Genomic DNA, 235,426 nt, shown 5'->3' with positions numbered 1-235,426 from the left:
TTGGAAAATTTAAAAACACAAGGCAATTTTTTAAGGTCATTTGATTATTATATATGCAACAAACTATTCCTTTTGGTTTTTTCAGGTGTATTTGATGGTCAGTTTCGCTACAAAAATAATCAGCTTCATTCAGATGCAATAGTCTCAATGTACTAAACTTGTAGCCTTACCCTGTAGTTTCTTTCAACACTCTATTCTTATTTACTGTGTTTTTTTTTTTTAATATTATTTTCATGTACATGTACACAATACACTGAAAAGTAATACTACTTAACAATATATTTATTCTGTACCCTGTAGAAAATTGTCTTTGTCTTCTTCTTTCAATATCAATCATTAACTTGTACAACTATGACGGGGGGGGGGGGGGGGGGGGATATGTGTGTGTGAGCTAGATACCTAATTGTTAACACCAGATTTCAAGAAGGGAAACTTGTTGGTTATAGTGGAGGGCAAACTTCAATTTGAGGTCACTCTGTCATAACCTTGTTGAATTTTTTACTACTTTGTGTATGGAAGTTCCATATAAATGAATCTATGATGCCTTGGTGGATATGCAATTAAATGAGGTCGAAGTCTTACAACCTGGTAAACACACTGCCCCAAGAAGGGATACTAACATGGGTCTTTTATAGAAGCCCCATATATTGATTTATCATATGATTGCCGTTTGCAGTGACTTACTAGTAGGCCTATGTAGACGTTTCGCAGTGAGTACGAGAACCAACTGCTGCTAGTGGAGGTAAAATTACTGTTTTGGTCAACAAATGTCTCACTGCTAAACCTTGTAAACCATGAAATCTCATGAAGAGAATCTTCAGGTTTCTCAAAGATTCAAACTAGTCATCAAACCACAACACATTTTCGCTCTGGAAATTAACATGGAGTCCACAGCAATGTTATGTCCAGACGAATGATTTTGTTACCACTAATTTTGCTTGGTAAAGGTTACTTTGTCAAACCCTGGAGGTAAAACTTTCACCACTTTGAACAGTTCCTAGCCTTTGTTTAACAGAAAGCATAGTATCTCATACTGTCAGTATGTATGCTTTGAACTGGGACATGAAAGAACAATATAGGAGACATTGTCCCAACTGGGTTTCTATCAGCAACATGATTGGAGTATACAATCCAAACACTGGACTTTGTAAGGATAATCCCCTTTGAGCCTCTGGTTGGTAAAGAAAGGAAACTTTAGATAAGACAACAAAAGATGAGATATTGAAGGACAAAAGATTGATAAATTCAATTCAAAATCTCTCTATTTTCATTTCTTTTCATAATGCTACTTAAAACTTACACCTTGGTCCTGCCAAGGTTACATAAAATGTTGTAGCTAATAAAACATGATAAAATGGAATTCAGTTCATAAAAAAAAAAATTGAAAAAAAAATTATACAAAATGGAATATAAAGAAGGATACACTTGGATAATATTTTTTTCAGATATAAACAATAGCATGGTGCTCTGTACAAAATGATGAATTTGGATAATTTGAAGAGAAAAACAGTAGAAACCTTCCCATAATACAGGACAATGTAAAGGTGGATGCAGCATGAAGCATTTCACTACTTGAGTAGACTCAGAAAGAAATGCTCATTGTCAAGTAGTTTATTGCCCAAGAGACTCACGTCTTGAAGAGAAGAAACCTTCAAGGTTTAAAAAGAATCATTTTGGCTTCAAACTATTTAAGGGGTTCCTGTTCACCTGAAAACCCTACCCATAAATCAAATATGCTTGCAGAGGGGTACCAAACTTGACGCAAACATGACCGAGGAGATTTGATGAGTACCGAGCCAAAACTCCACCCAGCCAACCCTAACCCTACCCCCCCCCCCCCAAAAAAACTTTGACCGAAATGGATGTTCACAACGCCACCAAAGTCTACGGACTGACCCTCTTGTTCTGTATAACACAGTAGGCTTTCAAACTTGCAAATCTGACTCTGGCAAACCATCTTCAAAGTACTGTTTTCCTGACTAATTTTAACGGACACAAGATTAAGGCACTGTAATGTTTATCATTTTATGCCCCATTTTATTTTATGCCCCATTTTATTTTATGCCACATTTTATGCCCCATCTGGAACAGGAGAAGGAATTTGGTAATCAGGGAAAATGCAAACTTATAGTTTAGTCTTTACAGATCGCAGACTTGTTGTGTCTGAACTTGTGGCAACGAAGCAGAACCAATTATCACATTAGCAACATTAGTTTAGTGTAATGTCAACAATTTTGGTTGGTTCTTGACCCAAATAGATTTGAAAACCCCTCATTTAGATGATTAATATAGAAAGAAATATAATCCAACCTTCCAATTGCTGAATAGCTTCACCTGGGCCAATTGTTGGGAGCAAGTAATCGACTTGTACACAAAATGTAAAAATCATGGTATACTATAGGTTACACCAAAAAATGGTTTTGGTCACCAGATTTTCATTTGCAAGAATCCCTTGCCAAAGTAAAATCTTACTTGGTGTAAAATCCTTCTTGAATGAAGTACCTTTAAACATTTGTCTCTACCTATCACTTGGAACTCCGTACAAGGTATTGAAATACTGAAAACATAAGAAATAAATTAGATTTAATGATTTGTGTTTGCAATTAGTGTTGATACTGACATAGGTCACAAACACAACACGGTGACCAAAAAAAACAACCCAATTTAACCTAACCTTAAATAAAACTTTCAAGGCATTTAATAGATTTTTACAAAACAAAAATCAAAATTAGGTTAAAGTTGGTCTCAAGCGTGAAAAGACGTTACTATAAGCAGCCTGCCCAGCAGGGTTATTGAAAGTAAGTACAAAAGAATTAAGATTATACACTCTATGAATATTAATAAGGTAATAGTCAGCTGGATCAACCAATCGTGTGGTGCCCTTCTCGGGGGAAAAAATAATCAGGTACAGATTATGCACAATCCAATGTGGATTATGAATATCCAAAAGTAAAATATGCAAAGTGGATTTACAACAAAACCAAATCTCTGGGAAGTTAGCAGATGAGATATTCAGATATTTTCTCTAGATATAAAATAGTGGATTTAATAACAAAGAATACATCACCGTAATACTTGACATTCTATGAACTATAAAACTGCTTTTCCTTTTGACATCACAACAATATAATAAAATCTTGAAACCAAATCTGATGAATCTTTTCGAAATCTTCTCCTATTTATCATTTCATTATTAATATCCCTTTTGTGCTCTCCAAATAATATTATCATTTTATGATCACATCATCCCATATTCACAATCTTTCAATCAGGTTAAAGTTAACTACTTGTCAGTTTCGCTACAGCCTTGCTTGTATATATATCCTGTGCAACCATTCTCGGCTTATCTTGTGCTACACAAGACCAGAAATACTATTTCACACGTGGACTGTCAGTATTGTTCTTTGCAGTATACTATATTCTGCACTACATCTGCACTACATCCTTGATAGACTAAAACAGAATGCTTTATTTCTCTTTTCTTTCTCTTCGTAATGCTCTAAATTCATAATGATACGATAGACCAACCTTTACATAAAGGCAGGAGAGATATGAGTGACTTGTGTAAAGAAAGATGGTTAAGGCTTATGAGGACCCCGCTGTGAGGACATGTGTGTATTTAATTATGACACTGTGAGGACGTTCATGCCAGCAGTATTGAAGTCACTGGCCCTCTTGAACAATCAATGTTGTTACTCTACATTTCAACATGAATGTCCCCCTGTTGTTATTTGACAGATAACAGAATCCAAGACCAGCAAAGAAAATTTACCAAGTGTATCTACAATGAGAGTGATGGATGTGCAGCTAAACAAATTTGTTTCAAAGCTACGTAAATAAAACTTCATTTAAATGTATTATTGGGTTCCATATGTGCTGAATAATATATCATAGTGAGGTCACACAGCCTGTGACAAATATTTTCAATGAATGCCTCTTTAAGAGACAATACAATTGAAATACAAGTAGTAGCATGTATGCCCATCAAATTGAACTGTCAAAAAGTTCAAAGAATTTCAAATTTAATGACACTCAATAATTTGCAGCCAGCGAGCTCTTTAATTGTATTCCATCCCCCCCCCCCCTTCTCTGAGTAAAGGTTGAAACAGTATCTGATCACCACTGTGAAATCAAAACAGAATGAAACTGAATTTACCTTTTGTTTTAGAAAATGTTTTGTGTGATATTATGAACACACCCAAAGAATAACTTCCCCATTGAATTAGTAATTCAATGGCTAGCGAATCACTTTCGATGGCTATTGTCATATCGTACTCAAAATGGAAACAGTTCATTTCTCAGAAGAGCAATATAACATTAGAATAGAATAGAAAATAAGAATCGTAATTACTGACAGGAGATCCTACAGACTTCCTTGGAGGGAATAAATGACGATTGTATGTCAATGTACCAAATAACTGTTTAAATGGTGTATTAAATGTACACAGAATAGTAAAGAGGCACAACGGGCAGGGCGTACTTCCCCCGGATCATTATCAACACCCCCCCCCCCTCACCCACACACACACAATAAAAATACCTTTCTCCTAACTCCTGATATAGTTGTTTTTATTGAGATAAACTTTCTATAAACAAAGATATTGTTTACTGCACACTTCAATAAATTTCTTCCACTCACACGTCTAAGCTGAAATCATATGTGAGGGAATCAAGAAAGTTGAACTTAATTGTTATAAGGCTGGTTAAATTCTGTCCAAATCATGAAATAGTGAGAGAAAAAAAGATTTGACTTGAAAATCACTTTAGACCTAGATGATAATATTATCTACACATTTCACAGTGGAGAGTGTTATGGTAATTTGGATTGAAGGAAGAGGTGGGGAGATCGGGGGAGGAGGTGTTGTTCGAATCTGACTTTACATAACACTGAAAGACATAGGCTTTACAGTATCAGAGGGGATAATCTTCTCAGGTGACCTTCGACCTCATATGCAACTTTTCAATACCAGGAGTTCATTAAATATCTTTTATACAAAGGGTTATATCTGGATGACTTTAAAACATCAACTGTCACCTTAGGTGCATTAGACCAAAAAACCAAAAAAAAAAACGTGGAAAACTGTCCACATCACTGATTATTCATTATGGTAATTTATGGCAATATATTCATATCCAAAAGGTTAAACCAGAGTACCAGCCCGTATCTTTCCAGGATGGGACTGATTTATTTCCCTTTCAGAACTCCAGCTTGAGTTCTCATCAAAGTAATCATCTCCTTCTGCATATTCATCAATATCTGCTGCATATTCAATATCCTCAATATAAGGTGAGTAGCCTCCTCTACTGCCTCTGTGGGATTAGAAACAGATAACTTGGAGTCAATATTGCCGTGCATTCAGAGAAAATGTTTGAAATTTCTACCATATTTGTACAAAATTATTTCAATAGCATCAAATATGATTTTCAGTTATTATACTGAATATAACCTGTGAGTAATCCTAAAATAGTGAAAAATGCATATTCATAATGCTATATCAATCTGTAAGACAGACACTCGTTTAAATTTACATGATATAGACCCTTAATCGAAAAACCGAAGCAATTATCAGAAACAAAATGCAGAAATGTTTAATATCTAGAAAATGAAATAGCTAGAAATGGTAGCAGACTTCTGTGATATTTTGTGATGTTTTCATGAATTTGCATATTGATATTACCGACCTACCAAAACAACCACCATTTTTCCGAGAAGAAATCATGCAGTGAAGAGCAGTGGTCAGCTAGCTTATAGCACTATGGAATGAACATTAAACAGTGACCAATTTTCATGCAACATTAATAGCTAAACTTTCCAGATTTCAATTTGGTAACTTGTCTCATTTTGAAGAAGTCTTGTAACCATATATTTTTGTTTAGTTTTCATGTTTTCTCCTCTCGACACAAGATGCAACATGCTGCTTCGTGTACTTGGGACTGCAAAGAATATTTTATGGTGAGTTGAGTTTAAAACTGATGTTAAGCTGATAAATAGAAATAAATAGCTCAGTCGAAGTTTACCAAATTGATCACACTAGTGTCTTTACCCATCGGTGGTCTACATAGTTTCTACAAAACCGATGCTTTGTCGCCCACGATAAATGCTAGAATCAAGAATCTTTGGCAAGATTTTCTCACCTGCTCTGTCATGCAAGATTCATGAGACATAGCCGACCTAGCAGGATTTGTCAGAAGTTGGATATATATATATATATATTGTCTTGATTAATTTTACTGTTAAAACAATTCATTTCTGTTTTAAAGCTACTAAAATTTATCTTCTATTCATACTAACATGAATACAGTTTATTTTTTTTATTTTTTCAGAAAATGCAGTGAAGGAAATCTGGAAAGTTTAGTCCAAGGAATTTAAAAATATAAAACTTAAAATAGCACGAAAAAAAGAAATAAAATACAAATATAATACAAAAATAAGAACAAAAAGCACAAAAGCCTTCTTACTCGCTGCTGACGGGTGAATTGACCTCGGAACGTTGGAGGAGAACGGGGTTGCTATCTTCTAGAGCAATGAGTGAAGGAAGGCTAAACATAAGTCATCGTAAAAAGCAGAAACACAGAAAAAGAAGGAGAAGGGGGAAAAAAAAGAACGAAAAAGAACACAGAAACAATGAGTGGTGAGTTAGTGCATGGAAGCAAGCAGTGAAGCATTGTGGGTAAGACAGCAAGCTTTTGGAAATGCAAGCAGGTCATGTGACAGCAGGTGAAGATACACAGCAAGTCATGTGACCAACCATGATAGTCATGTGATCGTTCCATCATGATCCACTGCAGGCCATGTGAAATCAAGTGATCCAATTTCCATCCCGTCCAGGTGATCAATAGTGATCCACTGTGGATATGTGTGCTACATTACATTTGGCATCACAATGACCGATAGCTGATCTCTTTTTACATAGTCTTCAGGCAGAGTGTTCTTGGTCCAAAGGGTTAACTATGTAATCACTTGTACTAAATCCAGACAATGTCTTCATTTTGTAAATTCAGTGACTGTAAACATTTACTGCCAAACTGATTTATTTTCTTGACATGCTCAGATGATCAAACTCAGCATTTTTGGTTGAAAAAGATCGAAAACCAAGTTTTGAGATTAAATAGGTTTGTGTCAACAAAAGTTTTGTTTTTTAGCACTGTATCAAAGGGTTCACTTTTCAGGGTCCATGTGAAGGTGCCATGGGTGAGATATAATGATCACTTAAGATTCACATGTGCCCACAATGTAATCATGTTAATATTGGGATGCAATCAAAACATTTGACAAAGTATACAACTTGCGTGACAATGGCATTTGAAACTAAAGATAGGAGCAAAAATGACACAAACTTTGATACATGCAATAATTATAAAGAAGAAGTAACAATTTTAACTTTTAATTTAGAAATACTGTCCTGACAGAAGTCTACAAGACTACAACACCTACTTATAGACAAATTTACACAATTACAAAATTACACATTCAACAAAACAAGGCAATCTGACAAGTTTCAAACCACTCTTAGCTGTACATTGGCTTTATTTTATTTTTATTTATTTATTTTAAGTTTATGATCAATTCTTAGGTGATGATCATTAAAACCTCTTCTAGTTTCATGTTTCTAATTTGGGGGGAATGATTTTGTTCCTTGTGGAAGGATAGGAGGGGGGGGGGGGGTTGAAATTGTTTGCTCCCAATGACATTGCCTGATTATTGAATTTCTACTCCTGCCTGGTCAGAGCATCTTAATATATAACTGATTCTCTCAAACATCTCCTTCAAACCAAAACTACATATGTGGGAAATCCTTTAAAGGGGTATGACCTGCAAGAGCACACAAATTTTAAAGTTTTTAGGTCCTTAGCAGGCTAAGGGCAAACACTCATGCCCTTTAAACTAACTCAGACTCATCATGAATTTGAAAGCATTTACCTCTATCACTTGTGAAAACTGAATTTTGATATTGTGAGGTACCCACTGCTGTCAGTTATTACTTGAATAATATATTCTCCCCCCCCCCCAGTTTTTTTATCACCCTTTTAACAATCCCCTTCAAATATGAACAGTGCATACATGAATATTTGCAACGCTCTCAATAGCAGACCAGGAAGTAAATATACAGGCTGAGGAATAATGCTCTCACTACAGAGTACATTACAATCGCAGGGGGTAGGCTTCAGTTACAAGATAGAGATCATTGCAAAGGTAGAAGATACCTTCCCCATATCGGAAAGAGATAGTATGCTTTATGCATAAATTATGATGTTAATTATGGGTACATGAATGGTTGCTATGTGAAATTATTAAGTCACACAAGACAGACAGAGGTGAATGAATGAATTAAAGATAGATATATATGTGTGCGAGGGTAAAAGGAGGGCAAATCCATTGTCTTTATATAAGGACTTGCAAACTCTAAACTTAACAAGATGCTGCAAGTAGCAGACATCTTAAACATTTTTGCAAAGAATTTTGATTGTAATTCGGGTCAGATAATCGGGTGTGGATTCCGGGGGGGGAGGGAAATGGTTGTGTTAAATACCCCTCTTCACACCACGCAAAAGCTAAAAATAGTTATTAACGCAACCTTGCATATAAGCCTAATTAAAGACATAAATTATAGCCTAAGTATGCCTTAGAATGCACCACACAATCTCTTACAGATACTTTTTTTCCATTTCTTTGCCTGATAATAGGGGGGGGGGGGAGGAGGGGGAAGCATCCAGTCTTTCACTTCATCCAAAAGACTCTAAATGATACAAGATTTAACTTTGGAAATATACAAAGAGCATGCAGGGCTGATTTTGAACCCTGATGTGTTTAAAAGACTCTTCACTGCTATGCTACTACAAAGGAAATATTCTTGAAAAGAATGATATATAAAAATATGATGAGAAGATGAAACTTAATATAACTTTATCCCTCCTTGGACTACACATGGTGGGGGGGGGGTAGAAGTCCATAGTCAGCCAAATAGATTAGGTGATGCAGATACAATGTGGCTCACACACAACCTTCACGGTGAGGTTTGAGTTTAGAATCGCCAAGGTTAATTGGTAACATCCACGGCATACAAGAAAGGAGATTTTTGAACTTTGAGACATATTAGTTGCTCTGGGTATATGTTGAAATTTTTTAACAAAAACAGCTGGTTGCATTTCATAACCATATTCAATTTTTCCATCGTTTTCACAAAGTTTTCCAGTCTGTCTGATGGTCTGTATGATTCCTAGGAAACTTTGTTGATTGAAATAGTTATCATTTTACCCGAAACAGTTAAATACTAAATATGCAAGGTAGGCTCAATATGTCAGGCATCTTCTACCGAAATGTGGTAGGTCGAGATAACTGTTGACCTCTTTTTATCTTTCATGATCTTGGAAATCGGTTTTGATATTATTCATGTTACAAACCATGACAATATGATTTCTGTGTAAAGCAGGTTTTGAGTTCCGTAGACAATTTTGACCAAATTGGCCAAAACAATTCTACAAACAAAACTGCTTTTGATCAAACCTTTAGAGACTCATTCCTCCATTATCTTCACCCAAATGAAGGTTAATGAGCAAAGTAAATCTATGGTTTCTCAACACATCATGATCCAGACACTACTTTAATATGAGAATTAATCATGTGACATAAAAAATGAAAAATGTAAAAAACTATCAAAAAGTTCAAACTTTTACAACGACAATTTGAAATGGAACTTGACTAAAAACAAGCTAGAGAATTTGATTGTTTGGGAATTTAGTATCAAAAAGCCATATTTTTTTTATACATATTTTTTATCAAATTCCTCAACTTAAATGCTCTTTAAACTTGTTGGATAATGCAACCAGCTTCTCTGGAGTATTAAGTTTGTGAAATATTCAAGAAGTATGAAGGAGATATACGATGGAGAAATGTTACATGGTGATACTGTATATAGAATGTGCACAAAGGGAAGAGGGTGCATGGAACTAAAGGACAAGCTCTTGCTGCCTCAAGAGTGGAATAAGTGTTGGGTAACAATGACGATGGATGGATGGACAAACAGAAAGACAAACAGAAATATCTCATTTTACAGAATTGAATGTGTTTATATAACAAAATGATACATTAAATTATTATGTATGTTATATTGATTGCATTCAAGAAATTTGTGTATTGCAATCATAATATTGTGTATTGAATGCAATGGAGACATCAGAGACAATGTATCATTCGACAAAATAATTTTTTTTTAATTCTTGCATTGTTATCATAAATGAAATAAATAGTCTAGAGAGGTTTACTTCTCTGTTCAAATTGATAGGTGCCAGAGAAATAATTTAAAGAGGTGGATAAATATGTATATTATGCATAGATCAAACGAATAATATATCATTTCTAGTATATGTAAGCATGCGTACATTATTTTCATAAACATCCACCAAAAGTGATTACACAGTGTTGCGTGAGGCAACGGGCATTATTCCAAGAATACATGAATAACCCAGGTTACAATGTAATACTCAATCGTCCCAGAAACAAGTTTCCCTGTTTTCTTTCTGCTTTGGGTGGGGGGCTTGGGGGGGCTGTTTTTCACATTTCAATTACAAGTATACGGCTTCTCAAGAAGTTCAATGGTTTCTTAGTAAAACTAAACTTGATAGGTATTCATTCCCCTTGCATCGGTTCTTTGCCATTAAGGAAGAGAGAAGCAATCCTTCTTGACAAAAATGAAAGACATTTGTTTTTCGTAATTTGCAGAGAAGCCAGCCCTGTACACTGATTATGTCAACCTAAGGATTCATTTAGTTCATGTATTGATGAAAACTCCCATTGACTTAAAATTTTATCATGCAAAAGAAGATAAATGAAACAGAAGAGAAAAGGAGAGAAAAAAGACCCCAAAACAGCAAAAGACTTATTGCAGAGAATACCTACAAGTCCCATATGAAATATTTCTTTCTTCATTGAGGTAAGAAGCCTGGATATATGACCATACTGCACACCTTCAATGCGTTCCACGAAATGTTTGTAATGCCCACAATAGTCACAAAAGCTATATTTTGGAGAACCTTGTTGATTTTTTTTCTTAACTTCTTTTTTTTTTTGTCTATTGTTGCTTTTTCCTTCTGTTGGATATTCATGGATTTCATTCACAGCAAATTTGTTTTCATGAAGAAAAATACTGCAACAGAGCTACTTAATATTCTGCTTCTGAATAAGTGGTTTACCAACGGGCATTTTACTCTTGAATTTGTTTTGAATTTGTTCCAGTTTGGTTATTTTTGGGGTATTTTTAAGATCATATAATAAAAGAGTGCACCCTTTCTTCTGATGTATGTCACACATGAAAATGGTTGAGATTCTTGGGAACATTTTGTCAACATTTCAATGAATGCAACAAAGTTAAGAATTCATAATTTTTGTTTACTTTCAAGAGTATAAACAGACAAACATACCTGCCAGCCATATGATGGCTGTGATGTTTCTTTTTACGAGTCACCGGTTCGCAGGTCATGGGTGTCGCAGGTTGGTAATGGACCTTGCTGACAGCTATCGTGGTGCCGTACACCGGGGGATGAGGGGAGCGAGACACTGCTGGGGCAGAGGTCATGTAGGCAGGTGCAGGCTGGGGTACCGGTGATGACTGGTTGGATGGAGTTGACACTGCCCTAATGGTTAAACCCGATTGAGAATAACTCTGTTGCGTGGTGAATGAGCGTTGTGCTTCACCATTGTGGTAACCGGCTGGTGCCATCTCGTCATGGTGGTAGCTGCTCTGAAAGGAGTCGTCGTATTGCTGATCTGTATAAAAGTCATTGGGTTCATCCCGATAGAGGGCGGGGGGTTCCATGTGATAGTCGTACTCATCCCTGGACTGGTAATGATCGTATCTCTGTGGCGAGGCCTGATGCTGCCTGTAGGGATCGTCCCTTTGATGGTGACTGTGGTATTGATCAGGGTAGGCCGTCCTCTCGTTGGACATCCTATAATGATGTCCTTCTGAGGCATAACTAACAGGCACCGATGGTGGTGGTGGTTGCTTGATGGGTGTAGTGTTGTGAGAACCAGGATTTCTGGTACCATTCATCATCACCTGGGGTGCCTGTGACCTCTGTGACGACTGTGACCTCTGTGACCTTTGAGAGGAATGTGACTGGTGGGAGGTGACTGAGGACTGACTGCTGTTAGAATGCTGAGACGAGAAGGAATTATGCCTCCTTCTACTACTAAGACTGTTTTCAGGGTGTGAACTTTGACCCCCTCGCCTGGGACTACTGAGATGGTTACCCCTGTCAGCCTGTGTGTAACTATAATGGTATTGATCTTCAACATTCCTCTTTGGTACGTTGTACCTCCCCTGTGGCAGGTTTATTCCCTGATCTCTCGATTCATCTTCCACCACATCGATTAGGTTACCTAACGAAGCGTGTTTCTTCGGGGTTGGGGCTGGACCCCCTAGGCTTCGCCCCTGCGCCAGGAACCCATCCCCAGTCTCGCCATACATGGCTGAATGTTCACTGTGTATGGCCTGCGGTAAGTTATGCATCGAAACTGCGTGTTTCGGCGAGGGCTTCACTTCGTGCACGGGAGAAGATAATTCTGGGGATTCGTAGTATCGCCCCATCTGGATGTACGACCTAGGGACGGTACCGTAAACTGGAGGGGGGCTATTTGGACTGTTCTCTGAGAAAAGCAAGGATGGTGGTGTGGGTCTTTGCTGACTAGCTATCGTTTCTGCACTTCCCTTTCTTCTCACACGTTTGTCATATTCCAGGGAGGTGTTGCTTCCGCTGCGAATTCGAAAATCTTCGATGCTCCCGCTCGCACCTTTGGACGACCTCGGTAGCCTTTGCAAAGATTGATAGATAATAGGTGCAGATTTGGAGCTAGAGCTGCTCCTAACTGATACGCTATATTCTGAATTAGTCCTGTTGAATAGGCCTTTTGAACTAGAGCTGGAAAGTGAGCTAGTATCAGTACCGTAGCTGTGCCTGTCCCCTGCGATACCATCCTCCGTTCTTCTCGGGGAGTCCCTGGGGACGGTCTCGTAGTGATTGATGTCCTGTTTACGACCGTGAGGTGGCTTTGTAGACAAATTGGAAGCACTGTCCTTGCTGTCATAGTCCGTAAAACTGATGACAGGAGATGGCGCCCTCTGCATGGCGACTTTATCGTTTCTATTTAACGCAGGAGATGTGACGTTATCCAGTAATTGTCTGGGAACACTTTTAGATCTCTTTGTTTCTGGAGACTCTCTCGTTTTACTCCTCCCACGACTAAGGCTTTTCGGTAACGTCCCGGTAAAACTCAACCTACGGCCGGAAGATTCCATGTGATCGAGATCGGCTTGTACGTCAGATGAAATTCTGTCTGTAATGGCCAGTCCTAGCTGAAGCCGAAGTTTGTTTAGTTCCTTATATATCTTGTCCAACTGGAGAGAAAAAAGCAGAGAAATCAAACAGTTTTTTTTTTTTTCATTCTTTCTATATCAGAGACATTTTATCGGGACATGTTATGAGTTACACCCAGAGGGTATTGATTAAGTTTTTTTGTAAAACCAATATAACTTTTTTTCACCCTGCCCTTGATAAACTAACTAGGCTGTTTGGAAACATATATCAAAGTAAGAAATTTAACCTGTCAAACATGGGGAAAAATGCTCACAAACATGATTAGTCTATCTTTTACAGGAAAACACCTTTTTCGAACCTAATTAATTTAGAAAATGAAATCTCACTCACTCGACGTGCAGAATTTTTGTAGGCTTCTCGTCGAGTCTTTCGGACCTTCTTGCTGATGTTAGGGTCGTTGGCCAACTTTCTTGCTGCTGTCACGATATTGGACTGGATCTCAAATTCTTTCTCTAAACGGCTCAGTTCGTAATTCTGTGGTTGAAGATTAGTCGAAAAAAACATATATATGATTATCTGGCTAAGTTACAACATTTTTGGGGAGCAAAATTTCAAGACTCAAATAATTCCTGTAACCCTTCCTTTCCACTCATTGACTGACTATCCATTTGTTCTTTTTTTTGCGGCAAACTCAAGCCAAACTAGAACAGTTTTGATGCAGAAATGTTCTTAGATTAAAAAAATTAACATTCAAAAATGATTTGACGTGGACTGTTTTGTCTGGTTTCTATGGTTACATACTACCCAACCAATACCAAATTTTTCTTTTTGCAAATATTCACTTCTATTTCCTAATTTTTACATGCCAATCCATACTTTACTAAAAAAAAATGGATTTTCATGACCAAGGTATGGATACCATGCCTGACACCTTTACGTGTTTACGTCATTTATTCACTGATAATTGTTTTTGTTTTACACTTATATATTTACTCAAGTAAAAATCTGTACTGATGTAACATTAAAACACAACGGAATTTCCGTGTATCATAAACGGGTGAAATAACCGATGAAAGCGCCTCAGAACGATGCTTCCTATCCTTCACAGTGCAAATCTTAGCCCCTTTCATTAATGCTGTGTATATTAAAACTGAGTTCGGCAAAAAAAAAAAAAAAAAATCAAGTTTCGACTACTGTCAATGTCCATTAATGTAGCAGCTACATATGCATAACACAGTACACCACCACACTAACAACACACAATGTCTGCTATCATTTGCTTCTTATTTATAAATTCAACTATGAACATTCACTGAAGAGGTACAGCAGGGCAGGAACTCCATGTCTACACACAGTTTGTCTGTATTAAGGAATGACTCTTTGAGTATGAAGTACAGGCCCACTTAACCCTTAACAACCTTATCATGAGAGCAAAAGACAAGCAAAGAAAAAAACAGGAATGAATAGAGTCAAATATACCCCAGAATTAAGCGATTCTTCCTTGACGTGTTTTTCTGAGAGTTTGTACGAGGTTGTCATCCGGCGCTGGAACTTCGGAAAAGGCTCTCCGGGCGTCTTGGGATATTCATCTGGTACAATATTGGTTATCTCCTGCATGAAAGAATGAGAGGGAAGAAAAAATGAGAGAATGATGGATGCCTGGATGGTTCTGAAAATACTTTTAAAGAAACTCGACACACTTATGGCTTCAACATTTTCAGGATACAAGACAAGCTCCACCCATTCCGGAAGAATATCTGATTTTAAAAGAGAAGGTTGGCAGCTAATATTTGAAGTGAGGAAGAAGCATACTGTGTTTTAAAATGCAGAAATATACCAAGATACCACCTGATCCACTTTGGTTTGATACAGATTGTGTAAAGAAGTTGACTTTTGGTCCACATGGTTGACTAGCTATCTCTGGTAGACTAGACTGTCCAGAGTAACTAAAAAATGTTTGACATATTTTTGTTGCATTATATATATATATATATATATATATATATATATATATATATATATATATAAAGTCTGTTCAAAGTATCTCTTTCGAGATCCTGCTTTAGGAATCACAAATGACTTCCAGTTGGTTAGCATCATGTTTGATCTCTAGAGTAAGGCAAAATATGTCACCAAAAACAGAACTAGTATTGTTTGATACAGGTGACGAACGCCTACAGTGGAATTACGACCTTCCTTACCGGTTTCAAACCTCTGGACATACAATCAGCGTCCATAGCCTAGTGGTTACGAAGTCCCGGACAGAGCGGGAGGCCCGGGTTTGAATCCCGGTGGAGGCTGGAAGTTTTTTCACTGTTCTTGATTTTCCAACTCATTACTATTTTCAAATATATATATATATGTATATATAGATATATATATAAGAAGTTGAGACTAGTGGAACACTAGTTGTTGTTACTCAGAGTTTCACACGTTGAGCGATCATCTGAAAACTCAGTCGCCTATACTCTGCTCTGTCCACCGGACATAGAGCACTCTGCGCCAAAATAGACGCCAACCATCCAAACATACATATATATGTATATATAGTATACTTATATGGCAACCCTACAGCATGTTGTTACTCGAGTTTCATGCCTGTGCGCAATATTCAAAGTAAACCAAAGAAGCCGATACCCTAACTGATGATTTGTAAATCTTACCGCTTCTCGAATGCATAGGTCTTTTAAAGCCTCTATCTTCTCACGCAGTCTCTCCTCTAACACTGTCTTCTTCTCTTTCAGTGCTGCAACCATCTGTTTCCTAGCTTCCTCTCCCTCCATGGCTAACAGTTCTCGTGAAGCTGAATAGGGTATAAAAATAGCCACAACAAATCATGAGATAAATTAAATAAACATAAATCAATCAATAATTAATGTGAAAGAGTCTACATAAAAATAAATCCGATCATCTAAATCAAATGTCATGAGGTTATCTCTTATTTCTTTCTTTTTTCGGTTGATGGGTAGGGATATCTGCCGCCTGCACCATGAGTTATGACAGAATCACAGTTCTGTTTCAAATCTCAAAAGTCAAATTTAGAAATACTTCTTTCTTCTCACAAAACTCACAGCTGAAAAAAGTGAGAAATGTTTCCCTTTCATACTAGAAGAGGATCACCATCACTGAATGATAATGTGTTAAGGAATTCATTAAGTTTTTATTTTTGTGCATGCTCTTGCTGTTTACAAAGACTCAATAGAAAGGTTCAACACCACACAGCAAAATCTGTCACATTTTTGATAGCTCTTGTTTAGGCTAACATGCAAACGGTAGCATATATAGCCAACTTCTATGACAATTTTGTTCACAGTATTCATTTTTGGAAGTGGGGGTGTGGGGTGGGGTGGAGGCGTAGGCACCGTTACAAAGTGCCACTAGTACTAACAGTCAATTCTGCACTGAATTCGTGAAACGTAAGATACAGAGCCAAATGGAATCATCTTCTTATCGAGAAGCAAACCCACAAGTGAACTCACATTTCTCTTTATCTGTGAGTTTGGTGAGGGTCGCCTCTGAAACCTTGAGGCTATTGGTGGAGTCCTTCAGTTTGTCATCACCGCTCTGTTCCGATGTCTGGGATGAGGAAAGAGAGACGGTGCTCACCGTCAAATCGTTGGCAATCTGACTCAGGCTTTTGTCCGTGGCTGGCATCTCCTGGTGGAGGAGAATAAATAATCTCAAATCAAAACGATTATCATACAGCCAGAAAAATATGTCAGAAGTTCAACATTTAGACATACACGACTGTAAAGACTGATAGTCAGTATATGAAACGAAAGGCAAGATGTATGGTACGTTATGGGGTCACTTTCCATTACCTTGACTACTAAACAGAGACATCACACATGCCATGGGAGTGCAGTTGAATAGATACAGGTAAGTGAGTAATTCTGTACCTAGAAGTAACAATCATGGCGAAGAAAATGCTTCTTAATTCAGCATTGTGTGAATTTAGGGTAAATGAACGATGAAATCAATAAGGACCTGAGTCAAGTGTTACTGATCACTTTCGTTTTTGCCTTAATAAATCGTCAGCTTTAATTGACAGTTAATTGACGGGAAGTAAGCCTTCTAACGGAAGTAGTCAAATTGCTATTTTTTCATTATCTCTGAGGCTTTGAAGGAAATGGCGCAAGTAATCAAAATGTTCAGAAATTGAAAGAAATGCAGCTCGCTAGAATGATAATTTTTTTTATATCATTTAAATATTAAAGACTTCCATATTTAGTAATTTCCGCACATGCTGATTTTTTGCGTTTACTTTTTTCCACTTGATATTAAACTCTCAGCAATTTTGTTTAGCCATCGATCTGTTCAAGACTTGCACATGTTTTTTGCTTCTTGTTTTAGCTCTGGTGTTAAGTTAACTGTTAACTTAACGGTTCTAGTCTTGCCACCTCAAGCTTTGTAGTACTGTATATTCTCCTTGGTTTTGTACCTCGTACCCGAGACCATGTACTTGTACTTGGAACACTGCGAGTCCGCTAGCCGTTGCAAGAAACTGGAAACTTTCACCAGCAGGTTAACTATGTTAACCTCTGTAACTGGTTTAAAGGTACAAAGGTTACTTACCTTACTGTGCTTTCGATCAAGGTAGAACTGATGTTGACTGACGGCCATTGTCCACATAGATCTCACCATCAACGGATGGCCGTACCAAGCATGTACTGTAGCGCTGCCTCCGCTGAACGTACGTCGACTGACCGTTACCCTGTGAGGGAAGAAGACAGGACGTCTACCTTTATAAATATTATTTTACTTTCATAAAATGAAAATATGATGACAAGCGAAAAAATGTAAAAAGGGAGAGTCCACAGTCCACTTCCTGACTATGCTATGACATCACAATTGGAAAAAATATAGCAACTCCCATGTAATGAAGTTTGTATTTATTGTTAATCTATGACCTCCACGACTTTTAATTTCCCAAGTCAGTGGAAGCTTTCCATGATTTTTGTTTTCTTTCTATGAATGTTATCATTCCAAATGCTATAAAACACAATCTTTGGAAAATGATTATCTGCTTCTTTTTCCTTTTTTTTTTACATCTTTGATCAATTCTTGATCATAAAAAAATCATGATAATAAATAAATAAATAAAAAAATATTGGTTAGAAAACATAAACAGACGACATGTTCATGTCTTCAGGAGATTGGTATTTCCATCTCATGAATATTTTGAAATTTCTCTCGCATCCGAGGATGATTTCAGAAGGCACCTCCCTGGTGCATACTCGTAGAAATCATGTGCACACAGCGTTCCTTAAATTTGAACTCATCTTACGGCTGTACGAGAGAGTGAGAGAGCAAGAGACGTCACGCGAGCAGCTTTGATTATTAAATTTTACTTTAAAGGGTTTTGGTCTATTAAAGAAGTATTCTTGTATTACATACAAGATCCGAGCAGAGTTCAAGCAAATCTGAAACATTATCTCTTTAAAAGAAATTGTATTGAAAGACATAGCTTGAAAGAAAAGGCTTCGGTCTGACATTTCTTATAGAAATCTTGTCTGCTGTACGAGAGACAAAAAATCCTTTGTGGATTAATTTAAATGTAAAGAGCCGTAGGGAGGACGAGAAGGGGAAAAAAATTCTTAATGAGAGACATGAAACTGGGTACTTTAATGAACATTTTAAAGATAGTTGGAAAAAACCAAAAATTCTTTTTTTACTAATTCTGAATAAAGAACTCAAGGGGCAAAAGAAAAAGGGGCTTAAAATATGTAATGTGCAAGAAGGCTCTTTTTTTCTGTTTCTCTTGCGCATGGTATTTGACCTAGAGTAACCCCCCTTGATAAATGCTAATAAAATGTGCCCTGTTCTAATGGATGCATTAGATTCATATTACTACCTGTCCTTGAGTGAACTTTTCCTGTATGCTGTGAATCAATCACTTTTAAGAGATTTAGCTTCCTGTGTTACATTTATCTACTTTATCTTTCGCTGTAAATTTCCAAGACAGATTGGCATAAGTTTAAAGAGATTAGCATAATTTAAGATAAAGAAGCATAATTTTAATATCTCCCATCCCTAAAACTAGTATTTCATGACTTCAGGCTTCATTTTGATGCTGGTTTTGCAAATTGTTCTTATCGTTTCAAAAATCTCTTGTGATGACGTTAATGCTGTGTTAATGCAGCCCACAGAACGTGCTGTGTTTCAAGCGAATTTTGCTTTGTGGATCAAGCTATCTTTAGAAATGCAGCCAGGTGATGCTATTAAGCTTTCCTTTAAATATTTTGACGTAGTTTTCCTACGTAAGTTTGTCTCCGAGCATACCTCTTGATTCAAAATCAATGTGAATGAATAAATCAATATCCCTGTATATTGTGCATAAAACAAGAAACATCCTCAGTTAGGCCCATATATTATAGTGAACATGGTATCTCCACACCGCACAATACATTTGATACATTAATGTCTTAAGATCTTTTTGTCGCAAGAACCTTCGCAGAGCTCCGTAGCACATTCGTGATTGTCTCGGATCATCTCGTTGTTGATGATTAGAAGTGCTCCCTCTATTCATGATGCCCCTTGTACGAAAACTACAACAGTTCGTTCTACTGTCTGCGTGGGTCTCTGCCTTGTCTTTGGTCTGCATCATATCCAACATCCTACAACATTTTCTGTAAAACATTTGAATGCCAGCACTCATAGACATATAACAGTATACCTCTAGCACTCAACGGACTTGTACGACATTTACGTCATCCAAGCATTTATGCAAGGAGATTCTGTATTAATATGCTTTCATTCCTAAAACAAGGAGTTTGTGTCCCATGTTGTTCAAGTCTGAAGAGAATTATGTTCAATTATGGTTGAAAGCACTTGACGCTGAAAATACAAGGTATCCTATTTAAGTACAATCATTTCAGATGTACTTCTGAATAGAGGTTTCTTAGATATTTGGATCCAATTTACTGAGATGTGCTGGTCCTTTGCCTTGTGCAGATAAAGGTCAAGTCGTCCTCTAGAAATCAAAATATCCCGGATGAGGTCTTGTGACTTGCTCAGAAAATGTAACAGGTGGCTGGCATAATATCCACCAGAAACACCGAGTTTCTCATACCCATGAGTATCGAGCAAAGAACCTATTAAGCTTGAAATGCAATTAATTCGAATGGATATTTAATCGTCACTAAAACAAACAACAATAACCAGCTACCCAGCTTTTTTTCATTCTCTCACAGTACTTCGAATCACTGTTTAATTACTCAAGTAGACCTTTAATGAACAAATGCAAATTGTCTCACAAAGGTAAAGTGATATTGAGATAAAAATCACAGATACAACCCAAAGAGATCCAAATTAAAAATTCCGTTCCAAAGAGCACAGATTCTCATATCTTTGAAATGTAAAACATGGGCCTAATGTCTCAAAAGAACTGCATCATATCAATGATACATCCATCGAACAGTATACAACCGCATACATTGAAGTCAAAACACATTATCATCTCAAAAACCAGGATTTCCCTTGTCTCTCTCTTGCTACCGGTTGAGTCAAGCTTCCTCCGTGGCACAGGAAGTGTCCCATCTCAGCGGAAAAATCCACTCAAGATTTCTTTTAATACAAATGAGACAGTCTTGGTGTCGAAGACTTTAATTGCTGAAACAGTTTCATCGTTAATCTCTCCCCAGAGACGTGAACATCCTGATATATCTTACATACAAAGTTGTCTGAAGTTTGTTTGACTATTTTATCTTAAAGCAGCCATTTGCACTTCAATGACAGTTTTCAAACCAAAACATGACAAGTATTATTTCAGAATAATATTGCAATTTATCAAAACTTAATACACCATCCTATATTCTGGTCACCAAATGTCTATTAGCCTACAGGTAAATGTCCGTTAAGATTTTTTAATTATCTGCAACGAAGATATAGGTACATTTACAAATTACAAACTTTTGATTTTATATGTCATTTACGTGAAATGAATTTTAACACGACTCTGTCAAGTTAGTGAGCTTCATTTCCATGCCTTTTTAAGCTTATAAGAGCACAAAGAGTTTACCCGAACTGAACTTTAAATGTTGCTGGTTTTTAAGAGATGGCTGGAGGACAACTGAGAGTGCTACATTGTTAACTATGTCTTGACAATGACAACAATGGTTACAAAGCTTAGGGTCCAATATCTGATTATTTAATGTTCGTGTATTTTGCTATTAAGCACTGCCAACAGTAATAAGTGGAACATAGAAAGGAGACATACTGTACCCATAGCTCCACAATGACAGAGTATTTGTAAGAAGTTTAGGTTAGTGTATATTCCAGCACAGAAATGGAGCAATAGTCTGCATGTGTTTAAGACTATTTAAGCTAGAATCTGTGATCAAAATACTGAGCTAGTTTGGTGAGTACTTTGGTGAGTATTCCTGTTAGGCCAGTACCAGCCTTTTATATACATATATACATGTCCATGTGTATATAGATGTATGTATATGTGTATATATATATTTGTATGTATGTATGTTTGTACATACCTGCGTACGTACGTATGTATGTATATCATTTCCTTCCAACTCAGTGAAAATTCATCAAGTTAGTTCTGTGGCTTGACATTCTGTCATCTTCGCAGAAGGCTGACACATCATTAAATACAGCGAGTAAACTGCATTCACAACACCTACATGTACTTGGCAATTTCTGTTTTGTTGTATTGTATTTCTAGGAGCTGTGTGATCAGTCATTATACCGAGACGATATAAATATTCATAGTCAAAAAGTTTAAATCAATGATCCGTGCTGACGTAAGCAGGCTGTTGTTATCGGTCGTTACCGCAGCACAGATCCGGTCTTATACGTAGGTGAATCAAACCATTGCATGACTTGATTTAAATAACTAGCACGCAAAAGTGTAATGACTGAAAACTAAAAGCACAGAGACAAACTACCACTAGATCAGAATAATTCTCCCAAACATGAAAGTTCTCAAACCCGTTTTTCCATGGTGATACTGAACGAAACCTTGTACAGTTAGCACTTTTTATATCCACTAGAAAAACACAATGGCTTCCAAAGCATTTCATTTTCAAAAGTATTGATTACTGTGAATTTAATGATAGAATTTTGGAAGAACAGTTAATTTTTTTCCCTTCCCATACAACAGTTTCTTTCTGTCATTATGTGTTGCTATAAAAAATATTATGGATTTTTTTTAATTTTATGTGACAGTTAAAAACAATAACACACCTATATTAGAATCTGAGTGAAGTAAAAACAACCTTGCAATAGATAGTAAAGGTCACTGTTATATTTAAACAGACAAGGAACCTTATAAATATTGGCACAAGGTATTTCTGTGTTAAAGTTGAATAAAGATTCATCTCCTGAAAGCAAACAGTTTAAGTGATTCCTAGTCATGTCTCATATGAGACAATTTCATGTAACACTGCAGACCATATTGGCAGTTTTTCTTCCTTTTTTTTTTTACTTGAAGTGAACAGCAAAGTTCTTGCCGTAATGTGAACCTACACATCAAGTTCATCCACTTTACTGTGTTTATATTTAAGTTTTTGCAATTTGACTACATGTTCATGTTAAATGACCTTTGAACATAATAACATTGGCAGGTAGAAGGAACAGATTTGAAATGTATGAAGGGTTGGAATGTACCCAACTGATAACAGAAGCCAACAGGAGGCCCAAGTGCTGTAACATGAACCTTATACATACATCAACATGCATTTCAGAACAAACACACCCATTGCATGAGATCTGGATGGGCTCAATACATGATAAACTAAACAACATGCAACTAAGGAAAATACGATCAGAGTATCCTTTGAACAGAATTCATAAAATGTTTCTTGTTAGTTTTGTAAGACAATCAAACATGCACTTACTGAGTGGTGGGATCAGTGAGGGCGTCGGCTAAATCGTCAAACGAATCCTGGTCCTGTTGATATAGCTCTACACTGCTCAAATTGTGGAGGACTCTGTCGGGGTCAGAGGTCAAGGGTCACAACCAAACAACAACGGGCAAAAAATGAAAATGCAGGCAGGAGGGCAAAAGAAAGGAGAGAAAATGATACAATTAACATGCAAATATATATAAATAAATAAATATAAAGCAAACATACAATCACAACAGATAATGCATATTATTCAACATTCAAAACCGTAGATATTTCATCATGCACTTAACTTTTTAAGGCAAACGAACAGCTTGGTCAGAGACAGTAAGTTTAAACTTTTCACCTTCTCGAATTATTCATGGAAACTTGGTAAGGTAAAAATGTGTTTCTGCACCCTTGTCCTTCTCCACTGCCCTCTCTCCTTTCCCATAACCATTTCAAAATATTCCAATGTCATGACCTTAGGATGGGTCAAATATTCCAAAATCTGAATACTGTATATATAGGGGGGGGGGGGGCAGGTAAGAGAGGAGTGATGTAAATAGAAACTTTTTTCATGTTTGCATCTGATTTATAATTTGTGCAATAGTTCTATTTCTTCAATTCCATCTAAACCAAATCTTTTTTTCCATGACTCACTGTACTTCTCACATTCGAGTGCGATGCAATATGAAACTGTTTCACCATATTACATCGAGAGTCAGTTGTTGCCATTGCTCCTCCCCCCCCCCCTCACCTCATTAATTCTTAAAAGCGTGTAACATCTGTGCCTCCAGTTTGCATTTTATTTTCTGTAACATTTCATTCCATTCTTTTCAACTTTTCTTCATTTCATTTTTCCTCCGTTCTTTTTGAGTTTTTTTATATTTTTTCTTCTGGCTTTTCTTATTTATCCTTTCTTTTTTGTAGTTTTTCTTGAACTGCAGTTGAAATGGACACTATTATCTGCAAGGCTTACGCCCTGTTCCGTGAAATAAACCTCCTCTCGGAGGGATTCCATTAATTTCAAAGAGACTGATCCATACAGACAGAAAGTCTCTGACTGTAAAAGTCAATATGTTAACCATAAATTAAACTGGTTTGACAGGACTTCAGTTCATTTGACAGAGGCGCTAGAAAGAGTGCAAGGGGATAGAATTTTTGAAACTTTATGAATATTAATGGCACTTTTTGGACTATTGTTGATATGTTTCCTTTCTTTGGGAGGGGAGGCAAGAGGGGGGGAGGTTAAACTGCTCATGATGTGACACATATATATGTACTACGTAGCTTTCCTTGTCATGATACTAACTAAACTCAAGTATCATCTTCAAATGCCAAAAAAAGAGACAATTAATAGACAGACGTTTGTACAAAGAGAACAGATGTAAACGAGTCACATCATCGATTTTCATGCTTTCATGCCATTCACAATTATAACACACGACACATGCAAATTTTACGCCCTAATCGCATTCACACCAATGTAGGAAAATATAGCCTTGGACATCGTACAAGCATCACATGGGTTTTCTCTGCTGCTTAATATTAGGTGACAACCTTCCCAAAAAAAAAATTTGTTTAAATACAAATTAAAGAGATTTTACTTCAACGTATACTGAGATTGAGGTTCCTCTTTCTTTCTTTTCTTGTGCTTCCTTTCTTCTCTTTTTTCTTAGTTCTTATCTTAATTCTTTTTTTGTAAGTTATTTGTGTACTCTATGTACAGGGAGTGTATCACTAGATAAGCCCACAAGGGTTTCCTGATACACTTCCTTTCACATTCCATAGCTCTCTTTATTCGCTACATTTTTTGTATATATATGTTGTGAAAAAACAAATAAAATGAACGAAAATAAACGATATGTTTCATGAATATGAGGGTTACATAATTACGTTAGATCGCTATAAAAGTATTACTTATAATTGGTTTATTTATAAAAACCAATATATTAAGAATGGCTGTTTTAGCTCTATCCTTAGAAGTAAGTAACTCAGACCATGTTCACTTGAAACCTATAACAAAGAAATATTATCCACACTAAAAGACAATAAACAGGGAAACTGCTGCAGAACTTGAATGTCCTCTGGGCAGGAGGTATTGGATTACATTCTCCATACCAGATTGCTAGCACGAAATTCCCAATCTCTCCTCTCTCTCTCTCCCCTCTCTTTCTTACGGTCTTTTCCTTCAATTCAACATCTTCCCATCGGGAATTCTTTACACTCATCTCCGAGATGACACAAAAACCGGTCCCACAGGAGCATTGTTCAAAGACTGGACGCTTCGGAAAACATTTGTTTCGACCAAATTTTCCGGCATTACCACTAATTGCCAGGTTCCCTGTAGAGAGCTTTTATTTTTTTCCACTCCTGACAGAATTTTACACCAAATGAAAACCTTTACTCAGAGAGTTGTCATCATGGCCACATTACTACGACAAAAGAAACGCTTTTTGAAAAATTTCCCGACGGAAAGACTAGACTTGGAGCCGAAAGAAATATGTTGCTCGAAGTGTACATCAAAGAACACAGACAGCCACTCTGGACAGCCAAGCTGTCATCGTTCGAACATGAGAGAGATTCTCCGAGATGAAAATTCAATTGAGAACTGATTAGGGGGCCAAGAAAATGTAACAGGGTGAGGCAGTATACTGATGAGGAGAGAGACAGAGGGAACAAAATAACCGATGAGGCGTAAATCATTTCAACCTGTGGCAATGATGACTTACTATAAATTTAATAAACATAGATGGGGCACACTGGTAACGACATTCACTAGACTGTGACAAAAGGACCATTAGGGCAGAGGCAAAAGGAGGAGAGCTGTGACAATGAATTCAAGACACGTCCTGATCTAAATCAATAATTGACAGCTGTGATTGAAACATTCGAAAGAACAGAGAGTGACGGAATTCAACTTAGGAAATGAAACGGTACATGAAATACAGAGGTAGGAACAGGTAAATTGACAGCCGTGGTTGAAACTTTGCAAGAAGAGAGTGTAACAGAATTTCATCTTAGGATGTGAAACAGAATATGTAATACAAAAGGTAGGAACAGGTAATCTCCTTGAAAGCAACTCACCCGCCCCCTCTCCCAAGCAAGGGGAATGAAGGGGTTTTGAAGAATTGTGGATTGTTTTAACATAGATTTTTCAAAGACTCCAAATATCTGTCAAGCCACTTCAAATGACTACTAAATGCAATGGTCGGTGTCTTTTCACCATTTACCAGAAATATTATCCAAGTTACTAGGAATATCTCAAAAGCACTTGACTTAAAGAATTGGCACCACCAAACATTCTCCATCTCACAACATCTCCATCCCGTCATCCATTCATCCTGTTCCATTCAGCTGCTCCCCTCTTTCCTCCCATATCCCCACCTGATCCTCTCCCCACCCCATCCTCTTTTCCTACCCCCACCCCCATCCACTCATCCCCACCCCCATCCTCTCATCCCAATCTCTCCTCCTCTTTTTCAACCACCCAGCTTCCTCCTCTTTTCCTTTTTCCCAATCAAAACTCCAGAGCAGAATTAAATAGAAAATGGTTTTGAATCATAGTGAAAGATTGCAGACATCATAATACCCCAGCCCACCCACAGGCACATTTCATCAGGACTGAGCATTTGTAACCAAAACGAAGAACTCATTCTGGGAGCCAAATTAGCCAATGATTGACAGTCTGCCAGGTGAGACTCATTTCCTTTGTCTATCTGCCACCAAAATTTCGACAGCCCGATCAAAAATCTCTTCTTCTTCTTCGTGGAAATACAGCGAGATGGATGGCTTTGTCTGCCATCCCCACACTTTTAATCTCGATAAAATTGCCAAAGCATCGCATGTAATCACCGTCGCCCGTGAAAAAATAAATTTAAAGAAATATGATAGCTTTGACGTGGCTACCGTCGAGCTTAATTAACATCACAAAAGAGTTCTCATTTGTCGTACCCAAGACAAAGTCATTGGGAACTCCCTCAGTGGATGATACAACACCAGTTAATATTACGAAAGGAAGCTCGAAAAAGAAAACCAGGAACCACTTGAAGATATTTTGGTAGCAATTGACCCTACGACATTGTTCGTCTCGAAGAAAACAAGAGTACCTCCAAGTCTCTGCAGGCACAGACTAGTTGATATCTTCAATTGATAATGCTCAAGACTTTTGGTAGATTCATATAAAACTAAACACTCTATAACCTGAGCTGTTTGCTCAGTCCACTGGAAAGAAATGTCAACGCAAAATTTTCATCGCGAGTGTTTCAGGCTTGCAACTTACAGTACCTCTGTGAATACTTGGTGTAAACTAATATGTTTTTCATGTATATATGTATTTATTCATTTAACAGTTTTGTTCAAAGTATCTCTTTCGAGATACAGCTGTAGGATTCACAAATGATTTCAAGTTGGTTAGTGTCATGATTGATCTCTAGACTAAAATATGCCAACAACACAGGGCTAGCGTTGTTCTTCGATACAGGCGACAAAAGCCTAGAGTGGAATAACAACATTCCTTGCTGGTTTCGAATCTCTGGACAATCAGTGTCCATAGCCTAGTTGGTTAGGGTGGCCGCATATAAAGCGGGAGGCCCGGGTTTGAATCCCTGTGGAGGCTGGAAGTTTATTCACTGTTCTGGATTATCCACCCCATTACCATTTAATATATAGTTATATATGTATAAACATATATATGTATAAACATATATATATATATATATATATATATATATATATATATATACATATATATACATATGTATATATATATGTGTATATATATATATATATATATATATATATATGGGCAAATACACAGTAAACCAACACGAAATGATAACATAGAGGTTTTCCACCCCTAAAATTGATATTTCCAATGTTCTGTAATATTACTCATTTGAAGCAAAGAGCTAGAGTAAAAAGTTTCAACTTCCTACTTGAATTTTGAAAAATGGCCCATTAGAATCCTATAGGAAAATAACGGTTGGACATTGACATACGGCAAGAAAATACAACAGTTGCAAAACATTGACATACATCACATAGATGGCAATTTTTCATAGTTTGAAACATACTTAGTCTTTGACCTTTCCTATGATGGCATACAGTCATGTCTAACTCACAACCACATTAGAGTAATATATGATGTATATATCACGCTCAGTACAGCATGAAATAGATAACGGGCGAACATGTAAAAAATGTTCAACCGTTATAAATTTACGTTAAAAAATGGCATAACTCAAAAGATTTGAAATGTATATGATCCATGTTACTGCACTCAGAATCTTAGCCAGTAGTGGTTTATATAAACAATGAAAACATCATTTTTTGGTGCACATGGGGCACAGGTGGCAAATTTTAAGAAGTTTGACATACAAAAATGTAACTCATGTGTACGTCAATCTTTTTCAAACGTACCACTATACCCCCATGTGCATCATCAAATGAAGTTTCCATGGTTTTTATAAACTTTTTCATGGTAGGAATCTGTATACACAAAAGGAACTACATGCACTGTATACTTTTTGAGTTTCGCAATTTTTTGTGGTACATTTATAACGGTCGAACATTTTTGACATACTGTTCGACTGTTACCTATTTCATGCGCTACTAAGGATGATATGCATCACCGATTGCTCTCGTTTGGTTGTGTGGCAGGTATGACTATATGCCATCATAGGAAAATGTCCAAGACTATATATGTTTTAAACTTTATGAAAAATTGCCTGCCATGTGATGTATGTCAATGTGTTACAACCGTTATATATTTCTGGTGTATGTCAATGTTCGCCCGTTATTTTTCCCATAGGATTCCAATGGACCAAAATTTCAAAATTCAAGTAGGATGTTGAAACTTTCTATGCTATCTCTCTGCTTCAAATAACTAACACTCATCCTAATAGAACAAAGAAAATACCAATTTCAATACTGAAAACTGCATGTGTTGATTTTCGTGTTGGTTTACTGTGTAAAGGCCCATATATATATATATATATATATATATATATATATATATATATATATATATATATATATATATATCATATTACATACAGCATATAGCATATAGCTTTAAAGCTGAGTGAGGTCTATTGACCAAGTCATTCACCTCCTTCTCAGACAATAACGGGAGTGGATTGCCTACCAGGTACTTAATAACAGTTCGTATTACTACACCAAGATGTACCAATCTCTACTGCCCATACAGTAGTTCTCCGGCGACAAACATCGAGTTAAAAAAATTAGAGTGTCCTGGTTGGTTTTAATCTTTACTTAAAAGGAAAACTTTAAGTAGCCAATGCCTTTTAAAGAAATTTGATAAATGGGGTGATAGCTCTTGACCAAGACTTAAAGAAGAAGTCCAGGAGCAATCGATTAGAGGTTCAATGAAAGGAGCTATAAATACAGACAGACAATGGAAATGGAGGAAATTCAGTCCAAAGTCAATATGTTGCATAAGAGGATTGAAGACAGAACAAGTACATGGCTGAATGTAGCTCAGAGAAACAAGGGTCAGAGGTTAATTACAAGTAGGCTTGACCGTAAGAAGTTATGAAATGAAAGTGGTCAATACTGAAACAATCAGGCTTTTGGTGTTGAATTACAGTGACTCTTGCTAAAATTGCCACAAAGTCCAAATAATACTGATGTTGCTTGGCAACCACAGAAATTCTCTGTGATTGTAATGTTCTTAAAATGTTACGATACTGTACATATCGAATATTTACTTAGTTGTCAAGTGCTGTTCTCTACATATGACTGCTAAAAGTACTTTTTTTGCAAATAGTTATTGTCATAAAATATATTAACTTTCATATCAACAGTACAAATAATTCACTGTCTTAATAAAGACTGCAGAAAGTTTTTGTTTCATTTCAAGCCCAAAAAGATGTCTAAATCTCTTTATGACCATAACAACTGACAGGCCAGAGGACTATCATTATGCAAATAAAGGTTTATAGGTGTCTATAGTTTAAATATTTGCTTTAACAATGATTGTCAGTATTAGCTCAACCTTTATGCAAGTTCTATATTGAAGTGACACATTAATTTTCCTAATTATCAAAAAGACAAAAACAAAACAAAAACTATATATGTCACTATAAACCGACAAACGAAATAGCGGAATCGTTTACAATATGTCTCTGGAGAGAAAACCGTTTAGCATGCAAATGAAAGCAGCAGCTTTAAACACCATCATTACCAAAGATTGAACACAATCCAGATAATATGATGACAAAAATTAGGTTATTTGATTAAGATGTTGCTCATATTTAGAGCGAGCAGACCTGGTTCTTAAAATGAATTTACAAGCAACAGGTCATTGACTTCTTCACCAGACAAAACAGAAACTATCTGGGTCAGTCAAGAAATACCACAATTATTTTAATTTATTTACTGATGTGGCTGACAAGATGGAGGAAGAATCAGCGCTTGGAGTCATTTCTGGTTAAAAGTGTGTTTTGATTTCTCCAGGATAACTGCTGCAGTCACCACCAGATTTCACTGGGAGGAAAGTTAACAAAACTAACATTTTGCTTGTGACAGTAAATAAAAACATGTCTGGTGTTGTTATTGAGTAGGGGGATGGGAGGAGGGAGTAGCAAAGATCAGTTTTCAATTGTCTGTGGTTTAAGTGGAAAGTTCTGTTGTTTGGTGATGTCAAAAAACCATGGAGTCTTGGGTCTATGACTCCATGTCCTGAAGACTATTTGTTTCCAAACTGGTACAAAGTTGACAGTACTTACTTAAAAAAGTTAAAAGTATATTTCCAAAACTTTATTTTTGCATGATATTCTTAAAGCGGGTATATTCAGAATGCAATAGGTGTTTAAAACAACTAGGAACTATATGTATGCAATACCTATTGTCACAGCATATGTAAGAGTATTGTAAGAACTTTAGCCACAAATTGTAAGCAGTTCAGTCAGTCAATTTGCCATACTACCTCTAATCATTTTAAGCTGCTAATTGTAAAAAGTAACATGGTTCAGACAAAAAATATATCAACTCTTGAGTTTGTTTCAAGTGCAAAAAACAGAAACACTTACATATCCATCTTGTATGTGGGAAGCTGTGCTAAACTCAAAGAGTAAAAAATAATCCAATCCTTCTATATAAAGTACCACAGTATTGCTTGTAAACGTGCTCCAAACTACCTTACAGTAACTGATAAAACCATGACAAAGAACGACAAACTATAAAAGAACTTAGCCAAATGTACGGCCAACTTGGAGCTTTACAACACAAAAACCAAATATTATTTTGCGATGTGTGTGAGTGTGTGTTTGATAAAGGCTTTCAAAACTTATAGTGAATAATTCAAAGCTATTGTCAGTTAACCTGCATATATTCCTATCAGGTATATAATTATCATTATATATATTATAATATTCTTTATAGTACACATGGTTTTGTTTTTCTATAATCTTTCTATTATTCCTAACAATGAGAAACAGACCTCCACAGATAACTATATTCCAGAACAGACAAGAGAGCCCCATACTGAATGAATTAAAATACACACACACACACACACAATATAAACAAGCAGAATCCGAATTAACAACGATTTGACAAAACAAACTGAATTTTGGTTTTGATTTTTTGTGACAGACAACGAAGGACCACCTGCCGGATCTAAGCCTTCCACTGATCCGTTTCCGATCAGCTGTTATGAATCAAATCTAGAAAATTCACTATTTGATGGAGGGAGGGGAGGGGAGACTATGCTATCATTAAGTCAAGACTTGTCCTACGGATGATGCTAAAGAACAGGTACATCCAAATACAAAAAAATTGTGTTTTTCTTACCGTTTGGCGTCTAGAACTTCGATGGAAAATTTTCTGCTTTGGTAATAAATGTTTTGAAGTTGTTTCCAGTTGAATACCTGAAAGTATAGATGAATATTCGTAAATTATTTTTTAATAATTTTTCCATCGTTAGTTCTTACAAGATAATAAACCATTTAGTAAATGTTTACCAAATATGAAACTAATACACAGTAGTAAAAGCACAGACTACGATACATGTTAATGCATGGCTTTATATTGGTTTACAACCTTAAAAAAAATCTGGTGAATTTATTAAATCATTCCCTTATGTATGAAAACATCAATTTGCATGAAAGTAATATCCACGTTGATTTCCTAAAACTTTGCAACATTTCTGAAAAGATGGTGGTGTATTAAAAAAAAACAATATATACTGTGTACTGTACGAGTTGCAAAATTTGTTAAAAGAGGGTTAAGTTCTTGAAGTTTCACAGCTGAGAACTTGGACTTGGGACATAAATCAAATAGCCAGAAAATAGTCTCTTTTAATTATCAGGATATCATATTACTATAGAGAATGGACAAACTTATTAACCATATAGATACCCTTCCTAACAACAGGTCTGTTAATTCGATAGAATACCTTGCCAATTATTAATTGTATCTATTAAAGCAGTACGCAGTTTGCATCTGGTTACCAACTTTACCAAATAAACGTGAAATACCGTAATATACACGTAAAATACAAGTAGTACGTAATACACGTAATACGTAATACGGGTATAACGTTAATTACCATTGCAATTAAGCAACCTGGAACACCATTTTTTTTTTCACCAAATGAAGCTTTAATGAGCAAGTAATTAACAATCTTATTCAGTTCTCAACATTTTGTCCTCAAAGACAAACATGATCACATGTTGAAAAGCAAATTGGAAAATTGAAGGCGACAAAAATCTTTAATATTAAATCAGAATATCTCTTTATTATACTCGTTACTATCTTATTATACACTTCCTTGCATATTAATTTGATACAGTACTATTACTGTTAATTGCACCTTTTTTGCCGGTTAATACACAGTCCAGTTAATGACTTCTGAATCGAACTCATTTCCTTATAACAAGGATCTTACGAGTTCAAAGGATATAGACAGTTATCTAGTAGTGTATGAGACTAGTAGGATGGCCACAAAAAAAGTGAAAATTCACAGTCTATCTGATGTATATATTTCTAAACCTAATCAAAACTGGTTTCAAATATCCTGGCAGGATAACATCTTTTAACTGCTTTTACAGTAGTGAATATAGAATAAGTCAAGTGACCCCCACCCCCCCTCAACTGAGAATTTGCTTTGATCAAAAAACCATCCCAAAACTCAGAAGCAGAGCTGGTTTGCTGATGAATGTATGAGATGATTCATCAAACCCCAACATCCTGACAGACCAGGAACAAGGAACTATTCGTATTCTACGGGTGTATCTTCAAGTATTCACAAGACACAAAATTCTGCTAAAATATTCTAGAGAGATACCAAAAATGGTCACCTGTTGTTCCTGGCTAAAAAAATCTTCAACGCTATCTTCTAAGTTCACCTTTCTTGCCTCAAAATGATAGCATCATAAATCAACCAAAAGTTTGAAAATTGTATTCATGAAAATACTGTTGTCTTCACAGTGCCATCTTAATCTGCAAACATCTGAGTTAATTTCTCCGAAACCAAATGGAAGTTCACCAAGCTTCTGGCTATTTTGTTGATACATTTCTAGCATATTACAGGATGGACTGGCCTTTGTGTCTTGAAGACATTATATGGATCCATTGTATCCATTATATGGATCCATATGTATCCATGTGTATCCATATGTAAGTCTGTCACTTCTAAGAAATCCCAAACTGTTTAGATATCCTATAGACAACAAGGAGGATTGACGGTTCCTGCTTCATACTTACGTTTCTAGGGGTTACTCTGTCTCCTAGGTCGTACTGTCCGATACCTTTGTAGCTTAGGCCGAGCCACCAAGGTAACCCAGACTTATCTTTGACTTCATAGTAATGCACGCCATAGGTTGGAAGACCTTCAATTACTTGCATATAACTGTAAACAAAATGAAAATAATTATATATATTTATAGTCGTTTCACAGTGTCTGGTAGTGTATCATTGCTATGCAAGGGACTTTGCATGCAACTGTTCAACAGTCTGCTGCCTCCCCCCCCCCCCCCCGGTCACTGGTAGAGTGCCACACCCACCTACTTCATACCACACATACTTCAAACAGTTGCAGCAAAACACAGCAAAACAAAAACTGATTTTATCACTCTTTTAATCATTTATTTTGGTACATATTATAATGCAATGGAAACACAATTTTCAGTTTCTATATATTATTAGTCTTGTTCCTGTTGAAACATTTTAAATTTACAATGCTGTTAAAAACTTAATTTAAACTAATTGAAACTTAGTCATACATCTGATGTTTCAGTTCATTAACTGGTTTCTGGTTTTGCAAAAACAGGTTTATTGATCGTAGTAGATAAAGCAGTACATCATTCATACAAGAACTTGATCACATGACACCTATATCACAGTTAATTATACACTTTCAGGGCATAATTTAGTTTTCAAATTTGGCATAGTAGTTTTTAAGGCTCTGATCTTTGTCTCTTAATAAAATACTTAAAAAATTGCTATAAATCTTTGGTCTTGTATAGTCATTTGAACATTTTGCATACCATTTCTGCATACCATTTTACTGCTAGATCGGATAAATTATTCCCTGTACTTAATTTTCAAAAGATATCGTTCAACAACAGTCCACAGTTTTTGTGATAGATCTTAAACCCCCCCCCTCCCTAACCTCCCAACTGGGAAAAAAAGAATAAAAACACTGGTCAAATATTTTGGAAAGATTCCAGACTTTGTAAAACACTGGCAATCAGAGATTAATTGGAATCCAGTGACATGAAACAGATACTTCATCTGAAATTTAATTGCTATGGGCAATAACTGGAAAATACTTGTGGGAATAACCATTAGTGTAGATGCAGACAGATAGATTTCTTTTCAAATTTGACGAAATACATGGAATTTGGAACCTTTTTGAGTCATGACAAAATCACTTTTGGAAAATAATACTGGTAATGCTTCCGAGTAGCAGAAAGGTTCATAAATCGTTACAAATCCACATTGCAAATTATTAACAAAAAGTTGCATATATAACAAAATTTTGGAGGTAATCATTGGCTAAAGATGAAGATGGTGATATATCTATATTGTGGTATCACTGTTCCAGTTAAAAAAAGGCAGAAATAACAACGTCAATCAACGTGCGGAGTTGCTAAGTAGTGACCATTTAAGCTGTACTGCTGCAAACACACCTGTGTCTAGTACATGAAATATTGGCGGTTCAACCTACATGCTATCTAGAATGCTCTGCTTGGTCAAAATATTTGGCCAAGTGAAATATGAAACATGTTCATTTATAATACAGCATCTATATATGAAACTTCCAGGTTCCTACAGAAGTAGCAAACAAAAGTTGAAAGTGACTACTAGCAAGTAAAGGTCAATGAGGATTACTTCTATACAACATTTCAGTGTATGTTTCCCTTGTTTTCAGTTTATGTAACCACAAAAGTTGTCAGTGCAAAAGATACTAATATCAAAAAATTTGGAACATCATGCAAATTAAAACTATTCCGAAATTGTGAAAAGAAATGCTTTATACAGCCTGCCTTAGGTTCTTGAAACTTTGTGGTCATTTTAGCTATTTTATTGGCATCACGACTATCTAGTTACGTTTTGCATGACTATTCAGTTTCAGTCTCGTTAAATTATCATCTTTGATCATCTACAATGATAATCATCTTCTCCATTCATGAAGACCGTCGATCGATTAATCAAGTACGGCCAAAGAACGGTGGGAATAGACGTTGAAGATTCATCGACGTTACTGATTGCAGTGCACAGGCTTTAAGTTTTTAGAAATGAAAGTTCAAAATATTCGGGTCACTTAATCAAGGTTTGGCATATCATATCATAACAAGTACTGTTTACCCACTGTTTATATACAAGTATCATGGGGAAATGTCTCAAACCTTACTCAACATATTAAATTTATTCCCTGGATGTAACAGGAACTGTTGTAAAGACTAATATAACAGAAGGAAGAAGCATAAGTTGTGAATAAACTAACAGCAATAAATAAAATATTCCCTCAAAAGGCATTTCTAAAAGTACTGTCAACTTTAGAATTATGCATAAAGTGTCAGCATACACCGTGGGGGGGGGGAATGTTAGGAAGGGGAGGGAAAATTATGAAATTGACTATTTTCAAAATGGACATCAGCTTTACAAGTTTTCCCAAAATCATTTACTTGTTTAGTCGATCACAAATACTAAGTTTTTAGGTTGACTGACTTAAAAAGGATTCATGTCTAACTACTTCCTCCATACACTTACATAGTGTAAAATATAGGCATGTTATTTTAATAAACAGTTGCTAAAAAACAAAATTTAAAAAAAACTTTCTCGTTGAAAAGGTAAAAACCACTAATTGGTTTCCAAAAATCAAAAATTCAAAATTTATTCAAAATATTGCTAGCTTTGGAGAAGTATAACAAAGATAATTAAAAAGAACGAGATTAAGTCTTCATTTACAGGACATGTATAAAGTCAATGTTAAGGGAGACGAACAGAATAAATGGTAGAATGGCTGATACCTACTGATGGATGTTACTTGTCCGACTTCCTGTACCAACGTTGCTTATAAACAGCCAGATAATAATATCCACATAGGTTATACTAACAAATCACAAAATTCCACAAAATAGAATGAGATAGCAAATCCAGAGTCTATTCAGCCGACCACAACAGGAACAACCATACTCCATTTTACATAATTTACAAAGAAAAATCAACAATCAAGTGTTTGCATGACAAAAGCCGATTGACTTCATAGAATCTCGACTTACACACGTCAATGCCACGCTACCAGCATTTAAACACTGGCAGACTCTTATTCCTGTTACTGTTTGAAGCAGCAGCTCTTTAACCAACTGTGTAACAACACAACTAAACTCAGTATATACAACACATGGCTTGAAATATTTGGTTTGTGAAGCTAAAAATACCACAGACTCAGCTGAAAGCTATCAGGTATCCAAGAAAGGCAAAGACCAGTGACCCATAGCATGAGTAATGGTATGTCAATGTTGACTGAAGCCACCTATCCACAAGGAATTGTTTTTACCACAAAAAAAGGGGGAAAATGTTATGAATGAAGGGAGAGATTTACTACAGAAATGAGTAACCTTTGTTTTATACTTTTTCTTATGTTCTACCAATAAGCTTTTACTTGCAGGAACAATTTATTGACTTCCTATAAAATATGTGTAAAACAAAAGAGACCCTTTTCTCTTTTTACTTTACTGGGAAGAGAAATGAGATTAAAGGGTTTTCTCACAATTAATTGCATTAACCTTGTGTTGTGTATTCTACTGTACGTAAGCTCCAATTAGTTCCGTTTTGAGAGTTAATAACTCCCAATAGAAATAAACGTAAATTGTTACCCTTCCAAAGAATCCATGATTGTCGTATTTTTCAAAGCTATTTCCAAAAGATTACGTATCGAAAAAAAAGTTTAACAAATATTTTAGTTTATAATGGTTACTACAAACCGCACCCTCCACTCTACAATCATTGTATTTCCTGTTCACACCACTGGATTTCACAGAAACCAAAAACATGTACAATTAAATCAACAGATACCATTAAAACATGGACGTGGGAACCATGAGCTTGGAACTACATTGCTAAACAGTATATACCGTTGTATATGAATCTACCATTACAGTAAACATGGTGTTGTTTGATTTGGTTTGTTTATATATTGTGTGTATATATTGTGTATATATATAGATATGTATATATTGTGTGTATATATATATATACGTTCAGTTTCCTGTAAAATCCTTCACCCACACCTGTCCTCAAATGGGGGAGATTTAAAGCCCCCCCCCCCCACACACACACACCTTTGAAATCCTGTGTACACCACTGGTGCAAAAATTCACTTTTTAAGTTATTAAATTATTCATTGACCATTTACTCATTACTTAGATTGATCACAATCGTACTTGGATTAATATCTTACATTTTAATATAAATCAAGATGGTGGCCAAAGGAATAACCGGATACTAAATAGTTCTTTAAATCGGTTTTAGTTTCTATTGCAAATGACTAGGACCAAACCCAGAGGGGGGTCACCGGAAATGGAAGTTTCCATGGATGCTACAGACAGGCCTGTTTTGAGATAGGTTCAAAGGTTTTAAAGGCATGGCTTAAGTCCTGCGTCAGACAGTTCAACCAACGCCTACAGCTGGCTTAGTGGTTTCAGGGAGTAGAAAACTGAGTCATACTCCAGGAAAACCCAAACACAGAAACCAATTTTTTCTACAGATGTTCCCCAGACAATAAGCAGAGACAAGTGTTTCTGTGGTTTGAGTGACCAGCTTGTTAGTTTAGTTTAGTAATGTGATTAGTGACAACAGGTTTGCAAAGGTAATCCTGTTATACCTACCACAAAGCAATAATTTGCTACATTCTTTGTGTATTGGCCTATGAGGTCATCAGACCTTATTAGCTCTGGTTGTATCTATTCACTACTTTTCTATTTATACAAGGATGATACACAAGTATTTGAAGCAGGAATATAAATTTATAAACAACAGGTTAGGGCTTCTATCTAATCTTGATAGGTAAAGTATGACATAGAAACAGGAACTGTTATTCAAATTTAACTTGTGAAATAAAAATAGGAATTAAAAAAAAAACATTACAAATACCTACAAATGGAAAAGGACTTTAGGGAAAATTTCTAAACATAACCAATTTCTGCTCGTTTCCACCAAAAGGGAAGAACTGTCGGGACAATATGTTGACAAATATAGGGAATCAGAATATTACTAATGGCTGTATTAATTAGTCTAAATGTTAATGGGTGAGTGCATTTAATTACAGGGTGGAAGAGAGCAATATTTTCATCATAAAGGGTGTACATATGATGCAGTAGTTTAGGGTACTACCAAGTACAGTATTGTCCACACCACCACAGTACATAATAGTGCAATAGTTACGAGGGTGCAGGTAAGTGAGGAATTAAATAACTGGTTAAAATTCAATATCAATAAACTCAGAGTGTCTGATTACAAATGTAACTTGTGTATAACTACTGGTATCAGATCACAACTTTAATTTGAATGGTGGTTAAAATATCATAAAGATATCATTAATTTATTACAAACACATCAGAGAAGTGTGATAGCGAAGACCTGCTGGAATGCAGATCAGCAGTATCAATTTAGGTATGAGAGAGGGAAAAGTTCTACTCCTCCCCAATCCCCCCCCCCCAACCCTCCCATTGGAAGCATTCCCCATACATTGAACACTTACAGATCTGTCACAACAGTTTTAGGTTGTAAGTAACCATAATTACAGTAGGCAACAGGTATTTGCTCTTCCCATTCTATCTGTTCTCTTTCTACCCCTGACCCTCCCCCCCCTTCCTTGCCCTCACAACCAAAAATCAAGGTTTCGCCACACAATGATTGTAGATTACATTTGCGACAGCTACTGTAGAAGAACCACACAAAGTATAACTGTTCTTCCTGATTAACAAACACTCCCTCCCCTTTTTCGTGTTTTTGCCATGATATCATCACTGATAGGTGGAAAGAAGACAAGAATGTTCAAATCTTCTCTGTAATTATAAACATGGAATTACACAATGCATGGAATTGTGATACTTCTTACAGTGACTCCTACACAACCAACCATGTGGAGTTTGAAGAATTTGCAGTGGAAGATGGAATTGGATTTGAAATGTCACACTGTACTTTAAATAATACACAGTTACACATAACCAAACAGCTGTTACATATTAACAGGCGGCATAAACCCATATATGACTCACAGAAGAAAGGTAAATATTAATATGGATTTTATGTGACATTTGGGTTGGACTGAAAGTTGTATGATGTCTGCAGTCACTATTTGTTGTATTAGTTGCCAGTATTTGAATGACATAGCAAAAGAGGATGGACTTAAAAATACCAGAATAATTCTTTATTGTTTTTAAAATCCTATAAGTGTTTCATCTCCTATGACCTGTTCTCATTAAATTTATGTTTCTTTCACAGATTATTTAAGCACTGCAGAAAGGAAGAGAACAGTTCAAGAGATATAAACGTGACGAGTGACTTTTAAAGCCTCGTTCACATCTGAGAACTCAAGGAGGATCTGAACCCGCAAAGGACGATCAAGATCGTTGTGTGGACACTTGTGTACTCAGGACCAGACCCGCAGTCATAATCTCCCTTTCGTGGAGGATCCAGACCCCTCTCAGCCCCCCCCCCCCCCAAAAGGGTGATCAAGGTTGTAATGTGGCTGGTCGGAGGGTCAACCAACCAAAGAACAGCCCTTACTTGACCTCGCTACTTACGCATAAGCTGGCACAGAATAATGTGCAAACATACAGAACACTGTGAATTATAACAACCATTGTGACCTTTTCCATGACTGCATAATGTTCTCTGTTCATCGGCTGTAACCTTTTAACGCCTTATCTCGTTTTTGTAATTTGACACGATAGTAGTAGACGTCGACGGAAGAAGCGCTGCTCATCACATGGCTTGAAGGTTTTCTGCCTTAATTTCCTGATGTAAAGTTTGGTCCCAGGAGATGGTAAAACCTTTAATGGACAACCAAACGTTAGGGACAAGTCGGTTAATGTCCCCCAAGTAAAGTGGGACGCTTCATGACCAGTCTCTGCTGACACTAACAAAGTAAACCATTGGACTTTGGAACACTTGAATAGTTTATACTTTTCAGACTCATTTTGAAGATCTACGAAAAAAAGCTGCGACAAACATCACAAGTACACAACGTTTTCTACTAAAACTGCTTCGTACCTTTCAGCAGAAGGAAAAAAGTGTCTAAGCTCTCTCCTTCATAGAAAGAATGATTTATCAAAATCAAAATAAGGTTTCTTTCATATATATATATATATATATATATATATATAAAGAGAGATAGATATATATGACTCATTGTTTGTCCTCTCCTCCAGATGTGTGGTATAACCTCCATAACTTATTGAATCTCTAAAGTAAACAAAGTTACAGCTGTTTGTTAATACAAAAGTCCTTCTCCATCAAATAAAAAAGAATTGAATAAATTTAGTACATTGTGCATGTCAAGTAGTTGACGGCAAATGTTAACATTTATAAAAATATGTTCTTTGAATTCTAGCCCTTTGTCATGTATTTCAATTCTGCTGAGAACTTGAAAACTCGCAAAAACAGTGTAACCAGTAGGTGTATGTATGTACAGTAAGCTGTCGGTCGGTAACTTCTGTTTGTTACACTGCACATTTATAGTACAGATAAACCTGTGGCAGAAAAATCAGTTTCTAATTTGTTTTAGAGATCTATGCATAAGAATAAAAATTACCCGTTTTGCTCAGCTGCATACAGAAACGTCATCGTTATATGTACAGTCGCAATGTCTTGATTAAACAGTTTAGAGACAAGCAACAAGATTATTTCCCCATTATAGAAATGTATTGACCCAGCTTTTCTTACTTACCCAATTTGGAGGATCTGGGAGGAGGGGTGGATGATATGACAGAAACAAACTTTATTTCACAAACTTCTTGCATGCTGGGTCCATCTGACATTGATACCAACAAGCCACTTCAACCCCATTAAAGTATATCAACAGATTCAACACCAATAAACCAACTCAACGTCTAAACCAAAGCTCAACCGACGACCAAAGATCCGCGGTTCGATGTGATCCTCATTCCAAAGAATCCGAACCAGTATACGTCGATCCCGAAGAGTTCATATCAAATGAGGCTACACGATCAACAACTGCCACACTGTAGAAAAGTATCCCGCTAAGAAGATATGCACTAGGTAGTACTTGGCACCTTTTATACAGTATACAAACTAATTAAACCAACTATGAAACTGAAGTAGCTTTTGAAGTTAACACTTTCAAATTCCCTTCCCTTCTGAGAATGTGATGATACAATACTCCATTTATAATTCATCTCATTGTTTCAACTTTCACTTCCAAGATCTAAAGAAACAGTTGTTGAATCTCAAATACACAGGATAGGACTGATGCTATTACACTTTTAATGGGGCCGTTTTCTGCAACTTCAACAAACTTAGAAGTAAATCTGAAAGGAAAACAGATCTGCCAAAATTACATCATTCTTCAAACCGAGGAGAAAATCCACTTTGCCACACGCAATTTCGAAGAACATTTCAACAAAGAACGAAGGATCAAAGAGACAGAAAAATATGTATAGCCTCAGAAGAGTTCAGATCCAGCATAAAACTGATGGTTTACCATAAAATGAAAGGAAACAAGATTGTTTTTTTTTTTTCCAGATCAATTAGATTAGAACCCATGTCATGCGTCTCACCACGAGCAGACATGATACACCTAGGGCTGTGGACATTTCCAGCGAAAATGTCTCTGGTAAAATATAATCTATTCCAAATATTGTAACAATAACACTCACCTGAAGGTATACATTGAACAACACTACGAATATGACAGAAGCACAAACTCACTATATGGGGATTATTATCAACTTGTTTATACTTGATATACTTGTTTAGGTCTATATATGATATACTTGATATTTGATACTTGATATATGATATTTGCCATACTTGTTAAGGTCATAAATTGGCTGGAGTCTCACTCCAGTGAATTATTTCATCGTTCTTTTATGAAATACAGAATTGGAAGCAATCATGTAGATTTGATGAGAATTCTCTACAAACTCAATCCCTTTTGCAACAAGTTAAAACAAGAGAGGAACCTTATTTTATCACAATTATGTACAAAATGTTTTGTTTTTTCTCTCTGACAATTTTTTTTCTCAGAAATGTTAAAATACTCAAAAATTGCATCACAAACTGAGGTAAGTATGTACTTGTTACTTGGATTCCAGTATAGTGGACTATAGGTTACTAGCCCTCGTGTATGTGTGCTTGTACTGACATCAAGAATAGATACAAGAGCATGATGAAGCACAAGTTCGTACTTGGATGTTTCGAGCATTGTACTCATGTTTATACTGATATTAAGAGAAATTCTACTTGTAGTCATAATAATGCATTAAGTCATGCTTGAAGTCATAACTGTAGTCATAATGTAGTCATTATGTAGTCATAATAATGCATGTAGTAGTCTTACTTATCATGTTCTACCAGCTGTTTCACTCCAATGCAGCCTCACCAATGTGGCGGGGGTTGTGACACACACAATGTGGGCTAATTCTCTGTACTATCAGTCTGCTTCACACATATCCTCGACAATTAACGAGTGTGATTAAATGTCAATTGTTCTACAGGAGACAATATCATGGGTTAAATATCACTTGGCAGCTCATGAACACTTCTTACCAAGTAGCTTTCCATCCCACGACTCCCTCTCCTCACCGTACTACAACCTTTTGCGTGGGTTAATACTGTACCCTGATACCATCAACATCAAAGAAAATTTACAAAACCCACTCACTTATATTCTCCTACAAGTGACAAACCCCCAAAAGCAATTGACTAATAATTATTGTATGTGGAAAGATTCTTTGAAAAGCGGTAATCATCTAAAACCTTTAATTGTTTTATTTTTTCTTCGAAAAAAACTTAAATTTTGTCAATTGATGTAGTCTTAAAGCAGATTACTTTGGCCTCCAAACTAAATCTCTTCTACTCCTTGTGGAATTATGACTGCAGAGAGAATTATGCACTTGACCTGGTGAAATCCTATTCAAAAAACATAAAACAACCTTGGAGTTGGTAAAAAGGCTTGGCAAAATACATCCTTTGACACAGTGACAATCTCCAGTCTAATATAACAATGGTCCTGTTTGTGTTGTCATAGTAACCACCTAGCTTGACAATGGTACTATTCAGTCAGACATCATAGCAATGTACACACACACACACAGGCAGTATCTCAGAGCTCTGTACAGTATATACTGTACAGTTATGGTGTTTATACTGCTGCCCACTGTGGTCTCTAAAGTAAATTACATTTTTCGTTTTTAATTGTTCAGACATATAAATTTGCTTCATAATGTTATGCTGGTGTAAACTAGGGAGCCAAAATGATTTATGAAATACTTCATTTTGCATGCAGAAATACATTAATTTAAATAAATTAATACTTAAAAAGCGAGCGCCTTTTTTTGATTGTGCAAGTCTATAAGCAAAGTCATTTTGAACTAAGTAACAAGCCATGCCCACATTTCATGTGCATCAGTGTTGTACTATAAAACAAGTGGCGTGACATAATATAATATTTTATTTCAAAGCGAGATATTTCTGTGATTGCCAAAGTCAGTTTGAACTGGGACAAAAATAGGCTCAGATTTCATGCAAATTCATACAAATCATTAACATATAACACTCACAAGAGAGACCCACCAGAGGACAACTCTTTCTTTAACCAAACAGAATAACTGAACATAGTCCTACTTAAAGTAGAGATGTCCCAATAAAAACCACTATAATTCCACAAACCAGACAAAAATACCATCACCTGTGCAAAACTGTCCACTGTGGTCGGCTTCGATATAACCCAATTATTACCAAATTCTGACTTCCGATTAAAACATTTATCCTGCTGCAGCCTGTATAGTCCACCAAGTCTAACTTAACCTACTACCATTGAGTGCATGTATACTACAAACTGCATTATCCAAAGTAAGTAACATCCAAGAAAAACACTTTTCCCCCAAAGGTCTGAATTTAATGTCGAGTCTTGCTGTCTCATATCCTACTTTTTTAACCACAGACCCAGCAGTACCAGTCACTCTCTTCCTCTCTGGGTCAAACTTTTCATTGTGGTGGTTGGTCCGCCCAGGCATCCGCTCCTGTATCTCTCAGCAGGGGACCAATGTACCAGAATTCAGAGGTAAGCCCTTCTCTACCACAAAATGTCAACCGATAAAGATTTGAATTGTAGCTTATGGCTAATATTTCTGTCAAAATGCTTCAGTTTTTCCTCCCATTTCTTTACTCCACTTTCAATAAATTAATGGCCCAGGGATTTATTTTCATGGTTTTATTGTGGTTCATGGTCCACAAACGTGCAATAATGCATATTAATCAAAAATATAAAACCATTCTGGTCATTAACCAGCCAACAAAGAGCTCAGGGAGTATAGCGACTCTGAAAACGTAGACGTCGAAAAATTTACTAGCATTCAACAGCACAATACGTATCACAGCAATTTCAGTCTATCAAATTTAATGTGACGAAAAAGTTGACGTTTAAATTCCGTTCTGACAGTTTTTCTCATTCGGGTTTTTTCGTTACATTTGGACATATTGTAAATCACATGGGAGGCCACTAATGCAAAATTTCAACCTAAAAGTTAAATTTCTTTTTTGAATAGTAATTTGAAAACAAAAAAGTTTGAACAATTTAACGTAAAAGCTACATCATTAATGGAACAAATGCTTATGCAACTTCAGTCAGAGAGATAATCATCCACTTCTCAACCTGTGACAACAAATATAAATGGCAAACAATTTACTGTAAATAACTCTTGACTTGTAACCATGGCAGCTCCCTTCTGTATTCAGTGAGCTATGCTAAACGATATTCTTTCTTATCTTGATTTCTAATTATACAGCCATCTAATTAAAAAGGTTCTCTAGGGGTGAGAAACCTCGTCGCCATGAATACCGTTACTAGGCGTGGATCGCTCTGACTAAATACACTTTAAGATGCAAAACGTTTCGGCAGTAAAGAGCATTTGCAGTTCATCAAAGTCATCTTCTATTCTATATGTTTAATATTTTTTGCTCGGTTAAGTAAAGAGGAAATTTAAACGACAGTCTTAGATGTCATCAATTTTGCTAGGCGAGGTGGAGAAGACTGGAAAAAGTTGAAATACTATAGGGAGAGATGTATCCCAAAGCAGCAAACTGCAAATTTGCAGTTAAATTAAGTTACGGTCAAAGAAGAGTATTGATTATGGAAAGGTATGTACTGATGAAATTAATCAAAGACATGAAATAAGCGCAACTGTAAAAAAATAAAAAAAGTAGCAGCCAAATTATAAAATATAGTTAAAGTAACTTTAGAACATTATTATTTCAATACCAGCTGGTATTACCATTAATGAAAAACCATTGCCAGTTTCCCATTTAGCATATATGCTAGATGGAGGCTATGATTCTCATACAGTGTGGAAATGCATGTATTGTGGTGTACAGTAACTACACAGTATATTATGTTCTCTACAAAAATACACATCTGTCGGCTTTGAAAACTCATCAAATCAGATCAAATTTTTGAGCGGGCAGATAAATTGGGACGTCTAGATGGTCTGATCAATCTTATAAAGTATTCATCACCAAAGTAATTAACTTGAGTGAGTAATTAACGAATTTTGATATTATCAATCCTGGACATTTTGTTGGCCGAACACTTTTCATAGCAGTATTGATTAACATGTTAAAGCAAATTTCAAATTAATTTCAACGCAAGAAGGCTACTTTAAGACTGCTCTTTCAAAGCTTCCTGTAAACTATAGCCTGCAAAACCATTCTTGATAGCACTTCAACTTTCAGTTAGATGCTAGGAAAACCCTAAATAATGAAACTAAAAGTAATGTACTTTCAGCCATTCTCAATTGCCGCCCCCAAAGATTTTTCACAGAAACTCTTCTCTTTGATGAATTTCACTTCTGCTGGCATAAATCATGCAAATTATCTCCGGATGCCAGTGACCATTTAGTTCAACAGTATTTTAAAATTAGTGAATAATTCCACTTTACTTTCCTTGTCCGGTCTTGAATGTTTACACCAGAGCATACTTTCAGTCATACAATCAGAAAACTAAACAGACCCAGTGCTGTATTTACAAAAACAAGCCTGTAATGCCCCCGTTTAAATGTTGCTTTGTTTAAATGTTGATGTCAAAAAACTTTTTATTTTCCTCAGTCTTTGTGAGAGGGCTAAACTATATTGGAACTATAATCACTTTTATCATAATCATTTGATCATAGGGAGCCAATCAAAGCTGGACGAGAATAGGTTTTGGCTTGTACATGTTTTAAATAGAATGCAAAATGTGGCTTTAATATTCATACGATCAAACTGAAGATTATCAAATTCTGAAACAGTGATCGAAGTAGACAATTAATATATCACACAGAAATTTCTCTGAGCCCAATTTTTTGTAATTCTCTACCTAGAATTAAAAGTGAAATAAACCAGGAGAACTGTCTGCTGTCCTGAAGTAATATAGATGTAGGACAGTCAGTCTGCACTTTGCATGGAAACTTTATCCCACTGCTTGTCCCAAAATTTGAAAGAAAGTTGTTAACCCATGAAGCTCCTATCACATCTCTGAGATTAATTTGCATAATTTATAAGGCAAGAGAGAGATGGATGACCAGCGGCTATTTGCACCTACGGGAGGTGATCAGAGGTGAGTGATAATAGCGTGAAATCTGAGATAAAACCAACAGCTTGTCTGTCACGGATCTGGCTCAGACATTCCGGGCGATGCAATCGCTGGACACCACTGAGTGCTAAAAGCATAATTACAGGGACTGCGAGAGTCGTAGCAACTGAACAAACAACAACATATCTAGCCTAAGAGTGAACATAACTAGATACAGGAATCTGAAAGCTTTTCAACAGGGATTTTTTTCTTTGTCTTTCCCTACTTGTTTCTCTTCCTCTTTTGCTTACATATCTGGGTGATTCAGTTTAAGCGGGGAGTTTCCCATAACAAACTCCCTGGTTTAAGTTTTATGGCGTGAGACCTGGCATATGCAGAACAAAGTTTATAGGGCATGAACAGATTGAATCCGGTATCATGTGTATATTTCACTTTAATAAATGAAATATAAAACTGTGGTCCTTGCATCGGTAAGTTCAAGCAAATACGTAGAACTGTTTCAGGCAGTTACTTTTCAGGCCTTAACGTTTTAATGCTAACCTTTTAAAATGAATGACTTAAAGGGTTAAAAAACAAATTGTTGACAGAAAACTCCTGTCCATAACAGGCAGTTCTTCTTGAATTTTAACTTTCCCAGATTGAACCATCGCAACATTTTCTCAACCAATTTTGTAACTTTTTTTCTGATCACAATGGAAGAAGCTGTGACTCTCACTTTAATATTTTCAGAAAACAGTGTGTATTAGGATATACTAAATCCATGAATTTACCTCATCACAAAGTCAGTTTGCAATCGCCAATGCTTACTCATTCATGATCACAATTTTACAAACGTATGAAGAAGGCTGGTATTTTACTGAAAAATTATACATTTTTTTTTTTTTAATTTAAATTCTTTTTACGACTACTGTTTAAATTATTTCTAAAATACTCACTTTAAAATCACAGTTCAATGATAAATCCAGCTAATAATTTCCCAAAGCTTTTAGTTGTTGTTGTTGACAGTGTTATTGCTTCCTGATGGAACATCAATGTAGTACTGAAGTTTACCGTACACTATCAACATTATTCAAAGGCACACAAATGTCACGATGTTGGCGATCGGATCCAAAGTACACATCTTCAAAACACACAGTCTATATCTTGTACCTGGGTTCTTACAAACGGAAGACTAGCATGTACTCCAATAATAACACCTGACATGTTGAAAAAACAGACCCTTGCATACTGTACCATCATCCTGTCGCCAGCCAAACATACCAAGAGGTTCTTTAAGCTACCCGAACATTCAATAAATCACGGTAAGAGAGCGCAACCCAACCCTCCAAAAATATCACAAGTGCCTGAGTAAGAGGCTTCAAGACATTCCTCCTGAGAAAGACTATGTACCACCGGGCAGGCGACCCATATAGAAGCTCGCAGGGATAGTCACTCGAATTAATCAACTTTCAGTTCATGTACAGAGAGAGGACTGTCATCATTTCTATAAATCTGCTTCAAACTGAAATAACATAGGGCTAAAAGAGCAACATCAGACTATGGTCACATGTTGCAAAATGTAAAACAGGCTATAAAGCTATTCTGTTGATCCCTACACCGAAGGAAGTGACTAAAACTGAAATGTATATATCATGTCAGCATGTCGGAGTGCTAATACCATATGTGACATACAAGTAAATGACCCTTAAAAGTTCAATTAACCAGTCAAGATGTCCTCTGAAAATGTCCTCCCCCATTCCACTTACAAAGCTCTATATGACGTACATACAATTTTTTAAGTTTGACATTCACTACTCATGCAGGTGTATTATATATTCTTCTGGGACATGAGGCAGGATATTCCCACTCCAAAACCCAACTTTCCCACGTCAAGGGCTTTCTGGAGACAAAAGTTAAGAGCTGCAGTTTCCAGATACATAAACAATCTTCATTTCAAGTCAGAACTAATAAATCTTTTTCCCTACCCTACTGTAGTTTGCCTCTGTTGTATATACTACCAACAGGTGGTGCGGTTCTCATTGAAACTGAACCTCTGATACAACAGGTTTTTTACGGTGCAATAAACAGTACAAATGCAATTACACAGTTTAGCAATTTAAAAATGTCCTAATTTCTTTAATTCCTGTACCTGTTAAACCACAGAGTGATAAAACGCTATACTCTTGTACATGCCAAATTTACACCTAGCCATGAAAAAAGGAAAGGTCATACGCTAGAGAAGACTTTGTGAAAAAGACAATGAATCAATACCACCACACAATAGCAAGACACAATGAATCATGGTACCCCTATTGTTCTTTTTCTTTTTGTTTCTTTTACAAAAGACTCACCAGACGATAGACTGTCCTGTGGTGAATCTTTGATTCTGTTTGTAATAATAAAGAATCCTTTCTTCACAGAATAGGAGGGATGGATGTTCCTTTAAGGTGCTCTGAGGTAGTACTGGTAGTTTCTTTAACGTATCTCTTGCTTGTTTGTCACTGTAAGGGAAACAAATTATAATGAATGTCAAAAACAAAGCTATTGTGTATGGACAGTATAGGTACGTAGAACAACAGCACATTCTTCAAACCGGAGGAGCCGGTCGTAGAGGGTGAACAGTGTTAAATGGTTACCAGGACATACTAGGCACGTTAGAATGAGGGCGCTAAGGTTGTGGGGAGACATGTAAGCGAGGTGCAAAGTAAATCAACAGCACATCTTCAAACCCACCAAAATAGAAAACTACATGCCAAGCGAGGAATGTGGAGTGAGTCCTACGTTGCCTAAAGATCACTGTGTGTGCACTTTATGTGGAACTGTAGAAGTTGCAACCATATCCAAGTTGCAACTTGTGTTTGCCTAATATAGAAAATATGTATTACTCAGAAGATTAAACAAGTAGTATAAAAGTTGAGCAATGAAATATAAAATTGACTGACTGAAGACTGTCCTTAGAAGTCTATTTTATTAAATTTCATTATAATTATGTGCATACAGGTAGATATTTAGATGTACACAGGTACATATCTCATAACCTCTACATCTATCAATAGCTTTACAGATAAATTGCATTGTACCAGGAAATGATAAACTTTAATCCTTGGGACAACAACAATTAATTTTACCTGCTTTTGCTCCATTTTAAGAAGATCCTCAAAAAGTGAAATGAGAACTTCCTAAATAACATGCAAATGGAGTCAAATTCTACAAAACCGTGCAGAACGTTCTGCTAATGTTCCTAACAGAGTAGTCATTTAAGGCTCAAAAAAGCTCTATAAAAGGAAAATGATTGCCAAGATATAGCATACTGTAATTATAAATTTTAATTAGACAAGGAGGAGGAGCATTCTGGTTAACTATCAAATTATCCTTAATCACTGAAAACATAAAATTACCCTTAATCACTGAAAACATAAAAGTTGTAAACAAATATCGCAGCAATAAGGATGTCATTTGAAAATAGAATATCGTGCGACCATAATCGCTAACGTTGGCCAAGCCATGTTTGGCAGATAATAAGCACATATCATAGTTGTAAAGTAAATATACAAGGTGGTACAAACCTTCTATAATCACCATCCACAGCTTGTAGTACATATGCTGCTAATTCAAAGGCTGTTTCACTATCCACCTCAATCTCCCCCTAGAAGAAGAAAACAGAAAAGTTTACTCAATTTATTCCATCAAATATTTATTCATATGTTTCCCCCTCCTAAATACCCTCAATACACTGTATTGAGGTAAAGAGAGGACCAGCTGCTGGGACCCACAGTCTCCCTAGTTTTGGGTATTCTATTTACAAGGAGTAATATTTACTTGCTTTGACTCTACTATTGGTTAGATAGATGGGAAAGTGCAACAGTAGTGTGAAGACAGGTAAGAGAGGAGCACAGTAAATACTGCGTTAAACTCCACCACGTTCCCTTCCTTCCAAAAGAAGGTTTGCAAATGAAACATCAAAAATTACTTTAAATGTGTGGGACACAAACTTTTCTCTACTTGCACTCAACTGTTCATAAGACGTTGACTAGGAGAACCCCAGAATGGTTTTGCCGACACAGATATACTTCATCACATTGAAGAGCTTACTATATAGCTTGGATCAAAGAGACACAAAAGTTTCCCATGACATTCACGTTCCACTTATGTGAAATGTCCCACCGCAAAGAGTAATACCCAAATGTCTAGACAGGTGTTTTAAACCACAAAGAGAGGATGAGTCTTCTCCAAATTCATTCCAGGGATCAAGGGATCAATATATAAATTAAATATCTGGATTTAGCAGAGTGTCCTTTCAGCTTTATATAGACGTGTACAACACCGGCATTGTCCACAGCAGACTTACAATGTCGAGTACAGTATTTATCACCAGCTTCCCAAACCAACAGTATAGGACGACTGAAACCTGACAATCCAAAACGTAATATAAACAACTACTACCTCCAAATCTAACGAAGAAATCCTTTAAGAACTTAAACTGTCTCTAATGTACACACACTTTGTAAACATTGGGTAAATTCCAGAGATGTCAAAAACTAAAAAAATCTGGATAAATACACTCCTGACTAATTCCTTCCGTTCCAACAGAGGGGGCAAGGGTTTATGTACTCTGTAACTGCTAATGGCCGATAACACTTCAAACGCCATTTATACTGTACACTCTTTCCAAAGAAAAATAAAGTTCTGCTGAATATTCTGAAGTTTGAATTGCAAAACTGAAATCGGTAACTTTACCAACTAACCTTTTCAGCATGTTTTAAACATTTCACTTTGGCTGCTTTCATATTGTTTACTTTTTAATATCTACAAATTGACATTCCTTTTTTCAAGGGATAACCACCTCACAGGAATGTCAGTAAGTTTCTTTTCCTCTGAATCTGCAGAAGGATATGAACTTTGACCCACTATGTGCTTCTACCAAAAATAAGATTTCTTTCTGGTTATTATCAGATTTCCAAGAAATTCCAAGTGGACTAGAGATATATGTAAATTTCATAATCAGATTGGAATCTATAAAGTTGGCATGCTTCGATTATGCCAACACATTGAAGTAGTTTGTGGTATAATGATTGCCAGTGATTGAGTAGTAATATTTAAAAAAAAATTAATTTACATTTTCAGCATGGATGACAATCCACTACCTACTACAATAAATCATGCAAGTTCTACCCAGGATTGGTTTGAGTGTGTGTCAGTACACCAGCAGCTTAACTGCCATTATGGCTGGGTATATTAGGAATAGCTGTCTGTTGCTGTCTCATTGCTTAGTTATGTTTCCATGGCAACCCCATAGTACTTCCCAAAATCCAAATTAGTCTCATGTGGTTCAACAGTTTTCTGGTTAAAGGAGAATACCCAACTTAGAAAATCAATTTCCTTATTTTGGCTTGACGAGTGTCTAGAATCTAATGTATATTATAGTGAAACACTAATTAATAGGAATTTAACACAATGTGAATTGGGTGTGCTTGATTCCAAAAAGCATGAATAATATTTTTTTCCTTTTTCTTTCATCCTAAGAAATGACATAACAAATGCCATGCGATTTTCATTGGACCTAAAAGCTGACTGAAAGTATCCCGCTACAGTATAACTGTGTGACATCACATACAATATTCCGAGATGGTATCACTGTAAAATATCTCAATAGGCTTTGGCACAGACTTCCCGCATTTTACCGCCATTTTACTGCAGATTTAAAGTTCATCAAATTATAGCCCAATCATATAGAAATAATACTCTCAATCCATTTTGAAATCAAATTACTCTCTTGCAGACATTTCAAGCGTCTATAAATATCATCTGTCCTTCATATGGCAGTACTAGCTAGTTCACAACCTAGGTTCATTTTGAGGACCAATGTGGAAATTGGTTGACTTCTGTATGTGAGATGAATTGTTTGAATATGTATGGGAGTTGATAACTATGTATGTACAGTCCAACAGGCAAACAATGACTTTTTGAATGGTATACTCTAAAGCAGGGTTTCAAAATGATATGGGTTTAGCTTAAATGGATACTATCTGACATCTGTTAATCTAAAACCCACAAAACATGGGTAGGAACCTTTTTCCTCCCATCCTACACCAATAATTTGTTTAGGACAGAAGAAAGAATTGCTCTTTTTTTTTGCTAGTAATTTTCCTCTCCAAAATCACTGGTAGAGGACAAATATTTGTCAATGCTACAGCTTCTGGAGACTTTGCCCCTGGTTCCCCCAACAGGGCCCCTGGTTCCCCCACCAGGGCCCCTACTCCCCGCCAGCACCTTGTATCCTCAGTCAATAAAAGTGTACCCACTCTGCCCCTTCCCCCAACCCAAATTGCAATACCTTCCATTCATTAAGTTCACTAGTCAAATTTCACATTAAATATTTGAAGCCAACAATTTCTGATTTTGGATACCTTTGCATATTTGTTATTATTTATGGTACACCTTGTACATGCATTTTGCACCCCAAAAAGTTTAAAAGTAGTACTTAATTTTTCACTGGCAAACCCTTTGAAGTTTTAACCCACTTTCGTCACTACTGGCAAACGACTTCCGCAAAGGACTAAAGTAACACATACGTCCCCCACCCCCAACCCCCCCCCCTTTCAACCACTCTGTATTGCTGACAAAGTGTTTGATGCAAAAGGTAACTATATCATTACCAAACAGAGTGATTGCATGGAATCTAATCATACTTTGCAAACTTTATCCTCACAGCAATGTTTAAGTCCTTCCTGGAAATAAATGAAAACTGACTGGCATGAAGAGATAGTGAAAGCTCTCAAACCTCACCTGGAAGGTAAACGCAGCAACTTCTATAGACTGCGCTTTTAAATCCCACCATAACATAATGGCCTACTGACAAAGAGAGGAAGTGAAATTACGCCCGTTCTATTTTTGGGGGTAATTCCCTCCCAGGTTATATCAGCGATAAGGAAATTCAACCCTGTGGCGGTTAATTAAATGTACAGAATATTATACTGAATGAGGTATATCTGTAAGGCTGCCCATAGGACAGGCTTTCCAAATTGTTCTATTAAATAATAACCTCTATTTATATACTATAATCCGCTCAATTTCATAAACACAGTTAACTTTGGAGAGTTAGGTCTTTCACCCAGCTATCGTAGACTCCTAGGTTTTCATTGATATTTTTAACAAAAGTATTATTAAAGTGAACTACTGACTAGAAGCTTAGAGCAGTTTGAGATGTTTTTTTGTTGGATAATACTGGTAAAGTATCCCTTGTGCAGTGGTCGTCACTTACAGTACACACTCAATGGAGATCACGATGTTAGTTTTACAACAGCATCTCCATCAACATTGATGTCATACAGACTACGATAATTCAAAACCAGAAAGCTGGTTGGCTTGGCGGTTCTTACAACAACTTGCATAGGAAACAATTAAACCAGTGAAACTGAAAACAAGATCTGAAAAGTGTTTAACAATACTTATTTCAAGCAATCAGAAAGGTTCTTGCATAAATGCGGACTTGCCTAGTAGTACAAAGTTCATGCAAGCTTTACTTTGGCATCTATCATGTTTACAAGGTTTTCAGATTTCTTTTACTGCACTAGACCTCAGATGACCTTTGGCCTCTACCAATTTCAAAGGATTCTGTATGCATCAATGAGAATCTACATAAGTATGAACTGCAACCAAACTGCACTTTTCATCATGTTAACAACTTTACAGTGTTTTCAGACTTTAATCTGTCAACCTCAACTGACCTTTGCCCTCTACCAATTTCAACAGAGTTCTTATACTCACCAAGCAGGATTTACATACCAAGTATGTAGTTGAACCAAGATGGGCTTATAGACAGGTGTCACACACACACACACACACTATCACCATCACATAGATTTCTATCACATACTGTTTTTATCACGTACTGTTTAAAGCCATTACCGGTATTTAATGGTATAAACTACCCTAATTTAAATTCTAATTAGTAGATCCTACTGATCATTGCACTAGTGCTTAGTTTAAGTTTGCCGGGGAAGTGGAAGAAATGTTACCAGTTTTTAATGGATGAATTATCATGCTAATTAACTAATGAATTTATACATGCTGTTAGTATCCAAAGTCACTTTTTAAACCCTAATCAGATTTTTATCATTAATTTTTTAACAGCAGAATTCAATTTGTCAGCTGAATTGCACGTACCACTTGCTTTCTCCATGATTGCATCCCAATGTTTTTTTGTTATAATTCCAATTCCTCCCATTTCCATCCTCCCCTCTTCAATCACCAATCACCAATCCCATTCCCCAACCCCTGCCCCAACCCCCCCCCCCTCCTTCCCACCATCCATCCACATTAACAGGATCTTGCTTTGAAGAGAAAAGCTCTTTTATTACTGTGTACCCTTCATTAACAACATTTACATTACTAAGAATAAAAGACAATCAAATTACCAAAGATCTTCTATTTATTTCTATCTTTTTGGTCACTCTCAAGTTACCTGAAAATATGTTACAGCTAAATAGTAGAAGTTTTTCTGATTTGGAAAGATGCAAATGAAGGTATCATGAAGTATTAATTACCACCTCTTGCATTCAAACTAAAGCTACAATCAGGTTTATAGTTTCAATTCCTTTATTGTTAACACAATACAGAGCTTTTAGTTACAAACTCTTGTCTCTTCTTACCACTGTATGAAATTTCCAATTGATTTGTTGTTTTCGTAATAGAAACCTAACGCTACTCCTGTTACACTTAATTCTCGGAACACAATAAGTAAACAGCGTAACAGAATCTCACTAAGTATTACCCCTAAAAAGGATCAAATTGAACTCAAAAAAATCACGTCACGCTGTCTTCAATCCTACATAGGATCCATCTTCAAGGTTAAAATCTAAGATCGATATCCTCCTCTCCTTACAATCACCATTTCCAATATTTCCGTTAGATGATGTAGCACACAAATCGTACTGCTCAGCAATATCAACACACAGAGAGTCAAGTCAAACTCTACACAAATCTGCAGTGTTGACTACACCATACATTTGAAATCTAAAACCAAGGTAAAAACTTAACAGGTACCTACTAAAACTTGGATCAATCCCAAAGAGACTCCTTGTACCAGGTAATATTATCCTATGGTGGCTAGTAAACTACTGCACAATCCCAATATCATCATTACTAATTACACCCTACACACAGAAATCAGCACAGTGTGATATAACAAAAGTTAAAAAAAAAAAAATACTGAATGTTTGAAATCCACAAGAAACCCTAACCTGCCAGCATATATGTACAACAGTATGTGGAGGTTTGTATAGTCTTCCACTTTAAATTTTAACTGATAGTTCCTCTTAAGTCGATATTAATAATGGCACCCTGCTAATTGCTATCTGTTTAATCAATGTATCTTTTCAGAGATCTGATTTCTAGTTTAGAAACAAGATGAAAATCCAAATCACAAGTTAAAAGGAAGTTGGCAACTTTTTGATAAAACTTTTATACTGCATATTGCACAGTTGCGTCGTTTTAACAATCTTTTTGCAAAATAGTCTTCCTTGATGAGATTACACCTGGATGATAAGGAACTTCCTGAAAACTGATTTGGCTTTAAATGTAGGAGCATTTAATTTCAGACTGCAATACAAAACTCATCAGGAAGTAGGAAAGAAATAGATTACTGGTTAATTACAGGAAAAGAAATAAATCAAAGCAAACTAGACTGACGAAAAAAAAGAAGGCAGGTCTTGAGAATTTTGTTACTACAGTATGTTCAATATTACCTGGATGTTAAGTGGTTACACCAGGAAACGGCATGCAATGTTTGCATTTCTATCACCTTGTTAAGTACAAGGTTACCATATACCTCTAACTTGTAAGTGCAAGGTTACCAAATACCTTCAACTTGTAAACGTGTACAAGGTTACCAGATACCTCTAGACATAGTACAGGAAGAATACAAAGCTTGTACAAAGTAGGTTAGGCATTGAGATAATTAAAATAATGGACACTTTTCTCCCCCCCCCCCCCCTAAAAGTCCAATCGACAGCCCTCCTGAATTTGGTGTTTCATAATGAACAAATCTACTTCCCTGAATCTCTGCACACTGCAATAACTTCGATCGACAACGTTAACGTGAAAAAACACTGCAAGGTGGCTCAAAACTGATATGAGAACCGATGGGGCAAAAAGAACAAAGACCAAACATAGTTTTCACATAGATGCTAAATTTCAAAGGATATCATAGTTCTTAACTGCTTGAGCAGACGATTATAGCCGTTCATTCCTCCGGTCCTCTTAGAGGGTAAACACTTGGCCCACAACCCACAATCATTGGAGAAAGAGGAAGTGGGGCCTCACAGACCCGCCGGGGTGTTTAATGTTACTAATTTTGTCAGCTAGTGAGATCATAGGGAAGTTTATGTGTAGAGTTAAGATAGCTCAGACAGAGAACTGAAGTAAAACAGAGAAATAAAATAAAATTTTTACTGCCTCTTTTGCCCACTGTTTGTTTGTGATCAATGCAATGTCTAATAATATTGTATGGGTTAAAAATTTGTGTAACAGTAAGACTAGTTACATGAAAATCTTTTAGAGCGTGGTGGCCAATTGGTTAAGGCGGACTCGTGATCCAAGGATTGCTGGTTCGATTCATGCCTAGTTCATTACGTTGTGTCCTTGGGCTAGATGCTTTATCTCACTTGCCTCTCTCCACCCAGGGGTTAAATGGGTACCTGTGAGGTAACTTGTCATTGGGCCGGTTTGTAACTGCAGCTGACTGGAGGGATTGTCTCTGGGACAGGTTATCATTCACCAGGGGTAATGTAACGTCTGTAAAGTGCTTTGAGACCTATCGCTGGTGTAAAGCGCTATATAAAAATCAAATATTATTTTTATTAAGGGACAAAATTCCTTATTTTATTCTAAACCTTGGATGGTGGGTGATTGTAAAGTATGTTAACATGACCTATCCTTGTGCTGGTTCTTACTTCAAGTGGATGAACCAAACAGACATGTGAAATAAAGAATACTGTACATGTATACAATAGAAGAGAAAGGCTTCTTTGTACTCCATTACAAAGCCCAGTCACAAAACAAATTTCAGCTGTTTGCAGAAAAGATTTCAAAGGAAGTAAAACTCACCTAAACAGTAAATGAGGAAATCAAATCTAGGTCATAGGTCACATGCAAAGCAATTCCCCCAAATTGTACGAAACGATTTCTGATAAGGAAGGAAGTTCTGTTCGCTAACATTCAAAGAACGATGAATTGTAGAAATAACTTACCTTGCAGAGTGATGTCAGATCCTTTTAGCCTCCTTCCCTAATCTCTAAATCCCTAATCTACTGTACTTCCTGTCCACAATGACATAAACTGAGCTAAGGATAGTAGGGCTACATTAACCCTAAACTTGGCCACTGCAGAATTAACACTGCTTAAATCAGTAGTACACTAAAATGTCTAGGGTCTATTGCAGTTTAAAGGTAATGAGCTAATTCAAAGGAAAATTTTCCATGTATACTGTATGTCTGGTTCATATATATATATCATTGTAAAGAAAGGGTACCTGGTGGATTGTACAATAGAATTGCTGATATATACACTAGTATAAATGTTACACCTGACCTGAGTAGATCTTTGAGACTGGGTGCAATTCAAAGTAACACTAGGATCAATGTAAGACCCAAGTAGACTATGAGAGTTAAGTACAATTCAACACAAAAAAAATGATAGGCCACATTTCAAAACAACTTTTTTCAAAACTATCATCTCACCTTCTCATCCAAACTTCTCCTTTTCTGAAGCAAAATTACAACTTGAACATCCAAACATGCATGAGGTAACAGTGGTATTGAATTTAGTATTTTCTATAAATGGAAAAGCTCTTTTGGGTCATTGTGGATCTAACACCTATAACCTTACTTGGTATCGGGGGATTTAAGAGTGTGGATACTTTAATACCTGTCTCCAATCTAACCGGAACACGCTATCCTCTATACCTAACTTCATGACACGGAACGTTTTTGTACAGCGCCCCCTATATCGATCCCACTTCCGGGGGATCACCCACTTTATCCACCTTCCAAATCTAACATTCAGAATTCAATTAAGTGAGTTTTCTGTGGACTTTCCATAAAAGATTTTTTTAAGTTAGTTTAAACTTTGGTGGTCATATATTTTGGATTGTTTTCATCCGGAACAAGATTTTCTTCACAATACTAATTAAAGCACTGAATAAGTATCCATTTAATTTCAAGGTAACCACTATGTGAGATGTATATTCTGTAAATCAAATACTAGAATAGGGCATGCAAACAGGCACTGTTATACCTTTTAAGGTTAATCAACGAATGGAATCTTGAGGCTTCTCTTTGATAATTAGCTCCCTAAATTGGGACTTTGAGCAATATTACTTATTGCATTCAATTAGAACAGGAAACAAAAGAACTCATTTGACATTTGACATATTAGTCACTCACAATCAGTTCCAACATACACAAACATTGGCGCTCCACCTTCCCAACCCCCCCCCTCCCCATCCCGTCCCACCATGTAAGTCATCATTAAAAAAAAAAATCACATTCACTTGCTAGTCTCTTTGAATCCAACAACATCAAATGGTAAAGTAAAAGTATTGATTAGTATTAAAATGCAAGAAGTCAGCAAACTTTATAATTCAACACTGCCTTAAAAAATTTACCCAATGAATTATTGCAATGATAATACCATGTGGTATTTTGATCATTGCTGACTCAAAGTTAAAGAACCTTCAAGGAAAGATTCATTTGGCAAGGTCTCTTCTCCAATTATCCATTTTCCAATTATCTATTTTCCAAATATTTCTAGAAGGCAGTAGTAAGCTCTGCTGCCTTGTTCTATTTGGGTTGACAGGTTAATCTTCCTTGGACAGACTAAACTTTCAAGGTAAAAAGATTTAGGGCTGTGGAGGAGATTCAACAAATCCCTTCCAACTATGACTCATCGGAATTAAGCCGACCCCTGGATTATTTTCAAATGTTAAAGCATCATGCTATGTATAATACACTATTTCTGACTACCGTACAAAAACTTATGATGTACATTAAACTATGATAGCGATTAGCTTACTCAAGGAGAGATGGCTTACAAGAGAATAGTGAATAGTTTACAAATCAGATTTGTACAAAAACAATGTTTTACTTACAAAACAAAACAAATTAAATTTAAGTCTACCAGATTTACCGCCACATTTCACCCATCAAATTAATGAATGTGGCCACAATTTAGAGGATTCACTTTGAACGCATTTGATACTACACAGTGGCGTAGCCAATGGGTGGGGGCGAAGGAATTTTTTGGGGGGAATAGGTTCTGCAATCCCCCTCCCTGGAAATGCTTTGGCCCTTCCTCTGTCTCCCCTCCCCCCCTACACCCTCCCCCCCTACAAAAGGTACTCTAGCTATGTCCCTCAATTCTATAGCACACCTAACATGGAGTTTCAAACATGCACAAACGCACAAAACGCTGTAACTGATCTATTTATTCCATGAGTTCTCCAAATGCTATTTAAGAACCTACAAGCTCCTCCAACAGGTGTATCATCAAGCGCAGTATATCTATGGAAAGCACAAATATTGCCTTTGTATAAATTGACACAATTAACATACAGTAGCACCTCACTCAGGCTTGCAGTTCAAGGGCTTTTGAAACACCACATATATAATAATGCAACTCTCAGTTTCTGTCAGCAGATCTGAGCAAGCACAATAGAGGTGGCTACCATGAAACATTTCAAGGTCTCATATTATAGAAAGAACTGCTGAAATTTAAAGGCCATACCACAGCTCAGTTAATATATACAGTATGTACACACTGACAAACCTACTACTGTACATGGTGGTGTACTTACCATAAGCCTAGCTATTTGCAATTCACCCTAACATGTCTCTAAGCTAAAGTGTCAGTTTCAGAAATGATGTTTGATCAGTGGGTGTGAAGATATATGATCCAATGGGGTCCAAAAGATCACAAAACAATGGATATATACTGAGTGTTTGGGATATATTCCCAGAATGGTGTTGAGATATTTAAGGTGGCATATCAAATAGAGAAGGTTAAGTGGGTGTATTGAACTTTAACTTGAGTAGGGTAAATAAGATTAAAGAACTGTTTGGTTAATATTGAGCGTTATTTGAATATGAGATAATAATCACAACTCCACCCATTGCACGTACCTGTATATAACATACATGTATAACAAACCCTACACCTCTATAAAAGTAAAAAGAAAAATTTCAACAGGAAGAAACACATAAAATCTTGATCTTGGACCTGTCAAGGCTAAGCCTTAAAGGAGCATATCACATAACTCTCAGAGGATATATTCTAATACTGTATTATAGCTTTTCTAGATCTCAACTGCAAAATTACTTTAATACATCTGTACCTCAATGATTACTGTACGTGGAGCAAGTTCAAGATTAACATGAATTTCTTTTGTTTTGAACAGAAAAGGGTATTTTCATGCTGCAACAAGGATATAGGCTGCTGCACAATGTTTACAGTGGCTCTGTCAAAATTTCTGATATTCTCCAATTTTCTACTTTACATCTACTGAAAAGTTTTCAGTCCTCAAAAAATATTTCTCTGTTGTGAGAAATCACATATCCAAGCTATTCACACATATTCAAACACTGTTCACCATTGGTATCAGAACCTCCTTGCATTCTCCCACAAGTGTGAACAAGATTGTGTCAAAATTTTTATTTGCTTTAAGAAGACAAGGTCATTCTGCTTCCTGTTTGGGACTTTCTGTGAATGGATAAATATATCGAGACCGAGGGGAATATGACATTCAGGGAGGTTGGCTCCTGGAGAGATGAACTTGTCATTCTCTGACTCCTTCTCCTCCCCGAGGAGGTATTGTTCTGGCACCAACACTCATGGTCAGTTTACTACTGGACATAACTGTCATTGAGATGTCTCCAGATAGTCATGTATCCATGGTAACGGTGGTAGAATATATCAACCATCTTGGATTGACAGATATAAAAACAATGTCCAGTAAAGTACAATATCATAACTTCCTCTCAGACAACATGGCATCTTCAAGGATGAAATGGTGAAAGATTGTTTTAAGTATAAATGAATGAATGAATGAATGATAAGACTTAAAGAAGGCAACTGTTTCTTTTATTTAATCTTTGCTTGGGGCTAGGTCAGTTGAAAAGAACAGATGAATTGATAAAGACACATATATCCAAATTTATATGAAATACCAAAGAAAGTCACACTAAAATGTGGATCATCCCATTTGTATCATAATTAGTGATATCATTTGGACAAACCCCAGCATTAGCAGAACTGAAATTTCATCAGCTGAAAGTTGATTTTCAACACAGTAAATTCTTATCAAACCTTATTAATGCTGTAATAAATCGATACATTATTATTATTTCTATCCAGATATCCTCTACAAATATAAAACTCATTTGGAATACTGATTCATTAATTCATTTATTAACATATAGTTTGGAACAATTTCAAATATTATAAACCTTCATCTTACAATGCTGTTTTTACAGCATGTTTGAACAAACGTTGCGGTAGGCCTACATAATATATACTGTATATGACATTGTATATAATGATGACAGTTTGTGTTTACAAAGGTAACAGCTGAACAAAATCTATCGGATTGAGAGATAGGAGGAAGCAAAACCTTACAGTGTTTAATAATAATGAAATATAATACTGAAGTCTATGCTGGTTAAACAGTGAGAGGGATGTTAACAATTAACTATGTATGGTCGGTCCTCCAAAACATACATTCAACAGTGCACAGAAGGAAATCCATTTTATATTTGACTTCATACATACGTAAAAGAGCTCTGTGTAGCAAAGCGAAGCGGTAGATAACAGAAATGTTGCCAATTTATAAACAGGGAAGTACAGCAAAGATATATGCAAGAGAGAAAGAGTAGAAAAAACACTGCAGTATATAGTTGTTGTATCCTTACAGTACAGTAGTTAATTCGGTATCATGAATTTTTTACATGTGACACTTTGAGAGGTAGAAGGGGTGGTGGGGGGGGGGGCGGGAGACATTCAACGATATCAACATCATCTCAGGAGGAAAGAGATTATGATCAAGTCATATAATTTCTCACACTTGTGTCTGGAGAAGAATGAAACCACTGGCTATTAAAGTAACTCTTGTATTGGTTTGCATTGCAATACATGGTATGTACTGTGTCTGTCAAGACTGAGCCATGGGTGCATACAGTTGATATTGCAACCGGTATGAGCCGGTCTCACTGAGTACTGTGTTTAAAGTTTACTGAGAGCTCTAGACACGATTCAGTTAGAGTTCAGTGGCTGTGAGGAGTCAGGTAAGTGAGTGGTGATGGTTCTGGTCATTTCCAGTGATGATACTTGTAACCAGTCTCCAACCTACATAGGCACTTTCCTATCTACCTAAACTACATCACTGCTGGCATTTCAAGACTGCGCTCCTGTAACCCACTGCCAGGACACTGCCCACTGCCCGGACACTGCCCACTGCCCGGACACTGCCCACTGCCCGGACACTGCCCACTGCCTGGCTACTGCCCACTGTCTTCTCTTTCTGTAGATCTACCCATAAATTAACAAGAATCTGAAGAAACCTAGAACAGAGGAAACTTACAGATATATATAGGAGGCTGCTGCCAAATCCCACTTCATTGATATACCTCTACTTCAACTACACAGTGACCATCTTCGCTATAAACAATGAACCCAAATTGTCAATTTTCTGTGTATATGTTTCTATCGCCAAACAACAATTACAATAGTACTCTACCACTTCCTCACGGGATGTACCAATATGAGGCGGAATGAAATCAAGGTCAAGTGTGTTATTGGTCACAGCCTCACAGGTCTAGTATTTACGCTGCTCGCCGCCACCGTACTCCCCGGGAATTAAAGGCGGCGAACCGTTTCCCCGGGACACACATACCGACAAAGGTAACCTCATTTAAATTATAATCGTTACCAGGACAATTGCTAAGAACAAAGAGATTTCTTGATCTTTAAGATCAGCCTTCCGCGAGACTTCTGAATCAACTTCCTGTCATCCTTGTTACCACGGACATCTCCAACCAACCGTCCGCTTCAAAAACAATACGCGAGAAATAATATTTCTTGTTTTTGCTTTTGTTTGGATAGCGGCTAATCCAGTTGTACACGGACAACGAGTAATGATCGAAACTTGATAACTTCCTCAATGTTCAATAAAAGACATTCCAACAGGAAGCAGATGGGTGCTTGATGTGTGACTATTTTGCCAATATTGGCCAAGTTTTCTTTTTCTTTCTTTATCACTTACAAGACCGGTGCAGATAACAACAAATTAGTTTAATCATGGTCTCCCCCTCACTCAATCCTTTACCTGTGATGATTTTACCTACAATCACTTGATTGAGCAATTACGAAAGGAAATCATGCGAGTCAAAACAAGGACAGAAATATTTAATTCCATATCATTTTAATATTCATTGTATTATATTTGAATGATTTAACCGAGATAGCTCTCACTCTCTCTGATGCATCGGCTGATTGTAAGACTAAAAGTTTGTACTAGGTATTTAATTTTTGCCAAACTTGATGGTAATGTTGGCCAAGTTGAGTAGGAAAGCATGTAAGTATGTTTTGATATCATAACTCCTGACCTAAATATTATCACTCAGAAAACTTAACATGGTCATCACAAAAGCACTTTCAAAGCTCATTGATTACATACCTACAAATAAAGGACCTCTATAAACAAATATGTGTAAAAGTAAGAGGGCCTGACGTTTCGATCCTAGCAGGATCTTCTTTTCTCTAAAGAAGATCCTGCTAGGATCGAAACATCAGGCCCACTCGCTTTTACACATTCTCTCTTACACAGGCTCTTTCGTGGATAAGCAGTTTGCTAACAGTTTTTGTTATATTTTGAAATAAACAAATACTAAGAGAACACTATTTTATTCAAATCCATGACTTCAGGGCTTTGATCAAGGTCTCTCAAAGTTAAATATATTGTAGTGGCATTGGGATTTGGAATCTATTGGCATTGTATGCCTGGAAATGCAATGGGGCTTGGCCTTAATACATTCAGAATTAGGGCTTGGCTGGATACAATCCATCCCTCAGAGCGCTAATTGATAAATATATATAAAGTGATTTTGCGGGTATTTTTGGCATTTTGCTTTCATTTTTGCTGAGTTAACCTTGACAACACTAGCCATATGATATTGTAACAGACCTATCAGGTGTTAACAACGGTTACATGTTGAGAAGTTACTAAAGTTAACTTTATCAGGCAGAGTGTCAAAGCCACAAACTTCATTAAAAGCTTCTAACAAAATTCAAGGTTATGGACTGAATCGAATAATAGAAAGTCTAAAATACAAGATCACGAAGCACAAAGTAACCCCCAAATTTCCCAGAGGTTCAAGACCTTCTACCAACAGTTTCCAACATCCTTTGAAAGAAAATGAAGCCATCTAATGGAAGGATGAATTGGGGGGATCAGTTTTACTGGGATAATTAAGTTTCCATACAAAAGGAGTTTCAATGGTATAACAGCATTTGTTAGAAAATTACATTCTTTGAATTGTTGCACTTTTTTTTCATTATTGTTTGAATTTGATTAAAATCCTGATTCCCAATCAAAAGATAAATGTGACAGAAAAACATGTTTGTGAGTGTGATCTGACAAGGTCAGCAGTACGAGTTCTAATTGGGACTAGGTCAGTGGGGGGGGGGGGGGAGTTCAACGGTTCAGTGTTGACAACAAGTAATTCTGCGATGAGAATAATTCAATTTACTCACCTTAAACACTGACTCCTTGGCCTGAAGATAAAACAACTCTATGGTAATACTATCTCGTAACTTGGCTATACTCTCCGAGAAATATTGAACCCGAAAGTAGAGGGTTAGCGGTTCTCCTTGTGGCGGACGGGGTAGCTCGTGATCCAAAACATTTTTGTCTCTTTGTAACCAATTGTAATGATTTCTGAAAGACGGAAGGAAAAAAAGAAATTTATACAAATCTGACCATGAAATCATCAAAGTGGCACAAAGTCACTGCTTGTAAATGGAATTTGGTCTCTCGGGCGAGTATGAGCCCTCTCTAAGGAAACATTTTTGGAAGGGTCCAGGGAATAATTTAGCCTTCAAATTTTGAAGGCATTGAATTTTGTCTCTATTAAAATGCTATCATTGGTTCCTGTGTAAAAAAGACTGTTAGGATACAGTACATCTTTGATCTTGTATAGCAATTAGACCAATTTGCATATCATGTTGTTATAGGATACCTGATAAATTTTCCCCCAGGGGGTCGCTTGGTTCAAGATACAGCTAAGCTTTAACGTTGCATGTACACTAGCTTCAATGTTAACAAAATAATGTCATGAAGCGAATGATAGAAACAATATATATATAGCATTTTGTTTAAATATATGTATACACCTTGTTGTACACAATGAAGAGCCTAGCATTGGAACAAAGTATTGAATTTGATGTGAATTACCCACAGTTAAACAATTAATGTATAATTACTAATTTATATTAATAATAATGACGATCTGGATAATAAATATTTGCATATGGTCACAAAATGTATTTAGCAAAGCATGTGTGATTAACAATAGCATTTCCTTCTATCTATTTTAGAAGAAAAGATTGCAGTTTACTTTTCAACCATAAAAAGACTTATTTAGGAATATTGTAACATAGTACAAGTGAGAAAGCACTACAGACCATTGACGACTCTTTCTGAGACACTACAGTATATAGGCAAACTCTCCACATGCTTGGCATGACAAACCCTTATCACACAAAACTATATAGATATAGCATTATATCAGCATTACACATTATAGCATTATATATTGCTTATAATATACAGTATAATAGCATGGATATAGCATTAAGGATAATTTTTAAACCATAGTGTTGGATTTGTTCCACTGTACCTACAGTTATGGAAAGCAACACTCATTCTTACACAAGTTATAATGTGGATTATCCCTTGGACAATCTGTAACGTGTTCCTTCAGACTGTCTGAAAGGCCAAGGTTTGTTTTCCAACTACAGCAACACACATGTATCAGAAAGGACAACTGGGTGGTTTTAATTTAAATAACCCGATAACCTTGGGGATGTTTCTTTATATTTTAGAGAAGGATACAGAATAATCAAGATTGAAAAATTAACCCAAAGGAAAAAAGTCATATAATAGCCATTTTATTTTAAAATATTTGTCATTTGTTAATATTGCCTTGTCACTTTATAATGACATATAAACAGGTAAAATCAACCACACCAAAACCATATGAACGTTATATCTTTGACAAAAAATACACACATAGTACTGTTAGATACCTGTTAATACTACACAACTGTATGGCATATATATACCAACAGTAGGATGATAACTTTACATTACACCACAGATGACAGGTACTACATAAGATTCATAAGATAAGCTATTTCAATGCTTAGATTATTAGCAGAGAGCAGTGTATGAAAACTGAGAAGTACTTACATCTGTCTCAAAGTCCAGAATAATAAAACAGTTTCCAAAGAGAGGATTACAAGGGATCTTAAAACTTGTAGTCTCCAAAGTCCCACGCTGAGTTTTAACTCACTACACTCTGTCAACTGTGACACTTCTCTCCCTATTCAAAACCATACAAGCGTATCATCCTACTATTAGCAGAGAGAGAGGAGAGAACCTGTGATGACGAAGGCCCAGACACTGCAAACACTATGCACACACACTATGCTATACTACACACAGTCCTATTCACAACACCACACTGACATCCCATTCATTCATGAATGCAGTTTTGTGTATGAGATCACCAATGACACCATGCACGGTACAAAATACAAACTGTATTACAAACTACTCTGGACGATACCAAATGCAAATTGCACAACACAACTTTGCTAGCCTGTTGTTTAGGTGTGAATATCTAGACAGGGGCTATAGGTCAAAGTCAATGTAGACTTGTACAGTAAAAGAGAATAGGATGCAAGCTAATAAGCTACAGAGGTTGGACAACATCCCTATTAGATTATTGTGAACAGTTGGTGTACCAATAGCCTGTTTTTTTTTAATCTAATGGTTCATCAGAATAGACAGGTTAAGTCTAGTGCATGAAATCCTTCCTTAGTGAGTATGAAAGGAGTTAAATCTCAACATACTAATGTGAGGGTAGAAAACCAGTCAAAACTGAAGACAAAATTAAGGCTGTCATGATATGTATCAATTTGTACATGATTTGTAATAAAAAGCACTACTTGGCCATAGCCTAGTGGTTAGGGTGTCTGCATATAAAGCGGGAGGCCCGGGTTTGAATCCAGGCGGAGGCTGGAAGTTTTTTCACTGTTCTGGATTTTTCAACTCACGACGATTTCAATTATATATATATTCATTTGCCTTTGTCGTTTACCTCCATTTCTTTAACAAAGTCTGTTCAAAATATTCCGGCTTTGGGAATCACAAATAATTTTGAGTTGGTTAGCATCATGTTTGATCTCTAGAGTAAGGCAAATATGTCACCAAAACAGAACTAGTATTGTTTGCGACTCAGGTGACAAAGGCCTACAGTGGAATTACGACCTTCACTACCGGTTTCGAACCTCTGGACATGCAATCAGCGTCCATAGCCTAGTGGTTAGGGTGTCTGCATATAAAGCGGGAGGCCCGGGTTCGAATCCCGGTGGAGGCTGGAAGTTTTTGCACTGTTTTGGATTTTTCAACTCACTATGATTTCAATTTTATATATGTTTATATGTACATGTACATGTACATAAATGTACATATACATACATATACATATACATATATATATATATATATATATATACATATATATATATATATATATATATATATATATATATATATATATATATATATATATATACTGTAAGTTTAAACTAAGATGGCAGACCAGTAACACCAGTGTGAGTTTCTAATAACAGGTGTTGAATTATACTACCAAATGTTATTATGTGGTAGCTTCAACAATGAGGGTGTACATGGTAATGGATGTGTAACCCCAGAAATATGTCATTGTTGGTGGTCATGCCTACCAGGCACTGTCCTTCTTGTACTCTTGAAATCAATCTAACCCAACACTGTGATTAAAACCAAAGGAATTTTGTAAATGGATCCACCTAACATAGCAAATGAGTGGGTTAACCAAATAGAGGGCGATATTTCAAAAATATTACTGTGGTAATATCTCAATACTGGCTTGAGTGAGTCCGAGGGCAGTATTACACAATTAGGAATGCAAATTATAGTGAGGGCACCATATAATTCACAAAACTGTTGAGACAACCTTAGCTGGCATATCCCAAAATGCTGAAAAAGAAAATAGGATGTTGTTTTTTTGAATGGCTTGTATGTTGAAGAGAGTGAGTGAAAAGTACATGTAGTGCAAAAACTAGGTCAAGAAAGGTAATTTTAGACCACTTAAGACCTGCAAAGAACAGTATATCAAATTTGTTTACCAGTGAGTAAGAGAGGCTTGTTAATGAAACAGAGTGATGAAAACTTGGAATATATAATATATTGGAAAATATGGAAGACTGAAGGTTGGATGAACTGCCAACTGGCAAGCTATGCAGTGATTGATAGGGTTTATCCAGTGAAAACTTCTACAAGGGCTTAGAGACCACCTCACTTTGAAGATTTAGAGTGTAAGACAATGGGGAAATTACCTGGTACATGCTACCTTAAATCAATAAAGCCACAAGTAATAAAGGTGGTTGATACAGTGTCATATGCAAGGTGTTGGTGAAGATTTCTATCATCGCTATAAAAGCAGTAAGGAATTTATTTGGGATTGAATGAGTTAAATAAAATCAGCATCCATTCCGATATCACATTCATGTATTTATTTGAGAGGGGTTACATCTACAATAGAAATAACACAGGAAAACATTGTTACAGTCAAAGTAATAATGAATTACTGCTGAAGGCAGTGAAAATAAAATTTAAAAAAAAAAAAAACTCAAAATCATACAAATATACAGGAAGTCAACAACTTTCTTTCCTAACTTCCCACCATTTGATCAATGTACCACCACTATTCTTAAAAAGTTTGGTCCAAACTGTGATGATATCAGCTTTTATGATCTCTCCGAGAATGATGTGTTAGAAATAAAAATTTTAGAAAACATTATGCCTTTTAACTATGTTTAAAACAGCTTAAGTTTTTTTCTTTTGCCCTTTAAGGTTATTCATACCACATTAGATATGTATTTTCTTTGGTTTTGATCAATACTCATGTCACAAGATTGAGGAGAATAAAACCAAACTATCAACAACCATTGGTGAACAAAACGAACGGGGGGGGGGGGGGGGGAGGAATAGGTCCTTATGTTCTTATTGAGGTATCACTGTGATGTTTCGACATATGCAACAGGAGTAAAATGATATTGCAAGATCCAAAATTTTTATACTTTTGTTTTTGCGTAGATATTTGTGTAATTCTTTATGGTGAATGATATTGCACTATTTGGAAATAACAATTTGTTTGTTGGGATTTTAGCATCGCCTAATCATGGCAAACAAAACCATGGGGAAAAAACAAAAAAACAGCTCAACAGGTTCTTATATTTCTTAAAGAGATATCACTTTGATGTTTCAACATATGCAACAGGAGTAAAAAGACAAATGGCAAGTTCCAAAATTTATTGAAGTTTTATACTTTTGCAAAGAAATGTGTTTATTTTTGTGTGGTGAATGAAATTGCACTATTGTATTTGTTTTGTTTTTGCTTTTCCTTTTTGTGTCACCTACTCATGGAATGGAATCTACTTTCACTGTAAAAATATGAATAGAATAGTAAGGGAAAACAAAGCAATGACAGCTCTTAGAGAGGAGGCAATGTGACATCACAAACTGGACAAAATGACACTGAGTTGATATCACTCTGATAAATTTTCAAAATGGATAAAAGATTTGTCTTTTTTCTCCCTTTGGTGTGAGTTGTAGTTGTTAGTAACAGACACTATTTAAATGTAAGCTAAAGATGATGGTTTGATAAGCACCTTAAAGCTTTGCTTATTCTGACTTCTCTACCCATCATACTGTATGTATATATATTCTGATTATTGCATATCATTTATTATATATAAGTATATTAATTTAATAATAATCATGTTTTAAAATAAAAATTAATGATGATGGTACAAAATAAAACTTGAAACTTCCTGGATTCATCTTCCTTGGAATCATGTCCAATGACAGAAGGAAGTATGGTCTCTGATGACTACTTCTTGTATTTACCTCTCATCAGTGCATGTTACTATCAAACTCAAATCTTCCAATTCAAGAGGGCAGTATTGTAGTTTTCTATGATCAAACATGCTTTCAGTTATTTCATATATCCCAAATGCCAAATTTCTCTTGAAAACCATACCCTGAAAACTTTCTTGGGTTGCATCTAATCAAATTGGTGATTGACACCCAATCACCCCCTCCCCCCCCCCCCCCCTTGGAACCACTAAACAAAGGGTTGGATAGATCAGTTGATAGACCAAAGTACTTCTAATTCTGAGGTCAGTGGTTCAAAGCTCTCTCTAGCCAAAAGAATCCTAAATTGTTTTGACAAAAAAAAAAAAACTATTGTTAGTCATGTTACTTACTCATCCTATAAATTTACGTTTTTTGCATCATCTCCTACTGAGGGCAGCATTTTAATTTTCTCTCCGATCATTACTTCACCAGTACTATATTTTTAATGTCAACTGATAACTTGACTCATTCTACCCACTTGTATACCCAGGTCTCAAATATAATTGAAACTTTCAACGTTAATGGTCAATCCTAAAGAAAATCTCATGCTTTTATTGAATGAGTATACAATAAATCACGGAAGGGAGATTTCGCTGGTCTTAATTAAAAGCTCCAATGTCCATTTGTTTGATTCATTAAGTAGAACTCATTACTACCGTTTAATGACTCTCTCTCTCTCAGTGTACCTTCTTCAATACCAAACATTAGAACTCCCCCGTTCATCAGATAATTTGGGAAATGTCGGAAATGGAAGTTGAGATTATTAGGAGTAGCGAGGACAGCCTCCGATTAATTTGAAGATGATGATACAAACGACCACCAGAATCAGTCGAGTGAGGAAGCAAACTCAAATTCTTTCCCATGACAAAGTAAATAACAATACAAGGAGACTATTAAATTAAATTTACACAGTGTCGGAGATTTTACATACCTGGTACACAAATAAGATCACTTAGTAATTTAATTAATGAATCATGAAATTTCAATTTGCAGAGTAGAAAGTAGGGCGATGGCTTGACACAAGAAACAACCTTGGTTTAACGCTGCTGAGAAAGATGGACGATCAACCAATTGATATTTTCCTTGGAATAATTTTGTGTTCAAATTTTATGTAGCAATATTGAAGGCTCTGCATTGGTCTCTTATAAAATAGTATGGTTCCTATGTCAAATGCAAACTTGCTTTACATCTTAGGAGTTGAATAGCAAATTTTCACCATTTTGCATGATACTTTTGGATGGGATAACTGGAGAAATTATTCCGTTTTCTCCATAAAAGAACTCATTCCATTAACAGATCTAAAAACCAATAACAAAAAAGTAGTTTTTTTTGTTGTGTCTGTTTATGTTTAATGTCAATACTCATATCAATCAAAATAAACTTTGCTGCCAATAATATTAAAAAGCTATAAATTTTTTACCAGGGTTCCCACTTCAGTCAATGGAAAAAGTATAGGGACTTATATGTTTATACTGCAGTCATCAACAAAGTGATACAGATATCATTTTTCTTTATTCTTCAAAAAACTAAAAACAATATGACAGAAAATCAAATAATTTATCAGTTTCTTCCAACTCCATCAATTCCTTTCATTCTTTCAATCTAATCTGTGATTGAAGGTGGAACACCATAAGGAGGATTCTCATTTTGATAACTAAGTTTTATGTAGGAAGGATTGAAGTTAGGAAGGGTTGAAGTACTAAACATTTCTCTGTAACACCAGTAAATCTCTCTTTCTTATAAATCTGCATTGTTCCTCTCACTTCATGGGGAGTTCCCTGTTTCTCCCTTAGCCATGTACAGTAATAGAATCTAAAACCAACACCAGTAAACCTCTCTTTCCTATAAATCTGCATTGTTCCTCTCACTTCATGGAGAGGTTCCCTGTTTCAGCCTTATCATATGTACAGTGATAGAATCTAAAACCATCACCAGTCAACCTCTCTTTCTTATAAATCTACATCATTCCTCTCACTACATGGAGAGGTTCCCTGTTTCACCCTTAGCCATGTACAGTGATAGAATCAAAAACCAACACCACCACTATACTTTTCTTTCCATTGAAAACTTCATAATCAAGAAGTGATAATAAATCAGAAATTTCAAGGTCAAATCTGAGAGACAAAGGTCACCAGGAGCCAAGGGCCTCCCAGTAAAGAAGCTTGGCATACCACAGTTAATGATATGGAAGATAACACAGCTAGAAGAAAGATTGGGGAGTTGTTTATAGAATGGTATTTTAGTCCCAAATGTGGGTATTTAGAAAATGAAAGTTCAAGAATGATATAAATCTATGAAATTTAATAGTAAGATAAAATTCACAATGCTTTGACACCTGGGGCCCTGATGCCTGCTGCATCAGTGAACAGGTTAGTATTTCAAATCTGGTAGATTGTTGAGTGTACACAGTAGTTTAAGGTACTGTACACACTGTGTGATGAGCACGTTTGTTTGTGTGAATGCTGTCAAACAAGCAGGTGTTTTGGGTGTTATAAACACAATATATATAAGCTACATTTTACTCAATAGTTACCGTGGTAATCTAACTTGGATCAACTCTCCTTCTCTATTTTTACCCGACTTTTGGAACCTGCCATGGTTGAACCAGCAGCACCATGTTCCAACCATCATTCAAATGTTCAAAAACACTGTAGGTGGTAGTATGAGAACGGAGGCGGTCAGGAATGGGTCGGACTCCACAGCAGGACAGTACCAAACTAATGTTTAATACCAGATCACTGCTACAACAGAGTATTTTGAGAGTGCATTAGTAGTGAGGATACAGGTAGCTTCATTCAAACACTTTAGGTGGTAGAATGAGAACGGAGACGGTCAGGAATGGGTCGGACTCCATAGCAGGACAGTACCAAACTAATGTTTGATACCAGACCGCTGATACAACAGAGTACATTCAGAGTGCATCAGTAGTACCGATACAGATAAGGAAGCAGAGTATTATTATTATTATTATTATACATATATAGTAAACTTTGACAGACATCCCAAAAGAGAAAGAAAACCATCCTTTACAAACTCCAACATTTCTCCCTCCTCTCCTCAAGCCTTTTCCAAATTAAACAAGAAAATCTTTGCAATCCCTCATTCCTCATCTCGTTCCCTATTATATTCACGTCCAAAATTTTGGAGTCACTCAGAAACCTAGTAAGCTAGCTAGCAAAGCTGTTCAAATTGATTTTCACAATGTGGAAAATAATTACACATTCAATTTATCTATTTATTATACATTATATATTCAATGCATTGTAAATTGTTAGTCAGTTTTCAGCCTTTTTTTGTCGTTTTTTTTTTTTAATGAGCTGATTCTAAAATGCATGAAGTAGCAATCACTTAATAGTTTTAAAAGGGACATGATGCGAGATAATCAATCAATTTTTGGATCACTAAATTCCAGAGGCATTAAGAATGGATCAGACAGAGATATATTCTGTCATATTTTTTATCATTATTTCTTAGGCAGACAAAATCTTTCAAAATTAAGCATCAAATTCAGTGCAAAATTATGCAAGTAAATTATAAAACTTACTGGTTTATATATTTACGAGTGACCCACTTACCTGTCTCCCCACAACCTATGCACCACATTCTACCTTGTCTAGAATGCCCTGGTAAACTTTTAACACTGTACACCCTCACTGGCCCTAATGGCCTTCCTTCATTTTTCTACCCACAAAGTGTCTCACTGTGTTTTTCGGAGTTAGGAAAATTACAGTGTTACAGTGTTAAAAGTTTACCAGGGCATTCTAGACACGGTAGAATGTGGTGCATAGGTTGTGGGGAGACAGGTAAGTGGGGAACGAAGTAAATTACATTAATCAAAGTCAATACCAATTTATTTTCCTAATGTTAACAGTAAACAAGCTTCTACCAATGATATATATACGAAAAACAATTTTGAAAGTTTAGAGAATGTTGATCCAAGCTACCATGAACCACTGTAATTATTTCAATACCCAGAGGAATCTATTCCTACTATTTCTATGGCAACAGTCAAACAAATCCAAAATGGAGGCAGCTACTGAATAAAAGCCCTTAGCAGTCTACTTCTCCATTAAGTACCAGACTGAGATTCAAGGTATAAAATAAATCATAATAAAAATAAATACCATACATTAAAGTGCTGTTATAATGAAATAAAACATGCTCAAGAGCACTGTACAAAAGAACCAATACCTGGAATATAAAATTACCAAACTTAAGAAACCTAAAAGTAATAACAACAGCATTAAAAGTAAAAACTGAGACAGGGTTATAAACCACAATAAAGAACATAAAAATATTTAAGTATAGATAAAAAAGGTATCTTCATTACAAGTATAGGACCCCCATTTTATACACTAGTTTACATCAAATATGCCTGATACTATACATAAAGTACTAGTTAATGACATAGTCAAGGGGGGAATGGGAAAAGTCATGGAAAATCTTCCCCTTCACACATCCATCTCCCCCCCCCCTCTCAACCCCACTCCCCTCTTTCAATCACTTGCCTTAAAAATGGCAAATAACTGAAAATGAAATTCTATCCTTATAACGCCCTGCCCCCACTCCTCCCCCCTCCCTATCTCCATTTAATTTGCACACATTCCACCTTTCTGCCTCTTTACTACAGTGGTAAAATCCTCAGTTATTCAACAAGCTAAATGGAAACTTCAGTCAAGATTTACAAAACCCTCACAATTTTGTCTATTCTGAAGAACAATTTTGATATAAAAAAAAAACTAATTTATTGAATTCTAGTCCTTTCTTGCCCTCCACATCAGCATGCAGCTTTAAATTCGAGAGAGCATTGAAAACAGAGACTCGAGTCTATGCATTCATTCAATTGGAAATGAATGGTAAGAGTCATGAAGTTAACCATTGGGGGACATTCATGCAAATTGAATTTAAATGCAAATAAAGAGAATAAATTGCATCACGATCGACAGAAATGATTGGAGTCTCAATCTACAGACATGAAATGGCAGATAAGTTCTTTTTGCTCCAAAGTGCAGGTTACATCAATACAAATGTAGAAATTCTGATGGCCTTTTCTGAGAGTAGCACTTCTCTCAGGCACACCTCTAATGGAAAAAAATTCCCATCATAAGTATCACTTGATTCAGAGGGGAAGGAGGTGGTTAAAGTAGCGCAGATGGAGAGGGACGGATGGGGGACATATGGGGATGATGGTCAGTGCTGAGATAAAATGATGAATGTGTTGTCATGTTTTCAACTTACGAAGTATTTAATGTTAAGCATCAGGGGGCATAGAAGGATCATGGGCTGATACTGAGTTAAAAAGATGAATGTGTTGTCATGTTTTCAACTAACAGATTATTTAGTTTTAAGCATGGGGACACAGAAGGATGACGGTTGGTACTGAGATAAAATGAGCTGATCATAGCTGATAAAATGATGAATATGTTGTCATGTTCTCAACTAACAAAGTATTTAGTTTTAAGCATCAGGGGACATATAAGGATCATGGCTGGTACTGAGATAAAATGATGAATGTATAGAACTATAGATATTGCATTTCGTACAATATATGGAAATTGCATATAGTACTATAGATATGGTATATCAATATTGTACTATGAATTGTACTGCATATATCAATATTGTATCATATGTAGATACTGCATACATCAATATTGTACTATATTGCATAGTACTATATATGGTATAGATTTCAGTAATTATAGTGTACTATCACAATATGTATGTATGTAAAGGCACTCTAACAATACCTTTCAGGACTACATTTTGGTCTATCGGAGTGTTAGTCGATCATTACAACTAAATGAACCTTACCATCACAATGTACAGCACCATCATTACAGTATCCATGAACTGTACCTTTCCAAAATTTAAAGCAGTGAACCATTGAACCAATATATTTACCACTAAAGTATACCGTTAGAGTTACAACAATATAGCGCCAACTAAATACCCACAGCAGCACAATTTACAGCACTATGCCGATGCAGTCCCCACACAGTGTATGTACCATTAAAATACCTATATACAGCACCACTAAAATACCATTACATGCTGTGCCATATTTTAAAAACTTCAGTACTGTATAAATACAGTTTCCATATATAGTGTACCATAAAGGTATTGCCATTCAGAGTATTGTGTATGACATAACAGCACCTATACAGTATAACATACTGCAAGACAGTTATTGTGTTGCATCATATATCTTAATTACCATCACAACAAAAACACTGTGCCAGTTGTGCAGACATTCCATAAATATTCGCAAAAACCACAACATCCTTTTCTTTGACTTTTAGACAGTGGTAGGCTATGAATAAGCTTTTCCTTAAATCTCAAATCTCTTAAAAGAGAAAAAGAAACCTTTCAGAATTAGCCTAGATTCCATTCAATCTATGGAAACTACTGGTATATATTTCAACCTTACCAAAAATCACAAACAACAATAAATAATAAAACCTCAGGACTGTTTGTGTGTTGCCTTCTTTTTTGGAGAGAGATATTTCTGTTTGTTTCTGTTTCTGTTTTTAATCAGAAAAAACAGTTATTTTTAATGCGTAGAAAGTGCAGTAGCTAATTGTTTGAATGGACGTTTTTATGTTCTTTTCACGTATTAGTCCGGGATAATGTTGTGAGACAGTGACTTGTAATTTCTTTCACTTGAGAACATAGGTTAAACCAAGACTGTTCTGTTAATTACCACCTATCCTGCCCCCCCCCTTTTCCCCCTATCCACCCTCTTCCCAAAAACCTAGAACTGGAAAAAAATGATAGTATACAGGGACTAAAGGTGAGGCAATGTTGCAGATTTTGTATTTTTGCAGAGCTATTTGTGACAATCAAGAACACAAGGTTTGCTTATTGTCAAATTTCAATTCTAACCACCCACCCCCCCCCCCCCTCTCTCCCTAGTTCTACATTAGGAAACCTGAAGACATTAAGCATTGTCTGCTTCCCTCCTCCCCATTCTCCCTTCCATTCTTCCTCTGTTCTCCATCTTTGTTTTTCCTCTCCTCTAAATTTCCATTCCTTTCTTCTTCTCCTCCCTGATCACAGACCTTTCCTTTTCATGGTTCACTGACCACTTCCCAAACCTATCTCCAAATTCCACATACTTCTACTGTAGTTAGACTGTATGCGAACATAAAAGTAATCTTATAGTCTGATATTAAGGCTCAATGTTTTCGCTTGACCCAATTCTATTCTATTCTAATGTGAACTCTATTTTCTTGTGGTAATCATGAGATCACTCAGGGATGAGAGGGGGAGGAGGAGGGGAGGAGAAGGGGGGAGGGGGGTCACAAGGTTCTATATCTAGATCCTGAATAATTGGTTGCTTCAAACAGAAGACGGGAGAGGAGAGATAAGATGGCTGGTAATCTAGCATGGAGAGGAATGCCTCTTGTATTAGATGTGGTTGTAAGATTTACAATACCCTAGCTGCTTCTTTCTCCCAGGTCCTTTGTTATCTATTGTTTGTAAGACCTCCTCGGGCAATTAAAAACAGAATGTTCTGTGGTTTTGCCTATAAGCAAGTCCAGTTAAGGAGAAAGAATTCCATACTGACTAAGAGATATGAAAGGCCAAACATAAAGACTCCCCAAGTATGATACTGATCTGAGGAATTATTTATGGTTCATGTTTGACACTATTTGACAACAATATCTCACCACAAGGTAGTCAATTCAGCTTGAAGATCACATTTCATTAAGAAAGTAAACATTTTAAATCTGACTTTCGCATGTGATTAAGCAACTATTCGGAAAAGTGTGAGAAACAAGAATTTTAACATAATTGAATGAAAGTATTTGTGACTTGGTTTCTGCTTGCTCATTGGTTAAAAAAATATATGCAAATGCAAATGGAAGTTGTCCTAGTGTGACTTCTTGCAAGTACTTCAAGGATAATTTAATAGGCTTTGTAAAATAGCCGGGAATGATTGAACGATAGCTAAAAGCTGCTTTACGATCAAAAAAAGATCCAGATTTCAAAGCATTATCATAATTTCTGGCAAGCTCTTTGGCAATGATTATATATTCTGCCAAAACTCTCACCCAATGCCATCTGCACTCTCATACATTTAACTACCAAACATGATGATGATCTGTTGCTCACTCCATCCTAACACCTCTTTCCTCCTCTCAGAGGTGTTTTTATCTCCATCTCCACCGCATAAACAAATTCATCTCTTTAGAGATCAGTGACATAAATCCATCCTCCTACTGACAGAATCAACTATCAAATATCCTCCTGTAGGACTTCACACTTCACAGTTAGAAGAAATGTTCAATGACTGGTTGTTGTGATGTAGGTTACACTATCAAATATCCAGAGAGATGTGTAACAGCAACAGACTGACGGACCACGTCACTGTAATGTCACCAGACAGGATCCTAAGAAGGTTTGAGGGAGGGGGGGGGGGACTCAAGAAGATGGATCTGGATGAAGCTCTGATTTCACATCCAGATGTGAAAACACAAAAATCATTAAAGAAAACACTCGCAAGTCTCACAACAATCTTATAAACTTAAAAATAGTGCAAACTAAAAGCTTTTAATGAATATTCAGTCAAATTCTGAGGTGACTATCGCTTCCTGTTGATGAATCATGCGGTCTTTTGTAAAGAAGACAGTCTCCAGAAGGTGAAACTACAAGATCTAGATGCAACACTGTAGATTAGGGATAAATGCAGTACGGGTTAATGATACTCTGAAGTGGACGGCGGCATGTAGTGCCATGTTGTGTGAGTAGCCTCCTACATAGGCAACTACGGTAGTGAGACTGAAGACAACTGTTTATCAAAAAAAATCCAGGTCGGGATATTTGCGAACGACAAGCTTACCTGTCTCCTCAAAACCTCAGCCCTCTCACTCTTCCATGCCTAGAGTGAACTAATGCTTCTTTGAACAGCAACGAAAGAAGGTCTCTGTAGTCGATTTATCCAAAGATGAATTCCAAAAACGCAAAAAAAAAGGAATTTGCAGAAAAAACGTGTAGTAACTTCCGGGGTGGTAGATACAGGAGGAGTTAGTGGGCGTTGCCCAGGGAGCGAGGGCGCAGTGCTAAAACGTTTCCAAATGTGTAGTTAGGTAGATAGGAAAGTGCAGATGTGGAGTGGGAGACAGGTAAGTGAGGAGCGAAGTAAATCTAATAATCGTTTTAACACTGTGAGCCCTCAGCGGCCTGTTCACTATTGGTCGGAAGACCATCCATCTCATTCTACTGGCAGCCAAATTGCTTAGAAGTGTGTTTTCTTGTGGACTTCATTATCTTTCGTACCAGGATTTCGGTAACCATCCAAATATTGTTTGAAGTTAACCACGTTTTTCTAGCTTTGTATCAACTGTACTCAACAGCCTTTTCAATTTGGGGCTTTTTTCAAGCGAGATTTAGTTCTTAGTTTTGCAAATTTTTGCCTATAAGGCATACAGGATTGTGGGAGTTGCCAAAACTACCTCCCCTCCCCCCTCCCCTTCCCTGATTCATATATGTCTATCCAGTTTGATTCCTTGCCACGTTTACCAGTTTGAGGGTGTTTTCAGTCGAAATACATTGAAAGGCTTACGTGTCATCCAGAAATGCAAGACCAAAGTATTCCTTTTCTTTTAAGCTGCAGTAGGATACAACCAAGTCCAAGAGATCTCTTCCGGATAATTTAGGCTGTAACAGCAAAGGGAAAGATCAAATATAAAAGATTAAGATATTCAAATATGCTGAATATTAATTTAATAAAACTATCACATTAGAAAATAAAATATGTAAATTGCTGAAGATAAAGATGAAACAAATTAGAAAGTAAATAAATTCAAAATATGAGCAGAGATGGAATTTACTGAGAAGCGCATGAAATAATAAGCATTTACCACGATGATTGCCTACTTTGCTGCTTACTAAATTACATTCCCTAGATATAAACAACTGTAGTATGCCCTACACTAGCCTAGGTTTGATGGACTTAAGTATTACGTTACATGTTTTCTGGTACCTTTAGCTTTCCTTTCAAGGTTGAAAATGTTAGCATGAAATTGTGATAACTTCAACACAAAATACTACATGTATTAAAAACTTTTCCAAGTTTATTTAAAATAATCATGAAATTTGTCATTGCATTTAACATTCCTTTGGGTTTGCACTTGAGTAACACTTCACAGTCCACACAACGACTGACTCTAGAAGATTTTTTTTCAAATTGATCAAAATAATGAACTAACCTCTATCAGCTCTATTAGAGTGCAAAAGACTAAAAAAAACAGGAGGTTCAAATTTTTTCAATTTGATTGCAGATATATTTTAACAATTTTCAGCAACAGTTTATAAAATCATGGCAAACATAACAGGCCAAATGTAAATTGTTGCTTTAAAGGCATTGAAGACTCGCCCCAAACCGTGTGCTGCCATCTGAAAAAGTAAACTTTCTGTTGCTTGCAAGTGACGTTTTGTTTGTGTCGCTACAAAATGCAGACAGTAAGGAAACTTGATACCTTGTTATCTTTAGCTGGACCTGAGATGTCCATCGCTTTATTGTGTGTACACTGTTCTGTGGGTATTGACCGCAGCTGTATGTACTGACTGTACACTAGTGTCCAATAACCGACGGTAGCAAGCTGTGTGTGTATTTTCTGGGATCAATGGTGGTGTCTAACACTTCTGTTACACCTCATTCGAAACTAGGTCAGATTAAGGGCATTAGACTGTTTCTTTTTGCGCGAGTCTTCACACCTTTTAAGCACAAAAAGTGCTATAACTTATTTAAAGTAACATCTTGTCTTATGATGTCACGACTTTCTAGAACTATTTATTACGGTTGGTGAATACCACAAGCCCTGACAGGATCAGACAAACAAGGTTGTTATTTTCTTTCCTCAGAGCTACTTTTTTTTATGTTCAAAAGATTTTCAATCATGTCCACAGATTACAGGCTATGCTTTCTCCTGTGACTCATTATAAACATAACCCTTAAAGGTCTATGTTAAGCTTTATGACTAAAAGGCTTCACAACTGCCAAACAACTTTCTACTTTCTCTGTTCAAATTAGATAGAAGGGGTACAATGGGGTAAGTAGTAAGATGATAGGGATATTATGAAAGGTGATCTCTTAATCTTTTTTTATCAATGTCAGTTTAGGCCTTGATACAATTTGTCAGAATATGTCTGCCTGCTTGTCAATATGATAAGTTATGACTGCTATCATATTGGTGGACTGGTATTTTTAGAGGTATTGTAAAGTCTGTAGTGACAAACAACTAATGTTTCCCCATGAACTTATACCTCTGGAAATATATTGTAGCAAAAAGATCTGTTTTGTTTTTTGGTTTTTATCTTTGCACAGGATGTGTCCCTGCCATGACAGAGGTGATTAGCCTTCCAGTAATTACTTACTGGGACATATATGGAGATGGAATATCAGCATTCATTACAGCTATATAGATTTATATCGATAGGATATAATATTTCATAAACTCCATGGACATTTCTACTTCACTGATTACATGCTCCTGATTATAATTTATGAGATTCCTGATAATGAGATTCCTGATAAAAAGATTCTAGCAGATGAATATCCAAAATGTAACAAACACTTCTTGGGGCACTGATAGAACGAGGAGGGTCATTACTGGTAGTGACCGGTAACTGAGGGCATACAATGCTAAGATATAACCAGTTCTCTCGAGGTATGGACAAAACAAGAGTACTGATTTTTTCTTCAACCACTCCAACAATGCTTGAATCTCTCTGATGAATGTTTAGTTCTTTCTTTTTCATTTTTTTTTGGCATGAATACTGTCCTGACACACATTCAAATACTACCGTATGCCTGGAAGCATTTATACATGCTGCCATTAGGGGCCACTAACCCAACAAAAGATTTTTTTTCCCTTCTTTTTTTTTAGCATTTCCATTTTTAAGAATTACGAGTTTAAATACGTAGATGAAATGACTCACAGCCACATTTCATTCAAGCTGTGACCCATTTTACAATATTATTTGGCCTCAATCTTACAGTGAATGTACACATACCTATAAACTCCATATCCAAAGTTTAATGAGGCTTTTAATCTTCACCTCATTACCATGGCAACCTCTTTGATGACCTTCTCAATTAAAGACCTTTATTTTCTCCTCACCCCCCCTCCCTTTATTCATAAACATTTCCAGAGAGGCTTCAATTAAAGTCAGAAAATTTCTTGCCTTAGAAGCGAAATCCTCTTTTCACGATTGCATCTTTGCAGGCAATGATTGAAATATGGCTAAACATGAAAATATATGCAACCTTGGTGCAAACATCTAAACATTTTTTTCCCCTTTTATTTCAGCACTATAAACTGAAAAGTAGGGTAAATGAACTATTTTGTAATTAGGGTTAAAACACTACACTACAAGCAGCCAGCCAGCCAGGGGATAATAAAATTTCTTCTGCATGGGGGAAGGACCATAAAACATTCATAAAGTAGTACTTTAACCTAGGTTCTAGGCATATATATCTAAAGATTTAATACTAAGCCTAGAAGATTGGGAGAACATAGATCACTGTGATATTAAATCATGTAATTGACTGGACAAAGTTCTTGAAAAGTCCAACTCCACCGTGATATGTGGAACAAAATCTTGACCTTCAGAAAAGAGTAATTCAAGATGAAAATGATTTTAATGTTACTGTGCTGTGAACTTGAGACCAAAATCCACCCCCCAATCCTCCCCACCCCCAAAATCTGTGGTTTGGGTATTTCTAAGCAACGAGACAATGAGGATGGGAAAAGTGCAATAGAAGAGTAGAGACAGGTGCGAAGAGATGACTCAGAGGAGTGCAGCTACTCCTCTAAAGACATGATCTTAAAACGATGCATCTCATTCTTAATGTTAGTTACTTCAATTTCTATTTCAAGAAATGGAAAACATTTCATTGCAACTGATCAATTTATCATTTTGTCAACATTATTAAATAACCCAACAAAAACATTCAATACATTTAATATCAAAGGCAGATATTACTTTTCCAAGAAGGGAAAGTATAAAAAAAAAAAAAAAAAAAATTTTTAAATAGCGTGAATGAAAGAGTACATTGTGAGTTAATAAACTAATGACATTCCTTACACAAATGACATAGTAATGCATTATAAGGCACCTCACATTAACACCCGCATCCTGTTATCGATAACAGCTGAATTGTCTACCATCTGGATGTCAAAAATACAACTTTTGGGCTTACATCAACCCATTTGATGATTTTATTTGTGCTTGTGAAGACATTGACACCATCATGAATTACAGGGGATTGGAGTACATTGCCCAAGATTTGATAACAAAAAAAACTGTGTGTTTGATAATTAATACAGTGGATCATGTTATAAACAACTGGATCATGGAGCCTAGATGCATTGGGAGGACCTGACAATAAACTAAAAACTGGAACATTAATTAGGAATGATTTATAATTTAAAAGATATATAATAAGGGGTTAATTAACGGTCTAGCGTGCGTTACTCACAGGATTAATGCACGATGCAAGCGATGCACAAGGGCGGAGCCCGAGTGCATCCAGCGATAGCATTAACACCCGGAGTGCATTAATCATGTGAGTAACGCACGCTAGACCGTTGATTAACCCCGTTCATTCATAAACTACCATTTGTGTGGGGGAAAAATCATAAAACAAAACATTTTTGGTTACATATAACCAAAGATTTATTAAAGTGATGCCCGGTAATTTTACCGTGCGTTACTCACAGGATTAACCACGGTCAGCTGACCTGAATGGACCAATAGGATTTAGGAATCTTTACTAAGTATGAATGAACAAGAGGTTAATTAGTCCACTATGTAAACAATCTCAGACACTTTGGGTAACAGAATGAGATGGGGGGTTCATTGACAGAGAATGACCAAATGTGAAAAATGTAAAGTGCTAGAAGAAGGTTTAATACCGAATCACTCAAGAAAGGGTAGCGCTAGAGTGCTGATGTAATGAGGAGATAGATAAGCAAGGCAGGGATTTATTGTTTGTCTTCTTCCATACCCCCATTCCAACATTCTTCAATCTTCTACTCACTCTCCCATCTCCTTCACTTAGAGAGAGCTCTCTGCCTTTGTTATGGCACAGAGTTCTGAATAACAACAGCTCTCATTTATTGACAGTGTGAGCTAATAATAAGTTAAGAAGGCTGTTTAATCTTTGCAGCACAATGACCTAAACTGAAAAGTACAATTGATGACTCCATCCAAGATATCAAAAGACACCCCCCCCCCCCCCCTCTTAATACCAAGGATGATATAAGTTGTGAAACTACAAGTACAAGAACACTTGTTTGTTGTTCCACTGAAACACATTGCTGAAAGGATCATCAACCACAAGTCATAACCTTCCAATTGAGGTCAATACCATTACCACTGTATATATTATATATATGTAGAGAGAGCTGATATGCATGAATCCCAGAGGTAACAGTAGAGCCAGGTATCTGGTGTTCACCTAGTCAAGAAAGGGTAAAGAGTTCTTCCTTAGGGAAAGATAGCAAAAACAAATATATGGTGGGAAACATGTTTGTCTAGATTAAATAATACATGTGCTCTCAACTTATTAACAAGGATTGAAAACAGGAGAAACACAAGTAAGTATAAAGTTAGTGAACCTGCCAACTGATGTCTGGAACAAGAATCTAAAGCACCCTTTGGGGGGGGGGAGGAGGGGAAGGCTTAACTTATTGAGTGATTACAACAGGAGAAAAGCATAATGGCAAGGAATTTCCTGGATCCAATAGCATAAAGTTATCAAAACCAGCTAAAAGAGCTGCATGCATTCAATCAGCAATATTTATAATTTTGCAATACTCGCAGTTGCATCATGCAAGTAAGATTTAATTGCTGTAAAGAACCATACATTTGAGCATCTGTACGGAATTTTTGCTTTCGCCATCTATTTGTATTCCCCGCTTACGCTCAGGCAATTAAATCGGGCAGGGGGGGCAGACAGGGGAAAGCTGAGGGGGATATGGAGGAAACCTTTAAGGGTATCCTGTCAAGATGTGAGAGTTGTCAAGTTATTTTAGCTTCATGAGAATCCAGCATCTTTCTCATCCCTCCATCTTCACCCATTCCATGCGGTTATTGCATCTGATACAACTGTGGCATATACACCTGCTCTCGGTCGAACATTAGTCAAAGCCTTGTATCAATGCCAGACAGGTCTACAAGTAGCAACCCGATATTATTCTATGGCTTCTGAGACTATTTCTAGTGATGTATTCCAATTCAATAATCACCATTAACATCCACACTCATTTCAACTTCAAGATCAGAAACCAGGACACAGTTAATAGCAGATGGACTCTTTACTGTAGTTTATAGATAATTACAATTCAAAAACAAACCTGGGCGCTAATCTAATCACTTTTTGATAACCATCACTATCTACTGTTATCTGTTTGACTTCCATGAACTGTTAATCAAGTACTCTTTTCTAGTTATATTATGAATTCACGATAGAGAGAAAGATCAAGGGTGAGCTAAATGTTGACTCTATACTTCCTCAAATTTGATAACATTTGCAGGCAAAGTAAGTCACAGCAGCACTGCTTTTGTAAACAGTTTGTAATACAATGTAGTAATTTGCTTTACAGACAGATTTTACAGTGCGAAATGTAAACAAATATATAAGCGCAAAACTGGCACCAGCCAACCAGTTCAGATCACACACTTGTATAGAAATACATCCTACTGATAACAACCATGATCAAGGTATAGGAATAAAACCTATTGCCGAACACTAAATATACTGTAGCAGTGAATTTTCTTCTGGACTCTGCAGAGACTGACTTCCTTACTCGATGGGACTATGGCATAGATTTTCTCCTGTGAAGAGATGCAATTCTCACTGGATCCATAATGGCAAAGAACAAAGAAATTTACTTCATTAATGGCCCATGTAGCCTAACTAACTGAGTTATGACTATGGATTCTCCCTCCCCTCCTCCCCTCCTCCCCAAGCAAAGAAATGGCAACCATATAAGGGCTACATGTATAACTATTAGTTGGTAGAGCACCGGGGCTTGTAATCCAGAGGTCACTGGTGCGAATCCTGTTTTAGCCATAAATTTCTTTGCTTTTTTTCCATTGTTAATAATTTCCAAGTCAGTTTTTCATTGTTATTAATTTCCAAGTCAGTTTTTCATTGTTCATTTACTTTATATATATGGATCTATAATGAACTGAAAGTGGCTTTCTTTCTCTTGACTCGACGTGATTTTCGCTCATACACAATTCTCGATCTACACAGTCTACGGTTGGCCATAGTTGTGTTCAAGCTACCCATGTAAGTAAAACTCTACATGTAATGGATGTAAATCCATGCAATCATGATCGAAATATTAGAAATGGATGTAAATCATACACAATCATGATCAATATTTCGATGATAGCTATTGGTTGATGCTCTCCGAACCCATACCACATGCCGATACATTATGAACCTTACCGCCAACCATGTTCATTTCCCTATCCTATATTGATGACCAGCTTTCCTAGAAGTTATCTGTTTTTCATAATTAAATATTTCAAAATAACCTTCACAGCAAAGTTCTGCTTAAACATGGCAAGACTCATGTCTACTAACATACTGAGCGTCTGTGCAATATTAGATTGTACAAACCCTACATACATGTTAATCAGCTAGCTAGACATAAAAGTCAACATTGGTTCTGTACACATTTCCAACTCAGCTCACAAAAATAAATGATAACGTGATCAAACATTCCACTATCTCCTGAAACATGCATAATTATTAATTACTCTATTTACGTATGGAAATGATTTTATTTGTATTGTCTATTCCCTAAATATTTCATTCCCATGTTATATTCATATACAAATTTTATTATGATACAGTGACAGATCTATACTGTATATTGAAGACAGTTTCTCTCAAAATAATTTGAACATGAAAGAAGACTGTACTGTGACAGTCCCGAGTATACACAGCGAGAAATCAAATCTACATAGATCAGCAATGTCACATGAATGCTACCATGGCAACAATCAGTCAATTAGGGCTTGCCTAAAGGCAAACTAAAACGGTCTGCTCTAATGGTATACATTGAAGAGTAAGTTTGATCAATATAGGCTAAAAAATCCCATCAGTTGGAAAAAGCATTAAATTAAAAATAAATGCATTGTGGGTAATATCCTATACTGAGTCACTCAATGCCCTCTCTTTTGTTGTGATTTTAACCTGATCAAAGATGACAAGACTAATTTTGTTGTTGATGGAAACCACATTTTCCCAGAGCCACTGTTATTTTGCTTAGTACAAAATAGTCCCCAACTCAAGGAAAGGAGGTGAGGGCTGTAACCATAGCAACTATCAATCACCTTCATCCCATCAATAACAAAGCATACATAACATGCCCTGATCATCATTCTGTTGGAAGACATCATCTCTCTATCATTCTTGGGCAAGCAGGTCTGTATTCTATTTGTCTGTTAATCCATCATTTCTGCACTGATGGATTTTTAGGTTACATCTCTCTGGTCAGACTCATTTACTTTTGACAACTTCATTACAAGCGATGGCACAAAGCCAAGTATTCTATTTTATTTCTTAAAAATTATATTTCAAAAAAAAAATTTGAAATGAAGCAAGTTACATTCCATATGTCAATGTTTCTCTTCAAAGGTTATAGAAATTTTGTAAAATTTAGGAGAATCCTCTTTAATAAGTATACACCAAGTGAAGCTAATTAATGACAAGGGTACAATTTCCAGTTGAAGTCAGAGAACGAGGTCCTGCCAACAAATCTCACTGAGAAGTTAGACAATGCATTTTTTTTTTTTTTAAAGTTTTCTGGCAATTGATTTAACATACCTACAGTACTATCCAGATGATTATGAACAAAGTAAATGATAATCAAGAAACAAGCCTATGACTATGATGATTGAAATTCACCTCCGAAATATTTGCAGCCAATTATCAACAATTTTAATGTTTGACAAGCAGACAAGATGATGGTGAATATTCCAAAATTTTAAGCTTTAACATGATTTTACCTGAAATGGTAAATCAATAAGGTCAGTTTAATGAACTAATATATTTTTTATTACAAAATAAAAATCTGGAGAAAAGATCTACCCACAAAATTCAAAACAAAATCCTGCTTTGACAGTGCAATAAACTCGCAGCTGGTAAAATTTACCCAAACAGCTAGAGATAATAGATTTTTAATACAATAAGTGCATTAACAATAATAATGCAAGCAAACATATATTTCAATAACACCAGAACTTTAAAGTTATCATGTCAAAGAGTGAAGGTCACCTTTAAGCTGTTTTTCACCTCTCTGTGAGTTCCAAACTACCACAACAGACAGACAGCAATCAGTGATTACTCTCCACCCATCAAAAGCAGAGAAATCATTTTATTGCCCAAATTATGCAGATCATAATCATTCTCAAGTGCTTCAGCCACAGCATGCTACTTGGTCAGGTTGCTACACAAGTGGAAACATGAATATCAGTCTGTCTGTTCACACATAACCTAAGTATGTTTAGTATTTCCTGATAAAAGAAATATTCATGAAGCTCAAAAACTACTACATAAATTATCAAAATTAAGTTATTCATTCTCTGCCAATCTCTCTCATCTAGATGTCATAATACTATCCAAACATATACCGTTGAACAAGACTTTTAATCTACATGTTGTGCGGCCTTAAAAACTTTCAGCTTTACCCAAACTGTTGAAATTAATTAATATCTATCACTGCAGTAAAACTTCAAGTAATTAAACGCCATGTTTTAAGTTTCCTCAAATCTTGCTACCTGCATCGCCTCAGAAATGTAATGAACATTTTAATGAAGCAATCTTGTACGCCGCACCTGTCAACAAAGAGGTACAGTATCTTTTCATGATGTACGGTCATATAGATATCTTAGATTACAATTCTTATATCAGATATGCCAATCTATTCTGACAATATCATTGCATTATAAGCAGAACTACACCATGGCAATGATCTTAGCTCAGCGCATTACATAGTCTAGAACATGCATGCATGATGCTATACAGTACACTATCACTACTGTAGCAGCAGCATTATGTTAATGAATACTGATAAATACAACATATTTAATGATCAACATTAATAACATACCAATATTTACGGATTTCAGCAGCTGTTTGCAAATTTTTTGGTTTGGTTTGGTTTGTAATTTTATCAAATCTACAGAGTATTTACCCAGAAGACTGGGATTAATTAAACTAAGACACTGTCCTAGATTATTCCACCAAATGTCAACTTTCAGTGTCAACTAACAGAGTCATTTGATTCCAACACTAATACTTGCAAACTTTGCATCATTTGGATTGTAATTTTATCAAATCTACAGAGTATTTAACCAGAAGACTGGGATTAATTAAACTAAGACACCGTCCTAGTTTATTCCACCAAATGTCAACTTTCAGTGTCAACTAACAGAGTCATTTGATTCCACCCCTAATACTTGCAAACTTTGCTTCATTTGGTTTACAATTCTATCAAAATCTACAGAGTATTTACCCAGAAGATTGCAATTAACTAAACTACGACAAACATCCTTCATTTTCCCACTAAATGTCAAGTTAAGTGTCAAGTAACAAATTCATTTGATTCCAGCAAAAAATACTTTGCAAACTTTACATCACTTGGTTTGTATTTTTATCAAGTCTTCAGACTATTTACCCAGAAGACTGCAATTAATTAAACTCCAAATGTCGACGTTCAAATGTCCACATTAAGTGTCGAGTAACAAATTCATTTGATTCCACACAAAAATACTTGCAAACTTTGCATCATCTTATCAAATCTACAGACTATTTAGTATTTACTCAGAAGACTGCGATTAATTAAATTAAGACACCGTCCTAAATTTTTTCCACCAAATGTCAACGTAAAGTGTCCAGTAACAAATTCATTTCATTCCACCATTAATACTTCATCGCCTACACAATCTTTCCACACACAAGTTGGACAATTTCAAACTGGCTTTCTCTTTGATATTTGAATAAAATTTGATTACCACAGTCAAGCTAATGAGCTAGATACATAGTAACTATGGAAATTTAACATTCAATAGCTTTACAAATGTGATCGAAATTTAAACTACAAAAGCTCTTAACAAGCTGCACCAAAAAGAATTACAATAGTTTACATCAGTTTTAAAATTAATGGATTGATTGATTGATAGCTTGATTGGTTATTAGATAAACTGATGGATCCATGGATTTGTCTAATCTATTTCTTTTTGGAAGAAATTCAGATGATTTTAAGAAACGTTCACATATTTATATTGAAAAACAAATCATCATGAAATATTTTTGGTGAGGCAGGTATTAGTCATGGTAAAGCTTTCTCTTGCCAAAATACAGAAATGGTCTACAGACCTTCCTGTTGTATGCATGTATATATCACCTCTCCATTTTGAGTTCATATAGCCTTCAACATTTTTTTTTTCAGATAAACTAAATTGAAAATCCATTTTGACAGGATCAATAACTGAGAGAAAACAGCTTCTCACATATTTTTGCTGAGAGACAGAGAGAGCTGTGTAAACAATTAAATGCTTGTATTCCTGATACCCATGTGTGGGCCCTCCGGCAAATACTTAGCATTTGAATGTTGGACTGAAATAAATATATGTTGCAAATGAAAGGGGATTGGGAAATTTACTCTAAAAGAAAAATGTTTTTTCTATCTTCTTACCAAATAGATCTGTAGACGGAATGGTACTATAAAAGATGTCTTCAACCAGAAAACGAAACGTTTAGTGGTTCCGATGTCTAAAGGTACCATAGTGTAGTAAGCCATACATGGAAATATTCATGAACTTCTGCACACCAAAATGAAGAGGATCATCTATAATGTGGCAACATATAAAGGAAGGTACCAGGAATCAGTTATCATGTTGACAAAGTCTATTTAATGACAGAGTATAAGAAAATTTTGCACATTAATGGTCCCAGAAATATTCGGCCCAAGCAAAACTGACTCAAAAATATACTTGCCCCCAAAACATTGAACCCACAAATTTGGGTCTCGAAATGCATTTGAGGTGGAAATCAAATTTGGGCCCACCTGGCCCAAAAATGTGCACGAAATATCCCAGATGGTCTCAAAAAATTTAGGCCTACAGTACAGGATGTACCAGCTATTAACCAACAAATTTATTCCAAGTTTGGATACAATCCATTTAAAGTTGTGGAATTATTGCAATTTTACAAGTTTGGCCTTTCCCCAAAAAATTGGGCCTAGAAAACGAAAATGTTTAGTGGTTCCGATGCCCACACATATTCATAGTGTGGTGAGCTATAAACCCCACCAATAACAATAGGGATCATCTACTGACCATGACCAACGTATCTACTGTACCAAGTACTGTATGACATCAATCACATGTTTCCTTCTTGAGATACCGTGTTTACAAGCTAGGATAACATACACACACCTACAACAACGCACACGTACACCAACTTGACTACATAGGTTCTGATGGATACAAAGCATCGGAACAAAAAATGACCCTGTTATTCCGTACAACCAAATTTGTGAACAAAATTCTTGATGAAAAGTCTTCGAATGGACGGGAAAGTGAGAATTGCCCCAGAAGCCGGGGGTGCAGTGCTAAAACGTTCCAGTCATGTAGTTTCTAAGGTAGATAGTGGAAGTGCATATGTAGATTTGGAGACAGGTAAGAAATCCGCCCGACATTTAAGCAGAAGAGTTAAAATATAAGTAATGCCATAAAATGGATCAACTGCTGCAGCAGCCAATTATCATGTCTATATACTGTAGCCTTACAGGTAGATCAGTTAATTTAATCAGTTAAGACTTTCTTTATATCCCTTTAAGTTTCCATAATGTTGTATCAATTACTATACATCCCACATACACACGCACAAGTAGACTGTGTGTGATACCATACCAAGTGTTCAGGTTACAGTATAATACTTCTATCGTGATACTACTGTAAGATTCCTTTTTTCAGAAACTCACCACCTGGTATATTTTCCAACAAAGTCTAACCTACTTAACTTTCAAAACCTATTCAAAGATTCCTTATCCTTCCATACAGCTATAAGGATTAACTTGATCATAATCCTGGTCTCTATACCTACTGCCTTCTAGATTTTGTTTTGTTTCTTAAGGTTTTTTTTTCCTTAGCATATAGAGCACTCTGGAAGCAATGTTTATCAGATGTATTGTATTGCAAGTGAACGGTTATTATCATAAGGGATTTTTCATCAAACTTATCAAAGTGATGTTAATCAACATCATGTTATTATGATCTCTTATCCTTGGCCTCCTGGAGGTGCTTATTAAAATCAAATGTCAGGCAAATATCACGTAAAAGTTAGCCGGCAGGTTCACCACCATTCCAACATAGCCTCCTGTAACATGACCATTTCTGGATGTACCAGGATCACAGTTCCGAGTATATTGATAGCACCACAGGATGAGAGAGAGAAATAGCAAGAGGTGGAGGGATGTTTACAGTAAGATGGGAACTGGGATGAGACTTTCATTTCTTAGCTAACAAAAAAGTTCTTCTAGTCTAGTTAAGCATTAGAGTCCAGTATATATATATATATATATATATATATATATATATACGATTTTCATATATATTTTTATATATATATATTTTTACGATTTTCATATATATATATATATATATATATATATAATATATATATATATAATATATGTATTCCAAATTTCACGAGAGAAGAACTTACACGCCTCCTCATAAATTCAACATACAGTATATGTCTAAAGGCAGGGTCCCTGGTCCTTACTTTGGCATTCTACTATAAAACGATGGCCTAATTTTTTTTTATATTTGCATGTTTTACCACTGTCAATAAAAGAAATAAAAGAACAAAGTGTCATGGTACATTCGCAACATCCCAACCCTTGTAACTGTACATATGTACAGTATTTTAAATACTTAATAAGCCAATAAGGTACTCCTGTAAAACTCTGTACATATAATAGTAAATATATAACTTAATTTTCATGGATATTGTAGCGGGATTGTATTAAGAAAGTATTGTAGAACTGAGTGTCCTTTACACCCAAGTCTGGACTGCTTCTACATGTGTCAGTAATACATGCTTTTTTTTCCAGTCATTTAACATGCCTTTTACCCAGTGCTAACTGAATTCAGCAATTATACAATTTTCGTTCTACAGGGTTTTCTACTGAATGATCGCCTATAAATCCAGTTGACAGGACAGAAAACAACACCTTACTTAAACAGAGACTGCATTTGTTCGAATCAAGTGACCTGCGACCAGCTCGCTATTTCTATTTTCAGTTTGTACCCCTTCCTGGAGGGTTTACCCCATTGCAAACAGAAACTACTAGATGTATATATACAGCAGGTTGCAGACACCTTTCGTTATAAACCAGCCAAGCCAATCAAACCCAACTTTAGAACGGTCCTGTGTACACAATGCCACTGGATTAGGTCACCTCTTTCCCAGCAGAACTTGTTTTTCAGATCAGGCACAGAAAATTCAGTGATCTATACGTAGAATGCTTTCAGATAAATATACTGCTGATTTCAAGGAGTACACCATTATAATGGATAACAACAGCAGAGCCTTGACTAACAGCAGAGCGGAAGCTTCATTGAAAGCCAGTTACATTTTGTAACTGTGTAGCTTCTCTTACCAGCAAATTTGCTTGAAATGATGAAACTATATCATAAGTTCACTGTATTAATGTTTTACATAAGGGAAAGCCTGTTTAACTATTCAATACACACACACACACACACACAAACACACAGACTGCACCAGGTACCACAACTTTGCAGGAGACCTGTGTAACCTCTTAAAGCTTTGACTCATCAGAAGTTATTACTGCTATTTAACTGTTGAGCCTAATATCATATTAAAGCCCCTATCCTACATTCCATTAATTCACAACTAGACACAACTTTTGGGTGGTAGAATGAGGAGGTAGGATGACCAGACGTGACCAGTTGGTCAACAGGGGAAGTCAGTGTCAAAGGTCACCAGAACATTCTAGACACTGTATAGCTGTGGTGCAGTTGCTGTGTGGAGACAGGTAAGTGAGGAATTGAGCAAATAAATATACTCAACACAATAAAAAATTCAAGTTAGCCCATAGACCAGTCAAAAGCCTGCCTTGTTTGAAGATTTTATTGTCCAAAGCGATATCCACTGAAACAAATCAAATAAATCGGATGAGTGTATGACTTACTCCTATCGTCAATTCCACCTTCTTTTTGTCCAGGAGGATGACTTGAGCTCTCTTGCCCTCGCTCATCTGAAATGAAAAAAAGTGACAAATGGTTACGTAAAACCCTCACCAAATACAAGGTATATCATACCTGGCATTTACATAACACAAACTTCTTTCAAGAGACAAAATGCTACACAACTGTTAACATGTAAAGTATTTACAGAATTCGTACACAACACCTTTTAGTATTTTGAAATTTGACCGTAATGCACATTTGTACAAAACTCATACACGTCATTGTATAAGTTGCAATATAACTTTTCCCTGAAATACACGACATACAGTAAAACATAAACTAAACATAATCTGAAAAAAAAACTACTGTAACACCAAATATATAAATTACTCAACATTAATAGCAAAACAATGATTATAAATTAAATTTGAAATAAAGATACTTTCACACCAGGAATTTGTTTCTTCTTTAGCCTCGTTGAAGCTTATCTTTGTTTTGTTAATTGTTGGTCTCATCTGGTTCATTTATTCTTCAAATTTTTTTGGGTCAATTTGTTTCATAGGATGCACAATGCATACAAATAGAATAATCTGTACAGAACTTTCTTGACAACAAAGTTCTCTCTTTTCTGTTCCATCATTCTCTTTACGCTTTTTTTTTGGCAGCGAAGTTGTGTCGAGAAAAAGCAGTCTATTAATAATATGAATATTTAAATTTTCCAAAAAATACCTGTTCCAATTTATACCAACACCAGTCATTGGTAAAACCCATGATAAATCCATGATTAAATCATGAAATACAGCATGATATTCTCCTTCCCAACCTTTCATTAAATATTTAGCCGAGCTCCTGACAAGGACACTCTCTCCCAAAGCAAATTATTAATCTGTGAACATAGCCTCGGTATAATGACTATCTGACGAGGACGAAGGCACCTACGGAATACGGCAGGGCGATGAAAGGTTCGCAGACGTCTATCTTCGCTAATTCGAATCGTTGCCGATGGCAAAAATACCAGAAGATAGCAGAGGGGCTAATTGATTATCAATAAGCAGATTAGGGATAATAGGTTAATATTCCGGAGTAAACGACCGCAGCCGTTCAGAGGCAGATGACGGGGCGTGAAAACGAGCGACGTGATTGGTGAGAAGGTGGTCAGAATACAGGGAATAATTTATCCAGTATTGCATTATAAATTAATTGCTATTCGAAATGGTCAAATTTGCTACGCACGGATGAAAATAGAGATTTTGAGACGAGCGATGGTGATTGGTGAGAAGGGGGTCAGAATACAGGGAATAATTTATCCAGTATTGCATCATAAATTAATTGCTATTCGAAATGGTCAAATTTGCTACGCACGGATGAAAATAGAGATTTTGTGATGAGAGAACTGTAGTAATTTGAAGCATGTTTAGGAGAAATAAAATTCATCAAGTTCGATGTTTCTACTACTAAAATGTGAGCACTACATTCTTCCCTATGAGCATAAGTTTTTTTTTTTTTTACTAATTATAGTGCAGTTGAACTGTAAAGTTCCGCTTATCTTAGAAAGTTTAAAATGTTTCAAAGTTCTGCAAATCTATGGTTGTACTTTTGTAACCATGCAATTAAACTGTAGCAATTAAAGTTTAAAAAAAGTCAACAAACCTTTAAAAATTACTTTGCCATATGTGACACCATGTTAATTACAGCTGGGTAATGTCTCAGGTACAGAATGCTTGATTTTAAGTGTTATTCCAAAAGTCAAAACTTACTAGTTTGTAGAATTGTTTCTACAAATGATCAATGATGACACCTATTTGTGGTGTCTGACATGTATTCTGATCTATCTTGCTTACAATAGACAATATTTTAGAACTGTACACCATCCTCACCATTACACACACACACCCCCCCTCCCCCCAACCGTCCATATTAATCCACTTGTGGGTCACCACACACTTACTCTTCCTTTGTAGTCTGTGTGCACCGTCCAGGAGACACATGAATGATGCAATTCATACACATGCATTTTCAGCAAAACTATTTGTGTGAGATGAACATCCAAATATTTACTTTTTGGATAATTATTACAGGTACATATAATAACAAATCTTAATTTATTCTACTAATATCCAGGCTACTAGCTGGAGATTCAAGACTGATATATATACGAAAAACCATGGTGGCGATCATGGGGGGACGGGAGACATGTCCCCCCCAATGTTTTAGGTGGGGGGTATAGTATCTAATATCCCCCCAATATTTGGTGGCATATTTTTTTTTTGTGGCTATAAATAGAAAATATTGCGTGAGATTATTTATCCAAATCATACAAGGTGGCAGCTAAAGCTTCATTCAACACATGCTACATGAGGTAAATGACACTTTGTGGTCGTTTCTGTGATCTGTGACTGTATAGCAAGTTGTCATTCATGGTTATTATCATAATGTCTGTACATCTCTTGTGTATGAGTGTAAGTAGCCTACATACAATCATATGATCCACATCGATATGGGTTCACTGGGTTTCCATTTGGCCTGTTTCCTACGAGATTTCTAACCGCAGGCGCCTAGCCAAGAGGGAGGGGCGAAGGGTACGACCGCCCCCCCCTTGACCTTTTTTTTGTATTTTTTATGAAATCGCTAGTAATTTCAAAATACAAAATGCTTAGATGCAACTTACAAGGCCGGGGTAGTGCCATTTCCAGCGATCTGGGAGGCATTTTCGGCCGAAATTTTCTTTTACACTTCGCGCCAACTCATGGTGGCGCTACGCTTAGATAGTTTGCCAACAAGCTTTGCCCCTCCCTTGGCAAATTCCTCACTACGCGCCTGTCTAACTGTGACACAATTTGTTACTAAATATCACCAAAAACGTCACAACTTTTACAATTTTGAGGAAGAAATTGCTACGCGCCCGAACCCAAGCAAATGTCCTCCCAATAATTGAAACAAATCGCCGTGCCCCTGCAACAAACTGACACAAAGAGATCCAGTGCAGATGAACAACCTGAAACAGGACACATCGTTACGTAGACAAGATTCCAAAATGATTATTACATGCTTCTATATTTAACAAAATCTCCCACTTACCTTGAAAATTTGTAAAATACAGCTCAAAACCTTGCCCATCAAAGCAAAAGGATGAGAAATTTACTTCTCAAAGATGACACTTGATGTCTTGTAAACTTTTAAATGTTTCAATCTCACAAATTTATCCATACACAAGTCCCAAACAACTTGTTGCAGAAACTCAGAAATGATTTGCGATGGTAATATACTTAAACTACTTGAAACTACAAAGTAGCAGCACAAGACTACAATGAACAAACGTGGAACAACTTTGACCTATTCTGAATGGCCCATTGTTAAGTCTACAATACCTGTCCTTACTATACTTCAGACGGACTGGTGACTGCCTGTAACTATATCAATCTCATATCTCCTAAAAACATCAAGAAAAATAGCAAGCAGTGTTGACTACTACCTCTAAATTTACAAATATCAACAGCAGCACAAATGCATGTATGTTTGATGTGAATTTGGAGAGTTAAGACATATTGCCTGCCAATCTGACTACTGAATGAAAAATGACAATAATTATTCATCATACCTTATACTATGAAATCGACCGGATGTGAACTTTAAATATCACTTTTCACCATGACAAATTTAATGTAATTTTAATGCAAGCAAAGTGCCTTCCACCTGTTTACGATACTAAGAGCGCAAACTTTTTAACTCAATACTACACTAAACTCATCTTCTGAGAAAATGCAACCATAGGACACGGATTTGTACTTGGGGTTTGTTTGATATTCCTGCACCATTATCAGAAAATAAACAGGCATATTTAGGCGTGACATTCACACTTAAAGCAACATGTACTGTATGTATGCTGATGATTAATCATAGATACGTGATTACTGCTTGACACACAACGATTTGCAACCAGTCATGCACATTGAAGGTTAATTTTAAACAGAGTGGGATACATAACTAATTAGAAAATGAACAAAAAACATCCACTTTGGCCCAATATTCTGAAAGTTTAATAACTGCCTTGTCCTAATTTTGCTTAAAGTTGGAGGTTAATGACATTGTATGTTGATGTTAGGTAGTTGACCTAAATATATATGATTTTGTTTTTTATAATTTCAATGCTTGTTTGTTTTTCCATTACCAACCTGTATTGTTAACCAGAAAGCCAGTTAGCTTTGTGATTCCTTGCAACACAATTTGTTTAAAATCAAAAAAACTGTAGTTCTATTTGACTAATGTTGAGCAAGTGAGTTAAATTTGTTCAAGAATTAAGTGAATTAAGAATTAATTTTGGAGTTATCATGTTTAAAAGGTTTCAGACTTTGATCACTGAACTTCACAGGAAACAACAGGCTTCTTGTACTAAATAAGCCGGATCCACATACCAAGTATGAAATTAATCCACCATTAACTTTTGGAGTTACTGTGTTTACAAGCAAGTGTCACATACACAAACACAGATGCATACACCCACACACACGTGCCATCACCATAGCATAGATTCCTTTTGCCCCCCCCCCCCCCCACAAGGAATCAAAAACAACAAATTATTATTATTTATTATATTTTGTCCCAATAAAAATTGACACCCACAAACATTTCAATCTCAATGAAACAGTAAGAAAACTGCACAATTCCAAACAGGCATTTCCTTAGTTCTTTTTCTTCCACTTCAAAATGAAATCAATCTCAGATCTGTATAAAGTTATTAAGTCATTCAACCCAAAAACTTACTGGACAATGATGGGATGATACAGAATTTGAGTCAGTACCCCGTCATCACAATGTAAGTTTTATTAGCGCTTTAAAATATTGGTGCAGGAACAGCAGTATGTAACCTTTGACCTCAATTTAGATAACAGTCACTTTAGATTGATGAAAAATACAAACAAATCTTTGCCTTGAGATTTTGCAATCTAGACATTGTTTGCAGAATACATTGACATTGGGAACTATGTTCTAATTCCTAAAATCTATGTTCAATGAAGTTAGGTAAACAATACAATTGGTAAAGCGGTCTAGACTTTGTTAACTTACACAAAGACTGTAACAATAACCCACTGTTTTGAGACATTTCTTGCAATAAACAGTGCCAAAGTCCTTCATGGAATATTAATTACTTTTCCTTTCACAAACTCCTGATTGATCAGGAAGATGTTAAACTACAGGACATATCCCAACCAAACCAACATGCTGATTATTTATTATATTTTATTTTTTGGTATGGGATATTTTCTGTAACAACAAACCAATTTTCATAGGTATACGGTATATAGCTCTATGGGAAGGTGCACAGTTGGAGTACAGTAAAGGCTTCATAATTGACGCACCTTAATATATTACTAGCAACGATACAGTTGGCAACATAAACTTTTTGCAGCGAAGCAGAGTTACGTATTTCATGAATTTGAATCCATCTCAGGTTATGTGCTGATGAAAGTTTGATTTATTTAAGCTTTTAACACCCTCCCCCAGTTTTGCACGTATTTTTGGCATTTGAAAATCTTACTCCCTAAAAGTAACCAAAATTACATCAACATGATATTACTACTCAGAGGTGGAGCTAGGGGTATTGGTCAGAGGGGGCGAGAATGGTCTGTATGGGCGCTTTCGACTTTTTCTAAGCGGAGCGCCACCACAGGTTGGCGCAGAGCGTACAGAAATTTTTTGAGTAAAGATACTCCCTAGATCGCCGGAAATGACCTTTTCCGGGCCTTACTAATTTGCAGATAAACAAAGAATAAATAGGTGTCATCGCCAACAAAATGTGACAAATGTCAATAGGTAGATGAGAGCGCAATAAAAAAATAATCGCGAATAAGTACAAAGTGGTGAATAGCTGAAAAGGGCGGCAGCTGTCCATTTGAGTCCGTCAGGGGGGGCATCCGACCCCCCTGACTGTATGGATGCTCCGCCACTGTTACTACTCTCTGGCCTGACCTGTCTGAGCTGAGAGCATAGCAAACAGCATCCAGAGTCAATGGCTGTATACTTACACAAAAGTAACCGTTAGCTTATCCACAAATGTGTCAAATTTTGGGGTATGAAAGAACTTGACACTGCAGACATTTTGTGGTCAAAATCTGCTCTGAAATTGTACGTTGTGTAGGCAGGCACAGAACAATAAATATTTTGAGATGATTACATTACTGAGGAACTACATATGAAAAAACATATAGTTGAGTGATTCGGATTTTTCCTTGATAGACATTGTTGATCAAATCCTTAAGTGCGTCAATTATGAGCTCCCTATGCTAAGAGAGGTATTCAGTGAATCATGAAAAAACCATGATTAAACCCTCTTTTTTTGTAGTTTCAAATTTTCAACAACCCTTGAAGCATCTATAGATTTGCAATGCTCAATAAAATATATGACTAGGGGCTTGTACACTCAACTTGACTCAACTCAAGTGTACAGACTACAGAGACTGATTGAATTTATACAACATTTCTAGACTGCTCTTAATGGAAGAATGTGTATATCAAGTCCAAAGAAACCAAGATTAAATTATTGTTGTACATTATTTACCTAATGATACAGATTTCCATTCAGTATTCATGCCCAGACAGACCTCAGATTTCTTGCAAATGAATCACAGCTTTTTACTCCACCACTGTTAAAAAACATCCCCAAGGCATGCTTAATATTTCAAAAGGCAATCAAACATTAAAGAAAACTTCCTTACTTAATACATTCTGTCAGAGTAGAATGAAATTTATGAGGACATTTCTAAGGTGTCTTACAAAATTGCTACTAAACATAGCAAACAGATTAAAACCACATTCATGAATGGATTTAACAGCCTGTCCATTTTGAGCCGATCCTTTTTCTAGAATACCAAAAGGGACACTAGATATGACAATGTTTGGAAAGGTTATATACTGTACATGTCCTCCAGGATATGTCCATATCCTGAAGGATACAATATGTCCATATCCTATTGGATATGATCATTTCCTGAAGGATATGTCCACAATGTTCACAGATATATGTTGTTGGTTTAAACATTTATATTTACTGATGTCAAATGTCATGTACACAACTAAACACACATTCACTTTCAGAGTGCCTTTCGGAACAACATATTTATGGTAAGAGTGAAAATTGCAGCCTGAGTGTACAAGCCCCAAAAGACTCACAGAATGGGAAAATTCTCTTGTTTTTTTCTTTTTTGTTTTCTTTTTGGTTCATGAAGGACGATGTCCACTGCAACCCTCTGTATATTCTGTAGCATCTAGAAACTGGTTTAATACCATCTAGGTACCGAAAATGGAATAAAGAACTAAAGTCACGCATTGCTGCTTCTCGATAATTCAGCCCTGTTATCCCAGCTCCCATTAGCCTCTTGTCCAATTACTGTCAACAAATAGGAGAAGTAGGGCTTCCTCCATGTGTTCTTATAGTGTCCTTTGTTTACCCACCTAAGATATTCATCCAAAGGACAACACTATAAAGTTTTTTCTTGCAGTGTCTGAAGATGTTTTTAAAAGAAGCTCAGATTTATTCAGCGTTGCGCTGCTAATTTTCATGTTGCTTTTATGTAGCTTTTGCAGTTGATTTGTGGAGAAGGTGAAAGGGTCAAGAAGACAATCTTAATACGCTGTCATTGTACCTAAAGTTATTTCCCTTTTCTATCGAATGAAATTACTCTTAGCTGAGAATCCTACTGCTTTGTCTGGTCTATAAATCCGAATAAACATTTTTACAAGAGTTCTGTGTTTCCTCTAAGCCCTTCCAGCTCAACGCCCACTTTTACCAAAAATTGTGGTCGGACTGCAATTGTTCAAGAAAGTTTCTTAAACTTTCTTTATTAAATTAAATTTAGCAGTTTGACCCTGGTTGCACTTACACAGAACTGAATTTCCTTACACCAAACAAGATTTTTTCATTATTTTTTGCCCTCTTGAAATATTGAGCATGTAGATGCATAGTCTGAAGGCACTTACATCACCAACAAAACAAGCCACATCTGTGTGGTGTTTACATTAACGGAGAACCAGGCCCTATAAACAGAGGGAGAATGCTGCCATCTGGCCATATTTTGTTATGTCAATGTAGAATAAACAGGTAGGCGGCCCCTTTAATTACATCTGTTTCTGGCCTGACTCTGACAGGAATCCTCCCATTACACAGCCCCAACTTTAAAAACTTGAAATGAGGTTCGTGACAACAGTTTATTTAATATATGAATTACAACCTTCCATGTTAAAACAAAGCTACATATTTCACTCTTGTGACAGATCTAATTACGAGATCATACGTAGCTCAATCAAAACTACTTTATTCGAGAGTCTCTCCTAGAGATGCACTTGATCAACCTGAACAGAGTGAGCCGTAATATCTTTATTCTCTTTGTGAATGACAATGGCTAATGAAGCCAAAGTATCAACTGGTTTATCCTTGTTGTAGCTTCTGCTTTACAAAGACTTGATCATTAACAAATAATTAAGTAAGACTTGGTAATTAATTTAACAAATTAATTAAGTAAGACTTGGTAATTTTACAAATATTAAGCAAGACTTGGTAATTAATTTAACAAATTAATTAAGACTTGGTAATTAATTAAACAAATTAATTAAGCAAGACTTGGTAATTAATTTAACAAATTAATTAAGTAAGACTTGGTAATTAATTCAACAATTATTAAGTTAGACTTGGTAATTTACAAATATTAAGCAAGACTTGGTAATTTACAAATATTAAGTTTACCAACAGTCCTTCATTGATACTTATTTTTATTAAATTACATTTATATACAGCACTTATTCTAAAAGTAAGCTCCAAGCGCTTTACAAGTAAATGAAACTTCTTAACTTAATAGAAGAAAATAACAATGAAATTAAATATAAGACAATAAAACCTATAAAAACTATTATTATTATTATTTATTGAATTTCATATAGCGCAACCCCAACAAAGTTTTCGGTTGCGCTTAACAACAAAATACAAAGATAGAAAAACCATTCATAAGAAAATAAGATCTCAAATGGCGTAGAAAAATATACTAGATGAATGTACAAAAATATACAATTGCTATGAAATTCAAAGAGAAAAATAGAAAATGCAAAATGTTATATAAAATGTAAAAGAGAAATTCAAAAATATGAAATATAAAGAATACAAAAATTGAAAAATTGAATATAAAAGTGATTAGCCAGGAAATAAATATGTTTTGAGTTTTCTTTTAAAAATTGCAAGATTCTCAGAATGTTTGACATGGTTAGGTAATTTATTCCATTGCTCGGCGCCAAATACACTTATTGCTCTTGAAGCAAAAGTGGCCCTCTGTGTTCGTGGAATGATCAGTTTATAAAGAATATTATTTGAACGTAGAGACCTACTAGATTGTGGTGCTAAAGTGAATCTAGATATAAGATATTGAGGAGCAGATTTATCAACAACGCATTTAAAGACCAGCGTTAATATTTTGTGCAGAATTCTTTGTCTGATGGGAAGCCAATGCAACTCCTTTAAAGCTTCAGAAGCACTATCCTCCTTTCCTCTTTTCAGAACAAGTTTGGCAGCCATGTTTTGAATTCTCTGAAGCATCATAATAACAACATTTGGTAGATTAGCATAGAGGGAGTTAGCATAATCTAAGTGACTTATCACTAGTCCTAAAACAATAGTATGGCATGCATCCTTGGTTAGTAAATGTCTAATGTTTCTTACAAGTCGAAGTCCTGCCATGGCAGCTCTACACTTGGCAGTAATGTGAGTCTTCAACGTTAAATGAGAGTCCAGATATGCGCCTAAATATTTTACACAATTTGAACTATTTACGGTAGTGTTATTGATATAAATACTGTCTAAAGCACACTTAGATAATAATTTCTTCGATCCAACTTGTATATATTCAGTTTTAGTTTCGTTCAGTTTTAGTCTATTCTGGTCCATCCAAACTTTCACATCCCTCATAGTTGTTGAAATTTCATTTCTGACTGTGTTTGCCTCATCGAAGGTTGGTTTATGCGATTGTTTAATTGCATGATCATCCGCATAGCCATGTAATTGGAATGAATCCGGAATGACGTATCGCAATGTGCTTGCATATGCCGAGTACAAAACAGGTCCTAACAGACTTCCTTGTGGGACACTGAAATCCAGTCTTTTGGAAGATGATAATGACGCATTGATATTTACACAACATTGTCTGTCAGAGAGATAATTTGCAAACCATTCTAAAGAAATTTTACCAAGCCCATATTCATTTCCTAGCACCTCCAATAACACTTTGTGGTCTACAGTATCAAACGCAGCCGAAAGGTCCATCAAGCACATTTGTGTCACTTGCTGTGTCTCCATGGCCCATAACAAGTCGTCCAATAAGCTTACGAGAGCAGTCTCACAGCTGAAATTAGCTCGGTATGCAGATTGATATGATGGAAGAGGAGCCGATGACTGAAAGTGCGAATTCAACTGTCCAAGTACCACTTTTTCGACTACTTTGGAAAGAAAAGGGAGATTACTTACTGGTCTGTAGTTTGACAAATGTAAGCCCACGCCATGCTTTTTGATTAATGGTCGAATGATTGCTTTTTTCCATTCATTAGCAAACATACCATTTTCCAGAGAAAAATTTACAATCTTTGTAAGCGGGCTTATGACCACTCCCAAGACAGCCTTCAAGAGTGGTGTTGGTAAGATGTCAGATTGACAAGTTTTCGATGACATACTGCTTATAATACTAGCAAGTTCATCTTCTGTCACAATTGTAAAGGCAGTAAGATTTTGCGATATTTCTCTCATGGGCGGTTTGTAAAGTTCATTGTCATGAAGGTCGTTTCTTATACTTGTGATCTTTTGTAGAAAATAATCAGCAAAACTATTTGCAAGCGTATCATCATCTCGAAAGTCCGATGGCAATGGGTTATTAGCTTCTTGACCGGTGATTCTTTTAACCAGCGAGTAAAGGCGCTTTGTGTCTTTGCCGATTTCCTGAATTGAGTCGCTAATAACATTTTCTTTTGCCAACTTCAGCATGGAAGAATATTTTGATTTTTCGTTTCTAAAAGATGTCCACGTTTCAGCAGATTTCCTTCTCTTCCAAATTTGCTCTTTGTTTCTCACCAATTGTTTTTGCTTTTTAAGTTCTGTTGTAAACCAAGGTTTCATTTTGCGTACACTAACGGCTTTAGTGATCAGTGGGGCATGATCGTCTAAAACAGACGTAAGATTTTCATTGAAATTTGCTACATAATCATCAATATGTTCTACCGTGGGTGGGTTCTCTTTGAATCTGGTTTCGAGATCAGACGAAAAAGACTCTAAATCAATCGCTTTGAGTTTTCTAAAGGTGATTCTCTTTTGATGACGTTTGACTTGCTCCTTTAGATTTAAGGAAAATGCAATGAAACGATGATCAGACAAGAATGGTCCCATTTTACATTCATCGAATATTGAATCCAGCATGTCAAAAGCATCCTCAACAAAGACTAAGTCAAGGGTATTACCGTGGCGGTGTGTAAACTCATTTACTTTTTGGGAAAATCCAAGAGCATTCATCATTTCTATAAAATGTTGGGCTGATGAATCGCTTTTGTCATTTACGTGCATGTTGAAATCCCCAACAAGTATAACATTTTTGAGTTGACTGGCTGATTCTACTATATGCTGACTAAAATCTTGACAAAAGTCATTCGTCGTGACACCCGGGACTGATGGTGGGCGATAGATAATAAAAATGTTAAATTTTGTTCTGAGTTTCGTAAGCTCCCAATGACCAAATTGAAAAGATGGAAGAACTTCTTCACAGATTTTCTTTACAGGTAAGTCCTTTTTATACACCAAGGCCACCCCACCGCCTCGTTTTTCTCTTTTTGCAATGTCAATGTTATATTCATTGGTGTTAAGCTGCGAGCATTGAGCGCGTGAGATATCATCGTCTGAATTGACCCATGCTTCAGTGACACATAGCATATCCATTTTATTCTCGGTGATGAAATCATATAGAAGAAAATCTTTATTCTTTATGGATCTTGCATTCACTAGGCCCCCCAATCAAATGTTTTGTGGGAATACTGTTGCTCAAGAGACCTGATGATAGTTCACCCTGGTTATGAAAATGGAGATTAACATAAGAAGGGGGCTTGGTCTCAATCGAAATGTTGTTATGATAAGAGCAGCTTCTCAAAAATTGGGAACATTGACTCACTCTGTTAGTTGTGTGTGTATAAAAACTATAAACAATTAAGATGCAAACTAGAGATACTGTAAACTCCAAACTAACAAGACCAACATAAAAAGTACAGAAATAAAAAGCAAACAGAGAAACACAACAAGGAGGTGGAACAAAGTCAGCAGAGATTATTAAAATCTTTCTAAAAATAAGTCTTTAAGTCAAATTTAAAAGAACTCAGAGAAGTATTGAATCTGATTTGAAGCAAACATTCTCTCCTCTACCACAGCTCTACATGACTTACACAGTTTTATTTGGATTTACATTTTAGTAAATCAAAACTGGGACATGATTAATAACAAGAGAGATACAACTAGATTATATCTGAATCAGTCAATTTTATTTCCGGTCAAAGTTTTAATTTTTATGCCACAGAAGAAAAGGGACCATTTGTAGTATATATCTTCAAGCCCCCAAAAATATTTACATTTTCTCTTACTTTATAATCAGACTTTTAACAATTAAAATGTTATTGTTAACTGTCACTTAAATTGGTTACTATGTTCTGATTCTGCTTGTCTTTATATTAACCCCCAGTAATTGCTGTAGCTTGTGTGGTGTTTACCACTAATGCATCATATATCATGCTGAATATATAACCATTCAAGAAAATAATTACTAAAGTTACAAATGAGTTTGGTTGGAAAAGTTAGAATTGGTACTTATCATATCATTATTTCACGTTCAAAATACGTTGTGGAATCCACATTGGTTTCAAAGTTTCAAACGTAAGTAATCTTGATAATATGTACTGCAAAATTTTTAATTTACTTACATAAATATTTGCTTCAAGTCTAATCCAATCTTTATATTCTGTAAGGTTATTTCCCTTTGTTCAAATGACTTGTACCGTAGCCGGGTAATTTTCTTGTCATCTTAATCGGTTTCAGTTGTCACTAGTCAACATTTTTGTCTTACCTGTTCAGTCTCTCTTCGAGATGGAAGTTCGTGGGCCTCCAGGGAATACACGGACATGTCAATGTCAGGGACTGCCGATAATTAACATAACACTTTAAATAGCTTTTGCCTTTTTGATTTTGAACACCCTGGTATCTAACCAACAAGTAACCTTACACCCCTCTCGCATTAAAATCGTCCTGTTTATATTTCAATCATCCGTCACGGATGCTATGAGGACGTCAGAAACGTAGAGAGCCGAGAGCGGAAGTTCTCGGGACAATTCGCTGTGAGTGTATAAACTCATCAAAATTTATGTCCTAATGCACCAGAAGCATTTTAGTCTCAGCCACGCATGGCAAGCCATCCATGATTTTTTATGCAAGCTGTGAACTTGTCGAACTTCAAACCAATATACTGTAATTCATCTTCAGCAGAAAGCTAAGAGAACCGAGAAAGCCATCAATACAATCGTCATATTTTTGTCCTCGGACCCTCTCTTCAAATGACTGCATGCTATACTTGAAAGAAACTCTCTGGCATTTAGTGAATATAATACAGACATTCGGTCATACGCTGCTCGCTAACAACTTGAAGGGTTCCCTGGAGGGTGTTATATTGTACCTGGTCATGCTCGTCCATTACTTCCATAGACAGCCAGCAAAATATGACATGATTAAAATATACAAGTATGTCAATGAAATTATTCTCATATTTTTGGTTTTCTGTAAACATACTTTGATCAGAAATGTGAATAATCTCTTTGTTTTGTGGATACACTCTTTGATTTCACTTTTGAAAGATAAAGGTTAAAAAAATGTCCCATTAATACAATAAGACAGTACCGAATCAATAACCACATTAGTGGTAATAAACATTGAATAAGTTTAATTATCAGTCCTAAACTTACAAGTACAAGTAGCCCAATGTGATCAATTTTATATGTAAAGTAACATACATTATTTCAACAATGTTTCCATGACAACCTTTCTCAACAGAAATTTAATTGATGGTCTCCATTTTGTACATGCATTATGCAGACACCATAATTAAGTTTTTATTTCCTCATAGCATTGTATGGAAGCACTACTATACTGTATTACTATAGAAGTATTTTACATGTTTGCATTCCAAATATAACGAAAACTGTTAGCAAACTGCTTATCCACTAACGAGCATGTGTAAGAGAATGTGTAAAAGTAAGTTGGCCTGACGTTTCAATCCTAGCAGGATCTCCTTCAGAGGCTGAATGACAAGTAGTTGTCATTCAGCCTCTGAAGAATATCCTGTTAGGGTCAAAACATACTTGGCATTCAGTCTCTGAAGAAGATCCTGCTAGGATCGAAATATCAGGCTAACTTCCTTTTACACATCTTTGCATTCTGACAGACACAACTGTTCAATGTTGCAATCGTATGTAAGTAGCTGTTCTGACCCTGGTCTACTTAATTTCATTGAAATCTGAAAGACAAAATACAAATTGCTGTACACAAAGTTGAGACTGCATTTACATAATTTTTGTTTATAAAGCAATATATGCCAACCCATCCAATAACTACGACTGCGGTAGGGATATTAAATCATGTTCGGGCAAAAATAAACATTTCAACAATCAGAGTTATTCCCAAATGTGCTGTGTTGCACTCTTCAGTAATTAATGAATTTTGATATTTAAATAAACTGTTTTGAAATTATTATTGCTTTTTATGACAAAATATATCCTGCTAAAATCCCACGGCAATGTCAGTCATTAGCTTGGCTACTCAATTTTCCTTTCAAGTAGTAAAGCTTAAATAAGATCTGGAAAATTGCTGATTGCCTTGCGGACTAATGTGGATTAATACGATATATGTATGCCGATTATCTGGGGGACAAAATATTGACAATGAAATGGATGAATTAATTACTCTCTGATCCACCTTCCTCTGGTGAAAGAAAGTAGGAGATTTATTTAATTATTTTCGCTCGATAAAATGCTTATCTTATATTAAATTTCATGAGATTTCTTGAGGACATAATCTGCATAAATTACAAGAAGACATTTCTTTTCTTTGTAAATGTGCCTTTCATTTATTACTGTTGTTCAATAACCCTGTCAACCTACTTTACAGTATCTTAGGGAATAATTTAGCCTTGAAGTTTTCTGCAGGCAGCCACACCAATTCTTCTGCAGCAATAAGTCTGTACGTTTTTTTCCTATGTACAACACTGCTTTGCATTCTTTGCACTTTGCTATATCAATTTTCCATTTCTATAGCATGTTGGAATGTGATACCAGATAATTATCATATCCCCTGTAAGGTAAGTGGCAAACTGCAAAATGTTATAACCTGGAGCTGGAAGGGGATGAGGGGTGGGGGGGGGGGTTATTTATGTAAAACAACTGAATAAAACCTAGCCTAATGTAAAGCCTTGCAAACAAGATGCTTATAAGGTAATGACAAAATTGCAATTAGGAGAAAGCATTAAGAAAAAAGTCTTCCCTTCTCTTATTCCAACTCCCATGGATTATGCTTCTACTGTAGAAAGGGAAGAATTCCCTTGGTCAACCCCTCCCCCCCCCCCCCCATCAACTTGGTTTGAAAATAAATCTGCCAAACAAACATGTAAGGTACAGTATATAACTAACATACTTAATTGATTTAGGTTCACATTACCCTTGAAGCCTTTGTCTTAGTCCATTTACTGAAGGACAGTATTCTTTCAGTAATAAGTTTACCCAGTCCATCTTCTTCCATCTTGTTTTATTTTTGAAGAAAGAAATTGCTTTCCTTTAAAGGAACTGCACAACATTCAATTGTGACTTGAAAACCAGTCTAATATGTTAATCCATTGGATATTTACTTTAAGCACTAAAGCAGCCAGTCCCAGAACCTGCTTTCAAATGGCGAGAAAATTTCCATCGAAGATTACTCCTAACATTTCACTTGGTAGAAAAAGATGATAGAATCACTGGCTCACTAAGTCTCAAAGATATAATCAATCAGAAGAAAAGCACTTTGTATCACAAATATTAATCCCATGATTGAAGCTTTCCTTAAAATTTCTCCTCTAGATCTGAACTCGATTTTGCAGGTCTCTTATCTCCCAACAAAAGTGGACTTAGAAATTTCATCAGGCAACTTTTGTTTTTGAAAGTTCCCATAGATCTAACATCATCCAGGACACAATCACATGTAATAACTTGTTACTCCTCACGCATATGATGTTTATACAGTAGTAACAGTTTCCTAATCAAGCAGAGCATGTACCGTCCAAAGTAAGCACACTAGGCTGGTCACCATAAATGAATACATTTCTTGGCACTTGTCCTTTTGAAACAACTTCCTGTAATTCTAAATTCTGTAATTTCATGAGAACCTCAACAAGTTCTATCCTTCTGAAGCAAATTTCTGAAAACAGACTAAAAAAACCTTACAAAAAACAATATTTTATTATCCAAAGTAATTAACTGTCTGAAATCTGAGACCCATAACCAACGTTATGATACTCCTGATGTTACACAGTATAGTATTTATATAAGTATCCAGTGGTCAGTTGAAACAGATGAGTTTGGCTAACCCAAGAAGGAGGCTATCGCCCTGCTTCCTAAAATGGGAATTGTTCATTTTCCAGAGATAAGACACTGCTTCTAATCTATGGTAATTAATATGAAGTACAGTCTTGCGGCGATGAGTTTCAGAATTTAAACAGAGAGTATTAAAAGTGATAAATGAGAAGGCTAGACGATGTATATAGTGGACTTGCACTTCCTTGAACAGAAACTTGATTAAAACTATAAAAACATATACATGTCTTCCCTGGAGACCATATTTTAAATTTATGAAGGTGAACAGTGAAGATATTTTGCTATTTATAAGCAGGATGACCAAAAATGGATATGCTGATAATTGAGAAGCATTACAAATAGGTTTTGCTTCTGACATTAAAGTAAGTTATTATCCATCACTTTCGTAATTGAATTGAAATAATATCCACATGGAAAACTGACTTTAACTGAGAGCTGAATAAATCCATCAAACATATGCTACAGTTCCTTTCATTTCATATTTCGTAATATGATGCCAGTAAACATTTCTCAGCTATTAGGTGTTTGTGTGAATATGAAATAGTTAAATCCTCAAAATATCCAAAAATCAAAAAAAGGTTTCCATTTGGAGTCAAATTTAAAGCAATCAGAACCTTTCCTCACTTGTGGAATTGCTACTGTGGCACAGAAAGAAGAAAAATACATTGATCACGAAAACAAGCTCTTTTCATTACATGAGCACAAACACTTATTGAGTTATTCCTCCTTGCTATCCCAAAGGAGAAACGAGGCTTTTATCCGTAAAAAAAAAAGTATTTCCACATAGTTGAGATGTTACACATAACTAATACCATGCCCTAGAAGTACAAATGCTTTTAGTAGTTGTCTTGAAATGCTACAACAGTTGTACTCAATTCCAAAGTCATAGACTTCCATATTTCAGTAGACAGCTCCTCCTCCTCCTCATATTCCATTCAAAATATTTCTCCTACACTACCTCCAAATCATAACAACATCTTCATTCCCACAACACAGCTGTACGACTGAACCATAGGTATTCCGCACTGGGAACAAGAGGCCAGTTTCTTGCAAAATGACTGGATTTATCAGGTCTAGGAATGGTCTTCTTTTTCTTTTCACAACTGTTCATTAAAACTATTGAAAGAGATTATGCCATACCAGGATCCTCTAACCACCTAACAATAGTTTCTCTTGTGGATACTAAGCCTTTGGACTTGAATACAACAGTAAAAATCCCTCAACATGTAATGTAAATACTTCAGGGCTGAATCATACTATCAATAATGCTAAGATTTTAAGGGACAGTTAAATTTTTTAAGAGGAGTCCAAAGTTAGGAAAGAAGGTCTTTTTAAAATTAAGGCTTAGCAGAGGTATAGTAGTACCTGAGCCTAAGCTGAGTATTATGGTGAAGTTTTTAGGACTGCCCTGGTCAATATCACTTTACCCCTGCCTGTTACTACGGCGATGAAAAGGCCTGCTCCTAATGCCCTCAAAGGGTAACCACAGATTTAGAGCTCAGACAGGAGAGAAAATTATATGGCATTGTTGACAAAGGATTTCAGCATAAAAGATTTATCACAGACATACAGTGAAACCAAATCTGATGGACTGTAAACCCATGTTTACATCAGAGAGAATTTAAACCACATTATATAAAGTATGGCAAGGAATAAGAACAGAGTTTATTTCAGGTTGGTTGGTTTCCAATGCAGTTTTGATGACAGGTCGTGTATTTTTAGTGACTGTAGTAGGTACTAGTACAGTGATATTTTAACCCAGAATATATTTATATATTTATTAGTAAGCTTTACTGTGAGGGTGTACTTGTGTCTACATGCAACAACAATGATGAACATTTTTATGCGCCAGTATCTGTCTAAAGGATGTTTATGGCCCAATGAAACAACAGCGAGAAACGGCAAAGCAACTAACAAAGAATAAGATAACAAAAGTCGATTACAAGTCGTTGAGTTCTAGAAACAGATGAGTTTGCAGAGAAGATTTGAAGGACACAAGAGAAGAAGAAAGCTTGATAGTTTCAAGTAATTTATCCCAAAGATGTTGGGCAGCAGAAGCAAAAACAGCACTGGTTTCCCCAGAATCTGTCAGTAGGCTTTAAGGTGAGAACTCACATAGATTCTGAGAGTGCAATTAACGAGGTGTACTATAAGGCTGCAACAGCTCTGATAAACATATGACAAACCAGCATATGAATGTACATAGACAAATGTACATGTCTCTTCAAAATGATTTTGAGTGGAACTGGAAGCTAATGTAATCCTCTTGATACAGGAGTGATATGTTCTCTATAATTAGTAGGCTATGCAAGGGTGTATCCAGAGGGGGGGAGGGGCAATGCCCACCTCCCTTTACATCAAAGAAGGAAAAATGAGAGAAAAATATTTTTAAACATATAAACCAGATCTGAACCACCTTTCCAGTTTATTGGGTACAGTGAGGCATGTAATGACCTCAGTTCAACAGAAACTGAATCATCAATGGCATACTGAATGGGGCACTCAATTATGCCTTGGCAAAATTGCCTGAGCACATACCTCCAACTGATCTGACAAGCATTACAGACAGCCAGCTGATCTGAGGTGAAAAAGGGATCTTTAAAAATAAAACCACAAATTTGCTTCCAAACCTACATCAACTATGATGCTCCTAACTTAGCATCAATCAATCCAACTGCCTGAATACTGCAATTATATCTTGATATTTTGAACTTGTGATCTTGGTGTTGAAGGCCCATTAGGCAATGTCGATACATATGTTCAACTTGCAGAGTTGTTAATTTGTTGAACCTTTGGCAAAACTTTCCACATAATCGTAATCTATATGTTCATTTTTGAATTAGAACAACACTTGTCTCCAACAGCACAAGGTATGGCAATGAACTTTTGTACAGTATAAATTCAAGTAAAATCCTGCACTTCAGTTGGTCTGTCAATAATAGTAAACCTCTATCCACTTGTACCCCCTTGCTGCCTTACAAACAGATTCACCCTGACATTCAGAGTTCGTAGCGTTGGAAGAGATCACTGCTCACGTCTTCTCAACTCTTGGGGCACTTTAAACTAATTTTCTCTTTTTAAATTGTCTCATAATGCTGGCCCCTGGACCCTACTCGATGATACTCCCACTCCACACTCATTGGCACCTTCAGTGCACTTTGTTTGCCCCCCCCCCAGGACCCCTTAGAGCAATTGCTGGATCTGTCCTTGAGGCTATGCCACACAGAACAGAAGAGTTCAAGATACAGAGTACAAAAGTCTCGAAAAATAGAAAAACATCATAGAAAAAGCACAAGAGTAACATAAAGAACAAAAGTCCAGAAAAAAATATTGAATGTTCAAATTACAGCATGAACAGGTGCAATATAGCTTCTAAGTATAGGAGCAGAAAGGAAGGACTAACAAAGAGCATTGCTAGTATTAGTAAAGATCATATATGCAGCCAGCAAGAATACTACAAGTATGTACTCTAAAAGTAGCTTCTTCTTTTATGGAATACCCAGCATCACTGCATGGTTTCACAAGTGACAAGCTTGATGAGAGCTACTATACAGTGACATGGATGTCTACTAAACATTCTTGTCCCCTTCCATGTTCAGTTTAATAGACCGTGATACACGTTGATGTCTGATCACTCTGATGACATAACTAGTCCATTAACAAAACTCAACAACAGCAAAGAGGAACACTGACATCATTAACAAATTTTGACATCAAAACTAGAGTATGAAATGTTTCCTGAAAAGATCATTAGGGCGATATTGAAGCATGACTCCTGATGTGCGACCTGATTAATTCGCAGATCATGACATTGCAAGGGTCCTACCTGTACTGCATAAGATTTGTCCCAGGGGTTCTACTCGTAATGCATAAGGTTGACATGTACTATACATTTTTGAGTAGTCAAATGAGAAATTTAATTCAGAATACAAAAAAAAGAAATGTGTTACGTAAATACATCATCTGCCGTACATGTATGCAGTCATTGATTGATTCTATAGTTTAATTTCCCTTTCGGCAAACCAAACAGCAAAGAAACAAACATACTTAAGGACATCATTTATCCAGTATTGTATAGCTAAACGCTATGCAAAATGGATGAATCGCTATACAAGTCCAAAGATGCCAAGCAGGTTTTTTTAACATAGGAACCATAGTATTTCATAAGAGACAAAGTTCACATTCTTCAGAACTGCTATAATACATGTACACAAAATTTGAATACTAAGTTATTCCCATTACTTCTTTCCTCTTTCAACATTTGAAATCAAAATTGAAGTTCAGAACAATTCCGATTAATATCAGACAAATATTTAAATTGTTCGTAAGAGGTTTTTTGAACAAACCATACATCCCATAAAACTGCCAATGTTGATTTCAATCAGAACAACGGTGGCAGACTGAAAAATCGGGCAATTGGGTAGTGCCTGAAGGCCCAGAGCAATAGGGGACCCAATAACTCCTCTATAACCTCCCAATCAAATGTATGCAATATTTACCATGCTTTCTTACACGTTATGATTGCATACAAGTCGTTTGAATCTTGTGGGCCTTATCTAGATGTACTGTTGTGCTCAGAAGTGAATAAATATTTAATCTCAACACTTTGTCTTTGGAACAGGGTCAAGGACCCTCTGACTTTTTATTGCTAAATATGGTCTTTAAGGCTTGGGGAGGGGGGGGTGGTCACCGATTATATTTTGTCCAGTTCACCAGGTCACTATCAAGATTTCTGCCCATACATAATACTGTGGGCAGATTCATTACCTTTTTCATTTATTCTTGAAATGTAAATGACTGAGAATAGCTAAATTATCAGCAATTTTACTAACATGTCAGACAGCATTTCCACCAGGATTCCTTTGAGCCAACAGAACAATTGCATTTAGTCTCAGCATAAACAAGACAAGCTCTGACACGATCAGATGATTAAGGCTCTCACCCGAGTGGTGTGTAAAATAAGGTACTTAAAGATACAAAAATGTTGATATTAAAGACCAAACAAATTAGATCTTCGAAATTAACATTGAACATTCTAAATAAAATTAAAATAATCCATAGCAAAACTCTCGGGCTACATCAAGATCAAATTAAGAAAAAGTTCAAAACAGTGACACTTTTTTTCTATGGTCCTCCAATTAAACCTAACCTAGCTTAACTAAGGCCTATACTATTACTACAAAGATATGTAATGGGCCCAAATACGGAAAACTTAACCTAATGAGGCTGTGTATCACAGGACCTATTCTATTGGGTCCCTATGAAAGTCTGTGGTCTATTCTATAACTTGAGCTTTTCGTACGGGAAAACAAGAATTTATTACAAAGGTTGGTTCTCTTTCCATGGGAATGCTTAAGTTCAACAGATTATCACTTACTGCATCACACGGTTGTCATTGCTACATGCCCTTACCAGTTAAAGCTGTCTAGCTACGGTGAAGTTGTAAACAAGATCGTAAAACACATCGGTAAGATGCAACCTTCAAGATTTTGGGCTACTGTTTGTCTACCAAGTTTAGCCAAACTTTTTCTTAAAAATCAGTGTGTAGGCCTGTCGAAGATATACATTAAAGAACAAACCTTTGCCTTAGCGAAAGTCCTCTTCGTAAAAGCTAAATCCACAATGTTATATCCATTTATACAAACGGCAGCTAGAAATCCATTCCAAGAAGAAGATTGTTTGGATTCAAACTAGTGTGAGCCTGCAGGTTCGTTTATGATTATTATGTTAGCAGCCGTACGTAGCTACGTGCGATATACGCATAGCAAGATTGTATAGTAGTCAAGCATCTGAGTGTGTAACACGGCAGGTGCTGCTGGGCACTGATTTCTTTGAATGGATACCGAGTCTTTCACTAAGTAGTGACGTCATGGTCAAATGTAATCAAACTTTGTTGGGCTCCCTGAGGCAGTAAAGTTGCTATTGAGACGCCTCGCTTGGATGAACCCTTTTACAGTCCTTTATGCTTTTTTTCGCTCCATGTAAACTTAGTACAAGCAGAATTAAGCAATGTTAGTAATACGATGATAAAATTAAGATAATGTTCTGGGATGATATGTCTTCACGGAATGTTTTAGCCGCGGGTAGTCACTACACAGTATTGTATAGGTATTCGCTCCGTTTTACAATTTAAGTCGAAATTATTCTAGCTATTATTTTGTCGCAACTTGAGCGCATTTGAGCAGTTGAAGAAACAGGCTTTATAATGGCATCGGTACTTCAATCTCTAAAGCGAAGGATTAAATTTAATTTCAATTATTACAAGTCATCGCCATCGGACGGTTCTTATTGTGCATGGTCATAACAGTATGCTCCTGTTATATCTACATTCAAATCGAATATTGCTAGCTGGTTATCTCCTTAATTTAATGTATACTACGTCCAACGTTATTTCCCCGATATTAACACGTTCAGTACTCACTTCTATTTTCCTTCGTTGACCCGTCATCTTACCTCGTACTATGGACTATCCCTCCCCTTCTACGGTGCTATAATAGGGACGAAGGAAAGAAAAAAATGTCCCCAATCTCAAAATTTTGACTTTTTATCTCAAATTTTGAATTTTTACCTTCAAATTTCACTTTAAAGGTACAAAAAAAGTCAACATTTGTTATAAAAAGTCACAATTTTGAGATAAAAGTCAACATTTTGAGATATGAGGACACTTTATTTATTTCCTATATGTCCCTATTAAGCCGTCGTACCCTTCCCCCGTTTAAAAGTCACCTTTTCCCTGCATTCTTTGGACTACCTTTTTCTATCAGCGTGTCCGTCCCGAATACAACGAAGAATTTCATTCCGTGAATGTCCACTTTCCAAAATGAGGGCAGTCGTTCATAATACTTTACAAAAACTTGAAATTTTATAACAATTATCACATGTAAGCAGAAAGTTGAAACTCACAGCGATCCAATGTAACAGTTGGTTGCTCTGTGTTCAAAATGTTCAAACTACACCAAGTTTCGATACAATGGCTTTTCATCTGGGGTGTGGGGGTGGGGGGAGCTAGACAGGGGAGAGTTAAAGATTTGCACAGGAGACATTATTATTGTTTTCAAGTCTCAACATAATTTGGGTATTCAAAAGTGGTCTAGTGTTCTCCTATTCTTCAGTAGCCTACTTTAACTTCGTCATTGCCAAGCAGACACTTGCTATCGAAATACTACGATTAATTCATGGACCTTTCATATAGTCGACCATTTTATAAGACCATCCCATTACCCCATAACCTCCCCACTCTCCTTCCTCTGTCTAGCCCAAATCTCCACGCTCTTTGACCTATCATCAAGAAACATGCAGGAATCTGGCCTCATTGAATGAATGATAAAGAAGAGGAATGTGTCATTTAATTCAAAACTATTGATATTCCATGCACCATCCCTATCCCACAAGCAGGGGGTACATCCATGTATAACTCTGGTAGGGAGGGGGGTTCCCCGAAATGTAATAAGGGGCATCAGCCACCACCCCCCTCCCCAGCCGAATAAACAAACACCTTTATGTACAGTACATAAATATTTAAAATATATGTGTAGTACTATCTAAACAGTCGAAAATCTTTCAACATTGCTTCAAAAGTTTCAAAATATTGCACCATTTGGATCTAAGCACCGTCCTTCCATTTTACCAAAAGCTGGCGGTACCGACCCTCCACTTAGACCCCTCCCATCGTCGACTATGATCCTAGCCACCTCCTCCCTTCCTCCGTACAAAACTGGTGATTGCCCCCTTGCCCATAGGCATCATCCTTTATGCATACCCCCATCACCCCCATCCCCATTATAGTCGTAGTTCTCTAGCTCTGTGCCTTCCGTCATAATTTCTAAGTCAAAACTGTCTATGCGTGTTAAGAGCAAAGTTACCGTTTAAAACGTCGTAGCCTTCTATGCGTATAATGTGAGACAATTGAACATTAATCCAAGCATCTTCTTTTATGTGACAGATCTATATGCATGATGCAGAGGAAACCGTGTTTCAATATTTATTAATAATGTCTCTAACTCACCCCACCCATGGCACCCAACACACACCCCCCCCCCCCCTCCCGCCCACCCATGTGTAAAGGATTGATTGATCGCAGGAGTTTCCTCATGCTGGTTGTTATATCACGACAAACATTGGGCAGTTTTTCTAATAATATTAGCTGTGCTTGTGTGATGATTAACCAATTAAACCCTATTTTGAGAATTACTCGGTAAAGGTTTGGATAAAAGTCAGGCGCCCCCAGATCTAGGTTAATACCCTGGGACCATTTTGTCATCGTCCTCGCTCTTTATGAAGTTTTCATTTTGGATTAAATAAATCTGTATTTCTGTAAGATCTTTTATTTTAACTTTGCCTCCTTCTGACGAAGTAGTATTCGGGAACTCCTCCAGTCTGACCAATAGGTATATAATATCAAGCATTATTACGTAACAAACATAAAGTAGATCAATTTTATTAATCCGGTAAGGATTAAAGTAGAAGCGTATCAAACCATCATCTTTATCTTGTAATATGAGTACATGAGACCATTTCGATGATCAACTATATTACTTGGTGTTAATGATTCAGCGGAGTTTAATCAAACCTGCAGTACGTAATGTTTCCAAAAATAATGAGGGCGGTATTGAAGAACTTAGCATATATACGGCTCTGGCTTCACAGGCATAGACTCCGGATGTGTGACCTGATTAAATCACTTTGGCTTGGGCTTTGAGTACAACGTTTCTGTATGCTGTCGTGTTGGAAGAAAGTAACCGTGATATTAGTTACCGACATGGCAATCCGCGGTCCCCCTCACAATATTGTAAGGTCGGTATAAGAGTGACTCCATAGTTTTCCCTTTCGGGAAACCTAAAAGTGTATAGGAGGCTACCATAATTATGCCAATGTCGCGATGTCTGATGGCACAAGCACTGTGCCACCATAGGAAGTACACTCACTTTCTCTTTTTACTTCTTGTCATGTTATCACGGTGAGTGCGTAAAAAACTTGGCTCTGAAACTGATGCCATATTAATTTCTGTTACAAACGTCAACACTTTGGACACTGCATTTGCACTTTGGCAGGAAACCAGCATTATAAAAAATAAAAGAAACTTATCAATAATTCAAATATTATGCATTTGGTTAAAGATGTCATCTTAAGAATTTATTAGAAGGAACATCCGACACGAAATTGGCCGTAATCTTTAATACATGTTGAAAAGATAGTCCAGAGGAAAATTTATTTTTGAGCAGTGATCGCAAAACCAAATAAGAACATATACTAAGCATCCGGTTGGCATTTGAATGCAGTTTATGCATTGCGTTTGATATTGAAATTGACATAATGTGTAGCATGAGTTAACACAGGTGATGTGTTGTTAAGGGTTGTACACTAACAGCAAATTGTTTTGTCTTTTAATACCGTTTTGATTGGACTGGATAGGGCCCCAACTTTGCTTTACGGGATGTGAAGCTAACAATACCCCAGCTACTGTCGTGTATTTCATATGTTAATGCGTCCCAATGTTGAATAAGAAATAATTGATGTACAATTTAGAAATAAAATCAAACGGCAATTTAGTCGATGTGCATCTTCTATGAATCCCGATCTGTTTGCTTCAAGTTCAGCTTTGGTACAAAAACGTGTCGAAATCAAATGTTATTATCTCAAAACAATAGAGATAACTGAATGCTAAATTTTACCAGGGTGGTAAGAATATGTCACTCTTTCATCAGCTTAAAATAATTGTTCACCTAGATTATCGGTTAAATGAACATTTCAATCTGAGCAGAGCCGCCAAGGCCCTGGCTCCGAGGAGCTACATCGAGGTAGCGATGGCAACCTCTTGATCGGGAAGGACACTAGATTTATCCCAGGCACCAAATGTGTTGTGTCTTTGAAGGTCGCAGTTGGATCATTGATCTAGTAGCGATATACGCCCAGTACATCCCTGTTGTGGGCTTCTGGATTTTGTTTCAAATATGTGTTTGGACCTGGACCCGAATAAGAGAATACAAGGGCGTAGGAACCGGGGGGCTGGGGGCGCCAGCCCCCCCCCCCCCCCAGTGAAAAATATGGGGGCGTAAGTATCATTCCGCCCCCTGCTCCGCGAGTCAGAAAACCCCTGTTTCATTTCCAAATGAGAAAAAAATCTCATTTGGAGCACCAAATTGCATCTATAAGGCCAGGTGAAAATGCAATATTATTTACAAAATGGATTGGGTGTTGAAGTGTGCTATATTGCACCAAATTGCATCTGAGGCCACCTGGAAATGCAAAAAAATTCCAAAGGGGAGGGGGACACCCCCTCCCCTTGGACCCCTCCCCCAGGCCGGCCATCAGTCTTCAGCCCCCCCCCCCCATTCAAAAGTACCTTCCTACGCCACTGAGAGAATACAATACAAAAGTGTACAACTGTGCAGAGCCAGATATAAAAAAAACCTTATCCGGATTTGGATAAGGTTTTTCCTGGTCTCAGGGATGGCAAATGCTTTTTAATATTGATAAATGCAAGGTAATGCACATTGGTAGTAGTAACCAAAAGTATACCTACAATCTTAGTGGTGTGGAGTTACAGGATGTCTCTGTTGAAAGAGACCTAGGTATCTACATTGACTCATCTCTGCAACCTTCTAAACATTATCTTGAAGCTGCTAAAAGAGGTAATAGGGTTTTAGGTATGATCAAGAGGAACTTCAGTTTTCTGAAAGAGGACATCGTAGTTAGGCTTTATAAGCAGTTGGTTAGGCCTCATCTGGAGTATGCTGCGCAGGCTTGGAACACATATTTTGCTAAGAATAAGAAAGTACTTGAAAAGGTCCAGAGGAGGGCTACTAGGATGATTAGTTCCTTAAAAGAGTGTTCCTTATTATAGGCGGTTACAACTGTTGAAACTCACTACACTTGAGCTTAGGAGGTTACGTGGGGACTTGATTCAGGTTTTCAAGATTGTTGATGGTTTTGACAATTTATCCTTTACCGACTTTTTCATGTTTGCTAATAGTAGTTGTACTAGACGTCATTGTCTTAAACTCCAAAAGTCACAAAGTAGGATTAATGTTCGGCATGACTTTTTTTCTAATAGGGTTGTGAATGAGTGGAACGGTTTGCCTGAGAAAGTTGTACTTGCAAGTAGTGTCAATGGGTTTAAGAATGCTTTGGACAAGCACTTTAAGCATTGTAATGAGGTCTGAGTGTTTGTTTCTTCAGTTTTTCCCTCTCCTATAGGGTCCTTGATGGGGACTTGAGTGTCCCTCCCGATCATTTTTTTCTACTACACTAAACACTAAGATTCTGCGACCGTGTATGTTAACTGATGGCGCTGTTTCAGTATATCGTCATAGATTGCTTAATACATCTATATAATATAATTAACGTCAATGAGCCGGTCGTAGGTATATAATATCAAACCACGTTTTCTTCTTGACGAGAGGAGAAAGAGTAGGAGGAGGGGGGGGGGGCAGAATTAAATGAAGGGGATATCCCCTCCCCCGACAGACAGAATATTATTACACCAAAAATCCCAGTGCCCAGCATATAAATATATGCCACGTTGCAAAAGTTGCAAAATATAATATTATTTTCAATCTAGACATCCTCCAATTTACAAGAATTTCTTAAAGGGAGCGGAAACCCTTCCCTAGAACGACATAGCAGTTGAAAATTATTGAACATTAATCAAAATGGCAAAATATAGCACTATACTAATTCTAAGCACTCTCCAATTATTAAACTTTGCTCAAAAAAACCTTCCTCTTAGACCCCTCCGCAGTGACGGCAACAATGTCCTCAATGCAAAATTGTTCCAAAGTTGCAAATATTATTAGCACCATTTTGCATCTTAGCACTCTCCATTTGAAATACTTCCTCAGAGAAGGGGGCCCTCTATCCTTCGAACTCCTGCCTCGAGACTGCATAAAAGTTTATTCCATCCCCCAGCTTCCCCTACCGTCACCATTACCAAAGTGTTGGTTGCGCCCCTGCGTGACTCTGCTCATTTCATGTTAGGGGCAAGGGAAATGGTACTCTGTGAAGGTAGCATTGCACCTTATGGACACTCTGTATGGGCATTTCAGTGAATCTCTCGATCTGCGAAGACGAGACATGCGCACTTTTAGACTTTCAAGTGGCCAAAAATTGACTCACAATTGGATAAATTATCGAGCTATTATATATCTACTTGTGTACTGTGTTACCTAATTGTACCTCTTAACGTTAATACAAACCAGAATTCTTGGTAGAATTCCCATATAAGAACCCCCCGCCCCCCCCCCCAAACAAAAAATAACGTGGAAGCTGTTTTGATACGTTTGACACAATCTATATGAATGTCATCAGTATTCTCCCCAAATCCGTCCCCATTCCACCAAATACGGTAGACTGTCAAATAATGGCCCGTTACCCATGCTGAAAGTTCATCAAGCAATTTACTTCGACTCCTCATGAATATTTGTTCTTCTAATTACACCTTTATTGTTTAATTAAACCGTCCTCCAGCTGTTACAATAATGAGGAAGGGTCAGAATAGGTCGAGTACTCTTAAAATCTGTAAAGCGGTTATCATAATTACGCTCAATTTCGATGAGCAATACATGCATGTTGATCTTAAAACAAGTAATATGTATCCGAGTCTATTTTCCTTATTAATAATGCCACGTACAACCATGGGCGTCATCAGGTTTCAGAAAGTGGGGGGGGGGGGGGGGAGACACTATACTATCTAAGCGGAGCGCCACCATTGGTTGGCGCGTAGCGTACCAGAAAATTTTGGGTACATAAGACCCCCTAGATCGCAGGAGTCGGCCTTCCTGAGTCGTTTTTAGTTACATCAGAACCAGATCTGTGAGGAGAAATTTTGTCTCACAAAACTAAATTCCGACAGAAAGTACTGGTAGAAAGATGCCGTTCTGACACCAAGGGAAACGAATTACACAGCGTCCATCTCAAACGAAATATTTTCGGTAGTTTGGTATCATATAATACCCTGCATACAGGCAGAATACTGTCTGTAGGGCCTAAAATATATGATATTACCTTCCTGGTGGGGTCTTCGACTTGTTTTCAAGTTGAAATGCGTCGTTTTCTCTGATTCACAGTGTAGGGCAAGTGGAATTCCATTTCTGGCGAGAAGGGGTGCTTCCACAAAACACTCTAAAACATCGTTCAAACATCGCACAACTTCTTTTATCAGAGGTCTCGGACGAAGCAGGGAGGGTGAATATCGGAGGAAGGGGGATAAAGGGCCAAGCACTGTTCTAATTTCCAGTGCAATTTATTGATAATGATTCTTAAGTTAGATTCTACTTGAATCAGCTCAGCAATTGTGATAGAAAATCGCGCATATGCATGTGATTTTTTTAATAACTGCTCTGAAAAGTGGGGGGGGGGGGGGACAAATGATATGATATCCCCTCCACTTTTGAAAGTGGGGGGACATGTCCCCCCCCCCCGTCCCCCACCTGTTGACGCCCATGCGTACAACAATTAAGAACTTAATTTTATGCAAAAAAGAAAGAAATTGAGGCACGTCCCGTAAATATATTGAAACTGGTATATTTACGCTTCCCGTGAGAATAACCCGCACCATATCCCAGAGAGTAGAATGGGAATAAAAACTGTACGTAAGAATGATTAACATAATGTCTTAACCATGAAGAAAGGTCAAAGGTTGCGATCCCTGCATAATCATCCATCTTTTTTAACTGTTTTATTTGTCACTTTATATAGGTACAGTCCTAACCCACGGTGACGGAGTCTAAGGGGAAGGGGTGCAGTCATTTTGAGAGCAAAGACAATATTCAGAACGGAATTTACCGTGAAATACACTTGAGGGATTGAGGTGCTATGAGGGCGAAAAACATTATGTGAAGGAAAAACGGACCAACAGGGGAAGATGACTAAAAGGGAAAATGACTGAGGATGACTTTGAAGGCACGAATTTTAAATTCGATATTGTTGTAGTCGATCAAAACCAACTTCTATCAGTCTAAGTTGCATTTCTAAAACACCTGTAAGATTTGAGCTTAGGTGCATCAGTTTAGAGTGATTGAACCATGTAGTATAATGCACATTATGTAAAGTTCCTCAGATATATCACAAAATTATATGAATATATATATATATAAGACCTATGTTATAAACATTTTTGTAGTTGCCTCATAAAACATTAACATAAACACTTAGGCTGGACTGAGAAGCGGAAGTCATCGTTATATTGACCTTAAAGTAGCATTCCAGATATTTAACATATTTAAATTGTGTATGTCTTTGCAACTTGTCCTATCACTTATCAAGACTAATATTTTCAGTCCTGTAAAGTACCACAAGATTAATATACGGTATAAAGGCTCTTCTCCCTCGAATCACTAAAACTTGGTACGGTCCCCAATTTCCTCTGTAAACTTTGGCAACGTCATATAATAGACGACGTGCTTCGTCGCCAAGGTCATCGACGTTGGACCCTAGGCCAACGTACCTGACAATAAATGGCTGAGCCTCGGAAAACAGCTACTTGGCTCCGGAACTGACTTCTTTCAGTTCGACTTGTTTACCATGGACTATAGTCCTATATTGGTATGAAAACATGCAAACTATGTATCGATTCCCAAAACCTGACGGTGCTAAGATTTCAGCAAACGTTTACCACGCTACGCTTTCCTATGGGGGATATGCACTGCGTGCAAATATTTCTGTTGTGGTAATCAATAAAAAAAAATACCATTCAATCTCCTTGGGCGGATCCCGTACAAATTACAATACTACTGAATTAGTACTATGAACTATAACTGGCACATCTATTTTAATATGTCTAGGTATTTGACAATACTGGTGGATATATATGGTCTTTGTACCAACTTGTGTCAACAGAAATGGAGGATTAAGCAACCATGGTTCTTAATCTGAATTTGGCTATGGAAAGGTCCGAATTCCACAGGTAGAGTGCAGAGGGTTTGACTTGCACAGGTTGTTATCTACACAGATGGAATGTCATGGGTCGAGCACATTCCTTACTACCTCAGGAATTTCTCAGTGGGGAGCAGCCATTTTATGCACGGGGTAAACATTGGTAACACGTTTTTTCAAAGTGCTATATTTCTTTTGATTATTCCATAACATATTTTTCAAATAAACTTTTACTTTTAATAGACAAAATAGTATTTACAATGTCATTTGTATTGATACAAAGATAAGACGAAAACCGTAAAAGTTTATTTACCCCTACAGAATATGAAGTCTTCCACAACACATTCCTCCATTCCAGGCATATTTTCTATCAACTTGTTTGATTCATGCGGCGTAAAATTAGGCACGCAAACAACACACTGACGATATACATGTGTAATTTTCAGATACTTTATTCACTAGACAGTAATATTTCAGCCAAATTCCTTGCTAAAGATAAACTTGCGGAGTATGGGAAACAAGATCACCAAAAATCACAAATTATGAGATTTTTTGACAAATTTGGAGTGGAAAAACAACTGCTATTAGTGGTCGATTCGAGGGCTGTGCAGTGTCTTTGTTGTTAGTTTTCACCGTTAGGTCTAATAACGTTGTGAAGAGAGCGCTACTGCTTGCCTGCTTGCCAACCGAACTATTTTACTAACTGATAAAAAATGGAGACTCCGTTAGATGTTCTCTCGCGGGCAGCTTCTGCTGTTGAAACCGACGAGAAGAATGGTAAGTGCTTAATGGAAAATTTCGTCATTCTAGCAGAAGGCGAAGATTACAATTTGGCTGTGACGGTACATGAATTTGTAATTATGCATTGGCACTATGGAAATAAGCCTAACAACTTTACTAATGAATGCAATCTGCAACTGTACGAAATGGTCTTATTGTGTTCTCTGTTCACTATGCACAATAATTAAGTGTTGGCTGGACAGAAAGGTTTGTATACTCAAGAGAACTTATTCACCAACCACCTGTTCTTTTGTCCTTCCCAATGAAGTTACACATAACAATGGAGTTGCTTACCTCAAAATGTTATTGTTAGTTCAAACCCTGTTTTCATCATATGGTCACATACTGATTTAAAGTCCATAAACCAAACCTAAGGGAAAATTACTGTAAAATATACAGCCATCTTTTACAATTTATATAAAATGCAACATATATACTGCATAGTATTCCCATCTATGCATATGTTGTTTGTTGCATTATGTGTTTATGTAGTGTATGGTAAATTCCCTTTGGCAGCAGTATAAAGATCAGTTTAACACCTAGATATTTTCTTAAGCCAGAGCAAAAGAGGAATTACTTATACTTATTGTACTTGGAACTTTCTTTGCAATACAAACCTGACAAAACTGAACTCCATGTAGGAAAGGGTTGTAAAACTTTGTCTTGAAATTGAAATAAACATTCAGTATTTGTCCAAGGTTTTGTACATGTATACCATTCATAAAATTACAACAATTTTGCATACAGTATATATCACCACATTTCACCTTGCCCTAGTTTCCATCCCTGGCTAAATTTCTGGGCATATCTTTGATAAGTTGCATTAATGTTGTTTGTTGCTCTTCTGTTTACATAATATTATAGTTTTCTGCCTTTCCAAATTTGGTACAATGTCCACATTATTACTGAAGCTTTGATAGCAACACATTCAGCAAAAATGGCACTACTGTTCACCCTAACATGTCACCATTGCTGCTTGAATGTGACTTGAGGGCCATAAATGTGTATTACAAATATACTCTCCTCCCCTTCATGTTATGCACCTCCTTCAGGACATGCATGTGGTACTAAAGGTGGATTTACCACCCTGTCTTTTACCCCTCCCCCCCACCACATAAAATCCAGTGGTCGCTCATGACTGTGCACAGTATGTTATCTATTTCAGTTGCTGTCGTTTATCTTACCGTACATAAATCTCGAAAATGAAAAACACTTTATACAGGACGTCAGTTGCATTAGGTGGAAGCTAAGACTCGTAGAGGTCGGGCGGGTTTGTATTGACAGAGAGGAAATGCATGTTAATATGGATGTGAGGGGACAGGAAGGTCAAATTAGTTACTGAGCTGAATTTAAATTAAGATTAGAAGGCTTCTTTGTTTACATAAAATAAGCTGTCATTTTCTAATTGAATGAGAGGATATCTACAATACCTAAGAGATTAAAAAAACCAAAAGAAACATGCTATTTGAAGCATTCTTTTAGCCAGTTAATGCTTGGTAGTATGAAGTGATAAGGGCATCGACCAGACACTGGAAGTGTTCATTTGTGGTGCGATATGGATATATAATATCAATTTTGTAGATAAGATAGATTGGTGAGGAAGAAGAAGTGGGCGTTGCCTGTATAGATGGCACGGTATGTAGTGAACTTGGAAACTACAGATGGATATAAACATTGTGCTTGACACATGTATCTCATCTGTGTGTATTCTGCTCTATCTACCTCACAAAAATTGGTACAATTTTAACATTCTTCCTACAAGAGGTAGGTAAGATGAAGCATAGCGTTAAAACAAAAATTGAAGTACATCACATCACTAAAATGGATATGTAGAATAACCACCTGCTAAAAATAAAAATACAGTTCCATTTAAGAAGAAGGTATACTAATTATATATGCACAAATAAGAAATAAAAAAAAGGTTTGATTCCCTGTTGAAGGCAAAAAAATATTATTCAGTGATGGTTTGACATGTTTATGATGTATATATATGCCTACATGACATGTATGTGTGTGATATATGTGCCCCATTATGAGTACTAGCTGCTGTGCAATAGCTTTGGTGAGAGCTTTTCTGTTTATTTGAGGTCAAAAGTAGCAAAAACTAGAAATCTCAGAAATTTTGGATCTAACTTTATTTGTGGACAAATTTAACCAACAGTTCTTCAATCAATCAGGTAATTTGGAGAAATATTTCAAGGCAAAGCACTGCAAAGACTCTTTAAGTTTTCTGGTTTTAACAGACATTGGATATTAGATGCTTGTACAGTATGCATACAAGCAGCCCTTTAGCTTGCCCAGGGATGTTGAAGTTTGAGGTTGCATGCTCCTAATCGAAAAAAAGAATCTAAACTAAAGTATTACGTATGATGACATATGAGCATATCATGTTTCAAGATCATAATATCAAATGTTAGGTTCTTAAAATCTTCCATAGTCCATTCCAAACATCCCTACTTAAAGAAATCTAATTAAATATATACATTTTTTTTAGACAAAAAAGTAAGCATGCTTGTTCCCAAAATACCACAACAAAGCATATTTTCATATAACACTGTTGAACTGTGAAGTGTATTTGAGGCCTTAGTGTTGTGACCAAGTTCAAAGTCTAAAAAAGCATCCGCTATAGAGCTCATTATGCGTGTTAGTCGTGGTGAATGTGTAGTGTGTGAGTGAATTCATACATCTATAGCTGTGTGGATTATTAAAGATCTCTGTTTACATTGAGACTGAATCAGATATAGTACAATAGTTAACAATGGCGTGCAATTAGTGCAAGAAGAATGCTGAACAGAAGCTAACCTGTCAAGTAGCAAATTTGCAATCAACCCACTCTTGGAATCCATTATATTTTAACCAAATAATAAACAGTAACAACTGTAAACCATAAATGCAACCAATTCTTGTCTGCATATACCTGTACCTGGTTCCACCAGACATTTCGAACCAATTTCTGTAAAAACATAACCCCTGGTCCCGAAAACCTTACTACCATCAGGGCTGTTTGTAGATAGTACTAGAAAAATCCTCTGCAGATGAAAATTTAAAGGAGTTTTTGGATTTTATAAACAGCCCAAAAAAATTGGAACACATTTAAAATTTTAAACTGGCGCCCTCTATAATAGAGGGAGGTTCAACTATAAATCTGCATCCTGTGGTGTCATAATCATTTGCCCCTAAGTTGTTTTGTCTCTCTTTTCACCTTCCCACAAGTCATGAGTGGAGGGGGATGGAGGGGGGGGCAGGAGGCAGTGGGGGGAGGCATTGAAGAGGAAAGAATTGAAGGAGTGCACATTCCTCCCGTTGCCTTATTCCAGTTGGTAGATTAAAATGTATTTATTACAAATTGAAACAAAACAGGGGTTATAATGTGAGTGCATCTGTTACAAGTTCACTTTGACCCTCCCAGATACTGCCCCGCTGCCCACCTTCATCCTTTCACGACATCCCCAAAGGTCAATAGTATATATGACAAGAATGCATCATCCATATATCTCGACACAGATTTCTTCACCAGCCAGGTGAAAGTTATTACAGTAGTTAGAAAAAGTAGAAATTAATTATTTTCAGTCAGGTTTTAATAGTTCATCCCCGAAATGCTTTTCAACTTTAGTGTTTACTTAAAAGTCATTTGAAAAGACTGCAAATTGACAATTTCTATAGAATGAAAGTCAGCCTAAGTAGTCAAACTAAATGAACGACACTTTTGTTGGATTTTAGTATATTTATAGAATGGTGCTCATCATAAATTTATCCAAGTAAATCCCTAAAAGCCAGAGTTGGATACAGTAGGTTATTCTGTAGCACATTCTCCCAAATATGACTTACTGTCTAAACGAACAGATCTAAGTGACATGTGAATGGAGTTTTTTTTTTACCACCAATGACTCATTCTGTTATGACTAAAATTCTCTTATTTTCTCAAAGGAATATATAGAAAACCATGCAAGCCAGTTTGTTCTTTAATTCCCATTAACAAGATGTGCAGAATCGATATCTATTCTGAACATCTCTTTTTCTCTTTTGAGTTAAAGACATTGTACTTGAAAGCTTCTATTCTTCAATTTCATACATTCATATTGATAAGGCTCAGGCTTTCAATTTGTCATGGTTGATATTTTTTCTGTTGTGGTTTTCCTTGGTTTATATGTATCATAATAATATTGTCAGTGTATCATATTGATTTTTGAGTGCTTGCATTGTGATCTGCTTATTAGGCTATGTATATTCATAAGGAGTTACTAAATTGTACATAGAAAACTATGGAACATATTAAAAATGTTGCATCCAACTTCTAGGCAGCCATTTTGAAGATGTTCTTTCAAATAATATGATTGGTCCTTATTTCTGGGAAAGAGCTAATTGTTTTACATATTTAAAGATGTTACATGTTGTTGTGAATATTGCTCCATAGCACGGTTCGTTTTAAAATATGAAAGAAAGAATTATTGATCCCTAGGGGCCAAAAAGATGTGGGGAGGAGGAGGTGGTGGGGATGGGGGGTTGGGTGGTGATTAAATTGTAGGTAAGTGTTTCCTTAATTTCACTAGACACCTTTAGTACAGTATCTTGTTGTGCTTGCAATATCCCAATTCTAGCTGGAAATTTTGTGAATAGACAATTTTTTGATGATTTTATTCTGATTCTACAAAATTTTTCTGGTAAGAGACTATACTTTCCCATAGTACTATATTAGTATATATAATGAATCACTTCTTTATAAATGCAATTTTTTGGGATTTTCCAATGTTTTGTGTTTCCATTTTTGTCTTCTCGTGTGAAATGAAACAAGACTAGACAATGCAATGAACCGTATTGTTATGGGATTTACTACAGAATATGCAGAATGGAACTGTTGTCAAGGTGGAATGCCAAAAAAAAAAAAGAAGGGAGTTCCTCTTTCAATGTATGTTGACCTAATTTATTACCAATCATTTTGCGATATTTAGTGATTAACAGTATTTGCCGAGTAACTTCTTTTCTTCAATAACCAGGAAAATGAAACAAACAGTACTTTGTTGTACATGTTATAAGGAGGTATTAGACTGAAATTAATATATTTGTATTTCAGTAAATTAACCATCAACTTGACTGCGTGATATGCATTGACATAGTCACCGGCTGAGGCTTCCATGCAGAGTTGTTAAAGATTAATGCACCTGGCAACATATTCTGTTAAGTTTTAACCAGACTTATCGAGGAATATTGCTCTCAGAAAAATTGCAAATGATCAAACTAGGACGGTATCCTAGAATTTTTCACAGAATGAGGTTTAATGAATGAGCAGTTAAAAACATTTGATTTGATCTGCAACATTCCTTTTTCCAAATACTTTCCTATCAGTATTTGTCACTCATGATTTGCTCTAGCACTAAATTTTGAGTTGTCAAGCTAAGGAACCTGCAATGCCCTATTCTAGTGATTGGGACTTATGAGCTGATTCTAAGGCAATTTACACTATCTACTGTACAAGCCAACACAGAACACAATAATATCTGCTTAGTACTTCTTATTGCTGGATCACTGGCTTTGTTCTATTTCTTCTTGGTTTGTGTGGTTTGTCTCCACCACCTCAACCTTGTGATCCATCTAGCATTTCCAGCATTCTTGAGATAACTCCAAGACCACCTCACCAACAGCAAACTGAAAATACACTGTTGTTGTGGGTGGGTGTAGATTATAATACTCTACACAGAGGTATTTGATACACAACCAATCAGCAACAAGTTGTCATGGGTAATAGGGTAGGTCTGATTTTTAAAAAGAGTCTGTATTGGTCAAATGTTTGTTGGCATTGCATATGTATCATCACCATCCTGACCCTATGATATCTATTACGTTATTACATACGAAAACAGAGTTCAGTTCAGTGCTGGTACTGTTTGGATATTCTTGTGTTATATACACACACACACAGGTTTCATTCATTGGAATTTGAAAAGAGCTCCACTCATCATATCGAATGCCAAGCACACCTTACCATGTTGTGTGTTGGACAGAATGCTGTTGTGTTGATTTTCATACAGTTAGTAGTACTATTACTTTGGTGCTGTAAGGTCAGGCATTCATTGAAAGAGTTTCAATCCCTATCCAGCTCTCCAAGCTTGTTGTGTGGTTGTTGTTATCAGATCAACTCATAAGACTGACTTTCTTTGTACCTTATTATAATATTTGATCAGCATCGCATCTACAGGTCTTTTGTTAGAAGCATCCTGAAAGTGGATATTCTTCAGGATATCTTCTTCACAAATTTTGAAACTTTTAAGAAAGTGGATTTTTTATGAGGGATGGGAGTATGTGTTTCTTTCGAATGGCATCATGTTCAAGGATAGTTGGCTGAGCGAGGAATCATAAACCATAAAACCACTAGAGGATTGTATGGAATGTTAAACAATTATAGATATTATTATTATAATACCAATAAAGCAAATATCGATCAGCGATAGAATATACTGTGTTAAGTTTGACTGCCATTTTGGGAGCTTCCACATATCCTTGGAGGATTGTGCTTTTATTTGAACTGGTTGTTTTTGGCTCTGATATGACGCTCGCGTACCATCAACTCTTTGGGTTCCGTTTGGACCCCCGTCTTCCATTCTATTCAGGTGAGAGTTTGGCCGAATATGATTTCATGATGAGGTTTGAAGAACTGTTGGGCTGCCTAGATGCTCACCACGAGACACTTAATTGTCTGCTCGCTGTAGGTGGTGAAATGATCAGGCCAAATTTACTTTTTTTTTTTATCTCAAGTTGTAAAGTATGAGTATCAACATCTGTAATTCAGGAGAGTGAATAGTAACTTGGTTAAAGTTGTTTTGAATTTATCGTCTTCTATTCATATCATGATCGCTAGTTTATAGTTTGACATTTATATGTAAACAATGTATGGTAGGTCAATACAATGATCTTCTCATATTTAAATATGACGTACTGGCTTATATTGGCGCTCATCTGAAATGAATTTATTTCTTTACCGACTTGTATTTGTCTGCGAAAGATTAATGCCTCAGCTACCAATCAGATACAGTCATTGTAATATCTTTGCCAAATTTTATTTTCAAACAATGAAAGTAAAATTTGGTGATATGCATTAATTGTCAAAATTTGGGGGTGTTCCTTTCTTGAAATGTTTGGTATTTCCAAAGCTTGGGGGGGGGGGGGGGGGAGATTTATGATTTTCTAAATTTGAGATTGACCTTATAGTATCAATTGTTACTTTAGAGCAAATTCATTATTGCAAAGTGTTATTTATACATTACAGTATGTGTTATTGTAAACAATGTGACAAATTTAACAATGCTGCTTTTGTTCCCACCAAATGTAGGAGAAATGATTTAATGAAATGATGCCTGCGAGAAATGACGTCACTTCAAAAGGTTGAGAGTGATGGTATGATCACTGAGTTCCCCCTCTTTCCTCTCCACACTCAATATCACATATCAAATTGAAAAATTTAAACCCAACTTGCAAGCATACATTTGCATATATACACTAAACAGGTCTTTCCTTGTTGAATTCATTTTCATGCACAGAGGTCGGTTTCCACAGAGAAGACTCATTTTCTGGTGGTCCATCCAAGGAACTTCCATCCAGGATCAACAGACAGAGAAGAAGCGCAGAGAGGCGGGAGCTCTCCCAGGCATTGCACCACGACATCTCTACCTCATCCGTTGCATCCTCGACCAAATGTGCAGCCACACAGACGTAAGTTACATATTTAATTTTTTTTTTATAAAAATTGGTAACTTAAATTACATTTCCTGTGTTCTTTTATCATTCTCAGACTCGCCCATATCTTCTCTAGTAACAAAAACTCCTGATTGAAAAAGACTTCTGTTAAAGTTTGATAATAGGTGACCAATTTAGACCTTTCTAGCATATTTGAGGCAAATTTCAAATTACCCTTTGACCTTTCAGGCCATTGTATTGATGAAGCCTTGCCAATTGTCGGTTGCAGTATTCTTGGATGAAAATGCCATTTCAAATGCAAAGGTCATGAAGTCTTTTTGAAGCCATAATTTTTTTGCCCTTTTAAAGTTCTAAATAATATAGTACCATCATATAGATAGCCAACTGAGCTTGTCATTGTTGTATTTAACTTGTGTGCATTCTTGTAAAGGTCAAAATACTAACATTATCAACATTTTCCAGGATTTCTGATTCAGTAATATGCTCTACTTAAAGTAGCCTTTGTTAAGGCGTATCTGCCAACTTTTCTTTGCCAAATGCGCTGGGTCGACCCTTAACTATTCGTCACGCTATGAACGATTCGTTCCTGTCATTGCACCTGTGTGTTATTTATTCCTCCTGGGATTGCACCGGCCTCTGTGAAGCATATGTAGAAAGGGGAGGAACATAAAACAACCGTAACATTTTCCTAGTTTATGAAGGGAGACTTGATCGCGTCGCTGAGCAGACTCAGCAGAGTCTATACCAAATGAAACATATAGACTCGATCTGAACAGTTTTCTGACATTCCCATAAATTGGGAGTCCGTTTTGTGAAAGATTTGGTGTACTTGTTATGCTATGTATCAGTATTAAGACATTTTCTCAATATATATGAATATTCAATTATTCACGATGACAGCGTAAAATAACATCTCATGCTTCATACCTGTTTATTTTTGAGTGGAAGGCAACATTTAAGAATAATACTTTTACGCTCAAAACAAATTTCAAAATGGTGAGAGTACTAATATGCAAGATAGCACTTGGCATCTGTTTCAATGTGTATGGAATCTCTTTTTTAATGTTCCTGGAGACTAACAGTGTTTCTAATTTTTAACGTACAAGGGGTCTTAACATTGAAGGCACAAGCATTATTTTGCCATTGTCCAGTAGTTAGTGGATGTGTGGCTGACCAAACCCTCAATGCAAATAACATATATAGCATACTGTACATGTATGTGCGACTGAATGTTATCCCTTTTCACAATGCCAACATTCTTTAATCTGCTGTTACTTATCAGTTAAACACTTGAAAATCATCTTTCAAGAGTAATTAAAAGCAAATCATGTTGCTAGTTACTAAATATAATAATTTTAACTACTTAATATGATGTGCAACTTGATAGTTATAAAGTAGGGTATGTGTTTGCATTGTGATTTTGTTTACTAATCAGTATTCACCATTCACTTAAATTTACATTGGCTGACCTGGTTCCCAGGATTTTGAAGAGAAAATTGGGGTGTCAAGGGAGACAAATAAGCTGTTGGGATCTAGGCCTCTTTATTTGACCTGAAATAAATACTTTGAATACCACACTACTTTTATATTGTACAAGAGACACAAAGGTCTGTTTTTGTTGTTGGACCCCCTGGAGATTCAATGAGAACAAAAGGGATTTTTATTTTGTAAATTTGTTATTTAACTTTTTAGAAAGTTCAGAAGGTTGCTGTGGGAAGGAGGTGATCTGTCTACTGTAAGGGTTCAAGTTTAAAGGTCACCAGTCTTGCACCACATGAAAGTCAAATACACTAATGTCATCAAAGCATTTTACTTCCACTAATAAGACCTTTCCCTCCCACTGTGAGATAGTTGAATGTTTAACCCTCATCATCATTGCCAGGTAATAATTTGGCAGGCCTATCTATTCAAACCCTCCCAAAAAGTACTTCAAACTGAGAAACAAAATTTAAATTTTTGGAAAGAAGGTTTGACAAATATTTTTTAATTTTTTTATTTGCATTTCAGTATCATCAGCACAGTGAGACATGAAGCCAATGAATTTGTGGGCATTCCATCCTTAAACCCAGCATTTCCTCCTCCCAGTAGTTCCAGCCTCGTCTCTCACATTCCACTCGGTTCCCCTCCTCCTCCCATGCATCCTGCTTTCATCCTGGACATGCGCCAGCAGAGCAGGCCCTCGGTCATCAACAAAGCCCCCTCTACGTCGAAGGACCACCACCAAGACGGGAGGGAGAACGGCCACGTGGACCGGGAAAACCGGAGAAATGGATTACGGAATTCTAGACTGGAAAACTTTCATGTAGATGCTGCTGCTGGGAAACCATCAGGTACTTTATGACAGCTTCTCGTTTTGTAAGAATTTATCAAGCAGCTAATTATTAGTGTTTCATATGCTACTAATCTGTTGCAATGCTGGAAAATCAGTACCGAATTGTAGGTTGAGTTTTGCTGCAGTAGTCTTCCAACAGTCATTTTCATATACTAGTTTTCTAATTCCAATCTTGTGTAATACTCAGTGAGGTATTGAATATTCACAAGGGCAAGAAAACAGCTGTGGACAAAAGTAATTTTAAAGCCTGCCAGTAATCAATTGCAAAAAAAAAAAAAATACTTGAGACAATGGGAAATGTAGTAATAACTCAGTCAGTCTACCCGACCAGAAATGGTCTTTCTAGAATATCCAGGGATAAGTACTATTTTCCTTTTGTGGAAGTGATATGAACTTGTTTTGAAAATAGGAACCCCATATTTCTGTAGTATCTGTATTTCAACTATTTATGGATCTCTCTTTCTTGCCCTGTGTGTTTTCAGATAGACAGTCTCTCTCTTTCTTTCTCCTCTATTTTAACCATAAACTAGGATTACTAACCCTGCCAAGACTTGGAAGTCTTGGAAGATTTTAAGCATAAAAACTTAGCATGCTTGACATTCTTAGTGTGACCCCCATGACCCCCCACCATTAACCAAAAAGATTAGTGGTAGGACTGGTACTGTCACTCCACAAAAAAAAAAAAACTCCACAAGTGGAATAATCTAATTCAGGAAGTGGGATTTTGAAAAAAAAAGCATCATAACACAACAAGTCGTCTATGGAAAGAAGGAATTTTGACCTTTTTCAGAGAGAGAGACATGGACTGGGAATTTTGTTGGAATGTGAGCAGCAGGAAATTGGAAATGATAGGTTGCTAAACTTGGAGAGCAAAGCTGCCACTTCTGTTTTAGTATCAGCTCCATCAAGTGACTTTTATTTGATAACTCCATCCATCCCCTTCTTGCTGGGGTGTTTTTAATAATTCAGGATTGTGTTCAGTAGAGAAAGCAGACTTTTTGACATGAAACTGGCTTTAAAAGTATTTCTTTTTGTAAAAGGATATGATGTCAGCAAAGTTATGACACCATGAAAGATTTTTTCCTTATTCAGATTCTTAAAGTGATATGACATAGTCTGTAGTCAATAGTTCAATACTCAGTGTCACAGAGATAAAAGAGTATTTTGTGGTGTTACTTTAAAGGTAGTCAGTATAGGCCCCAAATTATAGTATGCTATAATTGCTAGAAGTTTTCAAAAAGTACTTTTCTGGAGGTCTTTACTCTCCAAATTGTTCTCAGACATTTTTAAGGAACACACAAGATGACTGAATGTCTAATTGTGGAAAATATCCTCGAAAGTTGTAATAAAAACAGTTTTTAGGATTTGGACCAAAGTGACCATATTTGAATATCTAGCATATTTGGGGCCAATACAGCCTACCTTTAAGTGCTATTACCAAAATCCCTGAAATGGTCAGTGGGTACAATGTTATGCCAATATGTGATCTAGTGCTAACGATAAAAAAGGGATGACGTTAAGAAAGAACAAAACATGCAATATGGAAACAAAATTTGGTTATATTGTCAATTTACTTGTTTTTTAATGAATGACAATGAACAAGTAGTATGGCATCACCCTTGGGTGCCTTACTGGTTAGGTAAATATCTGAAAAAAATACATCTGAATGGGGAGGGGAGTGGGGTGGTAGGGCAGTTATGGGACAATGCCAAGCTTGTGAAGTAGATCAGTGTCGTCTGCACAAAAATATATTTTTCTGTATTTACTTTAATTCCTCACTTAACTTTCTAATTAGGTAGTATGCATAAAACAGTCAAAATTACAGCATACTAAGTTGTTATGCTATGTATCAGTACTAAGACATTTTCTCAGTATTTATGAATATTCAATTATTCATGATGGCAGCATAAACAACATGTTATGCTCCATACCAGTTTATTGTGAGTGGAAGGCATAAAATTCAACATTTACAATAGTACCTTTAAAGTTAAAACATCAAAACATAAACTTTTGAGAGTAAAAATATATGCAAAATAGCACATGGCATCTCTTTTAATGTGTCTGGAATTTTTTTGAATGTTCCTGGAAGCCTAAAACCACTAATTTTTATCGTACAAGGCGTCTTAACATTGAAGGCACAAGCATTTTTTTTCCATGGTCAAGTAGTTAGTGGATGTGTGGCTGACCAAAACCTCAATGTAAACTTATGCTTACTGTACCTTTCTGTAATCTGCTGTTACTTATCAGCTAAACACTTAAAAATCATCTTTCAAGAGTAATTAAATGGAAACCATGTTGCTAGTCACTTAACTTTCTGGTCAGGTCGTATCCATGAAACAGTCAGTATTAAAACATAATATGTTTTGCATATTATCTTCCATATAAGTTTCCTTTATTTTCATTCTGATGTTGATATTTAATAACTAACCCCCTGACCCCCCCCTTAGTTCAACCCTCGCCTCAATTCAGCCCAACCTCTATCTGAAATTTTCCTCGATCAAGAATCCTTTTTTTTCCTTCTTTGCAGAGGTCTGCGACGAGATCGAAGAACATTTCAGACGGAGCTTAGGTCAGAATTACCGAGAGGAGAAACCTCTGGGGGTCAGTCCTTCGAGGTCACCTGTCGAGGTCATGCCCTTGACCCCTCCGGCCTCTGCTTCCCTGCCCGCAACATCCCCTCCCGTCTCCATTTCAGGATCAGTGGACGATCACTTCGCTAAGGCTCTGGGAGATAAATGGAGTCGAATCAAGACGGAGATGGAACCGGGCGCCCCCACGGCCAACCCAGCATCGCCCCCAAACACGCCCTCTCCAGCTGCTCTCACCTCGCAAGTCTTTAAACATACATCTTTCGTTTCTTCATGAGTTATGGAAAACTGTTGATGAATACGAATGTTGGTCAATGAATATTCATAAATAGTACAGCTATTTGTTGAGTGTTGCTGCTTGTTGAATGTACAGAAGATGATGGAGTGTTGTACAGTGTTTCTGTAATTTTTTATTTTTTATCCTGACTGTGTGTAGTATTGACATGCTATTTATCTGTGAAATGCTCCCATCATGTTCCAAAAGCCTACTTTGGGAATCGGTTATCTATAAATGTCTCTGCTTTGTGTTGAACAAAATATGACTAGTAATACATCCAGTATGACATGAAGGCTTTCAAAGCAGAATAAAACCTTGATACACTTTGGTTATTGGCTCAAGGTACAAATCTGGCCAGTGATAAATGAATAGAGGGCCTGACGGGAGTGGGGGTGGGGTGTGTGGAGAGGTGAACAAAGACTTGAGGGCCAATTCTTAAAAGTGATTCAAGGAGTTTATCATACAGTTCAATCTTGTATTTGATAAATAATTGCTTTTTTCATTCTCACCAGATGAATATTTTTTTTTTCATTCTCACCAGGGAGTAGAATCTGATTCACCATATCCAATAGCAACACAGTCATGAATATTCAGTAATATTAATTGTGAAAATTTGTTGGTTTAATTACAGCTCACAATGAATAATCATCAATTTTGATAAATATTAAATGATCTTAAATTTGATATTTGCTTTCATTCTCAGCAGGACGTAGGTTCAATTCACTTTATCCGGTAGAGATATTCATGCATATTCATCAAAATTAATTGTGTGATAATTTATTGGATTAATTTCAGCACATATCGAATAAAAAGAATCTTAAATATGTCGGTCAGTCTAAGAAACTTGAGAAACTCTTTGGCTGGTGATGAAAGTTTTGTTGATGATTTGCTACTGTAGCTGGATAGTACAGAAAAGATCAGTAACGGTAGAAAATTAACGAATGTTTAATTTATGAGGAAGAAAACATGTAAAGTGGAGGGGGAAAAAAGTCACTTTATAGATTGAGAACATAATCTTGCCACTCTGTGTAAACTGCAAAAAATTTCTGATATTCTCAGATTTTTTATGCCTTGTTTGCTTATTTTATATTTCCTGGATTGGATCCTTAAACTAGAGAAATATTTTCTTTTTTGTCTCGCTTTTTTATGGTGACAGGTTGTTTCTGTGTAAATTAATATTCTGGATCTTATGATGGCTTACCTTCTTTTTGTATAAATAGGGTGAATATGGAAATGACATTTAATTAGAAGGGATTTTAATTGGTATTAAAGCTTTGTTAATTGCAGAATTTAAAACATTGTTTCTTTGTTTTTTTTCCAAATGTTAAGAAAAATATTATATACATATGTGGAAACTTGTTTTTTCCCCATCTGGATATTAAAATTTATTGACTTGTCTGTGAATGGCAGCGTGTAGTAAATGGTTTTGGGGATTAAAAGGTGTATGTAATAGGTTTCCAATTTTATCAATCTATTAAAGGCATTGAAGACTCGCCCCAAACCGCATGCTGCCCTCTGAAAAAGTTAACTGGCCATTGCTTGCAAGTGAAGTTTTTTTTATTGTTGCTACAAAATGCAGACAGTAATGAAACGTGATACCTTGTTATCTTTAACTGGACCTGAGATGTCCATCGCTGTATCGTTTGTATACGGTGCTGTGGGTATTGACCCCAGCTGTATGTACTGACTGTACACTAGTGTCTAATTACCGACGGTAGCAAGCTGTGTGTGTAGTTTCTGGGATCGATGGTGGTGTCTAACACTTCTGTTACACCTCATTCGAAACTCAGATTACCCATCAGACGTTTCTTTGTGCGCAAGTCTTCACACCCTTTAAAGGTGATAAAGTGAAAACAAATATTTTGTTTGCATGTACCCTTTTTAATTTTAAATTTTTTATATCTTTATTAACAGGAGATTCACATGCTCGGATTGGTAGAGAATGAAATTCGAAGAAACACATGAAAAGGAAGCACTTGAAGTGATAGTTGATGTGCTTTGTTAGTAATTGTAAGACTACTAATTATCCTATGAATATGCATTAGTTGGAATAAAGAGTCAGTATTGTGTCATTCACTTACCTTTGTCCAGGTTATGTTACTGCACTCAATTTACCTACATTTAGACCGATGCAGATGGAAGTAATATCAGTGAGAGTATCTTATAGGTACTAAGTGGACACACACAGGCTAAAGGAAGGGGGATGGGGAGGGGGTGCTGTGGGAGTGAGGGCGCTATGGGAGTTAGAAAGTAGGGTAGATTTGGCATTATATATTTATCTTGTTCAAAAAGATTAGGGTAACACCTTACAGCCATTGTAACTGAGAAAGCTTGTGACTTGGCTATATTGGTATTTTAAATCATGTGCATGTCTAAATCTGAATATATGAAAAAGATGCCTGGGACAATGATGAGGGTTGCATTAGTTCATCTTTGTAGCCCAAAGGTTGGATGATAATTTCATGCAAAATCTCAGAGAAAGTCTCAGTTTGAGAAATTGCAATCTTCACTTGTGTAAGTTTTTAGACTTAAAATGTCAAGCAAACATAAACAGTGACCTTAAAGGAGTACAAACTGCATTTGTACCAAAAGTTGACAAGATGAAATTAATTTGCCTTTTCATGTTAAATTGTTGCAATAATTGCATGAATATATGTCAAAAGTTCCAGTTACTTATGTCATGTATACTAACGAATGTTTAGTTTCTCTTTCCTTGTTTGATATTCCTACTGTTATTAAACATGAGAATGGTGTATCACTTTTGTTCGTCTCAATCACACTAGAGGCTATTATATAACACGTCAGATTATTGCCTCTTCATAAAACTTCAAATTCCTAAAAAGTTTCAAATTCCTAAAAACAAAATGTAGAAAGATACACATATATTTAAACTTTAAAAATGTCTTATTTTGTTTTGAGAGCTAAAAATTTCTGTCACTTTTGAGGATTTTGATTGGTTAAGAGAGGTATCACGCCAGTATTTATTTTACTTTCTCTAATGGTTTAAACCATTAGATTAAAATTCCACATGTTTTTGTTCTTAAAAAAAAAAAAATTCCAGAAATAGGATTAAGAACACAAAAGTGTAAATATTGTACATACGAGAGAGTCAAAACCATATATACTACGTTTTTCTTTGTTTTGTGTTTTTTGAAAAAAAATGAATTGTTTTTATGTCTTAAATGAGCTAGCTTAATTACAGGTACAGCTAATTGTAATCCTTCATGAAACAAGCTAAAAATACATCACATCCAGAAATGGAACTTGAAGAAAAATATGTTCATCATCTTGTGATATTTATTTGTTTCTTCTTTCCTTTTGATTGTATAGAATCATTGCAATAGTTTTAAAGGGATATAACAATTACAGGTAAAGTGACACATGAAAAAGAAAAGTTATTTCTATGATACTGTTAGTTGAAAACTCCCATCACAATTTCTTGTTTCTAACTCTAGATATTGGTTCAATGTAAATTATTGTTAACAGATGAATTATTTCTTTAAGAAGTCCAGGAAGTGGACTTAAGTATCGTCTGGATGGAATGTCATTATGGCAGGTGCTGGTCTTAAGCATTACTTTATATAAAGTTGTTCCATAGTTAGGCTTGGAAATGTGATGCATTTGGGAAGTTTGCTTTTCATACTTGTCAATGTTCTCTGCATTTTAGAATTGGATCACTATGCAACTCATATGTAAGAAACTAAGAATATTATTTTCCTTTATGTTGGATAAATTAATTTATTTGTACACTAAGAAACACAAGGACATTTTAAGTTGGAATTGCCATGACGACATCACTATTATCTAGTACTGCTATTGCCAGATGCATTAAAATTAAAATAAATCACCAAATTTAAAATGCTAAAAATCACCATGATACAAATTGCTAAAAATGATACAGTTTTGACATAAAGTAGCAGACAAATTATAGTAATTTGACTAAACAATGGACTTCAGTCTATCAGAATATCCCTTCAATGCTGTATGTTGCAGTTGTTGCAACATGTGCATCATTTAACCATCTAATGGTTATCCAAATGGTTATCCAAACATGCAGTATCAGATTGTGTTGAGTAAGTAAGGAGTTAGGAATGTCTGTTGTGGGGAATGTGGCAGGGGAGGGGAGGCAGGGGAGGGGGATATGTTAAGGAGGTGGGTATGCCTTACCACTTTTGGTTTATTCTTACTTTGTAATAGAAAGTGCAGTATAGGGGGAATTTTAATTCACAATGATATATAAGTTGTAGTGTTACCACTTTCTCAGTGGCTTAGCAATTTGGGTTTCAGGGGCCCTGGTTCAAGAGTGAGAACTAGGGCCCTTAACGGCCCTTACTTCATCTAAACTGCATTTCACACAGACCATACATGTAAACACAAAGTAGTGTCTTAGCTATCTTCAGGACCTTACTTGACTGACAGTTCAATATGAGTGGGGAGGGGTGGGGGGGGGGGTGGGGGAGGCTGGCTCAATACGGGCCTTGGTTCAATGAACCACCTATCACAACACCTCTGCACTTTCTTTCAAGACCTTTGCCCTTTTTGGAACATTCCTGTTAATATCCCAAGATGGCTAAAATGAAGGTTTGAATAAGATCCTCATTTCACATTCATTTGCCAACTCTGGCCCTGTCATTCCCATACACTTGCTTACCCGCTAAAAAGTAACATATTGCTTTACATGGTCCATATTTGCTTGAAAAAAATAAAATATCTTTTACTATCAAGAAATTGACGGGTATATAGCAACGGACATTGACAGTAGCATGCACTTGAATTTGGCAGCGCAAACACCAAACAACCTTATGGTTGGCTTTTTGTGATATCCAGCAACCTTGATGCATATTCCAAGTATGCAGTGTCTTTCGTAACTGACAAACAAACATGAATTGTCTACACAGCCCGTATGCAGACAATGAAGAACCAAAGACGGCCGAGCAGTTGGTTCACATCAATGATGTGTATGTGAAGTATGCAGTGCAGCTGAAGTATGCTTGGCGGTTTCTGGTTGCTAAGCACCTTGAGGATTCACAGTCTGTCCAAACTGTAGCTAATCTTAGCAATATCAGTGTTAGCATTGTCCACATCATTTAGATTCTTGATAAAGACCTGCTTCCTCCTCCTCTCTGGGCAGGAGATGGAGAAGTAAAAAGAAAAGCCTTTGAGGAACTTGGAAGATTCGAAGAATGACCGTCACCCCTAGCAATGTACCTTCTGAAGGAGGAGGTAAACGTCCTCGGTGAAGCAACACATTGTCAGCGATAACATGCAGAACCAAAATTAGATTACACTTCCAGTAGTCCTTAAATTTATATTTAATCTTTGACGAGCTAAACGCAGGCTGTCTCTCTAAGTTAAGTTGATACTTGCATGAAGGAAATTGACCTTTGCCCTGGAAGACTTGCTTCACTCTCTAGTGAAGATAATGTATTGATCCTTGACTTGTAGTGTTCAACCGCTCACATAGGACTAGCCTATATCAAAACGTGTGTCAGTGCGACAAAAACCCAAAAAAAGTTGGTAGAACTGAATGGCATCATTTATTGGCTTATTGATCTTAATGGGGTAAAAAAAACAGAATTCGGTATGCAGCTCGCTTACATTAATTGTACTCTTTTGAATGACAAAAATAGAAGAGGGCGGTTTCTGTGCAAGCTTCACCAATAAATACAACCATTTAATTAATAAACAGTTGGTATACATGTACGATTGAAATTTAATAAAAGGGAAAAAAATCTTCCCACGCCGCCAGGCATCATTTGTGTGCCATTACCACAAAAGATTCTCTGTATTTAAAAATAGTACGTACCCTACGGTATGTTTCTGACGTCATTGAGGAACCACCGCCATTGTTAAAATATCGACACTTGGTAAACAGTTATAACAAGAGTTAAAATTCTGTTGGTAAAGCTTTACAAAAAACAGGCCGTAGAATGTCGACAATTACTGGTATGCCGAACATGCCAAACAGTATCAATAGATGAGGCTGATTGTTTATACACACAACAACACACACATACTCAATAATTATATAAACTCAATACTTCTTTGAGGGTTTCTTGGGCTTTGTACTATTCACTTGTGACAAGTTCGATTGTATCAAAATATGTCACTCTTGTTCTTATACACTATATGTGTGTGTGTGTGTGCGTGTATGTGTGTGTGTGTGAGGCAATTAAAACTTAAGCTAAGAGCCACATGTTGGCTGATAAGTAATATGTCTGTGACTTGGGTGTAAAAAGGATAAAAAAAAATCATTTGGTTTATAACCAGTTTCCTAACCTTGATTTATGCTTTGTGGGAATGCAACAGTTGATGATGATGATGCTTGGAAAACTGTTAGCTTGTTTCCATGGTAACAGGACATTCCTTTTCAAATTAAATAAACATAATACTTTGTCTTCCAGCATATTTGGAAAATTCTACTCCATAAACCCAAGCCAATTCCCCTGTTTATAAAATATAAACATCCCCCCAGGTATTTCATGGAGATACTTTGCCTCAGGTTTCTGGGCAGACAATTGATTTAATATATGATATGCAACCGATTGAAAGTTTATTAATATAAACATTCATTTACCCACTGACAGAGTCAGAGAGGGTTAATTCATTGTTTTATTTTGCAGCCAGCCCCCCCCCACCCCAACCCCCTTCCACCAGAAAGATAGGTACACTGTGGTAAATTAGGTGCCAATACAGGTGTACCGAGGTCCCACTTTACTAACAAAAGTAGTTACAAATTCATTTGAAAAAAATCTGTCTGAATGGGTGATCTACTTGTATGTAGATTAGATCAGAGGAGAGCAGCACAGCCACATGAGAACAACATTTGGGGAGGGGGGTTGAGGGGGAAGGGGGAGGGGCATGTGATGCGAGTGACACAAGCTGGAGCCAGAGACGGCTGTGCGAACAAAGAGCCTGATTGCATGTCCATATGGGGTATGGGCCCCCTTTGTGCCCCTATGCTTACCCCCTCCCGACATCCCCCTTCTGCTCTTAAACATATTTAGTAATCATCCACAAAGTGGTAGCTTCAAAGAATTTAAAACTTGTCATGAAATTGATAAAAGTTTGCGAAAAAGTACTTAAATAATTCTCAGACATTGATGACTGTTATAAATTAAGCAATTTAAATATCACAGGATGGGCAATTTGCTTTTATGCTATCATATCAGCCTCAAGTTAGAGCGCTCCTTTATTTCATATGGAGTGCACATTTTATTTCATTTTCTACCATATTTGGAGGCAATGCTGATGACCTATAAGCCAGCTTTTTAGAACTTTATTGTTTTTTCCCACTCAAATTATGAAAGGCACAAACCAAATACCAAAATACACCTTTCTTTCTTTCATGGTTGTTTTTTTCATATTTTTGCATCTTTACAATTTTTCCAACAATATATTATTAAATCCTACTTGCTTTCATCACATACTGAGGATCAAAGTCACCTCCTACCCAAGACTACCATCCAATTTGTCAACAACTGCAATATCTGGACATCTGATTTCAAGACGATTTTATTCCCAAGAAAATATCATTTTTATATATTTTTTAATAGTGGAAGATTTATCCTCGTTTTGACCCAAATCCCTGTTCTTGTCAACCCCAACCATCTTTTTGAACACGGGAGGTTCAGCTCCTACCAGACCCCCTGCTGCTTAGATTCCGCATTCTAGCCATTTTATATTGACTGGTTTTCTTTGACTGATATCAGGGAATTTCAACATTCTTTATCAAATCAAAGAGTCGTGAACTTAAAGGAGTTTATTGAAATTTGTCCGCATGTCAGAACATAGTGTGACCCGTCCAGTGTGGTTAACAGCATGACAAAAGAACCAGTCAAGTTCTAGAGATATTTAAGTTTGAAAGTAGTCGTTGGAACTTCGGGAACAACTTCTGCCAATTCTGCAGTCTGTATAGTACTCAAAATAACATTAAAAGAAAATTATATGTATAAATAGCTTACAAATTTACTGGTTTTGAAACTACAGTCAACAACAAAGATATGTTCTAAATAAATGAATTACTAATGAGAGCATTATTAGCTATTACAATTTGGTTACCAAAAAAGTTGCATCCACTTTGCATAATATCAACATCTTTACTATCATATCAAAGGGTTTTTCAAATATTGTACCGATGTAAAACATGCCTGCTACTGTTTGTTATCTTACAGATGAAAGGAGGCAAAGGGGTGGGAGGGGAGGAGGGGGTGGGGACTATTTGAAAAGTTAACTTCAAACTTGATCATGTGAACTAATCAATTACCTGATATTGGATATAAACGTACAGACTTGGAGTATTCTACTCAATATACTACTTTAAGGCTGGTGAGAATGAGAAGTCGTAAATCATCAAGTTACTAGGTATATGTGAATCTATTTGGAACAAATTTTCAGAATATAAGGTTACTGATGACAAAAAGTGGAGCCTATCTTCCCAAATTTGTTTATGTGAGGCTCAGTTAACAAGACAGACTGTGAATCCCAGCCTTCCTGCTGTGAATTAATGATCATATCTAGCATAATGAAATGTTAGCTAATCCACAGAAGAATGTGCTGTAGATTTATGTTACAAAAAAAAGAAGATATATATGTATCATAAATTTATTCACATTATTGGTCAGAAAAGGGGTTCAAATGATATAAAAAAGAAACTAAAAGATTAAAGATCAATTTAACATGGTTAAATGACAGGTCACTGGGGTATGTCAGTTTTTCTTTTCCCACACTAGGTTATGGCATACACTACACACAAAGAAATGGAATGTGGTAATATTTACACAGTAGAACAATAATCATAATAATAATTATAATAATAATAAAGGCTTATAAGCACAACTACTATAGAAGACTGTGTGCACTGCTGTGCTGGAAAACAACTAAATAAATCTCAATGCAATTTGGTAGAAATTAAAACACAGTTTGGTTGCATTTTATTCAGTTCATTATTGATAGGTAACACCTACTCTGATAACTGCCAACAACTCATTACCTTTAAAGGGTAAATATTCTGTTGACTAACATTCATTGTTTACCAAAGTTTCTGGAAATTGTCTTCTGCATATTTAGCATCCTTTTAGCATTCGGTAGTTTTCAGATCAAACTTGTAACATTTAGGTAAATTTATGAATGCATATGGCAACAGTAGAGTTATTTTATGTCATCATGAGCTGACAATGCATCTGGCAACATTAGAGTTATTGATGTCATCATGAGCTGACAATGCATCTGGCAACAGTAAAGTTATTGATGACATCATGAGCTGATATTAATGCATCTGGCAACAGTAGAGTTATTTTATGTCATCATGGATATTAAAGTGACAATGCATCTGACAACAGAGTTATTTTATGTCATCATGAGCTGACAATGCATCTGGCAACAGTAGAGTTATTGATGTCATGCATATGAAGCTGACAATGCTTCTGGCAACAGTAGCGTTATTGATGACATCATGAGCTGACAATGCATCTGGCAACAGTAGAGTTATTGATGTCATGCATATGAAGCTGACAATGCATCTGGCAACAGTAGAGTTATTGATGACATCATGAGTTGACAATGCATCTGGCAACATTAGAGTTATTGATGTCATGGATAGTGAGTTGAAAAGGTTTCTCTTTATATTAATGTACAAATCATATTTTCGCAGAGGGAAATAATATCCTAACAATTTACATATTGGTGAAATTCATTATGAAGTGAACATTGACGATTAAGCAAAGTTCTAAAGGTATCAAAGGTGGAACGAACAGCAATATTATAGAAAGAAGGTAAAGCTTTTGTAGAACATCTTCCATGACCCATCAGAGACGACCTACCGGGATCGACTTCCTGGTAAACATACAACCAATGAACTATATCTTTAAATTATTAACATGATAAAGAGATGGACCAACTTTTCAGCTAACAGTGTAAAATAGTTGTCACCTCTTTATAAAGCTTGACGGGATAACTCCATGATATAAGGGTCAAACTGTTTGTTACATGAATATCCCATTGTAGTGGCATGTTCAGTTTAAAAAAAAAACATATATTAACATCAATTGATATTCCTGTGGGAAACAAACATAAACTGATATTGAAGTGAAAAAGTATTCCACACTGTTACTTGAAAACCCAATCTCAATATGCTGTCTCTAACTTGATATATAGTTGAATGTAATTTAGTTTGGACTGGCTAAACCTTCCAACTACTCCAGGAAGTTGGATCAGTAGGGTTAGGGGGTGGGGGTCTGTTATGTTATCTGGGCAAATGCTCTTCTAAAGCTTTACCAAAGCTATTATAATCTTCTTCTTGAATTTATCCGTAATACCTCCATGTTTGCTTAACTAAGTTATCTGCACTTGAAATTTCATCAAAATGCATCTTTTATGTAGAAATATTTTGTTCCTCAGTAGATAAATGATTAAAATATTATAAGGAAAAATAAAGGCATTTTCAACTGGAGTACCCCAGTGACATTTTGCTGTTGCCAGATGCATTTACAGAATACCACAAAATTAAAAAAAAAAAGTCATTCTTCCTGATACAATGCTATGTTTCAGCATAAAGGTGCAGAAAAGATCAAGTAATTTGGCTAAGCAATCAACTTCAGCCACCAGAAAATCCTTTTAAATAGTTATTTTGTGTTATGTGATAGTAGATGTTTGATATCCACTAACAAATCATAACAAACTCTAATAAGTGATCCTATCATTTAGGTAGTTACAGGTGAGACAAGGGAATTGGGAGAGGTTGAGGAGAGGGAGAAGAGGGGAGGAGGAGGGGGAGAGGAGAGGGGAGGAGGGAGAGGGGGAGGAGAGGGGATGAGAGGGGGAGGAGAGGTGGAGGAGAGGGGATAAGAGGGTGAGGAGAGGGGGAAGAGGGGGAGGAGAGGGGCAGGGAACTTCCTTTTTTTTTTTAAGTGACTGTGGGTACAGTCTTACAATCTTGAAAACTGATATACAAATAACTGGAAGGTAAAGAAATCTCCAAGTAAAAAATTACACAGATATATCCAATTTCAAATTATAAACATTGACCACTTGAAGGAGTATTAGGCCTCAAATGTCAATTAATTTCTATCTACGACAAAAAAAAAGAGAGGAAAATATATGGAAAGAAAAGAAATCTGTGACATTGGCACAGTAATTTCTTGGTGATTCAATTATGTATATTTTTAATTCTCATAATTAAGAATATGTAGACTAAACTTTTTTCAGAAAACAATGACAAAAGATGAATTAAATTAAACTTATACATATAACTATGAATAAATTTCTTTTGAGATTACATAATCCCTTCAAATATGAAATACTTAACTTTATCAATAATGAAAATGTAATTTAATGGAAAGACGAATCAAACCATCCTATTCCAACACCTGGGAGGGCTGGGGGTGCAGTTTCCTGCCCCCCTCACCCTTACCCACCTCAATGATTTTGATTATTTTAACCACTACTTAAAATTGGAATGACTGCTGGTACTCCTTATCTCAAACCTGTGTCAGGCTCCATCACAGCATTTGTTTATCAATTCTAGCATTTACAGTCCCTTTAGAAATGGTCAAGCAGTGTATTCACACATGCACTTGACATGTTATATTGAAGCATATAAAGGTGAATTTTACTGCTGCTTGCAACGTTGCATGGCAGAACTATCTAACTGTCGCACAGTTTACCATGAGCCCACTCACAAGTGCTAATGTGTGGTATTTTAAAAAGAATTAACAAAATTTGACAAAATGATCAGTGTCTGTAAAGTCACCTTTCTCTCACATTACGCATTTGAATATCACCATAGTTACCGAAACAAGGACGGAGGAGGTGGTTGAAAAGTGGAAATGAATAAAATAATCAGCAATCAGCCCAAAACAAGGCACCTAAATAAGCTTTAGATGGGGAAACAAAGGACAGCAGCAAATTCTGAAATTTCACCAAAAAAACGAAACCAGAAAATGAAAACGTTTATTTGTTACGATGACTAAACACATTGATGAACTTGAGAACACCAAACTGAAGAGGATTATCCACTGAATTGTGCGGCAACATATAAAGACATGTACCAGGAATCAGTTATCATGTTGGCAAAGTCTAATTAGTGACATAGTATAAAAACAGATACATGCATGAACATTAATGTGGTCCAATGTTATGATTTTGTAAGCATGTATCTACACACTTACATTGTATTATCCAAGTACATGTATTAAAGCTAATTTCAGATATATCTGATTAAGAATTCTATTTTCACTGATTAATATTAATGATGTGCACACAAAAATCAACATGGTTGATTGTATGACTGTATGTGTGACAAATCTAATATGCCAAGGATGAATACCATGGAACAATTTGTTCTTGTCTCATGTGTTTGCAAGACATTTCTTGTAATTTCATGCATATTAATGACAAAGTTGAAGACAATACCATATACTAATACCATACCAATAATGCCAGCTGTAGAATGTAGCAAACTGGGAACCTGAAATTCTAATTAAAAATTATATATCGAGGAAAAAACATTTTTTTGCGATGTTCACCACATTACCTTAAAAAATAAATTGCACCATGATCTTGAGGTCATTCTCAAAAGATTTATCATAAATTTTAAATAATTACCATCATCTTTTCAAAACATTATCTAAAAGATATAACTTATAAATATTATCGATAAACGTGTCAAATAAGGTGCATGTTCCACAAAGAAGATGCAATATAAAGCACAAAAAAAGATATGAAAAGTGCACATTTTATATGAAAAGAAGGAAGAAGAAGTATTGAGAGAAAAACCCCTTAAAATACAAAATTTTGAAAGTAAAAAGAAAATGCCTCATGAGATTTGATGTTTCAGAAACTTTGTTAGTTATCTTTTCTAACAAACCATGACTTTCCTGTAATGTTTGCCAGGCAGAAGGGTCCCCCCCCCACCCTTCTCATCTAGAAGGGGATTCCACAAGTCACCTCAGCTATCCAGCCCTTCAGTTGATGGCAATATCTACTTAAATGTAACCTGAGACTTGTAACTTTGAGGTTTGTAACCTCAGGATTGCAAGTCTCAGGGCTTGTAACCATAGGGTCACTGGTTCAAATCCTATTCTTGCCCAAAACGTTTTTTTTTTTCTTTTTCCATCGTTTATAAATTCCCAGTTAGCTTTTCCATTGTTTGTTTACTTATAAGAGTAGAGTAATGTATAACAGAAAATGCATATGTGTTGTTTAAATGTAGATACTTGTTCCTCGGACAGCTTCGGGCATAACAGTGAACACTGCTTTTGAATGCAAGATTCTCAAGTTTATACAGGTAGACATCCCAGAATGTACAGTTTTTAAGAGTTGGCAAGAAAATAAAATATTGATAAACAATAAATCGGCTAGATAAACGTGACTAAGAAAACATAAATATCCCTGTAATTCATCTACCACCATGGACAGTGTGGTGACTGGGTGTTAAACGAAAATAAACCTCTTCTTGTTGTTAAGAAATAATTCATGATTGATCATTAAATATTTCATTTTTTCCTGGATTTAAATGATTTGTGCAGAAAATAATACTGCTGATGTGAGAAGTGATTTGCAATATTAATAAAAGAGTGTGAACTAATACAATTATCACATTTAGCATTGGTTGTGCTTCAGATTCTGTTAAAGTGAAATCAGAAAGATTTCATATGAAAGCTGCATCTTGTATGAAACTTTGGTGTATGTAAGGATCTATAGATCAGTGCTTCTCAATTTATTTCTACATGGGCCAGAGAAAATTTTGATTGGAGCGAACGGTCACACAGAGTCAAATCTGACTATAACTAGATTGAGCGATATGCAGGGTAGTCTGGTCGGGTGTTCAAGCCTAAGGCACACTATAATTAGATTGAGCAATGTACAGGGTAGTCTGGTAGGGTGTTCAAGCCTAAGTCATATACTATAACTAGATTGAGCAATGTACAGAGTAGTCTGGTCAAGCCTAAGGCGTACACTATAACTAGATTGAGTGATATGCAGGGTAGTCTTGTAGGGTGCTCAAGACTAATACATATACTATAATTAGATTGAGCAATGAACAGGGTAGTCTGGTAGGGTGCTCAAGCTTAAGTCATACACTATAACTAGATTGAGCAATGTACAGAGTAGTCTGGTAGGGTGCTCAAGCCTAAGGCATACACTATAACTAGAATAAGTGATATGCTGGGTAGTCTGGTAGGGTGCTCAAGCCTAAGCCCCAAGCTGATGAAAAAGAAGACTAATTATTTCATTTTGGAAAGTCTTCAAAGAGTTGGTGGGAGAGAACTGATTTATAAAATTGACAATTTGAGGTATTTTATAACAATTTCTATTCTAATGCTGTACCTCTCTCAGGACAAGAGCATTTGTCACCATGGTAACAGGACACCAGTCATTCAGTAGACTTGACACTTTCATCGTCGCTAAAGGCAATGATCTAAGGAAGACAAAACAAATGTACAATTTAAACAATGAATCTGGGTTTGATTCCAGAAATCCATTCACATATATAAATTTTTCTGCATTTATATCGTCATGATTTAATGTAAACAAACATATGTGATGTCTTACATTCTACCTCAAAGGTCTTCTTTGCAAGAAAGTGAAGGAAATAAATCCCAATTTTCAAATGTTTTAGTGGCCTTAACAAACATAATTGTTTACTAAAACATACTCCATTTCCTGAACAGTCTTTCTTTCTCAATTTCATATATAAATAAATTATAATATATATATATATATATATATATATATATATATATATATATAAATATATATATTCTTTATTCCCAGCATCCCATGACTGTCGGTTTTGTCATCACTGCTCATGTAACTAGTGTGTTATTCTTGATACCGGGTCAAATACTTCAATTCAGCAAGGTACGATATTTCCCAGCATATCTAGATCTACGTCGAGGTCTGGATTCTAAATCGGGTCAAGTTAGCCACAAACCTACACGTTTCAGACACAGTGGGTAGGGGAACAGATGAATGAATTTTTACAAAGAATGCCAATGAAAAAAGAAAGATGAATGACAAAGGTGACAGAGAAAAGAAACAAAATATAATACTACCCAACAATAGGACAATAGGTAGGAGTGAACAATAGATAACCATAGAGATAACTTATTCAGTAGTTACATGCCATAACAAAGAAGAGCAAGTACATATTTAAGTAGCCAATTATTGAAGATAAGCATTATTGCCACACACGTGTAGCTCAAGAAATCTCGTACTCATGGTTTATGATCCACACGTCAAGTACGAGAACAGCTGATGCTGGCAATCTTTAACTATTTTCTCACAAGCTTGCGTTTCAGACCCTCAGAAACAAAGTACATACAGTCGCAAATGATAACAAAATAACTTACAGAAGCAGCCAAAAATTTAAAAATAACAATGTTATGAAAAAATTGTTAGAAAAAAACTTTGTACTTTTACGACACCAATGTTTTGCAGAGCCATTTCAGTCTATCTAGGAAACTAAATGGAGTTTTTTGATCGAGTAAAAGTCTGTATGTTAATATAAGAATGGGCATGCTTACTGTTGAATACGTTGACCTGGTATTTGTCCTTTAACCAAAAACCTTCTACTATACATATTTCATGAATATCGAAACAAGCGAGATGATATAGCAGACCGTCATCTACTAGATATTTCATCTTTACATGACGAAAATTAGTCCATTAACCATAGGTTGCATTTTCCAGCTCTTTTGACCTCAACTTACTGAAACTTTATCTCTCCTGCAAACAGACTGGTGAGTTTGGGAGAGTTATGATTTGTTCCCACCTTGCCATGTCTGCCTTGATCTGATAGTGATTTGGCTACTAGCTGTGTGATGAGTTGCATAATAGACGAATAAGCAGCTCAACTAAGGTGCGAAAAGATGGGATAGTTCACTCAGCTAACCGACTGGAAAAAAACCTGCTGTTCAGTGGCAGGTTTTGGGATGCACCCTATAGCTAATGGACACTTTCACGGCATGATTTCTCTTTCAGAGGACTGAAAAGTTTTGTAAATCTCACCTCGGAATAGTCGATCTCCTGATGCAGAGTCGTCAGCCCGCTGTGGTCCTCCAGGAAGGAAGGCTGATTGAAAGCCTTGAGCAGAAAGTTAAAACCTTGCTCTCTGTAACCAGACATCACAGATTCTGAACACGCTGTGCATTTATTGAAGGCCAAACTAGCCGGTAAGATGGTATGGAAACGTGCTAGGAAACCACGGATCTGAATTGGCGAGAAAAAAAGCCAAGGTTTGCTTTACACTGTTACATACAGTAAGCGGTAACAATGATATGAATTTACCAAAAGAAAAATAAAATAAAATATTTTTTCATAGATTATCATGCATTAAGCTGATATTAAAATAATATTCTACACAGAAGCATAGGGTACCGAGTGGTGCCAGAAGGTCCTACCTGATGGGGTACCAATCCCAGGGGTGATATGAGGGAAGCATTCAAATGATCGTCTTTGGCACTGGTGTCAGCGGCTGCATGTCCTCTGAAAATAATAAAAATTTCAATTTAATATGAAATGATTCCAATAACACATAATACAGTTGATAGGCATCTGCTTCATATCGCTCTGTATCTGACCTTGTATCATCGAGAACAGACTTGTAGTAAGTACTAAGTCCATACTCGTAATGTGTCAGTTTAGCATAGCTACCTGAACTGGTTTTCACCATCGTAAATTTGCACTCACATCTGGGGCATTTTAGAAATCTACATAGATACCAATGAAATGCTCGTTTTAGTACTTGTAACCTCGTTTTACAGCCTTTGTACTCTGACTGGTACTCAAGTGGAGTTCTGCTTGTACTCATAATAATGCTGTTGTACTCATATTACGAGTCTTATGAGTTTATAAGAGACCTTAAGTCATCCCCTAGGCACAGGGGAGGTTCATGTGTGTCTACCATAAGACTACACTTTGTTTTATATAGAGTAAATCATGTAACAGGTTATTGCTCCGTGGATGGACTCTAGAAGATCAGACGAGACCGGTTGGGTGGGAACGCTTACCCGTTAGGATGCTGCAACAGGCTAACCATAAGCTCTACAGCTAGGGCAGCAGCTACCATGGAGAGACCCGGTCTAGATACTGTACACTGCTGGTCAAGGGTGCGGTCTCTGGTCGACTGAGGCAGAGAAAGAAAGGAGAAGACAATACACTAAACCATAGTAATTATCAACTTCTTGGACTATGAATGTTGCTTTCAGTCTTGTAGTTACTATGACATAAACCTTATACATACAGTTGTAGACTCTGGGCACTCTGTTAGAGAAGGCAACAAAATTAGTACCAACCTAAGCGACAAGGTCAACATCTAGTTACTTAATGTTTGCTTTTGCTGCGATTTAATTCTTTTTTATTTTAATTCTCCAAGACATGGTTGCAATTCTGCTGAGAAGATTAATCACTTACAACTGAGAGAAATTCGCATTTACAAACTTGCATAGAGAATCACTCTGCAGTTTCTAACCAAACACACAATATTTTTACTGTAAGAGTCTGTTTATGAAACAATATCATCCATGGAACTCCTTTGACAAAACTAAAAAAAATTTACAAAAAAATAATTAAAATTATGTTTGTGAAACAACAAGATATGCTGACAACAACAGAAGTACAATAAGTTAATTAAATTATAAGGAGCATTTATTGTAACACTCTATAGTACTCCAACAGTTTCATCTTTTTATACAAAGAAGAAAAGACAAATATGGTACAAACAAAAACAGAAAAAAGGAAGGAAAAAGAGATTTGGTTTACTGACATTTCCAGGCGCAACAACATCGTTACAAAAATAACATCCCAAACGATGGCCAGGAATACAGGCTAAATTGACGGGACTTGCAGTGGAGCCTTCCGACTCATCTGTCTTGAGACCGTGACGTAGTACCAGGTAGGTGTCAAATCCTAAAGCAGCATTGACAACCAGCTGTAAAGGAAACAGGGATTTATCACATTACACTTTTCATTACTGCAAATTTTTCAATCCTTATAGGATTAAGGTACAGTAAGACATTCCTTGATAAAACTCTAATCTTCCCATCTTCCTCCCAACTGAATCTTTCTATTCTCTGCTGTAACCCTCTAAAAAAGTTTTTTGAGACATTATTTCCCTATGTGAACCCCCTGGTATCCATCAGTTCACACCATGAGATGACATCTCCCCCCCCCCCCTCCCTCCTCCACCTCACTCTCAAGGACAAAGAAGATGATGTATCTGGTACTCACCTTTCTCTTACTAGCTGCTATCAGGGTAGGTAACCATCTACTCTCTCTGGTGTCCATTAATAAATAAATCACATCATGTGATTCAATTAATGCCTCTAATTTACCAACATCTTCTTGTACTTGTTTCAGAGCAGCTTCTGTTAAATAAAATCAGAGTGAACCACTAATTTAGCAAATTTACATCAGAAATACTTACAAAAAAAGTTCAAAATGAAAGTCAAAGCATATCTTTGCATTTACTAGTAGTCACAGAAACGAAAGTGAGCATGAAAATGTTTCTCATTTAATACTACAGAGATACTTTCAAATAAATTCAAATCTTATTTCTTTGATAAATAATAGTAAACATGACAAGTCTGGAAGAATAAAGAATTGAAATCATTTCATAAAGAATCAAAACTGAAGAGGGTGTGGTTCAAACAAGGGCAATACACATAAAGTATTGTTGTAGCTAATTTCTGTGGAATAAACAGAATAAGAGATTGTGCCTTCTTGACAAAGTATGCCACATTTACTCACCACTCTTGCCAACAGCGTGGCCCGGCATGGGGATGGAAAACTGGTGACCGGAAGAAGTCTAGGGCAGGCAAAGAGAAAAAATGTATGTTATTATATAAAACTAGTTTCTGATTGTACTCAAATTTCATATGAGCTAGAGATGATGAAAAAAAATAACACCAAAAAAATTAAAAGAAAAGGGGATTCAGAGGGGAATTTGTTGACCTCTTGCAACCTTGCAAACCTGAAAAATGATACTAAATTCATGATGTGATGGAAACATGGTATATAGATGTTCTTCAAAAGCTTGACTCTCAGATTATAAACTTCTTGTTGATTTAATACATTTAGAATGTTTGCTTCCATGCCAATATTCTCTCATATAAATTGCATCGATACCTAACATGTTTGTACTAGAATGATATTTACCCCAGTGAACAGAGATTTGTATATTACAAAGAAAACCAACGATATTGTCACCTCTGCTCTTGCCAGATGCAATAAAAATGTCACCAAATTTAAGAATATTTTGTCCACAGTACGATATGCTATGTGTATGTGGTTTTGACCTAAAGATGTAGAAAATATCCTTTCTTTTATGGAGCGTATAACATCGCTAAAAGTTTTTGTTTAAGAGGATAATTTACTCACCACACCGGGAAAGATCTTCTTTAGTTTCTCGGCAGCCGTGGCAGCTTTTGGTTTTCCGCCGTTCTGGGAATCTTCAAATTCAAAGAGTGACTGTCTGACAGGGTTTGAGTACGAAACTGTCGAATTATCAACAAACGTGACGGTCCTGACACCCCAGCCCTACAAAGACAAATCAGATCAATGGTGGATATGTTTAAAGCTGCTGGCCAAACATTTCAAACACAAAGATGCGAGGACAATATATGTATATATTCATATCAAAAATGAATATCAAATATGTCTGTATCAATATATGTACCTTTTTTGCATTAGTGTTGCAATAATTGCTTGCAAGAAGCAAAGATGGGGCACGATTTGAGTAATAGTGCAAACTACCAGAGTAGAGTTCAGACTGCATAAACATTCAGCCGTTTCATGCAACTTAATATAAAGCCAAAGGCTTCCTGTACAAGTCAAACGCAATTTTTATCAACCCAAGGTTGTTCAAAAATCGAATCTATGTGAATCTTTCATATAAAATTAGCAAATATATAATATTCCTCTTAAAATACAATGAGTTTATAACAAATTTCCAAAAATTCTGTAAACTTAATGTGCAACACCAAAGCAGAAAAAGAGAATAAAATATTTAATATGGTAACTTACTATTAAGCATCTGGCAACGTTGCAACCCAATGTACCTGCTCCTAACAGAAGACACTTTGTTTGTTGAACTTTTTCCAAGTCTAGTTCTTGTATTAACCTCCATCTCATCAGCTTTAAATTCAAATCCACTGATGATTCTGCTAACCTGAAAGCAAGGAATAAAAACAGGAAAATGTTATCGCCAAGGGAACACGGAAGTCTCCATATTCTACAGTACACAACAAGTTATACCTTTGTCTCTTTGTTTGATTACTTCCTTAAAGTGAGTGGGGCTCGTTTACAATCGCTATCTTTGCTTAACTTTAGGTAAATGTAATATTTGATCCTAATGGGACCAGCATAACATGACATATTTTTGTTACATTGTTGTCACATCTCCTTGGACATGTGGGTATTTTTTTAATTTGCAAGAAAACAAAAGCAGTTTTGTTGCTTTATGCCATCACAGACTATTGTACTTTGTGTTTCTCTAAGCACACACAGAGAAGACTGTTAAACACACATCAGACTTTTCTTACATGTCAGTTATAACAGAAACAACTCTCCTGATGAAAGTTTGTGAAGACACATCCTACCATGAGATTTGTCTCATTAAACATAGCTAATAGTTAAAAACACAGTTTGCACATAGAAGATGGCTCTAGTCACTCTTGTGTGAAGCAGCAATAACACCATCCTTTCTAGCTTGGTGCTCTATTTCAGAACACTCAGAAATATGTCCCAGGAAGGAGAAAAGTCACAGCTGACCTCTTCACCACCCTGGGGCCCTCTCCACTCATTCTCCAAATGAGAATTATGAAAATACATGGAATATTTACAAAACTTCCTAAGTGAACTGATTAATTAATGCCTAAGTGGCTATGACTAATGATAAAGGTTGCCATGATAACATATAGGATCTACTCCTGGATAAGAGAATTATTTTCTCTCTCTAAAGGCGAGGCCTGTTTTCTGCTCTGTTTGTATCATACATAGCAATCACAGAGTCTATCAATGAGAATAGTTTACACTTCATCGAAGTACATCTTACCTGTTGGGGTCCATGCTTGAACTCAAATCCACCGTTCTTGCACCTAACTTGTTCTTTTGATTTCTTTCCCAACCAACACATTTTGGACATTCTGTAAGAATCACAGCAAAACGATTGCCAAATGAACAACACACTATCTGTACATGTGTTCAACACCATACTGAAATAACTTCTCAGTGCAATACATTGCAAACTGGCACTAAATTACAAAGCAAATATGAACATGGATCTGTGTTTCCAAGAGATGAAAAATACGTCAAGATTACAGTTTCAAGAAAAACTTTGACTCATCTACTCAAGATTGCCATGTCCTTAAAAGCATAGTATATAAAACCTCAATTTACAATTCACCAAAATGTGATGGTCTATAATTAAATTGGTTGGGCAAAGTTTGGACAATGTTAGGTTGGCAATGTTTTGGCCTACACTGTAGCAATGCAGCCCACACAGAAGTTGCTACAGCCTGTGAGGGAGCAAGGCAGCCCACACACAAGTGTTTGGCCTGCGAGTAGCAAAGCAGCCCACACACAAGTTGCTACAGCCTGTGAGGTTTTCAAAACCGTATTTATGTGACCTACAGAACCCTATGATATCAGAGCGATGCTTTTATTCCAGCAAAATCTACTAATCAAAGAGTTCACTGAATGTCAGGCAAAACATTAACACTGGGGAGTTTGTATGCCGGTCCTACTCATGATAGGATATTTCAACATAACAGATGGGCAATGCATATGTAAACCTTTCTGATCTTTTGGTTTCCATAATATGTAATATTTCCATTTTTGTAATGGAAGTCAGAACATCCTTAAGCACTGCAGCCTGTGATTGCAAACAAAGTTTTGACTATGACTTGCAAGAAGGCTTGTCGGATATGAGGTGATGTTAAACAATATGATTCATCATTGAAATTCATCTTTTTACAAGGTAAATTATATGCAAACTTTCTAAATTAAAAGTCTACTATTTCGCGATTCTTTAATAGAATACCTCCCATACTATGTAAATCAGGTTCAAGTTTTCTTTGTGTCATCTGAGTAAATTTTCATGCAAAACGAAGGCAGACAGGACACAAAATTGCTGATGAGTGCAACACAAGATACTTAATTCACAAAAGAAGCTAACCTTTACAAACAAACTGCTGACTGGCTTCATATTACAAAAAGCCGAATAGTATCAATACGAGGAAGAGGCTAGTCTCAAAGAAAAGGTCAACATCTAACAGATACACCAAGAATATCTCAAAATGATGACCTCATAATTACATTATGGCTGATTTAGATTTATAACAACTAAACTGTGATGTAGATATACATTAAACTTTCTGAGTAGAGCAAATGTTACTCCAGTGTTACAAATTGTGTAGTAGATTTAAGGATAAGGATTTTTCTTTCTCCTTCACATATTTCGGATCACTATGGGGATCTCTGTGTACAAAAGCTGCTATACATATTCTGCATAGCAACGTGCTATGAGATACCAGATAAATGATTCACTGTATATAGGCATTCATACCTTTCATATCTGTCATTGATGGTAGGTTTAATACTAATACTATACTATGATCACAGCTACGCTGGCCTTCCCGGCTTCTGTCTCTGTAACAAATGATGGAAATGGGTTCCTGACTGGGCCTACAGAGACAAAAAACAAAACAAAGGATCATAAGTTTTAGTATAACAATGGTTATGAATGTAATGAAAAATGCTGAGATGCTATGATACCTCAAAATTTTTTGAACTCTGGTAACTAACAGGCATTTCTGCAGTTTTATTTAGGCAAGGCCTTTTCCTACTACTGTACTTTACAACCGTTACCCCCCCCCCTCCCTCCACTATGCTCATTGGTAACTTGTAACACCCACACACCCAAGAGTGCACCATTCAAACAGTTTCTCACAGGGATACTAAACGGTGCACCTAATGGGTGCAGCCATAAATCTGTTCTCATAACTACATATGTTTTCAAGTTACCTCACAGGTGCCCAATATGCTTGGGTCAAAACTGCATCCTAATAGTGGTCTGTACGACCAAGACATGAACTTTTCATATTTGGTGATGTTTCTGTATTAAAATACATCTGGCAATGACAGAGTGAATGATGTCACGACGAACAATTAAGCTGAAAATGGTCCTGCTTTTTCTTCATAATGTTCAAACCGTTTCTCCATTGAGAAATAATATCTCTACCGAAAAGTTGCATTTCGATGGGATTCTAAATACAGATAAACATTGACAGCTAAGGAAGCATCCCGTATGCATCACATTCTAATGATAGGGAAGCTTAGCTTCTGTAGAATACCTACGATAATGACGTCACAGATCACATACTGTGATCCACTTACTGTAGTAAGAGAGGCTTTAACAAGTCGAAATTAATTGCAATCAATCGACCAGATTTGGAGTTAAGGACAGGAAATCGAGATGGAAATTTCAACCACAGGGTGAAATATTTTCACTTTCAGATTTAGTCATCCATTTACTGCTACTGGCATATCACTATACTAGTTCCATTAAATACATTGAAAGACTGTAACGACAGTGTACACACTTTCAGTTTCCAATTGAGTACGTACTCAATCTCTGAAGAGAGTCATCAAATTTCCTTTCAGTTTAACATCAAACTTTTGCTTGGCATTCTGCATTACTAGGAAAAAAGTGTCATTGGAAGCTAATTTTATGGTAAAAGCAAATCTACCATGTAATTGATAAAATATTTGCCTTGAAAAATTTGATGAAACAATGACACCAGTGATCATGCATACTTTAACTCCATTGACCGCTGCAGGTAAGATTGAAGTCTATTGCGGGCCGGAATTTGGCCAGCTGGTCGCCTACTGAGAAGCCCTCTTTATAAACAAGATAAATGCTGAGCAACCCCCTTACCATTTAGATGCAATTAGAGCGAGGTAATTTCTCAATGGCCAACCGGGATGCTCACTTAGGGTACAGGGATCGCAGAATCCATAGAACACCTGCAGAGTAAAAATTAAACATTTATTGTTTTAAAGCATTCTATGTCAAATAATGCCTTTCTAATCTTTCAACTTGTGTCTAATATCTCTCGTTATTCTTTCTGTCTTTCCCTTGTTCTTATCTTTCTTGAATCTCATCTTCTCTTTATATGTTATTGTTATTATCTGATAGCTCTACCAACCCCACCCACCCACCCAGACCCCCCCCCCATTTGAGAATACAGTAGGTGATAATATTAATAATTATGCAGATTAATGACTATATAGAGGTTTGGGGGGGGGGTAATACTGATTTAAGGGCAGGGAGGGGGAAAAGTTACTACCAGGAACTAGCTGATGGTGATGTAAGGGTATAAATTTGTTGCCACATGAATTCATCCTTTTTTATTGGGGTGGGGGAAGGGGGAGGGGGTATAATGGAATTCTAATGTTGGTATACTTCACACACTTATGAAGGCAAAATATATCAAGATAAGTACTCTACCTTTGCTTTCTTTGAAACCTTGTTAGCTTTATCCAGGGTTTGCAGCTTGATAGAATTTCCGTCTTGAACGACCAGGAAGAAGCCGAGATGTGGAACAGTCTTAACCAAGGAATCATACTCTTTCTGAAGAGATTTCACCTTTAAGACAAGAAGTCAAGAAATAGCTATTATTGTAATAGTTACTAATCATGTTGTATCTGTCAGGTTCATCAGCTTCAAAACATTTTCTGACAGTAAACTCAAACTCAACACCTGTTAGTGTTCAAGCTGTTAATTTGTCTTGGTATGCATTTAAACTGTGTCCAAGCCACGTAAATTGATCCACACACTTACCCAGAGTCATCACAACCTGGCTCAACTAGATGGCCGTGACCCATTTTGGGGGGGGGGGGTGAGGGGTGGTTGCTAAGACCCAACTGACCCCAACACACTGAGTGACTGATCGGTTTCCTCAACAATAGATTTCTGGTTTGACAGGTGCTCAGTTAAGTCACATAAAAATTCCCTCAGATTGTTTACATTTGTTGAAACTGGGTATTTATTGGGTGATGTACTCTGCCAGTCAGGGAAGCGCTGCATGTTTTCCCGACAAAAGCCTATGCCGACTTAAAACTGGCAATATCTTAATCAGTAGTAGCTTTAAGCACCCTGCTTAACTATCCACCACTCAACTCTGTCAAGTTGATTCAGGTTGCATTCAGTCTGGCAGTGTCCAGCTGACAGTGTCTAGCTGACAGTGTCCAGCTGACAGTGTCCAGCTGACAGTGTCCAGCTGACAGTGTCCAGCTGGCAGTGTCCAGCTGACAGCTGGTGGTGGCTAACACTTCTGTTACACCTCATTTGAAACTAGGTCAGATTACCGGAATGAGACGTTTCTTCGTGTGCGAGTCTTCACACCCTTTAAAGCAAGCTTTGCTTGCAACATTGAATATATCTCAACGATTCCATTTCATTTTGACAAATATTGGAAAGACCGTTGATACCTGATTTGAGGTGAACACATCTGTGATCCGTTGAGCCGGTTTGTGAACAGTGACTGGTTCTGGAGTAACCAGCGCAGGAAACGCAAACCAATAATGGTAATGATACTTCTTTAAATCCTGCAAAAATAAAACAAAAAATCAAATAAAGGTTACCAGGTAATGTGTTTGGCATGATGGGATGCAGGAGGTGGAAGGAAAGGGGCGGGGGGGGGGGGGGGAGGAGTTATAATATCAATAGATCTATTCCTAATAACGGTAACACTAGGTAGACAAGCTTTACAAAGACAGAGACAATACAAGATAGTAGTTGATAGTAAGGAAAGAGTACCTTTTTCCCCCTCTCTGAATGTTTTATTTGTCTTTCTTTTTTCGTCAATAGAAACAATTTGGGTGTCAGCCATTTTCACAAGAAACTTTGGTCTTTGAATTTGACTTGAATTCTATTAAAATTTTTGTAAATATCATTTGAGAACAAAAACATTGAATTACAATTTCAAACTAAAGCGGACAACACAATCAGTCAGTCCGCAATCTGTCGACAAAAATCTTTGGAAATCAATACAATGAGTGGTTTGGCAGGTGCAGATGTTGAATGACCATAATCCCATCCCTAGAAGATGCTAGATTACTATTATCAAATACTAAAATAATTCTGTGAAAATAGAAGAAAATAAAGAAAGATTATGGATTGATAACTGATGGCAGTGCAGTCTATTTGATTTATTTGTTAATGACTTTGACTTACACAGAATGTTAGCAACATAAACCTTGAAAGCAGAAAAGGTTCGGTGATTGCTTTACCACTCTTGATATCATCCCAGATCTAAAGTAGACAGCAAAAAAGAGAGAAGAAAACTTGAATTGAAACTTTGTGAGAGAATTGAAACACATCTACAAGTGTGCATTATAAGTAGAGACCAACATTAACTGTGGAGTGATTACAAGGTGGTATCAAATCATCAAGAAATTAATGGAGTGTTTTCCTGTAGGGAAATTACAATTGACATTCATCGGGCAACAATTGTAAAATAAGGAACAGAAGACATATTCAAAAAGTCAAACATATTTTAGGTAGAACTGGATTTAAGCTGTGAGGAACGCCTTGTGTTGTCAGAAAAACAAATGATGCTGCACTTAATGCAAAGAGGCAGCTAAATGTGATCAACTGCAACTAACGGGTTTGACAGCACAGATTTCAGAACAAAATATTTATTATAATGAGGTCACTGGGTTTGCTTTCCTCTGACTCCCTTTAAAAGCATACAAATTGTTTTGTTTCCTCAATAGTTGTTTTACAATTTCTGGGTCAGTTTTGATGGTCTGCCATGATCATGTTGATAATCTGTCGTCCAGTTACAGAGTTGTTGACAATTAACAATTCATAACCATCAACATTAAATATGAATGTAAGAGACTGACATCGGTCAGCTTGCGGCTTTGATAAGCCAACGAGGCTTCTTCGCGAGTTCCTGCTTGCAGGAGGATCTAATATACATACATATACATACATACATACATCTTATGGACATATCTAAATGTTCCGAAATATGAAAATAAAGATCTAATGGATATATATATCCGAACGTTCCGAAATACGGAAAGAACGTTTGGAATAAGCAAGGAAAGGCAAGGATTACCTGCTTTGCAGATTGTTCTAGTACATTCTTTTTATCAATCTCTCTGAATGCATTAAGGGTATTAAAGTTGATTAACGTTCCTGGAGATGGAAAGAGATGAGATGATATGTGGCCAGGTCTGTGGGAGAGACATTTTACAAAAGCTTGAGAACAGTCCAAACTGACGTAACATTTTACCCGGGGAACGCGGTCTGTGACGATATGAATGAATTAATGTTTTTGTCCATCCACTAATGAAACTGTCCTACAGACTTGTTGTCTTTTAAGTTCCATTTCACATGCAGTCTCTTTATTTTATTGTTAATACTATGCCATCATCTTCCTTGTAAGGTAGGTGTACTTCCGATCTCATAATTTTTGGTTCAAGCAGCAAACATTAAATGGAAAATGCTGTTACATGAAGATTATACTTTCAATATTCCGATGGTTCAAAACATTGAATCATTTGTAAGCAGTCCATGATTTACTTTGATTTTAAATAACTTTCTAAGTCATCACTTTCTGGACAGTAGATATTTCTTCCTGCACAATGCTGTTAAAGCCTTTCCCTGCATGATCTGTGTCCCTATCCTATTTTCCTTGAAGCAGTCAGGTTTCGAAGGAAAATAACAAAAGTCAGGGATGTGCCCACTAAAAATTACCGCCCAGCATTGTCTTAAAATCGTGAATCCCGCCCAGCACTATTTTCATCAAAAATCCTGACATTCCTAACAATATATTTAACTTTACATTGGGCCTAAATCATACAGACTAATAATGCATCAGTTACGCATGCGAGAATAAATATGTTCACATAAATATAGCCACATATAAAACAGCCTCCATGTGGCTTTTAATGCTGTTATGTCAAACAGAACAACACTGAATACAAAAGAAAGGAGGCCTTTATTATTTAAATAAATGCTTAACTCACCCTTCAAAAGCATTGTACTCTACACAGAGTCTGCATGGAACACCATCAGGGTCACCTATGGAATAAGAGTTTATTATGATATGAATTGGGGTGGCAACTGTATTGTTCATAAAAGTGGCAAAGAGGAAAAATACAGTTTTTAAGTTGCCTGTTTCTTTCATCGGTAACTTAGTGTTTGTTATGCATCATATATTACCAGGACTACCAAATCCAGTCTAATTTTAAAGGAAGTTACTTTCTTTCCTGCCCAATTTCTAACAACCAATTGATACATGTGGTGAGCTCTGATACATTACCATTTAGCACAGTTTGCCATCATTAAACAGAAATTTACAATAAAGTTATTACTTGACTTAATTCATACACTTGGACGCATAAATGTTACATGTAATTGTCCATACTGGTAGTTGTCTGTAGGGATACAGGTTGTGCATTTACTGTACCATTGTAGTAATAGCCATGGAGGTCTCTGGGTTGATCATCCAGCTTATACTCTTCTAGTTTTTTCTTGCTGAGTGTCGGCCAAAACCCTGCATCTAGCGCACTACTGAATGGAGCAAACTGAAGCTGTACTGAGCCTTCTGACATGATTGTACCTGGAATAAACCACAAAATTAATCTAACAGAATAGTTTAAGTGAAATTACTTTCTTGGAGTAGTATCCTTAATAATTACATATCACTGTATAATGATGGGGGCGACATCAATATTACCTGCTTTGAGTTCATACTAAGACTTTAAATTGTCAAGAAATGTCAAATTAGTTTCTTTACTGGCCTCAAAAATATACATTTCATCCGGAACAGAAAATTTACTGTAAATTTTTTACAATCAAATGTGGATTTGGATCACATAGCTTCTAGTTCTAGGCCACAAAAATAAACTTTGCGTACTTTAAACTGACTTTCATCTTCCTCTCGAAGTTACTTCTAAGTTATTGTTTTAAGTTTAACATAAGACCTAACGTTAGTCCTGCTAACAGTCAGTAACACACAGCCTTGCATGTTCTACATAGTTTGGTCTCCTCAGAAACAGGTTCGGTTAGGAAGAGCTGGCCCGCAGCTACTTCTTTAATTATTCTTCATCAAATACTAGCACAATAGTTCATTTTGATCTTAATCTTACCAGAATGTGATGTTACTAGTAATAATAATCTTACCAGAATGTGATGTATTTACAGTACAGTGCGTAACTTATCAGTAGCAGAACTGCTACCAATACAAATATCAACGCAAATCAGAATTAAAAGGGGGACTTCGTTGACTTGGCAGTTTACCTCAAACTCCCAAGGCTCACGTGCCTAAGAAGCTTCAAGCCGAGCTTACAGGGGTAAACAGAAGATAAAAGTTTGATTATCGAATATCGTTGCAAGATCCTACTAAGAATCATGACATACATAAAGTATTATCTCACCGTTTTCTTCTGCTTGGAATAGTACAGACTTTTCAGAGCTTCGAACCACGCACTTCCTCTTTGCGAATCAGCTAATGTTGTTCATAAGTAACGCGTGTACGGTTCAACCTCCCTGCCATTCTACTATGGAAAATCAGGGTAAACTTTTCATGTGAATTCGGTAGCCTCTCGAAAAAAATTAAAATCTACGCAAGGGCAACAAAACATCGATTTTTTACATTTCACTTTTTATTTCCCGCAACCAGGGGCTTGAAGAGTTAGGTCGGGCCCCGGGGAAAATTGTATCATCGTTATTAATTATCACTTTCCTTCAACAATTATGAAAAGGAAAATGCATTATTTTTCATTTCATATTTCCCGCTCAGGACAACTAATTTACCCCCCCCCCCGAGCTGTAGCCTTTTGCACCCCCACTCCCACAGTCGACAGGACTGCTTACAGTGCTATTTAGCCTCCAATTATACTGTACACGTGTATTATTAGCAACAGTAGCAAAAACTATTGCAGTAACAGATTGAGTAGCCTACTACTCGCTGAATTCTTCTGAGATAAATATAACCAGGGAGCTGCTATATTCTGCATAGCATATAGATGTGCAACTCCATCGTACGGAAGACTTTAAGATGGCAATGCAAGCAAACGAAGGAATATTGCTACAGCTATAATGAGGTGGAAAAGAATGATTAAAGGAAATAAAGGAAAGACACAACGTATCTTCTTACAAACAAATATACAAACTTTGTTATTAGCTAATTTCAGAAGGTGGATGAAGGCACTGGCGTACGTCGAATGTGAAACCAGCCCCGGGCACAGTAGCCTATTTATCACCGGCCCCATTTCGAATTCTCGATATTTCTGCAAGTATATTATGAAAATGAGAATACATCTCAAATTCCCATGTATAGCGAATCTTGGCCCCTAGGAATATCTGGGGCAAAAGTTAGCCAAGCTAAGTGACATGAAAACCCCTCTTATCTCCTACTCTGGCAGCTGACTGTCACAGTTAATTACGGGATTTTCTTCCCAGCTGACCACAAGATCAAATCTCTAGCTAGATATGCTTGGATCTATAGTGCGGAGTAAATGAAATGTGAATAAACAGTGACGCTTGTGCAACTATGGAGGTAAAACAGAGGGTATGTTTTACCATGGGTTTTACTTCCAGAACAAAATTATGTAAACCTAAGTCATATACAAAGTTAGCGCCACATAATCACCTAGAACATTTTAAGTCCTTATGTGGCACTATAGTACATCCACATAATGACCAGTATGTGGATACTCGAAGCGCCACATAAGGACTAACGAACTGCGTTAGTCCTTATGTGGATACTCGCAACTCGCCAGGTTTTCCTCCTTGGTTGCACTATGGAGGTAAAAACAGATGCATTTTTGTCGGTCATGGCGTTCCATACTGTACTTGTGCGCTTTTGATATAGGGAAATACTGCAAGGTATATTTTTTACTATTTCACGATAGAAAGATACAGCTCATTCTTTACCTTTATTTTTGGCGTTATGTTGAATAACGGCATATAAGTGTAATGTAATTTTCAATTTGTAGCTAAGGAAATGGACTTTCTTTCCTTCATTGCAGGTCAATGCAAACTTTTATATGCTAATGGAGGAAAAACACTAGCTGCAGTTAAAGCAATAAGACTCACCCCAAACCGCGTGCCGCGCTCTGAAAAAGTTGCTTGCAAGTGAAGTTTTCTTCTTGTCGCTACAAAATGCAGACAGTAATGAAACGTGAAACCATGTTATCTTTTATATAGACCTGAGATGTCCATCGCTGGTATGTACACTGTGTTGTGGGTATAGACCGTTGGTGCATGTATTGACTGTACACTAGTGTCTATAATTACCGACGGTATAGCAAACTGTGTGTGTATTTTCTGGGATCGATGGTGGTGTCTAACACTTCTGTTACACCTCATTCGAAACTAGGTCAGATTACCGGCATCAGACGTTTCTTTGTGCGCGAGTCTTCACTCCCTGTAAGTAAAAGTGAAACCAATGATTTTCCCGTGCTGCTCAAATTTTTCTATATGATGTTTGGTAGTTTACTGATTTCAGTCACGAACATTTTATAACAAGTTGCATGGTAGGCTAATCCGACAGTTGACTAGATATTATCTTTCATAAGGGCTCTATTTTCGCGTTAGTCAAACAGTTTTCTGCCGGAAAATTTCTAAAAATATCCAGGTTCTGGGTTTTGGAATTTCAGTTCCAAGACCGAAGAGCATGAATCTCGGCGTTGGATACTAATATGCAGGAAATTGTTAATTACAATTTGTGAACGAACTTTCGCTCTCTGTGTTGCAAGTCCTCTTTTTATTATTGAAAGGGTGATCAATTCTGTGATAATATAGATTCTGTGGTAATATCACTTTGTATTGAACTTAAGAACTGTCAATGAAATCAAACTGTCGCGATACTAGTGCTTATAGTAAGCTTTTACTAGTATCATGACGGCCAGGTCGATAACGCGGAAACGCGGAAACCGCGGAAACCGCGGAAATCGAGAAACCGGGTTCGATATCAACGGTTTCCGCGGTTTCCGCGTTATCGACCTTGCTATATAGCAAGGTCGAAAACGCGGAAACCGCGGAAACGAGAGGAATTTGTCAAGGGAGGGTGACGAAGTCTTTTGGGCACATTTCAGCCTATATTCGCCAAAAAGGGGTGCGGGTTTAAAGCTTTTTCACTAAATGTAGGTCGAAAACGTGGAAATCGTATTTTACAATGAGTTAGATTATTTTGTCAAGGGAGGGTAGTGTAGGTCGAAAACGCGGAAATGTTTTTTTTTTACAATGGCGAAACTAGATGATTTTGTCAAGAGAGGGTGGAAAAGTTTTTGGAGCGCATTTCAGCCAATATGCGCCAGGAGGGGTGGGGAAGGGCTTAGGTTTTTGTTTTTACTAAATGCAGGTCGAAAACGCGGAAATGTTTTTCTACAAAGGCGGAACTAGAGAAGATTGCTAAGGAAGGATAAAGGAGTGTTTTGGCAGGCGCATTTCAGCCAATATGCGGCAGCAAAGGTGTGGGGAGGTGGGTTGAGGCTTTTTAACTAAAAACAGGTCGAAAACGCGAAAATGTTTTCTTACAATGGCGAAACTAGAGGATTTTGTCACGGCAGGCACGGTGAAGATGTTTTCTGAGCGTATTTCAGCCAATATGCGCCAGGAGGGGGTGCGGGAGGGGGAATTTTTTTTTTTACAAAATTCAGGTCGAAAACGAGGAAATGTTTTCAGGAAAAACCGGAACTAAAGGAGTTTGCTAAGGGAGGGCAAATAAGTGTTTTTGACCTGCGCATTTCAGCCAAAATGCGCCAGGAAGGGGGTGGGGGATTTGAGGCTTGTATATTTAGTGTAAAAGCCTCAACCCACCTCCACATGCCTTTGCTGGCGCATAGTGGCTGAAATGCGCCGGCCAAAAACACTTCATTTCCCTCCCTCTAGTTCAACCTTTGTTAAAAACATTTCCGCGTTTTCGACCTGCATTTGGTATAAAAAACTTCACCCCTCCCGCACCCCCCCCCCCCTTCTGGCGCATTGCAGCTGAAAAGGACCTAAAACACCTTTTCACCCTCCCTTGACAAATCATCTAGTTTCCCCATTGTTAAAAAAAAACATTTCCGCGTTTTCGACCTGTATTTAGTGTAAAAGCCTCAACCCACCTCCCCACACCTTTGCTGGCGCATATTGGCTGAAATGCGCCGGCCAAAAACACTTCATTTCCCTCCCTTGGCAAACTCCTCTAGTTCCGCCTTTGTTAAAAAAAAAATTTAAAAAAAAAACATTTCAGCGTTTTCGACCTGCATTTAGGGGAAAAGCCTACAACCCCATCACCTTCCTGGCGCATATTGACTGAAATGCGCCGAAAACTCTTCACCCTCCCTTGACAAATCCTCTAGTTTCGCCATTCATTGTGTACAAAAACATTTCCGCGTTTTCGACCTGCATTTAGTAAAAACAAAAACCTTAGCCCTTTCCGACACTCCTGGCGCATATTGGTTGAAATGCGCTCAAAAAACTTCTTCACCCTCCCTTGACAAAATAATCTAACTCATCCATTGTAACGTACGGTTTCCGCGTTTTCGACCTACATTTACTGAAATAGCTTTAAACCCGCACCCCTTCCTGGCGAATATAGGCTGAAATGCGCCCAAAGACTTTGTCACCCTCCCTTGACAAATTCCTCTCGTTTCCGCGATTTCCGCGTTTTCGACCTTGCTATATAGCAAGGTCGATAACGCGGAAACCGCGGAAACCGTTGATATCGAACCCGGTTTCTCGATTTCCTCGGTTTCCGCGGTTTCCGCGTTTCCGCGTTATCGACCTGGCCGTATCATGACTTTTATAACCTAGGCATGTAGCGTACAGATGGGCTGCTAGCATTATCCTTGTACGTATATGGCAAGCCATGTGGGACAAACACCGCATAATATATCCGCGTATTAATTCGAATATATACGCGTATTAATTGTACATGTGTAAAGTTTCGCTTTTTGAAGCGATCTCGCGAGCCCGCCAAAACATTTATCGTTGGTATATGTACACAGCGAGAGCGGAATTGTTTTTTCGTGTATATTCTAATTAATCCGTGCATATATAGGATTTAATCTCCATATGTATTTTATTTAATACGTGTATATTTTCGAATTAATACGTGTATATATTCGAATTAATACGTGGATATATTCGAATTAATACGCGGATATATTTAAGCCATATGATTGGCTCTTAATATATACGCGTATATATTCCAATTATACGCGTATAAATTCCAATTAATACGCGGATAAATTATGCAGTGTTTGTCCTATATGGCTTGCCATATACGTAAACTTTGTATACAGCACCGCGTACATGGAACTCCGTGACCCCGCGAGTCGCGAAGCCATATCTCGTGCCGTTGATACACGTTGCAGAATTGTACCTCGGCCAAATCGAACGTGAAATCGCGAGGAGAAAGGGCGGATCAAGTTATTTGGCCAGGCGGGCGGAAAATTGTTCCGACGTTGTATCTAATATGTTTGTACCCGACTGCCTAGGTAATATGATCGGGTTGGACGTGTGTCCCATTAGCGTAGGGCAGGAAAATACGCCATGTGGGCACCATGCAGTTGATCCTGGACCCAGAGGCTGTCCCACTCTCTTTTTTATTGATTCTTTTTAATATATTTCAGAAGCTGGCTGAGGCGGGTCGGCACGGTGATGTACGTTGAAAGTGGAGGCTGTCCCACTCTGACAAAGTCCGATGCTCTTATCTGCAGATATGGGAAGTGTATCGGCGCTTGATTGCATGAGTTGACTATATAACCGGAATCATTTCTCAAACTTTAAAATGGCTCTGGCAGAAATAAAACCTGTACTTCACATATAGGCCAATATATATTTCTAAGCGGTCTGCAAAATAAGACATCTATTGCCTCTATTTACATTACAATACGTTACAAATTAGTCAAGGGCAAATGTCGTCCAGCGGTGATTTATTTTTTGCAATATAACACACCAAATTCAATGCCAGAAGGGGTGTGAGATGGGCACACATTTGGCGCCAATTTTTTTTACGATCTATAACAAATTATCTCACTGCAATGACACGTTCTATTATATGCGGCGTCTTGTACTTTCCGTTTCAGTGGCTTTCCGTTACAAGTCTTCGTTGTGATTGGTCTAACGTTAGCAAACGATCATTGATTGAATTCAAAATGATCCATTGTAATAGGAATGAGATTGCGCAATCGCTGGTATATTTTGTTTGGTACTGGTAGTATGATTCGCGATTTATGTCAACAGTGTTGGAATGTTACTTTTGTGTTAGGTGGATCGTTCAATAGCTTTGTCAATCACTTTCAAATTTATGAGCGATTTATTTACAATTATGAAACTGCTATGAAAAGACGACCGGTCGATGTCCACAAAAATATAAAACATGATGTGTGATTCTTATACTAGTAACAGCATGTCGAGGCTAGGCTCTAATATGTTGTTGATAGTATTGGTAATAATATGCTTCGCGAAATCGGTGCAAACACAAGGAGATGGAAAATATCAGATGGGAAATAGTGACAAGCACAGGTTTGAAAGTGGACAGTCCCAGTTTGCTCTTATCAATAAAGAAAGCAAAAATCCACGGTATGGTAAATGCTGGACAACTGCGTTAACAAAAGTTACAGAAGGTTAGTGTATTTGTGGTCACTCATAAGTTACCTGCCTGTCTAATTCTAGCTATTATTGTTTATTATTATTACCAAGGGCGTAGGAACCGGGAGGGCTGGGGGGCGCCAGCCCCCCCTGTGAAAATATGGAGGGGCGGAAGTATCATTCCACCCCCCCGCTTCGCAAGTCAGAAAACCCCTTCTTCATTTCCAAATGAGAAAAAAAAATCTCATTTAGAGTACCAAATTGCATCTAAGGCCAAGTGAAAAATGCAAAATTATATACAAAATGGAGTGGGTGGGTTGAAGTGTGCTAAATTGCACCAAATTGCACCTGAGGCCACCTGGAAATGCAAACAAAATCCAAAGGGGAGGGGGACACCCTCTCCCCTTAAACCCCTCCCCCAGGCCAGCCATCAGTCTTCAGCCCCCCCCCCCCACTCAAAAGTACCTTCCTATGCCACTGATTATTACTCTTTTTATTATTTCTGAGGATAAAAGACAGATGTTTTCCCATATATTAAAGGCCTGCTGTATAGACCCCAACTAAAGCATGCTATCAGGGAAAAGTTTCTTGAGATTATATAATCGACCTGCCTTGTTCGTCAAATGACCTCTTTTTACCAATGAGTATGCAAACCCTGCCACATATTTTTTCTTGCATCAGGGTCTTTGTGTGAACGCTGTATGAAAAACTAGACTGTAGACATGAACATATTTCCACACAGTGTTTACACAATGAGGGTTGTTAAGCTACGCAGGCTATTTGAAGAGCCTGAGGTTGATTTACAACCGTGGCAAGTCTATTACGTCACAAAACTTTTCTAGAGCTATAGCGTGTTATAATTGGAGCAAATAAAGCAGATCTTTAATTAATTGCTGTAAAGCAAAATGCAAGGTATCAGAACAAATGATTCTAAGGTTATCTGCAGGGAGAAGAGTTGAAAATATGATTAGATTGTCAACAAGAACAAATTTTAGATGTGTCTTTCTGTTGCTATTGTTCAAAGCTCAACCAAGGTTGATGTACAATTTACAAACTGTATGAACCATCATTGATGGTGAAGTCCCACAGTATTAATATCAAGTACACCATGTGTTCCTTCAGTCAGTGACATGTTTAAGTGAATAAAATGTTATTAAAAATTGTGCATAATTGCAGGAAGTATCCTCTTTATTGAGTGTTTTCTAGGGGTTTTTTCCCCTCCATATTTGAACATTGTAGCACATTTAGACATCCTTTGGTGAAACCTTTGTAGATCTCACAACTTAAAACTATATTCTTGGCCAATTGATCATATGTCCGTATCAATGAAAATGTGTCCGGTGCTGGTTTCACATTCGACGTACGCCACTGCCTTCCTCATCCTCCTTCTGCAATTATCTAATATCAAAGTTTTCATATTTTTTTGTAAGAAGATACATAGTGTCTTTCCTTTATTTCCATTAATCACTCTTTTCCACCTCATTATAGAAAATATATTCTATACAATTAAATTACACATTTTCTACCTGCCTCTCTAGGATGTAAAAAGCTGACCGATGATGAACAGAGTAGAATGGCCCTTGCTCTTACCAATTGTCATCTGGAGAAGGCGGGATTCACGACTCTATATCCGTGTTCGGAAGACCAGTCTACCAGTAGCTGTCTCTCTCCCATGCAGACAGATATAGCTGCATTTAATGCTTACACAGAATTCTTCACCCACTCCCAGAACATCTGCTTCTTCCTTCAAAGCCAAGTTTGGCATGAGAAGACAGAGGAGACTGTCTCAAAGTTAGCCAAGAGCTCGGAAGTAGTCGCCGACCAACTGGAGGTCACCAGCAATTTGCAATCACAAATGATGGAGAAACAAACTGCCTCCATGCAGAATCAAGAAGTCATCTTGCAGAATGAAAAATACCTCAGAGAGGCCTTGAAGTCGTCGGCCGACAGTGTTCGAGATATTTTCGATGAGATGAAGAGCAGTACAGGTCAACAACAACTCCTTTTCGATAAGACTTTTGAGAGAATAAACGTAATCCAGAGACTGATCCTAGGAGAATTTAGTTGGATTCAGTCTTTGCTATTCTACGTGGCTGCTATCTTAATCGTTTATATCGTGACGTCTGCCCCTCGGTCAGCAGGTGCTCGGCTGTGGATGTTTGGGGTCGTCTTACTGAGCTGGGTGACAGAGAGGGCGCTATTCAGCTGGAATGAGAATGAAGACGAAGTAAGTTTCCCACGAAAATTTGTAATTTGTGTTAAATATGAGAACAAAAGTGTGTCAATAATTTTGATACAATATACCCTGATGTCTAACAGTAACTGACATGTATGTAATTTTTGTATTAATTTTACATTAGTGCATGTTTGCAATTTATTTCTGTTTAAGTTGAAAGGTTATTATTGGTATTGCCATTAAACTGTATCATGATAGAAAACGAATAAAGGCTAAAACCATTCCGAAATATTCCTGGAGGTTTGAGAAATTAAGGTGGCATGTTGAATTAAAGTTACATCTCAGTGATGGAAAATGCTTCAATCATATGCATAAAAAGGCTTGTTAAAAATTTAGCTTAGTGAATCCCTAGGTTTAGGAATGTTGCAGCAGGACATTATATCCATATAATGATTGTAGATGAACACCAGCTTTCTTGTATCAAGTTTCCCTTTTTCGAATATGAGTGACCGTTCTTTTACTTATACTAATAGTCAAAATAAGCTAGTGAAGTAAACCAGTTTGCCAAACAGTTCCAATTATTTTTGTACGTTACAAATTATTTAACATTAGCCAGTTCGTGACCAACTATAAATTGTCAAATTTTTGCAGGGAATTATTTATCCATTATCACATAATGATATGTTGAGTAAGCATAATGTATTGCAGATTTTTTTTTTTTGTGGTTAACAAAGCCATCGCCACATCAGTATATTATTAAGAAAAGACCTGAATTAATAGACCTGAAGAGTGCTATCCGAATGTAAGCACTGCATTTCCCCATGTGTTGTACATTTTAAAAAGTACAAACCATAAAAATTTGACCGTCAGCAACATATTATAGTTCGTTTCATTCATTTAGAAAATAGCACACTTGACTTATGTTAAAGTTGAGATCTCTTCTTTCTCACCCTCCAGGAAACTATTTACCGAAACGTGTGGCTTTGCCGGAAGATCTCTAGCACCGTGGCATTTGTCATTTTACTGGGTTTTGTCTACTATTATGAAGACTACAATCAGCTGAATCATAAATTACTGGTTGAACTCCATGAAAAAGTTGGTAAGGGAATACTTCTTGTCAAAATATTTCAAAATTATTTGTAGAGCATTTTGTTATGAATGACCTAAATCCAAGTACATGCTTTGCATTTGTCATCAAACCCTAAGTTGGATTTTTTGATTCGTAGCCTTGTGTCTGCATCCTATGAATATGCAGTTTAAGTTGAAAGCTGAATTTTTGAATATGCATTAATGCTAAATTCTCATAAACTGTTGTAGCTTCATCGTATAGACAAAAACTTAACAGAGCTATGTTTTGCTTAAAAATTAGCTATATGCTTGTGGGTTGCTACATGTATTAGGCAATTATTAGCTCTGTCTATAGTTCTTATTAGTAAGTCTGTTCATAATATTCTCTTTGCCTTTCACAATTAGGTAATGTTGTCAACAGACAAATCGCTACGGATGAAACCAACTTTTCACCGCTTCCTGTAAACTCCATGCCAGCTGTGAAAGGTTTGCCAACCGCCATCTTTTATAGTTTGGAAAAGGAAAAACTCTTGAAATCTTCAGGGTGTCCACCCTCATTGATTCCCTAGAACTCTCATCATACCATTTCTGTTGTATTGTGGGAATGCAAATGTGATGAACAATTCTTGGTTAAATAAACTACAAGGGATCTCTCCATATTCTCACCCTTACCCTGGAAACACTTTTGCATTTTATAAAGGAAAACAGTGAATTTCTGATTACAAATAAAAATATATAGACATAAACAAGCAAATGTTTATGTATTGAGGATCTGTAGGACATACTTGTAGGACATACTTGTAGGACATACTTGTAGGACATACTTGTAGGACATACTTGTAGGACATACTATGGAGTGTAATTAGCTCAGTGGTTAACCCCGGTGCCTTTCAATCATAAGGTCCCCAGTTCGAGTCACTCCAAGATTAATGTATGTCTTCTAGTTACAGAGTTGTTGACAATTCATAATCATGGAGGTTAAATATGAATCTAAGAGACTGACTTCGGTCAGCTTGCAGCTTTGATAACCCAATAAGGCTTCTTTCCAAGTTCCTGCAGCTTGTAGGAGGATTTAAAATACATACTTCAAGTTCAGCACAAGAGTTTTTCAAGCTCAGTATGTTGTCCATTTGGCTAATGTTTAAATTCAATATTTTACCAAAACCATATATTGTTCAGCGAACTCTTTGGTGACTTGCTGGAGGTAGATAAGTAGAATATGCAGTTGGTGTGATGTATATGTGTGTGACTACCATGGTTGTAAATATGATATCGCAAAAGGTCGATGTTGTTATTGATCCAACTTTGGCATGCGGATTGCTCATAATAAGTATAAGTTCCCTGATGTGCTTGGATGTCAAAGGTTTTTTTTTTTGTACTTACCTGAAAGAAAATTTAAACTTCATACTTTTTAATAAAAGTCATTTTTTTCTTACATTATTTTCTACCTCCTCTGATTTTGACTAGGATCAGCTATGATTTATGATTTCATTCACCAAGAAATAGGTTCACAAAAGTATTGATATTATGTGCATTGTTTTGTGTTCATTGTCTTATTCTTCCTCTCTCTCTATCCAATCAGGTCCCTCGTCACTATCTGCAATAACATCGCCATACCAAGAGGATCGTGACATCACATACATGCCAAATCAATCTGACTACAGCAGCGACTCGGACACGGAGAGCTTCGTTAGCGCCTTACCCGGCAGCCGCAGACCTAGCCGTCCGACGACACCGGTCATCCTGGATTCAGGTGTACCCATATTGAATGCCTCTTCTTTCAACAGATCTGAAATGGGTTTGTATCTGATTACTTTGCTTTCGTTGGTCAACAGTATCACCTGGCTTCCCAATTATCATTCAGAATAAGATAGCAATTGACAGAGATGTAACAATTCGTGAAGTGTAAAAGTAGAGTCGAATCATTATCAGCAATTTTCCTGACACAGTTTGACTACATTATTTCCCCAGGGGGGGGGGGTGGGAGGGGGTTGACAAACCTGTTAGAGTCACCTCATTTTTAAATTTTCTGAATCAAGTCATGTCTTGTTATACTACTGGCAAGTAATCTAACATGGGCACTTCCTCGTGATTGTCTCACGAAGCCAAGGTTAATTAGTGAGCCTCCTTCTGGATGGTCTCACAAAGCCAAGGTTAATGAGTTAGTCAACCTCTTGATTGTCTCACAAAGCCAAGGTTAGTGAGTGAGTATTAAATTAGTTTTGATCCTCAACTGTTTTTTTTTCCACCTGGAAACTTTCCATATTAGTTTTAATTACATGTAAATAGTATTTTGAAAAGTTTCAGCCTTTTTTTATTTTTACTTCATTATTTGGAATTTTACAAGTCAAGCTAATGGACCACATTGTGTCCAGAATAACATTGAAGAAGATATCCAAGTAAAATAATCTCTTCTTTAGAAGTCATGTAACAGAAAATTCCAGATCAATGTAAGGAATGTTCAATGAAATAAATTTTTGTCCACTGTAGCTGCATCAGTCGCTGAAACGTTTAAATTGACCCATAAAATATATAAAATAAATATATAAATAATAAAAATATATAATACAAAAATACAAAAAAAGAAGAAGTTACATTTAAATTTTTGAATTTTTTATCACACAAATTTTCTCTTTGGCATTTAATCTTGCAGATATGAGTAAACTGACTTTTACATCTCCACATGGGGATATTTCTGTGACTGTCAAGAAGAGAGGGCGACCCAAGGGAAGCAAGAACAACACATCACGCAGCTCAACACCTTTTACAGTGAGTATTGGAGAACTGTGTAAGAATCAACTAAGTACAAAACCAAACGGAAAGGTTTTCCTAAATGTATATTTCTCTTTCACTCACTCATTCCTCAGAATACTTGATAAATAGATATGCATGACCAGCCAAACACCCATCCCCCCTCCCCCCCCCTTTAAAGGAAAATAAAAAATAAAATCATGTGGAAAGCTCCTAAAATTGTTTAAGTGTGTAAGAATCAATTAAGTAAGAAACCAAAAGGAGAGGTTTTCCTAAATGTATATTTCTCTGTCACTCACTCATTCCACAGAATACTTGATAAATAGACATTGAATGACCAGCCCAACACTCCTTCCCCACCTCACCGATCCCCCCCCCCCCCCCTTTAAAGGAAACTAAAAATTAAATCATGTGGAAAGCTCCTAAAATTGTTTAATTGTGTAAGAATCAATTAAGAAAGAAACCAAAGGAAAATTTTTCCTAAATGTATATTTCTCTGTCACTCACTCATTCCTCAGAATATTTGATAAATAGACGTTAAATGACCAGCCCGACACCCCTCCCCCAACCCCACCTCACCCACCCCCCAAAGGAACATGAATGAAAATCATGCGTAAAGCTTCTAAAATTGTTATCTTAACAGAGTTGTATTAACGCTGGACACTGACCAGTATCACATTCAAATGTACTGTCCTGTAAACATAGAGTGTGCTTATCTAAATCTCCTTAACAGTTCATATTTCATATTCACAAAATTCAATTAAAATCAATGATACTCATCATATCGTTTGGTATTATTTCCACATGGATAACAAAATGTGAAATTTTGTTGGAGGCTTCATTGCAAATAATGCTGACTGGATATCCTTCTCCAACTTCAAGGTGGACTGTTTTAGTTTGCTAAAGAAGAATATAAGGATTAATGTGTTTTAGTCTTTTTTTTCGGCAGATAAATAAACAAATACAAATATTAAATGCACATTACATAAGTGTATAGTCTTTGTTTTCTTTCTCAGTCTCCTTCTGGTAAATCACCTTACAACCTGAGAAGAAGAAGTCAAAACCCTTCACCAAATCCGCTCCTAGATCGAGAGACGGTTGATACATTCATCAAAACAGTAGAGGGAAAGGGGAAGAATCGTCTGTCTTCAGCAAGAATTTCAGAAATTGAATGAAAATGTAACGATTACAAGAAACAAATCGTTAACAGAAATTGCTAATCTACCGCAAAAAGCCTGTGTAGGTGACAGGTGTCATGTTAGAGTTATGGAATCTGATGATTTAATCCTATCAGAATATTCTTCGAAAAGCAAACTTAAATCTTCTTGGGCCTTTGTCTTCTCTTTCTTCTTGAGGCCAAATGACATTTAAGGTCACCAGAGGTCTGTGTAACTCCAGTTTTAGAACTTACTATCCTTGTTTGTTGTCCTACCTTTGGAACTTCTTCAAATGAAAGCTTGGTTGTAATTTTCTGTAATTTTCACGTTTATTCTTGTTTATTCCATGACATTTGCACCCATATGCATCATAATTATAACAGGATTATTTTAATTCGTTTGTTTGGTATTCATCAGCAATTTTTACCAATCCTAAAAAATTATTCTTCAAATTAACATCATGTTAGGCTTCTTTTTTCAGCCAAAGAAATTCAATCATCAACTAAGAAATTCAGTGAATCAATATTCAATTTTTTTTATGACTATTCCGTGCAATATTTTGGAATGAAACTTTGACTATGGTCCAGCTAATAACCTCAGTTATTGGGGGGAATTTAGTAAGGAATAATATTACAAAATTGAGCATAAACAACTAAAAACACTTGTCTTTTGACTCAAGTTAAGTCAGTCACATAAGAATTTATTTTTGGTTGAATTTACAGACTTTTTTGGAAGTCATTTCATTGTTAGAGGTATTACAGAACTCCATGAAATTCTATTGTTGTTTCAATTTCTTTCTTTCTTTCTTCAAATAAATCTGTCATGCCTTTTGTTGATTTATATATATATATGGATTTTTAATTAAATGTCTTTTTTGGAATTTATACTTACAAATTATGACCAAAATAACAAAAACTATTTTCATCATTTTGGACAAGATAAAACATCAACTTTAATTGTAATGCTGTAGAGGAATGTATTACAATTAATGCATTGAACAAGTGACCATTGTGTAGGCTTGTGTAATTGAATTGACCTATTAATAATGCAAGAGTAATAATGTAGAAATAGATTGATAGAGGGAAGTTTGGGTGGGCAAGTGGAAATGGATTGAAATGTAGACACAATTTTTAAGAGAGTCAGTATTGAGAAAAAATATGTAAATAGACATTTGGATTGAAAGAGTGAATAACTGAGTTAACATCTAGATATAGAATCGAATTGTTGAGTATTGTATTCAACATATAAACAAACATGCAGATTGAAGGAACATCTATTTAGTCAACATGGCCATTCACAGATTGAAAACGTACTCAACATTCTTCACATGTTGATTTCTAAAGTTAAACTTAGAGAAAAAGTGCTCGATATGGCATTTATTGGAATTGCATTTGTGACATGTCTCTCCTGTTTTCCACCACTTGTCATTTCAGACAGTCCTTTTACTGAATACAATAGCTTGAATTTCAGAGAAATATATATGTGTATAAGTTTCTAAAATTCTGAATTTATCTCTTGATGGTCAAACAAGATAAAAAATAACGATATATGCCACAATGACATGAATTGCCATAATCCTATTACCATGTATGTCCAATAAAATAACATTGTCACTGAAATTAGCAATGAGACTGTGTAGTAAGGAAGTAGTAGGGATGAAAAAGTGGACCAGGAAGAGGGAGTTGTATTACAATATTTTTTTCTTTTCTTTTTTGTGATGTCTGGGTTTGGAAACTATAAAAAAAAAAAAGCACATGTTAGTGTATCTTCATATCTAGTATGTGGATCCACCTCACTGATTATATGTAATAAAAATGTACTTGTAATTCTTGAAAAGAAAAAAAAATAATAAGTTTGGTAATCATTTCTTAAATCATATTTGGATAAAAATTATTTAAAAATAAAATAAGATTAATGCTATTGAAAATAAAAGCCATAGGGCTAATGTATATATATATATATTTTAAAAGACATATGTTCTCACTTCTCTATATGCTCCTCTAAGCCACCCTACCCCCCCCCCCACCCCCACCCACACGATTCCATGTCAACCCTACCGAGGGGAATCCATTTTAAAATTTGCATAACAGTTTTGTGGGCTCTGATCTTTTGTCTCTTATAAAATACCGTAGTTCCTGTGTACAAAACCTGCTATACATCTTTGCACAAGCTTGTATAGCAATTTGCTCTCATTTTGCATAGCATAGCATTTTGCTAGAGATACAGGGTAAAGTATTCCCTGCTACTCTTGCCAGCCTTCACTATGTAGAGTAAGAGATATTGGTAGTTGTTCACCACCTAAGAATTAGTTTAATGCGCACTAGAAACTTGAAGAGAAAGAGTGAACGTTTTGAAGTATGGTAGAATCCGCTAACTCTGCCCACTGACTGAAACTGATGGTCACTTTATCCTGTATTTTCTTTTCCAATACTTGTTTCCATTCTCGAATTAGTTGCTTTAAGTAAGTCCACCTATGTATCCCATGTTTTCACTTCCTCACCCACATACCCTACCCTCTCTTTCTCCCTCCCACTCCCCTTCCTCCTCTCTCCATCTCTGTCTATGCCGGAATGGCTATTACTTTACGTTTTGGTGCAGACAGGCATAAAGAATCTTAGCTCTCGTTCCGACTGGTACAAGACAAACATGTCAATATCTCTTATCACGGAGCTATACTATGTAAAATACCAGCTCTATGATCGTTCAACTACAACAATCTTTAATTCGAGGATAAATCACATCATGTGTAAATTGAAAGATTATTACACATCAAAGAGGACTTGATTCTTAAGATTGGTAAGTAAATGAAAATATGAAAGATTACAAATTAAGGACATCTTTAGATATTTATATATATTGACCGTTTGATTTAAACTGACTTGCCATGCTGCATAATAATTTGTATCCCCCTTTTCATATGAACTTCGCTTGTTACTTGAGTTAGTACCAGAGCCATCTCTATATAGTACTTAAATAATTGAGGGCAGCAAGCATTTCCTCTGTGTTGTGAGTAACGTTCATTCACAGAACACGGAAATTCACCACATAGAAGCTACTTCGAAAGACAGCTGACAACGGTACGCTTTGCAGCGATTTGAAAGTCACGCGCGCCATCTTGCTACACCCAAGACACGGACTCGTGAAAAAGGTTTTCTACGAAATCCTGATCTTATCTAACATCGTTCATTTTCACACATGGTAGAAACACTTGATGCACCAGATAAGAAAGAATTTTGTGGCAAAAAATACTAGTTGAAATAGTTATACAATTTACGGCTATTTAGCTGTGGCTTACACAGTTGTTCTTACTTTTGAAAAAAAAATCTACAAGTCGTTCCCAAATGTTTTACCATCTCCTGTTAGGCCCTCTGAAAGGAGAGAGGACCCCAGCCCGGCTACGTGACTGCTGTGGATAGGTTAACATTCAAATGGAGCCATAGGCCTATGATCCTCCTTAGACAAATGATCAATAAATGATAAAGACTGATCAGTGGCGTAGGAAGGTACTTTTGAGTGGGGGGGGGGGGGGCTGAAGACTTATGGCCGGCCTGGGGGAGGGGTCTAAGGGGAGGGGGTGTCCCCCTCCCCTTTGGAATTGTTTGCATTTCCAGGTAGCCTCAGATGCAATTTGGTGCAATATAGCACACTTCAACACCGACTCCATTTTGTAAACTTAATTTTGTATTTTCACCTGGCCTTAGATGCAATTTGGTGCTCCAAATGAGATTTTTCTTCTCATTTGGAAATGAAAAAGGGGTTCTCTGACTTGCGAAACGGGGGGGGGGCGGAATGATACTTCCACCCCTCCACATTTTTCACTGGGGGGGCTGGCGCCCCCCAGCCCCCCGGTTCCTACGCCCTTGAGACCGATATACAATGCAAGTCAGCTGAGGTCAAGCACTTTCTTGCACTTTTTATTATGGCAATTTAAGTGTACAGAAAGAGTTGTATTATTTAGCTTTAAGGTACCTAGTTATAGTAACTGTATCAACCAAGATGTAGTTACTGATGCAGGTGCTTGTAAAATAGGTCGATACTATAGAACCCTTAGTATATCGCATCTGCAAAACTTCCAAAAATAATATAATTGCGTCTGTAATATCATGACTACTTTCAATGGACGTTTCAGATTGTGTGAGTGGAAACATGTATGTACATACTAGCAGTAAAGAAAAATACAAACATGTAAGAAACAAAAGCAAACCCCTCTAAAAGAAACCAACTACCCCAATCCATCCGTGCACCACCTCCTTAAAATGGTGATAGAAAAATAATAAAAATTGAAGGAAAACAAATTCAGACCTTCTTACAATATCACAAATTCATTGGGCACTTCATTGCCTAATGTTAAGACTCTACGTCAAAAGTATAGTGTAGATTGACGCATTTGTTTGGGTGAGAATGTTCATCTGCAATTTGCTGAAAGCGACAAGCCGGATGTAGATTCTATGTGTTCGTGGCTGTTGTTATAGTCTGCTACTAATGGATGCTAGCTTCAAATCCAACATGCGGAAACTGGAAAGTGATGTCGTTCCTGTAGCAATAGTTCTGTGGTTACATCGGGCGTTTCTGTAACAATCAGTCAGCACTAGAATTGTCTCACAACATGGTAAGATTAACTTTGATATGGAGAATATTGTTTGACTTAATGTGATTCTTTTAATTCCATTAGTTTTACAAACTCCACTTCAAAAAGAAGGATCTTAAGTTTCCACATCTAATTCAATATAAAGAAGTTGAAGCTACTTCCTGGTTCAGATCACTGTGAACGTGAAGTTCGTTAGGCTATGCAATTTCGTACAAAGCCTAGGCCTAGCCTAAGTTAGGCCTATTGTAGCAACTGTGGTATAGCCTGGTAACACCAGTGAGTAGATAATGCGAACCGACAATGTTTCTTGCACAAAATCAGGAAGAAATATGCATATCCGTACCAATTGAAAACATTTTGATAACAATAATATTTCCTGAAATTTCGATCATACCATTGTAGGCTATAGCAAAAACACAGCTCGATTAAACTAGGCCTTGCCTAAGCCACTAGGGTCTAGTCTGACATTTCGAGATTGGCCTACGAACTGATGAAGCTTCTGAATTGTTGTCAAAAGCCTAAAATAATTCACAAACTATTTCAACTGTGAAATAAGAAACTGTTCCATTCTTACTTGTGATCAAAATGATGTAGCCTATGGCACATTAAATCCAACTGCAGGTGACTAATTCTCCCCAAATGAATGAAATGAAGTTAAACAACATTAAGTTACATGAAAGAAGGTGTGTCCTTGCCAAACCTTTAAAGCGATTCACTAATTTAAGCTGGCAGTAGGTCTTACAAGAAATTTATCTATGGGCTGAAGACGATGGAAGGTACCATTGTTTTACACTAGAGTCGTAAAAATTTTTCAGAGAGAAATGACATATGTCCAGTTGTGTTCTCTTAGCTTTATTCTTTCACCTTACACAGGCAGCGACATTACGACCTTACTTAGATGCCGTCAGGGCTACCTTGAGCGCTGCCATGTGCATAGAGAATTTTTCATCACAAAATGTTGAAAGACACAACAAACCAGAAGTGGAAGTAAGGTAAGTACAAACCACTCGTTTTATTTAGTGTAGAAGTCTATAATATCCAGCTCACGATGAGGAATCGTAAGCCTTTGGTTTGTTTACTGGTGTGCTGTGTGTGGACAACATCTCCATGACTCCATAGCAAAACACATTGTTGTTCCAATTTCTCAGAGCATCAGATTGAAGGTGGCACAAAAAACAACAATCACATTGGCTTCATTTTCTGAAATCCTTCCCTTTACATAACTTAAGAAGGATAAAGGAAATGCTGTTGTAACCTGGTTTTGTACACAATAAAGTCTATTTGTGAACTTACATATTTTTATACTTTGCCATTGTTATGAATATACAAACCCATCATTATGTTTAACCTAGCTGATTGAAGTAGCCCCCCCCCCTCCATCCTACAGGAACCCAGATTTCCTCCGCACCCAATAGTGCTGAAAATTGCTAGTTTGCTTACAAGATATCATTGCTTATAATTCACGCCTGGTTTCTTAAGTATCTGAATATTGCAGAGTCAGCAGGAAGTACAATGTTCTACTTTCCTTTTGTCTTTATTTGTATATATTTTCATGTTGTTTTAAAGTGAAAATTGCTGTTACTGAACTTTTTTTCAGTATCGAACTGTCAGTGTTAGCTGTGGCTCACATCCGAGATTGAGCTAGAAGCATTTGCAAAATATTTTTTCATCACAGAAAATTGATAAAAAAAGAAATGCACGAGTAAAGAAGGTTAAAAGCATCCATGGTAACTGTTAACTTGGTTATGTATGTCTTTGGTCTGGCATACATGCACAGAAAAGAGGCAAACCTTGGTATCAATTATCAAATAGATATTGATTTAAAGCTGTTCGGGAATTTGTTTTAATATCAGTTACATTTTGTATGTCATAATTTAAATATAACGCTTGGGTGTATTTGTCTCCTTGTTACTAATTATGTTCATTATTCATCGCACTGTATATTTGAAATAGATGCTCTTACTTTTCTGCAAGGTCACACATCAGGAAGTATTCAGATTACCCTTATGATATTCAAGTATTCTGATATTAAATATGGTTTTCATTGATTCTTCTCGGACACAGGAGTAGCAAGGAACTGTTGTTAAAGCCGGTCATCATCAGTCGAAGTGAGAGGGAGAAGGTCCTTATAGAAAGCTCTATTAACTCCATAAGAATAAGCATATCCATTAAACAGGTAAGTTATCTTTAAACAATTTTTACCTCTTTCTTTAACAATAAAAGAGTCAACATGAATATTTTCTACTCGTAAAAGATCCTTTAATGGTTATGTAACCATTAGGATAATTTTTTTTCAGTGGATGGATGGTTGAGGAGGGGAGGTAAACAATTTTCAGAAAACAGTGAGTAAACAGATTGTAAAATCATGCATATCAGGGATCACTTCTTAACTTATGGTCAGTTGAACTGTTGGTGAGGAATTCAGTGACATGTTAAAGCTCCCATGCGAATTGTGGAATGTAGTTATAGTTAAAAGTCTGTAGATTATATTTATAACTATGCTGGACCATTTTGAGTGCTGAGGAATGTTCTGTTGCAACTTCCTGGAAGATTTTAAGCTATTGGTTCTTCTAATTGGACTAATATGTAAAATTGTTGTTAACAATTTAAAAATAGATGGAAATGTTTCAGCTCAGAATTTTCATGTAACTGTTGAAACTGTTTAATTTATTGATTAATTTTTTACATTTGTAAACAGGTCGATGAAATTGAGAAGATTCTTTGTCACAAGTTCATGCGCTTCATGATGCTCAGAGCTGACAACTTCTTTATCTTACGAAGAAAACCAGTCGAGGTAAGTCACCAGCTGTGTGTTGGTTTGATTGTTTTTGGAGACAATTTTTTTTCCTGAACCATCTCACAACATTACAAGACCCCAATATCACCACTATTTTAACTCCATAAAGTCCCAATACTTGCAACTTTATATGCAGATTAAACTCAAAAACTCTCTTAAAACTCAAGGGTACCCAAAGTAACATGTCTGGATCTTTCATAGCAAGAAGACGATTCTAAGCATTCATTGTTAATCCTTGAAATGAGCATAGCAAGAGGTCGATAACGAGTCACGCTTTGCTGTACACAGGTCCGAAAATTCCCTAGGCTAGCTGCAGCATCATTCACTAGCTGTAACCCGAAAATGGGCCTGCTCTTCTCTTTTCTTCACAGTTCTATAGTAGCACTGCAAACGTTCTAGTAAACTTCCCAGTGTTTTGGTTTAGTGAAAAGTTCCCAATGCTTACAGAGGAAGTTTCACCGTAAAACATAAAGTGAATTTTTTTTACTTCAAATGCAGGAAATTGAATGCACATTTTGTTAACACAATTAGAACAATAATAATAAGGTACTGAAAAAAAGGCACATTCACAGCAGTAAAAATCCTTTTAAGAGCAACTTTTTATGAGCACTTTCTGATTTTGTTCAAGGTTTTCATGGCCAGCTTAATAGCTATATACAAGATCTGTGAAAGTTTTAGTTCACACATTTGTCAATGGACAGAAGTGTTTAACGCCATCACCAAATTCAGCACAGCCCCCAAATCTGGTAGAAAGTCAAAAATGGTCATTGATTCTATGTTTTCAACATGCATTTTCTTTCTCAACGACTGTGAATCATTTACAGGGCCAGAACGGCAACAGCAGTACATTTAAGAATGCATGCTAAAATTTTAATTCCTATCTATATATGTATCTGTTTTGTTAATATGTCAGTGAATTTACTAGGTTCAGGTTTACTGGAAGGGGGGGGGGGGGAGAGACTTACTACTGTACCACCCAAGTAATTCAAGTTATTCTTGATAACTGTGCTTGGATTCAATGCACTTCTTGCTGCTTCATTGGACACTTAATGGTCCATGACTGAGGTCGATCATACTAACAGCTTTGACTGCTGCATTCTGGTATACTGCCATCATTTACCAGAGAGACATTAATTGTACTTATCTTGCTGCCCCCAATCTCCTGTGTCAGCAACTTTGATCTGAGTTCTTTTGAAATAATGCCATTTCGCTCTAGTGTATTGTTGTGCAGAATCTACCAGTACAGAACTTAAAACAGTTATGTATTAGAGAAGCCTTAAAGAGGGTGTATTCCCCCACTTCAATCTTTCCATCAGTAACACATGTAGTCTTGGGGAAGGCTTGCATCCTGTGTTTTATGATATGGAAATTTCCTCTATTTCCTTTCCCTCTTTGTGTGGCTTTGAAGTGTTAGCAACGAATATTTATGATGTTAATTTGCCCTGCTTAAATGTGTTGCAAATGATTGTTTACAGTAATTATTTGAGGAACAATTGTGCAATAAGATGAATGATGTATAACTACCAATGCATCGTAGAAAGATGTAGAAAGTACCAGGTAACGATGAAAAGTAAACGAAAATGGATGTGGAGGATGAGAACATAGAAGCTCCTGATAAATATTTGAAGAAACATGAATCTTTTTAGAAGAATGAAAATCAGTCGCTAAGACAGAAAAATTGTCACATGACAAAAGTGGACCAGTCGTCTTTCCGTCCCCGTCAATCCAGTTATCGTTATCTGTTTTGATCGTTTAACGTCTTGTCTCTACACAGGGCTACGATATCAGTTTTCTAGTCACCAACTTCCACACAGAGCAGATGTTCAAACACAAATTAGTCGACTTCATTATCACGTTCATGGAAGAAATCGACAAGGAAATCAGTGAAATGAAACTCAGCGTTAATTCCAGGGCACGAATCGTAGCCGAAGAATTCCTGAAAAAGGTAAGCGACACTTTAAATCATCCCCAGGGCTTTAGTTTGAAACTTTTTTGATTTGTGTACTACAGTTAATGTAACAGTGAAGGCGGTCACAATTATTCCCAGGGCTCATATCGTAGCCAAAGAATTCCTGAAAAAGGTAAACGGCACTTTGAATCATCCTCAGGGATTTAGTTTGAAAGTTTCATATGTTTACCTACAGTTAATGTAACAGTGATAGTGTGGTGGTCACAATTATGCCCCGAATGGAAAATAATGTAGTTGCGATTGCTTGGAAAGTAGTGCGATTGTCCTGACTTGAAATTGCAAACTTCCTTGACTTCAAGCCTAAGTTGTTAATGAAAATGGAAATAAGTCAGTTGCATAGATTTCAAGCGAAATCCACATCACTTTCTTTCATTTCCATAATTGGTATACTCAACTTTTAAAATCTGTTAGTTTCATTGCTTTGAAGAGTGCTTAGGTGAACTTGGAAGTTATGTTTGTCTCATAGACTTGAAGCAACTAAGTCGCTGTACTTAGGTTTTAGATGAGTTACTTTTGTTTAACCAAAATAAAATAAAACTGTTAGCAAACTGCTTACCCCATAAAGAGCCTGTGTAAGAGAATGTTTGAAAATCAGTGGGCCTGATGTTTCGGTCCTAGCAGGATAGTTAAGCCTCTGAAGAAGATCCTGCTAGGATCGAAACATCAACCCCACTTACTTTGCCACAGATTTTGTTTAAAGCTGAAGTAATTAGCTTAACTTGAAACTTATATAAACAGATTGAAATATAAGAGAGTTTGATTTACATGATACTAGGTTATTAACACATTTTTTTTTATTTGATATAGTTTCTACAGAGACTTTAGAGTAGACTGGTCTTGTTTACATCCCTTCCAATCTGATTGAGTCATCAGAATCGCAATGCTCTAAGGAATGTGTTTACGTCTGGGTGACAAAAAAAATAAATAGTAGCTTGTTCATTACGTTAATTTTTGTCTCTCTCTCTTCTCTTATCTGCAGTTTTAGCCCTACCTGACCAGTCACATATGCCTAGGTGCCTGCATATCTTCCATGAGCCCTCCAAGGAGTGGATAGGTAAAGAGAAGGTTTTATGCAAAGCGGTAGTTAAGTTTCTATCTTTTTTTTTTTACTATAGAATCATCCAAAACTTAGTTTATATATTATATCATCCTTTCACAAGCGGTGGAGACGCAAAAACTCAACAAGACCAGGCTAACGGGATCATTCCGATAAAGAATGCCCTGCGTCATGTTTAGATGAAGCGTCTCAGAGAAAGCGAACTGGCAGAAATTTTTCCCCCGACAAAATGGCTGCAAAGTGAAAACGAAAGTCAGTTCCTGTAAGTCGTGATGACATGAAAATGTCTTTTGAAATTTAAATCCTGTCAGAGGAAAAACGTTGAAGTTTTGCAACTCTGTATGAACCAGAGAGGTAATGAAGTACAATAAAGAACGACAACTGTAAATATTTAATCCTTCTATATTGGATGCCAATATCAATGTAAGAAATTTAGGTTTCGATGGCTCTGCATTTAGGGACCAAACTTTGACAGCCCCCCCCCCTGCCCCCAAAGAAAACAAAATATGTATACAAGCAAGATTATTTGAGATCCAGTGGGTTTGTTAAATTCATAACAGAACTTGCTAATTTACCAAAAAATATATATATATACTGAATAACTGTAAAAGTTCAACAAAACTGTTACCAGTTATTTATAAGTTTTTCTTCTTTTTTTTAATTCAATGGAGCTGTTGTGGGCAAAATGCATAATTTGCAATGATTCTTGTCCTAAAAAAACAAAACAATGTTATTATCTTATCCATTTGCAGAGTAATACATTGCTCTTGTGGACAGCAATATTTCAAGTTGCTCTTTACACGAGAAATATCCTGTTCAAATTTTGCTATGTCAGTTTGGTCCAGTCAATCGGAACTATGTTATTACGTTTATCTGTATGTGTAGTTTTCAATGGTCTTGTATATTGTAAGATTCCTCACCCTGCGCAGATTGTGATTATTGCAGAAATGGTGATTTAGCTTAAACTGCTATTCAGGATTTTAAACAAAAAGGAATTTTTCGAAGCACTTCTCAAGTTTCAGTTGTGTTTATATTTCTACTTATTGCCAGAGATGCACACCAATGTCATAGAAAACAGCTCTTCAAAGACATGGAGTTTTATTTTTATTTGTGCACGTTTACTATTTCAGTAACATATTCATTAGAGCAGCCATTGTGTCAGAACGTGGACCATTCATTTAAGCCGTCAACAATATCTTGTTGACCGCCCAATTACTGTAAGTGATAAATAAAGAGAGCTACTTCCAAAGTTTAGTTACATATGCCAGTTATTCATCCTTACTAAATTTTCTATTAAAATTACGGTAAAACTACCAATGAACATTGCACGTTAGTTAACGATTGAAGCTGCATGTTAAAGTTCGTATCCAACTACCAACTAGAGTGATAAAGTCTGTACTGCGCTGTTATAGTATGTTATCCTCTCGTATACAAAGATTGAGAAGAATGTAGCTTTTCTTATAGTAAATAATCAGGGTTCAAACTAAATGTCAAGATAGGTCATGTTCTCTAACCCAATGACAGAATATTTTGCAACTTTAGCGTAAAACTCGACAGAAGTTCTCCCACAACATATCAGGTTGGTCTTACAGTCACTTTCCCATTATCCAGACGTGTTGTATTAGAGTGACTTCGACATCAGTCAGTGTCTCATCACAAAAACAGAAGATAACACAGATGTTTCTAGTTTCATATTGTCTGCCCACATCATGTTACCAATCAATTTAAATCAAAGTTTTCATGACTTTTTGACCTTCAATTTGATAGCAATGTTTAAACCCTCTGTACAAAAAATGGAATACAAAAGGTTTGCTATAGAGTAGCTCTAAGTATTAGCCATTTCCATTATCTGATTTGAAACTCAATTTTTCTCGGGTCGTTGGCCATTCAATCTTCGTATATTGTTGTTATATTTCCGTCTTTTTTTATGATTAGGTTTAGAGAATTCAATAGATGCGGCCTCAGCTTAATGGAAGTCGTCTGTCTGTTTGTCAGACGGGCCTGTCTAAATCTGAAATGAGGTTTGGGGTAATGGGCAGGATTGCTATTTTAACTAGATCATGAAAGAGTCATGTTAGTGTTATGTTGCTATGACAATGTGCTACATATGTTGTATTTCAGGGCACATTATTGGCAGTTTGTCTAATCAATCGGGCGGGTTCAATATCTCATCATTGTAAAGGACTAGTATCAGACATGAAATTGAATTTGCTGGAATAAAAAACACTGTGTTTTGTGCCAGTGACTGCTCAATTCTAGACAATTCATGTAGTGTTGACATGCAAGAAGGAAGCCTAACCATGTGGAAACAATGCAATCTCAAAACCAGCCCTGCAAGTGCTGTCAATCGTGAATAACACTCTACGGAGTGGTAGCTCAGTGGTTAATGCCGATGCCTTTCAATCATAAGGTCCCCGGTTCGAGTCACTCCAAGATTAATGTATGTCCTCCAGTTACAGGGTTGTTGACAATTCATAATCATGGACATTAAATATGAATCTAAGAGACTGACTTCCGTCAGCTTGCGGCTTTGATAAGCCAATGAGGCTTCTTCGCGAGTTCCTGCTTGCAGGAGGATCTAAAATACATACAATATGAATGATGGGGCGGGGGGAGGGGGATTGAGAAGGAGTTGGGACATCGCTGCCCCCTCTTCTACCCCCTTTGAAAAAAACTTGGTTTTGTGCTGGTAACTTTAGATAGCTGACATTAAATTTGGCCTTTCATTTTGATCCCTTCCCCCGGCTCTTGGAGATTGTCTCTAAATGGGTACATGGAAAGGGTAACATACCATATTCTGCAACCATTTTGGTGACAACTTTAACAGTTGTTTTCAATGTGTCTTAGAACCAAAAGCTTCTCGGAACCAACTTTTAAGTTGGACAGAAAAGTTAGAATTGTAGAAGCTAGGGCAAGATGCATCTGTAAGAATCCCAAAAAGTTTGTTATTATTATGTGATGGATGAACCTTTGACAGATTTCGCAGAAATCTTAGTTATGATGAGTTATGTTCTTGATCTTAATGGTTGTTCTTATCCCTGACACCTCCTCCTCCACCCCCCCCCCTTTACTTTTTTTCCAAATAATCTGTCCTCATGAATGACACATGACTTCTACCAGGCTCCACCACTGATTAAACATCATTATTTATTGATCAAATAAGTTTACATTTGTCATAGCAACATAACAAAAAGGTTTATTTGGAAGCTGAACAGCCGTTGACGTAAATGTTACTCCACAACTTTGACTCGTGGACAGACACGCTGACAATTAGTCTAAAGATACGAACCTTTGATTAGTCACATTTTGAAGTGGTAACATCTTTTTATCAGGCACGTTCCAAATGCTGCTCCCAAAGACAATGCGTGTCAAGCTTTGTGCAGCTATTGCATATTATTTTTAAGTAGTTATAGATTATATAAGATTAGCTGTAGGACAATTAAAATGAAACAAAAAGGGGTCTTTCATTTAAAAGCTTGCATGTCTAAACTTTGAAGTTTCTGTTTGTAAGTTTTGTCCTTGGGTTGACATTTTTTGAGCAGTGTGCTTTCATGATTCACAAAATGATTCATGCAGAATGGATTTACTCACTCATTAATGGTTGACTTAATTGATGCTAATGACTAATGTCAACGATTATATATCAGACTGAAGTTTTCTTTAGTTTAATGTTTAATAGAAATGAACCTTAGCAGGGGTTTTAAAGGAACATTATGGGTTTAAAATAAATATAAAATTATGATAATAAAAAAAACGGAAGAAAAAGAAACTCGATCAAGTATTTTCTTTTGTGAAGATTTTCATTCATAGATTATAATGGATGCGTTTATTTTAGTTTAGAGACCCAAGGATCAGGAAGCCTTACAGTAGCTTATTTGATATCCTATCTGTTTTAGAACGTGGATGAACACTGGCTTATTTCAAGCCTTCTCTTTTCGATAAGTGTTCAGAGGCAGGGGTGTGAATTCGCTCCCATTCCTGCTCCCCAGGACCGCCATTTAACGTCCCCATCCGACAGACGAGAGTGTATGCCCCAGCATCTGACCACTTTCTCAAATACTGAGGTAGGCAAAGGCGACCCCATTCGACATCACTGCAGTGCAGCCATGACGAACAAAGTTGTTTCGAAACCAAGTGAAGAACAGAAACGAACCCTTGTTCCCAAGTTCACAAACCAGAAATAACAAATCCAAAGAAGACTCCACACATCACCACTGCACTGCAGCAATTTTTGAATAGGGCAAGAAAATCTGGCTCCTGGCGGAATTTTGATCCTGAAACCTAAGGATTGTGGGGGCGGAAAACTAACCGCTTAAACAAGCCTTTGCCCTTACTTGGATCAAATGAGCCTATTGTTGTCACTTACAAAAATTGTCAAGCTCTTTCCTCCAAATGTGTGATAAACAAACCTTGTTTCAACCTAGCTGCCAGTGCTCCTTGACATAGGTTGGACACATTAATGTTCATTTGGGAGGAGGGAGGGGAGAGATGAGAATAGTCATGTACATATGGTTACATTTGGAGCTGTAAAGAGTATCAAAATACTGTTAATTATACAGTCCATCCACCTCATATCCCTTCCTCCTCTTTGAGGACAGTCGTCAAACTGGTTATAATATTTTTCTTTTTTTGAAATTGTATACCTTACCGAAAACTCTAAAATGTTAAAATCACCAGGATTGCCGCCAAAATATGCCAAGAAGTCAAAGACCTACTCAAACATAAATAAACATAATTTACTGCCGACTCTTTGATCCAACCGGCGGCGCCGGTGCCTTGAAACATGCGACACCGGGGCCTTGAAATGTGTGGCCCATTTGGTACCTCGAACGAAACTAGCACCTTTCCCGAACAAGACTGTATTTCATGGGCCGTTTGGGTGGATGATGCAGAGGAAATCGGCGCTTTGTTAATCTCAACATGGCGTCGCATTGAGAATCCAGCAACGCACCGGTTCCGAGCCGGTTAACCGGGTAGATCAGTCCGTTCTCAATGGTTTACAACATTTCAAAGTGAATTTCTGGCTTTACAATCAATACTCCTCACTGAACACTTTGGAATGCCAGAGCCTCCAGGAAATAGTACTAAAGAAAAAGTTATTGGTGGGTTTCCTCTTGTTATGAACTAACCACTGTATTGTGTAGGGAAAAAAAACGAGAGTTATATCCCACTACGTCACTTTAATGGATATAACCGAAACGTATTAGTTCTGTACAGTGTCAATTCAACCTTATACCAAGTACGGCGTAGTCACATAGTTAGTATAGAAGGGGTTATTAGGGTATCTGGCGTATCTGTTATCTGTGATAGGAAGACAATCATGGAAGCCAATTATCTGATCAAAAGGCCAAATAGATGATGAATAAGGAAGTAAGATCCTCGGAGGATAAGACAAAGTCCTGTTTTGTAGAAAACGCTTGACTGAGTAATGTTTAGGTCAAAGCCCGCTGTAGTGTATGGTAACAGGAACATTAACGTACGATTAGTTTTGTATTCTGTTTTATACGAAAATGAGGGGGAAAAGGAAGTAAGAAAACACCCCTTTACAGTAGGTAATGTTTCTGTAGCTCTATCGTTGTTACACATATTCAACTTTAAAATGTGAAAACGCCCCAAGGCTCTAACTAGAATAAAATAAAAATACGATGAAACTATAGGTCATACATTTTATTGCAAATAATATAGCTTAAAGTGGAAAAAAAACATGGAATGTTTCTGATTGTGTTTCATATACTAAACTGTGATACTGTGAAAGTGTCTAATCGAAAATGTGTTGAATGCTCGATTAAGGCTTGAAATAAAAAAAAGAAGCAACAAACAGATAATTACCCACCTACTCCCCCCCCCCCCAAAAAAAGGGGAAATAAACTTATGATTCCTCTCGAAAATGTATTTGCTTTTTTTAAGCATCGGTCGTTTTTAAGCAAGACTCAGGACTTGGTTCAAATCCAAGAATTAGCCTATTATCATGACCCCCCCCCCCTATCAAACCAGAATATCCACTGAATCCACGAAACATGTGCGACTACGGACTCGTGTACTAAAAGCAATGGCGTGCGAAAAGATGGGGGGGGGGGGAGCATGGCCCCACTCCCATCTTCAGTCAGGGAAAATGGTTCATTCGGGGAATTTTTTACATTCGGCCAAAATATCAATACTATATTTATTAACTCAAACTTGCGATTAGAGCTACTAATAGGCCATATTCCTCACATTGCATCATTTGACATCTAAACTATTAATTTATTTCTGGGGGAAGAACCCCCAAACGCCCGTACATGAGACTCAGCTTCAATGAACCCAGTGCTGTCCAACCTGCTTTACAAAATCCTTGATTAGCCTTTGACCCTTCTATTCGTGTGCATATCCGTATCTAAAATCAGTCGGGGAGGTTTTTTAATTCTCTCCCCAACCCCACCACCTACCTCGCTCAACCCCCACCACCTACCTCACCCCACCACCTACCTCACTCCAACCCCCACCTTTGAAATCCCGTGGACGCCAAAGACTACAAGTTTGGTTGTATACTGCACAGACGGTGACATCCCTATGTTCCGACGTCTTTATGTCCCGACGTCTCTATGTTCCGACAAAAAGAAAAAATTCGGAGCAATTTTTTGTATCCGAAAATTTCGTTGTACCAAGAAAACTACTTTTTTGACCCCAATTTTTGGGGGGAGTAAATTTTTTTTGGACCCACCAAATTTGTTTTTTTATAAAAAAATAAAAAGGTGCCGTTTGTTTCAGAAAACAATTTTGGTCCGAAGAAATGTTGGTCCAAAAAAATTTCAGTCAAAAAAAATTTTGGTCCGAAAACATATTGGTCAAAAAAAAATGTTGGTCAAAAAAAAGGTTGGTCCAAAAATTTTTTGTTCCAAACAAATTTTGGTCCGAAAAAAGTTGGGTCCGAAAAAATTGGGTCCGACAAAATGTTGGTCAAAAATTATTTCGTATTGTCGGAACATATAGACGTCGGAACATAGAGACGTCGGAACATAGGGATGTAACCGCACAGACAGACACTCTGCCAACACGGTATGTGTGATAGCTACTCTTACATTAATCAACAAGGGATATGCCTGGAGCATTACCATTCCGTGTAGTCTCATTCCAGTACGGTTGCTATCATCGGTTTAACACACATTGGAATCATTAAAACAGACACTACAGACTTCATATCGGATTTTATTTGTCACCTTTTAACCGATAAAATGTACACACATACAAAATTCGTCTCTGATTCCCACCTCAAATGTCGTAACTTTGGGGATAAACGAAAGTTATTTTGAAAGTATACTACGAGATGCTATGTATGACTAAGGGGTTAATCAACGGTCTAGCGTGCGTTACTCACAGGATTAATGCACGATCGGGCGATAATGCAAGCGATGCACGAGGGCGGAGCCCGAGTGCATCCAGCGATAGCATTAACACCCGGAGTGCATTAATCATGTGAGTAACGCACGCTAGACCGTTGATTAACCCCGTTCATTCATACACTACCATTTGTGTGGGGGAAAATCATAAAACAAAACATTTTTGGTTACATATAACCAAAGATTTATTAAAGTGATGCCCCGTAATTTTACCGTGCGTTACTCACAGGATTAACCACGGTCAGCTGACCTGAATGGACCAATAGGATTTAGGAATCTTTACTAAGTATGAATGAATTTCAGTTAAAAATTGGGCTAAAATGGGGGAGGTGTTCTTGTTCAGGTTTGTGTACTCTCAACAAAATGAAGTGAAAACATAAGTAGGCCTACCAACTAAATAACGAAATTCAAGGGTAAAGGTTTGTTCATTTCAGTAAAATTTACAAACAAATTGGCCGTGGTCGTCAATCTGTTTAATCAATAAATAAGCACTTTTGAAAATATTCACTTTCATTTTCAAAATGAATATATAAATATTCTTACTTATTTAAAAAAATAATGGCACTTTAACTGTACCTTACTATTTTCTTCTTGTTGAAACGTTTGCGACTGTCGTCAATAAAACTAATGTTGATGTTGCGAACCGTGACAATTTCTCTGCTGTCATTTCCGATGAGGATTTCAATAACATCTTATTTATTTATTTGTTTGAAAAATGACCCAGAAGCAACACACAAAAACCAAAAGCTAGACTTATGGCCTCAAAATAACTTGTTTACAATGTACTACACACGTATCAAAGAACTAGATGTATTGGATGTTATCTAATCTGGTACGGCTTTGTATGAGGTTCAAGAACAATTTATGTAGTTATAACACAATGGGTTTTAAATAGTTTTGGTGCAGTCTGCATGGGGAGCCGTCCTAAACATTTAAAGGAGCAAAGGAACATAAATTGAAAGAGGAATAACACGACCACCGTAATTGCTTTGTAATTTTGACTGGCACTCGATTTTACTTTTTCATTGCACAATGTCATATCAACAATAGCATCTTTCCTTAAGTCATACTTTATGATGTACTTCCCCCCCCCCCCCTTTATCGTTTATCCAGTCCGACCCCACCCCCTCCCTGTTCTATATGATTAGACCGGTAGTGAAAAATTGAATTATTATGGAATGATATCGCTTTGTTTGTTTCTAATGCAACTCAGATTCTGTTCTAAGCAGCGTTTCTTTCAAACATAAGACCTAAAGTGTGGATTTTCTTTTTCTTTTTCTTTCATGCACTCTTGTTGAACCCGGGACGGTATATGTGTGGTTGCACACCCAGCCATCAAAATATAGCTGTTTACTTGATTGCATTCCGCCGAAGTGTTCGCTCAAACTGGTTAACCGCCTTTTCTTTTCTTTTTTGTAGACAGCTTTCTTTTATCATATCATATTACTTCAGTTTGAATGTTCATGTTCGCTGATATGAACTGACTATCTTGTATATGCAAATTCAGCCAATTAAAGCAATGGTAGTTCAAAATATGTATGGGCGTACTTTTTACGGGTTTGGAGAGATATACGCTTACACCTTAGGGGAGAGAAATGGGCAAAACATAACAAAAAGTTCTAATGTTGTTACCACCCTTCTCCATTCCTGTGTTGTTGCCATCCTAATTTCCAAATTAAAATCTTATTTCGTTGTTAGCCTGAGTGGTTGGCTCCCTGCTGCAAGGTATACACATAGACCTACTTTCCCTCGTGTAATTCTGTGCGTGTTATAATTTCTCACATTCATTGCTTGTCCAAAGCAAAATCAAAAGTCACGCGTTCTTTATAGTACGCCATATAATATATATGTTAACTTGGGTGCACTGACTTTCGTCTATATTTAACTTCTCAATTATTAAGGCCTAATTAGCGTTCCATGAAAACAATTTTTATTGGCCGAAAATACGGACAGTCCTTATCATGCCATCTAATATTTATTATAACCATTGTAAGCTCAATTCGACACCCTGCCGTTTGGATTGCTTTCTGCATTCACTGCAGAAATTGGGTAAAGAGGTTAAGCTTTACGCTATTAAAACTACTTGTTAAGGTCCTTCTATTATCTATTTCCTTTGTGCAATGAGTTAGAACTAAGTTCAACCAGGGAGTTGTTATTCCATAACAAATATCTGGTTTAACAAACAGTTCGCCGTAACTGTTGCACTATTTCTGATTTTCTACTTTCAAGCTCATGTGTGTATAAAGTTCAAATTTTAAACATGTCAAATATTACTCACAGAACATAAGTATTGCTCCCAACTTTATTGCTTACAACTTTCGTCTTTCCAAACCAAATTAACAAAAGTTTTCAAAAATGTTTTCGAGGATATTTGTGAACCTCAAATATAATTCTGCACTGAGTCACTGAGAAATGTTAAAGAAGACTATTTAAAGGTTAAACAAAACCCAAACTATCATAATTATGCATATACTTAAGACGTTTGTGACGAATGAATGCATCCTATAGAAGTATAAGAAAAAAAAACTTCTCATTCGATTTGGAAAGTATCATGGTTTGAATGACAAGACTGAAGACTCGATCAAGTTTATTTCATGCATTGTTCACTTACTTGATAGATAGCCAGGGCCAGACCTATGGGTTTTTGACATTTTAACAATAACTAATTGGCATATTTTTCATTATACCAAAAGTATCTACATTCATTTGAAGTGTTTCATCTTATGGCGTCACACATTGACCACGGAAGTAATATGACTTCAGTGAAATCGGCACACTAGCAGTCCCCCTGACATGACTTCTTTCAACCATGATATCTCCCGAATAAAAATGATGTTTCTATTTGTGTGTGTGGGTGTGGGGTGGTGGGGGGGGGGGGGCTTGCTTCTGTCTTTATACCCCACTGTGCACAGGCAAAAGCGTTTCGTTTTTGCAGCAATTGAATGGTTGTTGATATTTGAGTGGCCATTCGATGAAGTAGATATTTTCAGGACAGAAATGATGTAATTTAGTTTAGTCTATGTAATCTGAACCTTTCAGTACGAGAGAATGACAAATATGAAACACAAATTTCCAACAAAAATGTATGCACTGATATGCTGTTTCGAACACGTGTAGAAGTCAATTGTTATGTTCCTTATAATGTTCTCCAGTGATTTTAAATGGGCGCTGTCATATATCTGTCCTAATGCGCGTGCTCTATGTACTGTATAAAGTAACACGATCGTGTGAAAGCGCTCGCAAGCATGCCAACACGATGAACTTGCGTACATACGCGTTGACTGATTGACTAGTCAGCAAGCGTTGTTCCACTTGTGCAGGTTTGGCCGAACGAAAAGGGGCCATTATAGAAAACACTTCGAAAGATCTCGTCTTCAATAATTACGAAGGAAATTGCATCCCACGAGTGATCACCATAACGGTATCGTTATGATTTGCAGGCAGAGAATGCAATTTGTCAAATTTCGCGGAACTAGATATAGGACCGGTATGACTGTTGATTTTGGATGTGGTCATGGAGCGTCCTATTGGCTTGGCATACGCACAGGGCATACTCGTGGGTAACGTGTGACATGACCAGTGCTGTAGTTTTGCTTCCTAATGTGCTGTGAAATGTGTACAATAGATAAAATACACTGCGCACCAATCTTATTGTCCTTGTATAGAATGCGCTTCAATCCAGTATCTATATTTAGGTCGTCTTTCTTCGATCGACTGTTTTGTTAACTCGACAGTATAGTGTTTGACATACTAACGTATACGGAATATGATCATGTTTATAGAACGACTCGTGACCTCTTACTACATAAATAACTCCCCGTTGAATAAACCTTTGACTCGACCTATTCTTCTAGACAAACAAATATCGGTGTTTCCAAGTACTCCTAACTGCTTATATAGTAGGCCTACAAGGTGTCATCCATACGATATCGATAGTAATTTACCTATGTGTATACATTGTCTGGGTCTCCCGCTGAGCAGTTGCGCTTAGCGACAAACAAAAGAGTAGTTGATGGGGGGGGGGGGTAGGGGGTGGATGGAGACGGACGTGAGAAGGGCTATACTTTCGAAACACACCTACTTTTATGTCACATACGTTCATGGCAATGGCATGGCAATGGCAATACGTTCATGGCACATACGTTCATACCCAACATTCAGATGAGGAAAGTGCCTACAGGGTCAAGAATCCTCAAGGTCTAATTGGCCTACATATGATGGGCCTAAGACTTTATAATTTCAAAATTTAACAAAACTTGGATGTGGAAGGGGTGAGGGTGCCCCACCTTTGAAACAAAGTTTATATGTCTTCATGCATCTTGGGCAATAAAAATCATTTATATGGAAGTTCATCAAAAAGGGTCATTTGTTAAAGAAAATATTGCTTGACGTTGTATTTCCTGAATAAAACTTAGAGGAATTGTTCATCAAATATTGCCTATACTTGACTGGTCGCCGCTTCAGGGCCATTTTACATTATTCCACGATAGCCAATAAACCGAAATAACAAAAAGAGGCAGAGCACTTCTTATTTATGAAAAGTTGCGCGTTGGAGGTTTCTCACATGACTTTAGGCTAAGTAGTGACCTCACTTCTGTATCCCGACTCCGACAAAGCTGCTCTTGCTGGCGCATATTGTTCCTCATTGCTGCTCGTCTTAAAGGCATTGAAGAGGCTCGCCCCAAACCGCGTGCCGTGCTCTGAAAAAGTTAACTTTCCGTTGCTTTCAAGTGAAGTTTTCTGCTTGTCGCTACAAAATGCAGACAGTAATGAAACGTGATACCTTGTTATCTTTAGCTGGACCTGAGATGTTCATCGCTGTATCGTTTGTACACTGTGCTGTGGCTTTTGACCGCAGCTGTATGTACTGACTGTACACTAGTGTCTCATTACCGAAGGTAGCAAGCTGTGTGCGTATTTTCTGGGATCGATGGTGGTGTCTAACACTTCTGTTACACCTTATTCGAAACTAGGTCAGATTACCGGCATTAGACGTTTCTTTTTGCGCGAGTCTTCACACCCTTTAAAACACTGAAGTCACTGAACTAAGTTCATTAGTATACCATCTGATTTCATTGAGTAAGATAAAGTCAAGCAAAAACAACCTACCCTCGTCGCAGTGTTTTTTCCGGTATTAGATTTAGACGATACTCATTAAATTGATATTACATGGCAACATTCCAAGTACAAGTTGATTGCTGTTCAGTAAGTCATCGTTTGTGATCAAGTAAGATAATGTCTTCCACAAAAGACGCGGATAACGATGTCCCGGCCACGCATGCAAGTTCGCCGTCTTGGCAAAGCTTTGTAGAATATATCTAGTTGATCAAGATGGTAGGATGTAGGAAGTAGGTCCTATTGGGAGGAAGTCATTAACTGTAGGAGGAACACTTGAACCTTTATCACTGCGGAAGAACTCCTCCATCAAAAAATAATGGATAAATAGAAGAAGATTAAGAAGAAGAAGAAAAAAGAACTCATTGAAGTATAATAGTAATTACACTCTCGACTTAACTGAAGGATTTTAGGAATAACTAAATACTTACTTCAGCCTTTTGTAAAAAAGAAAACTAGTGAACTTTGTAGAGTTCATGATCTTAAATGATATATAGTACTTTCTTTCATTCAAATGATATGATATGATGTGATGTGATGTGATGTGATGTGATGTGATGTGATGTGATGTGATGTGATGTGATGTGATGTGATGTGATGTGATATGATATGATATGATGTGATATGATATGATATGATATGATAATAAATGATATGATATGATATCGTATCGTATGATCACATTGCATCCGGCATTGCATCGTACCGTAAATGTCATGTCATGTCACGTCACGTCATGCCATGACACGTCATGTCACTTCATATCCTGTTCTGTCAAAGCTACAAACTAATCTAAAATATGTAAATCGTTGTACATAATCTAAAGTCATGAAAATGCAGAGCTAGGCTAGAGAAATGTTCATATACTATAACACTTGGTTGTCAAGTACTCTTATCTATTCTGTTAGAACGTTTGAGATACAATGAATGTTTTTCTGAGAAAGCACAAAACCTTCCATTGGTTTCCGTTATTATGAAGCTAAAATATCTCAATTAATACAGTATCACATTATATAAACCAGTCTGACCACAATTGTCTGAGCCCATGCCCATTCTCCCTGCAAATACGAAGCCTTAAACAACATGTGGGCCTTTCAACGTCGCAGCCAGAACTACTATACCATCTGTTTCACAGACGTGAGAACTTTGGAAAATATTTCGTCAGTATACTTGGAGCCATTAAATTATCTTCACTCGGAAGTATAGTTCGTAAAATACCACTTTAAGACCTGTCCATGCCTCCTCATTGTTTTTAATTGAAGATATTTTACTTGGGTTTGCGGTTATTGTAGTCCTCCCAAGGAACCTTATAAATGAGATTCTTCTGAGACGAAAACATATAGGAAAATTGTCCACTTTCAATTTGAACATCTGTCGAACGTGGTTTACATCGACGAGTTTGATCTTACTTGACAACCTCAGTAAATGAATTCCATTAGATGAAAGAATTACTCAATCATTCTTGAAAGAAAATAAATACATTTCAACTGACACTTTATGCAATACTAGTGGGAAACAATATTAGGTTTGAATAACACACGTAAAATATATACACATTGGTCGACTTGAAATGGATCCTTGATGACGTCATCAGTGTCTCTATCCCGCAAATTTCTTTGCACATGTATTCGATAATGAATAAAACCCAGAAAACAGGATTTGGTTCCACTTCGAGAATCACACTAAGTTACATGTAATGTATACTTGTATGTACCGTACGCAACAATGGGAGAATCAAGCAAAACATGCTCATAATTTATCTATGACAGAAATGTGGCAAATTAACGGGAAATTCATGGAAGCTCACACGAGAAATGACATTTAATTATGGCAGTGTCGCCAATGCGCCCCTCAAATATCACTCTGAAGTAAAACTAAACACATGTTTACGAGACATGGACTTGTATACTAATAATGCCACCATGTCAACTGAAGTCTGGAATAAATCACTATTATGTTATTCACAGCTCCTGCTGATGCAAAATATGTACGTACATATATCTTATATATATATATATATTTATATTTGAATATATAAATATATGTATATACATATATATCTCGTGTATATTTTGAGGATTAAGTGGGAAAGTATAGTGGGGCGGGCGGAGCGGGAGGGTAGGGGACTTGGGGTGATGTGTGGGTGACAGTAGGGGTGGGTAGGGACGATGGGTGAGTACATCATTTTGAAAACAGTCCGATTGACAACAATCAATTGACAATAGTCATGAAAACATATTTTAGAGAAATGGGTAAAACACGGATGCCGATAGGTACCAGACCGAGCGATTATATATCATCACGATTTCATAAGACTTCCATTTCCCTGTTTTTCCCTTCATATTTATTACAGGGTTATTGACCAAACCCTACTTAATAGTGTTATAGCCTTAAGGTAAATCACGTGGACAATTCCATTGACAAATGAAATATTTAATACACATGTCGGTTGTCGTGACAACTTGTCACTTATCGGTATTAATATCCAGACAGCACGAGATTAAAATAATGTTTGCTTAATACGAACGTGTATTTGATGTCTTGATAAAAGAATATTTGACCAGTTAAAGAGAACGTCCTGACTTGATTGATCCTAAAGCAAATTTTCAACATTTATTTGGACAAATCTCTGAGGTAATGCATAGCTATCGTTTAAGAGGACCTGACTTTCTTTGTTCAGAAAGCCATGCATGGGTAAAGAATCTTAACAAGCAAATGAGAACATAACAGCCCGCCTCTTGTAAACCAAGATGTATAAACCAAACTATGTGCGGCTATAACACTGGAAGGAAAACATGGCAATGTTCTTTACCGAGAAACATTTGTTTGCAATGTTTGCATTTTGGTATAGCATATTTTCAATCGTTCGAAACCTTCCGTAAATGAAAAAATATAAAAAAATAAGAAAGATTAGGTGGCCTTGCAAAATTTCCTTTTTTATTTTTATTGTGTTGGATGAATACTTAAAACCTTCTTGGAGGTGATACATTGGTAGGATTAATACTACCTTCAGAACACCACCTCTCCGTCTCATATCCCCCCCCCCTCCGCCCCACCGACCCATTCTCCCATATGAGATACATTTTCAATGAACCAAGCAAACCACACATCCCTACGTAGATATACATAACGAAGTGATGTTTGTGCAATGGAAGTAACTTGGTACACTTTAGCGAAACATATCGGAAATTAACACATATATACATATACATATTAACACACACACACACATATATATATATATGTATATAGGCTATATATATATATTATTTATTATATATTATATCTTTGACGGTTTTCAAGGCGTCCTTTAAGTTTCTCAGTGGGTACCCTTTCATTATCTTACGTCAGACTGATTGCACCCCTCCTAATTGAAAAGTTATTTCATCGAAATGTAGACCTCATTGTCAAACTTTGGTGGTTAAATATGTCTGTCAAACGGTTTTGACGGACTCAAATATTTATTTATTAATACCAAAGCAAAACAGAGAAACAGCGGCTTCGAAATTTAAACCCTGAAATATCGGTTAAGGGATAACTGGTGGTCAGCGATCTGGCTTATAACTGAAGAAACGGAAGATATCATATTTATAGCCGCAATAACTGTTATCCCGTTAACTCAATGTCATTTTTGATCATGGCACAACATGATCACATTAACTTAGAACGAAGGATAATCAACACTCTCTGTTATACAAATAAACCAGTTCAAAAATGTTGAAGTTTGTTTTTATAGAGCGCTCACCAACAGACATCAATAAGCGGGAGGGGGGGGGGGTGAACCGGTACCCCTTCACTCTTTGTATGTGAGGGATATAGCCCCCCCCCCCTCCTCAAATTTATTCACATGTCTAAAAATTCCTTTAAGTTGGGAAGTTATTCTCCGTAAAGGTTTCGAAAATAGTCATCTCGTCATATGCATGCAATGCATGTATAGACTTTTAGGGGGGAAAATGGGAAAAAATCCATAAATACTTTAATAATTAATCATTTAAATTAATCATTTAAAATATTAAAATTAATAAATAATAATTACTTTAAGTTAATTATATGATACATTTCCTTACTCGAAATCTTCCAACTTTCTCTACAACCCGTTTTGACCTTATAACCTGGAGTACCGTGAGGGATCATTAGCAGACCATGGCGTTTCCATGTGGTCCCAAGTTCCCCCTCCCCCACCCCACCCCGCACCCACCTACCCGGTGTTTGGTTCACATCTCTTTCCGATTTGGAATTTCTAGACAGCTCTTTCTTTCCTTTGTAATTTTGCGGCTCCTTGATCATTTTCGTGACGTCACGTACGTGTGTAGTAGGTGCCTTTGCATCACTGAGGTAGGTCGAACTTCACAATAACTTTTTCACCGTATAAACCAAAACCTCGTTAGTTGGAAGAGTTTTTACTGTTGCTTCCATCCTACTTGGCAATAACACAGACGTTTCGGGTGATCTAAGGAGTTCATGAAGAAACCCTCTCCAATATTTTTTCTTATCTTTACAACATCATCGAGTGGATTGGCAAAGAATGAACACGTAGGCTCACACCCACCTGGCAATCTTACCAAAAATGAGAGCCGCATGTGGTAGGGCTTCTGGGCTTTAGAAATAATAGTCTTTCTTAACATAGAAATAAAACAAACCGCAACCCTTTTGCACTCTTCAGCCCCAAGACGGATTAGATGAGATACACCCACTAGAAAAGAATCGTGGAGTGGAATTCCAATGTCTCTTGAGAAAGAAAGTGACAAGATGCGAAACTTTTGCGATTAACCTATTGTGATCCTGGGTAACGGAACCCTCCGGGAATTCCATGGCACGCACATTGGGCATAAATACAACACATGAATTGGGGGAAGTTGACTTAAAGGGTGCGCGCCGATTATATACATCTGTTAAACAAATCATGTAACTGTGAATAACAAACTGAAGTTAATGCTTTACTTCAGGCCGAACCGCAATGACACAACAATGGAAAGAGTAATTGAATGCGGATATAGATCATTTTGAACGACGGTATAGGCCTAAGCTACGGTATTCAGTATCTCCGATAATATTAGGATAGTCAGACTTCGCCGAGGAACTTATATATCAAGCAGATATTCATGCCAGCGAATATTTTTCTCTGACTGTGGTTCGTCAGTGATCTTATATCACACTAGCGTCGGCATATGTATAATACTTGTATCTGGTGACGTGGTGGGGTGGGGTGGGATGGGGGTGGGGGATGGGGGAGGGGAGGAGAAATAAGTGGATGATGTAAGGATACGTCACATAATCCAGATTGTTCTAGCCTACATGTATTAAACTTAATTACGCCTAAAATATGTCGTTTTAGGTCTTATATGTGGTTGATCTGAGTTGTTCTTGGGAAGTTGGGAATTGTTGTACGGGACGTGATTTGCGAACGGTAGTCTTCGTGGGACCACTGTGGTGGGAGGGAGGTGCCATGGGGGACTAATTGCAGTACATATTCCACCAAGTTAAAGTGTTGCGGATGTTTGCCTTTGATCTTTCAGAAAAATTGGAATGTACTTTTAATAAGAATTACGTTGTAAATGACAGCTATTTGGAAAAAAATACTAGAAGTTTCGTCGCTACGAAGTCAGCACAGTTCATTCCTACGTAAACATTTCACCTAGCACTGTAGCAGTGAATATCAAACGGGTCTCTTTTTTGATCGCATTTTATGAATTACTGTTATTTCAACGAATAGCCGATTATGTTTACTTGTCGTAAAAACTATACTATAATAGCTGATCATGTGTGTGAATTGATTTACGATTGGTACTTTCCCAACCAATGAAATATTAAAATTTATTCTATAATCGGTTAGAAGTTATCTGGAATATACCTCCCTTTGTACTTCCATGCAGTTTAATCTGAGTCTGAAACAAATATTGAAACTGTCAACCAAATTCAAATCGACAAGTTGAAACTATACCAGTGTAGGTGTTTACTCGTATGTAAATCATTAGTATTGGTCCCATGTTTTAAGCTGAAAGTTTTCAAAAGTATCTTCCTTGAGGTTCTGATCTTCCAAACTATTCCCAGACGTTTATGATTATTAAAATAAGACAATGGAATTCCTCTGTACGGATCGCTGCTTTTAGAGTGCACAACAATATATCGGTTGAAACTCGAGCATGGGTGACCATAAACTGACTTTCTAGCATTTAGTTAATACCTTTCATTCTAAAGTGGGTGTGCCAGTACGAAATCATTCTCTGCGAGTTTCTCAGAGAAAACTCTTGCTTATTTTAGGAAGTTACTTCGGTTACGAATTTTCAGACTGTACTGAACCTCCAACCGTATTTTGGTGCATTAAGGAGTACCGTAGTTAAATTTAGAATATCAGATATTTCAAAGAGAAAAGATATCCAAGAACAAGTTATCAGAATTTTGACTAACTTCATTAGGAGATCAATACAGGAGCTGAGATATTATAACCGAGTCGAGCAAATGTTAATACGTACGGCGTATACTGACAGACAGACAGACAGACAGACAGACATGCAAATAGACCTGCATCGGAGAGACAGACCATAAAACACACAGACATACAGACAGGTGAACATCATAATCTGTCGAATAGATTCTTCATCCAAAACATTCAAACACTAACTAGTTCATCATCGGTCACCGTGATACCCTTTAACTGTCTCCCGGTTGCCAAGTTGTCAGTGATGAGATTATATAGAAATGAAACATGTCTGGAAATAAAGCGACATTCTTTTCCAATTCTACTGTATATCTGAGGTTAAGTGAGTTCATTTCATGAAGCAGAAATGTATCAACTCGTTCGACATGCTCTGTGTGGGCGACCATCTTGCTGATATTTATATACAATGAGAAGAACATTAATTTGATCTTTCTTGGTGTCGTTGAACAGTTATGTGAATTAGATGATTTTGCAAACGTAAAGTGAGGTAACACACCATATACTTGTGAACGTTTTGGAATTTCTCTGGATTCCTTCCCTGGCGCTTTCGCTTTCGCAGTCGTAGCGAATGTAATTTACGTAAATTTACGTAATTTACACAAATCCAGTGCAAAGACATATCCAGGAAGGACCCGCCACCCCAATCCCTCCCCGCCCTACCCCACCCCCATTATTGAAATTGTCTTGGCACTAAATTAGCTACAAACATGTCTTTTTCTTTCTTCAAAACAAGGTGCATGGTGGATCAATTCAGCACCTGTTGCACACACGGGCATTTGTTTCTTTTTATCAATATTTGTCGTGTAAATCGCTATTCTTATATGACACGGGCCCACTCATCCGAGATACTTTAAAAAAAAGAGTCACCCAGGAAAGAACCTGGGCACGAAAACCAAACTACCAAACGACTGATCCGCTCTCAACCCCAGTCCCCTTGCATCGAGACTGTGACTGTGTGATCATCGTCGGGTGTGCATCACCATTCCCCTCAAAAGGAACAGATACAACACATAGCCAAAAGGCCGGGATCCACCATGTACTGCAGTGTATATGTGACTGTTGACGATTAATCAAAACACGGACATGTTGTTTTTTAAGCTGATTGACAAATTACAACTGAACCGCATGCGGCTTGTCCTCCCGCATTAGTTTATTTGTTCATTCCCCTGTTACGTATGAAGTGCACCATTCCTTTTGTCGGAAAACCTTAATAACCATCTAATGCATAAATCAAGATGTTTACTCAAGTATTTTTCAAAGTTTCTTTCTCAGAAAAGAATGACGAAAACCCCCCAAAATAGAAGAATAAAAAACAAGAAATGCAGCTAAATAAGTGGTAAAAAACAAATCCTCCATTGAAATTCATTCGATAAACAGATTAAGGATTACTTGGTCAAGGGGAGTGTAGGTTGTTTTCTATTCTTACTTTCAAAGAACTGATTACACTGGTAACAATACGAATAATAATCCTGTAGTGACATTGAGGCACCACAAGAGAACTTAACGGAGTGAAGATTCAAAGAGGGTCACCTAGAGCAGAAAAAGGGGTCATGAAGAGGTCCACCGAACCGTAACTCGATAATAACAGAAAGGGGTAAGAAGAAGAAGAAAAAACAACATCTTTGTGATACGGTAAGAATGGCGTAATTACAAGCTGTCCGTTCTCGTTCAATCATTCAGTTATCATCGACTATAAATAGGTGTATGTTCAATAGTTGAAAGGCTTGAGAGAAACGTTTACGTCAAAACTAAATGAGTGGGGAAAAGGCACGTGTGAATGCATCTGTGACGTCATCAACGCCTTACGGCTTTAGTCATTGTATAAAGCAGCTTATTATAGGCTTACGTTTGGTCAGTATACGTTTAACAAAAAGATCTAGTATTTACTAGAAAAAAGGGGGGATTGTAAATTGGTCCAACTAAGGAATCCTTCTGTAGATGTTTTCACCCAAGTGAAGAAGTTTGAGCCAGTAAAAAATACATTTGATTGATTCCCAAGTTCGTCGCCAAGGACATGATTTTGCTTCCTTTTTTATTTGAATATTAATCACATGCAAATGCCCAATAGCAAAAAAAGTAAGAAATTTCCGATTTTTATACTTCAGTACTTAAAATGAAAATGCTAATGGCCTAATCGTGAGTTGGAAAATCCAGAACAGTGAAAAAAACTTCCAGCCTCGACCATATTAATTTCAAATATGAAAAAAAAGACCCCCCTCACCCCCCCAAAAAACCCGGTTATTAGAAATTGTCCGGACCACGTGACGATGAGTATTGAATAAAAATCATTAATTACTCATTCTTTTAATTGGTGGAGGGTTTCTTAGCTAAATCAATGAAAATCTTATCTTAAGAAGTTTCGATCCGAGCAGCGTCTTCTTCCGAAATACGAAACAAGTTGAACAGACAGATGGCACATATAAATAAATAAATAAATAAACTAAACCTACAACCTCCCTCACCCCTATACTTCTCCAGAAGAGGAAATCTACGCATGCAATAAAGCAAGGTCCTTGAAGTCAACGAGCTAGAGGGTAATTGTTATTAAGGAGACCCCGGTGCATGTCTCATGTCCATTGACGTCAGGCCACCTTCAGACAGCCACACCATCGAGGTGGGTCCGGTCGATAAAGAAAGCATTCAACTTTGGACCAGAGGTGCCACAGAAGAGCCATGGGTGTATGTCTGCTTTTCATTCTTCACGTAATTTCACTGAACAGCTATTATCGATTTTGATTGTAACAAGGTTTTGTTGTGGATGGCAAACAGCCATTTAATGGCCGTCAATTACTTTGACATAACTCACCATGCGAGTCGAAGAATGGGTACTTGGTTGGTATATTAACTATTTGTTCATGTGTATTTACTTACGAGGTTTACTTTTCTTCTACATCAGACGGTATATAAATGGAGCGGACATGCATTACATGTTACTGAAGAGATTTCATTGATAGTTCTATATACTACATATACAAACTGTTGCAAGGGAGACAAGACTTTTGTCAGAAGAAAGAATAGAAGAAAAACACATGGAAACCTTTGAGATGAATTGAAGGTAAGATTTCGTATAAAACGAATTTAAATTTACTTTGGCGACAGAAGCCAATAAAATAATATCCAATGTTTCTTTGAAGTACTGCCACTTGAACAGCGGGAAAATACATCAAGTGTACATAATTAAAGATGAAAAAGAACGAAAGAAAAGAAATCACAGTTTCGTGTCTGATCGTTTGAGGCTCGCTCATTGGCTGTTGGAGTAATTGTAGCCCTACGTTGTTCCGTGGAACGCCAACTGAGATTCAATATAGACCACTTTGGGGATTTGAAGGTAGCGCCTATACTGTATAGCCTAACTATCAGAGAGTATTCAATTCAGGGTCTCATATTGCTTATGTAGCTGTCTTTATGCTGTTCACTTTCTCCTGTTGCTATATTGTTGAGGGCCCAAGTGTCCCGAGAAAGGGAGAGACAGGCCTAAAGAACAGCGCGCAGTTTGTCTGTGTAATGAGATCGTAAAACCGAAAGAGATTTTCAAAAGAGAGGGGTGGGGAGGAGGGAGAGCGCCAACTTGCTTGCATAGCGAGGGCGTAAAATTAAGCCCGGAGAAGAGGGTATGCGCCAGAGCTAATATTTTGATGTGAAACAGAAAGGATAACCCTAACGTTAGCAAACATTTACCAAATACACAAATCATATCAATATTACCGTTAAAAATGCAATAAAAACTCTGGATATGAACATTTGTTTCAGAGGCCTATAAAATATATAGGAACCTCTCACCTATTCTTATTATTTTATGTTGTGTATATTTTATACAGATATTTCTTGATTTTCCCATTATAAATAGAGAATTTTTTGTTAATACATCCTACATGAAAAACTATCTGTTTTACCGTTGTTAATTTACAGTTTTCCGTTGTTAAATTACTTACACATATATGGCAAATACAGAAAACCGAATTTCTCTTGAAATCACATCCCTGCCGCTTTCTGGGTTGTATCAAATGCAAGTGGGGGTTTGTATCCCTATAGTAACACGTTATGGCTTTCTGACGGGTACTCCAGCAAAGACATGGCTATACAGGATTGCCACCATCATGCAACTAAGGGCTGGATTGCGCAGTTGGTAGTTCGACTGAGCGCTAATGAAAGTATAATACAAAGAGACTGTACCAGGTTAAAATCCTACTGGATCACTAGTTCGAATCTAGTGCCATCTATAAAAAAGGCATCACTGTTTTTTCTTTCCGTGAAAGAAAAGGCAAAAATCTGGTTGAAAAGCGGTTTATATAATGTTGATGTCAACTGCAACCAACTGCTTTAACACGTAAATAGGTAAACATTGTTGATATTCCAATCTGATTACAGATAAGGGAGTTATACGCATGTCAATATATAGAGCACATAACATTACGGATACTTCAACGTAAAAGCGGCCAAGCGGGGATATAGCTAAACCGACTCGTCCGTCTTTGTTCACATAAACCGGGAGGCAAACAACGTCTGAATATGCCACGATTAGTCAGTATTAGGAAGTATTGACTCAACAGTCGAACTATCTGAGTACAATGTGAGTATAAACACGTTGGACTTAAAGATATATATATATACGATTATTATTGGGAATCATTCATGATTATGTCTGTCACTGGTATTTCATTATTTATAAAACTCCGATAACAAAGGGGAAGGAGATTATATACGCGAAGAAACAGGTCGGATATAAACGAATACACCTACACACACACTTACACACATTCATTTATAAAGATATATATATATATATATATATATATATATATATATATATATATATATATTTATATATATATATATATTTATATATATCGAATGACAAACGCATTGGCTCTTTCGTTACGGCAAAGCAGACTGGATTAGCGAGAGAAAGAGGTGCGGCGAATATACCGTATTATGTTGTTTAAATAGTTCATATAAACAGTTACACTGTCAGTATTAACGTACGTGTTTGCTATGTTATCTGATTAGGCATCTACTTGTTTTCAAAGGTCAATCGAATTTGCCTTTAATGTGCTTGAATGTCAAATAGCCCACTGGTCACCCATGTTCGACCTTTAACATTGTACATTTTCAGTATCACCAGAACACTTCATACATGATGCATTCCATTGGATTTGAACACAGAAATGTAATTTGTTCAAAACAGGAGAGAAAAAAACAAACATCAAAATCAAGTGGTTATAAGCGAACCAGCTGACTGGCTCGTATCAGCATCCGTAGATTAAGGAGCCGTTGTCTGCGCACTTGAAAATGTTTACCAGACTGTTTAAAGTACATTTGTAGGGCACCATCCGCACGGAACATTTTCAATACTTCATAACAAATGTAGTGTAACTTATTTCTCACATCGCTTGTAATTAATTCAATTTACGAACGGGACCTGGTCATCGTGGTTGGTAGATCTCTGGAGTTTCAAAGTTCCATGAGAATGCATTGAGTTCTAAGTTTATACCGCTAAAACTGTATACGTCACGGGACTACATATTATGTTTTAGACATCATCGATGAAAGACGGCTCTTAAAACCGGACATAAATATCAAGTTATGGTATTCTTATCATCTCTGGACTTGCCAATATGTAAGTATAAGTAAAACAAATAGTTATTCAATAGTAAACGTACAACATATTCTATACTAGACAAGAAAATACATATAGATCGTGCATTCCTTTCGAAAAGAAAATTCCCATATGCCCAAAGTTAAGAATTAAGCATCTTATGGATTTTAGCAAATATTGTACGGAACCAATTGACCAATGAAAACTCACCATTGAAAAAGAATGTTAAACCTGCCACTCAATGAATTGGGTTATTGGGATGGAATTGGAACGGTATGGTGATGGGGAGGGCGGGGGAAGGGTGGTGGTGGTAGCCTTACGTATGTATAAAGGAAAGTGCAATGTTTCAATTAACGTTAAGTAGTAAGATGATTCTATATTTGCCCTCTGCTGTTGATCAGGGGATAAATATGATAGAGAGAGAGGTGGCCGTGGGTGGTGCCGCACGCAGTTATGCTATTTAGGAAGAATAAAACCATGCAGGAGACGCTGGTTCCAACTTTGGCCTTTTTACAGTTATAAACACGTTGTGTAACCTAACATCATATGATTTCTATCACATGAAGAAAATGTTCGTATCAATGTCATTTAGTGCAGAGAACGGCAGAGAAAACAACTATACTAGGTAGGCGTATCCAAACATACCACACACGGACACGGACACACTGTATATATATTTAGGTTATAAATGTAAAAGAACCGAGCGATGCTATACTGTTCCAGTCGATAGTAATCATATACGGGGAACTTTAAGACAGGAGCTCTTTGTTTAGTTCCTTTTCGTCGAAATTACATTTGTTTACCATGACTCACAGTGTTCTGATCGCAAACATGCAAGCAATTTTTGAAGAGCAACGACGTCATAAGTGTGCACACAGGACTAGTTAATATATTATGACAAACGGCTTGTTAGACGATAGGGTGGGGGTGGGGAAGTGGTAAGGGCCCATATAACACTTTTATACTGACTGGCAGTCTGACAGTTAAGCAATATTGCCCTGTTGCCACGAGCAACCCCCCCCCCTCATCGTCAGCCAGAGGGAACTGATTCAGTCAGGTGGCGCGTTAGATTCAATTCGGCTAGGAATTATACTTCCAAACCGCCCTACATGGGGAGTACGGCTTTAATGACCCCCAGGGTCATACTCCATTCTCATATAAAATCTTTCATTCGCCTCAGGTCCTTACAAACATTCATATACTCCCTACCTAAATCACTGGGTGTGGGAGGGGGGGGGGGGTGGATTTAGAATAAGGTAAGCTCCTACCTTTGAAATTATGTGCACCTCCTGTGTTACAAACTTGAAAAGGATTTTCGGATTATAGAGGGAGCCCTGGAGCAAGTTGTTTGGTTTTTGATGGCCAGGCTTTGTATCTAGGATACTTTTCTTGAAAAGTTATGAAACTATTTTCGATCTTTGAAGTGATCATATCCCCCCGCAGCTTCGGGTGTTAAAACTTCACGCAGTCCTTTCCAGCGACCTACTTTCAAACGTTTCTAATACCTTTGATAAATACGCAGGTGTTATGGTGACTTATGCCCGGTAGAACCCGTACATGTTTTCTTTGATTGTCAGCGTGAAAATCAGGACAATGCTCGCAAATTGAGTGGAGCATCCCGCCATGAGAGTTCCGTTGAACTTTTGGTGATATTCATGGTACGTTTTGAAATCTTCTTTGGCGTTAACCTATGGTGATAAAATTGGAAGGTGGATTAGTTCAATGACAGGTCGTCTTTTGTATATCTCTATATATATATTATGACAATCGAGCAGTATAGACATAAACAGCCTTCCTAGATACCGGGGCTTAATCGATTTTCAATATGGTACTGTGTGTTTTTCAGATGTAATATTCATATTTCAAGCAAATGAAGCATATAACTTTATCACGAGTCAAAATACGATTCAAAGGGAGGAAATGGTGTAGTTAATGCGGTTGCTTATTTTCATCTTTTCGGCTCATAATTACATTTTGACCTTGCACGAACTAATTAAGCTTTATATCCCTTCAAAATTGGATGGAAAGTGGGTTAATGTGTAAACGGAAACAAATTGTGTCTTCAAAGGTTGAACGGATATATAATAAAGAAAATAAAACTGTAACAAACAGAGACGTTTTGTCAGTGAACCAACTGTGTAAATTTTCGGTAAAATTACGCCAGGCGCGTAGCGAGGAATTTGCCAAGGGATGGGCGAACCTGTAGGCAACCTATTTGAGCCGTAGATTCGGCATTGGAAACTACGCGACGGTATCTAAGCGAAGCGCACAATAAAATTTTGGCCGAAAATGCCTCCCAGATCGCTGGAAATGGCACTTCCAAGGCCTTGTAAGTTGCATTTAAGCATTTTCTATTTTGAAATTACAAGCGAGATATCATGAAAACATAAAAAAGAATTGCTCAAACGGGGGTGGGGCGGTGCCCCCTTCGCCACCCCTTGGCTACCCGCCTGAATTACGCTGTACTTTCACTTTGTACTTGTTTCAAACTATTTAGGCCTAAGTGGCACCACCTCAATTGTGAGACGACCCAGAATTTCGAACGTGCACTGTCGCAACTCTTGTGAAAGTTACCCCGACTGACAAAAAGGAGAGAGCAGGTGTTTGCACTTCTATACATATGACGCTACTGTCTTTCGCCATCAAATACGTTAAAACTGATGTATAAATTTAGCATGCTGGCTGTATGTGCATATGAGCGTTAAAGGGGTGGATGCATTGTTATATGGGTGGGAAGGAATAGGTAGGTGTACGGTTGCAACGGGGAATTTGGAGAATAAAGACAATTTTTTTATTTTATGGTTTTGACGAGTTCTTAGAAGTTCGCAAAGTAAATTACGAAAGTCAGTAATCGGGGTAGTTTAGGTCATTTTGTATCTCTTTGTAGTCTTCACTCGTCAACTGAAGACCAAACTCAATAATTGTACTTTTGACAGGGCCCGACTGCAACGCAGTCCTGGACCCCACAAATAGCATTGTTTGACCCTGACCCTCCAGCGTGTTCTTCCCTACTGGGTGGTCCTTTTCTCCTCTCGAGTGGATCAGGATATACATAAGACAGGAGAGTGTGAGCAGCTTACCTTGAGCATGAGAAACAGCGTGAAGTTATCAGAGCTAGGATTAGGAAGGTCGCAAAGACTACAACATTGACTATAGTTGATCTATAACATAAAGAATCTCGGTCAGACTAAACATTAACATTGTATGTGGATTCAAAGTATCACGATAACAAACATATACGCCACTGTAAGGTTAGGGAGATGTAATTTAGAAAACAATGGACGCGGGGAACTGATGACACCAGTCTGCTGCGCAACACTCCCCTTGTGGATCAGAGAATCGTTACGCCGGAATGATTTTCACCGCACCAGAGAAACCTTAATGACCAAAATGGCCTTGATTGAATAAATTAATAATATCAGAGGTGTTTAACGAAGCATGTAAGACTAGAGTCGATAGCGAGCTGCAACTCACCATAGAACACAAAAGTGGCCCCACGCATATAGACCTATCTATTTAACCAAAATAATAACACCTCGCAAGCTCACATGCTGATAGATACAGTAACAAGGAACCTAGTTTCAACGATCTCTGATGCGCCATTTTCGCGTATAATTACAGGGCAGTATTTAACCCGAAGTGACGAAAGAGAAGCAGGTTAGTTGAAAGACGCCGAATAAGGAAACACCGACGAATGATTGTTTAAGAATCAAATCATATTGAATTCAGCTAGGTATTTTTATTTCATATTTTTGTCTGTCAAATATGTGAATGAACTTTTCTATGTATGTTCTTCCTTCTTTGTAATACGTCATTAAGTGACCAGTTTAATGACAATGCCTTGTGACAAATTGTAAACGACAGTAGGCATAGGGCCTATATATCTATTTTATTTGGGGGAAAATGCGCAGATATAGACTTTGTTATGTCTTAGGACCATTTCAGCAGATTTTTACGATAAGTTATATTGACTATTCCCATGGAAACTTGGGTTTGGATAATTTGTTGTTATCCCAGAGAAAATCTAAATTATTGTACAATTTAGTTTAGAGGATTAGTGACGCTCAGATTCGAATTGACAACGCTTCTTTTTATAATATATGTCTATAGGCCAATATATATAGGCATATATATATATATATATATATATATATATATATATATATATATATATATATATATATATAAACAATAAATATTCATTTGTATTTCTTTGTGTTTTTCTTTTATTGCGCCATGTAATTCAGTGATGCTTAATTGTTATTTAACTTTTAGCCTGTGGTTAATATTCCCACGATATGAGGTCAACGAAGCATATAAATATAAATGACGTGTTGGCAGGTTACCTTATTTCTGGTATTATTAATGTAGTTTTTTTAATTACAAAGACTGCGTAGGTGTTTCTCACAATAGATTAAAGTAGGCCTATTGTAAGCAGGCTAGCAGCGGCACGTTTGATTCGGTTTTTGTTCTACATCAAGAGATTGTACAAAGAAGGATATATGTTGTATAGGGGGTACGTGTATACATGTGTTTCCTGCGGATCTGCGCCTGATCCATCTTCTGTCGTATCTAGAATGCAGAGGATAGATGACGGTGTAATTATTGTTTTAAGTTTATGACATACAGAATTACAACACTTTCATTGCAACTATATTTCAAATTATTTAAACAGTGTAACACAATTGGTCGACAACCCCCCCCCCCCCCAACCCCTCCACCCATCCAACCCACAGTTGTGCGATGTTCTAAGTGATCTTCTTCAACTAAGTATAAAGACATCTGAAGCTCTTGGATTTATTGAAGCTAAAGCAAAATATAGTCTAGACCGTTGTAAATATACCCCTCGCTTCTCATCACTGCGCTCACCCCCCCCCGTGCCCCCCATACACAATGTAAAGAGGCAACTGACAAGCGTGTGCAAACACAAACCCAAGCAAATGGCTGTAACGGTGGCGCTATTTTACTTTGCCATTATCCTGCACGTCGATACAGACTTCTAAGATAACAATCCTGTTTTTATTTGCTTGTTATTTAAGGGGGGGTGGGGGTTATAATTTTAGATACTATATTGGAAGCATTGCAATATTCCATTCGTAAAACACTTGCTCAAAGCTAAACCCAAACTCAAATGAAAAGCATAAAATAGTCTACTTAAAGACATATATATGTAAACCTTAAGGTTAAAAACGAAAACGTAAGCAAATCTCAGTGATACATTGACTTATAACTTTCCAATACGTTGAGCTTAACTCATCTCTGCCCTTTGATTGGCCACCGTAGTAGATGTCTCAGTCTGTGCTATTTGATTTTCAGACAATTTTAAATTTAAATTAGACACTGCTTTAGATTGATTGCATATAACCACATCAACAAGCGTGTTACACGCGATTGTCAGTTTTATTGGTTCTGTGGCTTGCTGAATTCTTCCTCCAGTCATCTACAAGCTATTTTCGGTACCGATTAAGTCTGAGTCTTTGTTTAACGTTTTAATTGTAAACCAATGAACCTCGACGGAAGCTGGAGAGTTATTCTCAAATTAATTATTAATAATGCAACCTATAACTGAACCACAATGATCAACCATTCTGGAATACGCGTGACATGTTGACCCACATTATACCAGTAAGCATATGGTGACAATGGGTGACACTACCTCCGCACCCTCCTCCCACCGGCCTCCTCGAAGAACATCCTCATCGCATTTGTGTCTGATTGCGTAATCAAATAGAAACAGATTTCATAAACCTGATAAATTAGCACTTGAGACCTGTCTGGAGTTTACACCCTAACCACTAGGCTGTGTACGCTGATTGTATGTCCAGAGGTTCGAAACCGGTAAAGAAGGTCGTAATTCCAATGTAGGCGTTTATCACCTGTATCGAACAATACTAGCTGTTTTGGTGACATATTTGCCCTACTCTAGAGATCAAACATGATTCTAACCAACTCGAAGTCATTTGTGATTCCTAATGCCGGATCTCGAAAGAGATACTTTAAACATGCTTTTGTGAATGAAATGGAGGTAAACGACAAAGGCAAATGAATATATATAATTGAAAACGTAATGAGTTGTAAAATCCAGAACAGTGAAAACCTCCAGCCTCCACCGGGATTCGAACCCGGGCCTCCAGCTTTATATTCGGACACCCTAGCCACTAGGCTATGGGCGCTGATTGTATGTCCAATAAATATATATATATTGGTATCATTACTTCGAAATTCCACAGTAAAAATTGTTCAAAAAAGTATTGACCAAAACCGATTTTGTTTCCTCATTCCTCAGAAACAGAAAGTAATCTTTGAACATGGAGTTTTGCAAGGGACACCGCCTTCTCATACTTGCCCTGCTGAGCGCCCTCTATTTCTGCACCGCCAAAGATATCGACCCAACCAATGAAATAAGAGCAGAGGACTTTTTACAGGCAACTCACGAAGAGTTCCATGGTATCGACATTCCCAAAATTTTTACAGTCTACGATTTAAATAGGGACCACAAAATCAGTTTGATTGAATTGTCGGAGGTGACGTCAACAGAGAAGGAAAATGCCCAGCTGCCTTTCGCTGAGGCTGATGCAAATGGTAAGCTAATTTGCGGCTACAAAATCACATTGGGTATCAATGAGGCCCATAGTGAAATAAAACTATTCATACATTAAAAGAAAACATATATAGTTGAATTTTATTTCCATTTTCCATCCTCCAATGTATACTCGAGAGTTGAGGGTGGAAACTGAGATTTTTACGTAGACTACCTCTATGAAAGATAATTTCACGGTGTTAACTTGTTATATGACAATATTTGACGATTGCATGGGAGTGAATTGATCGAGTCATTCTAAATGCGTTGTCTTACCTTGTTTCTTTGTTCTGCATTAACTTTACAATTCATTCCATAGACATTTTTGAAATCTGTTGTACTATTGCCTGCTTTCATTTCAGGGGATAACTACATAACCGTGGAAGAATTCACCGACGCCCCTTGGCTCTTTGATGCCAACGACGTAGTGGTCACTATATGAACATATTGAACTCTACTAGGTCACGTGACGAGGCCAAAGTGAATCTGCACAAGCTCAAAGCTTTATGTGACCTTTCGATGAAGGAGTCACTACCCAAATGGTGGTATTATTTTGTACGATTTTATACACAATGTAGGCTGTAGCCTCCTAGCTTACCTCTTTGAATGAAAGTGCAGCTTCCGTACAAAAGCAGCTGAAAGCATTATGTTATATTTTAGTGCGTCCTCCCAAGCTCATTTCCAAAAGAAGACTTGACAATTCACCTGGAAACTTCATTCAATAAAGCCAGCTCAACATCTCTTTTAGAAGTAAGCCTAAGCCAAGAACAACCGTCGACAGGAACTGGCATGGATTAACAATCTAAAGATCGAGATTATTGTGGATTAATAATATACGTGTGGAATTCAATCATGAGTTTTGAATATCTGTGGAGCATTGGTAACGCACACCGCCTGTGTATATGTTAAAGGATGGCATTAGGCACAAAATTAATTTTGATATGTACGTTGCAGACCGTTAAAAAATGACTCTGCCACCAGTTCAGCTTTTATTTCAATATCATGCATGTTGATTTTTTTTAGAAATGACCCTTTAGAAAGGCGCGTAGCGAGGAATTTGCCAAGGGAGGGCGAAACTCTAGGCAAACTATCAGAGCCGTAGATACGGCATTGCAAACTATCTGAGCGTAGCGCCACCATAAGTTGGCGCGAAGCGTACAAGAACATTTTGGCTGGAAATGCCTCCCAGATCGCTGGAAATGGCACTTCCCAGGCCTTGTAAGTTGCATCTTAGCATTTCTCTTTTGAAATAACTAGCGATATCATAAAAATATACAAAAAATATGCTCAAGGGGGGGGGGGGGGGCTGCTGCCCACTTCGCCCCCAATTGGCTACGCGCCTGCCTTTAGACATTCGAGGCTAGTCAACGAAAGTGACTGGACTACTAAGTCTAATACACAGACCATTAGGTCAGTTCCTCAGATGCTCTACAAAGCTCAATAGAGAAAAAAAAAGGATATTTACGGCCTGAAATAACATGTTAACAATGCATAGGAACAGTGTCAATGACAAATAGAGCATTGGATGTCATCCAGGTGTTGTCGTTTACATGGAGATAAAAGAACACGTTTGATGATTAGAATTTATTCAAATAATGGATAACCGTTTAAGTCTGAGCTGAGAAGTCGATATCATCATCACTTAAAAGCCCCAAAGGAGCATTCCAGAGGTTTAGAATATTTTGAGAACCGAAGTAGTTATTGGAACATCACTAGCACCAAAATGTTTCTTTTTGAGTTCTTAGAGTATAACATATTAAGGCTTAAATTCGAACTAAAGTCAATCCTTTAACTTTTTAGGATGTGATAGACTTTTTGTTCTCTGCAGGGGGCGTGTAGGATGAGAAACATAGACGCTAGGTATAAATTATTCATGTACAAAGTAACTTACTTAAGTATACTTAAGTATTGCTAGTATAGTTAGTATAGTATACTTAGGTATAGTTGCTAGTATAGAGCCAAGGGATGCCGTATGACATTATATGCCTACATGCAGATATACGGTCTCAAAACTGGGCATCTGTGGAAGTGCTACGGCTATGTGTGGTTTTGTAGGGAAATCATTGTTCGTAAGGTCTGAAAAAATTGCTGACTGTAAAAATGACAACGCTTCTTTTTATTGTGATATATATATAACATCTCTCATACGCGCAAACATAGCAAAATATGTGTGCACCCACTTTGCAATTTAATTGCGGAATGCAAGTGATATGAATATGTAATATTGAAATACAAAACTGAAACACGGAATAAACGTGTATAAAGCAATAGGAACCGTCTGTTTGTGTCTATATTCTTTCGAATGGTTTATGGATATGTTCCGCGCAATTTACCGATCTGCGCTATCTTAAGATTGCGCTGCGCGTTCTTAGGATCCTATAATTGCGCACCGATCTTAAGATTGCGCAAGGCCCGTCTTGCGCGTTTTATCGATACTGCGCTATCTTGCGATCATAGCTGTATGGAGTATCTGAATCAAATGATGGTGTCGGTACCTCATTAATTTTCTGCAACACTCAACTGACGTCATCATCAATCCTATGGGATGCCAAGGTGGAGATAATTCACGTCAGTTCGTAGGTATAATAAGTACTTAAAGGGACGGCTATAGGCAGGTTTTTGTTCTAAAATTTTTTCTTTATTTCGCAATAAAAGTGGTATAGCCTACAAAAAGAGTCCCTCTAAAACATCAGTTTTCATTGGGCATGTTGATTTCCTTTATGATGGAGATCAATTTTGTCTCATTTCATGCATGTTCTAAAAATTATTCATAGTTTTTCAGGTTGAACTGTGACACTTCTAAAGGACAACACTAAAGGAGATCAGCAACCAGTCTCCTTTTTCAGTCGGATTTCAACATTCTTATTAATCGATGTCCTCTCTGTTTAAGGATCTATTAAAACAAATCCTGTCAATGATTCGAGTTTAAGAAATTCATGTAATAAAAATAAATCCTGTCAACTGTGTTAACAGGTTCTTCATTTACAACACAACACATAAAAACAAAAAAAATTTGAATTCTCAATGCAATGGCTGGCAACATTTATACAATATATAGATAATTTCAAGTTTACAGGATCATACAATGTATGATATTCGTCACCAAACTGATTCACGCATATAAGCATGGGCGGCGATCCGTACTTCCGAGTGGGGGGGATATGACCTTGTTCACTATCTAAGCGTAGCGCCACCATGAGTTGGCGCGAAGCGTACAAGAAAATTTGGGGATTAACAAACCCTCTAGATGGCCGGAAACGGCACTTGCCGAGGTTTCCAAGCGGCATATACCCAACTTTAAAATAGGGATATCATGTCCGAAATATCTCATAATCAGGATCCAAAATACTTTTTTTTTTAATTTTGGGTGTTATTTTGGGAAAATTGCACCTGCCAATCTTGTTTCAGGCGCTACGTTAGAATGTTCGAGAGCTCTTTATATTATTCGATGAAGAAAATGGCCTCATGCAGGCTATTATAGGCCTATACACATGCAATACACAATTACACATAGTTACATTCCTAGGTACCGATTGCTAGGGCATCCAGGTGAAACGTACGTGTATTAACAGGGGCGTCGGAAGCTATTTGGGATTGGTACGGAAGATCAGAGTTTGGCCATCTACCATAATTATCGGGGGGGGGGGGGGACGTTTGGAAGGTCAAACTACGCTACGCGCCACCATTGGTTGGCGCGTAGCGTAATGGAGAAAATTTTGATAAAATGCCTCCCAGATTGCAGGAAATGGCACTTCCCGAGCTTTTCTTCTGTGCATTCTCCCTTGTCTGTTTTTGTACCCGATTAATCTTTTGAACCACATTTTGAAGTATGTTTCATTTTGGTTCTTTATTTTTTGCCTTTTTTTCTTCTTAGTGCTACTTTTTTTCTCCTTTTTTTGTTGCGCCGTGAATATTGGTCCGACGAACCGCTCCGACGCCCCTAATTAAGCATTACCCCGGTAACATGAGATTCTCAGCTGTTCGAGGGAACATGTACGTGTGTAGGCCTACTATAGGGCCTATATGAATACTATGAGGGTGCATATATGTACTATATCAATACCGTGGGCGCAATAATACATTTTGTTGTTATAGGGCCAATGAAGCCTACAGTCAACTATTCTTGCTTTATAAAGACGGTTTATTTGAAAAGATCGCACTGCGTTTATGGTAGGCGAGAAATGAAGCTAAAAAAGAGCCGTACATTCACGATGATGCATAAATGTAGGCATGAAAATATTCTTATTCCTGGCATTTGGTGGGGGGGATATGGTGTATTACATCCCCTCCACCCATTTTCATGGGGGGGATATATCCCCCCATCCCCCCCAGGATCGCCGCCCATGCATATAAGGACTGCATAGCCTAATGTTAGGCCTAGTTTTGGCACTCAGCACTGGTATATAGCGTGTGAAGATCGTAGCTGATAATGTCGTCTAGCAGAAAAGCTTTCTCTTGTTGCATTTACTTTCACATTGCGAAAAGAACAGTAAATAGGAGAAACCAAAGTCAACAAATGATGGATGGAAGCTTTGTTTTTTTTTTCAGTATTTGCAATTCACATTTCGGTTTTCTTAAAATAAAAAATAGTACCGTAATTCGGTCGGAAAAGACCGATTTCGGTACTAAAACCATTTTTCGCGATTTTCGCGAACGTTTAAACGAACGAAAAACCGGCCGTTTAAACGTTTAGGTCTTTAAACGAAAACCCACAGCCCTAAATTGGCTACCCATATTTATTCATTTTGTGTTGCGTAGAATTTGGTGTGTTTGATATAAAAAAAAAAATTGGCCCCTCCTCCCATGTTCTTTCCCGTATAGGCCCACTATACTCCATACAGCTATGATCGCAAGATAGCGCAGTATCGATAAAACGCGCAAGACGGGCCTTGCGCAATCTTAAGATCGGTGCGCAATTATAGGATCCTAAGAACGCGCAGCGCAATCTTAAGATAGCGCAGATCGGTAAATTGCGCGGAACAGATATATGATGAACTCGTGTGGTTACTAGTACTCTACTGATGGTTACGTTCGTTTAGGCAGATCTTTATACGTATGTATAATCCACACATCTAATGACGGCTAAGGAGCACATGCACATAAAAAAAAAGATTCTGAACTAAAATGGTATATATCGCGTTTATCATGTCATACTGGAAGGAAGCCACATCGAAGAATTGTATTAAAAAAAAAACAGAATGCAAATATGTATTGTGGTTTCGATGATGTAACATGAGCAGTTTTTTTCATGAATCTGACGTAATGTATAGTGAGGATGTACATATTTACAAGGGTTTCAAGATTTGACCTCTGATGACCTCTGTAAAAACAATAGGCTTCTTTAACTCAATGGGGTACTTCTACACACTAAATAAGAGGTCGGCCCAAGATTCCAGTATTGAGATACTGTGATTACAAGGTTTTCACAATTTGACCCTTGGTGACCTCAAATGACCTTTGCCCTCCACCAAAACAATAGGCTACTTGTAATTAATGTGGTACTTCTACACATCAAACATGAAATTGTTCTAACCTTTCCTTTCTTGAGATATCGTGTTTACAAGCTGGGCGTCACAAACGCACTCACACACACGCACACGCCATCGTGAATGCATAGGTAACGATTATCATCGAAACCAAAAAGAAAAAAAAAAAGAAAAGAAAAAGAACGGTCTTTCAGAAGGCTGTGAAATAGTATAGGGCCTAGATATCAAAGTTAAGGGGGGGGGGGTGTAATTCAAATGTTTGTCTTTGTGTGATTATGAAAAGAAGATTAGGAAGCCAATGACTAGTCCACTGACCGGAGGACTGGCTCGTAGCCAGGGGGGGGGGGGCACAGATGACATGACTTATAAATACAATTATATTAATGATACCGTGAGAACATACTAGTTATACTCAAGTCCCTATTTAAAAAAAAAAACGAATTTAAAGTAAATAAATAAGTAAACAAACAAACAAATGACACAGAAGTAAGCAAAACAAAACAAAAGAATCAAAGAACACAAAAACTTTCAGTCATTAGTTCCCTCGATTGCTTTATTTGCTATTCCTAGAGAATGATTCATGTTACCAAAACAAAGGAAATACATCTGAATAATCATAAAAAGAAGGAAAAAACATACCAAGGTTGAATATTGAATAAATGAATCCCCACAACCTGATAGAAACACAAACAGCATATAAATACTGAGTACAAAGCACTGAATTATTGTTGACATATATTAATACATTTTAATTCTCATTGAGTTTTCATTTAAAAAGAATAGGTTTTTCCAATAATGAACATATTTCACTGATATCACAGAGACAGACATAGAGAGAGAAAGAAAACCGATGAAGGGAAAAATTTCTAACATCTTGCAACCATAAAGAACTTATGAAATATTTCTTGATAGCCTGAATCAAGAAAGAATGTTTAGATTTGGACCCTTTGAAAAACAACAACACCAATGAATAAAGAGAATAACAACAACGATGGCATTTTCATACGAAAGCATGCTAATATTTATAATAATAAAAATATCACTAAAAACTGACCATTTTCTCATTTAAAGAAACACTTTTTTTGAAGGGGATCAGATTGATCTAATAATCTTTGACCAGTAAACAGGAACTAGCAGGTTTTATGAGCCAACCAAATGATTGAAATATTTCCCTATTTTAACTTTAATCTATTTTCATTCACTCAGGAGTGCTTTATGGCAGTTGTCTGTTGTGTTCATTTTCTTCGCCGCACTGCAAAACTCATCAAAGCTTACTTTGAACACCAAAAGAGCTATTTGTTTTAACTAGAGTTGGTCTGGGATTAGCTCACATCATTACACATTTACTTCCCTTGGTACCTGGAATACTTGCAGTGGTTGACATGCCACAAATAGCAGCTTTTTCTTATTTTCATAGGTTCAGAAATCACTGAAGGAATGCAGTATAAGCGCAACAATCTCATAGAGCTGAGGTATCTATTAATTTATCAATTGGAATTAAAAAGCCTGCCCTCAGTCCACCTTGATATTACAGCAGCAATGTGTAATGAGATTTTTTTTTTTTTATTGTTATTGTAAAACAAAGGTTCAAAGCAACTAAAAACAAGTTTTTCGTTTTTCGTTTGCTATTGGTACTGTGGCAAAGATGATACTAAACCTGGGAATGTAAATATTATAAACAAGTGTTATATTGTAACATATCTTAGACTCTTTTAAAATTTGATTAAAAAAAAACAAATTGTAAATTTAGCACATGACATTCTATCAAAATAAATAGTCTTGGCAAATAAAATCACCACAACATTAAACTGACTCAATTATTATGATATAAAAAAAAAGTCTGAAATTCTTTATTTCATTTCACAAAAAGTTTTTTTTTTTAGAATATAAGTTTTACAATTATCTTTATGTCTTCAGAAAGGAAGTTGGAAATTTGTCACTACAAATATTTTATGCAAGTACAATCATGTTGTATAACAGATCAAAAACTGCTCAGTTCCACTCTGACCTGCACTAGGGCAAGGGGTGATTTGGTTAACACTTTAAGTTGATAATCCAGCTTTAATGACTGGATATCCGAAAAGATTGTAACAGCTTTATTAGTGAAACTACCAGCGTCGTGACAAAGTCATGACTCCAGTCACTAAATTTGTGTGACTCGAACAAGTGCTTCGGCGTTTTCCACGTAGAGATAATAGAGTGACTCCTGACAGGAAAATCGCCAGTTATGACTTAACTTGACTTTACAGATGAAGTGACTCCTTACGACTATGGAGACTAAACTACCCAGTTTCGGGAGTCAAATTTCCAATTGACAATGGAGTCAATCAAGTTTACTTGTTCCGAAAACACAAAGTACTGGAAAGAAACAAAAGAAAAACATTCAATTGATCAAGAAAGGAATGTGTTCTTACGACTTCCAATTAACAAAAACAGCCCCCCCCAAAAAAAAACCCTGCCCCCCCAAAAATCTGGGTGTTTACAACTGACACCTTTCGACTGTTCTCCTCGCATCAAACACGAATCCTAACGTATCACTCGCAGAATTAAATTTACTGATAGAAGCTCTGTCATATTGCACGAAAAGAAATGAAAGCAAAGGTATGTGCAAGTGATGACGTTAACGATCCAGGATCTACCTTAAATGAACTTGTAAAATAAGAAAAATCACCACGGCTTAAAGTTACGACCCAGTTAATTTAACAATCTCAACAGATAAATTCTGAAGGGCGGCGGTCTATTGCTATATGTGATGGATACCGATGAATCGCTTTTCACAATTTAGCATTGCACTAGTTCCTTCGCATTGCTTTAAAGGTTTGTAAAATATTTTCCAATAAAATAATTTTGTGTAAATAATTTGCTTTCCTCATTCTTTTGAATTGCACCTTGTCATAAATTAACCAATTTTACTGCATCGCGATATTGATTACTGCAGCAACAACGAACAGCACACACCAAGCTACTATTACCATTAATCACACACACACACTGACCCAATAAAAAGTTCATCATGGAGTTTCTCCGATTGTTAGGGGGAGAGGGGTAGGAGGAAAATATGGATGCAGTGGTAGTTGGGCTAGGGGGGGTCACCAATTCGAGTGTGTAGCCTACTATGATATTAATGAACACATTTGCTTTCAAAAAAATGTCAACAAATTAACAGAACCATTTCAAACTCTGCTGATATTAAATATGGGAAGCCACTCATTGAAGTGTGACGAGACCGCAGGTACCATTTGAACACTCGGGGGTTTAGAGTACCGGGGACGATATCCGCCATTGCCCGTAACCACTACTGGTATCTTACGATCGTGCCCAAGATACGGTCAGTGACGACCGCAGAAGCAGTCCACGGACCAATGCACGGTATACGTGCCACCGAGCCTAACCGAAAAACATGCCACAACATATCATTAAGTTATATTGTGAAATTGATACCAACATTTCTAAGATCACAATTTTTGTTTTTCAACCAAATCAACCGACATATAACTATATATACATATATATACAATTAATTGAACATCCAAGGCAGCAAAGACCAGAAAAAAAAAGAAAGAAAAAAAGTCATTTACACTGTTACCAAAGGCACTTTTATCACTTAAAAGAGGAGGAGGATATGCTCGAGAGGTTATCCAGTTACAATGAATGCTTCCATTCTTTAACTCCAGGGTAGATAACACACTGACAAATGTTGACGATACGTCAAGTCGTGGCACACAGACGACATGTAATATAAACCCGACACTGATCTCACCGCTAAAACAAAATGTTCAGTGTCCACAATGGTCGCTGGCCTTCGTCCTGATTGATCATACATTCGGACCGATTGAGAGATGACATGGGTATTGCCCGTACAGAGATTGTGTGTAGTATAGTGCACGGTCGATATATGCCATATTTAACATGCTTGTGTATGCTTAAGTGTGACCTATGATGTAATCCATACATAAACCACATTGGTAATATATGGTGAGGTGATACACACAGGTGTTGAGAGATAGCTTTGGCCTGGGTTACACAACTATGTTACACGTGCCAGTTTGTTAAGGCTTCAGTTTTTTCTTCATAAATGAGAATAGGCCAACATTATTTCCTTGTCCCATATTTCCTTGGAACACCCTCATTGACCCTGTGCCCTAGGGCTGTAGATCCCTGATACCTACCCCCCACACCCCCCTCCCCCCTATCCTTCTTCCCATCACAACAGTTGTCGCTCATGCAGACTGTACAGCTAAGCAACTTAGTGTCTTAGTTTTAGCATCTTAGTATAACAAAGCATTTACATTTTTATTTGTGATTGCGTAAGTCATATTTGAACCAAATTTACCTTTTTTTTCATAAGCATCTGAAATGGCGAGAATTGCCTTCCCATTCTTTTCAATTTTAATACCAAATAGTAATCAAATTGATACAAGATGACTGTTGATCATACATCTGCCTAAGTTTCTTCCACCAAATGAAGCATAACGAGAGAGTAA

The 235,426-nt window shown here is 36.8% G+C and overlaps 6 protein-coding genes and 1 non-coding gene across 21 annotated transcripts; 5 read left to right on the top strand and 2 right to left on the bottom strand.

Annotated features, from left to right (window-relative positions):
* Nucleotides 1-1,240: 1,240 nt before the first annotated feature.
* LOC139962014 (uncharacterized) lies at nt 1,241-118,442 on the bottom strand. Of its 10 annotated transcripts, none has more exons than XM_071961816.1 (17): nt 118,222-118,442; nt 95,974-96,039; nt 81,285-81,379; nt 66,226-66,409; nt 50,991-51,070; nt 49,776-49,925; nt 33,888-34,032; nt 31,974-32,050; nt 23,166-23,258; nt 17,890-18,028; nt 16,794-16,971; nt 15,978-16,117; nt 14,794-14,925; nt 13,705-13,848; nt 11,419-13,394; nt 6,460-6,540; nt 1,241-5,310 (listed from the first exon to the last, which is right to left on the bottom strand). In XM_071961816.1, the coding sequence occupies exons 2-17, from the start codon at nt 96,037-96,039 to the stop codon at nt 5,142-5,144; spliced, it is 3,849 nt and encodes a 1,282-aa protein (XP_071817917.1). In that variant the 5' UTR covers nt 118,222-118,442; the 3' UTR covers nt 1,241-5,141. The 10 variants fall into 10 exon arrangements, 8 of the variants coding, with proteins under 8 accessions (XP_071817917.1, XP_071817913.1, XP_071817915.1 ...); XM_071961812.1 differs by lacking the exon at nt 118,222-118,442 and adding an exon at nt 111,732-112,458; XM_071961814.1 differs by lacking the exon at nt 118,222-118,442 and adding an exon at nt 99,050-99,103.
* On the top strand, nt 69,063-69,134 carry Trnay-aua (transfer RNA tyrosine (anticodon AUA)). The gene has a single exon. It is a non-coding gene; the product is annotated as a tRNA-Tyr (tRNA).
* Nucleotides 118,443-127,531: 9,089 nt separating the features above from the next.
* On the top strand, nt 127,532-144,456 carry LOC139961505 (uncharacterized). 3 transcript variants are annotated; one of them, XM_071960706.1, is made up of 4 exons: nt 127,532-127,666; nt 135,826-135,997; nt 137,990-138,312; nt 140,842-144,456. In XM_071960706.1, the coding sequence occupies exons 1-4, from the start codon at nt 127,600-127,602 to the stop codon at nt 141,177-141,179; spliced, it is 900 nt and encodes a 299-aa protein (XP_071816807.1). In that variant the 5' UTR covers nt 127,532-127,599; the 3' UTR covers nt 141,180-144,456. The 3 variants fall into 3 exon arrangements, with proteins under 3 accessions (XP_071816807.1, XP_071816809.1, XP_071816808.1); XM_071960708.1 differs by lacking the exon at nt 127,532-127,666 and adding an exon at nt 127,893-128,290; XM_071960707.1 differs by lacking the exon at nt 127,532-127,666 and adding an exon at nt 134,096-134,898.
* A 7,854-nt stretch (nt 144,457-152,310) lies between these two features.
* Nucleotides 152,311-170,772, bottom strand: LOC139961515 (ubiquitin-like modifier-activating enzyme ATG7). Of its 2 annotated transcripts, none has more exons than XM_071960735.1 (19): nt 170,637-170,772; nt 169,667-169,819; nt 169,224-169,278; nt 168,311-168,428; nt 167,419-167,496; nt 166,674-166,790; nt 165,691-165,828; nt 165,118-165,206; nt 163,747-163,865; nt 162,235-162,325; nt 161,205-161,349; nt 160,560-160,718; nt 159,930-159,987; nt 159,411-159,547; nt 158,947-159,111; nt 158,192-158,307; nt 157,583-157,667; nt 157,191-157,391; nt 152,311-155,598 (listed from the first exon to the last, which is right to left on the bottom strand). In XM_071960735.1, exons 2-19 carry the CDS (start codon nt 169,809-169,811, stop codon nt 155,554-155,556), a joined length of 2,061 nt encoding a protein of 686 aa, XP_071816836.1. In that variant the 5' UTR covers nt 169,812-169,819; nt 170,637-170,772; the 3' UTR covers nt 152,311-155,553. The 2 variants fall into 2 exon arrangements, with proteins under 2 accessions (XP_071816836.1, XP_071816837.1); XM_071960736.1 differs by having other exon boundaries at nt 170,620-170,711.
* Nucleotides 170,773-176,349: 5,577 nt separating this feature from the next.
* LOC139961746 (uncharacterized) lies at nt 176,350-184,370 on the top strand. Its single transcript, XM_071961189.1, has 7 exons — nt 176,350-176,822; nt 178,326-179,014; nt 179,921-180,062; nt 180,437-180,517; nt 181,614-181,829; nt 182,685-182,800; nt 183,799-184,370. The coding sequence occupies exons 1-7, from the start codon at nt 176,576-176,578 to the stop codon at nt 183,955-183,957; spliced, it is 1,650 nt and encodes a 549-aa protein (XP_071817290.1). The 5' UTR covers nt 176,350-176,575; the 3' UTR covers nt 183,958-184,370.
* Nucleotides 184,371-188,392: 4,022 nt separating this feature from the next.
* Nucleotides 188,393-198,119, top strand: LOC139961202 (actin-related protein 2/3 complex subunit 4). The gene is made up of 6 exons (XM_071960213.1): nt 188,393-188,548; nt 189,401-189,519; nt 190,592-190,703; nt 191,226-191,321; nt 193,099-193,269; nt 194,273-198,119. Exons 1-6 carry the CDS (start codon nt 188,546-188,548, stop codon nt 194,276-194,278), a joined length of 507 nt encoding a protein of 168 aa, XP_071816314.1. The 5' UTR covers nt 188,393-188,545; the 3' UTR covers nt 194,279-198,119.
* An 18,059-nt stretch (nt 198,120-216,178) lies between these two features.
* Nucleotides 216,179-227,726, top strand: LOC139961063 (uncharacterized). 3 transcript variants are annotated; one of them, XM_071959911.1, is made up of 3 exons: nt 216,179-216,335; nt 225,163-225,458; nt 225,819-227,726. In XM_071959911.1, the coding sequence occupies exons 2-3, from the start codon at nt 225,185-225,187 to the stop codon at nt 225,896-225,898; spliced, it is 354 nt and encodes a 117-aa protein (XP_071816012.1). In that variant the 5' UTR covers nt 216,179-216,335; nt 225,163-225,184; the 3' UTR covers nt 225,899-227,726. The 3 variants fall into 3 exon arrangements, with proteins under 3 accessions (XP_071816012.1, XP_071816013.1, XP_071816010.1); XM_071959912.1 differs by lacking the exon at nt 216,179-216,335 and adding an exon at nt 217,731-217,850; XM_071959909.1 differs by lacking the exon at nt 216,179-216,335 and adding an exon at nt 218,573-218,897.
* Nucleotides 227,727-235,426: the final 7,700 nt, after the last annotated feature.

Source organism: Apostichopus japonicus, chromosome 20 (genome assembly GCF_037975245.1).
Source record: "Apostichopus japonicus isolate 1M-3 chromosome 20, ASM3797524v1, whole genome shotgun sequence".
In the NCBI taxonomy this organism is placed as follows: Eukaryota; Metazoa; Echinodermata; class Holothuroidea; order Aspidochirotida; family Stichopodidae; genus Apostichopus; species Apostichopus japonicus.
The sequence above is the reverse complement of the archived record's forward strand: the minus strand, read 5'-3'. Positions and strand labels throughout refer to the sequence as shown.

What these genes read in the sequence shown, in the direction of transcription:
- LOC139962014 (XM_071961812.1), bottom strand. Translation starts at nt 111,812, where the DNA reads ATGGAAGAAGATGGACTGGGTAAACTTATTACTGAAAGAATACTGTCC. An exon ending in ACAGGACAGTCTATCGTCTG is followed by an intron (nt 34,033 to 49,775) that starts GTGAGTCTTTTG and finishes TTTTGTTTACAG; the next exon opens with TTATATGCAAGTAATTGAAG. An exon ending in ACTCACAGATAAAGAGAAAT is followed by an intron (nt 16,118 to 16,793) that starts GTGAGTTCACTT and finishes TACCCTATTCAG; the next exon opens with CTTCACGAGAACTGTTAGCC.
- LOC139961505 (XM_071960706.1), top strand. Translation starts at nt 127,600, where the DNA reads ATGGGTCGAGCACATTCCTTACTACCTCAGGAATTTCTCAGTGGGGAG. An exon ending in GCAGCCATTTTATGCACGGG is followed by an intron (nt 127,667 to 135,825) that starts GTAAACATTGGT and finishes TTTCATGCACAG; the next exon opens with AGGTCGGTTTCCACAGAGAA. An exon ending in AAATGTGCAGCCACACAGAC is followed by an intron (nt 135,998 to 137,989) that starts GTAAGTTACATA and finishes TTTGCATTTCAG; the next exon opens with TATCATCAGCACAGTGAGAC.
- LOC139961515 (XM_071960735.1), bottom strand. Translation starts at nt 169,811, where the DNA reads ATGTCAGAAGGCTCAGTACAGCTTCAGTTTGCTCCATTCAGTAGTGCG. An exon ending in ATGTTGTTGCGCCTGGAAAT is followed by an intron (nt 158,308 to 158,946) that starts GTCAGTAAACCA and finishes TCTCTGCCTCAG; the next exon opens with TCGACCAGAGACCGCACCCT. An exon ending in AGGAGATCGACTATTCCGAG is followed by an intron (nt 155,599 to 157,190) that starts GTGAGATTTACA and finishes TGTCTTCCTTAG; the next exon opens with ATCATTGCCTTTAGCGACGA.
- LOC139961746 (XM_071961189.1), top strand. Translation starts at nt 176,576, where the DNA reads ATGATGTGTGATTCTTATACTAGTAACAGCATGTCGAGGCTAGGCTCT. An exon ending in GGAATGAGAATGAAGACGAA is followed by an intron (nt 179,015 to 179,920) that starts GTAAGTTTCCCA and finishes CTCACCCTCCAG; the next exon opens with GAAACTATTTACCGAAACGT. An exon ending in TTTCAACAGATCTGAAATGG is followed by an intron (nt 181,830 to 182,684) that starts GTTTGTATCTGA and finishes TTAATCTTGCAG; the next exon opens with ATATGAGTAAACTGACTTTT.
- LOC139961202 (XM_071960213.1), top strand. An exon ending in AAACCAGAAGTGGAAGTAAG is followed by an intron (nt 189,520 to 190,591) that starts GTAAGTACAAAC and finishes TCTCGGACACAG; the next exon opens with GAGTAGCAAGGAACTGTTGT. An exon ending in TACGAAGAAAACCAGTCGAG is followed by an intron (nt 191,322 to 193,098) that starts GTAAGTCACCAG and finishes GTCTCTACACAG; the next exon opens with GGCTACGATATCAGTTTTCT.
- LOC139961063 (XM_071959911.1), top strand. Translation starts at nt 225,185, where the DNA reads ATGGAGTTTTGCAAGGGACACCGCCTTCTCATACTTGCCCTGCTGAGC. An exon ending in CGCTGAGGCTGATGCAAATG is followed by an intron (nt 225,459 to 225,818) that starts GTAAGCTAATTT and finishes CTTTCATTTCAG; the next exon opens with GGGATAACTACATAACCGTG.